Here is a 219,216-nt window from a genome sequence, read left to right as displayed (position 1 = left end):
ATCTTGATTTTATAACACTTATAGTAGTTTTTAAATAACGTGTATGCACGTATACGCTTAAATATTGTTATCCAATATATCTACTGCAATTTCACATTGGATTGCTGGTTTGAAATTTACTTTTAATATTATTATTTTTAATAAACATTTATGTTAAAACTTGTCTGGTGTTTTATTCCTTGTTTTTATATTCGCCAATTAAAACATAAAAATCAGACATTTGGTTAACTGCTTTATATGACAATATGTGTTTTACGTTGTTATATGAGTTGGTGTCCCCCAAAATAACAAATGTCGGCATAACGGATTTTTTTTTCAAATTTTTATTCAAACACAAACACATTCGGTATAATAACACCATCAACTACAATCCAACAAATACAAAATTAAAACATCAATGTCAGCATAACGTGTGTCGGCTGGCATAGCATCAACGCTGTCTGTCACTCACACGTGAATCTTCGCGAACGAACCTGAAAATGTCAGTGTACCTAATAGAGTGTCCGAATGACGTCACAGATCAAACAGCCAATCAGAAAGTGGGGGTGAGGGCGGGTGTGGCACTTTTCACTTTCCGTGAAGCTTTGACCATGATTTTTCCCTAATGAAGTGGCCTGTGATTAGGTACACATCATGGACACTTCAATAGGTACACTACACGAGGTAAAAAAAAAAAACATAATAAAAGAATAAATAAATAAGAAAGTGTAGCGAACGATTCGGTGAACGATTCTTATGAACAAACCTTTTGAGTGAACCGATTCTAAAGATTCAGTTCACTTTTAACTGGAATGCACATCACTAGTACAAAACAGTGCAGACGGCTGAGGGTTGCCAGGTCGAAATAGCCGACTGGTTGGTGACACTGGCTCTTACTCAGTAAGACCTTGGTTCGATCCCAGGTGTACGCATATACTTAAATGTGCTTTTAGACTTGGAACCTCGCTTCGTATGCGTTTTTTACGTTTAGCTCCTGCAGAACGTGAAAAGGAACATGAAAATGAACATGAAAATGAACTTTTCACGCAGGTGTGTTTCACGAGGGAATCTTGGAAAACATGTTGGAATGCGGCCCCGAGGACTAGAGCTTGACAACTTTGACCATGATATTTCCCTAATAAAGTGGCCTGTTATTAGGTACACTTGAAAATGGCGGTGTACCTAATGGAGTGTCCGTGTGATTCCCTCGTTAAGTGCACCTGCGTGAAAAGTTTTAGCTCCTGAGAACATGAAAATGACCAAAAACTTTTCACGCAGGTGCACTTAACGAGGGAATCACACAGACACTCCATTAGGTACACCGCCATTTTCAAGTGTACCCAATAACAGGCCACTTCATTAGGGTGCAGTTAACAAGGGAATCTTGGAAAACATGTTGGAATGCGGCCCCGAGGACTAGAGCTTGACACCTGTGACCTTTGACCATGATATTTCCCTAATAAAGTGGCCTGTTATTAGGTACACTTGAAAATGGCGGTGTACCTAATGGAGTGTCCGTGTGATTCCCTCGTTAAGTGCACCTGCGTGAAAAGTTTTAGCTCCTGAGAACATGAAAATGACCAAAAACTTTTCACGCAGGTGCACTTAACGAGGGAATCACACAGACACTCCATTAGGTACACCGCCATTTTCAAGTGTACCCAATAACAGGCCACTTTATTAGGGTGCACTTAACAAGGGAATCTTGGAAAACATGTTGGAATGCGGCCCCGAGGACTAGAGCTTGACACCTGGGACCTTTGACCATGATATTTCCCTAATAAAGTGGCCTATTAGGTACATTTGAAAATGGCGGTGTACCTAATGGAGTGTCCAAGTGACGTCACAGATCAAACAGCCAATCAGGAGGTGGGGGTGAGGGCGGGTGTGGCACTTTTCACTTTCACTTAAGCTTTTTCCCTATTGAAGTGGCCTGTGATTAGGTACACCTCATGGACACTACAATAGGTACACTACACGAGGTTAAAAAAAAAAATTAAAAAATAAATAAATAAGAAAGTGTAGCGAACGATTCGGTGAACAATTCTTTTGAACAAATATTTTGAGTGAACCGATTCTAAAGATTCAGTTCACTTAAAAGAACTGGAATGCACATCAGTAGTGGTAAGACTGACACCCATCGCTTCTATGTGGAAATGCAGGCAGCACCGCAACCGAGTCTAGTTAATTAACTAGAGTCTAGTTAATGCTAGGTGTCTAATTACGAGACAGTCACTTTATTAGGTACACCAGTTCTTCAATAAAACAAATACAGAAGAAATGTTGTGTAATCACATGACATGTCAATTCCTGGCGTTTCATGGGATTTTGCGCCCCCTTGTGGAATATGTCGCCTTGTGTAGAAGAGATGCGGGGTCACAGTTGGGTGCCATTGGAGCTACAAGTTGTCGCTGACATGAACCGAATTTATGATTTTACATCAGATTTCATCAGAGCTCGGGTCAGTTAACATATAAAATCACACTTGTTTCCTGCTACAGCCGTACAATTAATCGGCTAAGAAACGCAGCGCAACTCAACTTCTGATCAGTTGCGTGCAGACGAAGTGGAATCCCCCCCCTCAGTAACTTTAGTGAGAACAACTTGGAAGTCACCCAGCATTGCAATCTTGATCTTTTCAGTACTTCCTTTGGATGTTGATTTCGCTGTTTATTTAGCAAGCACAAAAAAACAACAGCAAAATGTCAACGTTTCAGCTTATCAGAAACCACTTCTTTAAATCAAAAAATAATCATCTTTTAAATGTCAAATTGAAGAATGAGAGAGGGAGCCCTTTAAAATGTCCATAGATCTGCATCGAATTCTACTCTAGACTGCATTCAAAACAAACTTCACCTTCAAGCCAAGTGTTTGGTTTTAGTGATGAATATCTTTTAGCTGGCATTTTGTTCTGCATTTAACAAGTTCAGACCGCAGTGTGAACTTTGTTTTGTTTTGAGTTTTTTCTTCCTGAACTTATCTTTAAACTTTCCCAGCTGGTTGTGTCACATGCATTCCTGACTCGTCTTGTATCATTTCCTCCAAAAAAAAACCCCATCTCTCTGCCTACTCCAATAAAAACTCGATTGTGAAACACATGATGAAGTTGCGTGTATCTGGTAAATTTGTCTGCCACCCCCCCCCCCCCCCCCCCCCCCACCTTCTGTATACATAGCACAGCAGATTAAAACTAACTACCTCATAAATATAAATAAATAAATAAATAAATAAATAAAACTATACCAAGAACAGTGACAGTTGTACTTTTTTTATTTAGTAAATTAACTTGGACCTTCTATGATTCTCCAGGTGGAAAAAAAAATCAACACTTTTAAAAGCCCCAAAAAACACTTTCGGGAGCACATTGATACAATGTAAAACACGCACACACATAATTTGTGTATTTTGGGGCTAAAACAGTCATTTAAGTTGGGAAAAACATTTAAAATAAACAAAAGTATTTGCCATTTCTGGCAACAATGTGAGTTAGTACAATATAGCAAGAAAGTTATTTGCTCCCAAAAATGCTGAGATGCTTTTACTTATACCTTTAAGTAGGGGAACAATAAATTCTGTCAATTCACTAAGTTGAAGATGCAGTAAAGCCAATTTTCCATTTGCAAAACTTTATTTTGTTGAATGGCCCAACTTTAAATCGTATCAAGGTTTGTTGCTTTGAAATTTTCAGTTGACATGAAAGCGAAACTTTATTCAGACACAAAATTCAATCATTACGAAACTCCCCACTTCTTGTCTCGTTGACCATCATTAGCCACTTTGGAAATTTTGACATTCCGCCACTGGGCAGGGTGACTGGCCTAAATAAAAAGGAGCTTCCCTTTAGGACTTCAATAGTCAATGCAAACATTGAGACAAGCAATGCTGCGTAAGGTAGGGGACTGTCTCCCGAGTGGATTTGAAAGACAAACTAGATGATGGTGCTGGTGTTTTCTTGAGTGTGTTTTTACCTTTTCGATTGCAGGGTGTTACGGAGAGCTTCGGAGCCGCCATCCACGCCCTGGGCGCCAGCCACCTGACGGACGGCGTGATAAGGCGCAGTAAACGGATGATGCTGGACACCCTGGGCGTGGGCCTGCTAGGAACCAGGACGGACGTCTTCGACAAAGCTCTCAAGTACAGCCAGGTACACTCCACCTGATGTCCACTTTTTTTATAATCTCATACAGACTTTTCACAAAACTGTAAGTACAAGCTATTAAATAAAAAAGCATGCTAAAAGATCTTAACAGAAGAACTTATTTACCTTTTATTTGAATGTGGATGGTGTTAGTTGTTCCAGTCAGAGGAGAAGAGCAGCGTTTGGGGGAAATCAGACATATCTGTATCTCCTCACTTCGCCGCGTTTGCTAACGGCGTAGCTGTAAGTTTGGTCACATGACATATACGGCTCGACAGTCACGCGAGATCGATTTGAAACTTTGGCTGGGTGGTTCCAGGTTCACTCCATGGACTTTGACGACACATGGTATCCCGCCACTCATCCCTCAGGGGCGGTGCTGGCCTCACTGCTCGCCTTGGCGGAGGTTACGCCCATGACGCCTTCCGGCGTGGAACTGTTGCTGGCTTTCAACGTTGGCATCGAGGTGCAGGGCAGACTCTTGAGGTTCTCCAGGGAGGCCTTTGACATCCCGAAAAGGTATATATACTTGCACATATGTAAGGAACACATTAAAGTTTTGATTGGTGCATCTGGTTGTTGGGGTCAAATGTCAGCTCATACATTTATTTGGCTTGTGCGATGCTCCTTCTTTCAACCAGCAAAGGAAAGTGTTACATGTTGTATGTGATGTAACCACTAATGGTCGTGGAAGAAAAACACATCTCATGATTCCTGGATGGAGATACGGTATTGGATGACATCATTGTCCCTAATGAAATGTCTCTCTTCAGATTCCATCCTCCCAGCGTGGTTGGCGTGATGGGCAGCACAGCGGCCTGTGCCAAGCTTTTGGGTTTATCCTCCCGGCAATGCGCCAACGCTCTGGCCATCGCGGCGTGCTCAGCCGGGGCGCCGCTGGCCAACGCCGCCACCCAAACCAAACCCCTGCACATGGGCTACGCCGCCCAGAGGGGCCTGGAGGCCGCTCGGCTAGCCCAGGCAGGCCTGGAGGGCAACCCGGCCATATTGGACGTGGAGCACGGCTTCGGGGTTTACTATGAAGACTACAACCCGTCTGCAATGACGCTCCCTGGTGTCGGCGGATCAGGTTGGGTCCTCGAGGAACAAGACGTGGCCTTCAAGCGCATACCCGCTCATTTGGGAATGCACTGGGTGGTGGATGCCGCTCTGACGGCTCGCGCTAAGATCCCAAACTTGGACGTGAGTCAGATAAAACGCATCACACTGAAAGTTCCACCTTCCAAGTACATCGACTGCGCTTTTCCCACCACGGAGCACCAGGCCAGGCATTCGTTCCAGTTCAACGCCTGTTCCGCCATCTTGGATGCCGGCATGTCGGTGGGATCATTCAGCAAAGCTCAAAGGGAGCGTCGGGATCTTAAAGAGCTCCTGGGAAAAGTAGAGGTGCACGTTCCTGGGGATAACCTGGCCAGCTTTGACAAGATGTACAGCGAGGTTGTCATAGAAACCAATCAAGGGGAGAGCTTCTCGGCAAAGTGCGATACATTCTACGGACACTGGAGGAAGCCACTGAGGCAGGAGGACCTGGTGGACAAGTTCATGGCCAATGCTTCTTTCGTCTTGAGTTCAGAGGGAGCTGAAGGGGTGCTGGACACTATAGGCAACATAGAAACAGAGAAAGAATGCACAGCATTGCATTCATACTTGAAATTGACGACTGAGCAACGTGAGCGCCGTTATGGCTTAAGGACTTGGTCTCAAAGTGGATGAGGAAAAATAAGGCAATGTTCTTACACTGCATATATCGTTGCACGTGAATGAAAATCAAGTATTGTATTAACCCCTAAAACTTACTTTAATACATACTAGCTTTCTAAAGATTTTTTTCAGAATTAAACAATGAAGTCATGTTTGTAAAAATGTACTGTAGTCAGTCTGACTTAATGTATTTTTAAAACTAAGTGTACAAGATAATTTAAAACTTTTATAGTGCAATAAAAAACATGTATTTCTACTTTTTTTATGTATTGATAAAACAAAACTCATACTCAGAAGCTGATTCTTTTTTTTTTTACCAAGGGGAAAAAAAAAATCTTTTTGTAGCTATGGATTTTTGCATTTCTTTTGGTATAAAACTGTCTTTTAATGCACACAAAAATGCATATTATTATTATTATTATTGTCCAATGAAAAACCTGCATGTCAAAAGTTTGATTCTGATAAATAAAATTGGGAAAAGGCAATGAGTTGGACTCAGTAATCTTTGATACATTTATTGCATTTGTACACTAACACACTATTAGACAGTGGATAGATTTGTAATTTCTACTGTCTGTTTTTTTACTTCTTATTTCTCGCTCTTGTCCAATCACAAACTTCTCTAGTTCTGCCACTCTATTCCCACACTGCTCAAAAATACCCTGTGGAAAATTTGATTGCAGCCACTGAGTAGCATTATAATATTTCCTAGGGCAAAACCTATACCAAGGAGTGAAGCTTTATGCCGCATGTTGTATGTTTCACGTGGAAGTGTTTTATGATTTCCTACCACCATTTAGGCTTGATTTAGCATTAGCAGCAAGCGTTAGCAATAACGTTAGTTAAAACACATTTTTCTTCACCACGTATGAGCTAGCTTGGCAGATTCAGGCTAGCTTGAGCACGCCCTGTACCATGGAGCCGATTCCGTCAAAGACCTCGTGGATGGGCGCGTCGCACATGAAGGCACAGGTGGTCACCAGCTTATTCTTGTGGTCCACGTGGCTCTGGCTCACACTTGTGCTCACGTGCTTGCAGCCCAGCTGGTTGATGTTGGCTGCAGTGTCTGTCGTGTTGGGGTACCTAAAAGGGGAAGGACCGGAGGCTCAAATCAACGGTCGAGCGGTTATCTGGGAAGTCAAGTTGAGGTAGTTTGTACGTACTTGTCATCATTCTCCAGGCCTACGGTGACTTCGCATCCAGGAAACACTTTGGCGGCCAGCACAGGCGAGATGCAGCAGAGGCCGATGGGTTTGCCCTCGCCGCGGAAAGCCTCCAACACCGCTTTGACCTCACCGTTGACCGAGCAGTCCTTACCCTGCACCGCCCATGTGCACAAATTCTTTGCCGCCCCAAAACCACCTGCCCAAACGTGACCACAACCGTTAGGGACATTAACAACGTGCATTTATTCATATGCCCGTAAGTTCATGGGAAACTTAATACAAAAGAACAGCAGCTGATTTGCTTAAGGTGTGGGACAAACAAACGATCAAAAGTAAAAATATTGTCACAGCTCTAATTTTTAAACAAATAGTTAAACACAAACAGCGCAGAAACGTGAAGTGAGAAATTATATAAAATTACTCACCGGCATTATGTGCATTTTATATTTTTTCTGCAACACTCTACTTTGTGTCATTGAATTAAAATCGACACGCGTTATCTGCATATTTGCACCACACTGCCCCCTGGGAGGCCAAGGTGCACACGACAAGCAGCACATAAAGGGGAACAAAAACTGACTTTCATCGAAATTGCAAGACATAATGTTATCAAGTATAGGGGAGTACTGTGCATTCTGAAGATCTGATCATGAATTCTATCGACAAAAATTCAGGAAATTAGTCAGAAGTTAATTTTTTTCAATGGATTTTTAGGACTGTAACAAAAAATAAAAACTCAGAATATCGTCTAAATAAAGATATGCACTTTGCCAAGTGACGTAACGAGTATAAAACAAACAGAAGCAGGTACCATGACGTCACCTGGGAAGATGATGGCGTCATGGTCTTTGACGCTAAGTTTGGAAAGGTCCTGGATGTTTCCACGGGCCAGCCTGGCGCTCTCCACCAGCGCGTTCCTCTTCTCCTGCGTAGGTTCGCCTGTTACGTGATTCACCACATGCATCTGCTCCACGTTGGGAGCGAACATGTTCACCTGGAATCAAGACGGGACTTCACACACGCGCGAATTCCCACGTCACAAGTGGATGTACCTTCACGTTTCACCTACACTTGCGCCCCCACGGCTCAAATGCACCAGAATGGCGGAAGCTTCGTGGATCTCGCTGCCGTCGTAGACCCCGCAGCCCGCCAAAACCACAGCCACGCGTTTACTCATTTGTGCAGAATAGAAGGTTTTATTCGCCACTCGGACGGTGCTGCGTGAGCGTAATAAGTTTCGTCCACACACTTGAATAACATTAATCATGGCGGCCGATTTACAAATTGACAGGACGGCCCCCTGATCTTCTTCTCCGGTCATTCATCCGCAGCATTGGAAAAACAGCGACCTCCTACGCAAACTATTGGTACTGCAGTACCATACATTTCTCCATTTGCAAATGATACAGCATTTCAACGGGCAACATTAATGTGACATTGTTTTCTTAAAACATACAACTGATACATTAAACTTGCGTCTTTGAAAGTCAATACATTTTTGTTTGGATCACAATATAAAAAAAAATAGTGTTTATTGAGTCTCCTGTTAGAGAGAGAAAAAAGTCAACAAAACCACGTGACCAGCGTTGCGGAAGCCCTGCATGCTTTCGAAAGAGGGAGGAATGAGCGACAGAGACTAGTCTCAGTCTTCTTGTCCACGTTTTGAATTTTGACCATGCGTCGCTCGGATATTCGTGTCTGTTTATTGGACTTGTTGGTGTTTCTTCACGTCGGCAATGCGTTCCGGAATCAAACATGGCCGGTCCCTTACAGGTAAGAAAAAACAAAAAGTGCCGTTAACGTCAAGTCATATGACACAAACCGTTAACTAACACTATTTAGTGCTTACAACAGAATAACTTATTCAACGTGTGCTAAACAAGTTTACAGTTTTTATTATAAATTTAGTAGTTAACTAAGTTGGAAAGGTAAATAAAAATTGCTGCGCTCCCACCGGCCACATTATTAGGTACACCAGACTAGTGCAAGAGCTGCTTTACAAAATCAAGTTATATGATTGATACTGTCACAGACATATTGTTTTAACCGTATGTTTATGGCTGTAGTCTACTTTAAGATAACAATACAATGACTCAGATTCACTCCTAGTTACTTACCTGCAGGTCCAAAACAATATTAGGAGAAAACAATAAGGCATTGTAGGCTCAATTGCAATCCTTGTTGTCTATACAAGCACAATCATTCTCACAGAATTTACGGAATTGTGATCTCTGCTGGAATCTCAGTGATTTTAATGTGATAATTCACTTAAATGCGAGGGAGAAACTAGCCACAGTTCATTTTGTATCTTTGGGTTGGACTCATAATGTTGCAAAAATAAAGACGTTATAACATGAATACTTTTTTGAAGAAGAGAATGAAGTATTAACAAGGATAAAGTTGTATTTCATGAGGAAAAAGCTGTAATACTTTGAGTGGGAAAAAATCTGCAGTAAAAGTTAAATTACAAGATTATGCACGATACTCTGACGGAAAACTATTGACTTTTAGCCATTAATTGAGTATAAAATGATGTTAAATCTAACTGTTAAGATAATTAGTGTGTGAAAACAAGTAGTAATTTTCAGAGAACAGAGTTGTAATTGGGCAATTTGAATTTAGAATTTTTCAGATTTTGCAAAAGGAAAAAAAGCTCAACATCTTCAGTGTACAGCTCAAAGTTTAGAAGTGTCATGTTAGCAGTTTTTTTTTTTTTTCGAGAACGAACTTCAAGTCACCATTTCTATGTGTGGAAAATAAGTCAAATGTTATGAGGAAAAAAAGTATTAAAACCGAGACGGAACCAACTAAGTGCATTGGAAGAGGATTTTAAGGATGTACAGCATAACTGAAGTTGCCATTGGCATGAAAACGTGTGCTCAACAGACGCTTCGACCACCGTCCCCAAGTGGACGCTTACTGTCAAGCTCTTTACCCCTTCTGCCCCACCGGAGACCGAGAGGGCCGCATTCCCCTCATGAAGGACACTGACGTCATTTCAGTGTATCGTCTGCAGACTCCTGTGTGGGAATTCAAATATGGAAACATACTGGGAAAACTGGTGAGTCCAACGTCATGGAAAAAATAGCAGTGCGCCGGTTTAACAATGAACAAATTTGCAACGCGTTTTCCTGACTTGTTTATTAGCACATCATGCATGATGCAGTTGGCTTCAGCAGTGCAGAGACAGGGGCCAACTACACCATGGAGTGGTATGAACTCTTCCAGCTTGGAAACTGCACTTTCCCGCATCTAAGGCCGGACATGTTCGCCCCCTTCTGGTGCAACCAGGGCGCTGCGTGCTTCTTTGACGGCATTGACGATTTCCACTGGGCGCAGAATGGCACCTTGGAGAAAATAGCAGAAATCAGTGGTAAGCCTTTTTTTTTTTTTGAGTAGCTGCAGTATAATGGTTAAATGCACCTTAGTTATGAGACTGTCTGATACAATCCAAGATGATGTGATCATACAATGTTATATAATGCAATACAATGGGAATGCATGACTGTACAATGCAGTGCGATACCATGTGATACACTGCAACACAGAACGATAGAATCGAATGCGATACGATCAACCGCGTACAATGGTGAGGCGATTAAATAAGATATATGATACTATGCAGTCGGATACATTAGCCTTGGTTTAGGCATATTTTCAATTGGAGCAGGACTTTGGCTTTCATGGCTTGGCTTTCATAATTATATCAGATTTTTTGGACCGGTATACTTACGATTCATCTCGTTCTAGATTTTTCGTGCTGGTAGTATGTCAATACTGTACCATAAAAGCTAGACTAACATTCATCATGATATTATTTGATGCAAGTTTATCAACACTTGGATGTTGGCATACAAGTCGTACTATAAGAGAATGTGATTCTCGGCTAAGTCATTTTGTATTTAGGTGATCAGTTTAACCATCTGGCCCAGTGGGTGGTTGACGACAACACGACGGGCATCTACTACGAGACGTGGACGGTGCTTTCGCACGCGGGTCCCAACGCCACCATGTGGTTCGAGTCGTACGACTGCTCCCAGTTTGTGCACCGCACTTACCGCAAGCTGAGAACGCTGGGTGCCAAACTATCCAGCCGCTCTCAGACCAACTACACAAAGATCTACCTGTACAGTGAGGAGCCCATCTACCTGGGCAACGACAGCGCCATATTTAACCAGCCGGCGCTGAAGAACCTGGCGACAGACATCCGGGACTTTTACCTCGATTTCCGACCCCACCAGTCTCTGGCAGAGTTTGCCTTGAGCATGCTGGAGGCTTACAAGAAGGTGGTGATTGACAAACGTTTCTACTTCTACTACAACTTTGAGTACTGGAGGCTGCCCATGAAGCCTCCTTATGTGCAGATCCAATACGAGGAAGTGCCTCTGCCTTCAAACTGACAACTGGGAGACTAAAAAAAAAATTCTCTCACCTTATTTTTTTCTCCATATTAAAAATTACAGGGACAATAGCAAAACTAAAACCTGCATTGGTTTTAACTCAAAAAACCCTGATTTAAAGTGCTTGGACCCGCCTCAGATGATTATTTTGACAAATGTGTTCATTATATGTGCAGAGGAATGAGGTTCTGATTGTTTATTAGCAGTAGATCACATGTCCAAAAATCTTGTACCAATCTTTAGTTAGGTGAGCCGTAACACAAAGAACATGTTTAAATCGACAATCTGACTTGTCAAAACTCAAAATTACTGGGTCAACTTGTCAGCATAGATTTTTTTCAGACATTTTAGCAGATAATAGCCAACAGAAAAAAATAATGTAAACTATTTAAGAGCACATTAAAGCTGCTGTCCAATCATAGGCTTTTATCTTCCATACTTTGCAATTAGTTGTCCTGAAGGTTTCTCATTACTAACAGTTATTAATGACAAAAGCTTTATTATGTTACGCCACCTCAATGGAAAGAAACCTTCACAGGGTGAAATAAAAGAAATAAACATTTCTATGCCATTGCAATCAAACATAGCGTTTTATATACAAATGCTTTTGACTTCCTTCTTAAAGGAAAAAAAAAAAAAAGTTTCACTCATCTGAACTTGCTACCCCACATTGGGGAAGGGGCCATAAAAGGCAGGAAAGCAGAATGTACAGTTGAAAGAAACTAACGAGGATTTGTTACGAAATGCACCTGAGCAACCACGTAATAGCGCGGCCAAGTTAGGGCAAGTAAAAGCCGACCAGTCGACTACTGGAGGGTTAGAAACGATCTCAACTATGTCATTTTTCTATACATGTATCCACCACCGCTCCACCGACTAAGATCATTTGGTATTTGACGTAAGGTGCTTAGGAGAAAATCCAATTGTACAAACAAAAGCCAAAAAAAAAAAATCATGTAAACAAACAAGGAAACGAAAACGTCCATGGTCAATGGACACTGAACAACTTCACGTGAACAATACGTACATATATACACATTTCACTCCAAGTCGTGGCCATTTTGATTCCATCTGCAGCGGCCATCTTCGACATACTCATTCGAAAGCCCCTCGTTCCTTACTGTTGGCCATTGTAGTGCGAGCATAATTGTGCGGCGATCCGCTCCTGGGAAATTTTCCTTTCGCCGCGTGGCGACAAAGAATCCCGATGAGCTCTGTGGTTGGACGTGGTGTTAGACAGCTTTGTCCTGATGGCGGGCGAACATTTTGTTGTGTCCTTTGAGACTTCCGGGTCCACCGTAGTAGTCGTTATCCTCCTACCAGGTGGGCATCATGTCCGGAAACCAAACCCGGCCCAGGTGCTTGGAGACCTCCCAGTGGATCTCATCCAGGGAGTACTTGTGGTCGGGGATGAGCACCTCCTCCATGATGGAGAGCTGCGACAGGCGGCGACCGCACATTTTGACAAACTCCACAAAGGCGCTGCAGGTCACCTCACACTCTCCTAGACCGATGGCGGATAGCTGCGTGCAGCGCTTGGCGATGCGGATTAGTTCTTCATCAAGCGGGCGCAGGCCGTTGGCGCACACCACCAGCTCCACCAGGCGTGGGCAGTGCAGGCCCACGCGGCCCAACACCTCTTTGCTGACAGAGCGGCCAAAGTAAAGGTGCGTGACGGGAATCTCGTCATTGAAGAAGGGCCCGAACTCATCCTCGTACAGGAAGAAGTACATGACCAGGTTGAACTTGGGCGAGTGGCGCACCATGGCATCCCAGCTGCTTTTCTTAATGCTGTGGAAGTGCTGGCCCGGGTTCTCGCTCACCACATCGATGCGCAGGTGCTCCAGATGCACATGCTTCTCTGAGGACAGGGCCAGCAGGAGCTCGTCGCTCAGGAGGTGGTAGTTCAACGCCAGCTCCCGCAATCCGTGGCACTGGTCCGCCACGCACAGGATCCCTGAAAAACAACACGCATCTATCAATGACTCTGCTTTTAAGGATGTTAAAAATCTTCTAACTTGTACCCGTCTAAAGGTAGTTCAAATTGTGACAACTCGTACTAGAACCGATTGTTTCAGTCCATGATGCGTCCATGCACCTAATGATCTATTTCATGCATTTGGCAAAAGGACAGAAAAATAAATCCCGTCACTACACTTCAGAACTTCGGCGATGCAAATTTACTTCTGCTGCGGGTTCAACTTTCTTAGCGAAGGTAGAACTGGTTGAAGAAAACACAGTTGGGTTTTGGTCACGTACCTGCCGGCGAGACGTGAGGACAGCTGCTCATCTTGAGCAACTTGAGTGTGTCGCTGTTGTTGGCCACCAGCACCTTCAGCGAGGGGTCATCCACTGGTGTGTCGTCGATCTTCAGCGACGAAAGCGATTTGGAGTTGACAAACACCACTGTCAGCGCTGAGATGAAGTGAGACTGAATGGGTGATAAAAATGTAACTTTATTTTTATAAATGTATTCCAGGCTCCCAAAGGTACCTCAAACAAAACTATATTTAATATTGAAAAATATTTAACCCTGCCATCCAAACATACGTCACATTTTTTTAGATACAAAACATTTGATACTAAAAATTTGCACAAAACTTAAATCTTATTATCGTGTAAATGATACCTTTGGGACCTCCATGAAACTGGGCCTGGCTGTTGAAATGAGCCCTAAGGTCTTGAGTGAGCAGTTCACCAACTGTGAAAGAATGTCACAAGCAGCCTCTGCAGACTCGGTGCTGCTGTCCACCTGGCAAACACAATGTCGAAAGAAAAGAGGTTAAAACCCAATCTGTTGTTTCCCTGTAGGGTTTGTAAATATTCTAACCCCCCGCTCACACCTTGAAGCTGACATATTGCAAGTGGTTGGAGTGTCTCTTGATGATCTGCTTGATCAAGTCCGGATGTGTGGCTTTCAGGTAGGAGCTGGCTGGCTGGTTGAGCTCAAACTCGAAGCAGCGCCACAGCTCGGGCATGTGGAAGGCCTGGTTCCACCCACGGCACACCTGTGAGGCGAAGGCCCGGTCCAGCAGAGGAAGGTACTGGAAGATGTGCAGTAAAAGCTCCTGGGGCAGACAAGCCCAGTTTGCATCCAGCGAGCTGCCTGCCTCAGACGGCGGGCTCGACTGTTTCCGAGCTTTCTTGCGAGGCTCAGGTGGACTCTTACTGGGGGAGCCGTTACCTTCCTCCTTGGTGCCTTTTATCCTTTTCATCCTAAAATGTGAAAGTTTCAGGGTACAAATGAGTCCAAATAAGGCATGCTAACAAACACCAATGCAAGGGAACAATAAAGCGCTCCTCTATTTCATCCAAGTGGTGACTGAGAAAACGGAGAGCTGCAGAAAAGTGGACACTGAAGCAAGGGGAATGCAGATTGCATACTGTAGCACCGCTGACAAAGCACAGAACATGCTGACATTTTTCTTTCTTTACAGGGACATGCTAAACTAAAATCAACATGAGTGTTAATTATAATTTCTAGACGCATAATGAAATGTAAATTGATGGGAATTTTACCCACGGGTTGCCAGAAAAAAAAATGTGTGTAGCTGCAAACACTGGACACTACGGAGCATGTGTCTTGAATTCTTTTCATTTTAACCTATGTATCATTGCAGTAAATTAGTGATGGGAAAATAAAGCTTCAAATTTGCTTCATGAACCAGTTGTATTTTTTGACTCCTCTAGATGGTATTGTTCCTTAAAATAAAATAATTTAAGAAATGGCAAGTCAGTATACTTTTAGCCCAATGTTGAACAGCAAGTGCACTCTATAGGAGTGAAAAAATACCGCTAGTTCATGAAGCAAATTTGAAGCTTCACTTTCCATCACTACAAAAAAAAAATAATGAAAGCAAAAGTTGGCCGATACACGGGAGGCCCAGAATTCCTAGCTCCGGCTCCTGACCAATCGGAGCCGTTTTAACCGCTGCCGAGTTTGACTAATAAGGTAAATTCATACTTCAAATTTCAAGCAGCCCCTATCCAACATGTCAGCTTTAAATATGCAACTTTAAAACGAACAAGATTGTGGTTAACACAAAACTGATCGAAGGTTACGTGATCTTACGCTAAGTTTGTAAGCGTAATGCCAATACGGTGCTAAACGAGACATTAGATGTTTTGCTTCTTCGTGAGAAACTGCCCTAGGGCAACGTTAAGCACACCAAAAGCCAGGTGTTTAACTCATTTACCCAAGTGTTGATTATTCAAACGTAAACACGACACGTACCCACCTTGTTTACACTTAGCTAGCTTGCTAGCAGGAAAATCCGACAACCGAGATGACAGCTCAGCCCGGGCCCACGCTGAAAAAGATCATTCGGACCAGGAAAATAACAAGCATGGGAGTTCGTTCGCAGGTTCTTTCCCAAGCAGTGAAAACACAGCTAAACGGCGTTTAGGACTAAGAAAGTGCCAAAGTGGCGCCTTGGCTTGGGTTGACCTAATTCCCTCGCTCACAGTTCGAGCTCAACCCCCCTGAGCCTGAAATGGCGAAGTGTTGTTGTCAAAGCCGCACTGCATTCTGGGATGGAGGCAAAATGGCGCACGATTCAACATAGTAATGTGCATTTTAGTTCTTTGAAGTAAACTGAATCTTTGGAATCAGTTCACTCAAAACATTTGTACAAAAGAATCGTTCACCGAATCGTTCGCGCACTCCCCTTCCCACACACTGATCCGTTGTTGAATGGGGAAGGCAAGGCCACAGTCACTCACTCGGTTGTGAACTGGAAGTTGCGTCACTGACTCGTTCGTGAACGGGAAATTGCGTCACTGACTCGTCACGCTCGAACTTTAAAAAGCCTGCTGAGAATTAAAAAGAAAACAATTAAGGATTTTAAAGTGGCGTTTGGGATGAAGTGATTCAGTGTCCAACCTGAGCCAGTAGATGACACTAGAGTGGAAAAATAGCTACGTTTTAAAATACAGTAATCCCTCGTTTATCGCGGATAATTGGTTCCAAAAACCACCCGCGACAAGTGAAATCCGCGAAGTAGGGTCACCAACGAGAAGTACTGGGCAGGCTAACGAGTTAGCGGAAAGATGCTAATTCGCGATCGTACTAACACGCGAAAATGGACTTCTAAAGGAATGTAAACAAACATTTGGAGCATAGACACGTTTCCTCGATTTAGAAGTTTTATTTTGACTTTTAAACGTTTTAATTTTGAAAACAAATCTGCGATGTAGTGAAGCTGCGATAAACGAAACGTGAAGTAGCAAGGAATCAAGGACACGGCTCATCGAGGCATTGTCTTTTTAGCATGCACTTTTATTGAATATATTGACAGAAGAAAATCACTACACTGGCTTTTGTCATCAAGAAAGAAAAAAAATACTCGTTGAAACAGGACTCTCGATTAGTTCTCCAAGCATCATCGCCAGATCTGCCTTCACACATACACCATTAACTCTTATTCCGCTTTTCCTCTCATTTTTTTGACGTGCTACCACATTATTCATCCGATTCACCCCATTCCAATTTCAACATATTTCAAATATTCATGTCATGGGTGCTTTTCATTCCAAAAAATGTTTTTGCAAAATTCACAAATAGCAACATTTTCCCCCCTCATTCCGAATGGCACATTCGACATTTCACATTTACATCGTTCCAGTTTGGCATTCACATCATTCTGCACATTCATGGACGGGAGGACTTTCAATATTCCCAAGCAAGGTTTCATAAATGTCATGTTTCAAATTTGTGCTGAATTTAGCAAAAATCAGTTCTTCCCTTTTTTTGGACCGATTCAACTGCCTTTTCACATCATTCGCGAGCATTCCCCATTCCCAAGTTTCTCCAGAATTTGCATTTTCTTATTATTACTCATCATACTATCAGTCAAAAGGGTCTCTTGATCGGGCCAGGAAAACAATCTTAACTACAAATACTGCGCATTTCAATGCAATAAACAAAGCCAGGATCCACAAAGGTTATTAATAAGAAAAAAAAAAATCAAGCACGCAAGTCTGGCTTTTTCTAATAGCCAATTAGACTAAGATTAAATATTAGATTAAACTATAAAGTGGTTACTTTTGTACAATTATCCCACAAACCATCTACGGCTGGTGGAAAAAGCTGTGCCAAAAACAATTTGACGACGTCCGTCCTCAAATTTTAGCACAGGCTGTTCTAAGCGGAGCTTTGCTTGATGTCCTTGATGGACACGTGACCCCACACGATCATCTGCGTGATGCTTTGTAGATTGGCCTCTCGGTATTTGTACGTCACCTCGTCGAGGTCGTTGATTGTGATCAGGAAATGATCGTCGGCGCACTTGATGACAACCTGAGCGACAACAGGACACATTGCATGTGATGAGCTTGAACGGCATGGCGGCGAGCAAAGACGGAAGATGTGACATTTTCGGGGGACTTGTGGGCAAGTCTGCTAGCGATTGGAAGAAAATTCATGCTATTGTGGACATTTCTGAGTCGCATCACGAGGGGTGGGAAGGTTCGAGCAATTCTTTTTGACTGACATTTCCATTCCATACTTTTTGTAGTTTGGGGAAGAAAATCACTCCAACCTTCGGCTCGGTGCTCTTCAACCAGTAAATGGTCGCTTCCCATAGGAAACACTCAATTGTTTATTAAGATTGAAGTATGTTTAGGGAGGTTCTACCAGATGGAATAGGTTTTGACAGCCACAGTTGTATGAATACGCCTTGCACATATGAACAAACAATGGAGCGACAATTAGATACAATTAATTAACTGGCACCAATCAAAGGTAAGGAAAATTCCACGCAAAAGTTGGGAAACCCCGAAACTAAGGCGGAAGTGCGAGTGTGTGCAGAAATTCACGTCACCTTGACTTCTTGTCCGGGTCCAGAGCTTTGTGTGGGATGCTCCTCTCTTTTGTTCCAAGTTGTGCCCACTTTGGAGTACAGCCAAATCTTCTTGGTCACAAAGTTTAACTTGAGGAGCAGCGCGACCATGTTGTCGGTTTCGTCGTCAGGCACAAACAGGTTGATTTTAAACCTGCAACACAGATGTACAACCGTGTGTTCGCGGTATTAGCATTCTTGTGCCCGTGCGGGAGTGGGTGATTGTCCTCGTACCAATCCGCCAGTTTATTTGCTCGCCCTGTGATGGTGATGACGTCGTTCACACGGAGACCTCCCTTCAGCTCGACAGTTGATCCAGCAACCTGCATGTAATCAAAACATAACTGGGCAAAACATCTTGAGTAGAAATCCCATGCGAATGCTAAGATCTGACACTCAAATAAAATGGTGTGGAAATCTGTCCTTTCAACCTGTCCAGAAACGTGGGAGGATAACAAAAAAATGCTCATTTATGCAGAGAGAGAAAAAAAAAAAATCAACTCACGACATTCGCTGACTTGGCGAGCTTGTTTCTGTGCCAGAGTATGCTGTCACCAGAATGGCTCTCCTCTGCCTTCACTGAGGTGAATGCATAATGCGCTTCGGGCATCTTGCACATGAAGCTGTTGGGTAGCTTGCAGCTCATCTGCTTCCATTTTCCAGTCTGAAAGATGAGCAAGATGGATTTCAGTGGATCGTGCAGATGTTCTTGCGAGTGCTCAATTGGCCACGTACCTTTTGCGACATCGCCACGCAGTCCTTCTCCAAGTTTTTGGGTTCTTCTGGGGCCCAGTCGGTGAAGGTCACCTCGTGGTGGTCCGACCACTCAAACATGCCGAGTACACTCAGGTCATTCAGTCCGGTCCACATGTCGCTGGTGTCTGCAGAGGACAAAGGCGAGCAGATCTCTCACCCAGCGTTCAGGTATTCCGTCTATCGAGTAGTTTCTACAACGCACCGAGGTTGGAGGCCTTTTTGACCCACTTCTCCTCCACCTCCGAAAGGATGGACACCAGATTGGCACCCAATTTCATGCAGACAGCTTGAGCATAAGCCCAATTCTTCTTGTCCTCAAAAGCTTTGTAGCAGAAGCCCGCAAACTCCTCCCAGGACTCTTCCAAGCATCTCGGCTCTGCAGGTGACATCCCGTGCGAGGTTAGTAGTGGTTGAGCACTTAACATGGAAAAATGCTCCGTGAACTCACCTCGGTCTGCAAACGTGAAGGCTTCATCCGTCGAGTCAGCACTCCTGCAGGTCGTAAACGTGACAATGAGCTGGGCCTCTTATTGGTACTTTGCCATAAACGTTGGCCACTCACTTGAGGGAGGTGATCCCGTTCTGGGTGGAGCCAGCAAAGCCGTTCTTTGCCACGTCCGTCATCACAATACAGTCTCCTCCGATGTCGTTACGAATGACGCCGGCGTGAATAGCGGCCACGCAGACGCTTGAGTCCTGCACTCACATCAAGTCAAGAACTCAACTGGCGGCCCACGGTTAGGGAGGATTTGACCCCTTGCTCTCCCCCTTGCATGTCAGGGCACCATTTTGATCATATGGGTACTGCGCATGCTGCCGTTCTGCCCGTCTAAAACAATGTAGCCTTCCTGATTGGTGTGTGGAAATGACAAACTAATTTGGACCTTGGAAATGTAAAAGAAAATCCCATTTGAAATGTAAGTTCCTCTTTGAAATGTTTATTTTTGGCAAGAGCCAGTGCCTCTCCAGTCCAAGCGTCACGTACCTCATTGTAGACCAAGGTCCCTGTGACATTGTGTTGGGAGTCGGCGCACTTGGGTGGGCAGTGGAACCTGCAGAAGGCATGGACGGACGAGGAAATTAACGACAGGCGCTCACCGCCGTGGAAACGCCGTGGCAAGTGCGACTCACGTCATTGCCTTGGTCAAGTGGAGGCTGTTGAACGTGCTGTCACAGGTCATCGCATCTGTCAGACAAAAGGTGACGTCAAAAGATGGGTTGTATGTTTTTCCCGGCAGCGGAGGGAGAGACTCGCTTACCGTCACGTGCGCATCCCAAGAGGTCAAAACTGAGGCCGAAGTCAACGCTGTCCTCCAGCGGCAGGATGCGGACGTACTGAGCGGACAACGGCGAGCCAAACTGGTGCTCCCCCCCTCCGGTAAACTAGAAATAGCACTCTCGTTTGTAATGGCAAGTTTGGACAGCCCGGTTGGCCTCAGGTTGACTGGCTCACCTTTTCGTCCGGGTGTTCAGTCCAGCTTTTGCCATCAACACTCGTCTTCATCTCAAAGACGTCGCAGGACCTTTGGTTAGCGTGAGGACAGCCCTGGGTGACGATCCCAGTCACCTTTCTCACATGACCGAGGTTCACCTGGATCCAGCTGGTGGAGGCTGCAAGACACGAGTTCGCTCAGGACACCAAACTGCCAGCGCCCAAGTAGCCGTCAGTTGTCTACGTACCATCTTGTGACGGTCTCCAGCAGGAATAACTACTCCAGCGAGCTTTCTCGGGGCTGGCGTCGGTCATAGAGGAGGACGCTTCAAACGCTGAGTCGTCAATGCGCTTGTCCGCCTCGACCAAACTGTCAAGACACACTGAGGACAACCCAGAATCACGTTGCTGAAAGGCATACCTGATAACTGAATCCTTGTATTGTATTGTTCTGGGCATTGCTAGGCGGCGTCGATTCACTAGGCCAATGGTTGCCAAGCTTTAATGGCGAGTGGACCCCTGAACCTTTCAGTCGTCGCATCAACGTCCGTAGCAGAACAGACCATTCAATGGTGTCGTCATACCCCAACTCTGGTTGGGAGATACCACATTAGACAACGGAGACGTGAAGCCCACCTTTCCGTTCACAGCTGTAGACCATGTGCAGGTATTTGGAGACTGCAGGACAGGTCTCCTGGACGCCCTCGAAAGGGCCAGCAAGACAATATTGACGGTTGTCACATTTTCGCCTGTAGTGAGGGAGGGCTCCTTGGACCACGCAAGTCTCTGGAAGTCACAAGGCCGAGCGGAAGCTTATTTGGCTGCAACGATCGTATAGTCGGAGCAAAATGCAACGCGGCGACGACGTCGCTTATGTCCTGTCTTACCCTTTTTTCCACTCCCAGTTGGACAAACGCTGCCACTCCTCCGTCCGTAGAAGGCCGACTGGATGCGGATGACGCTTTGACCCTCACTCTGGCAAAAGAGCTCGACGTGCTTCTGCTGGTCGCACACAAGGATCTCCCGAAAACCTGCGAACGCAACATTGTTGTCTTTTGTCCATCTCCCATCTTTTTGACGTCAACATTCAGGATTCGGGGAGACTGACTTACCGTCATGGTGTGGAGGTTCCGGTTTCTGTCCTGCAAGGCAAAAGCCAAAGATGGGCATCAAAACCAATAGTGACCAGGAGTCACATCTTACCTCTTGCTCTTTTCTTGCACATGTAGCTGCTCGTCTTCTGGCAGTTGTCAAATTTCCAATGTTTATGTTTAGTGGGAAAGTAAAGGCAGTTTTCCCCAGAGGGTTTACTAGGGCTCTCTGTAAGGAGACGGCAGATGCTAAGCGCTCCTCTCCATTGCTCCAGACCGTCGGCAACAAATATTGGACGGCGTTTGGACCAACCTGTGGTCCAGTAGGTGTAACGAAAGGGAGACCCGTCAGCCCACTTGCAGCCCTCTTGAGTGATTGTGGTTTTGGTGGCCAACCACCAAGAAGTAATGTTTCGATAACCGGCGGACAGACCTTTGGATCAAACATGAATAAGATGACACCAGCGAATGTCTTTAAGCTTATACGTATCATGGTTATAAATCCGTTTGACATTTTATTAGTTGTGGTCAATGTAAAGTGGAACAGCATATCTCTTGTCTGAATTTTTCATCGTCGTAGCGTCACAAGCTCCTCGTTTACCCCTGTTCTGAGTCGTGGCTCCGAGCAAGTCGTTTTGGGTGCGGTCTCTTAAAATGCAAATGAGCTACTTCACACCCCGCCCCCTCCAGGCAGGACATAGTTGTAGTTTTTAGCAGAGGTAGCGTTTCCTTGCGCCGCAAACCTTTCGCTTAATTTAAAGATGTCAACAGCAGAAGACTTGTCCTTCACAAACAGAATAAATCCCCTCACAATATTCATGAACACAGTCAAGTTAAGCCGTAAGCTAATGCTAGCATTAGCAAGAAGCTAACAAGTGCATTTCACACATTACAAATGCATTTCACACATTCTTGTGTTCCCCAGGAATAAAACGTGCAATTAGCTGATACAACTACTCACGATACATCCACAAGAAGTGACAACAGAGGGCACAGCGCTAAAATCAGCAGATCGATGCTAATGCTACGATAATGAGGGCATTCTAGACACGCAATACGAAGGTTAAATACATTTTTTTGTACGGCGGCCTTTTAAAAAAAAAACAAGATCTGTCAATCCCTATAGCTGTCCTTTTCCGGTCAGATGCAAAAAATGTCAAGACAACCACTTGCGGTCTGGTAACCAACTGCAGGTGACGTCACAAACATCTTTGTTTTGAGCAATAAAAGACAATTGTCGCTTTCTTTGGCATACACGCCACCCTCTACAAATATCGCAAGGTTCTCAACCAACAGTCCCGATCGAGCCCGTAAGCCTACCTTCTATGAAGGTCTGCTCCACGTAGTTGGTGATGCTGAGCAGGTCGCCTCCGAGACGGAGGCAGTCGTCTTGCGCCTCCTGCCAGGTCTTGCGGGACTTGCTGTTGATCAGGTAACAGAAGTTGTCGTAGCGGTTCTCCACCCACGAGCCGCAGTTTTCGGTCCAGTCTGAAAGCGAGACCCGTGTCACTTCAGGGCAAGAGGCGACCGACCGACCGACCACGTGTCGGCTGCATGGTGGGACGCCCACCTGGTCCCCATGATGGCAGATTAGAGAGATCCTCTCGAACCTTGGCTGCAAGAACGCAAGGGGGATCAAATATGAGAGAGCAGCGAGAGGTTAAAGGGCAAAGTGAGCTGTAGTGACTTTTGGACCTTTTTCGCAGACGAATGGTTGCTTTTTAGTGCAGGGCCACTCGTGAAATTCTCCCAAAGCTGACAGAGCAACGCAGTCACCACGTCCTGCAGACTCTCCCCCCTTCAGCGTGAAGTTCTTCTGCGGACGACAGGGCGGATGCCGCTTGAGTGAGTTTGGTGTTGCAACTTCTTTTTTCCAAACATTAAGAATTCTTTTTTCTCATTACTCCATTTATAACATCTACTCTTCCAGTTAAATTTCAGTGTTCCCATTTTATTCTCAGACTGTAAAATTCTGCACTTTTATATGACCAGACAAACTTGTTATGACTGTATTTTATTCAAGCTTGTCTATTTTTCTTAAAATAATAAAGTTAATTTGTGTTTGTGGCCCAGCCCCTTTGAAACTTTACAAATATTCTTTCAGCTCTTGCAACATTGTGACCAAGCCAACTTTGGTTTTCTCCTATGTCATTCTGGATACATGCCAACATTTTAGACTGCTGTGTCGACGTTTCGCTTACTGCAGGCGCCTTGCTCCAGGAAAATGTCTTGTCTTTGTTCCTCTTGAGTCCCATGAAAGGCCAATATCCTCTATCATCTTGCACGTGAGCTTGAGGAAAGCAGAGCAAGCGCTAGTTGCAAAGATGCTGGGAAGCATTGCGGGACAATCGCGGGTTCATCAGTTTGTCTTGGTGCTCACCAGCCAAGAATTTGAATTCGTCCTCTGAGTCTATGCTGGCCAAGTGACCATTCTGTGACATGCAAAACTCCTCAGCAAACTGCCAATCCTTACGTCTCCACTCAAAATGATAGCAAGAGTCGTCGAACAGGAAGTCACCGGGGTCACAGGAGGAAGCTGAAGCCAAACAAACAAACTTGGATTGGAAAAGCACGGCGGGACGAGGCAGGAGTAAAAACAAGGGTGACAGCGACTCACTCTCCACTCGATCGTAACCAAAGTCTTTGAAGGAACACGACTGACCCTTCGGGCAGTCTGCAGAAAGACCACACCATTGAAATGTCCCTTTCGACATCAACATGACAACTCCCGAGCGGGCTTACCGTTCAGCGGGCGCTCGCACATGAAGGCCAACGAGGATCCGCACGAGCCGTGTCGCCACTTTCCTGGCTGACTCTCGATCAACGCGCCTTGGTTGACGTACGCGCAGGACTCTTTGTCGGAGCTGTCGGGACAAGTCGTGAAAAGCATCTTACAAACAGGATGAATTTTCTTGCTCTCTTTTAACAAGAGCCTTTTTTCCCCATTTTGGAAACGGGCCCCAAAACCTTGCCTAACATTCAAGACGTGACGTGAATCCCAGTTGGAGTAGGTCACCGTCACACGGGCATCCGACCAAGTCAGCTTGTTTCGCGCCTTGTCATCATGCCGACACCAAGCCTCTTGGCAGTTCTGCAGAGACCAATCCCGGTTGTCAATCGCGTACCAGTCGAGAACCAACAACCGCCGCTTCCGTCTCACCAGATTGGAGAGTCCGATCCAGAAGGGGTTCTCGCCCATTTGCTTCTTCACAAAGGCCTCCTCGTCCGAAGAGGCGATGGAGACCAGGTCGCCGCCCTCCCAGACGCAGTCGTACCGGGCCCCCAGCCAACCGTTGGGGGTCGCCATCTTCTTGTAGCAACTGGAGCGGTGAGGACTCCACCCCTTCTCACATGCTGATTTAGGATTGGCTGAGGACACCATGACTATGCAGTTACTTAGAATTGCAGAAATACAGAATTATCCACACGTAATGAATGGCATTACTGCCAGCATTTTGTGGAAACTAACATTTCAGTAAGCAAGCACATGCAGTGTAAGTTATTGCCAATCGTGTCAACTGCAGGGAAATGCCTGCCTACTACTATTGTGGGACTTCAGAAGAAGCCTTCCTTAATAGTTGACATTTGATGACACAACTCTAAGAATAAGACAAATATCAAATCATGCCTTTTCCTCTTCTCTTGCAGATGTAGCTGCTTTCTTTTTTGCAATCGGCAAATTCCCAGCGGCCGTCGGCAGTGAGCAAGGAAAGGCAGCTTCCACCGGGGCCTTCTCCAGCGATGCCTGGAAGGAGACGACAGATGCTAAGCACTCGTCCATTTTGGCGCGGACAAATATTCGCCGGGTTATAGGCAGACCTGTTTTCAGGTTTTTGTAAGTGGACGTCGATCCGTCAATCCACTCGATGCCGTCAGTGATATTAGCATGGGAGCCCAACCACAAAGAGGGACTGGTCAGTGGAAGTGCGTACAGACCTTTGGATCAAAGTTAAACAACGGTGTAGCTGCGTTGTTTCTTCTGGCGGCATAAACTCTGCGAGCCTCCATCGTGTCCTCCGGGCAGCTTACCTTGTATGAAGTTCTGCTCGTACGAGTTGGTGATGCTGAGCAGGTCGCCTCCGAGGCCGAGGCAGTCGTCTCGCGCCTCCTGCCAGGTCTTGCGGGACTTGTAATTGAGCAGGTAGCAGAAGTCGTTGGACGGGTTGTCCATCCACCAGCCGCACTTTTCGCTCCAGCCTGCAGGCGAGACCCGTGTCACTTGAGGGCAAGGGCAAAGTGGCGACTGACCGACCGACCACGTGTCGGCTGCGGGGTGGGACGCCCACCTGGTCCCCGTGTTGATGGCAGATCAGGGAGAGCCTCTCGAACCTTGGCTGCAAGAAGGCAAGGGGGGATCAGATATGAGAATAACGACAGGTTAAAGGGCAAAGTGAGCTGTGGTGACTTGCGAACCTTTTTTGCAGATAGATGGCTGCTCTTTAGTGCAGGACCACTCATCAACTTGTCCAGAAGCTGACAGAGCAAAGCACTCATCGGATACGGTCGAATTCTTTCCCCTCAACTGCGTGACGTTGTACTGCGGACGACACGGCGGATACCACTTGAGTGTGTTTTGTGTTGCGCTTGGTTGAATGAGTCCTTTGTGTTTCCATTGTGTTGTAGCATTTCAACTTTCTTCTGGGGAAATCACAACTTCCAGCGTTTCAGTGAAAACTTTGCAAACTGGGACATCATGTCATCCCGTTTTATTCTACGGAATTCCGTCAAATTCTGCACTTTATCTTACAAGACGGATTCCTTTTTTTTTTCATACTGGGACCAGTTTCGTCATGTCATCCCGTTTTATTCGCCGGAATTCCGTCAAATTCTGCACTTCTTTTTTTTATCTCTTAAGTTGTCTTGTTAATTTTAAAACCATTCTAAAGGAGAAACGGAAACTTTGTTCCTCAAATGTTCCAGCTTATATACCATACTTAAAAAGCATTTTTCTATTCTTGCTATATGACTACAATTCCAATCTTTGGCCTTCGGGTAAAGGCAAACTTCTTTAGACTGCAGTCAATTTTTTACTTACTGTTGGTTTTCCGTCAAACCACTCGTTTTCCTTCTTCCTCAGTCCCACAAAAGGCTGAAATCCTCCTGCGTCTCGCATGTGAGCTTGAGGAAAGCGGAACAAGCGCTTCAGCACAAAAAGAGCATCCACTTGTTGGTTGACAGTTGGTCTTAGCGCTCACCTGCCAAGAAATTGCCTTCGTCCACTGAGAGGACGCTGGTCAGGTGACCTTTGCGTCCTCTGCAAAACCTCTCGGCGGCCCACTGCACCTTCTTCATCCCCTCGAAATGATAACAAGAATCGTCGAACAGGAAGTCGAAGGGGTCGCAGTAAGAAGCTGAAGCCACAAACAAATTTGGATTTGAAAAGCACGGCGGGACAGTGCAAGAGTTAAAAACAAGCGTGGCAGCCACTCACTCTCCACTCGATTGTAACTGAAGTCTTTGAAGGCACACGGCCAGCCCTCTGGGCAGTCTGCAGAAAGACCGCGCGATTGAAATGTTCCTTTCGACATCGACACGACAACTCCTGAGCAGGCTTACCGTTCAGTGGGCGCTCGCACATGAAGGCCAACGAGGATCCGCACGAGCCGTGTCGCCACTTTCCTGGCTGATTGTCGCGGTGCGCGCCTTGGTTGACGTACGCGCAGGACTCTTCGTCGGCGCTGTCGGGACAAATCGTGAAAAGCATCTCAGTATTTTTTTTCTTGTTTTCTGATGAAAAATTGACAAAAGCCTTTTTTCCCCCCTCGTCACACGTGCCCTTTCCCATTTTGGAAAGGGGCTCCAAAACCTTGCCTGACAGTAAAAGGACGTAAAGACGTGACCTTTTTACCTTCCAACTTGACGCGAGTCCCAGTTGGAGTAGCTCGCCATCACGCGGACATCGGACCAAGTCAGCTTCTTTTGCTCCTTGTCATACCGACACCAAGCCTCGTCACATTTCTGCACAGACCAATCCCCGGTTGTCAGTCGCGTACCAGTAGAGAATCAACTGCTTGCGCCTCACCAGATTGGAGAGTCCGATCCAGAAGGGGTCGTCGTCGCCCATTTGCTCCTTCACGAAGGCTTCCTCGTCCGGTGAGGCGATGGAGACCAGGTCGCCGCCCTCCCAGATGCAGTCGTGCCGGGCCCCCAGCCAACCGTTGGGGGTCACCATCTTCTTGTAGCAACTGAAGCCCAAAGAGAGCCAGCCGTCGGCCATATCACATGACTTCTGATCGACTGAGGAAACATTTGGGGGGATTGTCGTATATTTTTATTTCACAAATATTGCATGCTCCACTTTTTCAAGCTCATCTCTGTTGAGTGTGGGCCTCGGGACGCGAGTACTTTTAGCCCTCAAGAAACGCTGATGTACGAGTACAGACAATTGAAATGGGTCAGCCGGCTCCGATCCAATTTAATCATCAAGCAGTCTTGTTTCTGACCATTTCGGGGGATAGAAATTATACCGGCTGTCTGGGATCAGAGTTTTAACAATGAGTGGTTTGGTTTGTGATCGTTTAGGGTAGAGACTCAATTTAAAACGCACAGAGTCTGGAGGACACGGGAGGAACTTGGCACTTTTCTGGACGCGAGACATTTCAACTTCTTGGAGGAATAAAATCTTTTTCCAATCAGCTGTTTTGTCAGTGATGTTTTTTTTCCTTCCCTGTGGCAGCCACGTTGTTCCCAAAGAACAACAGATCACCGAATACCATTTACCACAGGATTATCAACGTTTTGCCACAAATGTGGTGGAAAACAAGAAATTCAGACCAGCTGCAGTCTTAATTCCAGTTTTGCCAATTGCGTTAGCTGCATGACTGACAATTGACACGCTCACAAAGAGAAGCACGCTGATATATTTCATCGAGAAGACTTCAGAAGCCTTCTCAAATCTTAGCGTTTGACAACATCAGTGCGAATCGGCCAAGCGTCACGTTACCTCCTCTTCTCTTGCAGATGTAGCTGCTTTCTTTTTTGCAATCGGCAAATTCCCAGCGGCTGTCGGCAGTGAGCAAGGAAAGGCAGCGTGCGCCAGTGGCGTCACTGGCGCTACCTGAAAGGAGAACGACAGATGCTAAGCACGTCTGTTTCGTCACCGACAAACATTCCCCGGGTTATAGGCCAACCTGCTTTCAGGTTTTTGTAGGTGAATGAGGATCCATCAGTCCACTTGCTGCCTTCAGTGATATTGGCATTGACGCCCAACCATAGAGAGGCACCGGTCAGCTGATGACCTTTGGATCAAGGTTAAACAACGATCAAGAGTTTCAACATCGTACAGGTGCGTGTGTAGCAACGTTGTTCTTTCTGGAGTCCACGCGGCATAAACTGTGCGAGCTACTATCGTCTCCTCTGGGCAGTTTACCTTGTATGAAGTTCTGTTCATACGAGTTGGTGATGCTGAGTAGGTCGCCTCCGCGGCCGACGCAGTCGTCTCGCGCCTCCTGCCAGGTCTTGCGAGACTTGTGGTTGAGCAGGTAGGAGAAGTCGTTAAAGGGGTTGTCTACCCACACGTCCAGCTTTTTGCTCCGATCTGCAAGCGAGACCCGTGTCACTTGAGGGCCAACTGGCGACAAGAGCGCGACCACAGATGTGACGCCCACCTGGCCTCAATGTTGATGGCGGAAGAGCAGTAACAGCCTCTCGAACCTTGGCTGCAAGAGGGGTCAAGTATGAAAGCGTGAAAGGGCAAAGGGAGCTGTTGTGACTTCCAGACCTGTTTGGCAGATGGCTACAAAGCCGTTAATAGCCAGGAATGTCTCAACTGATCCACTTGGCCTCAGACCACCGGCGCAGCCACCGGATATTGTAGGTATTTTCCCGCCAACCCATGGGACGTCGGCCTGCACACATGACGGAGGTGACTTGAGCGCATGATGACTTTTCCTTTCCTTTTTTTTGCTCTTGTCAATTATAATTCTAATTGCCATCAAACTGCAGCTTTGTCCTTGTTCCAGCTGATTTTCTGGAAAATATTTCTTCCTAGCTGTTCTAGTAACATGTGGCCATTACGGTCAAAAGTTTGACTTTGTTTTTTCTTTCTTTTCCTGCTTAAATGACACTTTGTATCTCACTTTTTACATTTTGCATTTCAGTACGACATCTTCATTCTGGACAAATGACAACTTTTTAGGTCACTCTTAACATTTCACTTACGGTAGATGTTCCGTCAGTATACTCAAACACTTTTTTATCGCCGAAGAAGAGTCCCAACCAACCATAGACTTGTCCTCGTCTCATGTGAGCTTGAGAAAAGCAAAACAAGCGCTAGTTGCAAAGATGCTGGTGAGCATTGCGGGATGATCGCGGGAATGTCGGTTTGTCTTGGCGCTCACCACCCAAGAATTTGCCTTTTTCTGCTGAGTGGGCGCTGGCCATGTGACTATTCCGTCCCTCGCAGAATTTCCTAGCTTGCCAAAAATCCATCGGCCCCCCAAAGTGATAGCAAGAGTCATCGTACAACATGTCGCCGGGGTCGCAGGAAGAAGCTGAAGCCACAAACAAATTTGGATTTGAAAAGCACGGCGGGACAGGGCAAGAGTTAAAAACAAGCGTGGCAGCCACTCACACTCCACTCGATCGTAACCGAAGTCTTTAAAGGCGCACGGCCAGCCATCCGGGCAGTCTGCAGAAAGACCACACGGTTGAAATGTTCCTATCGACATGACAACTCCTGAGCAGGCTTACCGTACGGCGAGCGCTCGCACATATATGGCAAGGATGATCTGCATGAGCTGTGTCGCCACTTTCCTGGTTGATTCTTGCTGTGCACGCCTTGGTTGACGTACGCGCAGGACTCAATGTTGGAGCTGTCGGGAAAAGTCGTGAAAAACATCGCAGTATTTGTTCTTGCTTTCTGATGAAAAATTGACAAGCTTTTTTCCCTTCGTTACATGTGCGCTTTCCCATTTTGGAAAGGGGCTCCAAAACCTTGCCTGACAGTAAAAAGATGTTAAGACATGACCTTACCTTCCAACCTGACGTGAATCCCAGTGGGAGTAGGTCACCGTCACACGGGCATCCGACCAAGTCAGCTTGTTTTGCGCCTTATCATACCGACACCAAGCCTCATCGCAGTTCTGCAGAGACCAATCCCGGTTGTCAATCGCGTACCAGTAGAGAATCAACTGCTTGCGCCTCACCAGATTGGAGAGTCCGATCCAGAAGCGGTCGTCGTCGCCCATTTGCTTCTTCACAAAGTCTTCCTCGTCCGATGAGGCGATGGAGACCAGGTCGCCGCCCTCCCAGACGCAGTCGTATCGAGCCCCCAGCCAACCATTAGTGATCGTCATCTTCTTGTAGCAACTGGAGCCAAAAGGGAGCCAGCCTTCCTCACACGTTGAGCCCGGATCAGCTGAGGACACATTTGAGACTTGTATGACCTACTGGCATAACTGTCCTGTCAGCAGCGTCTTGGCATTTGTATCGGGTTTTGACTCAAAAGACAGAAAATTGGTTCAAATTGACCCAAGTAGTAAATTGGTATTTCTTTAATAAAACGAAATTGGATATTTTTGTAACCAGCATTTATTCCAGTGCATGTTTCTCCATTTGCACTTACAATGACTTTTTCCCGTGTTATTTATTCAGATTTTTAAAGTCCTAAAAGACATTCAAATGCAAATAACACACTTAATACACTTCACTGCCAGTGATTATTGGACGAAATGAAAATGGATCACCTGTGTGGTGAATTCTCTTCGGTGATCAGCTGGTCTTCAAAAGCAAACGGTGAAAAAGGTGGCTGGCTCGGGGAAGGAAAACTTCAGTGACACACGGCTGGTTGCAGAGGCGTAGCCAAGCGAGCCGGGGCGGCGCCCCGGTTAGGACTCCCTGCGCCCCGGTTGAAAAAAATCGAGCTTTTTCGATTCTTCATTTTCATGCCGTTTTTTTCTTTCGGTCTTGCGCGAATGTGCTTGCGCTATTCTATGTGCGCGATGTTATCCATTCACCGTTTGCCTCCCGGACGTTGTTTTAGCGATCAGCGAACGGCGTGGGTGATGTTCGATTTTTTTTCCTGTGGGCGTGCGCCCCTACTGGAAAAATTCCTGGCTACGCCTCTGGCTGGTTGGGAAAATATTTTATTCAACCGATGTCAGAGTGAAGTGTCTCTCGCCCTAGCAAAATGTCGAGTGCCCTTTGTCTTCTTCAGGCTGAAACATGTATCCCCCGTGAGAAACTGAGCCCCACATTTATTGATGTTTCGCCCACGAAAGACAATAGCAAATACGCCCTCGTGTGGATGGTTTCTGTACTGCTCTCTGTAAGAAACTGAGCCCCACATTTATTGATGTGGCTCCTTTGTTAGCGTAATGGAGAAAACGCAGCAATGAAATGGGACAACGTGAAGTCAAGTTGTTCTTGTTTAGATCCCCTTGTGGGGCAACCAAAATCGGTTTTCCTGCAAGTCACTTTATTCGTAAGAGCCATATTGGCCCCAAAAAAAAAAACACCTGTCTGGAGTCACAAAAATCTAAAAGCCTTTTATAAGGCAACATAGACTGGCAATAGCTGTATGCCTACTGTTAAAATAACTAAGTAGGCGACAAATACAAAATGAACTTTCATGATTAAATGTTTTCCCGCGGACAGTGGCTTTCAAACAGCAGGCACGCACACGTCGGGCCCGCGTACGCCGTACGTGCGCACGTGACGTCATTTGGCCCGTTTGACGACAACCGCTGAGCAACGAAAAACTTCACAACGCTTTGATTTTATTCGGGAAGGCAAAACAAAGCAAGCAGTGCACCAGAATTAAAGGGGGGGTTAAAACCATCCAGGAACCTTTAATTAGTCATTGGTCACTTTAATTTTTATTCTATTATAGTTTATTTATCATTCCTGAATGCAAAGGACCTAAAGGTACAACCACTTAGAACCTTTGCATTCAGGACTGATGAGAGGCTTAGCACATTTCTTTTCATGTCTGTGAAGAATATCTATGGACACAACAGTGTCATAGGGCAAAAAGATGATTTACGACAGTTTCAAACATGATTCAGACTTTTTTCTCTCTCAGAATTCTGACTTATTTTCTCACTTTAAAGTCTGATTTCTCATTTTAAAGTCTGAATTCCGACTTTATATTCTAAATTTTAACTATAAAATGACAATTCTGACTTTAAAATCTCGTCAAAATTGTGCCTGCCCTAATCCTCTTCCGTACCAATCCAACTCAAAAATCGCAAATTACTCACTTGACGAAGTCCACGCGGCGCTCAACGCAAGAAGACGCACAAGGCGCTCGGCCAGTGGTGTTCTCATCACTCACGGGAGAGGCGATTCCACTCAAATAGTTTGCAATCAACAATTCGATTCCAAAGCAAATGATGGACGGACTATACTAGTCACAAATGGCTTAAGTGTTCTGATGCCACTAGGACGTCCGCCACCACGTGACGTCACAAAACCTAACACATGAGGTCACAAAAAGCTCCGAACACGTGAGGTCACAAAAAGCTCCGAACACGTGACGTCACAAAAAGCTCCGAACACGTGACGTCACAAAAAGCTTCGAACACGTGACGTCACAAAAACAAAAAACTTGCTGAGGAGCTCACTAACGTGTCAAAAAAAGGGGGGGGGGGGGAAGGCTTGCGCACACACTTGCATGGTTGCAGGCCATAAAAAAGGAAGAATTACTTTAAGTGTCACACACCAGGTGACAACGTTGAAACAGTTGCGGCCTGACACACGCAAACTGACACTGCTTGGACACGGTGAAAGGAGCAGGGCGAGGAGGTACTTCAGGATTGTTCCCCGTCATTTTTGCTAGCTTTGCGGGCTCGACTGGGGAAACATGTCACGTGACCGGGACGAGCCTCTTGACCTGAATTAATTAATCGTCGATAAAAATATATATTTTTTTTTCTGTGTGGCTTATCGGCCCGGTACCAAGTGACCCACGGACCGGTACTACTGATTTAAGGCCTTCTTATAAATGACAATGAATAAATTTGGACAAACAGACATCCTGGTTTATTACTAATTAACTCCATCAACCATAAATGACATGAATGTATTTTGCTACCTTCTCCATCAGTTGTAATTGCGCGCTCCTCGGAGGTAACAACAAACCCCAGTGAGATCGCTGACAGCTGAGTGACGTAGCGGAACTGCTGTCATACCAAATGATGTACATTTGTAGTACTTTTCCCTTGTCAAAAGTCAGGCGAATGGGTCAATGTTCTGGGAAAACACCTGCTGTTTCATAAAAAAAAAAAAAAGCATTTTAAATATTGCGACAAGATTAATACAGGTGAACATTTGGTAAACTTGCGACCTTGAACGAACTCCGACGAGAACGCAACATTCGCTGCCTTCACAAACACAATTGTTCGCTGCTATCACGGAAAATAATGTGAATCAGCCATATTTCCTCCACAGCCTCAATAACTGAAGAATAGATGTGACAATTAGAAGAGCAGGGCCATCGACTGTATAAAAATGTACAGTGGCTTTATTGACATACATTCCATAGTTTTTTTTTTTTTGTTTTGTTTTTTTAAACAGCTGCAAAACAGGAGGCACGCCCAGTATTGCACTTCATTAAAAGTTCTGGCTCAAAACATAACCCAGATTATATTAAACAAAAGTGAAGTGAAAAGTAGCAATTTTCAGAATACAGCTAATTTGAATAATAGCATTATATACAAGATTAGATAAATCGTACACTATTTTCCTTCTGAACAATATTCTCATAACAGTCTTACCCGACAACTTTTTTGTATGCACTTCATAGTTGAATACTGTACAAGATTACGAAAAATGTTTTACATACGACATTTTGAATGTATAATAATTGGGAAGCTGGAAATACGGCCTGTTCTTTTTTTTTTTTTTTTTAAATAACCCAGATGAATTTCTTTCACCCGGGTGACCAGAAGTGTGCAACGCGGAGAGAAGCCGAGGGACTACGACGGCCGCATGCAAACACGCCACATGTTATTTTCTTCTTTTGTTATGTATATATATATTTTAAGTCATTGTTTGTCTTATCCGCTCAGGTTCCGAAATGGAGCCCGGATACTGACGGGGTTAGTAGAACAGCAGACCTGTAGGCTCTCGGCTAGCCTGGGAATCTGCACATGTTTCCCGCAGGGAGGGGCCAAGCTTCACATGCTGAATGCACTTCAGCAGCCAACCAGCCAGCCAGCCAGCCAGCAGGCCAGAGATCACAGTGGACAATACCAGTTCCAAATGGCGGAACTCTTGGTTAGAAGGTGTGCGCGTTCCTGCACACGCCACAGCCCAACGCAAACTCCTCCCCTGTTGGCGGGTGGACCACATGCAGAGGACATTCGGTTCCCTCCAGCTGCTTGCCTTTGGGTCCTGGGACAAAAATGAGCAGCGGGTTAAAAGCTCAAATTTTCAGTACAGGTTGTCCTCGGTTTCAGTTATTTTTTTAGCATGCATGTCCTCAGTTCTGGGCGACTCGACTTTAGCGGTTCTGTTTTTTGTGAACATCACTAGAAGAATTCCTGCTTACCTGCGGGGCAATGCGGCAACTCCTCTTTGGGGACACTAGTCATCCTTTGGAAGTCGTCATGGCAGGCGTTGCAGAAGTGCGTGGTGCCGAAGCAGAAAAACACGGCCACGGAGCAGCAGTAGCGACATTTGTACTCAAGGAAGTCTGTGCCGTGCTTGGAGCACATCTGGTAGGAGGTAATGGAGAACACACCTCAGCAACTTCGATATTTCCATTAAAGCAACACTGACTGTTATTTTCAGAAGATTGGAGGATATGTTGACACACTGTAATGATTGTCAAGGTGAGGCTAGTGGTATGCGGGCTCCCTTTAGTTGTGCACCATTCGGTCTTAGGAAAAATCTTTTTATAGTCACTGCAATTGTACAATTCATTTCCTGTTAAATCTTAGAAATGACAATGTGGTCAAAACCCTTTCCATAGTTGAATATTTACAAAGTTAAAGTTTTGTTGGGTTAACGTTCCTTGGATAGTTTTGTGGGAAATTTCAATGCTTAATTCTGTATGGACATGTGAATAAATTAAATGTTAACTGTCTTTTTGAATAGAAAGGAGAAAGGAAAGTATATTCTGCACTTTCAAAAGTTCCTGGCCCAACGTTCGACTTGAAATTTACCTGAACTGTTTTAAATTTGCCTTTGCCGTACAAAAAAGTCACTTCATTCACCAGAAACAATAAAGAGCACTGGGGATTTTTTTTCTGCGCATAACATAAAATGTATTTCTTCGTATATTATCCCAGTCACTTAGTATTTATAAAATGACATACTGCACTTCATGTGGGGCATGGTGCAGGTATCATTTACCCACCTGAGCTCTGGAGACATCAGAGCAGGCGCCACAAATCAGCTCGCTGGGGTCATAATCGTCGCCTTGCCCCGCCTCGGCGTCGCAGCGGGCCTCTCCCCCAAAATAAGCCTGAAAATACCCACGTTAGCTCATACTGCTATCATTTCAACACGGTTTAGTTTAAAAGCTACCTTCTTGCACTTGTAGCAGACGTAATAGGCGTATCTGTTCATGGCAAAGCCCGCCGGGTCGTTGTGGAAGCGCGCTCCCGGCGTGGTTATGGCCTCGCTCTTGTGTAGACCCTCGTACTCTAGTCTCATGAGGGCCTTTCGCCTCACGTCCTCATAGAGCTCCTTGATGGGATCCAGTAGGTCTTTGATCACTGAGTGGTTGATCTTGTTCTAAAGTTCAAACCATTTGAAAAGGTGGTTTCGCATGAGAATGGAAGAAAACAAAGGCGCACAGAAAATTTGGATTTGGATCTGACCTTGCAAATTGGACACAACATGAAGCCAAACGTGATGCGAGGCCCAAGCCAGCGGTTCTCCAGAACACGTCGGGTGCATTGAAGGTGGAACACATGAGTGCAGTCCAGCTGGGGACAATGTAAAGAAAAAAAGAAGTCATGGGACAGCAGCTTAAAAAAAATTCTAGTAGATCCTTGCCTGTGGATGTATCCTAACTGTACGAAGGTCACTTTTTATTACATTTATGGTTTTATTTATTTTTAACACAACTGCAGCGAGGGCATTGATTACAGAGGAGGCTTTATTTGTACAAATTGTTATCTTAACTGCTGAGGTCATTTAAGACTTTTACTGTTACCTCAAAACTTTTAAATATGACTTGGGCAACAATCTGATTAGGCTAATGAAATACATTTTGTAATTATTTTTATGAAGAGTTTATTTTCATATCTTTTCACAGCTGCAGAAATTACATTTATTGTAGAGGAGGCCTTTGTCAGTACAAATGCATTTTATAACTTTTTAAATTAGAAATTGTTTTTTTTTTTTTTTTTAGAATATGGGCCACTTCTTTACTCAGCAGTACATTTATTATTATTTATTAGGGGTCTAAAACGGCCACTAAAATAAATAGATAATATTTTTCCATTCGGTGCTGGTGGAATTTATTTACTCAATGCCGATCGGAGGAATTGTTTTTTTTAAAATGGATGCCTTTATTTGGAAGACTTTGTTGGAATAATATGAAATAAAGTTAGCCATATTCTATAGTGTGTCAAATGAATCAATCCACTTCAAAGTTACTGTATCAAAAGAGCCCCATATTCCCTTTCTTATCAGAAATAAAATAAATACAATATTATTATTCATTCTGTGATTTCCTTAATGGAATCCATCGGGGCGGATGGACATACTCCATACCTGTACAGCGGGAGCAGCAGAGAGCGCCTCAGTGAAGCAGATCATGCACATGTCGTCAGCATCTTGCTTTAAGCAGCCCGTGTTCTTGTCGCAGCCATGCAAACACGGGAGGCACGACTCCTCGTTTTTGACTCCACCACACGGGTGCCCGCATGGGTGCGTCTTGCTGCACGCCAGTTTGGAGTATTCCTGTGGGGAAAAAAAAGAAAGTATGAAAAAGGAGGTTTTGAATGTAAATTCTGCTTCATCGAGGAACAAGGTACAACACATCACCACCGCATAACTAAAAGCTCAATTCATTTCCGTAATTCAATTCCAAAAGTGAAAGTTATCGTAGATGGACGACATGTACGGTCTATAATTTTGATGATTCCGCATCTATGTACTGCTTTGCCTGTGACAAATTTGTTTACAAATGGGAGGAAACAGGGCAGTCCGACCAGAAATTAAAAACATCAGATGGGAGTGCAACAAATAAGTCGCAACATTGTGGAGTGATCACATTTCAGAGGGATGCTTCTCTATGCTGTCACTACTAAAGATCATTTTTTTCATCTCAAATACGGTTTACCTGACAATCGGGGTCAGAGCAGACACTTCCAACCGCCGACAGCTCGGTTCCATTCCTCGTTCCGCAGAACCTGCATGCATCCAAACTGCTGGATGCAGGCTTACCTGGAAACAAATGTCCAGGAAGGTTAGAGAATGTTGATCTATGCTGCCCATTGATTGGATGTGAGATTCCAGTTCTTTTCACAGATCTTTATTGAGCAAATTCTCCACAGTCAAAAAAAGGACTTTTGAAAAAAAATTCTATAAAAAACGTATAGACTTATAGCTTGGACAAATAAGGAATGACTAGAAAACGACACACTGCTACGGGAAAGAGCGCATTTGTTTCCACGTAAAGCTAACCAGGACGTAACACGCAACTTACGGTCGATCATTTCAATCTAAGATGCGATAATACGTGACATCCGGGTAAAATTTTACAAAATAAAGCATGGTATTCCGGAATCATAAAATGAAGACAGCAGCAGTTACAGTATCCCAGTTGTGTGTTGCGTGCAGAGCGTCAAATTACCTGTATGTTCTCTGAACTCCACCATGGCCTTCATTGTTTTGGAGTCGGCCAGTGCCATAAGCCAGAAGAGCTTGGTCCTACCACAGCCTTCATGGAGGTCAACCTTGATGGCTTCTTCTTCCTCCTTGAACACCTGGCAAACACCATCATAAAAGTAGTTTTAAAAAAAAAAAACACCAACTCATGTCATAAAAGAATACATTTCCCCAAAAAAGCCAATGCTGACCTGTCTCTGGTGAGAGCGCGTGCGTCGGTGCAGGTGGAGGAAGCGGTCGCAGTCGGTGCACAGGTTGCCACACATGTTGCACAGGATGATGGCTGCCGTTTCGCCGTCGTCATGGTTGTCGCACATTGGCTGGGGAAGAGAGGAAAAAAGGTTATTTCAGATGGCTGCTCAGTGATTCCTTATTCATTTCCTGGGGTTATCGTAACATTTTGTCACACAGCTTCCTGTCAAGAGTTATTTATTGCATCCTAGATTGACAATGGCTCAACTACTAGTGTTGGAAGTGTTGCTTCTAATTTACCAAACAAATGAACATAAACACCAACAGAGAGTTTCTACACCCATGTTTGGGCAGGAATTTGAATCATTGTATCATTATTTGTAATTTAGTTGTTAGAGGAGCTATTTGTTTAACCCCCCCACTCCCAACACCCATAAAAAAAAAAAAAACCTGAATGACATTCTGTCTGCGATAAAATATCATCTTCACTTTTACAGCCTATGCTCCAGACCCTTGGCAAAAAGTATATCAATTCAAATCTCGAATCTCTTTTTACAGCTATATTTTTCTTTTCATGTAACTCTAACCATCTGCTTCTGCTGTCCATCTTTGCCCATCCATCGACCAGAAGAAAGTCTGTCCACATGGTCTTGATCCAGCACGCACAGAGAAGCTAGTGCCAGCCACAGCTAGAAAACATCAAGAAACAACACAAGACATTAATAAGAAAGAAAAACAAGTGGTCTTGAATGAAAGCCTACTAACGGCATACCCTCGTGGTGGCAATGCAGCGCACAGGTGAGCGAAACTCTTCCTCCATTTTGGTGAGCGCTATGATAGTCTCAGCGATTGCATTTTTTGTGACACGTGACCACGCGTCTGAAAGGTGACCCTATAAACAACAACCACGGTCACCTTACAGAGATCCATTGGTGGAAATTGTGTGCACACAATTACAAAGGGAGGTGCGTACCCCTGCCATGTCTTTGACCAGTTTGATGATGATCTCTGCAATCTGAGGAGGGGTGGAGCCTTTCATCCACCAGTGGCTCTCCCCTCTCCGGATGTAGCTGAACACAATCACGATAAACAAACAAACAAATGACTCTTAGATGATAGAACTGCTTTTACTCTGACCACCTTTGCTTGATGCTTGTTGGTGTGTCATTCACTTACGGACCGGTTCGATTGTTGGTCTTGCTGCCTTCGCTTTTGTCAAATGGAGAATTTTTCAACGGCCAAGTTATCGGCTTGGCAGCAACCCGATGAGGCACGCTTTCACCAATGCATTGCACAAGTGAAAGCAGCAAGACTCACAATGTTTGTCCCACATGGGGCCAACCCACCTGGAGTTAAAGATCATTGGCAGAGTGACAGTGGTCACCCCTTTGCCGGCGGCCATGCCGGCAGTGCCAGATATTGTGGTCCCTTTGGCTTTCAGCTGCACCGTGAGCGCTTTGGCAATGCACCCCAAGAACATGTCCAAGATGCCCAGCTTGTTCCAGTCGCCTTTCTCCGTGGAGTGGATGATGTCGCTGATGTCCGCCGGTGGCAGAGACTTCACCCCGATGATGCTGGCGAGTCGCACCGGCGTCACCTCGGGGAGGACCCGTCGAAGCAATGATGTCACCTGGATAAGACACATACACATGACCTGGAATGTCACTGTGGGAATGCTGAAATACAAAAATATGGATTTATAGTCATCTTTGGATGAGAAATTTCTCACTAATCGACTACGGTGAAATTTCAAAAGATCAAATGATGAGAGAATCTTTGTTATGCTACTGAGAACATACTGAGAAGAAGAATCGATGTCAACAGTTTGGTTTCGATAAACTACTACATAACTAAGCCTCGTAGGATTGTCTTGCTTAAAGGGGGAATCAACTGTGGCGCTGTACCGGCACTTTTTTTCTCTCTACACATTACCTGTCTCTGCACTCGCGGCGAGGCGGTGTGCAGCAGCGAGAAAAGGTCCTGCATGAGCGTGAGCTGCTGCGCGAGGTACTGGCGCCCGACGTTGGAGCCACTCAGCGCCAGGACCATGGACAGCAACTCAAAGCAGTAGGCGTCGGAGGAAGCATCATCATCACTGGGCTGCGAGTTGGCATTCTCCTTGCTGGAGATGGCGTGCTCCCACTCCTCTCTCACACGCGTCGCCTCCATGCGTATGGCCTGGACGATGTGCGCACACACCTTACAAAGAAAAAGAAAGACGAAATGTTTTTTGATGTGGAATTTGATCCCGTGTTGATTGTGTCTTGAACCGTACCTGTTTCTGCAGGTTGGTAAGTTTACTCCTGCTGAAAATGATTCCGACCATGTGCTCTTTGAGGTCTGCATCTGACGGTACCTGTTCAAAAAGTCGAATAAATGACGCGAGGCGTCTTCAAATTGTTGACAAGGTTGACCTTCTCAATGCTGACCTTTTCCTCTCCTTCTGGTGACGAAAGCAAATTCTTCTCCTCCTGCTCTGGGGTTGGCTCTGCATCTCCACAAATAAGTTTCCCAAACACCTGGGTGACATTAGACAAGGAAAACATGAATGAGAGATGGAGGATAAAAAAAATCATTCATAGCACCACAATGTCAATTTATCTGCGCCACCATTTCCCGTGACTTTTTTTCTGCGCATGGTGTGCATTTATGTTTACCTGTGAGGTGATGAGGCGAAACACACGCAGCGTTTCGCCCTCACAGTTCTTCTGCTGTGCCATGCTGGCCGAGATCTGCCCAGCGATTTTGATGCTGTCGCCCTCCTTCCAGCCAAGCACCTTCACCTGGCGCACCCTCAATGTGTTCTCCGGCCCTTTAAGCTCCACTTTAATCACATGATGATCTCCCCCAGGGAGCTCACTTGTCACCCAACCCATGTGACGCGAGTCTAGGTCGACCTGAGATGGAAAAGATTTATGTTTAGGATGCTCGCTATGAGTCAGACTGATGATTATGCTGGAGAGAGATCAATCTTGTCTCACCTGCTTAATTCTGCAAAGGTCTTCTATGGCCTTGCCACACAGGAACGTCACCGAGGTCACTTTGTTCTATAAAATTAGGGGAAAATAATTAAGTTACAAAGGAAACGTCACCAGGTCCCTTGAAAAACAATGCTGTCTCTTACCCCAAGGTCTCTGGAGTTGTCTACGTGAACAGACACATTGCAGGCATTGATGCCTTTCACACAGCTGATGGTGATGCTCTTGGTTTTGTTTTTGTCTTCATCCCCGGACTCCCAGAAGGTCTCAGTGGAGCCGTCCGTCAGGCTGCCAATCATGGCGGGACGACTGGACGTTTTGATGTCCACCACGCTGGTTAGGTCTTTCAGGCAGGTCACCAGGCAGAGATCCTATCGGGCGACAATGCATTAGAATCAGCTCATGTAGCAAATCTTTCAGCAGGAGTTGTTCCTGAGTGCCGGGTTTCTTGCCTGGCTAATGGCTTCGTAGCCCGACTGAACACTGATGTTGAAGCTTTCCTCACTGTCGCCGTCATCCGACTTTGACAGTATGTTGTTGATGTGGTGGAAGACGTTGCTCTGGTGTAGGAACTGGTGGTCGGACTGCTTGAACTTGAGACTCCAGCACCTAGAAAAGTGAGATAGGTGTCTAATCTGCAAAAAGGTTCAAACTAGAAAAAGAATGAGGTATGATACCTGAGCGCCATCTGCTGAAGAGAACTTCCACTAGGAAGTGACATCATCAGGTCGGAAATTGTCTGGAGGAGGCGGTGGAAGGTGTGGGGCAGCGGGTGGGCCGCCTCCCCTGCAATAACGATGTCTGACAGAGGATGCTCACAAACGCCAAGGTCTCGTTCCTGCGAGGTGTGATGATGACCCCACAATAAGGAAACGTAGAATCTCTCAAACAAAAGCAAAACTTTTGAACGACTTGACACCTGTTCTATGTTTTCTTTGTTGCCCTTGTTCTCCTCATCTTCCTCGTCCTCCGGTTCAAAGGGAGATGGAGTGAGAGACGCAACAAAATGCCACAAGATGTCATGCAGGGAAGTGGTTTGGATCACGTTGCACAGGAGCCAGTTGAATGCCTGATGAGACACCAAAGCGCTTCCATTATCATACTGAAATGAGCAAAGTTGGAGGAGTTTAAAAATGTACCTGTCGTGGAGTCACCTTTTATTATATATTTATGTATTATATATATATATATATATATTTTTTTTTTAATTTATTTATTTATTTATTTATTTATTATATATTTATTGTGCCAATTCATCAAGTTTGAACAAATGTTGTGCATGTGTGTGAGACAGGTATCTAAACGCTGCTACATCTGGAGATTGAAGAAGCCGTACCTCCATGGCGAAAACCCGGCACGCGGACTTCCTCAGCGCATGCCTCATAGCCACCTCCAGGCCCTCCAGATCGTGATGCTGGATGACAAACGCCAGCACGGGCCACTGGAAGTTCCTCTCCCCTTTGCTGAGGGAGCCGTGGGCGGAGATTAACCTGGACAGTTCGGGAGACGGGTGGCGCAACAAGGATGAACCCACTTCTGTAAAGAAGACAAGAACGGGGGAATAAGAAAGGATGCTTGTACAATATATGCTCATGTTCAACGCATCAAGCGTAATTACCCGCATCACCACTGTGGACTCTCCGTCTAGGCACGGCTTTAACTCTGGCCGGAGAGGGCGAGTGCTGCTTGTCGTACTCTGAGGCAACAACGGAGTATGACCTCTGGAAAACTGTGCGCTTGGCTGTGTCACTGTCTGTGATTGGGCTGGTCTCGAGACTGAAAGACAGCATATGATAGATATATTTTGCCAATACGATATTGAAAATATCCATCCGTTCAAGCATTTTCAGCACTTCTTGACATTTGGGTTGTGGGTGAGTTCAATAATAATAATAATAATAATAATAAATTATATTTATAACGCACTTTACATTCGGAGGAATCTCAAAGTGCTACATGGCAAGTAAAAACAATAAAACAAAGCAAGGACAAGTATAAAACAACTGATCAGTCCTTTTCCTGCTGAATTTACATATTGGTCCACCCCAGTCGATTGCAAGATGCATAAAAACAAACCATTCACACTCTTTGGACAATTTGCAGTTGTCAATAAACCTGAACATGCATGTTTTTGGAATGTGGGAGGACACTCACACAAGCACAATACGATGCAAAACAATTTGCAATTGCCCATTGCACAAAGAAAAAGGTTCTGCCAATTATGTGGACAGTCCACAAGCATGCACTGAATTCAAGTGTTTTGGGCAATAACAAAAATAACAGAACAGCAAAAAACCAAATAATTGAACCTGAGTTTGTGATTCGGATGTATTTACCTGGGGGGCATCGACTTCATGTTACTCTCCGGTTCCTCAAAAACGTTAGGGCAGGCGTCGGGGGTAACTGAAATGTAGGGAGCGGGAACCGACGTGGATCGCAAATACCTCATCTCATCTTGGAAGAGATTGTCATCTTGGTAAGCACCAAAATTCTCCGTGTGTTGCCTTGAGGATGAAAGTGTAGTCATGATTACGCATGCACATTTACCTAAAATAACTCCTGCTTGTTGCTTTGCTACCTGGCGAGTGTCTGCAGGTAGAGGCAGCTCATTTTATTGGGAAGTTCGGCCGACACACCCTCCTTGAGGCTGGGGAGCAGCTGGGAATGAAGCGGCCGGGGAGGGTGGTGGCACAGCATGTTGGGCTCGGCTGCGCTGCTGAGCGACAGCAGGAACAAAGCGTTTGCCCGGATGACCTGGTGGGCCTCCATGGTAGGCAGGGCTCTCGGGGTCTTCACTTGCAGTGGCTTCTTCCTGGACTGCTTTACCTGACAAGGAATCGATATGAGAGTGAATTGTGTAAGATAGCCAGCAGAAATACATTCACTGTACAAATTGGTGGAAAGGCCTGGCTGGATGCAGAAGATACCTTCTCCCTGGCTGCAGTCTGCTTCTCTCTCAGGTATTTCTCCCTGCAGCGATCACACACCAGATACCAAGTGCTGCCTCCGATGCCTCCATCGCCACAATTGCCAGCCCAGCCACCGCAGAAGTGACCGATGCTGTTGTACCCTTGGCCTCCAGCGTAACGGCCGCAGCCTGAGGAATGGACGAGAGAGATATTTGAGGAATGAGCCACTTTCCATTCCGAGTGCACAGTCACAGGTTCTCTCGCTTTACCTGGGTGAGCTTGTCTCATATGGTAGGTAACGGGGTAAGGATGAGACTCTCCACACAGCTCACAGATGGTGTCCTTCTCCGGTCCGCCCATGGCGAGCTGCGCCATCTCTCCAAATAGATTGCCCCTCGGCCGAACCTCCGCTTTTTCCCGCTTCTTCTTCTCCTTCTTGGCCTTTTTGTTGTCCTTTTCGTTCTCCTTCTTCTTGAGGATGGCGCTCGATCCCGGACTGGGGAAGATCATGTTCTGAGTCGCAGCCTTGATGGTGGCTAAGGAGATATCCTCCCAGAATGCCACCAAGTGTTGCAGCGTCAAAGGCAGGATGGATTTTGCTCTGACGGAAGGATGGGACGTCATCTCGTAGGAAACCGAGTCCCCTTTGCCGTCCTCGCACTTTTCTGGCAATGGCGGTTCCTTTAACATGGAGAGAACTTTGTTTTTGTTGATGCTGCCCATTTTGGAGATGTCCGGACCATGCGGAGCGATGTTAAACATGTTAAGTGCGGAGGAAATCTCAAGGGAGTGGCGGTTCTTGAGCTTGCTCTCCTTGTCCTCGGCACCCTGTCCGAGGGAGCTGCGTATGGGCGCATGCTCTTTGGTTAAGTCCGGGTTGAATTTGAGGAAGGACGAACAAGCCATGGCATCGTGAACTATCCCTTCATGCCACAGGAATGCTGCAAAGACCGCCCGGGAGCATTCTGCTACAGAAGGTGACATGGCCTGTTTGGCAGGCTCGCATACCCTCTGCACGCTCTCGCCTTTGAAAAGAGGTCCGGATTTGTCCTTCTTTGGCCGAGTGTGCCGACTTGAGGTTTTACGACTGACTTTGGGCGATGAGCGGCTCTCCAGCTCCTCCTTGACCGGCGCCTTGCCAATGCTAAAGTGAACCTTGCACGAGGCTTCCTCCAAGTCCTGCACCTCCACATTTTCATCATTTGCGTCCTCGTTTGACAGAAGAGTGCTCGAGGAACACACCTCCACCACCTCGCTGTGCAGGTTTTCCTGGGTCACTTGGGGGGAAGGAACACGGTTCTCTGTGTTACCGTCAACATCTTGGTTTGGATCTTTGGGAGACACTTTTGGTTTGGGGGAGGTAGATCTGCCTCTTAATGGCTCTGTCAGAGGAATCTTCTTCTTCCTAAGCGTGTCTGGGTCCAGAGTGTAGGAATCGGACTTGGATCTTTCTCTGGGCGGTTCTAGCCGGGCTTTGGATGACGGGCTCACTTTGCATGGGGGGTTCTTGTCGTGGTGTGTTAAGGAGGAATGCTGTGAAGAGGTGCTGGAAGGACTGGACCTGCCAGAAGAGGACACTTTTTGTTTTGGCGAGGAAGAGCGGGAGCCGGCGTTGGGAGACTCCGACCGATGTCCCGAGGTTCTGACGTCTGACTTGAGGGCCTGCAGAGTGTTGTGATTTGGCGAATGAGAACGACTATGAGAGTCAGAGCGCAATTTGGCCGTATCGGAGCGTAGTATGAGGGCTTCGCTGGCTGAGAGCGACCCGTCTTGGCCCGTCTTGACTCTTCCGTGTTCCTGCGCGCGGCTCCCTCGACTTTCTTGTTTGAGCGAACGGTTCTCCTGGCGGTGTTTGGAGGCCGGGGACATGGACCGTGCACCGGGCATCAGGTTCCCTCGCTCACCTAAATGTCAATAATTCAGTTAGATGAAATCAGAAAACTTCAGAGAAACCACATTTAAAGCGGATATTTTTTTTTTTGCACAGGTTACAAGCTTTACATGACGATCCAATTTTCTAAGAACTACTTTCATGGCCACTGGTCATGTGTGAGAGAGGCTGTTATCTATATAAAGCCATGTATGTCAAGTCAGTCAAAGTATGACATTTCCAGATCCAAGAAAATACTAGAGGTCAACAGCCAAAGAGATTTTTTTTGTGAAGTCAGCTCCTCCTTTGCTTTTTACACAGAACTGAGTGAAGGTGTGAGATTATCACAACTGTAGGCTTTTTACACACTGACACGGCAACCCGCAATCTGATAATTAAGTGACATCAAAGTCAGTCTCTGATGTGAGGAAAAAAAAATACTCTACACTCGCCTCAGTTGCAGCTCTGATGCGCCCTACAAAAGGCTTACAATTGACATTGCGGACTCAGCCTCCCTCTTTTGTGCCCATACTGTTTGTACAGAACAGCGACACAGGCATTGACAGGCAGTTGAGAATAGGCTACTCTTAGTTGTAAGCTTGTTTGTCTTTTTTTTTTTTAAACATCATGACAAACAGAGAAATCCCATTCAATTCATTCAGCTACAACATAACATTCTGACACGTGACCAAAAAAAAAGATACTTAAATTGATATGAAAGATTAAAACAAAGGTGAATGAGAAAATGGGTATGTATTGAGCGGTTCATCATCATTACACCATTTAGACAAGGCCATTTTTGGCGGGGCGGGGTGGCAAAAGCCGATTAGAGAATGTTAATAACAAGCCGATAAAATACATGCACAGAAAACTCGCTGTCGACCCGACGTCTGTTCGGTCTGAGGGAGGGGATGCGTGATTTGACTACCCACCCTTTTGCCTCAGAGCAAGAGATGAGAGAGCAGTGGCATGCCCGGTCGCGGCCACGCCGCTTTTGCGCGCACGCTCGCGAGAAGCAAGGCTGCGTAGCGAATCATCTACAGCGGAAAACAAGTGGCAAGGTAAACAAACAAGGCATGGAATGCAAGGACGCCACCGGAGGCAGAAAATGAGAGAGTGATAGAGAGCGAGAGAAAGCACAAAAAAGGACATGGGATCAATTAAGATGGTCAAATTGAAACAGGCAATGCATTGATTTATGTGTGGAGAAGCTGAGAGAGAAATTAGTTTTTAAGGCAGAAAATTAAGCAGCATGACACAAAAAAAATTGAAGAAGAAAACTGCTAACTTGGGTTAGGTCCAATGTCAATTACACACTGACAGCTGTGCAATTCTATTAAAAGCTGGGAAAAAAAAATCCGCTCAAGGAGGTCATTAGAGAAAAGAATTAAAAGTACTTTTGTATGCAAGGGCGTCAACACCCGTGGTTGGTCTGGGCGGCTAATGAAAAGTCCCAAAGAATGAGAATGTAGGAATAGGAAAACTGATGCAAAATGAGTGTGAACAAAAAAAAAGGATCAATTATCAGCGCAAGCTAAAAATAAATCACGTAAGTCAGCACATGCTTGTGAAAATGTAATTTTAACAAGTTATATAGTCGACAATTGAGATTCTAATTCTTGTTTTAAAAAGGTGACTACCATATTACCTCTTTCCTCCTCTTGCACTATTGTCAAGAGGAGTAAAGGTGAAAAGGTCTTTTTTTTTTTTCCCCAAAGTGGGAGGCCAAATATATTTAAGTTGTATGTTTGCCATAATTATCAGGGCAAAGACATACCTGGACAATTGTTACAGTCAGTTCTAGTAAAGTACCACAAGCTATTTTCTTTTCCTGAGGGAGGGGGGCATCTGTTTGAGGGGTAAAGTTTCATGGAGTTGAAGCCATTTTTTGAGGAAACGTATACTTCAATCCAATGTCACCTATTCGTTTTTAAAACAACAATAACTCAATAATAGACTGGCAAACTTGTTTAAGGTATTCTCGCTGAAGGACCAACACAGTTCATGTGATGCCTTCCAACACATTCTGGGCGAATGAGGACGATGAGGGAAGTATTAAAAAATAAAATAAAATCTAGAACAACTTTGATCAGGAGCTGACTAATCACTGGACACACTTACTCAGAAGCTGTGGTTGCGGCTGAGACAGTTGGGAGGGGGACTGTCCAAACACAAATGGACTGTGGACAAGGGAAGAAGAGGAAGAGGAGGAGGAGGAGGACGAAGAGGAAGAGGAAGAGGAAGAAGAGGAGGGAGGCTGTGCGGCTTGCTCAAACATTGAGGAGGGAGCTGCTGAGACGAAGGGCCCAGACTGAATGGAATTCAGTATGGCACTCAGTCGGTCACCTGCAAACACGGAGACAGAGGAGGTGGAGAAACTATAGCTAACTATAGGGGACGACTGGGACGGGGAGGGACACCACAATAGAGGGTGAGGGTAGCTCAATCTTCATATTAAGCGTGACATATGTGTGGAGTGGCCAAGCAAAACTACAGCTGCCTGACTGAAGAAAAACAGACATGATGATGATGAGAATGTAGAGGGAGTGACTAAAGCATCAAATCATGCATCAAAACATGAAAAGTGATATTGCAATGAATTGGTGATATTTGAATGTAGCGTGTGAAAAGCTCAAAATTAAAACTATGGGGGGGGGGGGGGGGGGGGAGTGCTAACTCAAAATTCTCTATTAAAAGGACTAGGCTATGGAAAAGGCGGATAAATCCATGAAATCAATTCTCATGACGGTCACGTGTGTTTAGTGACGTGTGAGGCGAGACTTCATTAGGTACACCTGTACCATATGAGATCCAGCATCAAGCCTTCAGCTTTTGCAAAAGTAACTGCTCCCTTCAGGCAAAGTCAATTTATTACTGCGGTTTGCAGTTCAAGTTTATGTTCATTCATGTGGTTAAACTCTGCAAGGGTATAAAACTTTTGTTGGAGCACACATTGCAGCTTATCAATTAATAATCAACTAATTGTTGATTAATCATTTAACGATTGCACGTCTAAAACTGAGCATGACACTCTTTGTGCAGGAAGGAGCACTGTCGGTGCAGGTGTAGCTAACTTCGAGGCAGCTGAGTGAATATCAGTCATGATAAAAACAGCAGTCAAAATGTTTTGCATGAGTGTTAGAGTTTGTGCTGACATCTAATCCATCCCTACGCTGACCTTTGTTATTGGTGATCCCATAGTCGAAGCCCTGAGCTCCATTGGATGTTGCAGCTCTGTTGAAGGCCTGCACTGAGAAAGGGCTCGGCGGCGGCGTCTGAGCACCGTGCTCAAGCAGCACTTGTTCTGCGAGAGCGGATGAAATCTCATTATCCCAAAAGTCATCGCATTTTGTTGTACAGTGATGATGATGGATGAGGTGGTTTACCCTCGTCATGGCGAAGGTATTGGTTCCCTCCGCGGTCTCTGGCCAGTGACCAAGCCTCTCCCTCATCACTCTCGCAGAACTCCACGACGCTGTTTTTATCCAGCTGCACCCAAGTTCCCTCTGAGTTGACCACCTGGCACAAACATAATACTCTTTATCCAAACTCTATAACCAACCCATGCTCTGTCCTTATTTATCCTTTATTCCTTATTTAATCAAATCAAAACATACTGTAGACTGTATAAGAGTGGATGTAGCCTTTGCATCCGGTAGCAATCAGCTTAAAGTGTACTCGCTTTATTATAATATTGATGTAACGTTTCGAAACGCATGCTCCGTTACTGCCGTATGGATTGATAGTTTATATTTACGGCTTAGAGGCCTTTTCATTCAATTATTCACAGTTAAACCCTGTGTATTGATAACAGTATTGCTGGTGCCTTGTTTTCCAGGGAAACAAACTGAAGTGAGATGAAAGCATCAATTGGACAAAAGTAGTTCTCTGACGCCCTCTTGTATCATTTAAAGGCAATATAAACCAAGAGTGGTTCAAGAAAAATCCATATGCATTTCAATTGCAGGGTCCCTATCTCCTACAAACAGCATAGGGGAGCATTCAAATTGAAATGCATTTAAATACAAATGGCTTCTACCTCAAAGGCTTTACTGTTTTTGGTATTTGTTGCTAAATTCCACCCTCAAATACTCAGTGGTTAAAACACTCAACCCTTGTCACAATGGGTCCATCCACATTTTATACAGTCTATGGGCACTTCATATTTTCTTTTTTATCAATCCCAGTGAAGTCACTGCACAGACTATGGCACAAATTGCAATAGAGAAAATCTTGAACATGCAATAGAATAAATCAATTTAAATACAGTACACAATGCACAATATTGGAACACAAGGATTTGATCTTTTTTTTTTTTTGCTGTCAGCACGCCACACTATGGAACAAACCAATGTGGCTCAAGCAAAACTTACTCGTTGAGAGGTTGCTTACTGAAAGTTAAATGCACTCAAATCCCTGAAACACTATATTATTTGGGGGGGAAAAAACAGAACACAGACGGGAATTATTAGTGAGTGCAGGCTGCGCCTCCTGGATCCGGACGAGCCATTCTAGTGCGGGCTAGTGAACAGCATGACACACCACAGCAGCCAAAAAAAGAGAAGGGGAGGATGTCGCTACGTTCGGTAAAAGTGAAAGTTGTCAATATGATAAATTGAAGAAATGGAAATCAGTAAGAAATCGCACAGTGTGAAAGATGAAGCGCACATAGCCACAAGATACAGAGATTAGTCAGTTTCAGGAGATTTCTTTGCGTGGGGGTTTCGCTTCATTTGATCAATGGCGTTCATTACGAAACAAAATTCCATCCACCCTACCCCTCATTAAGACATTGCATTTGGGATGAGTGCATACCTCGCCTATGGCCTTGACCATGTTGCCAAGTACTAACATTCCAATGGGGATACCCCTAAGGTTTGGGCAGCTTCTGATGTTGTGACCAGAGGGGCCGGTCTTCACTACCTTATAAAGCCCCGGTCCGCCGCCCTGCCCTGCCCCGCCCTGCACCCGAGCGGGAGCTTCGTGGGAAGGGCAGCTGCTCACCTCCTTTGTGGTGTCCTCCGTCTGGCCCCTGACCTCCTGAAAGAAGTAAAAGTGGGAATTAGGATGAGTGGGAGCACACATGAAGTAGGCCTAAAAACGATACCAAATTAAATCTCTTTTTCAAATCGAGGAGACTCCACTATAGTTTAATTTTTCTGAGATTTTTCTCAATTTTTACAGAACATATTCCCTCCACTGTAATAGAGAATAGGTGCCTTCTCCACTTGAAGACACCCTAACCCTAACCCTTCTCAAATAGTGGCACGGGCCCACCCTGGGAGGGAGTGTGGTGCAATGCCAGAGGAACCACGTGAAATCCCAGAGAATGCGCCTTTTCTGCCACTAGAACAAAGTGTAATTGCACATCCACTCCAGTAGGTGGCAATGGTGCTCTTATTGTCAGCATGTGTGCGGTGAGTGTAAACAATGTTAATAAAGTTATTCAGAAGATTTACACTTTTTTGTTTCCTTTAACGTTAATGAGGATAAAATGTTAATTCTATTTATTATTTATCGCCATGGCAGAAAGTTGTTCCTGTCATGTTTATTATATACAATCATTCATCTTCAATACTGCTAATCCTCACAAGGCTAACTTATTGTATTTTATTTTAAACATTGTCTTTTAATTAGGTAAAATGTAAAGAAATACACTGTAATTACAAGAACATTGGATTGATACTCTGCAGTTAAGTAAATATAGGCCATTATGTGAGGAAATAAGCTTTTAACAGATAAAACAAGTTTCAGAAACTTTACAGTACAACTTTACATTAGCAATGTTTTATCAAAAACAATATGGACAAAAGTATTGGGACACCAAGAAGAAAATGTGGGAATGTTTGCCCTGTTTGCAATGATAACAGCTTCTACTACTCTACGAGGTCTTTCTAAAAGACATTAGAGTGTTGTCCATTCTACCAGGTTAGAAACTGAACTGCCCAAGGTCTCTTGGCATTGGCGATGAACTGATCAGCAATCGTGTGAAACAAAATTTTGATAACTTGTGGATTGGAGCAAATGAGTCATATTGGAGTTTACAAATTGGTTGCAACCATTAGCGGAGCAGTTGTTTCACTCACCATGAGATTGCTAAGGGCGAACAGCATGATGTCCACGATTGAACAGAAACTTCCTCTATTCTCAGAATACCACTGACATCAAAACAGGAGTTCAAAATATTCTGCGAAATGTTCCCATCCTATTGAAATGACCAATAATTAACATTACGGTAATTGTCCCCATCAAAAGTCCACATCACCAGATGCACCGAGATTCAGAGGAAACTTTTAAGTCTCTTGATGAATTCATTAAGACATGTGTCTCAATAATTTTGTCCAGTTGTTTTCAAACCATTCAAGAGGAAAGTACAGAAGCAGTGCGCAGGAATTAGGTCACTCTAACACTTTTACCGACTCCACTTGAAGGACCGACACACAATTATGCCATTTTCCTAAAGACCGACGGAGGGCATGCGAGGAGACATAAACATGCATTAACCGGTATAGAAGTCTTGGATTCCATGCAATTAAAAACATTAATCACCTCAAGAGAAACATCACGATCACCTTAGGCTGACAAAAAGATACAAAAAGAAAAGAGACGTCCATGCAGCTTTGGCTCCATTCCCTTTTGACACAACTACAGAGATTGCGTGAGAAATAAATGAGATGCTATAGGTGATGATGGGGGCAGGCAAGCTATTGAACCCTCTCCTTCATACAACTCACCTGTGGTGGGAATATAGTTAAGGGTGTCCACGACAAAAAGCCGATATCCCTGACTCCATGGCTAGCGTTAAAGACACTCTGAGCAACAGATTGTGAGACAGTCAAGACACACAGCAGAGAAAAACAGGATGGAGGAACGAGTGAAGGGGCGCTGAAGTGTTTTCTTTTTTTTTTTGGAAGAACAAGTTTCTCGCACATTTGGCTCATTGAGGGGATGAGTCGAAATAGCATCATTTGAAAAAAAGAAGAATGGAAAGCACTTCCAAAAAAATTCCCCCCCGACTTGGATGATACGGTGTGTCATGCTGTTCAGACAAAGACCTTGCACTGAAAGCCTTGGAGCCCCAAATGCGACCAGATGCAAAAGTGGAACGGCGGAGGTGTAACTACTCCACTCAAAAGCTTCACGAAAACATGAATTTCATTTTTCCTCTCCCATGGTACTCAAACAACTGAAGAGCATATCACATAGTGTCTTTTGGAACTGGTCATGGCATGGAGTAGCAAAAAGCAAGAGAGAGAAAAAGAAAAAAACTTCATTGCGGCATGCCGTAATGCATTAGTGTTAATGGACTGTGAGGGAATGAAGAAAGAGCCCACTCAGCTAATTTACCACAGGATTAAAGCCGCGTCTTGTTCTCTGTGTTAATCAATGCACTCCAAAGTGTTCTATGTGAGTGCATGAGCACTTTTAAGAGTTGCTTCCATTTCAACATATACCGTATTTTCTCAAATAGTGCTCGCAGCCTACACAGTGCCCCAATTAGTATTCCTCTGGTGAATTATTCACTTCGATGAACAAGATTCGGCAGCGATTTTTCCCTTAAAAAAAAATGCAGTTCTATGATTTACATCTTAATTATTTGGAATATGTTGGAAACTGTAATCACTTCAGTTGTTCAATTAAAGGGGCCCTATATGGGTAGATTGGCGCCCGTGCGCTCGGCAAATAAATGGGCATTAATTAATTTCCGTGCCAGCGCTAGTCTAGTCTAGCGTGTTTGAAGCCTAGCCGCGCTGATCTGGGTGTGGTGGCGCACAAAGCAGCCTTTGTGGAACTCTCAAGAGAAGAGCTGAGTAACTGTAGATCTCCTTCCTAAGAAGTTCCTTTCCCATAATAGACACTTGGCACTCATGACAGTTGAGTGACCAAGTCATTCATATGAGGCATATTTATGATATTGAAGTAGTTGAAGTATCATTCATTTGTGGAAAACAATGCTACAAAAATAACATTTACAAATATTCTAAAGGTAATCCTAAAACTATAAATGCCCAACAAGCCTTGAGGATATTCTAACCTCTTGAGTCACTATATGAGGAAATACGGTATATTTTGGTCATTCATAACCACCTTGAAGCATCTCTTAGCTACGTGCCTTCGTATAAATTGTTATTTAAAAAGATACTGTACATGCAAAAGCTCCCTCCATGCTTTGTGTACATTTCGGAAGAGGGTGCCAAAACATGAACCTTGAAAAGTCATTTGGACTCGTAACAAACAAGGGGATGTGAGCTTCTCCCCAGCCTCCGTCAGTCTGCCTCCTTCTTACTTACGTCGGCGGGGACCAGAAGGCTCCTGCCCAAATGCTGGTTAAAAGAGAGGCACCAAGCCTCGGTGTAGCCATTCATGCTGGGCACGTACTTCTTGAGGGTTTCATCATTGAGCTTGAGCCACACGCCATCATCATTGTGGATCTAGAGGAAGCGGAAGGGGAGGGCAGAGGAAACAAGCAATAGAGCAGGGCGTTACTATGGAAACAGGAGGGGCATGAAAAACACGCATAAAGAACTCATATGCCGCAAGAATGTCTCAAAAAAGGGACGATATTAATCTTTTAGAGTTACATTTCAGGAATTATTTAGATTGGACTCATAACCTTTATCGTTACAGCGCATTTCAGGTTCCTCCTGAAATTGTAACTAAAAGCGAACTATGCCTAAAATGCCTCAGGATACTTTGTAAGCAGAAACATGTCAAAGAAAAGTGTAAAGATTTGGGGCAAAAGGTAATCACCACAACATTTAGAAGCAAGCGGACTATTTGGAGAAGATCAATGATGATACGTGTACTGCTCAGAAAGGTCGATTAATCCTCACAGCAACGGTGACAGCAAAATATGATAATTTCACAAAAATACTGAGTTCCAAATTGTACGGCAATTGATTTGGAGGTGCATTTTTGCAAATGTCTGTCTTTATCGGCTTAGAATAAGAGTGATCGTCTTTTTCAGGGCTCAATTACCTCGTCAATGAAAGTGATGGTGCCATTGACGTGCACTATGCCTATTTGTTCGCTCTGCAGGGAGGGGTGACTGCGCACACGTAGGCCTGCGCTGTCCTTGGACGCAAATTTGCGCACCTGAGAGAAGCAGAGGGGAGACTGGGTGTGAGCCACAGCAGCAACGGAAGACGAAGAAGGACAAGAGGGAAAGAAAGCAGGGGCGCATGCACAAAAGAAGGACATACATCGGTCGGATGAGCTCGCTTCATCTTAACGAAAAGCACGACAGCTAAGGCCTCAGCGCAGCGGATATTCTTTCTTATATCCGCAAGGAGAGTTTGGAAATTTGGGGTAAAAGTCAATATAGAGGTATATTATAATAGACGAGATTTTGCGATGTGATGAGAAGAAATGAAAGTAGAGGAGCAAATTATTAGTAGATTGATTGTGATTGGTTCTTAGTGAGCGGAAGGGTATTTTGAAAAGACACACTTTTTTTTTCAAATGTTACTTCGGATATCTTGAGCGATGTCGTGTTTGAGACGAGAAGATCACTTGAGCTTTCCGGAGAGTGATTTGCAAACATGGATGTGTTTACGAGGAAGGTCAATTCAAAATAACAGCTAACCTTGCTCGGCTGAGGCTCTGCCTTGGGTTTGACCATCTGCGTCCCTGGTGGTATCATGCCTTTGGGAGGGTCTTTGACTTCTACCTCCAAACCTGCATCTGTAAAAAGCCAGGTACTTTGTTTCAATTCAATGTCAACACCATTGCCCTAAGTATTCCCAAAAGCAACATACAAAGACCGACTTCGGTGCATTCCGAACATTTCCTAAGTGATGTACCATTATGAAACTAAAATGTGTTTTAAATGCAGCATAAGAGATGAGCACGCACCTATTTCAATTCCATCAATGGTGACGTGGATTGTATAGAGACCGATCGCTCCCGGGGTCCAGTTGGCACTGTAGGTTCCATCAGTGTTGGCGCGTATCAGCATGTTCTCGCTGGGCCTGAAAAAGGAAAATGTGATGACGACCACGGAACCGAGTTTAGGACGGAAACAGCATCTGAAATATTCTGGCTTCTCTGTATGATGAGCAATCATTAATGACATACACAAATTAATTTGACCACAGTAAGAAGCTCATCAACTATACCAAACTAACCAAGTGCTACAGATTAATTCATTCCAGATATACACCACTCTCTCCATTGCATGTCAGGTGTCTTCAAAGGGTGAGTAATTTTACTTTTAAACAATTGATTTAGACTTGACATGATTTCCAATTGTTTTGAAATGAGAATAATAAGGTTCCACAGTACTCGAATGCAACTCTCACTGTCTTGTACCTCTTTGGAGTGGGAGAAGCGAAGCGTAGCTCCTCAAACGAGTAGTTTTCATATGCCTAGAAAAATATAAATGAGAAAGTCAAAGGAGTTATTACATGAGGTGCTCAACAGGAAAGACTTTATGGTGCTGACCTTCATCATGGTGATGGCAATGTAGCGAGCTTCTTTCACAATCATGGGCTCGTACGTGGCCTCCAGCTTGGGTGCTGGCAGACCTCCAAAGGTGAGGTCGGGACCTGAAGACGCCGGTGAGGAGCTTCCGGTTAGTCGCTGCAGTTTTTTCACATTTTCAGGCTGCAGCGACTTCTTTTGAGAAACAGGCACGGCCTTTACTTCCACCTGGTTATGAAACGGATGAGGAATTTTAGTCTAGTGCTACATCTCGACCAGTTCAATTTTCTCTAAATGGAAGTCAACATTGTTCCCAACCTTCATATTTGGAACATGCACCATATCTCCATATTGATCTTTGGTCTGCACAACAATAGTAGCTGGCCACCCGCAGCGTATGTCATCTTTGTTTAGGATCAGAGATGTCTTCTGGGGGTCGGCGTAGGAGTCTGGTTGCAGCCACCTTGAAGGAAGAGATGACAAGGCATAATCAAAACATGGAGTTACTTGTGAATGGCACAAGTCGGATGTCTCACTGTGAGCTTATCTTATCCTACTTTTATACGAGAGTACCGACTTGGCTGGGTTTTGAACTTGATTTTGCACTTCAAAAATCAAAACCAGGGTGAGAATGACAATCATTACAATCAATAAAGGAGAATGAGGGTCCCCTGTAGTTACTTCTGAGAATATACCGTATTTTCCGCACTATAAGGCGCACCTAAAAACTTCCAATTTTTTTCAAAAGCCGACAGTGCGCCTTATAATCCGGTGCGCCTTATATATGGACCAATATGGATTCGTGGATGAGGACTAATTAAAGTAAACTTTACGTGTTTATTTTGTGTGTTGTGTGATATTAACGTTTGAGCAACATTGAGTTATTGATATATTGTTAGTTTTCACTATTTCGAGTGTTACTATATTGTGATTGCATTAATGTTTGAGCAACGTTGAGTTATTTATTCTATGCGCCTTATATATGAACAAAGTTTTAAAATGGGCCATTCATTGAAGGTGCGCCTTAGAATCCGGTGCGCCTTAGAGTGCGGAAAATACGGTAAATAGAGCCGCACTTTACCAAAGAGGTGACTAAGGACAGAAATAATAGACTATTGCAGTTAAGGTAAAGCTAAACTCACATTCGCATGTTTATTTTGGTCTCTTGGAGTTGTGGATCATCAAATGATAACAAAGACTAATCTGCTCGACCAATGAGAAACAAGTAGTGGTTTACATTATCCATTTGGTAGCACATTAGCGCACTTGGAAACAGAAATAGCACCTTTTTCCAATGCCTGCTTTTGCCAGTGGAAAAGCTTCAATAGCAAATAAAGTCAAACCTGTGCAGCGGAAAATAGAAACAAAAGGCAATGAGATTAATTTCTACCTCGCTAGACGTCCTCCGCTTGAGTTCTGCACACACGTGATGAAGTCCTCAAGGAAAGAGTGCTCGTTGGTTTGGAGGTGCAAGGGCAGGTTCCCCTCCAGGGCCTCGAGAATGATGGGCGGATGGGAGAGTGCCAGACCCTTCCCTAAAATCCCTGTATGAGCTTTGCACACCTAATGGGGCAGCAAAGGGATCAATAAAGGCAGAATGACAATAGGATTTAAAAAATGATAAATACATTTAACAAGTCGCTTACCTGGAGAGAGGCTTCTTCTAGGATCTCTAAGTCCTCCTCGAGCTCATTGCCTAACAACATGGGAGTGCAGAACAAAACAAATGATACACTAGTAGTTTTTGAGGTTAGGCATTACAAGAGTGATGGAATTAAATAGTAGTAACTCGCAATATATAATACATTACGATGAGTCATGCCCGTCAGGCCTCATACCTATAGGGAGCGCCAGGTCTTTCTTCATCAGAGCTGCAGCACACACACTACCCAAGTACGCCAACTCTTTCTCCAGCTGGATGATGCCCTGAAATATCCAAATAGAACAGATACAGTGACATTCAGGTTTTATTTTGATATAATAAGAACTATTAAGCAGAAAAATTAAGAAGCAGACATTACCTCATCAGGGCCTGGATTGAATTCATATCCCACTGCAACACACTTGAAGCCATAAAAGGATGCCTTCTCATCCTTCACATAATCTGAGGCGGTTTCAAGTGAAAACAGGACTTCATTACCTGTAGAGGAAGTTTATTGCAACATTAATATTTGTAATGAATTAAGAAATGAAAAAAAACAGAAGTGACAGGATGCAATCCTCTCACCTGGCAGGACAAGCACTGTGGTCGGCCAACCCGTTGAGCCTGAAAACTTCCTGAGCTCGGTCCAGGTGTTGATGGTGTCATGCACCAGGGCTTTACTGCCCAAGCAGGACAGGTGTAGGGTGCGACTGGGGATGAGCAGCCGGAGGATGTCTTCGGGCTGAGCAGTGCCGCACTGCGAGTCGAACTCGATGCTCGTCCAACGCACACATTCAGGAAAGGAGATCTGAAGGCAGATGAGATCTTATCACGGTTACAACATAAAAGAGACTTGATTCAAATGGGGTGTAAATGATTGGAAATATGGCACTTGGCAACATCAAACCTACAGTCGTAAACAAAAAGCATCAATAGGGACAGCAATATTTACTTTTATTTTTACAAATAAATCGTAATCATTTCAGGCTGACAGCATATAGTCATACACAGATAGTATTTTTTATTTTTAATACACTACTATATAATGAAGGTTTTTTTTGCAGACTAATTAATTTTATCTATACTCAACAAAGCACATTCAATGATTTTTTTTTTCCCAGTCAGCTGATTAGAAAGAGTTGAACAAAAACAGGCATTGTGTATGTAACCTTTGAAGAAGGGATTTCAGGATAATCCTTGATTTTTTTTTTTTAATCTAGGATTACCTGAATATATATCATTAAGATATTTTCCATGAAGAGCTGTTTGTGTGGTAATATCCAGTATAACCACTAAATATAGGAAACGCAAATTAGTTTATATAGTCTTTCAGTCAATCACTGGGGTCACAATCATTTTGTGTGACATCAGATTACACTGACATACCCTAACTAAACAAGTATGGCCTGTAACCAAAACCATTGGGATATATATTAAAGAATATTGTACCTTATATTGCGTGACCCCGGCTTGTTTGTAGGGGTGGTCACTTTCTATCACGGAGTAGTGATTGGAGGTTGTGCAAGCTGACAGTCCTTGCTCCAGCTGGTTGCCAGTTGTGCTGTCCGTCGATTGATTGGGGTTAAACGTGGGCGGGGCGTACTTTTGGTTGAGGGCCGAAACGGCGGGAAGCAGCTCTTGGACGAGCCCGAAGACCTCGACGGCGGCCTGGTTGAGGACGAGGCGCAATATCAACACCGTGCGAATGAAGAAGGTCAATGGAATGCTAGTTAAGGTGCTTGAAAGGATACCTTTGGTACAGATGCAGCCACAGGGCCAATGTAGGCCAGGATAAGGGGAAGCAGCATGGAGAAAAGGCTGGAGGAGCTTAACAGCTCAGGGATGTCGTCCACTAAAGAGAAAATGGACATTGATAAAACTGTGAGCAGACTGAGTAAATTAGATTAGGGAGGCGAAAAAAATCTATTCGAGTGGCTCTAAGTTAAATTTGCAAATGAGGTGTCTGATTACCCGGCTTACCATCGACAGCAAAAGCCCTATGAAGCAAGTCCTTGGCGGCCCTGACCACAGCACTGACCACAGACAGTGCCCGGCTGCAGTTTTTGTCCTCTTCGTTGGCTTTGCTCAGCAGCTGGGATTGGAGATCGCCATCATATTCACTCCTTAAGTCAGAAGACAAACGTCAGATGAAAAAAAATACAGAACAGAGATGTCTTCTGGAAAAAGAAAGTTGGGGTTTACCTGTAATAGAGAATCTGAGGGATCTGTCCTCGCGTCTGGTTGGTGCCATTGCTGCTCAAGCTACAAGTGCTGAAGGTGAAGGACACACCGTCTGAGCACTGCACCGTGGTCATGCCGCCATCTCCGTTTGCAGTGCGGCTGCCATAGTTGCGCAATCGCACGGCATACTTTACCGCTTCCTACACGAGAATACAGCTCAGTTTTATATCACAAAGGTTTAACAATATTCCAGAAAAATATCAACATCAAGCAAGATGCCACCAGATTTTATGAACTCTGCACCTAGGGTCACCAGGTAGACCCCAAGGACCACATTAGTAGCCCACGGGTCTGTTTGAAGAATAACAAACCTGTGTTGGCACTGTGATTTTCTCGGAATGTTGCATGGATGATATTTTGAAAATAAAGAAGACACTGGCAGAGAATTACAGAAATAAAATGTTGCTCGTTATTGTGAGAAACTATTAACATGATCAGTGTCTTCACAAAAATTCACATCATTTATTATTGATTAACATACAACAAAATGAACAGTAATTTGAGCAAATGTGTGTAGCCCTTCGTATTAATCGGTACCAAAGTATAATTGCTCTCACTTTCAAAAAGGTAGAGACCCCCAGTCTATATAACTTGAACTTCACAAATGAGCTCTGCATTTTTTTTATGCCATCGCAGAAGGGTACCAGTAATAGAAAAGGGAAATGTGATGATAAACGTAGAACCTAAAATGCAATTTATAGCGACACACAAAAGAATCTGGCTGCTCACACATTATAGCAATACAATTACCTAAAAAGAACTGATAAATTCACTGTATATTATTTCCTTGTCGTAAAATTAGTTTGAAATGATAAAACGTTGGAAGTGGATTGGTCTACTTTGGAAAGATTTGCAATGTACATCGTTCTTGCAGACGAAAGATATTTCAGTTATGTGGTGTCTCATTCTCAGCACTAGGGGGCACTGAGTAAAAGCAGTACAAAGAGGATTACTAAAACAGAGCCAAGCATTTTTTTTTTTTTTTAATTGTCTACGTACCTTGAGCGGCACGGCCTTGTCCAGGCGAATCTCCGCAATATCACTCGGAGAATCATCAGTGCTGTAAGTTCCTTTCACCAGCTCTAGAGATGTCCACCTATGAGTGTGTGCAGAGTCCCCTGGGTGCTCTGTTTGTGCCTGTATGAAAAGACAGAAGTTAACAAAAACAATTTGAAACGGTGCACAGTGAAGCACAAATCCACCTTAATACGCTTTCTTACATCGTCAGCGAGCACCTCCAGCTCATACTCGTGGATGCCGCCGCCTCCGTACACGCAGACACCCACTAAGACGACACCCGGCTTGTCCACTGTCATGCAAATTGCATCCGGAGAACCGTTGCCCGTGTTCCAGCTGCGGCCTTGGCTCGTCTTGGTGAAACGGTTCGGAGAGGCCTTCACAGAGTGGAGCGAGTTCAGACCATCAATCTAATACGGAGGAGACAAAAAATAATTAACTCAAAAACTTGCTCAGAAATGATCAGTGATCAAATTCTTTACCTCGGAGCCCAGGGCAGAGGCAGTGAGCTCAGAGACGATGGAGGCCAGCAGACCACAGGTGTTGGACACCAGGTGTGGAGAGAAAAGCTCCACCTCTTTCCTCAGGCTCTTCCTGACCGGAAGCACCACAATCACCAGCATCTTCTCCAGGACTTCCCGAAAGCTGGTCATTCCCATCAGGTTCTCCTCGGTCTAAGGTCGACGAGAATAACAATTCAATCCTTTCAATAATTTCCTGAATTAGAATGATTCACAACGTGCACATGACGCTCACATGGCTTAGCTTCTCCATGTGGGCCACAAGCAGGGGGAAGCGATGAGCGAGAGCCGAGTCGTTCTCCGTGCTGACTTGCTTGACTAGCGAGCGCAGCAGGACCTCGCCATCGTACGCGATGGGCAGGATGGACGTCAATTTAACCGAGGTGTTGCACAAAGCGGACATGACTGCCGCCAGCAGACGACTGCTGGATGTGCGAAAGTTGGCCTCAGCAATGTCCTGGAAACAATAACAACAAAATGGAAGATGTTCTTTCCGTGCTCTTTATTCTCCTCAGGGTTTAGCTACCTTATGATGCAAGCCATGTTTAGATTTCATTTTTAGAACATGTGGCAGCACTATAAAAAATGTGAAGCAGGCAGGAAATTACTCGTGGGTTGGACTTGGGACACCCCTGGTTTAACTATCATGTATGTGACGTTTTAAATTGCATTACTGGTTAATGGCTTTAATTATGGTGTTTATGTTTAAAGATTGATTCATTGATTAGACTGGTCATACTGGACTTGCCCTTGTATTGTTTATAAAGATTTCATCATAGCAAATGTCTGAAATAAGGAGTAAATTATTCTAAACATAATTGATCCCAAGAAGAATTCATTTTTGAAAGACAAATAGCTTCAACATGTCAAATAACATCTCAACAAAATGATGATTAACCTGATCCAGGCAATTGAGCAGGTCGCAAAGGCAGGCCCACTGCAGCGCAGGTGTTGGGTAGAAGGAATGGAAACAGGCGGTGAAGGTGTTGTGGCACTCTTGCAGCACGGCCTCCAGCAGCGTTAGAGGCTGGGACAGGTAGCCCTGTGGGTCGTTGTCCAGCTTGGTCAAACAGTTGTCCGTGCTCTCCGACAGGATTTTCTTCAGCAGGCTGCGTGTCTTCCCCACGCACTCGGCCAGCTTGCTCGACTCCTCCACCACAGCTTTGGCACTGGCTAAGAGCCCGATCACACAGTGAGAACACCCACTTGAAATCAAAACTCTTCTATCGATATAAGGCAGGTGTCCGTAGGCTAATAAACCTCCGTGTCATCTTACCGGCAATGGGGAAGATCTCGCAGATGTAGACCCGGAGCAGGCGGAGGCAGCACGTCCCCACAAAGCGCAACCTCTCCAGATCAAGCAAGGTGGCTGTGTACTGGAAGCCCTTCAGGCCTCGCAGCTCCTCCACACCCAGAACCAAGGTGGTCCAGCTCCAGTGGAGGATGCTGAGCAGAGACTCAAAGCATTCCTGTGGGGGGAAAAAAAAAACGTGTAAATAATAAAGCTATGTGATGTTAACCACCTCCAAATTATTCTGCCGGTAGTTACCACAGAGACTGTCCGAGCAAACGAGCGCTTAAGGATGTGAACTGGCTCACTGGTCTGCTGTTTTCCTTTTGATGCATTCCCATCATTTGACGGAAGCCTAATGTGAAATAATATTGGATAGGTTTACATTTATTTGACAATAAAGAAGCATAAATCACTAGTAATAACACTTGCCTGTAAAGTAGCTGAGGAATTTGACCCGCATTGACGTCTGTACCATTGTTTGACTTCTTGGAGCTTTTAAACTGGAATACCACACTTAAGAGAAACAAATAAGAATGAAATATGTCTCCCAAGGTATTGCATGGTAGATAAACGTGAAGTTTGTTGTACCCATCATCGGTGGTGATAGTAGCTTGTCCGTGGGATCCACAGTCACTGCTGGGACCGGACACCCGGGCCCAGGCCACGTACCACCAGCCCGACTGTAGCAGCACTGGCTCATCAAACATCATGGCGTATTTTTCTCTGGAATTCATTTAAAAACAAAAACGTTCAATTGAAACGAATGCAACAATGATGAACGGGAAGAATACTTTATCATATAGTACTTAATGCCCAGCAGATTTTTTTCCCCACTAAAAATCCCGCAGTCCCATGCATCTTATTAATTGTATGTATTTATGGAGAAGAACTTTATTTGTGCAGATGCATTTAAAAAAAAGTAAGGCAGAAAGAAGAAAGGAGGCGTCTACTTAGACCAGGCGTTTCTTTACTCGAGTAGATTAGGCAGCACTTGAGTAATATTTAACACAGTACATACCGGTAATCTAAATTAACTGTACCTGGCAGCACAGTCATAGGCCAGTACGTCAGTCTCAGCAAGAAGATCTCCATCTGTCTCATGGTCGCCTCCATCAGGCCCCAGTTCAAAAAGCTGCCAAAATGGGATTAAAGCATTCAATGAATTCTGACTAAGAAATCAACGCAGCCTTAATTTGAGCAACAGGTTTCTTACCTTGATTTTAGCGGTATATTCCCCACGCCCACCAAAGAGGCCCAGCCCACCCAGCAAGATGTCGGCGTCAGCACAAAAGCGAATGGCCTCAACAGAGTGGGCCGAGTAGCCCCAACCTCCACCGTGACCTAAAACATCCCACATCATTAAGGCCATGCGATGTGCTGATGGCTATAATGTTCAACGGCCAACCTCCGATAAATCACAGCTCAAAGACGACTGATTTATATTTTCAAGTACACACTTACTCTCAAAGCGGTTCACCACGCTGTAGTCCTCCTTGGAGTAGACCTTCATAACTGCCTGTGTCTCTTCCTCGGCGCTGGCCACACCCATCTTCAACTCCTGCATGGCCGCCAGGGTATCCAGGCAACCTGGCGACAGAAGTATACTTAGCATGAAACCTTCTGGCGTTGCGGTAAACGCTAACGCCAAGGCAGAATATAAGCTCTCGCATTACCAAGAATGTGTAGGGCGCCATGTGAGCGCGTGGTGGTGGCTTGTGACCCCGCAGGCAGCGCCAGCTCCGGGCTGAGGATGCTGCAGCGAGCTTGTAGATCTGTGGCGGAGGGCACCCTGGCGTCTGCTATCACTGCGTTGTAGCACCACATCTCTCTCGAAGCTGGTAAGAACCTAAAAGCACACAGATGAACTCGATTAAGGAGATTGATTACCAACGTTTTTTCGAAGGAGCACAGGGAGAAGATGTGGAGTGGCTAGCAGCAACAGAGAAAAACAATGGCTAAATTGATGGAACAAATATTGTGGACTCTTTGTAATGAACATATATTCTTGGTGGGCCAGAGTGATATTTTTTTAATGGAAAATAATAGCACAAAAAGTCCTTGGACTGACCTCCATATGACATCATAGACAGGGTCCAGGCACAGCCCAAACCCTTGCAGGTCCTCCTGCTCAGAATCATTGAAGGTGCGGCAGCTTCCGTCCATTTTGTTGATGAGTAAGCATTTGAACGGAGGCGGCTCAGAAACGAAGGAGGGCACGAGACCGATTATGTGTTTGCTGGCAAAGATCTCGGAAGTGGCCAGCACGTGCGAGTTGATGAGCGCCTCGTCAATACGCAGGAACGTCTGATCACCGCTGGCGCCGATCCAGGTGGCCTTTCGTCCGTATTTGGCGCCGATGTTGGGCATAGGGGATGGTTTGGCGTTCCAGTAGGGCATGTCAAGGATAGGTCGCCCAAGCTGTCCCTTCTAAGAGATCAATTGTGTGTTTTGGGGTTTCAATGTGACTCATGTTGAGTAAACTGTTTAAAAAATAATAATAATCTTACCGAGAAACTACCAAAAGTGAAGACCTGCCCGTCCACTAGAAGAACAACAGTGTGGTTGCTGCCTGCCGTCACTTGGACGCTCGGGCCCGGGAGAGCCTGGATCAACGTTGGAGATCCCCTAGAAAGACGAGATGCCGTTTGTATGGTCAATTTGCTCAAGATCTACGTTTGCCGAGCATCGTAGGTTTACGAAGATCCTAAAATATAACATTTTGAGATTAGGAAAGGTACACATGAACATGACATCACGCAGCATTAGCCATAGTTGCACTTACTGTTTTTAATGTTTTGTATTAATGGCCTTGGAGTGTTTTCATACAAAAATTTGAGTTGATGACTCGCTGGTAATAACCTACTTTGCATTGTTTTGTGTTTGATTATTTTATATTTATGGCCTAGAAGTGTTTTCGTCAATTCCTGGTTACCACCATCGGTTGTCTTAACCCCCGTATGTTTTTAAAGGCAATCAAAAGAGTACCTGGAGTTGACATCACCATGTCCAAGCTGGCCATGTTGTCCGTAACCAAACGTATAGACGTCTCCATTCTCCATCAGCACCACTGCAAAAAAAAATGCAACCATAAAAATCACAAGTGAAATAGCAGAAAAACAAGCAGTGGTGGTTCATCACTATCATATTATCAATTTGACATGCCAAGAAGCTGACCAGATCTTTTATGTTAAGATTAAGGTTATGAGAAGTAACCTACCCGAGTGGTGGAAACCGCAGCTGACCTGCACAGCTCTCATTTCACAGTCAAATCTGACTGCCCCGGGTGGGTAGGTGGTGATTTTACTGGCATCTTTCTCACCGCGCTCACTGCTGCCATCTAGAAGAAGAAAAAAAAAAAAGATCACAAAAGTGGATCTGTTTTGAGGGCAACAGAGGGTAGCAAAAGCAGCTCAGGACCAACTTCCAGGAGTCTCGTGTCTACAGTCCTGGGAGAAACTAAGCTGGAGGATAAAGGAGAGAAGGAAATCACATGCTGAGAATGAAAGAAGAAGGGAAAAAAACAGATCTTTCTGGGAAACAGACCTCAAATAAAACACAATAAAGCTTGTCTGCAAGAGATACAACAGACTGTATTTTTCCTTTTTTTTTTTTAAACTACACTGAGGAAATATGGTCGACAGAGTCTTGTGTAAAAGGTCTGACTTAAGGCGTGGGGCGTCAATTCCCATAAATCACATACAACACAATGACTGCCAACTGTTTGTGGTTTACAAAATAAAAGATTAGAAGCTATCAAATTAAATATTGACTGACTCATAGCCCTATGACTAAACAGGCAGGGCTGAAAGTTCAGCAGAAATAAAACAGTGGAGTGCAAGAGTGTGTCAGTTGGGGGGGGGGGGGGGCAAAGGGGAAAACTAGCTTCCTCTTCTTCAGGAAGGATGCTAAAAAATGCAAAATTGTCAAGTATACGCACAGTTGACCCTCAGAACTCTTGCTGTATCAAACAATGAGAAAAGGAATTTGAATGCTGAACGAGAACTCGGAACCTGTCAAATGGATTCGTTTGTTTCCAGCTCCAAATGTGGCATAATGCAACTTGTACCAAGTGTACAGGTAATGTTTTGAAGTAGCATTCTAAAAAGATTCAATGTAATCCAAGAATGAAATCAATTTGCCTCCTAGAACAGAACTTGTGTTCCACTTCTGAGGGTCTAGTGTACTTTTTATTACACAGGAATAGTGAAGGGTTTCCTTCTCCCTGGCATTAAGTCATAAAAAAAAGCACTGTGTCTGAGAAAAGTCAACCATCAGCTTTTAATCCAGCCCACCATGCAATTTGAAAAACAAATCAAACCATGGTGGAACTGCTATTAGAAAGCCCACAAGTGAGTGGATCTTGCCATGAAATCTAAACCTAAAGACACTTGAATGACCCCCGTTAGAGAGTGGACGGGACAGCCAGACGGGGGAAATAAGTCAAATAAAGTGAGGGGGGGGGGTCGTCTCCGTCCCCATTGAGGTAGTGTAAGACCGTAGTACCTTTGTGCTTGTCCCGTTTATGCCTTAGCGCCTGAAGGGGTCTTATTCTGGCTAGGGCTTGCTCACGCTGGTTCATTAAAATGGTACCGGGGAAAACAATGGGGCCTAGGGGAGAAAGAAACTTTCACATGCATGCAACAACGCTCACAAATCAATGGGAAACAGCACAAGATAAATACCGCTATGCCACGACCATGCACGCTCACCAAAGAAAAGAAAATAAAAAAGCATGGGGGAAGTCACCAAGGCACCCAAGCTAGCGCAGCACCTTAAAGATAATTGAAATGAAAGGGGATGAACACTGATTGATACTCATGCCATTCACACTATTCCCAACACTCCCTGACTATTTATGAATACACTAGAAAGGTCTGAAAACCGCATTTTACTCTAAATTTGCCCCTCGGCTGCTATGTTGCAACTGCAGCTGTATATTTGAGTTTGGAAAATTACTGCACTTAACGAGGATGGGTAATGTGGTTAGGATGACCAGTTCAACTATTGGTAAATAATTACATGGATGATATTTTGAAGTCAATTTTAAATTGTGTTTTTGATGAAGCTCTGTGCCAGGAGTTCTGAGATTATGTGGTGTTGCACAATATCGTACTGGCCACACTGAAAAAAAGTTGTCGAAGAAGAAAGAAAAAAAAATTCCAGTCTAAAGTCAAGATGACTTTAATCTTCAAAAGTATGACTAATGTTAATATTATGACTTATTCTTGTAAAAATATAATCACATAAATATCTGACGTCAAGTCACCAAAACAAATGCAAGTCAAGTCATTACTTTGTTCAGGCAATTGAAAAGTCTTACTCAGCTCAAAAGAATTCATGAGTAATTGTCAATTGTTTATTTTTTCACTTATCAAACCAACAAATAGTTATGTCTTGAAAAATAAATGAACACACAAAAAAAAACTCATATATTTCTAAAACTTAAGCAATAATTTAAGAATATGAAACACGTACATTATTTGGAAAAATGCGTGTACTTTTTATTAATGTTTGCACGAGGAATGAGAGCTACCAAAGTATTAATCTCGGCTACTGCAGTAATAAACACTGACATGGGATATAGTATATTCAGAACTAAATAAATTAAATAGGTCTGACATTGACAGACCTATTTATATTACCATAGCGATTTTCAGCGAGTAGTAATCTCTCCAACGCAAGTGCTCTGACGCATAAAATGGCAAATAGGAAATCAGTTTTGTGCACACTCGCGCTGTTGTTAGAAATGTCGATTTTTATTTATCTCTTCATTTTTATTTTCATGAAGTAACATTTTATCTATCGTAAAAGTATTGTATTCTGTTAAAATACGTAGATGTAAATGCATTCTTAAATGAAGATTCTTTTCTTATTTCTCAAATGAATATTATTTTTGGATTTTTCAGTGTGGCCAAAACACAAATAGAGGTTCCTTGATGTATTTCCATTTTATGGGAAATTTTAGCCTCAGATAAATGGATGGCCCCCATCTGTCTTGACCTGAGTCCTACCTCGTCCCTCCTCCAGCCTGTGTCGGCGGTTGATCCTTTGCCGTTTCTCCTCCTGACGAATCTGAATGTGCTCCTCGATGTTCACGCCTGGAGGGGGAGGAACAGGCACAGCTGATAACAAAAAAAAGGATGGGGAGGTGCAGCCAGGCCAGACAGATGCAGGATGGGAAGAGAAGAAGGAGCAGAGCAGAACACAACAAGACAAACATCAATGAATGAACGATGATGGATAGACGTCACGTAATGGACTAACAGTGAGTCAACTCCGCAGGAGAACAAAATGGGTGACACAGGCACATGGAATGCAGCAGAAAAGCAACAGGCAGGGGGCAGTGTGTGCAGAACAGACTCGGAAAAAACAAAGACAGGTTTCTCGCAACTTCTTCAAAGTTTCCCGTGATCCTTACGCAGGTTGCATTAACCAGCACACTCCTGAAAGCTGAAAAATCCTCTTTCCACACCTTATGTAGTAAGGAGATCATCATGCTTAGTTTGTAAGTGAGAGGGACAACTTGAGAGTGAATGATAAAGTTTGTGGGCCAGAACACAGCAGATCCTTTTTTTAGCCTGCCTGGAAGAGATGCCCTTCTTCTGCTGTTCTGTGTCAGTGGCGCCATGCAAAGAATGGACAAAAGTCCACCTTGCTATTTTCTGCTTTTGAAGGTAGTATCACAGTCAGAATAGAACCAGCAACTCTGTGTAAGTGTAATACTGGGACAGAAGTGTTAATAATGTCACACTTGCAAGACCCGCCTTGCAGTTTTTGCATAAATGAAAAATGTAATGTTGACCTTTTGTCCTCAAATTTATTTTCTAAATCTTCATTTTTATTCGAATATAATTCCAACCTCATTCTCAGCAATTTTGTTTTCTTTGTAAAGATTTTTCAAACAAACTTTTTCACGTACTGTATGTATTATTAATCACACACGCAGCATAACGGCGACTATTTGTACGGGATTGCCGCAATGGCAAGGGTGGGATGTCAAATACAACACCTTACACTCACTTTTCCCGCCCTGATGTGTTGAAAGCACATGTTGCTGTCAGAAAAGTATTTCATACGTCACAACAGAAGCTAGCATTGACGTCAGCAAATGATCTGATTGCAGGGTACCGTGTGAAAGCTCGCACAGTAACAGCAAAGGAGGCAAAATGTCGGATTTATATTGCCGAATTTTTTGGGATCGCTGTATAAAAGAGGCTCCGGTGTTAAAGGGTGAGGAAAAGACGTTACCTAAGAGGAGATCCAATGGGATCATCTCTTTGACGGCATCAAAAATGCCTCTCTGCCGAGCCTCCTGACCATCCAGTTCCCTGGCACAAGCTTTGCAGCAGCCGCATGCCGAGCAGCCAGACTCCCCCGATCCACAGCCACAGATGCTGGGGTGGAAAAAAAAAAAGACACAAAGATGTCATTTGAAAGGACTTATATATAATATTGTATCTGTGTTCTCCTACCCTCCTGGTACTCTGTCAGGCCGCCCACTGCTGACACAGCTGGCACCATAGCCCGTGCAGTCACCACACACTGTGCAAACCATGCACTGGTCCAGCTTCCACTTGTGCATGCCAGACTGACACATCATGCTCTTCTCTTCCTTCTCCTCCAGCTCATCCTCCAGGTCCTCGTCCATGGCCGTGGCCATGTTCTCCACACCGAATGCTGCGACGGACACATCGGCCAAGCAAGTGTCAAATAAACTATGATGTTTAAATTCTTGTAAAGTGAAAAGATTTATTCTAAATGTGACACCGCAGAGAAGAGAGTTAGTAATTGTGCCAAATTTGAATCGTTGAAAAAAAGAAATCGCCAAATATATAAAACGAGACCTGGGTCGTGGAAAATCGGAAACAGTGTGGGCCTGTCGGCCAAATGCAATGAAACCACGCTCACCTCCCAACTGCCAATCAAATATTACTTCTATGACGGGGAAAAATGGATAGACATCTTTCTTACATTTATGCTTCTCTCCATGTTTGACCCACAAAAATGCAAACATATATTTTTTTAATTTGATGGTTTTATTTTGCTCACCTTTCCCAGCTTGGCTCATGGCCCCTGTGTCTCTGCCACACTGGCCCTTGTTGTTCACACCAAACGTCCACACCTCCCCGCTCTTGGTCAGGACGCACGTGTGGGCCTTTCCCATTGCAACCTGGGTCACAACGTGGCCTTTCAAATCGGTCACCTGGCCTGTGGAGAGCAGATGGTGGTGATGGTCAAATGTGAGAATTAATAAGAACACTGTGGGTTAAATAAACATTGGAGAGTTGAACCTACTGAGTTCAAAACAAGACATTTCACGATTGTGGGTGACTTCTGATTAATTACATTTCCATTCATTTAATGAGAAACATTACCTTGATTTATGATCGTTTCAGTTAGCGAACAGGGTCACCAATTTGTAATTTGATGTTCCACTGTATTTGTGGAATTAATAAGTGCACAACTATTTTCCCAGAAAATTAGTTGAAATACAACTTGCTCATTTATAGGGACATTTCACTTTGAGGATTCAACGACATTTTTATGAAAGATGAACTAACAAGTGCTGTCGCTGTAAATGGCGTCCTTTCCAAACATGTACAGCTCGCCGTCTTTGGTGACGATGCTGCTGCTGCCGTTGTTGCACGCCGTGTACACTGCCATCTTGGTCTCTAATTTGATCATCTTCTTGGGCTTGTAGGGTTTGGGTTGTCGCCGGCTTTTAGCTGCGCGGGGTGTCGAAGGAAATGACACATTAATTGAATTGTGTTAGCTTGCAATATGAGCCGTAACGACATAAATGTGGATGTCTCGTACTGGACTCTCCATCTTCTCCTTTGCTTGCGGAACCGGTGAAGAAGACGCTTCCGTCTTCGGCCACTAACAATGCGTGGGAGCCGTCGTGGCCGACGGAGAACTGAAGGATCTTGGGAGATTTCGTAACAGGAAGTTCCACCCATTTGCCAGCGGAAGGTCCTCCTTGCTTTATGCCCAGGCTTTGATACTTTCCAGTGTAGTAGATCTGACATGGGAGGATGAAGGAAGAAGGTAGTGTTACTAAATTTATACAGAAATGAATTCAGGACTCGAGTTTGTGGCCAACATACAGAGGTCTGAGAACAGAGTACCGTATTTTCCACACTATAAGGCGCACCTAAAACCCTCCAATTTTCTCAAAAGCCGACAGTGCGCCTTATAATCAGGTGCGCCTTATATATGGACCAATATTGAGCCACTACAGCAGGCATGTCCAAAGTCCGGCCCGCAGGCCAAATGTATACATCTTATATATGGACAAAGTTTTAAAATGGGCCATTCATTGAAGGTGCGCCTTATAATCCGGTGCGCCTTATAGTGCGGAAAATACGGTACTGTTTAAGCCTCCAGTAACAGTACTTAGCAGTGTTGCCAGACGAAGCAACACTAGTCCAACCAGGTCCAAAAAAATGATCAACAAGCAAAGTGGCTTCCTCTTGTTATCTGGCAAGGCCTCACTCTGAGTCACACCCACGGCAAAAAAGCAACAAAGTACGCCCTGCACACACCGCTGCCTGACAACATACTTGGCATGGGCTTGTGTTTGTATGACAAAAGCTTGTTTCTACGACACTTGATCCCCTGTAACATTAGGTACACACGCATCTATTGTAATTCAGCCACTAAATAAGGGCCAGAATAGCAAGGAATGTGCGTCGCTCAAATCAATTTATCGCTCTTAGATGGTGTGAGTGGACTGAATGATGGTGGACAGTGAGTGTGTGACTTCAAAAATACAGGATATTCACGCTCACCTTCCCAGAGGCAGTTTTCATCAGCGCAAATTCCCTGCCAGCTCCAAGCAACGCCGCCTCCTCATCAAAGCCTGTGCCTGTGAGATCAACACGGGGTTTTGAGTTATGGTCTCATGGAGATAGGATACTTTCTGACCAACATACACAGACTACAAGTACACAGTGTTGCATTTTCTTAAAAAGTGGCCTCTACTCTTATTAATACTTAGCATCAAGAGATATTAATGGGCGGCATTTGCTTGAGTAAACAAATCCCCTCAGCTCAAAGAGACCTCTATCTTATTCTAATCTATCTTCAAACAAGTATTATTTATTTGTAGAGCAATCAAATAAGCTATACGCTCCACTTGGTCGCCATACGTCTAAGACAAATGAAGGCCTCCTTCAAACAGATGTCTTCTTATTCACATTAAGAAAAACACTTGATTTGGGCTGTAATTAGTTAATCAGTTAATAGTTGCTGTCGTTCACCCACTTTTTATATGACTTGAAATATCCTGCTAACCAAAACAGCAGCACCAACAGAGAAGCAAATGAATCCCAGTAAGCAGTCTTACCGGTCGGTGTAAGATCCCTGGGCAGAATAGGAATCTCACTTATTATTCTCTTTTTTATCATTATGACCCAACTCGATGTGGATTTTACAAAGTCAGTACCAATTCCTATATTTGGTAGAATACAATTCCAATAACAGATTCATTTCAAAAAACTAATTCTGAATATAATAAGTTCACTTTTGGTTACTTGCTTACAACCATAAAAAAAATTGAATTCCAGGTAGAATATTTGACTGTTTAACAATACTTTTTCTTTTGAGTGTTTAACTTTTAGTTTTTTTCTTATTATTTCAGTGTGGGGTGTTTAAATGTCATTATAATAGTCTTGTGTGATGTGTCAGTGTGTAAAAAGATATTATGATGATGATCTTACATTTTTATATCCAATTCGCATTTTGATGTGGAAGTGCTCTACAATATGTGCATCCATGGTTACACATCGTAAGCAATATTGTTTCATATTATTCTAAAAAGCAGTTGAAAAAAGAAATAAGCACCGACGTAGTGCTTTCGATCGTCGAGCAACTCGGCGCTCTTCGCCTCCAGCCGCTATATGAGAAAATAATGTTTCTTTGGAAAAAAAACACCATGTCCATTTAGCATCACTCACTGATGATGTGCAGATCCTTCTCGAGGTCAAAGAGGGAGATGCCGCAGGCGTGCAGACACTTCCTTGCCAGTTTCAGCTGCAGTTCCTGCTGCAGGCTCGGGTCTGAGCTCATAGTGTAGATGCGCACCACAAAACCATCCTGCTAAAGAGACACCACACAAGAACATCCTTGACCTAGGATACGCTGTGTTCAAAAAATAAAAACAGTAAAATAAAACGACTAATGCTTTGAAGATGCATGACACATTAAGAAAAAAAACACGTCTTACATTTTATAGGTACTGCTTGAATTGATGCGTATGATAATGAGTTTATTTATTGTGTATTAGCCAATGTCAAAAATATCAAATTGCTTAATTGTGGCCATGAGAAGTTTCCACCTGTTATTTGATACTATCTGCAATATGTGTTTGTGCTTTGAAATCTTCCTTTCAGCCTTTGTGCTGAAGCATTATTAATCAAATCTATAGCATAAAACACAGCTCTGTGCCTGTACTAATGGCATTAAATCTCAGTAGACCATCAACATTTGGCAGGCAACAAGGGATATAAAAAATAATACACCATATGCGCAGAAGCTCTCTTGATTTCCTTCCCGCTAAGCTGCTCCCTTGTCGGCAATGGCAGTTTTATATGGATTTCACATAGGCCCCTCCCCCCCACCTGAATCCCAAGCGCAGTTCTTATGTGCTTATGCAGATAGATTGTGACATTAAACTCTGGCGAATATGCAAGCACGACCCTTCATTGCCATGCTGCGCTACACGAAAGCGCAGCTCACTCGGTATAAGTGACAGCATTAGTCGAGAAGAGGCTTTGTGGGAATGTAAAGCATTTTGAACTGCTGGGGAATTAAAAATAATTCAGAATAATTCAGAATAGTCATTAGGTATGCCTGGTTGTTGAGGAATTCCCATGAAAATAACTTAAGACTCACATCTTTGCAGGCTGCTATTTGGTTGATGTGCTCTCCGTCTGTGAAGAGTATGTTCTGTCCATCCGAGTGTTGACCTGGACAGAGGAATAAAACTGTAAATACTATCTATGGCTTGTGCACCTTTAATCAATCTTGCGTCGATGATGACGAGAGGTCAAAAAAGGTCAAAAAAACGATCAGAATATATAATGCATACTGCAGCATGATAAACTCAACGAAACTTTATTTATAGGATACTTTAAAAACAAACATAGCTAGATATAAAGTGCTATAAAAGTAATACTCTGTAAGCACCTGGCATGGTGACAGCCCCCTCAGGCTCCAGTGTCTCAGGATTGAGCTTGATGGCCGACATACTGTGGTTACCTGTGTCCCGGTACAACAAGTAGCCCTAAAGGGACAAGACAATGCGCTACTCATCTGTACTCACAAAACAATTTGCACCAATGTAGGCTTTACGGTAATTTTTGTGCGTTTTATCTGAAACCATTTAATAGTCCAATATGCAATTGCTGAGTTAAAATGAGGAGTTCAAATTACTTGCGCGAAGCCCAGCCATGATCTCTTCTCTGTGCGATTCCTGATGCGGGATGTGGAATTGTAAACGTGACCCTGAGAAAAAGATGAATAAATTATACATCAGTTAAAAAAAGACCACACACTGGCCAGCAATTAATGTTTTTTTAAAAGGGAATAACTATATTTGAATTTCAGACAATTTTAATAAAGGCATATGAAATTTTCCATACACACACTACATATACGTATATACACATACTACACACACACATATACATCCTGTATTTTCCGGACTATAAGGCGCACCTAAAATTTTCTCAAAAGCCGACAGTGCGCCTTACAGTCCGGTGCGCCTTATATATGGACCAAATTCCTAAATTTAAACTGGCCCGAAGCATTGTGTCATGAAATCAATCATAAGTGGCCCGCTGAAGACTATGAATCATGAATCAAAAAGACTATGGATCATTATTTTGTGATTATAAAGTAATTTGTTGCGTTGAAAGTTGAAATAAAAAAGATAAAATGGAGAATGATTTGATTTGGATTAAAAATCTGACATGATGCATTAATGGTGCGCCTTATATAAGGACAAAGTTTTAAAATGGGCCCTTCATTGAAGGTGCGCCTTATAGTCCGGTGCGCCTTATAGTCCGGAAAATACGGTACATATTTATTTTATTGATTTATTTTAACTGCGGAATTAATTTTCAGTGTCACGTACTCTGACAGTGCCGCTGTACCCCGAGCCCACTTTATAAAGTCCGTCCTTGCAGAGCAGGTAGAGAAAGGAGCCGTCAGTCTGGAGGAGACAGCGCTCATCCTCGTCGATGGTCACGCCTTTCAGCACCCATTTGTTCATCAATGCCGCACGTTTAATGCCGTTCCCAAACCAGTCCTGGATTTGGATCTTTCCCACCAAAACGGCCTGCACGCTCCTCTGCAGGGCGTTCAATATGGTGGGCACCTAGGGGAATCACATGTGTAAGTAAAGCTTAAAGAAGACACTACATTGGCTCTTTTACAGACGTTATGGGGAGTTATTATGGGAAGCAAATGACGCTTCTGGCGCTGCTGATGACTCGTTTAAATAGTATTACGACCTGCAGTGTGAGTTTTCCCTCATCTCATTGAGCTCAACATCTCATTACCGTGGCGGTTATATCACACACAAACACAAACGTGCAGTGCGCAGAGGCACACACTTCTCGCCAGCCTGCCTCTGTGATGACTCAGTCTTGTCAGAAAAATAGAAAAAAAAAAAAGAAGCAGGAAAAACACTGCTTGTAGTCTGTAAACTGCAAACTGTCACTTTATAGTGTAAATCTACACAATCTAATTGGGGGGGGATCTGTCTTGAATATATTAACGCTCAATATTGATTGATGTCATCAGACTCTATCAACTGCAGCAAAGGCATTTTAAATTAAACACAAATTTAACATGAATCTTAAAATTGAGTTTGTGTTCTACTTGGTGCCAATCTAATAATTAAATCAGCAGATTTAAAAAAAAATATATTTTTTAAACATTGAACATTAGAACATCAGGAGTAAAGCCAGTGAGAGTGAATACCGCAGATAGTGGCTGGGGGGGGGGAGGGGGGTTTATTTATTCAACTGCAGATGGAAGACGTCATTAGGAATCCATCCACCTATTTTCTTGAGTGCTGGCCAATCACAGCTAAGCCAGGGGTACAACCTGGACTGGCCTCGTGTCAATTGCAGGCTACAACCATTCCCACTCACACCTACAGACAATTTACAGTCTTCAGTGATGCATGTATTTAGAATGTGGGAGGAAGCCAGACAGAGGGACAGCTACTATCGAAGGCAATAAAGGGAAAGAAAACGAGGACCGGTGACTTGGCAGAACAGAAAAAGTCATCGGGAAGGGTAAACTAATTAGTGGAGGGGACTGCAAGACGCCTGGCATTTTGCCAAACTTAATTTGGACTGTCCACATTGCTTAAATTAAATGCATGAAGGAGGCGCACTGTCTCCCGTAAAATAACTTGTAAACGAACCTACACTTCCTCACTGCTTCTGGTGAACGAAATGCATGTTTCCAAACAACAGCAGTACCTTGAAATACGAGTGATGCAATTTTAGAATATTGAGAAAGAAGCCACCCTGAAGCTGATTGTTTTGCTTTGACTTGTGAGCACAAACTTGAAATACAAGTGCTGTCTGGTGGTAGTGAACTCAATCCATCTAACTTCAGACGTTTGTCAAAATTTTAATAAGTCATCAAAAAACAGGCTACAAGCTGTTTATGTCACTCCCAGTGCTTTACTGACAAAGATAATTCACATTGTGTATTTAAAACAACCATATTGCTTTGCCTCTGGAGAGTCTGATCATCTTCATGCTAACAATGTGAAAACCTATTGATGTGCTAACGGTTAGCATCAATGGTCATTAGAGGTAATGGATACTTAAATACAAATGGTGAGGCAACACATGTAGACATAATATAAAAATATATGAAAAATGACTAATACTACAGCAATCTCACTGAGTCACTAACAGCAGTCGTCGTACTAGTCGTAGTAGTAGAAATACTGTGCTTCTTCATTTGTGTCTGCTTGTATTATACGAACCATCGACCATGGCGGGCACACCAGAAGGACCAGCACAATGAATTGGATTGCAGCATTTCATCATGAAGCACAAACTGATTGACATTATATTTACTAACATATTAGTAAGTCACCTGTATCGTCTGACAAGCGTGGCTGCCATTGTTGGTGAGGATGGCGGAGACGGCCTGCAGAATCTTGCCGGTGTCCCCCCAGGATACCACCAGGCTGAAGAGGCAAGCGCAGGACAGGGCAGTGATAGCCTGTCCCGTCGGGTCATTGGGGCCCGTGCTTCGGACCGTGGTCTCCAGCAGCAGCTGGAAAAGGGACTCTGAGGAATAACATGTATTCAATTATTATTAGAAATGAAGGAGCAGAAAAATCTTAATCGATTCACTCTATTGAATCATTGAAACATAAGATGAAGTCCAATCACAAAATGTGGTTTAAAAAAAGTACAAGACAGAATTTATAGATACACCTTAGGTGCCCCAGTGGCATACAGTTACAGCACAAGGTCGATACACACACTTTGTATCAATACAAAACAGACTTTTTTCCTCAAACATCAATGAGAGCGATTTGGGTGCACACTCCTCACCCAGCACGTCGGGAGGCTCAGTCTGGAAGCCCTCAGGCTGTTGCCCCTGCAGCATGTCCAACAAGGCCTGTAGACTGCGCAGGCATAGCGAGGGGTGCGAGAAGCGCGTCTCCTTTATCAGCTCAAAGACCCCACACAGGCCGATGCCGATGATCTATGGACACAGAGAAATCTGAACTGAAGACCTGACCTAGTTAGAATGTGCATTCTTAAATTTTGAATTAACTTTCAGGCCAAACTAAAAAGACCTATCAGAATATTAAAAGACTTTTACTTAATCCATTAGATCATCATTCCATGTAGGAAATATCCTCTGGTCGTATACTTTTCAAATCACTGTTACGAGTTTGTATAATCTTCCATTTGCAAACTTAGAGCAATCAATAAAGACTGCTCATTTGAGATCCTTACCTTGGGCAGCTTGACGGCTGGCTCCCGGTACTCCTCCTCCTCCTCACTGTCCGAGTCTCCGCTTTGCACCGAACTCCTGGAGGCCAGGGCCAAGGAGGCCTCCCTCTGCTGCCATTCCAGCACGCAGTGGCGCACGTTGCAGTAAACGTTGAATGCGGACGGGTTGCTGTGCAGCTTGATGTCGGGCACGCAGAGGGTGCCATCAAAACTCTCCGTCTGTGGGAGCCAAAGTGACAAAAGAGAATTGTTGGCATTTGTTGGCAATGGTTGTTCTGCACAAAGGATAAAGAATATATGCCTGCAAAATGTGTTTGTGGAGCTTAAAGTGCTTTGCTTAAAGTGTAACAACAACAACACCACATATGCTGGTGAGCCAAAGGGATTTTGTTCCTACGTTGACATTAAATACGCAACAGTTTGAACAACAGCCTCTTTCATGAAAAATAGGTTCTAATTATATCTGCCGAAAGGCCACAGTTTTTGCGAAATTAAATGACTTGACCTGCCACCATAATTGAGACGGTCATTAAAGCTTGCACTCACAAGTCAAAGCATTTGGCTAATAGATGGCTCATACCTCACAAAACCGGTCACTGGTCATCATGTCAAGGCACCACAGTATTTTTTTTATTATTTGGATTAATTTATAAGAAGAATGAGTTTTTAACTAAGAGGGATTCACTGGTGATTTTATTTGTATACACGTTGTACATGCAGTTTGCAATTGGACATTTAATGGAGGCAGCACTTGATGTGTCTGGGGAGTGTAAAAATTCCCCCCAAAAATGTTGATTTGGAAGACATTTGAAGCAGCAGGGTGTAACAGAAGCGGCATGAGGTACATCTAAGAGTGTCCATCAAATAATAATCAGGATGAGTTCGCTAAACGTTTGGCTTTCTCCATTGAGGCAGCATTTTTAGCCCCGACCCCGAGAGAAGAGGAGGTTCAATGATCGATCGCCACTGCCTCTTATTGCCCATCACAGGAGGTGATGTCATCTGTTTCGGAGGAGGAGGAAGGAGCAGGGGGTTGGGACGAGGTCATTCATACTGAGCTCAAAGCAACAGGGAAGATATTAGCTCCATTGAGCAGGGAGTCTGCTGCTCTCTTGCCTGTAGCCTTTAGTGTACATTTAAAGAGGAGAAGGCATGTAATACAAACCCCATGCTGAAAATGGGACTTTGTATAATAGAAGAGAAATTTTGAAAGCAGCGGATGTTTGTCCATCATTTTTGGGATGCTGGTCAACGACATTTTCCACAGGAAATAGTCCATTCCAGGGCCAAACGGTCATCTCATAAAATCTTCATTAAGAGTACGCAACGTTTAAGTAACATTCCAGTATGTAACATTGTTAACTGTCACACACAGTTAAGAGGCTCATGTTAAAAACAATAAAAGATGCGGAATTGAGGATGAAATACAATTGTGATTTGTCTCGTAGATGCACAGATTCTTATTTATTTATTTATTTTATTTTATTCTATTTTTTTATTGTTCTTAATATGCTCAAGTGCTAAAAATGTTCACCGAAAACAAGTGACCAACCTTGAGTTCGACAAACAACTCACAACTTCTCAATTCAGGCTCTACAATGCTATGTTGAGGTTGGTTAGTGTCGTAGTAGTAGATATCGAACAAAATAAAACACAAACATTTTTTGAAGTTTGTTGTGGGGCTCTTGTAGGCTGACAGTACATGACTTTGCTTTTGTTATCAGTGAACATAGAATAAATGTGAGGTCATGAGTATCAGGCCTCTTTTGACTGTGAATCAGGTGCTGTTTCCTCCATTGTTTCTGCCAAGCTTCATGTGAACGAAAACGAAAGATACAACTACAGTCCAAGAATCCTGACTGACTGCCAGAACATTCCGTCAAGTTCAGTCAGAAAGATTCTGTAGAAAACAAACCTCTGATGAAACTGAACGGGTGACTTCCGAGCAACAAAGAGACAGATTTTTTTTTTTTTTTTAGTTTCTCTTCATTGTAGCTTTTCACCTATTGCATGTTGATCTCAATTGTATCCTAAATGACATACTGGACTTCAACGCATTTCCCAAAATATTTTGGTCAGATTTGTACCTCATGCTTGTGATATTCAAATGTATTAGATTTCAAATTTTCTTCAGTTCACTGAGGATATTCGGTTGAATCATTTGCAATTAACGTTTAATTTTAGCCGCATCTTGAGAAAGACATGTGTCCAAACACATGACACCACCGGGAACAGCAACGATCACATGGCAACACTGTCATTTGCTTTAAGTAAAAAAACAAAAGTCTCTTCGCTTTTTTTCTTTCTTTCCATCTTTGAAAGACATTTTAGTTTAGGTTCTTAACTGTGGCTGGTTGTCACTATCTTTCACTATACCTACCCCGACACATGTTGACTGTATCTGCTCAGTCCTCCTGTGACAATTCCATGAAAACACATTCAGTCTTGGGGGATCTAATTAATCAAAGACTCACTTTTCAAAATGTGAAATGTTTTCCAGTTATTTGAGCAGCTCTTGTTGACAGAGTTTACACTACAATTGTGCCATTGAAGCCACTTTTGTATTTATAGACACTTTTTTTTCACAATTAATATAATGTTGCAGATGTAATCCAGCCTGCAGTGCTAAATTGTATATAATAAATAATAAAGTGTTTCTTTTAACGTGATCTATTCATCACCAGAAGTCTGATTAGACAATGTATATATCACACATCTTCAAATAATTCAAAATGCATATTAAGTAGACGCCTCGCTCAGTTGGCCATTGAAAGATGAGGAGGTGTATGAGGAGGATGTTATTGGGATTAACTTGGAATCAGTTATGATGCTTTTGGCACTAGCAGGCGAAGAAAATGGGAGTACAAGTGCACTTTTGCTTAACTGTGTGAATATTGTAAGAATCAAGCATTCAAACAAATGTTATTCTTTGAATAAAACAATGCTTGGTATCTAGATATTCAAACTAGCTCAACAAATGACAATGACTTATTAAAACAAGCCCAACATTGCCAAAAATGTCAAAATATTGAACTTTTGCCACAATACCCTGGTGGCAATCGTGGCCATCCCACTCTTTAAATCGCTTTAATATCATTTTGACAACTTGGGGGTCTCAACATCATCATCGTTTTAAAGTCCGCTTTCCAGGCGCCGCTGGGTTGGACTGGGTTCTCGATATGGCCGTCTCTAGCCATACTGAGAATTTTCTCAACAATCCTGACAATTGACCAATTTATGTGCATGCGTGTACCTTTGTGCAATAATGGATTTTAGCAGACCCAACATCCCCCAGAAATGTTTCAAATTGCCTATAAATGCTACAAGATAGTGGCAAAGCATTTTCTTTTGTAGACAAGTTTATGACTTGACTGATTGAAGCTCCTCGTCTAACTTCATAGCTTATTGGCCTAAAGATGCCCCAAAATATGATGGCTCTAAAACAATACTCGATCATATTAGACATGGCTTAAGGTCAAAGTGTGCACAAGCAAAGAGGCTGACAAAATGCCTGAGGAGAACTGCCGTGACAATGGCAGTGAAAGCTCCCAGTCAGGCCGAGGTTACTCACCGAACAGACAAATCCAACATGACTGCCTGTACACTATCCACAATTTAATGCCTGCATGCCCATTTCTACTCTAACCCCATTCTTTGAGGAAACAGTGTGGAAACAAAGCGGATGCCCAAGATAAAAAAAAAAAAAAGTGGATGCAGCACATCATACTGTGTTCGTGTGGCACATGGAAACAGCACCAAACAAATTAAAAAAAAAAAAGTTTGACCCTTTAACCGATTGTTTCTATTTCCAATCATTCCCAGCAACCCAGAAGTCAACGAGATTGCGTTTGACCTTGAGGAAAATAAACAGAGCACACAAAACCTGTTCAGTCTGCAAAGTGAGGCAGGAAATCGCCCCCCATCCTCCTCAAGTACAGACAAGGTGTCCCCTTTCGATGGAAGAGTTGGAGCCAGGCAACTGTTGCCGTGGCGATGCGGAACACATCAGGTCGCTTGGCAACAGGCCGTCGCTAACATGGATGAGCCACCCAAGCCACCCCCTTCTGCAGTGTGTTTCGTATTGTGCCTCTTGGCACTCCCCTGGCAGCGTTTGTGGATGACATGGAGTCTGGCGCCAAACATGATTTTTATCAGTAGGATTCCACTTGATTATGGCAATTATAAGGATTTGTTTGTGCATACATATTGACGACATATTGTTCAATTGACATGAATACCTTTGTCCTCGATTTGACTTTGGACTTCACCTTTTGTCGCCTTTTCAGCTTCTTCTTGTTCAAGGCTTTCTTTCCCCTGAAAGAAAGAAATCATCTGTCATAAGAATTATCCATCAAGCAGTGATGGGGAACCTACAAGACAGGAGGACCATATATGGCCTGTGAGCGCATTTGATCCGACCCACCGTGCAATTCTAAAAACAAGTATTAGAATCTCAGAGTAAAAAATAAAAATAAAAACATCAACCCCACCAATTCATAATTGTCTAACATGTGTATTTTTTTCCACACATTTACTCTGGCCTGTAGAAGATTTTACAAAACTGAAATGGGCCCGGACAAAATATATTCACTGAAGCATGAGTGTAAAAATAAAAAACCCTTTCAAATGGCGTTACGCATATAAAAAGCCAGGATGAAATTATGCTGATGCTTTGTAGTGCCACCGCCAGTGACGATAATGTTTTGTGCTTTAATGGCAGCAAAAAAGAACATTAACAGTAAAATCATGGTCTTGGAAACATACGGTATGCATATCATCTTTGTAGTTGACAACAATGATGATTTTCGCTATTTAAAAAGACATAAATCAACCCAAAACATCAGCAATAGTCTTTTAGAATTCTCGCCACACTGCATCTTCCATATTTTGACAAATACTGGTACTCAATAAATTTGCATTGCTCTGGTGCTTTTTTTTTTAAAGCAGTTTGATGTCCGCAATGCTATTTATTAGATATCAAGTAACATTACAATAAGTTTTCCTTTAGGGAAGGGGGAGGTGTCAAATAATTGATTAATTTACGATTCATTTTCCCCAGAGGCGACCATGGAGTTACAGTCAATAACACAAATCCCTGGTCTCAAGTAAATGAAAATACTGGTGGCTATGGGACAAAAAATGATTTCACTTTCTGATTGAGTCATACCCTTCCACCGTTCCAAGTCTTAATTCATATCTTAGGCAAGTTGCTTGTGCCTTGCTCAATGAAAACGTGAACTTGAAACCATGACCGACTTATTGATAAAGATCATGCATATCGACACTTTTCCTCCAGCACAGCTATTTAGAGGGGAGGACAACAGTAAAGGAACACCTCCTATGATTAGAAGGTGACTCTAAATAGAGGGTGGGACCAAATTTAAATTTGGGTATACACCGACAATATATTTTGATAATATTATTACAGTACATTTACAAGTTTTTCCTACTTTCTTCCCTTTTCGCCCTACTTCGCTAACCGTCCAACACTGCTATAGATAGAATATAGTTTTTGTTCTTGACTTCAAATATTTTGCCATTATTCATGGTGCCGGTAAAATAATTTTGTGGTGAAGAAAAGTCTCATTGAAAACTGACATTCATGACATCAACAAGAGCAGAGTGAGGGAGGATGCTGCAATGACCCAGCTCCTCCAACCTGACTGACAATAAGTGACGTAACTCTATTACCCGCTTAGGCAAGAAAACTGCCACTTGAGATCTAACCCCCTAACAAAGATAAAGAAATAAAAACACACAGACGGATTATCGTGTCACTCTCATTACTGTGAGTCTCCTTAAAAAAAATATTTACAAGGAGATTCTAACACTCCCATGTTTGTTGACGTCCAGCTAGCTGGCAGGCTAACTAGCTAGCGATCGAAATAGTGACGCCGTTGGGCCTAAACACACACGTATGGCCACGACTCGAGTAACAATGTACATCCTGGACAGTTCCTGGTATAATTATTCACTTTTAGTCTGTTTACGTTGTGGTGGTAACGTCGATTAGGGTATAAATGTGTAAAATTCTTTCATGACAGCTGAGCTTATAGCTGCATAGCTTGGGCTTTAATATGAACCAAAGGTGCGTTCCATTTAAATCGTCCACTCGGCGTTAGTTAAATGACAAGTGTTGTGATGTACAGCTAAAAGATCCATCAACCAAACGAGCCTTCTTTTGCGGATATTGGACGAAGCTAACAAGAGCTACACAGGGATCCTAGAGGCTAAGGAAGTCCCTGGACCAAATGCTACCATCGCAAGCTGACCCCACCGGGAGTGCCCCCACCCCTTCACAAAACAGCGCATCCCTTGGGATTCTTTTTTAGATTTATTTTAGAGGCTAATACGACAGCAACATGAACAATAAAAACTAGGCCGCGAGACATGAATGACATTTCGTTCGGGATATTCGTGTGGAGCCGGGGATATGAAGTTGAGCTAAGGTTAGCTTCAAGCTAGCCCGGCGAATGACAAGCCAGCCTCAACCATGAACAGCCAAATAGCCCCACTCACCTTCCTGGATTTATCCCTTGCTCTTTATCGTTGATGGCAGTCGTGTAAATCCTCCGGTATCTTTCCGCCAGGGCTCTCCCTGACAGTAAAAGCTGATACCGAGTCCGACAGTCAGACTGGGCTCCGGTTGTCGGACAGGGACCCATGCCCGGCCCAATTGTGGAGAGATCGGCTCCTAGTCCGTAAATGACCCGGACTCCCAGCCCTATCGACGGCGACGAAGAGGGCAGAATCCCCCCACAGGCGGCGGCCGCTGCCGCAGCGGCACACATCATCGTTTAGGAGCACAATGCATAAATGAATCACGCAAAAGAAAAAGCAGCTAAATCACGCCCGGCCATCGGGTACAATCTACGTATTGTTAAATCCAATCCGCGCTTATAATGTGGCCTTTTTAACGTTGCGGAAAATGGCACAAATTGTATCCTGGTTCGGCGCTTGTTATCAGGGCTATTTCAGCGACCGAGGTCCTCCTCCTTCCCTCCTCCTTCTCTTCCTCCTCCGCGTCTCTTCCACGAGCTACAAGAACATTCCCTGTAAAATGTCAAAAATATCAAGAGCATTCGTTGTGTTGGGTTTTCGTTGCCATTTGTCCCTCGGAAATGCGGTGACCCCCGAGCGGCTGCACCCTCAGACGGTCTGCCATCTTAGCTCCATCATCCCTCCCCTCCCCTGCACTGTGTGCTGCGTCGCTTCGCCCGCAAGCCGCCAGAACACTTTCATTATTGGGATTATTATTAGCCTTCAGGAACATTATCACCATCCATTGGCATTTTAACTACGTAGCATGCTTGCGGATAAACGATAATGACTACTTTGGAGCATTTTGAAATAAGACTCCTCTGTTTTACGCCTATGGTTGGTATTTTAATTGCAAGCTGGTTTATCGTCTGTCTACTTTGGAAAATAGACAAAAATAGACCTTTTTTGGTGTTTATCACAGCTAGACCTTTTTTCCTGGGGGGTTGTGGGAGGCAAGGCTATCTCAGAGGGCCTTTAAAATAATGTTCTTTTATTCGTCTGATGTTTTTTTTTTTAAACTAAACAACCAAATATTCTAAAGAAAACACTGATAAACATTCGTTGTATGTTCTTTACAGAGAACGGGAGGGAAATGTGGGATAAAATATCCCAGAAAAATTGGAAAATACCCTGGCACTTGGTTGGTACAACCGTCCAAGCATATTTTGGGAAAGTAGTACTGTGCCTCTGCCCCCAGCTCCACCAATGGTTATTAATGGAATATAAACCACAATGTGGAGTTTACTCAAATACCTGTCATTTGTATCAGATGTGAGGCGGCACAGTGGTGCACTGGTTGGCATGTCCAGCTCACAGTTCAAAAGTGCAGGGTTCACTTCATCTTCAGTTCAGGGGACACCCTGAACTGGTCGCCAGTCAGTCCACACATAGAGGAACAACCATTCATGTTCACAATCACACCTACGACCAATTTGGAGTGTTGAATCGGCCTACCGTACATGTTCTTGACACACAGGCACGAGAAGAACATGCAAACTCCACACAGGAAGGCTGTAGCCGGAATTGAATGCTGCACCTCTGAACTTTGAGGCGGACATGCTAACCAGTGCAGCACCGTGCTGCCTGTGAATTTATTGTGAATGGTCAAAATAAACAAGTTTAAAAGCGTAAATGTACATATGTAATTAGCAATTCATTTGATTGAATTGTGGGTAATTATGATTCAAATAAATAAAGTAAATGTAATGAAAATTAAATACTATTGGGGTTTATTTGCATACCTTGTGTACAAATCCTGTGGCCTGGCCTAATTGTCCATTTTATGAATCCAATGTGGCCCGCTTGAGGAAAAGCTTTGTTGCAGGTACACATTTAGTACGTGGTCCATCTGCCCATTATCTGTAGTAGTTGAGCTGAAGCCTATCCCTGCTGACTATGGTGTCAGAGATGGAGCTTGCATGTTCTCACCATACTTGCGTTAAGTGTTCTCCAGGCACTCTGACTTTCCAATTCCAAAAAGGTGTATGTTGGGTTAATTGAATACTCTTAAATTGTCCATTGGTGTGAATGGGGAATGATAATTTGTCTCTATGTGTCCTGCGATTGCTTGGACACCGGTCCAGGGCCCCACCTCTCACTCAAAGTCAACTGCTCCAGCTCACCTTCAGCCATAATGAGGGCAAGCGATTGAAAAAACTTTCCAACCGAAAGGGAATTGAAAGGATTTTCAAAGCAATACTGACACCTAGTGAAGTTTTACAGGTATGGTAGGGATTGGTATATTTGCCAAGTGTACTGCACTATCAGGATTTCTACCCTCAATTAACATTTATTGTTTTGTTCGTATTGTAGTTGTACTGAGAAGCCACAGTCAAAGTACATTTTCTTTTTAGTAATATCACCTTCCTACGGAAGAGGATTAGGGCCATTAAGAAAAAAAAAAGGGGGGGTGACAGGGTTCTGACTTTTTTCTCAGAATTCTGACTTTCAAGTCAGACTTCCCACTTTAAAGTCAGAATTCCCACTTTCTGACTTTAAAGTCAGAATTCGACTTTATTTTGAATTCTGACTTTAAAATGGGAATTCTGACTTCATTCTCAGAATTCTGACTTTGAAGTCAGAATTCCCACTTTCTGACTTTATTCTGAATTCTGACTTTAAAATGGGAATTCTGACTTTATTCTCAGAATTCTGACTTTAAAGTGGGAATTCTCACTTTAGAGTCAAAATTCAGACTTTAAAGTCTAGACTTTATTCTCAGAATTCTGACTTCAAAGTGAGAATTCCCACTTTACTTTAAAGTGACAATTCCCACTTTCTGACTTTAAAGTCAGAATTCTGACTTTATTCTCAAAATTCTGACTTTAAAGTGGCAATTCTCACATTAGAGTCAGAATTCCCACTTTAAAAGGGTGCAAGCGAACCAAGCCCCTATGATCCCTGGGCCACACAAACCTTTCCACCACTTAAGGAGGAGCTAAACATTAAAAAATGATTTAAGTAAATACCAAGCTGCTCATTTAGGGCAGCGGTGACAGAAACCTTACATTGGGTGGTGCTAGAGAAAACCATTTCCTAATCTGAAAATATTTAGAGTGATTAATGTTATCTCAGCTGCCAATTAAAGTGCAGTAGTGCTATCCGAGAAATGAAAATATAATCATAACCGTGTTTGGATTTTTTTCCTTGCCAGCATAACAAAACACAATAGCAAGCCCATTACTGGGTAGTCTGCATTCCTGTCATTGCAACTGAGGCTTGCCGATCAGCATTATGTTGTCACACCCTGGCATGCTATGAGCCGTTCATACTTTTGATCGTTCAAGTAGTGACAGTCCCATAGCAGTCAAAGAAACTCTCAAACTTGTCTACGAACGGTGGTGTAGCCTTACGGAAACTTTCATTCTAAATGAAATTTGGCTTTGGAAAGCGCAACAGATTCATCTGATTTTTTTTAAAAATTATGTTTCATCCAAACTTTCTATTATGCATCTACGGTCTGCTCCAATGCCAGTAAATCAATTTTATGTATCATTTTAAAAAGTGCTGACCTACTTTAAATATGGGAACACGTGTGACAATAAACAATAATATAATAATTACTCCTCCCTACTTTACATTAGGACCAATTAAACGTGCTAATGTCATTGTGACGTATCAAGTGATATCTGCCGCATTTCAAAATCTTTCACATTTGTTTGTGTACAGCTACACAGGTGAGGCAAAGCGACCTCTGCAAAATATTTTCAGCTTGGATGCACATACCTCTTATCAACATTTCCCACCACGTTGATAAATCACTGCTATGCAACCAAGAAAGAGGCAACATGTTTTGCATATCTGATTCTGCAAAAGAGTAAGAAGCCATGTGCTTTGATGCTCCATGTTTTGTATGATTTATGAGTTGTATTTTTACAGAAAATGTAGTAGCAACTCCAAATTAGGTCACTTTTGCTCCTCTCCTTTAATTTTATTTGGAGCAAGCAGTATTAGACTGGAGGCTTCACAATACAGTAATCCCTCGTTTATCGCGGATAATTGGTTCCAAAAACTTTATTCATCCCACAGCGGGGAAATGTACTTGTCACAGCAGCGCATACGAGGGCAAGAATACAAGTGTCAAAATTTCAAAATAGGATCAATAACAGACAAGGACAAATACAAGTGTCGCTAGTAGAGACGAAACACAATTTTATTCAGCATTCAACATAGCAGTTTAAATGGTTCTGTCACAGACTTTCCCAAAAATATGCCATTCTTCAATTTCAGAAATGCAGGGAATTCATTTTGATTCAAATCAACAAAACAGTGACATTTATTTTGCCTGGCTGGAGCTCAGCACCACTAAACTTCTGATCTTAGAATCGCTTCTGTTTATAGTACCTGGACAAATTTTTGGGTGGAATTAAGTTAAGTCCTGACTTTTACTGCCACGGCCGTGTTTGGGAATCATTGATTTTGATAGTCCATGTGTCTGTATTGCGACTGTTGTAAAGTGCAAAGTCCCCTGGTGATACACTAATTCATTAAAGATACAGTCATGTAATTCAGAGTAAAGAAAACTGATTTGAAAAAGTTATACCTGCATTTTGCACATTTTTAGTGACGTATTGATATATACTCCCACACCCATTTGCTGCTTCCCCAACGCCTAAGTTGACGTGCAGGTCCTTCAAAGCGCTCCACCTTCATTCCACCCGTGTCTCAGCGGGCTGGGCGGCTGATAAACTTGCTCTCTGTCGACGACCGGTCTACAGCGCACTCACCGAGGCCCCGCCTGCCCGAGGTTGACCTTAAAATCCCCTCCCCTAGGGTTAAAAGGGCTTTGGCGAGGGTGTAATTGCACACTGCAGTGTGATATACAGGTGCAAAGGCAGGATTTAGAGCTCCATTTTGTTTCCGCCCTGCTTAGATCCCACAACTTTCCACAGAGGTATGCACTTTCCTTTCCTTCCATAACTATGCACTCTCAAAAATATCAAATATTGACTTCTGTTTTATGTCAACAGACTCTTCACTTTTTATTAGTGAAAAAGACCCCAATATGAAGTCAATCCAACTTAACTTGCTTGCCTGATTATAATGCGTTAATTTAGGACAAATATTGACTAATGAAATCCGTGCCTCATTGATTTGCTTGTGTTATTCATTAGCACACACATTCAAAAGCGGTTTAAGGTTATTAAAGTGACTGTCAATTAACAGGAGTCAATGAGAGAGTCATTACACAGGAGCAGGAACTTTTTTAGTAAGCCAATAGCTATGCTAAAATTGTAAAAGGAAAATAATCTATTTTTATCCTATTTTAAGGAACATTCCAACACAAGTGCAAGAAAATAAGAATAATGTAAGATCAAATTGAAGTAAAGTGAAACGACTCACCCATTAAATATGCCTCTAACGATTACATTTTAAAGTTCCTTTGAGCGTTTTATTTGTTCTGTTATATTGTCCATTTTTTTTCAAGGGGTGAGGGAGGGGCTGCTCACCCCTGACACTAATCAAGCAAATATTTGCATCTTGACCATTTAAAATGTTCACAAATGGAATCTAATTTCAAAATAGATTTGAAGCTGAATCTAAAAACTCAAAATGAGTCATATTTGAACGTACAAAGAGTTCATTCCATGGCATTGGTGGAGAAACCCTCATTAAAGCTTCACACTCAGGTTTAAAAAAATGTAGACAGCAGTCAGGAAACTGACACTAATGACTCATGTCACTCATATTCTACTATGTATTTCAGTGTGTTTAGTGTGGGTGTGGGTTGGATGGAACGTGGGGGTGTGTTGGTGTGGGTTGGGATCCAGACAAACCAGTTTTAAAAAGGCAGCTCTTTCATTCAACTTACAACAGCTCAGGTGTTACCAGGTGAGGCATAATACAGTACAGTGGAAGAGCAGTTCAGTCACAGTGCCCCCTATTGACCATAATAGGATAGTGCGTGTATAAGGTTTTAAAATGTCCTCTTCAGCACATACAGCTGAAAATACCAACTTCACCTATCAAATGTTTATTAATTCTATGTTTTTATATTATTATTAGTAGTAGTAGTATGACATTTTGTGACTATTTTGTAATAATGTATTATCATAAAGGCATTTATGAGTTTAGATGTTTAATGGTCATGAATTTCAGTATTGATTAATTCTATTATGCATGCTTATTTTCTATTTTATTATTTTATGGTGGCTGTGATTGTTGTTTAAACATTCTGATTATGTAATACATAGTATATACTGGTTGTTAATAATAACTTGCTATGAGTAACAAACTACTTTTGTTATTTTATATCTTGATTTGACTATAAATGTTATTAAAAATACATAATTTCATGAATTTGTATATGTATATATGTGTATACATGTAGGATTATATTAAAAAATGTAAAGAAAAACATACAACTGTAATAATTGTATGGAGTATTATTAATGCGAAAAAATTCCAAAACAATTGTTGCAATATATAATAAGATACCATTGTTATTATTAATATTTATTCATCTTTAGAACTATACTTTTTCATGCTGAGACATTTGTCTATATTTTGACGAGCATGTATGACAAAAATATCGGAAAGTGGTGATGCAGTGCAGTGATATTATGATTGCATAAATATAATACTCCTTGTTCACGTAATTTTGAAAGTGCGATATAAAACATAAGCATTGTGATCTTTTTAAAGCTAAGAACACCCTCGTCATGTCTACCTCTCGGCTGAAAGATGACAGTTGGATCAGAAAAGACGAGGATGAATATGAAACTGTTGAGTGAGTACAATTATTACGTAACATAAACATGAAGCACGAGAGAGTTTTGGGTGTGACTTTATTTACGGATGCGTTCATTTGTTGTCCTCTTGTTTTTCTACAGCCGAGATCCAAACTTCGGTTCATCTCTTCTCAGCCACTACAGATCCACCGATAGTCTTAGCGGGTAGAATATTACTTTTACTATTGAAAAAAAAAAATCAACAGCACACCGACGACCTGTGAGGATAAGAAAGAAAGAAAGAAAGAAAGAAAGAAAGAAAGAAAGAAAGAAAGAAAGAAAGAAAGAAAGAAAGAGTAGAGGATCATTTTGTAAGTTACAGTGGAACAATCATCCAAAGTCCCAAACACAATCTGTCCCGTAGAGTTGGTTGACTTCTAAATTGCTCAATTTCCTAAACCTTCATTTTCCACAGGAAATAATGTGGCATGAATTGCAGTCACAAAAGCTTTATTAACTTGGATCGATGTTTTAAATTGCATTTTAACATCACTAGCTCTTGCACAAGTTGAAAAATTATAATACTAAAAAGAATTAAAAAACAATTGGAGGGTTCCACTGTATAATGTCATAATAAGAATAATAACAACAGAAAACATGTTTGCCATGTTTATGGAATATTTCCTACTAAATTAGCTTTTTTTTTTTTTTTTTTTCCTATAGCCCCATGACCGAAAGTACACAAATGACCAGGTCATCATCTGTTCAGTCTCTTAGCAAGAGGTAAAAGTCTGGTCCTGGAGGTTCTTCTTTTTTGTTCGTATTTTGTTGCCATTTCATAAACATGCCAGAAACACCAGGAAAAGAAATGCCGTTGGTCCAACATAGACCATGGAACACAAAATAATTAAATAAACTAATTCACATTGTGTAATTGTTGCATATGAACCACTGATTGTCATTTATGTTGTCTTAGATTCAGTGGGAGTCAGGATGAGCTGCAACCCAGGTTTGTGTCAAATTTATTCAAAAATGTTCACAAAAGGCGCCACGAGGCCTTTTAATAATCGCCTTTCTACACACACAGCTCCTACTCCCACTCCAGACTCTCCTACACTCAGAGGTAGATTCATCTAAATAACTAGTTGTCTTTAAAAGAAGTAAAGCGGCTGCAAATATTCAAATATCTATTGCATATTCCAATTTCCAGCGGCTTTATGCAAATTACAAGTGTTCATGTGCCTTTTCCAGCTCCCCCTCCTACAGGAGAAGCGATGAACCGGGTTCAAGGTGCACCAGCAACTACCATTCATGCATTCAAGCATTTGAAAATAAAAAAATATGTTTGTGAAACTTGTGCTCTGTCTTTAGCACCACCACAGTGAGCAAGGATGGCACGATCACAGAAACCACAATCACCAGCCAGAGTCTCAGGTAGAGCATGGCCCATCACGTTTTTGGATTGTTATCGGTCAGATTCTAACTGTATGTTTTTTGCTGTTGGTTTTTGTCTGCAGAAGTCCCACCAAGACGTTCAGCGAGCGGGTGCAGACCTTCAGCAAAGGGTGAGAGCTAATAAAGCTAATCAGAGCTAATAAAAAAAAATCACAAATATGTTTTTGGTCCATCAAAAAGCATAATCTTCAAATAAATCTATCTATCTATCTATCTATCTATCTATCTATCTATCTATCTATCTATCTATCTATCTATCTATCTATCTATCTATCTATCTATCTATCTATCCATCCATCCATCCATCTATCTCCGTCCGTCCGTCCGTCCGCCGCCTGTCTATCATCCATCCATCCATCATCCACCCATCCATCAACTAAAATAATGAAACATTTTAATACAAACGTTATTAGATTAAAAAAATACAATGCGTTTCATTCATATGTATGTTTTATTTGAACTGTTAGCGATACCAAAATATAACCAAGTACGTTAAATGTTTAATGTATTAATTCAGCTGTATTGCAATTAAAATATATGCCATTCATTAATGCGTGTCTATATTTAAATAGAAACTGTAACCCCTCTCCGCAAATGAGAAGAATTTTTTGTGTCCACAGTTCTGAGGACAAACTATATGATACGCTCATCCCCAGTGCTATCAGAGATGACGACAAGTGAGACATTCATCTCCTATTTACATTTAAGAAGCCGATTTTTATTTGTTACAAGCAGCGTGACAAATGGGCTGAAAATGTCATTATTTTGCCCGCAGTAGATCAAGTCTCTCCAGCAGTGAGACTATGACTCTGACAAGAAGCATGAATGGGTTAGTCTTGCGTTTAATCAGCGAAATGATTGACGAACTGTACTGTGAGTCATACTTGTGGACGTTGTCATGTGATGGCAGGGCTGGAGATGAGCTGTACGACACCCTGCTGTCAAAGGGCATCTCCTCCACTCAGTCTTCATCTTACAAGTGAGGCGACATCCATGTTTGACCAAGAAACCTACATTCCATAATCGACACCTTCACAATGTGTTTTTTTTTTGTGTCAGCACCTCGAGCGTAACCAAGAGAGAGATAGTTACGGTGGAGAGCAGTGTAGCACCACTATCTTCAGCGTCCTCCTTGCGAACCACTAGGTAAACATGCACGCTTTATTATTTTATATCGTATTATTACATTTTCTTTTGGGACAGCATATTTGATGTTACCGTATTTTCCGCACTATAAGGCGCACCGGATTATAAGGCGCACCTTCAATGAATGGCCCATTTGAAAACTTTGTCCATATATAAATCCATATATTTGCCGCAGTGGCTCAATATTGGTCCATATATAAGGCGCACCGGATTATAAGGCGCGGCTTTTGAGAAAATTGGAGGTTTTTAGGTGCGCCTTATAGTGCGGAAAATACGGTACATTAAATTTAGTAAACTTTTGATCGACTGGTATTCATATATCTCATTGAAATTACTTTGGCTACTTGACACGAACAAATGCTTTTCTCTTTGACATGCAGCCGCTCTTACACTGATGAAATTCCCAGTGCCCGTGTCACCTCTTACTCTATCAGCAGCAACCAGCCCAAGTATGCACACACACATCCTTTTGCACGCACACACTTTGTTTTATTGTCACCAATATGCTGTGTTTCTGCGGCCACAGTGACGACTACAGTAGCACAAGTGGGAACTACTACTACTCCTCATCATCATCATCCAAGCCCACCTATGAATACAGCAGCATCAGCAGTCCAACTGAATACAGCTCCACTACATACAGGAGGTACATGCATGAATGTTAACTTTTAGACTTGAAATGAAGAACATTTCTAACAATACAACTGCCCTTCCAGCAGCACCAGCAGGTCTGACAACATGCTGTCAAGTCCCATGACATCATCCATCAAAACTGTCTACACCAGTCCTGATAGGTTAGAAAAAAAGCTTCAGGATGAGATTTCAAATCTTTTCATGGATCAAAATTGTCTTCAGTAGGTCTTACATGCTGTATTGTATCTCACATTGTTATCAATGTAGGGTAACTTTTGAGAGGGAACTTTGCACCTACTGCCATAAGCCTTTCAATGGCGACGCCAAGATGATCCTGGATGAAATGAAGATCAGCTGCCATGCTTTCTGCTTTAAGGTAATTTTTTTTGTCAATTCAGTTAAAACAGTCTAATTAAAGCTAGAGATTGTAAATATAACCAATAACCGATTCATTAAAAATATCTGAGATGGCTGTATGTAGCCTCGACTGGTTAGCATGATCGCCTCACAGTGCAGAGGTCATGGGATCAATTCCGGGTTGAGCAATCTAAATTGTCTTTAGGTGTGAGGATCAATGGTCGTAAATAGGATTATTTTCAACCCTCAAGGCCTGTTACAAAATAAGAAATGCACACACAAAAACAAAGATTTTATTTTGTAAGTGTTGAATCCAGGATGAACTCCATCCGTCACTCCATCCGTCCATTTATCTCATTTTACGTAATGTTTGATTCAAGCCACAAAATAATAAGGATTTATTTAACTGTAGTGTGTTGTTGTTGTTGTACATAGTGCGAAGTGTGCAATGGCACGCTGGGCCACATGAAAGCGGGCGACTGCATGTGGGTGTACAACCACATGGTGCACTGCGAGAACTGCTTTGACGTGACCAGAGGTAAGAAACACACCTTCGGACCTTTTATGACAAGGCAAATAAGTAAGAAGTAAAATCAATATTTCATCCCGCAGATAAATGGCGTCACTGATCTTGCACTTCAACGTCCTTGGTGAAAAAAAAGGAGAGATGCAACATATTAGAAAAATTGTTAGGGGGGGGGGGGATCAAATAGGTTCTCTTTTGCATTCATATTTGCATTGATTCAGGTGTTTTGGATGATCTTGAAGGATGGGCATACATATAACAGCAGACAGTTGGAATAGATATATTCAATATATTATTTCTGATATTCTCTGAAGGCTTTTACTCTTCATTTATAATGTGGTGATAGCAATACTGTGATGTAGATGGCCGGGGTTGTTATTCCTGCGTGCAATAAAAGCGGTCACTGTATTGATATCAAGCTATTGTGTCATTGTGATTCATATTTAAATCTTGTACAAACAAATACAAAGCAGACATAGAGTAATTCCCCCACAAGGATTGATCATTAATAATGTTGAATAAAGTGACCATTAATGACTCTAGGGAACATAAATGTTGAATAAAGTGAAGACACTGATCATTAATGATTCTTGCACTAAATGCGACATTCTGCCTCACCCCCGCTTTAACATCAATTGTTTGAGACTCTCCTTGAAAATACGCACCATAAAACCGAGATACATAAATACAAACACTTCCTGGCCATGTGGCGTCCAGGAAGCTGCTGACCAATCAGAGGACAGCTTACAAGTCATGCCAGCATCAGCATCCTCCGCGCATGTGTGTGTGTGCGTGTGCATGAGTGTGTGCGATGCGGTTTCCAACCGTAGACGTGGGCCACCTTCATCCGAATTAAACCAGAAAGGACTATTAAGTGCGGAACGCTTGACGCGAGCGGAGCCGTCTCTCCATGTGCACGGCGGCGGTGGCAAATGGACGCCGAGGTGCTGCTGGGTCCCCCCGTGATGGCGGACGTGAACGGCAACAATAAGCTGGCCAACGCCGAGCTGGAGGTGCTCAAGCTGCAGGAGCTAGTGCGAAAGCTGGAGAAGCAAAACGAGCAGCTGCGGAGCAGGGCCAACGCGGTAAACAATTGTCCCGTCGCCTCCCGCCATCACCATCTCCACCAGAACCACCGCCAGCTGCAGACAGGTTCTCCGGCTGTCAAGGATGCTTTCCCGACCAAGTGTGAGACCCAATTCCCCTGGGAGCCCTTCGCCTATTTTCAGCCCAGCTCGTCGTCTCTCGATGCCGCCGAGCAGGAGGTGGCGGGGGAGGAGGACGATGAAGAGGATGGAGGCACGACGGTTCTGGACGAGGTTGACGTATTGGACCTTAGCACCGTCCTCACCGTGTCGGAACCGGAAAGCTGGTAACACTCTTTTTTTGGTTCTGATTATTTCTCCTTGTGTTTCCATGCTTTTGATATTCAACTCAAGTTGAAGTCGAAGATTGCCTAAATGCAGACAAACTGCCTTAAATTAGGCCTACATCACGACTATATTCATCAAATATTCATCCATCTGTTAGACAAATCAAACTTTTAAGCCACTACTACCTTAATCTACATTTTTCTCTTATAATACAACTGTGCTTTTAAGTTTACATACAAATCAGGCTTGAAGGCATTAAAGAAATGCACAATTATCAAACAAAGCATTGAAATATAACCACAAGATGATCCCTGTTCAGTCATCACTCGTATTTTCCAAAAAGATCATTTCTTTAGCCTAAATGTGTCGATGTGGGTCAATTATATGTAACACCGAATGCATTTGGCACCCTTGATAAAAGTCTTTACAGGAAAGGAGGTCATATAAAAGGTTCCCCACTCACCCCAATAAATGCCTTACAACCAAATAAAAGCTTTGTTTGGCGTATAAAATCCGCTCCTCCTATCATGATATGAAGAACGAAATCATTCCAGTTGCATTTTTACATTAGTACATTAAATATTAGGGCTGTAGTCAACCCCAAGGAATCTTACCGTATTCAAACGTGTTTGTACTATATATTACATTACAGTACTCTATCCTAATTAAATACCTTACCCCTATTCGAGCCTTTGCGGCTAAGTTGACGCCTATATGATGAAATATGGTACAATCAAATGTGTTTAAAAACAAAGACCTACTCTCTAATAAATGCCTTACCCCTTAATAGATGCTTGAGCTCCTCTACAGTTGCGTTACTAAACACCTCCAGTACCGATAGGAAGAGATAGAAGCGATTCAGAAAATAGGTGGATCAATGTTATCATTATAGTCTGTTTTTTTTTTTTTTTTAGCAAATGAGGGCCTCCGCTAATAGACAGCTTGTATGTGTTGCAGTAGAGAATAAGAGAGATCACTATTAAACCAAAATGGGTTTTTAACAAAAAAGGCCTAATGAACACCTTATACCCAAACCCTTTTCACTGATTGATACTCTGCAGTCTGCATTTGAGAAAATAAACACCTCTGGCGCCTACGATATGAGGAAATATGTTGCTATAAAAGTGAAGGTCTCCACACTAATGAATGCCTTAACACTAATAGAGATCTCGGCTACCCTGTAATAATAAATCTTAAACACGTCTGGCACCTATTTCTGAAGGTTTGTTATTAAAATAAATTCATAAATGCACTACTCCTCGTGGACACCAGGTATTGAGTAAAAGACCATGGTTTAATATTTTTCATGAATTTATGGGTGGGTGATAAACAAATTCTTTGCCCAAAATAAAAGCTGTTTCTTAATGTGGAGGGCATTGAGTGCACTTTTTCTCCGATCGATCCAAATCAGCAGGAATGAGAGACACGTTATGGATTCGGAAGCAGGCTGTCTGTTATTTTTGAATCCGCAACGACAACGCCGACTGCTGTGATGTGATGTCGTGGAAAGTGGAGCGCACGGATGAATCCAGCCATGAGAGGAGGCAACATTGAACCGCTTGTCTCAGCACCAACCTCCATTTAGAAGACAAGAAATGGCAGCGTGTAGGAGTCTGACTGTGACCTACATGCTGTTGTAATCGGCCGGCCGAGTTGAGATGCACTGTCATTGAACTCTACGAGCCCTGTTTCCGTTCTGACCCGAGGCTAAAGCAGTCTAACTGTGTGCATGGGTGGAATTTTCTTGATTTTGAGATTTTGCTAGAATAGGTGTAATGGGGGCGTTTGCGCCGTTGTGGGATGGAAGTAGTCCCTCATTTGCATCCAAATCATTGTGCTTGATTTTCTCAGGCTTTATGTGAGCACCAAAGCCATGTTGCACGGCGGCGACAGCGGCCTCAGCCCTCTCCAGTGGTGCAGGCAGGTCCTGGACCAACCGGGACCAGAAGTGGAGCTGGCGAGGATGACGCTGTGCCACAGATTGGACCAAGGTAACCTGCGCGAGCACCGCCCGGCCTTTCGGATTAACGTCTGTGGCATCATGCTAAGCTGCGACACATGTTGCTTCGCATCCTACATGTGCGCAAATGAACATCTTGTGACACTGAACATGAAATGGAATTGCTAAACGGTCGCCAGCCAGAAATTGTGAGCATGAAGGCGATTTTGAACATGTTCAAATTTTCCTTGCAACAGGAAAAAAAAACACTTGCTGGGCAAGCGTTTGGTGACCTTGAACGAACCCTTACGTGAACACACGTTTGGCTACTTTCACCGACAGTCGCTAATGTTGGCTTCTTAGCGGAACGGGGGCTTTACTTATCTCTTCCAAGCTCATGACACTTTCCTGGGTGTCACAGCAAAGTCCCTGGATTTGGATTAAATTCAAAATGACGAAATGCTTCAAAAGCGAATGAAATTGGAGCAGAGCGTATAATCAAATAAATGTACATTTGAGGAGGTCTGATTGTGGTTTTGAAAATAGGATGTAACCCACATACGTATGCAATCCCTTCTTATCCTCAGATCCCGCCAGAAAAACATCAAGTAATCTGTTGTCGTAATCTAACGCATGTGCAACATCCATGGTGGTATGTCGGCAAAAGATTAATATTTGGCTGGCGGTGTCATCAATCTGCTATGCTACTGCTGACGAACCCCTTCCGGCTTTGTTTGTGTGCCCAGCCAAACGATGGCGAGGAGTGTCCTCTGTCCGACCGTACAGCTGCATAGACGGGCTGTCCGCACTCAGTTGCCCCATCCTGCCTTACTCCAAACCTGCTGCAATAAGCGACACCACAGGTGTGTTTTTGTGTGAACACAATATCAATGCATGTGTGTACTGGTGGGTCAAAATGAAGCCAAATTGAGGCAATAAAACTTTTGGGGTTATTCATTCAAACCCAAAAGTGACCCACGAAACAACCCCACAAATTGGGTGGTTTGTGGTATTTTGTGAGTTAGTCATCTGACCCAACTTTAAAAAAAAAAAAAAAAGAAAGCCAACTTGGCCCTTCTTGCTTCAATTTGGGTTATAGCTCAACCAACACATTTTAGATTGTTTTAAAAGACACATAATAAAATAAATAAAATATAAATCCATGAGATGCTTTAAACGTTTCCTACTCTACGCTAACATGGCTAATTGAATATTGGTTGGGGAGGCACAGCAGCATGAAGAGAAATGAAGAGAATCATTTGTTTCCTTTTTTTTTTTAACGCAGAAACACAATGTCAACACATAACATATGCTAATGTTGCCTAGATATTACTGGGTGCTTCCCTTCGGATGTACCAGAAGACTCTAGGGAAGGTAGAGCAGCTTGAGAGAAAAAAAAACCATATTTTAAGCACAAAAACAACATAAACACATCCCAAGCCTTTAACGCCTCATAACTTAAGCTGGTTATCAAATTAGGATGCTTCCTATAGGGGGCACCAGAGGACATCTGGGATGACTCCAACAACTAGATTGGGGTCAAAAGTTTTGTACTTTGGGATCAAAGTAAAGATAAAAAAGTAAAGATTTCATTATCTTGGCTAATTCGTCTATGTGAAGCCCTTTGAGACTGCTTGTGATTTAGGGCTATACAAATAAACTTGACTTGACTTGACTTAATTTAGTGCACAGGTAAAGCACAAGTCTTGAATTTTGTTTCCCTGCCAGTCTCCTTGCCATTGAGTCTTCAGGCATAAACCGAGTGAACCAACCGCACATCTAATTGTCACACTCCCAATTTCCCGCAGTGAGCAGATTACGATTAGATGGTCGGAAAAAACCGATTGAAAGCTCAAACGAATTTCGTCCACATTATATTACTGTCGTAAGTGTAAAGTGGCATGCCAGCGCACTTTGGATTTGCACGTTGTCCTCAACGGGATTAAAATCTGTTATCCTTTTCCCATCTAAGCTCTGCCGATGCCAACGCTGTCGCCGTCATCGTCCGGCCCCGCCCTCCCACTCAGGCCGAGCCTCAGCCTGGACAGGGCCCCCACTTTCCTGTCGAACTCCACCATGCACAGTAAGACATTCAGATATATGCACAGCTTTAGTACTGCCCCAGTTATTGGGGAAAAAGTAACTTAGTAAAAGTAAAGTAACTTAGTAAGTAGGTACAATTACTAATTACTTTGATGGTAGATTCAACAAATGCCGACAACCCCGCTTAGCGAAAAATTGTCAACTGTTAATTCTAAAATTTAACGGTGTGTCACGTGACTGGGCAAGTAGCCACAAGGTGGCTCCTCACAATATTTCAATTACATTGCTTCACTTCTTTCCACACTTTAATGACAGTTAGGAATGTACTATGCATTTAAAACAATTCCCAGGTGTCTTTAACATATCTGCGACATGCTTTCATCAAGGAGCAAATATTACAAAGCAATTAACTCAAATTAACTGGCAAAACAGGGGATGCTTTGAGAATAATTGTCAATTTTTGTCTATGTGAAGCCCTTTGAGACTGCTTGTGATTTAGGGCTATACAAATAAACTTGACTTGACTTGACTTGAAATGTGTCTCTCACATGCAAACTCAATGTTGTGTTGTAATTGCCTGTAAATGTTAATGTTATGGATTATTGGAATGGGTGATTTGCATGCAGCATTGCGTTAGGTCCAGTGGTTTCAAAATTCAACTGAGCTCCCTCTGCTGCATTTTAGATGTTGGCCGGCGGCACGCGGCCATCAGCCCTCAGTCTTCCATGGATAGCGAGGCAGGCATTTCCGAGATGGATGACGACTCCATCTCCATGGGGTACAAACTGCAGGACATGACTGACGTGGAGGTCATGGCCCGCCTTCAGGAGGAGAGTGAGTCAACTATTCATGCTGGAAATCAAACCGTTTTACTTTCATTCAAGTAAAATATTCCGCCCTGGTAGGTCTGCGTCAGGACTACGCGTCTACCTCAGCAACAGTCAGTCGTCGCTGCTCCAGCTTCTCTTTGAACTCGCTCCGGCGCAGCGAAGTGGATCTGGAGGAGGATGACGAGGAGGATGAGGAGGAGGGTTACGATCAGCTTCCTCCTCCACAGCCTCGACTCTTCCGCACGGGCTCGCTGCAGCGGGGCGGCCTGTCCCACTCCCATACCTTCTCCAGCTTCAGAGACTGCAGGCGCAAATCCACCGCCTCGAGCCTCTCGCTCGGGGGGCTGGCACCCTACACGGGGGCCGCCGGCCTGAGCGGGGAAACGCACGCGTCCTACAGGAACAGCGCAGGTAGCCTCCGTATTTTTGCTTACCTAAAGGCTCTCGAGCACATTATGAATCTTGTTCATGTTCTGGGTGGGATCTGCCCTTCCTACCTGGACGCTGCAGTTAGTTTTGTTTTGTCTTAGCTTTGTTCCGTTGAGAATTTGTTGCTCTTATTTTAATTGATCTTAGCATATAGCAAACTTCGGGGTTCATTTTAGCTGATGACCTTGGCATACTTTAGCTTACATTATTTTGCTTTTGTTTTGCCACGGTTGTATAGACATTAGGTTGCGGAGAAGCATGCCTAACCTGATGCGAGCTCCCAGCATGCCGAGCGTTCCCAGTATCCCGAGCGTTCCCAGTATGCAATGCCTGGCGTCCCCCGTCAACCCACCGTCCCATGGTCCCTCCTCCTTGCCAACCATGTCCTCCCTGCGCAGCAGCCTCAGCTTTGACTCGTCGAGCAGTCTCGCACGCCTCCAGTCCTCCAGTAAGACCCTACACCTCCCGTATGTGCGTTGATGTCATCTCGGGACGTCCAAAATCTCCGTACATCTTTTATCCTAACGTATTTTATGTTTGCTAAACATAATTGAACTTTTTTGGCTTACCTTAGCTCAGAATTGTTTCATAGTTTGCCTTTTATTTTTTTATTAGTTCAAAATATTTTCTCTTTGAATATTTGACCTTGATTTTACAACAGTCACCTTGTGTGCTACAGTTCCTTCTCCGGGCCAGCTGAGTCAACGCGTCCAGAGCGTTGGTAACTTCCCCGCTGCCCCTCGCCACCTACTCAAAGCCACCGCCTACGTCAGCCCCACTGTCCTGCAGGGCCCCTCCGCCTTGTCCACCTCCACCAGCCTGCACTCCATTTCCAGCAGCAGCACGCCGCTGCCTCAGCCCCTCAAACCTGCCGCCATCTCGGTACCGCAGCCCGTAAAGACCCCCGCTGCAGCTGCCCAGTCCGCTCTCCCCCGCAGCTCACTCCCTCGCCCCGCCTCCTTTGTGGGCCTTGGTGGAGCTCCACGCTCAAGCAAAATTACACAACCTACGCGCAGGTAAGATTCAGAAGCCAGCCTACTTATCGCCGTTTTCAAGTAAATATATTTGGTTGCTGGAATGCTCGCTGGGCAACCACTGGGTGTCACTGTGGGGGAGAAAAAGCTGCCTCAAGAGTGCACCATGGCCAGCCAAAATGTTGCAAACATTCCACTGAATTTCAGCCATTATTTTTCAATTATTATTCATTTATTTTACTCTAAGGTTTTTTTTTTTACTTAGGTTTGTCATTAGGTTTATTTCCCAATTGTGATATTACATAATTGGAAGATTCTACTCATATATCATACATAGCTATTTCAGTTCAGCTTTTTGCAGCTTGCTTTTTAATGGGTAAAATATCAATGGCGACGAGTCTTGATTATTCTATTTGTGACTCTCGCTTGCAGTTTGCTGACACCCCCAAAGAGCCTAACCCCCCTAAGTACCCTGAGGGATGCCAGCTGGAAAGATGGCTGCTATTAACGTTCCACAGGTATCTTCATAACAATGATACTAATACTACTCGTAATAAACAGGGTCCCGCTGCGTTACTGACTGTAACAATTGTTTAACTGCCACCCAAGAAAGAATGACTGTTTTTTTTTTCTCCGAAAGATGACGTCTATAGATCCAGCAGGCTGGATCAATAATAAAGCAGGGGTGGGAAACCTGCAGTTCCTGGGCCAGATATGGTCCACCAGATCATTTGAGCCGGACCAAAAACAAGTAAAACCTCAAAGAAAGTGGTAGAAATTCAAATAAAATCCACAGAATTCGCAAATCATATTCATAAACACGGCCTCACAGTTCATAGGGTGTGGGTTCGATTCCACCTCCGGCCAAATGGTATAAATAAATAAATGGTTCAGGGTGTCCCCCGCCTACTGCCCGATGACTGCTGGGATAAGCTCCAGCACACCCGCGACCCCCGTGGGGACAAGCGCTACAGAAAATGGATGGATGGATATGAATAAACATGTTTGATGGCAGCATCATATTTTCTTATACATTTCGTAAGGACTTTATAAAAATGAAAAGGCATCTATCTCATAGAAAAAAGGTTCCCCACCCCTGTTTATAGACACTTGCAATATTCCGCTAACCAGTTGTTAAATGTGAACTCTTTACTACTGTAAGTGCGCGTGTTGATTGGTTATCTGCAAGCTGAAAATATAAAAGATTCACGCTTTTGTACATGTGTTTTTGAAATATCTCAAACTTTTGTCACTGTGGTGTAAAAATGATGAAAACTGTTTTGCTACATGCTATGCCTGTTTGGAAGTGGTGTCACATTCATCACATTCATATCACTTCTATTTACTGGCCTCCTGTTGCAGCACTATTATCAAAATTATGTGAATAACAATTTTTGTTTTGGGTTATTTAAATGATGACTGTTCTTAATGTGAATATTTCGTGTTTTTTTTCATGTTAAGTTTTTAAAAAGAAATACTTCACTTAGTGTAACCGGTCGCTGCATTGATACTGCACATCATCTCTGATGAGTTTTACCATATGTATGAAGAGGATGTTTGGGGAGACTTTTTAAAGTAAAATAAAAGGTTTTGACAACATTGTGTCTTCCATTTAAGAACATCTGTGGAAGATGAAATTTGTCTTTTTTGTCCGTTTGTCGTGGGACAAAACCACAGGCAAAGTTGCTTCAACCAAATATTACTTTGCCAAAGGCATGCATAAAATGTTTTCAGTTCACGCATTTGGGCAATTGAGATTATTCGTAATTATGGTGTCAGCATATCCTCGGATTTTTTTTTTACCCATGCTACTCCTCACATTAACATAGTAATGGGACAAGCCCGTCAAAACAAAGCTACTCCAGTCGGACCGGCTGAACCTGTCGAGAGGCTGTGCTGCCCCCTTTTGGAATACCAGAAGATGAGCAGCAGGGTGGAGTTGCTCTCCGCCTTCTTTCTCATCATCACCATCCAGTACCAGACCTCAAGTACAAATAACTTGATTCTGCACACTCAGGGAGAAAAATAAACCTTTGCATTAACTTTGAATAGTTTATATAAAAGACAATATGGATTGCTGTTGTTTTTTTTATAATATGGATTTAATTTATTGTATTCAATACATAGGGGTAGATGTGTATAAATCTGGCGGATTTCATTTTATCATGGACATTCAAATAATGCCGTTTATTCATGTGAAATTGACCCAGTTATGACACCCAATCACATGCGCTCTTTCGCTCTGACGCAAAAATGGCTTGCGGTGGGGGAGAGCGGAAGCCTTGTGTAATGCCTTCAAAACAAGAGAATACTTCTAGTTTGACGGCAAACACTCAAATAAAAGGTGTAAATCTTGACTAATTCAGATACAATTCAATAGTCATTTATATTTATATATTAAGTAAAGTTATTTCAAAATATTTCAACACTTATTTACTTGAAGGGTATTTTATTTTGACACTCTACCGTGTGTATTTTTATCGTTGCCCCCCGCCTTCATCAGCAGTGGACAGTCTGTTTCTCTCAAAAGCATTAATACACACGGAGTTAAAGAAAGAAAACCAACACGTTTACGTTGGACATTATGGTCATTTGGATCCGACAACCAACTTTGAGGAACACGGAACGCGTTAAAGTGAATGGTAATGTTTTTTTGTTTTGTTTTTTTAAACAAGTTTGACGTTTTCTCGTGAGCGGATGTGTCCTTGTCAGCTAGCCGTGGAGGTGGAGCGCGAGGCGGTGTCATATCAGAAAGCTTCCGCTACGTGAGGTAAAAAAAAAAAAAAAACTAGACCCAAAAATGGCTTCGGTGCTAGGTTGCTTTAATGGACCCGAAGTGTTGGAGGACATAAGTCACGCTCAAGGTTTAATGGGGGAGTTGAAGGCGTTGTACGACAGCCGCCTCCTTTCGGACGTTACCATCGAAGTGGACCCCGACGGAGAACCACTGGAGCCCGGCGAAGGTGCTGTGAGAGGGGGGCCCTCGGGTGACGACCCCGTCCAGCTGTTTTACTGCAGCCGCAACGTCCTCGCCGCAGCCAGCCCGTATTTCAAAAGCATGTTCACCGGCGGCTTGACCGAGAGCGTTCAGGAGAGGGTAGCCATCCGTGGGGTGGACGTAGAGTCCATGTCGGTCATCGTGGACTACTGTTACACGGGTAAAGTGACCATCACGGAGGGCAACGTGCAAAGGCTGTACGCTGCCGCCAACATGCTCCAACTTGAGTACATCAGGATGGCCTGCTCCGGCTTCATGACCCGCAGGCTGGACCTCGCCAACTGCATCGGGGTTCTGAAGTTCGCAGACACCTATGACAACCCCGAGCTCAAGGAGAGCGCTCGGGCATTCATTGCCAGGAACTTTGTCCAGCTGTGCATCTCGGGAGAGCTGTGCGAGCTGGACCTGCATCAGTTGGTGGAGCTGCTCTCGCTCGACACGCTGGACGTGGCCTGTGAGCGCGAGGTGTGCATGGCCGCCCTACGCTGGATTGAAGCCAACGCACCACCCAAGAAGGAGGATGCGTTGCGGGCGCTGAGGTGCGTGCGCTGGAACTTGTTCACCGAGAGGGACAAGCGTTACCTGGAAGGGCTGGCGGCGAGACCCTTCGTGGAGAAATACCTGGAGTCCTTCTTCAACAGGCCCTGCGCTGTGGCCGCGTCTCTGGACGTTCCCAAGCATAGGATAGGCGTGAGCGCCAAAGAAATGATCCTGTTCTTTGGTCTTCCCAACGACAACATCATGTGCTGCGACCCGTACTCCGAGGACCTCTACTTTGTGACGCCTCCTCTCCTGGATCTCAGCAGCCAGGATTACAAACGCTCCACCATGGAGTCCCTCATTGCTTGTTCTAGCCCAGAAAACAACCTTTATCTGGCGTCTCACCTCTCCAAACACTTCTGGCAGTACAATCCAGTGCTCAACAGCTGGCAAGAGCTTGCGGAGAGACCGCTTGGGAGGATTCACTCGGGGATGGGCTATCTAAATGGTCACGTGTACCTCCTGGGGGGGAGGAACCCTGTGACGGACGCTCGTTTGAAAGAGGTCGAGTGCTACAGTGTCCAGAGGAACCAGTGGACCTTTGTGGCTCCTCTGCCACATTCATTCAGTAAGATGCAGGTGGTGGCATTGAACGATCACCTATACGTGGTGAACAAGCGGCGCATGTTGTGCTATGATCCGCGCCGCAACCGCTGGCGCCACTGCGGCTCGCTGCGGCGTGACAAACTGCACAAGGCGTGCGTGTACCAGGACCAGATCGTCTGCGTGTGCGACATCCCCGTGGTGAAAGCCTACAGCCCGGCGCGGGGCGAGTGGCGGCGGCTGGCCGACATCCCCATCGACAGCCGCGCCCTCAACTACCAGGTGATCCAGCATGGTGGCAAGCTGATGCTCCTCACGCAGACACTGCTGCAACACAACAAGAACCGCGTCCTCATGCACGAGTACGAGCCCACACGGGAGTGCTGGAAGAGCGTCATGGCAGTCTACGTGTCCACGTTGGGGCCCGTGTGCGTCTCCACACGCGTCTATCCAGCGTGCCTCGGCTCGGCGCACAGCTTTTCAACCGAGGAGGACGACGATAGCGGATCCAGCGCCGACTGGGACCTAGACGGCTTGACGGACGCAGATTCGGACTCCGCCAGCTCCAGCTCATTTTCGGATGAGAACTGGTAGTCGGACTTTTTGGGGGTTACTCAAGCAAACCAGATCCATTTTCTCAACCACTTGACAGTCAAGATGGAGTTTAGTCTTCACAGCGGGCTTTCCTAAACCTTCGCTTCCACATCTTACTAAGATTCCTCCCGTATTGACACAAATATGACTTATATTGTACAGACACTAATGATCTGTATTCACTACAATACAAGACACTGAATGACTACAAATGTAAAGCCAAAAGTCATTCATTCATTTTCCTTGGTGCTTGTCCTCATTTGGGTCGCGGGTTAGTCTGAGCCTATCCCAGGTGACTTTGGTCAGACCCTGGATTGGACTGGTCATCAGTCAAATGCAAGGCCCTGTCATTTGCCAAGAAATTGTCTACTTGCTTCTTGATCAATCGCATAGCATCAGCCATACAATAAAAATGGACCGTACAACCATTTTTGATGACAAAGCTAAAAAGCCTGTCTTGACTATTTCTTGTCCCCATTCAAAAACCAATAATAATAGTAACAATAATTCAAAGTTATTAGAATTGTTTGCATCAGGCTGCTTCTACCTGCTCAATTTCCAGATTGTTGAATTCCAGAAACAGCTCTGAAAAGCTAGTACAGCTTTAAAATCTTTATTCAGGGAGCAAAACGTGTCAAGCTCACAACAAATAGTAGTGTGGGTGACATCAAACACAAAGCATATTTCCTTGCACTTCAACTTTGCGTTAAGCGGCTATTTTCTTTGCAGGCGTCGCGATTGCCGTCTTTGTATGACACATAAGATTTACTCGTGTTCTGTTTTGAATCGTTGCCATTGTGCACGGCACTCACAGGACCAAAACATCTCAGAGATTAATTTAACAATTAAGGACTGCTCTACATCCAATCGAGAGCTGTTTCTTATGTATTGGTTACATGACTAACATTTAATATACATTGTTAAATTCATACCTCCTGTGTGTCAGTCATAACTAAGCACTGTTGTTTTGAAACAGAATTTGCAAATTTTGTGTGCACCTAATGACATGCACAGTGAGTGCATTATGCTGACTCAGGTTTTTTTGTACCTTCTAACAAAATTAAGGACATGGGTGTGTGGGTTTATACCAGTGTTTTGTTTTTTTATTTAATGAGTATGTTTTGGCCCTCATTTTAATGGCCATTTGCCCCCCCCACACGCACACATTTTCCAATGTTAACCAATTAATTGTCATTGATTCCATCTATTCTAGTTATTAACACAAGCCACAATACAAGTTCACGTGTTCCGCTTCAAGTATTATATTCATAATATTGTATTAGTTACTTCCAAATATGTGTATATGTTATGATTACATGTGTTTTCTATGGTGAATAAATGCAATTCTAATATATTTTTGATGTTTGTGTGTATGACACAAAGAAAATGAATTAGTTTATTGTGCCTGTCAATAAACCATGTGATTCAATAGATGTGTTTTTTGCTGCTGTTTCATGGGGAAGAATCGCGCCAAAAATAAATATCAAATATGAAATCAAGGCCAAAAATATCCTGGCATATTGATATTCTTATACTCACTTGGCATTTCATTAAGTGCATTTGGATCGTTACATTAAAATTTTAATCCCACAAGTCTAACAAGAATCAATACATGCGCATGATAATCAAAATAGGATTGACTGTCTAGATCTTTTTTTTCATTTTCATATCCCCTTCAGTTGCTGAACTTTCCATGCTATGGTTGTGTTTTGCCTGCTGAGATTCTTATTGATGATGACCTTTGACACCCTTTAGGCTTTTGCACTGTTTCAACAGAGCAATTTTGAATTTCCTACCTGTGAATTTTGATAAAGGTCTGGCCGATCCCTCATAACATACCAGTCAATGGAGCACAAAGATTAAAATAACTGTAGGTTGCTCACTACAACCAATTTTCAAACAGTTTGTTTGGTCGGGTAAACGTCAGAGATGTAGGTACTGACACAAACAACTATGCCATGTTTAAAAAGAAGATATATGATTTAAACATTCAGCCTGAATCATAGCTGGGTCAGTAAAGTGTAATAAACCATTTTTTTTCTAAACGAGTCAAGAATTCATCACGTTATAAGCATTTAATTGAATAAATAATTCAATTTACCACCGACTACTGCACAGCGCAATGAAGCAGTCCTCTGTTCTAAGATGGCCGACCAGTGGCGCCTTTCCTATAGAAATCTATGGGCTCAATGACGACAGCATGTGTAACAAATACAATGCACGGACTTCATCACTTATGGGGATTCTACAAGTCATTTGTGATGACAGTTTGCTTGCACTTCTGCTGAATACATTGTGACTAAGCTCCATAGTGTGCGTGCTTCAAAATGCACGCACTTTGAATCCAAGTCATTGCATTCTATTAGTTCAACGCCAGATGGCACTAAATAATAGTTATCGTTCAAAAATAAATGAAAAAAATGCAATTTAGAAAAATATTAATATTTTAAGGTATTTTTACATAGAAATGAATAAAAAATTAAAGGTAAAAGTTAAAAAGACAGAATGGAAAATTTAATTTTCGGTGTACGGACCTTCTCGCTAATTCTCACGCCGCTCTCGCGAGATTCCCCAGGTGGCCCGACTCGTCCTCCCGGCGAGACCATGAGCGATGGCAATAGAAAACAAAGACGGCGGTAACTCGGTCCTTTTCGACTCCTTAGAGCTCTCATCGTCGTCGCAATATGACGGCAACGCGTCGCTGTGTCAGGTGTTTAAGATCATCGTCATAGGAGACACCAACGTGGGGAAGACATGTTTGACGTACAGATTCTGTGGCGGGTCTTTCCTGAAGAATCCCGAGGCTACCATCGGGGTTGACTTTAGGGAGAGGACTCTGGAACTCGATGGAGAAGTCATCAAGGTAAGACCATGACTGCAGGCCGTCTAATAAAACGTTACCCTGATAAAAACAATCAATCTAAACTGCCAATAAGCATTTTCCATGAAAAAAAGGTTGCCCCCCCCCCCAGTAAATATTTCCCAAAAATCAGAATATGTGAATCCTTGGGTGCCAGACTTTTTTTTTTTTTTTTTTGGGGTGAATTGGCCTCAAAACAAACCCATAGTAGTTAGGTCCTACTTCGTGCTATTCAATGTTTTTTTAATATTTTTTCCTTGGGGGACAGTTGCAGATTTGGGACACAGCAGGCCAGGAGCGTTTCAGGAAGAGCATGGTGGAACACTATTACCGCAGTGCACATGCTGTCATCTTCGTGTACGACGTCACCAGCCTGACCACCTTCCGGAATATCCCCGACTGGATCGAGGAGTGCGGTCGTCACGCTGTGGGGCCGCTGGTGCCCCGGGTGGTAGTGGGCAACAAATGCGACTTACGGGACCGCCGTGAGGTGCCCACGTCGACAGCGCAGTGCCTCGCCGACGGACACAACATGCCCCTATTTGAAACCTCGGCCAAGGACCCCACCGAGAAGGAGCACGTGGACGCCATTTTCCTGACGCTGGCCTACAGGCTCAAAAGCCACAAACCTCTGAGACTGAAGCCACCGTCTGAGAGCGACGTCAGGCATCTTTGGAAACCCAGAGAGCAGGAAGCGGTAACCTGTCATTGCTGATAGTTAGCTTTCAACCACGAGCTTCTTGTGACTTTCAACCATCATCTGTCTGCTGTTATGCACTTATACAGACAACGCAGAGGGATAAGTTTGCACTATGTTTCTATGAAATGCATGCAAGTAGTAGAATAGGATGTATTTATTTCCAGTGGAAACTCCAAAGTTGAGCACAATATAACATTGATATTTTGTTCCATCATTATCAAAGTTTATGTTTATATATTGTTCCATGATTATCAAAGTTTATGTTTTAGTGTCATGTAAGCATTTTATTTACAATGTCATAGAGGGGTGACCTCACCTGAATCGGGGTGAGAAATTGGCCTTTGCTTTTTGTTTGTTTTCATCATTTCAATTCATGTTCTCCTGCATGGATTCGCTAGCCAACAGCCAATCAGAGCGTTCACCGTTTATACGTTGACTCCAAAAACTACCCCTAAATGTCCCAACGTCAGATTGGTGTCGCCCAGCCTTAATATGTTTATGTACACTAAAAATTCAATGACTATATATACATTCAGCATGGGTTGAAATTAGCTACTAATTTGATGTAAACAGTTAAAACAACACACAAAATACCAGTGATTGGTCACCAGTGATGAGTAAATGGCAGCTTTGAGGTAGGATCCACACCAAAAAAAAACTACGGCATACGTCACCTTCCCATTTCATTGCAAAGACGGAAGTCTCCATGCCATTACTGCTGGCAGAAGCCCCCAAGCATCTGAATTGCTCCAAGTTGTTGTAAACATGAAAAAATAATAATAAAAGGAAGGGTGGAAAAGTGGTTCACTGTCTGCCTCACAGTGCAGAGGTCGTGGGTTCGATTCCGGCTCTGGCCTTTTCTCCGGGCACTCTGGTTTTCTCCCACATTCCAAAAACCCCTTTGAGCACTCCAAATTGTGCGTAGATTTGACTGTGAGTGTGAATGGTTGTTTGTGTGCCCTGCGATTGGCTGCTAACCAGTCCACCTACTGCGGCTCCAGCACTCCAACCCTCGTGAGGAAAAAGCGGTACAGAAAATGGATGGATAGATAATAAAAGTTCCTTAGTGGGGCTTTAAATGCAAACAGTAGTGATAACATGAAATGTTTTTTCTCTCTGGTACAAATAAGCCTTGAAATGCACACAGCCATTCCACTCTGGACCACCTTGAATTTCATCACATGCCACAGAAGTGACTGATGTGGACTTGAAGTGATTTTTGAGTTGTTTGTGAGCCAGCAAAATAAAAGTGGTTTGATGGCAGAAAATTGAGCTTGGTTTGTTTATTTTTTTGTTTATATTCATTTTAACATTTTAATTGGTTGTTACAGTATTATTTTTCTTGCAACATATTGTGATTTGTACAATGACAGTAAAAAAAAATTTGGAACATGATAGTTTGATAAATACCTCTCAACTTAACACATATTAATGATATATTTTACAATAGAAGTAGATTTACTATTAATATATACTGTATGTATGTACGTGTGTACATTCCGAACAAAATAAATTATACATATAAAATACAAATACTGTGCATGACGCACTACTAGAATTATATTAATAGTAGTCAAACTACTACATATATACATATACATTATATACATGTGTGTGCGCGCATATATATATATATTTATACACACGTAAATATACTAGATTTGTCAGCCTTGGGCATCAGGTACTGCTTACACAACGCGGCCATTGCTAATGGTGCGTTCAAAGAACCTCGAAGATTGTGAAAATTGACGTCAAAACCGTTTTGACCACGAGTTGGATCATTGTATGTGTGACTTTAATATGTAGTTTTGCCATAGACATAAGAGGGATAGTACGAAGACCCGCTCGCGTTGATGTTTTATATCAAATTTAAACAGGAGAACACCCGCATATAGTTCATACAGCAATTTTTGTAATTTTATTTATATACACCCTGCGAGTATAACCCTTTACATTTCCTTGCGTTTCTACGGTACTTGAATGCAGCCTTGTAATCTCGCCATCTGTATTCTTCACCAGGCGTCTCCGCGGCCATGGTAACACCCCATAGTGGACCTCCGATTCAAAAGGACTCCATAAACATATGCTTTTAACGCAGGTATGCCGATTATTTTCATGTCGCTTTTGTTGTCAACAATAACAATAGGTGGCTTGCACCCTCAATTGTTGCTGTTGTCCCTTTTTTACAAACGAGTGTGGCTTTTTTATTATTTCTCGCCACCCGGTTTGTTGTTGTCTGAAAGCGATGCTATTAGCAACCGCTAGCCAGATTACAATGAAGTGGATGAGGCGAGTGGATGGATGTGGGCGAACAGGTGCATGCATGTGGTGTGCGCTTTGATTACATTATCAATTTTGGAAATATGCACAGCTATACCCCAATAGACCCCAACATAATGAAAACATAAAAGTAAGCATTATACCTGCAAAGGTCGATTTTTTTTTTTTTTTCAATGCAGCTCGTCGTGGATTCGAGGAGGGGTGGCGTTTGGCCAATAGATGGCACTAGGTCGCTGGCCTACCATTATGAAATGTAAAAGAAGTAGATGAACACATTTCAAAATAAATGGAGCCTCTATGGATAATTATACAGTTAATGACGGGTCAAATTGTTTTGCATATATTGTCTGATTTGTACTGTGCACCCTGCCCAGTGGACACAAAAATCCTCGACTGTTTTTAAAAGTTGCATAGCTCTTCTTTAAAAAACTTCGATCAGGAATTAAAATGCTCAAATCTAGCCCAGTTATGTGTAGACTCCAATTGAGACGCTTGACAAGGTAATAATAATTAAATAGAACTATTTTTTGAACCTCAATTCCTTCACATTTTGATTATAGTTGGCATCACTTCCCAACAAGCCAGCAATTATATATTCATTGCTAATACTGAACAATGAATCACTCTTCTTCTTGTCTTTTGTCTCATAGCTGTCATGCACATGAACCATGAATCTGTCTGAAATCGACGACAATGCAAAAAAGGGTCGTGAGTATGCATTGCTGGGAAACTACGACTCATCCAGCGTGTATTATCAGGGCGTGCTGCAACAGATCAACAAACACTGCCAGACCCTTAAGGACCCGGCGCTGAAAGTCCGATGGCACCAGGTGAGTGCTTTGTGTCATGATGCACTTTCACAGCAGTTAATCCCTTTTTCATTTGGTGAATCAGGTGAAACAGGAGCTGACAGAAGAGTGGGAGCAAATTAAGAGTATCGTGGCTGTGCTCGAAGCCTTCAAGACTGAGAGGCCGGTGACCGTACCTGTTCCTCAGTCGGGGGGAAGCACCGAGGACCCGGCAGCGTGGCCGCCTCCCACGCCTGCGGAACACAGGTGAGTGTACTGTACTGAGGAAATGGCAGAGGTATGATATGATGATGATATGTATGAAATGAAAAAGTTGCCATGGATAAAGATGCTTCCGGGCATTAGCGTTTGACAATGGCGATCCGTGCGACACAACTCACAAGATAAACGAAAGGAGCTGACAGATTGAAAGAAACCAATTTGCTAAGTACAAGAAGACTAATGGCACACAACAAAGACACACGTTGGGAGAACACAAGGGATGGCAGGGAGTTGATTGGATGGGAGAGGAGGGCTTGACTAAAAAAGACAAAAAACAAGGTCAACACTTGTGTTATTGACACTACTGAAAATTGAGATTCTGTAACCCTTTAGAGGGGTGATTTGCTCAAGTGTTTTGGTCCAACCAACCCGGTTTGATTTTTGAGGTCCACTTTCACTATGTAGGAATCCCGTCGTAGTGAAGCGTCCCAGCAGCGGAGTGAAGCAGCAGAAGAAAGAGTCGCCTGCTCTGTATCATCGAGGGGAAGGACAAGAAGGTCGCGGGCATTTCAAATCTAGAGGGCCAGGAGCCAGAGACGCCCGTAACATGAAATCTCACGATGAGGTTAGTTTTGAAATAATTGTCGGGAAAATCTGGGATTCGCGACTTCACATCTTTTTTTTTAATCATTAGGGAAAGAAAGGTGAAAAAGAGCACAAAAAGTTTGACGGTGCGGGACACGACAGCGAACTAGTGGAGTCACTCGAGCGAGACATTGTGTCCCGCAACCTGAATGTACACTGGTATGAAACGCACACATACACGTTGCAATGTTTTGGTTTTGGTTTTCCTTTACATTGCTGACTACTGAATTCTTTGGGAAGGAATGACATTGCCGACCTGGAGGACGCTAAGAAATTGCTAAGAGAAGCTGTGGTGCTGCCCATGTGGATGCCTGACTTCTTCAAGGGCATTCGACGGCCCTGGAAGGTACACAGACACACACAAACACACAATCCCATTAATCTGAATGTTCCCTATTCGTGGGGGAAAGTTGCTATGAATAGCAAAAATCAGCAAGTCACCGAGACATGCCCCCAAAAAAGTTTGCCACTGCTACATGGTGGAAAAACTTATTTTTCTCTAACCCAAGGCCTGATGTAATGAAGCTCCTCCCGGCAGTTCAACATAGTTGCTTGATCTCTTCCCTATCAATTTGTGAATTTTTTTCTCCTCACGTTTTCATCTGCATTTTTCCGTTAAACTGAAAAGTGACGTTCAGCAATGTAGGGTTGTGGAAAACAGCATCATGTTTCTATTAGTTGCTATATACACAATTTCCTCTGTCGCAGGGCGTGCTAATGGTTGGCCCGCCGGGTACAGGCAAGACCATGTTAGCCAAAGCCGTGGCAACAGAATGCGGGATGACTTTCTTCAACATGTCCTCGTCCACACTTACCTCCAAATACAGAGGGGAGTCGGAGAAGCTCGTCCGTCTGCTCTTTGAAATGGTAACAAATTCACATGCGTGTTTTTTGTGACTCGAAAACAATTCAAAGATTTGTGTGATTCACGCAGGCCCGCTTTTACGCGCCAACAACCATCTTCATAGATGAGATTGACTCCATCTGTAGCAGAAGAGGAACGTCCAATGAACACGAAGCCAGTCGCAGAGTCAAATCTGAGCTTCTGATTCAAATGGATGGTAAAAAATACATTCTCTTTACATTTCACCTTATTTCATCTTCTCATTTCAATGGTCTTTTTTCCCCCCTACAGGCGTGGGTGGTGCCCAGGACAATGACGACCCTTCCAAGATGGTCATGGTCCTCGCCGCAACCAACTTCCCATGGGATCTCGATGAGGCATTGCGCCGACGTCTGGAGAAGCGAATCTACATCCCTCTGCCGACAGGTGACCTCTCAATCGTTGATGTTTAAATGCCACTGAGGACATAGGGTTTTTGTTAAAAAAAAAAATCCTGGATTACTGCTTTGTGTATCATGCACTTCACTGTGATGCAAACATAACACAAAAATAGCTTAAATTCCTCTTCATTGTGTTCCAATGAAGGCCTGAAGAGTAAAATGGTAAGTCAGACATTTTGTGGTCCTTTACAATGGAAATATGTGTAAAATGATTTTGTTCCTTCATTCTGAGTTCCATTAACACAGAGCTGCCACAAAGGTTTAAAAAAGGGTTAGGGTTAGGTTTTCAAAGGTTTAAAAAGAATAAAAATACTGACTGTGAAAGGGGCTTTGACAGTGGAAAATTGCCCTGTACTCTAGGCTGCAATATCATCTAATTTGCTTCTTTGTTCCATCCTAATGTTGATTTTTTTTTTTTCTTTTGTAAACACTTGCTAGCTGTGGGTCGCGTGGCGCTTCTGAAGATCAATTTGCGGGAGGTGGAGTTAGCTGCAGACGTGAACCTGGACCTTATTGCAGAGAAAACCGAAGGCTACTCGGGAGCAGACATCACCAACGTCTGCAGGTTTGTCCACAGTATGTCCAAAGACCGATTCCCGAACAAACTCAACCATCTTTTTAATCATTGCCTCCAGGGATGCGTCCATGATGGCCATGCGGCGGCGAATCCAAGGCCTCAGCCCCGAGGAGATCCGAGCCCTTTCCAAAGAAGAGCTGCAAATGCCTGTGATGATGGAGGACTTCACGCTCACACTCAAGAAGATCTCCAAGTCTGTCTCCGCCGCAGACCTGGAAAGATACAAAGCCTGGATGTCTGAATTTGGTTCGGGGTGAAGGACTTTTTGTGGTTAACTAACCTCTAATCCTGATGTTGAGTATGCTTGATGAGTATGACAGAATTTCAAATCTTGTGAGGCACAATACATAAATATCCATGAAAAATGATGAACGAAAGTTTTTTGAAGCATATTCAACTGCTTCTGTTGTCACCTAGGGATGTCTTTAAAAATATTGGAAGAAAGCAGGCCAACCAACGTTTACACTGTTTCCGTGTCGCTGTTCTGTATAAAGCTCACCGACACTGAATTGCAATGTCCCTCTTGAGGTTGTGGCACAGCTTTAACACTCGCTGTGTGTCAGGGAACCCTCAAAGCCAGGACCTGGGTGTAAAATTTTAGTTATTTATGCTTGTGTTTTACATCCAACTTCTCTTGTGCTCTAGGAACTTTTAATCTGCTGAAATACAATAAATGAATTTATGGCCTTGGTTATTTGTAATGGATTTTTTTTCTTTTATTAAATACCTCTGTAGTATATATGAATGAAACATATTGAATATATGAAATATACAACCGGAGTTGCCTTCCCATGAAATATATTGTGATCATCACAATGTGATGTACATTGATTCAATAGCAAACCAGTAACAAATGGAAAAATTCTGGCCCCTCCATCTAATTTGTCCAATCCTGGTCTATAATGAAACAAAGTCGTTTCACTCATGCTGTATGATTCGATAAATAACCATTTAAATTGTTGTTGGGTTGGGTATAATTGATCAAATGTGGCCACGACAAGTACATTTGATGGAAAACAATTCCATATTTAAAGAGCTGGTGTTAGGAATTACAAAATGACCACCTTACGTTATCATAGCTTCCATACATTAACACGTCTTCCAAAAAAAGGAAGCTAATGAGCCGAAGTTGTCCAGCTTCCAGTGAATGGTGGTGTGGCTGCGGGCTCTCCCTGGCGGCCGCTGCGATGAAGCGCACCCGTGACGCTGTGCGTGCTGCAGTCGTGTGTTTGTTTCCACCACCGTCAGTAGCCCCATCATGGAGACTAAACCGGTTATCACCTGCCTCAAGACCCTCCTCATCGTCTATTCCTTCGTATTTTGGGTAAGTCAGCCCTTTACTCATATGGTCGTATGCGGGTGTTGGATTTTTAATGTGCGTGCGTCGTGTTGGTGGTGATGAGGATGGTGACGACGACGATGATGATGATGGGGCGGCTAATGGCTGCAGCATCACCGATTGTCCTGATGTCGAAATGATCCACGGTGGTTCACTTGATTTTTGATCGGGTTACAAACTTGCTCGTCATTATTTGGGCGTCAAGTAGGGCGCGGGGTGGCCTCACAGACGACCGACGTCATCACCGCAAACGTTCAGGTCAACAAATGACGTTTGCGACGAGCCAGGCCTCAGCCGCACTTTTAGTACACGGTTAGAAGGGTGTGTGCATTTATGTGCGATACATAAATTGTACTCTCGGGAAGTCCTCATTATCATGCGCGAATGCACCTGTGAAAAGCGCGTTGCCATAGAGACATGCATGGGGCACGTATTAGTCATGAGTCCATAACACAATGTTTGTGTGACGAAATACACATGCATGACATAGATATGTTATTAGCATGTATGTAAAACGCATGCGAGCAAGACGCGATACGATATGTGACGTGTGCAAAATAGATATTAGACTCGAATGCAGCAGCGTGTATGACTAGATACTGGAAGAAAGTACGTGTGACGTATTTATTATTTACTTTCTGTACATACCTCATTTATGTTAATATAAATACCCACATTGAAGATACTGTAAATAGAATCTTTCACTTTTATTTTTAGACTTATACTGTGAATAAGCTCTTTCACTTTTGTTCTTAGACTTCCTTATACTTTTTTAATTTTTAATGTTTTGTACGAGAAAGGAAGTAGCTCTCCAATTTCGTTGTGCAACTAAGTTGTAAAATGACAATAAAGGGCATTCTATTCAATGTGTGACTAGATGTATGAGTAGATATAAAAAGTCGGCATACAATGTTCAAATACCTTTTTATGTAAAAGAAAATTCGACTACGAAAACAATGTTGTTCTGGTTTATTAGTAAAACGTCATTGAAAAACATAAATTTAGGTGTGGGGTGAGACACAGCCCCAAAGTATGACTTTGCCACCACCATGTTTCACTTTTGGTATGGCGGTGTTCCAAGTTATCTCTTGGAATCCAACCTTTATTTCATTGACATTTTGCTTTAGTGACATTTCACATATGAAGATGGAAAACTGTTGTCAGTTGTAGACTACTAAGCAGCTCGTACTTTTTGCAGCTTTTCCAATAACTGTTTACATGTTGTTAAGGTCCAAATTCCAGTTCCTGAGACATTCGTAATAGCCTGGCTGTTTACATACGCGAGCAGCTAGAGTTGCTCCCATATATGTGATGATTGTAATATTCTCACCTAAACGGTGACGCACGTCCAACATGATGCAAATAGAAGCCATTTCCGCTTCTTACCATCGATAAAAAACATATTCATGTCTTTCACCACACTAACAAAGTACCGTTTCCTCCTTGCTCCAAAATTCTGCTGCGTCTGATTTTCACCGTGTTTCTTTATTTATGCCTGTGTATCTACGGTGGGGTTGCGCAACAGATGCACACAAGTAGTTCCTGTAAGACCAAGATTCTTTGTGGCTAGAATATGCACGGAACACAAACCAATGTTCTGCTCAACTGAGGTCTTCCAGTGTGCATTTATATGACCAAATTTTATGGTAAGAAAAGGAGTAAGCCAGGGATCCTATTCAGATGATTAATAAAAAACAGAATATCAGCATAATCGGGTTTTGTGGGTGTTTTGTTTTATTTTTTTGGGCCTTGTGCTGCTTGGATTTGTTGTTAATATTAGTGTTTCAAAAGACTTGTTGACTGCATGTATGTAAATGTTAGTCGCCTAACTTACCAGTTTTAGTCTCGTCTTGGTAATGTCACTAATGAGCCAAATCTTCTGCACTTGATCATGACTCACTGCATTTCATGGCATATTTAACGCGTTGGAGATTCTTGTGTTCCTTCCGCCTCGCTGATACCTTTGAACAAAACGATTCCTCTGATGCTCTGGAAGCTCTGCGATTCTGCGAATCGTGTGTTAAGATATGCCTGCAAAAATGTCACGAGTGGCAGACTAAAAAAGCTGAAACTATTTATTATTCAAATGGAAAGTTTGGAAATTCATTAATTGACAACGAATCGAATAGCAAATTAAGCAATGATCATTTTTGATCAGTTAATCGTTTGGATACACTTGTTTAATTTAAAATGGTCAAAATTCTCAGAATTTCATCTTCTACTATTTTTATAGTCCTTCCTGAAATTATCTTTGTGTGGGGAAAAAAAATAAAAATAATGATCACTATGTTTGCCTCTTTTCCGACACATTACTGATAAAACCAGAAATGGAATCATGATTCATGTTTGTGTATTTTCTGCATTGTTGATTTTAAATAAAGCCTTGTTTTTTTCATAATGGTGCAATGGGAGGGATAAAACATATTTTTTAATCCAATTAATTGACAGATTAAGTGACTCTTAAAATTATCTAATAGGTTTACATGTAATGGATATAAAACATTCATTTACAATATTAGGATTGCAGACCGCATCGTATTGCCATTATGTGGGATTGAAAACATGAAGCCCAAAATATTATTTTTTTCTTTTTTTGCTGTTAGAAGTTTTGGAGATTGTAATTCTCTTCTGGCCACTTGTGCCACGCAAGTATGATGTAAACACAAGTAACAAAGTGAATGCAAGCAGCCGTGACAACCACGATACTGACTTGGGCTTTACCATACTATGGCCGAGACGTGCTGGCCTCCGTGCAGTCGTGTCCGTGTCACCAAGCTTTTATATTTAGTCGGGTCAAGCATTCGCGCTCCGAGACATCGGCGGCTTCAGGTTTCGCATGCTGCGTAGAGAGATCGCTGTCAGTGGCTCGTTTTTCTGAAGCCCGTAGGTCGAGGCTTTTGAGGCCCCGATGCCGGGCCTGGCTTTTCACTGTCATCGGCTTGCAAATAACCTGTCGAGTGCGAATAGCTCGGCTTGTCGTACGTCTCACACAGACGGAGCAGGTGGTGCGCATTTTGTCATCGCACCTCCTGCTTCTTTATTAGGAGGGAAGAAAACTGACCTCCTTTTAAAATCTCCGACCGAGAAGGCCAGCGTGGTGTTGCATTTCAAACAAAAGTGCAGTGGGGGTTGGGCAGAGAGTGAGGCGAGGCGAGGCTGGGAGGGCTCCCAAGCTGTTTGGAATTCACAAGCGACATAACAAGTTGAGAAGCTCTCGTATCCTCTTGGACTTGATTTCCCGTTGGGCCTTGAAAATGAACGCTCCCAACAAGCCACTTGTGTGCAGCGCGGCCAGGAAACAGGAAACAATTTATCTGCAATCACCAAGGCCATAAACAGAACAGCGAGAGCATCATCAAGAGAGACGATTTGCCTCCTCAGAGAATCACCATTTATAGATGAAACTTGTTATAGCGAGACGACACATCCACTCCCAGCTTGTTAGCTTGACATTTTGTATTGCGTCATGTAGCAGTTTGCCATTAATGCTAGGGCTGTGTTCATTTTGATGAAAATTTTGATTTTCTTTTTTTCTGGTAGGAAAAGGGGAATAACAAAAATAATGGGCCTATTTTTGTGCCCAGCGCAAGCCAAAGTGCGTTCTGACAGTACACGTAAATGGATTTTTTTTTTTCTTCTCGCAGATGCACGCTATTAGAAACAGGCCTTTGCACCGTTGTGGGTGTGAACACACCCAGCATGGCGCAATGCAGTCTGCCAAATTTCCAAACACGCTAAATGAAACTTGTATTGGCACGATAATTAAGATGCCCTCGGTATCCCAGTAATAGTCTTTTTTTAAAACTCTATGTTCACTTGACATGAATTGTAATATACTTGTTTAATATTATACTAAAAATGACGATATACTATATGATAAATAGCAATGTGGAAAAGATTGGACCTGTTGCACTATTTGCATATTTCAACAGCACAGTTTGACTTTACTTTGTCTGGCTGCAGCTTTAATCATTTTATGTCAACACTCATCTGGAAATCATTGTCCTTGCCTGCACACGTGTGTTGATAAGAAAACATGCATGCGTGGCTGTTTAACAGCTGCACAAACGCTTGTTATTTTCACCCCCGACCCCTTGAGATTGAAGTGCAATGATCCCTTTTTTGGGGGAGATCGCTCAGACAGATTCCCAGCATGCAGGCCGGAAGGCTAGCCTTCAAAACAACCTCCGGCGTGGGATGGTTTGTGTTCGCTTTCTGCCAATAGGGCAAAAGTGTAAATGGTGTCAGCGAGCGCTGACCTGCACAGACTCGTTTGGGTGGGAAATGAAGTACAGCGGCAGCTTCTAAGCCAAATGGCCCCAAAAACAAATCTTAGGACGCCACAGGTCCATGACACATATCCATCACGGAGCATCTAAATGACTAAATGTGCTGTAATATTTCTTACATTCATTTGGTCATTTTTATCCCTAAAATTGTTTAATTAAAATACATTTGTATTCAATTGATTGATTCCTCTCTTTATGATATAAAATAAAATTAAAATAAATGATTGATTTATGGATTTATTGTCAAGTAATAAATATATAATATTGCGTTTCAATGACTTCAGGTGTCTAGTATTTCCTTATTTCAGTTTTATTAGTCACAGAATTTCTGTCATTATTCCCATAATTGTTACACATCATAAAACAATGGCCTAAAAACTTAATTGTAGCTGGGCTTGTATTTTATTTGAAAGTGGCTAATGATTTTTATACTTTTTACTTCACACCAGTACAGTTTGATAGATTGCTTCTCCTTTAAAACAATTCAACCAGAATGGGTTGTGTTTCATTTCGGATATTCCTCTCTTTTTGTGGCTCAAAGACCCAGTTGACCTACAGTCGACCCACAGCCAAGAGGTAACATCCCTAAGGAAAGAACCTGCCACCGTTCCAGCCTCGCCGAGTTATTTTCCGCCTGAGCCGAGCACCCCCCCCTCTCTTTCTCTCTCTCTCTCGCCGAGGTTTGAGGGAGACATTTTGTACAGACGTCTTGCTGTCAAGTCACGTTGACAGCGGGAAGACAAGCTGCCGGCTCTTGGAAGGTTTAGGATGACGGCCCGCCGTCGCTCGGGGGCGTATCATCGTTGTCGTCAGCGGGCGCACTGCCACCCCTCCACCCTCCTGCCCCATTCCGGGAAAGACGTTCCCAGCCGAGACACGCACGCCGCCGCTTCATTCAGCCGCCTCGCACAACGGCGTCCTTTTATCCGCTGCCTTCATTTGAAATGCTAAGAGCGGCGCAACAGGCGGAAGCGTCTCACGGCGGATCAAAGCGACGCCTTTGATGCACCGCCATTCTTTTTCTACGATTTTCACGAGGCAGGTGATCGCTATCCTGCACGCAGCATAAACGCATCCCCCGTCTCTAATTGCCCCCCTTTCTTGTTCCACCTTGATCCGCCTCCGTGATGCCCGTCTAGAGGGAGTTGGGATGAAAAGTCGCTTCCCTTTCCTGCTCACGCCATCATTTTACAGATTGATTTCTACAGTCTTTAATATCCGGCGATTAGCGGAACCAATCTGAATCGACAAATCGGTTTTGATTTGAATCGAATCGAACCAAATATATCAAAATACGCATCAAATTGTCCAATTATTGGAGCGATAGTCTATCTTTAAAGATGTGACACATTGATTGCGTTCATTCATATGTATGTAAAATGATAACAAGAAACTCCAAAAGGTGCATCATATCCTCTTGAGCTGAGCCATACCATATTGAATCGAACCGAATTGAATCACAATCCCACTGAATTGAAACAAATCCAATCATTCCACTTTAAAATCAAATCGTATCGCACCCCATACATCAAGATACATATTGAATAGTTTTTTATTGAAGAGATGCACACCGCCTGCCATGATAGGATCATCAGGTTCATCTATCTATGCCAGCAACGTATAGTGACGGACAAAAATCTGAAATATTTTTGTATCAGATTGCAGAAGATACAGTGGACTCACACTGAGGATAGGGACCGAGCCCTGCCATGACATGTGAAAAATATAATTATGAGTTTGGAATCGAATATAGATGGCACGAGATGTTGTTGCAGCACTTAAAAACTGAGAGGATCATAAAGTATCAACGCCATTCATCTAGCATGAACCCACGTTACATAACAGTATTTAAAACTTGAATTATTCAACAAAAAACACGTTTGTATGAGAATCATATTTACTAGTATGTATTAACTCGTAAAATGGGTGCCTTGTCTCGCTAAAAGTTGGGAAATGATGCTTTAACATGCCTCTTCCTTTCCTACCCGACAGATCACCGGCGCTATCCTACTGGCAGTAGGAGTATGGGGCAAGTTGATGCTGGGCCCGTATATCTCACTCATCGCCGACAACTCCACCAACGCTCCCTACGTGCTCATTGGAACCGGAACCGTCATAGTGGTTTTTGGCTTATTCGGATGTTTCGCCACATGCCGAGGGAGTCCATGGATGCTGAAGCTGGTAAGAAGCTAACTACAAAGCAAGTAACCTGTGATGTATTATGCCAGCACGAGACAAAGTAAAATGTCAAATAACATTCAGTTTAACGTGTAGAAACACATAAATTGAGAGCAAGAGAAATGGATAACAAAAATAAACAATCCCTCTGTGTTTACAATCGAGTTTTATTCAAAGATATTCCGTTACCTCAGCCGTCATTCTCCGAGGGCATAAGAGGTAGGATTGAAGAGGATTTGGCATTCAATAAACTTCAGCAAAAAACGATCCAAAATCTTGGTTTTCGTTCTTCTTTTAGATTTACACATCAAACAAAATAGTGCCACCATCTAGTGGTTGACAGTGGAATTACACCGAGAATAAACGGGAGGTCGGATAAATAGTCACAAAATGTGTGAAATAGTGGTGTGGAAATGCACATCATCACTCTACCAACTGTGTGTCGTATTTTAATGTCACTAAAGCAGCTAAGCAAATGATCAGGAAGCTCTCATAACTTTCTCCCTCTGTTTAGTATGTCATGTTTCTCTCGCTGGTCTTCCTTGCTGAATTGGTGGCCGGGATTAGCGGATTTGTCTTTCGCCACGAGGTCAGCATGCAATTCATTTCAGCGTCAAAGCCATAAAGTGGCATCCAGTCCCGTTGCGATAATGTCGTATTTTCGAATGTGTCGCAGATCAAGGGAACCTTCCATAGGACATACACCGATGCCGTCCTCAACTATAACTCTGAGGACGAAGCGAGCCGCGCTGTTGACAACCTGCAGCACAAAGTAAGCCTCACACACACCAGACTGGTATGTATCGGTTTTCAAAAGGTTAATTTGACTTCATGTTAGTTTTAAGCTCAGCTCAGTGTGGTTGCCTACACTTGATTGAATCAATTTCCCCCAAATTGAGTTGAATGAGCAGATGCTAGCGTAAATGCACTTACTATGCACTAAACACTTTTAATCAACACCTTATGCTCAGTTTGAACAATAACACTGTGCTAATAGGAAAACGGATATTTTTTTTTTAAATTATTCAATTTATTGCAATTTAAATTATCTCAATTTTGTACTGACGTAAAGGTTTAAAAACAAAAGATTAAAACCAAATAGTGAACTCAAAAGTTAAAGAGAACAGAACTTTAGTCAGGTAGTAATTCTTTCATGCACCACTAGAGGGAGGCAACACAAAAACAGTGTACCACACCAGAAATGACTGGTATTGATATTTGTCTTTATACTCAAATGGAGCTTAGGCTACTAAAACATTGTCAGTGCACTTTGAGGTATTATGATGGCTGCTGATCACTGAACATTTTTAAAAAAATGATGAAAAAAAACACTTATTCCCTTTTGTGTGTGTGCACACATTTGTAGCTGCGCTGCTGCGGCGTGTACAACTACACTAGTTGGTTTGGCAGCGTGTATTATCCATCCAACGGCATTCCCGCCAGCTGCTGCGTGAACTCCTTGGACTGCAACCCGGACGACCTCCGCAACGCAACTGTGGCCCCCAGCAAAGTTTATCACCAGGTCAGCGCTGCACTTGACTTTCCACACACACGCTGGATGTATAACCTGTCGTGTTGTTGTCGTATGTGTTGTTGCATTTGTGCAGGGCTGCTACGAGCTGGTCACTTCTTTCATGGAAACCAACATGGCCATCATTGCAGGCGTCACCTTTGGAATCGCTTTCTCACAGGTAACAAGCACAAATTGAAGAGGACCTTTTTACACACACACACATATATGTCTAAGTGCCAACAATTATTTGCTTACATTACTAATTATTTATTTGCCTATCTTTATTTTTTCGCTATCTGTTCCCTATCTGTTTATAAAAATGCGCATTTTTCTTGTTTATTTGATTATCTTCTTTTATTAGAATTCACACGCACACACACACACACCAACAATTATTTGCTTACATTACAAATTATTTATTTGCCTATCTTTATTTTTTCACTATCTGTTCCCTATCTGTTTATAAAAATGTGCATTTTTCTTGTTTATTTGATTGTCTTCTTTTATTAGAATTCACTTTCATTTTTTTAGGAAATTCATTCTTTTACTTTTTTCTACGACATTATTTTACTTGAATACTTTTCTGTTTGTTTTTGTCTGTGTGTGTTTCAGCTTATCGGCATGCTGCTGGCCTGCTGTCTGTCCAGGATCATCACAGCCAACCAGTATGAGATGGTGTAGTTGATGTCACATGGCAGGTATTTAACACAAAAAAAAAAGTGTGATATATTTGTTCTCCATTAATAATTGTGTTCTTTTCAGTGAGAGGAAGAGAAGATGAAGACACACAAGAATACTTTCTTTCCTTAAATCATGTTAAAAGTGCTCATTTTTGCCTCCGTCCGTCTCTCTGCCTGCAGCATTTCCATCATGTAGGATCACGTAAGCATCATTCCCACTCACCGCTGTGTGTGCCACACAACACATTGTCACACTGGCACTTACTGCACTGAAGGCTCACTTTTTGCACACTTTTTGACACTGACGACCCAGTACTTTAATAGATGTATGTATTTGTGTTCAACATCACCATTAATACGGGTACTGGACTATATTTTTAAGGAGACTAGAATTAAACACATCAAATCTGCCACCAGACAGTAGGGGGTGCTGTTGCACTGTAGTCGCTCTTTTTTCCGCTCAATTTCTGAATATTGTTGGGACGATTCACAGGAAATGTAGGACCACACCGAGACGAAATGATTACTGTGGTGAAGGGAAAAACTACTTCTGAAGCTTGTTGTCTCATTTAGAATAAGTGAAGTTGTTGGGGTTTTTTTTTTCATTTCAACGTGGTGTTATGTGATACTTGCCTTTGTACTCTGTTTTAGAACTTAATTTAAGACTAAATTCTCTTAAAATATGAATTAATATTAGCATTTATTCATAGAAAAATACGCATTTTTCTTTCTCATAAAATTATGAAATTTTTCATCTACAAAAATTGAATCCCATTTTATGATTTTTACTGTTTTTCTCCTGCAACTTAATGCATGTGTTTTTTTTTCTCATCTTCTGACTTTCTTTGAAAATAAACAAAAATCCTTATAATATAGCATCTTTAGTCGTTTTTAAAAAATCTTACAGACAAAAAATTTAATTCTCGAATAGTCAATATAAAATTCTCACTTTGGTTGTGTAAAATTCAGATTTTCTTCCAGTATCGTAGCTCTGTTCTTATACATGATTGTAAATTAGTCCTCGTGAACTAACACATTTTTCTTTTTTTTCTTTTCTTTTTTTTAAAAATATTATTCCTCTAAAATTGAAGACCTTTTTGCTTGTAATGTAACACTGCGTTTCAATTGAACTTTGATCCTCAGAGTGACAGTGTCATGTGTGGTGCATCAACAAGCCACAGCTTCCATCATCATCATCATATCTGTAGATATGTATTGTAAATGTAATTTATAATAACAATGCTGATGTAATGTTTATTTCTAATATGCTAATTGACTGTTTAATCTGCTGTTTAGCCGTAAAGTATTTGTTTGCTCTGACTAGTAACTAGTAGTGGCTGATGTTCTGATGTAGACTTTTAGTAGGCTTTGGTATTACAGCTTCAACAAGTATTTTTGTACCCCCTCTGACTTTCGGATTCTTTTTTGATTCTTTTAAGTTCTCAGTAATCTTTTGACTGTATTTTTCCTTGTTATTCAGTGGCTCTTGTGTTCTATTCAGTATTTAATGGTTGGTTGTTTTTTAAACTACTACTTGCTGTTGTACATTATTTCAAGTGTATTTTGCTTTATCTTGTACATACTAAAAAAAACTGTAATGCCATCCAGCTTGCACACGGGGTCACCACGCGCACACTCAAAAACACCATACTGTCTAATATTGACACCGTCACCATCAGTGGTCTTATTATTATCAATAAACTGACAAAATGGAACACCTCTTTGTTAAAAGTTTGGTCATTGCTGGAATAATGCAATGATTTGGGGGGGGGGGGTGCACTGAGAATATTTTATGCAGTGCCATATTAAAAAAAAAAAAGTGCAATGTAATGGTTGTTTGTATGGCCTTGGAACCGTTTCACATTACGACATTTTTAATAATGGGTTACTGAATATTCTATTTTATTTTGCATCAGTTTGTATTGTACACTATTTAACGTATTACATACTTTATTCAACAAAATCTGTATTTCAAAAGTTTTCAAATATTATGCTGATACGTTAAAACTGCACAGGTGACATTCACAGTGACTAACATGTTTGTCTTATAAGTGTAAAGTAAGTTAACGAGACAAGTTCAGGCCATGTCTATTACAAAAATATTGCTTTAGTGCAGAGGTGTCAAAATTTTTTTACTGGCTACATCAGAGTTATGATTTCCATTACAAACCCAAATAAATGTATATGTCTAACGTTGTTTTATTATTAAATAATTAATTGATGATGAATTGGTCTTGTAGTTAGAGGCCGGTAAAACTTTTGTTAAATCCGATTACGACATTCATTTTAAAAGGGGAATTCGTAACAAAAAATTCTTTAAATATGTCGATGTTTTTGAAAGTGTTGACAATTTGCAATTTGAGTATACACATTAGCAAGAAACATGAAGTTGATGCACATAATTTGCATTCGGGCCAGATCTGGCATCGAGGCTTTGAGTTTGAAAGCTGCCATTGAGTGGCATCTTGGGGCCAAGGAATGTAATTGGAGTCAGGGGAGTCGCTTCACTGAGTCAGGCTGCGGGCAATTTAACAAAGGGGGTGTCAATTCCTCAAAGATTTTGCCATTCGCAGCAGGTCGCTGTCTCCACAACACTGTATATACAATTAAGACACCCCCCAAAAAACAGTTTTTGGCATTGTGGATTTTTGATATTTCACAATCTAGTGGACTACCAAAAAAGGCCGAATGTGGCCTCCCGACCCTCAAGTTAGACAAATGTCCTTGGGAGTCAAAGCAGCCACGCTGTTGTAATACCGCAGCTGTGCGCTTGGAGGCGCTGTGGCTTCAGGGAAAAACGTAACGTCAGCGTGCGAGCGAGAGAGGAAGCGAGCAAGCGAGGGAGACGCTACGCTGCGCGGCCTGCATCCGTAATAAGGTCGGCAAAGCGGCGAAATGATGGGAAGGAGAGGCTATTACTCGGCGAAGCCCGGGCTGCTCGGGTTCGCTGCAACCTCGTTACACAAATTACCGGCGGAGCGGCGCGGCAGTGGGTCCGCTAATGGAGCGTGAGTGCCGCTGGCTTCCGCCCCCCGGCACCCCCAACCGCCGCCCCCGCCTTTCGCTTCCCTTCCGCCCCCACCCCCCCCTGCCTGATAGAGGCCAGAGGGAGACATCCACCGGGGAAGCGCTATTAGTCTGTCTTTTAATGTCTCTCACGCACGCACAAGCCAGCGCAGCGGCCAGTCATAATCAGCAGCAGCAGTAGAACGAAACAAATGTACGTTTAATTTCAATTTATGCTGTCGTTTGCATGTATGGAAAAGAAATCTGGCAGGGCTCCAGGAGTTTTCCCCTCCCGGGGCTTAAGGGGGTGAGGCGGGGGAGGGGGTACTAGACTGATAAATAGGGGGACCGAGAAAATAATTCATAAATATATTTTTGAGTAGACTGCCAAATAAAATGTTGGAAGGGCTTAACTGGGGCTATACAGTTTTCTGACGGGGCCCCGGTGTGGCGCCATCCCTTTAAAAAAAAAATCGTGCTGCTAAACTATGCCTATATCTAATTATTAAGTGATGCTCTTTACGATGACTACAAAGTTCCCGTCTCAGCTAATTGCAGATATTGTTCTACCTATCCTGTTATGGGCCGACTGAACCACAATGAAACCAAAAATGTGTTGTTGTCGTTATCGATGATGTTGTTGTTGCTGCCGTTTTTAGTAATTGATACCCCGACATGAATGCCAAACTAAAATGAATTTTTTTGGACCATTCAAGTGAAACTGTATAATTGGCCACTACACTTGTTGATCTCACGTGGGACAATGGTTAGGAATCACTTTCTTGTACAACAGTGCCATCTGTTGAAAATGACGGGTCACTGCTCAACTTTCCCCTTAATGCAAAAATGGTGGCAAAAAAGCCTGAAAGCATCATTTGATTCCATTTGTCTTAAGTGTGTGACAGCCCTAAGAGGCTGTTGTTGTGCAGCCGACTTCTTTATTATTTAACGCGACCATTAAATGTCGTTTAGCGGCGTCCAAAGTGATGTAGCGGCGTCTCTTTGTGTTCATGATGTTGTCGTTGCCTCTAATTGACGCTCGCGCCTCCAGCCTCCCCCCTTAACGAAACATGTTTCAGTGAACGCGGCTCCTCGTCTGCACCACTTCTGCCGCTTCCTCCCGCCCGCCTCTTTGAAGCCTGCGGGATGATGATGATGACACCCGGCGTAATCGCGGCACGATGCGACACGCTAGCGAGAAACCCTTTCGGAACGCACGTGGCAGGTTTGGCGGCTGCCTTCTCTGTCGCCGCCGCCGCCGCCGCGCATCCCCCTTTGACAAGTGCAAAGGCTCAGGGGAGAGGGGGGAGTTTGAGGGGGTGGATGTCAGCGAGGTGTGGTTTTGATTGACAGCCCCGTTGACAGAAGAGCACGGCTCGTGTGTTGATGGGATCTTGGCTCAGGTGCAGTTCAAGACCACGAGACTGAATGCGGAGCGTGCAGATGACGTTTCCCGGCTGTAATGGAAATTTAACACCGTGGGCTTTTACATGTGATCTGACAATGATGTCTTGGTGAAGCAGCATGTGGCTCATTAGCTGAGTCTGACATGAAGCAGCCATTTGAAAATTACAATGGTCAAAATAATGCTGCACGGTACCCACATACCGATTTTTTCACATCTTGACCACATTTTAAAATGTGAGATACGTAAATGGATCATCTTTGCGTTTTCACGTCCATGATTCTGGAGGGCATTGCTGAAGAATATTTGGTACGGCAATTAATCAGTGAAAATGATAAAAGCGGCTGCTTATTCATATTTAACGAATGCAATATGAATCAGAATGCCGTGTTTGGACTAGCGGGGGCACGTAGAACTTATTGTAAAGAAAATTCTTGACTTGACCTGTTCTTTAGAGACCGTCTCAACAGCTCGACTGCGTCAAGAGGTGTTAATCAACAATCAATCCCCCACAAGCGACGGAATTCTTAACCATCAATTGGATGCGTGACCCTGCCCCTCTCCCCCATAAATTGGCTCCATACCATTTCCCAGTCATCTTTGAAAAGTCAGCCCCTGAAGCCAGTTTCCCTAGCAACATGAAATTTGGTAAGCATGAAGAGACCCACAAAAAATCTCAGAAGTCATGCCTGAAAGAGACACACAGGAAGTTTGCCATTTTGGTTTGAAGTGGCCATTACAGAGTTATTTTTGGCTGTTTCTCAGTGGTCCTTGAAAAACGCTCCAGTTTGGGACATTTTGTCTGATTGCTACCAAATTTGAACTACGTCGAGGAGACATATAGATGACGCTATGTGGGCAGAAGATGACAGCAAAGTTTGATGACTTGCCACCAAATTCTTAATAAATCCTCTCCACAAGGTCACATCTTGTTAAACGTCTTGTGTGTGATGAAGAGATTCACAGGCAGCCACTATGGGCAGAATTGTAAAGAAGCAGTAACTTCAGATACTTGAATTCAGCCCTCTGTCCCAACTTTGGCAAATCCATTTTTTTAGGATTTTTTCCAACGAGTAGCCTTTTTGGTGGCCTCATCATGGCCGAAACCTCACACGTTTTAACAAGCGCGCGTATCCTGGTAAAAATGCATGTATTTTAGGGGTCAACATTTTTTGATCATTTCATTTTGTTTTTTCAAAGCACAATATATAGAGCTCTATTTTCCTTATAAAAAAAAAATACAGCTTTTTGTGGATTTTTTTGGGGGGGTGCTGGAACAGATTAATAGCATTTCAATTCATTTCACTGGGGAAAGGTGATTTGAGTACGGGTGTTTTGCGTTCCAACTGTGATCATGGAATGGAACTTGTTGGAATGACATAAGGGGAATTTAATGATGGGAATGTTGACTTGTACACGTGTATTCATTGAGGAGATTTACCTTTCAGTTATGGCTCATAACAAAACTATTTGGACACCAGCCATTTTCATGATTGCTGCAATGTTTTTAAGAACCTTCCAGACTATCTCTCATATACTTTTAATAATACACACAAAATAGAAAAAACTTATTTAATACATTCCATTCCTCATTGTTAACTACGACTAGGAGAAGTACTTGCAGGCTAACTAACGAGCAGTTGAAATTAACCAGCTAAAATGTCTCAACTAATAAAAGAACTCATGCCGTGGTCATTATTGTGACCTCTTTGACCCACAGCAATTAGGTCGTCTGATTGTACTTGAGATATGTGAGACGTGCTGAAAAACGACTTCTGAGAAAGGTGTTACTCAGAGGAGTAACTCACTCAGCGAGTTCGAGTCACATTCCCCCTTTTCTTGCTCAGCAACAATTTTGGAGCGCTGATTCACTTGCAAGTATCTAGAACATGCTGTGCCCATCTTTCAGCTGTGAGATTGTCGTATCGACCGCGCTGTCGGTGCTATGCTGGTACTGCCCTCCCCGTTCTGCGTTTACGCAACAGCCAACATGCAGTGCTATTTTAAACTTCATTCAAAAGCAGATGACCCCCTCCCCAAGGCACCTAACTGCACACACACAGTGAAAAACATGTTTTTATCCAGTGGACAACAGATCGTATTTCTAACATGTAGCTACTTTGTGCTTTTGCTAATTATGGACTCTTTTTAGGAAAGTGTTCGGTTGTTTACCAGAAGCTACTTTAGTGACAGAGTGGTAGTTTTTAGTTTTTCCTTGCCCTCTTGGGAGCTTAAGATCAGGGGATGCTTTGAGAATAATTGTCAATTTGTTTTGCATATGTGAAGCCCTTTGAGACTGCTTGTGATTTAGGGCTATATAAATAAACTTGACTTGACTTGACTTGACTTGACTTGACTTGACTTGACTTGGTGAAGTAAGAACCAGCACCAGCAAAGCCATCAGGAGCACTGACTAACTTGTACAAGCTAAAAGCTTAATATTTGTCCTAATCTGCCCAAGGCCTTTGGAATCACTAGCGCTAGCCAATGTAACTTTATCTATATTCGCAATGAGACTGTTACTTTACCAGTTAGATTTCAATTTGTCCTCATAGAGCCATTAAGCAGGCCCTTATTGACATCCAATTTTTTTCCTGTCCTCTGATTGGTTGGCAAGAGCAACAGCCGTTACATCTTATTTTGACTTCCAAAACACCTGTAGCGATCTGCGCTCATTAAGACGTGATAATCAGCATCACTGGGTGAGTATGATGTATTTTGTCATGTTATTCAATAAATATTGATTGTGAACCGCTTCAGATACTGTTTGCTGTAGAGTTGCATGCTGTTATATTGCGTTTTTGTAACGTATTGACGGTTTCTGTAATGCCGATGCCATGGTGTTGCTATAAAGAGGTGGATTAAGTCAGATAAGTCCCCACTGAAGGTCCAGGTGCCAAATGTACAGCTCTGCAATGCACACGTAGTGATAATTGAGCATCATTTAAACCAGATCACCCATTTGTGATCCAAGTCAGTAAAGGCCTGATTACGAAATAACGCGGAAAGATTACCCGAACTGATTATCCTAGTGTGGACTGTCTTCAAGGTTATTTTTTTACTGCCGGATCAGATCTGAAAACAGTTGGGGCCCAATGATTGTTAATGTTACACCTGTTCAAGATTTCTGATTTCGAAAATCCGTGCGGTCAAGCCACAGACGTGAAAACAATCAACAGCCAATTGGGAAGCGACCTGCAAAGATGTTGAAATCAGCGGTATTATTGTAAAAAGAATATCGTTCACAAGATTTTACATACAATGTCAGAACTTTGTTTTTTTGGTGTAAGAGGCTGCCTCAACATAATAACCTTAAAAATAATGCCTCTAGCAAAGTGGACTGTACCACCTTATGATGAATATATTTATTAATATATATATATATCAAAGAAAACTGTCCTTTTAAAAATAATTATTCCAACTCAGATTTATTATACAATGCTGATACTTTGTTTCACTTTCACAGATGCAAAAGCCCAGACTGCTGTAATTGCTATTGACAACACCAACAACAAGAAAAATCTGCTGTTTTGGCTGTTGTTGATACGACAACATCATTTTAAAGTCCGAAAATGCTTATCCAGCAAATTAAGGCTGGGAAAGCAATACGGGCATGCATCCAGTCTGTATTTTTTTTAATTGTTGATCAAAAAACAAAATATCATGGTGGACAATTAATATTATTTAAAAGATTGCTGTTGATCGCCATTCAAAACAGTTTACGATGGAAATTTGCCATATATTGCTGGAATTTGGTTCAAATAATTATTTGTTTGAGTTGTTTTTAAAATATTAAAACTGTGTGAATGCTACATTAATTTTATTATTTGTTTTAGAAATATTAAAACTGTGTGAGTCCTCAATATGAACACTTGGGCTACGTTTCTCAAGCCAAAAGTGTGCATTTACTGCACCGCTAACATATTTGTAATCTATGTCAAATATGGTTTTATATGATGTAAAAAGTTGCCAAGAGCTATTCAGCAGATGGTTTTGGATGAGAGCAAAGACATTGCCAACTATTGGCCTGGCATGAATGTGGACAGTATGGCAACAAAGACAGTTTTTACAGGTTCATGTGAGCAGGGACATTTTTGACGCTATTGTCATTATGCAAAGAAAATAAATCCCTTAGAAAGAATTATCAAGGTTGTCGCTATGTAAACGTATAATTACTCATAGTACACTGGTGCACAAATACTATTATCAATGCAGCCAAGGTATGTGGCTCATTTATCACTCAAAATAGGATATGATGTTCATGCCAAATAGCTGACAGTTTTGCCAATATTTATTGGCAGTGTTGTGGAAGTGAAGTCGTACACGTGAACGTGTGAAGCAGGAGAATCTTTTTCCCCATTTGGGCCCGTCTCAAGTGCTCTTGAGGATTGTGAGTGGGCGGACAAACCATAGGTTGCCCACCCTTACTGGGCCCAGTCAACCCCCAAGTGATATCACAACTTTCAGCTTTTATTGTGCAATTGAAAGAGCCACTATTCATCTCGTAAAACGGAGTGGTTGTTTCGTGTTGCTTAAAACCGCCCTAATTTCTACAGATGTATAGATTAAATGAAGTCAAATGGCTGAGATTAGAGCACAGACTTCCTCCAAGACTGGCAATAATTACAGGGATCCAAACTGGGACAATTTACTGATACAGCAGACTGTGTCGCGTCGTTATCTCTCAGGGTGAAATTACACCGGCATCAAAAATTCGACCAATTTATCCATTACGGCGCAATTAATGCATCACAATGTTGATGTCAAAGTGTCAAGTTTGCTTTCCAGATGCCAAACTCCTTTAGGAATACTCACTTTGTTACGTTTCAATATTCATTCACTCATAAAATTCGAAATATTGAAGCCGATAGTTCTAATATTTGCCAAGTATTGATATCCCTCGGAACTTTTCAGATTCATCATGTCTGAAGTAACAGAGTTCGTATAGTTATAATAGACTGTAGTTGTCCTCCTATGCCGTTAGATTAGATTAAAAGATGCAACAACTGACATTCTCACATTCTTAAACTCTGCAACTGAAGTCGCACCAATGGTTACCGTACTATCTTAAAAAATGCTGGGGTTAAAAACAACTTCATTTGGGTTAAAAATTGGACAAACCCAGGAAGTTGGGTTAGTTCCTGGGTCGGTCAAATTGTTAACCCAGTAGTTTTTAACCCAGTAGTTTTATTTCTAAAGAAAAAAAAAGTTCCTCTCACATTTTTAGTTTTATTTCTAAAGGAAAAAAAAGTGCGTGGGAATAAGGTGGATAGGAAGCGTTTTAATGACTGCAAATTACACCATAAGCTCTTTGGGAAATGATTACAGCACATGAATCAGCATCTTCTTTTAGGAACTTTTATTGTTCATAGTTATTGTTTGAGCGATACTAAAAGACGCTTCTACGCGCCTGCGTAAAACGTGCTTTGGATATACGAGTGAGGGTCGTGGCATCTGATTGGCCGCAGAGAATTGGTGGCTCATAAATATTCATGTATCGCTCGTCACATTTCTCACGCACGCTGTGTCATGTTTGGAGAATGTGGGCTGAATTGATGCAAGAAATGACAAATATAGTTGGAAGATTTCAAGGTAAGAAAACTTTGGAACACAATCAAGCGACGTGAGCGGGTGTAGTGTTTCCTTTTTTGGAGATCACGTCCTTTTCTCCGGCTTGCTGTCACTTCGGAGCCCCTCCCTGCTTCGTTACATGTGAACCCAAGCCCTGTTGCGGTTCAAGTTGTAGAACTGGACAAACAGGTCGAGCTTACGCGTCTCTATTTAAAGCAGCTGGAACGTTCCTATTTAAGGCAGGGACAGAAAGTTAGACGCCAAACAACAACCAGGCGGGAAACCAAGCAACCTTCCCCGGCCAACAGCCTGTCATCATCGGATTCAAAACCCGGAAATTAACCGCCACACCAACTCTTGACAGAAGCGAAAACTCAGCGAAAATGATGACCCAGCTCCCCGAGACACCCGCCCAGAAAAACTCTCTTTTCAACGCCATGAACCGCTTCCTCGGAGCAGTCAACAACATGGACCGGACGGTCATGGTGCCCAGCCTGCTGCGGGACGTGCCGCTGTGTGACGACGCTGAGCTATACGGCCACAAGTCGGACGTGGACATGTACAGCTACTACCAGCTGCTCAAGTCCATCCGGCAGGACATCGAGTGGGGCTTGAGGGTCTCCCCGGTTGTCAAGGAGACGCCGCCGCGGCTGTCCCGCATCAACTCCATCGCCTCCACGGGCTCGTCGTCATCCTTCGGCTCGTCACTGTCCTCGGCTTCGTCAGAAGATGACGAATATGAGGAGGAGGAGGAGGATGAGGATCTGCAGAAGCAGTTCCAGTTCCACCTTGCTGGGCTCCAAGGCGTCCTGGGCAAGCTCACCACGCAGGCCAACTCCCTCACTAAGCGCTACAAGCAGTCGATTGGACTCTAAAAGCAGGGGCCATTTCAAGACCTTTGAGGGCCACTAAAGTTACGATGGAACAAATGTTTGTTCCATTATATCATGAGCATTTGTGGGTTAAATGTTTTGTGGGGCTTTCCTCTGAGGGTTTTAAAGTTGCAACACCTGAAGGACCATCCGTATTGTTAAATTTGAACTTGGAAGCTGGCTGAAGTGAAGTAACCCACGAGAAGGGACGATGGAAAAGATGACGGCCTTACAAGTGCATCGGGTGGGGGCCTACTGGATTTATAGGATGTGTTAGTATGACTCAATGCCTTAACAATTCTTTTTGCACTCCTGGGCATTGAGTTTTTACTTTTGATTTGCAGGTGAAACATATTTAAAACTTGTATTTAATGTGTAATTTATTACCTCAATGCATGTGCGCATGTGAATGTTTCAGATGATTGTGCGTATATGAGCATGCAACTTCCCTGCTGTGATGTCTTAAAACTAAGGAAGGAGGCATGTGCTTTAAAAACTGCCTGTGATTTCCACATTTCAAACTTTGGTCAATGTACTGGAATTAATTGATCGTTCTGCTTTGAGAACAATGACGAATTCCATGAGATCACTATGTTTCAAAACTCTGACAAAATATGTGCCTAAAAAGATGTATTCTTTGCACTGTTTTCTACTGATATTTCAAATGTAAAAATAAAGTTTTGTATTGTATGACCTAATTCAGTTTGTGTTGCATTCTGACTGTTCATCTCTTGCAAGGATCAGGCAGCACAAAAGATGCAGCAGATTCAATAAAAGCATTAGCAATGGGTTAGCTTAGCATAAAGTATACAGAAAACTGGACATACTTGCATTCAGCTAACAGCACAAAGTATTCAGAGGTTTGGATGTTCGTACAAGTATTTGGCTAATTTAGCTTAGCACAGTATGTTTTCGTTTGGAGATGAGCATGTGTGACCCTTATTTTAGTTCAGTATGAAAGTAGGAAGCAGAAGGGATGTTCCTACTTGGCTAATTTAGCCTTGGCACAAAGAGGACCAACATAACATTGCTGTCATGAATGATGTCACATGACCACAGCCTACTTTATAGGATTCAGTCACAGTGTGTAGTATGCTTTTAATTTTCTTTTTTTGAAAATATTTAATGCGGTCACCATTTGCATTGTTGCTCGTCAAACTTATGGTTCTTAAGGTTTTGTCGATTTAGCATTTACAAAGGTTGACTTCTTTTTACGCTTGCATCTGCAACGCAACTTTGAACGCGTTTTCATCTTTTATTGACTTAATGACTGTTTCATTGTTTTTACACTTTGCAGTGATTCAATCATTTTGAATTACAGTGATCCCTCGCTACTTCGCGTTTCGTTTATTGCGGCTTCACTACATCGCGGATTTTTTTTCCAAATTAAAAAAAGCATTTAAAGGTCAAAATAAAACTTCTAAATTGAGGAAACGTGTCTAACCCAGGGGTGGGCAAACTTTTTGACTGGCGGGCCGAATCTGGTTCTAAATTTCGACCGGGGGGCCGAACCAGGAGCAGATGGATGGAGTGTTTGTGTGAAGTCATAGAAATGACATGTAAAGGTCATTGCATAAAAGGTTTGTACTTTAAGTAGGTAGTAAAGCATGGATATTCCCAAAAAACTTTTTGAAAACAAGTCTGTTGGGATGTCAGATTCCAGTTAAGCACGCGACTGAACAAAATAAAAACATGATTTTGTTTTTGGGAGCGCTGCGTCGGTTACATCCCAACCGCTTTGAATTATTTATCACTTGAAACGACAGCCATTCAGCGACGTCTTATCCACGTTGTTAGCCACTTTGTCGTTCCATTTCTGTCGTCTTTCTACAGTAGTGGCAGAGTATGTTTTTATCGCGCTCATTGTTCACACGGCGACAGCTTGAAACTACTCTGGATCATTACCTCACTCATTTTCATGTCGTAATTATGCCCATGAAAAGCCTGCCCGACCGGACGAGTGCATTCCGAAACGACTGCACAATATGGAGTGTTAACCGTCATTTCCCACCTCACACGGCAAAAACTCCAAGCACCTGAACTGTCACCTTTTGATCGATCCATTTTGTTGTGATCATTTCCAAAAGAGTATAGTTACATTTCCTCTGTTAACATTTACTTTTTTGATCAAATATACTTGTCAGACCAGTTTAAATGCAACAATACCGTCTTAAGTGTTTTTGTTAACTCATTCACTGCCATTGACGGCTATAGATGTCAAAGATCCATTTTAACTGGGCTGGCAGTGAATGGAAAATGCTATTTTATGATATTAAAGTGTCATACTTTTCACTTGCTACAACTCCTGGCAAAAATTCTGGAATCACCAGTCTCAGAGGATATTCATTCAGGTGTTTAAATTTGTAGGAAAACAAGCAGATCGCAGATGTGACACAAAACCATAGTTTAAAATGACAACTTTTTGGCTTTAAAGGTACAGTGTGTAAAATACACTTGCCATCTAATGGTGAATTAATAGAATGCTAAATTGGAAGCGTGTGCATTTTCGAAGAGAGCCCATACTTGGTAAGCCTACCACCTATTTCTTTGGCAGAAGTGTAAGCAAAATCTCACCATAAACAAATTAGGATTCCCTCAAGTAAAAAATAATAAGCTATTTAAAAAATGTATCACGAGTTACTCGATCGAGTACTTGCTGCGTTTTTTTTTCCCGCAGACATTTTATTCATTATTTGGAGGACTACATATTTATTTTTTACTTTGAGCCATAATACTGCAATTTTACTTGAGTACGCAGCTCTAATCGTTCCCCTGGTGTGTGTCCGCGTTTTACCTCGTTCCTCATCAGTTTAATCAGGCCTGTTAGCCTTCTTGTCTCCTGTCCAATCGACTCCCTGCCATCCCTTGTGTTCTCCCAACCTGTGTCTTTGTTGTGTGCCATTAGTCTTGTTGTACCTAGTTAATTGGGTTCTTTCAATCTGTGTCAGATCCTTTTGTTCATCTTGTGAGTTCCGTTGTGTGGCTCACCATTGTCTTACGCTAATCTCTAGAAGCTTCTTATCTGAGGCAGCTTTTTTAGATACTTTGTTTGAAGTGGTGGATGTTTTTTTAACAAGGCTTGTCATCCGCTTAACTTTGACTGTAAATTGGAGCGACCAATGTCTTATATTGTACAATTTCTAATTTGAGCCTAAATTTGTAAAGAGTGTAAACGTAGCTAAGCAATCGCATCAACTATTAACTCGACAGATGTGTTTGGAGAAGCGTGATGATAACTAGAACAGGAAATTGAATTGACCGCACTCTACACCCTTAGAATTGTTGGGTCAGAAATGAACCAGTCCACTACTTGGATCAATTTGACTCAACTCTGGATTGTTTAAAAATAAAATTAAAAAAAATAAAAAAAACTTCATTTTAGGTTCATCAGATGTGAAAAAACAACAACTTTATTTTGGTTTCATCAGATGTGGTACACTTATGCAGCAGTGTTAATAGTCCTAAAAATTTTGAACTCATGAAAGCAACTGACTCACAGCAAATCTCCCTTTCCACTTATTTTATTCCATCCCACTGAGAGATGAACATTTTCATTTGCAAAGGTTGAAAAACATTCATTCATGTCAGAGCTTACATCATTCAAGGTTGCAAATGTTCACCAAATAACCGCCAGACGTTTGCCTGTGCTTTTATTGTTAACAAGTTCAGAATTTCCTTGTGAAAAGGAAAGTCCCCCAAACTGTTGGCGAATGTTTGTATTTTAATGACTGTTAGGAATGTTAAATGATACTTTAAAAAACTGCAGTTCATACCATTTTAGGATGGTAAGAGTTATGATGAAACATTATTTTCATTATTTCCTTTGGAAAGAAATCGTATGCAATTGCATTTATTATTTTTGTCTATTTATTTCGACACGGTCCACACATCGATGGCGTTTCTGTTTCACCAGACTTGAACGAAGAAAAAGGTGCAGCCGAGCCTGCAACACACCCTTTGTGTTCGAGTGCAACACAAATAACAAACATGCATGCAAACACTCTTGAAAACAACAGTATGTGTTATTCCTCCCACCCAAATTGGACAAATAGCCCTTAGCCTTATTTCAGCAGGCACACCCTGTGTGTGACATTTCTTTCTCTTCTTTGATTCTCAATGTTTTCCACTCACAGATTCCACCGTTTTGGACAAAGGTCACATGCATCGCTACATTTGACTGTAAATGAGCTGGCTTGTTTTTGAATCCTCGGCATCTGGAGAACGAATCGGGGGAATGCCAGAGAATGTTCGCAGCCACCAACTTCTAACTACCTGGCAATTAAAAAGCATCATGTCATTCTTATTGAAAGTCCAACTTCTATTTATAGACTGATTCGACTTGTTTCTGCACTCAATGCAATCGAGCGCAAACACGTGTTGCGTAACAGACATTTAAATCATAGAAGGTCAACATAAATCTGTTTGCATTTCTCCTAGTTTTGTCCTTTGCGCGTGCCGTAGATCAGGAAATGAAGTGCGATGCACAGCTGCAAACCCAAACAAATCGAAGCTGATTGTTTTTTGTCAATAAACGCAAGCGAGGAGAAATGAACAGTCCGGATATAAAATCCGCCATTAACGACTCCCGCTGTGTATTTTTTAACACGCATTCAGAGGATTATCGATGCGTAAGTAGCGCATGTCGCTTGAGTTGATGACAATTAGCTCCTTAGCCAGATGACACCACATAGGCTTCGCTAACTATGACAACGCTAACAACAGCAGAATCATTGATATGGGGGTTGTTTGGATTAGTTGAGAAAGACAGTATTAATGCGCGGTACGGCTACGCAAGTCACCATGGTGTTGCAAAAAACCAATTAACCTAAACTCACAATGACATTCATTGCCGTCGGATATTAACATCTTATTTATTGCGTGTTACCTGCTCAGCATTCTCTTGGAAAGCACGTTTTCGTACTTCTGACGTGAGCTTCAGACATGCTTGCTGGAAGCAGCTTATTTGTTTTGGAAAGAGTTAATAACTCCTTATCTGCTCCAAAAGATAAGGTGAACTCGGTAGTAGGGAGGAGGGCGACGTTAGTGCACGTTGACCCTTTATTTCTAACAAGTGCTTATAGCTTCTTCTTTTTTTAAAGTGCAGAGATTCACTAATGCACGGTTACACTAATTTACCAGCCATCTTCCTCAGAGAGTTTAAACAAATCGAGCCTCATGTTTATTCATGTCAGGTGAACGAACTGGTAAACCTGGTTGCTACCGCAAATGCATTTTCATTAATGACTGACGGATGCAATCAGAGACAATTGTTTCCCTATTTAATGATTTTTTTTTTATTGCATTTATTCATCACATTAAGCGTGGGTGTTGCTTTACTCAACAGTAATCCACCCATTTTAGGCGTTTTTAAAAAAAAAATATATATATATATACCAGTAAATAATATTCCGTCAAAGGTAGCATGGTGGACTCTAATGTTTAGCACTCCTGCCTCACATTTCCTGGTTGCAGCTTTTGAGTCTCGTCTGCGGCCTTGCTGTGTGAAGTTTTGCATGCTCTCGCCGCACTTGTGTGTTTTTTTTTTTTGCACAAGACTAAGGCTTCCTCTCATCTTACGTATTAGGTTCAGTCAACAATCGCGATTGTCTGTTTATGTAAATGTGAAGAACTGTTTTTGTATATCTCTGGTGCCAGGTCACAGTAATTGTATTGTTTTGTCACAAATCTATCGCCTCAATTATGCGGTCAGTCATCACATCTGAGTGTTAGTACAAATTATTGATCAGTGTAATCTGTATTAAAGATTCGTGGACCACATAGTGTGCTCTTTTACAACATGCACTTTAATTAATCTAAGCGACAAATTACATTTATTTAAGTTGCTGCTGCTGTTTTGGGTAGCAACAATTAAAACGAGCTCAGCAATGAACTGTTTTCTGTGTGTTAATGTTAGCGACTGTGAACTGAGGTAATTACAGTTACAACCCATTTGGGGGTGTCTATTTGACAGTCATTTATTTGTCCTTAAGTGGATAACGACGGCCAATTAGGATGTGGCATCTATTAGAGCGGACTACGGTCGTTTTGGGCCAATGGCTGGCTTATTTCCTCCTTTGCCAGCCATGGCGTTATTAGATTGATTCGAAGAGTCGCTGCTGTGTGGAGAAACCCAAAGCACACAACGTGGCGCAGGTAACCATGTAGATATTCTCACTTTTAAAATGCAAGATTACCACTGGCGCCTTTCATTTCCGGCCAGGCAAACACGTTTTTCATTCTCGTCATTCCTGCTCTTGCATGTGAAACATGCTTGTCTATCTGTGTTGGTAGTTATCAGATCAGTTTCGGGCTGTAAAGGAAGCCACTTAAGCATGCAAAGTTTACACTTGGTGTTTGTTATACACATTTTTGTCTGCATGGAAGGAGTCGTTTTATTGTGCATTCTCTAGTTGGCATGCATAACCACCTTCCTTAATTGGTCAGCTCAATTGCAGATTGAAAGCATGTCGCTGCCCTCTTCAGTTTTACGACTTGTTGAAATTAGGTCACGTAAGCATGTAAATGTGGCTGAAACATGTTCTGCGAGAACGCCAGGATATTTGTTGTGACTGCTCTCGTTGTTATGGACAAACAATAGCAGTTGATCACATCAGTTTCTGGCAGATAGTATCACAACCTTCCTGGGGGTGTTAGGGCATGTAAACATACGATCGGAAAATTTTTGTTTAGTCTTTGTTGTAAATGTGCGTGAACCCAGTGATTCATTTTATTGTGCATTTTCTAGTTGTTATGCATAAACATCCGCCCTCATTGGTCCAGCTGACTTGCAGGCTGGTAGCATGTCTCGGCGTTTTTGAGTTTTTTGACTATGGCATTTATTTTACTGTGCATCCTCTGGGTTGTAAGTCATTGTAAGATAAAAAGAACCGATTTAATGTAGTTATCCTTGTCCTGCCAGGGTGCACAGCTTGCTCTGCTCACATTAATTTCCAGAATGCACTTTCTTTGTACCCGTGCAGAGGACCTTGTTTTTTGATGCACTGAATTACTGAGTCTTGAGTGAAGTAGCACACTTGGAGCGTTATTTCCGAACATATGACGGAACAGTGATATTGGGAGCGACAAGCTCTAATGTTCATGGCCTCGCACATTTAAGCTTGCAAGCTGTGATGCGAAACCGTTTATTTCGAGCCTTGTATGGTCTAAAGGAGTCGGAATACCCAGCAATTGTCACTTCCCTAGTTTGTTGTTCAGTCTGCTACCTGGTGGCAACTATATGGAACAAGCATGGTGAGTGAAAACCTACGCATCAAATCAAGTTGCCGTTTGGCGCCATAAAAATCATAAATATTCCGCTAAAAGAGGACAAGTGAGACACAATGGGAGAGCAGTGGCATGATAAAATCATCTTCGAGATATGCTATATCGTCGTCTTATTGCCCAACTCGTCTTTGTCGTAGACATGTTGATACAAATGGAAGGAAATTCACTTTTGTGTGCATTTTCTAGTCATGGACAAACTTTCTTAATTGGGAAGGTCATTTGCAACCCGGTTACATGTGACAGTGCTGAGTTTTATCTTGAAATAGGTCACATAAGCATGTAAATGTGGCACAAATAAGCTTGGCTCGAACCCAATGACATTTGCATCTCGCATCTTCTACTTGTTATGAGCGAGCAACCTTATTGATTCTGTCTCTTTGAGCGTGCATTCTTTAGTTGTTATGCACAATGTTCTTAAATGATGAGATTGGCTTCAACGGGAAGTGTCACACCTCTCAAGTTTCAGAACGATGACATCATAAGAATAAGGTCACGGATACAGTTTTGTATTTAGCTTTTACTGTAAACATTCAGTTTGCTTCAAATCAGTTTTGCTGCATGTTCTTAAGTTATTATTACGGACAAACAACCTTCTTATTTGCAACCTCTGGGGTTACGATCACTTAGAGCGCAAGCTTGCACACTTTATTTATAGTAAGAGCCTCATAATAACTAATTGCTTCTCATTTCCAGGCGGTGATATTAACAGTGAAAAGAGCCACGGGAACGTTCTCATTGGTGGGATGGTGAATATTACTTTAAATTACCTCTCAATGATTCCTCTTGGTGACCTTTATTTAGTTTTCTAGTTACAGCAGAACTCTTCATAGCTAAGCATGGTTAAAAGCATGTTCATCAAAATAAAGAATTCCCTTTTTTATAGCATGGATTTAATAGCCATAATATTAGGTACACTTGCTAATGTAATAGAAGACGGTTCTGTTTCACGTAACATCTTTACAAAATAATAACACTCGGTTTGTGAGGGATTATTTAAACCATATGTTTATCGTTGTGGAACTATTTATTTCTCTCCTGGGAAGTTATTTTGTAGAAGATGCTTATTGGCTGTATATTCCTTTTTATTGAAGAATTTTTTTGTGGTAACAATAATTGGATCGTAAAAAAACAACAACACTATTTTCCATTCATTTGAACTGGACAAATGCGGATTTTCACTATTTGTGGATATACAGAGAGCCCTCTGTATGTGTAAAAATGATATACATCCAAAACCCATCAAAAACAAATAGTATTTGTTAATTTTGTCATGCAAAACAGCCAAAACTCATCAAAAACAAATTTCCTGTTTTTTTTTTTCCTTTTCCATTACTGTGAATTTATTTTTTTGTAGATGCGGGTTCAGAAGATGAATGAATAAATGAATGAATCCTTTTCATTGGACAGTGACATCATTTGCTTTTCATTGGATATTTCCTTCGTCCTTTCATGTATTGTCTAATTTTTACCCATGTGAAGCAAATGTTGTTTTCTTTGCGATTCCTACAATGTCAACAGAACCTTACCTATGACGCAGGAAATTTGTCATACAGCTCCTCATATTGTCCTGGCGTACCTAATATTGCGCCGAGGGAGTGTCTCAGCTTAACAAACATTCTTTCAACATGTTGCCATGGTGCTGTCATTTAGTTTACCCCCCCCCCCCTCTCTTTCTCCACAGCATGTTCATGCTCTTTGTGATCTGGCTGCTTCGCCGCTACCACTCCTTGGCGCAGGTGAAGTGGCCTGTCTTCTTATTTACGTTTGTGTTTGGCGTCGTCGCCACAGCAGATGTGCTCAATTAGTCCTGACAAATCCTTGGGCGTGATTGAGCCCAGTTAAATGAGATTAATCACTCGCGTGGGGTTAATTGACTGGTGGTTGTTCCGCGATAACGACCTGTAGCCACCCCCCTCCTCCCCATCCCCGTACCAGCCGCTCTCTCCTCAATGCAATGTTTTACATTTGCCTTGCGTGCTTGTATATTGAATTTTATTGATTGTACGTGCGCATATAATGCTGCTATTCCAGCCCCACCATTTTTTTTTTTAGCATTATTTAACCTTTCCAATGCCAGGCAGTTAGAAAGAAGAACCGATCGAGTGCCAGCCTATTTAGGGCAATGTGATTGATCTTTCAAGGCTCACAGAATATTGTGTTTTATGACTATTTAAAGACAGAAACAACCCGAAAAGATTAGACGGTCTTCTTTCATTGAGTGTTAATTTTCTCAGCCATTTGAAATTTAGTCTTTTTTAGTCCAATCAATTAGTTTCAATCGCGCTTGTTGGTTTTTATCACATTTAGTCATCCTGTTTTAATTAGTCAAGCTTTAGTCGAGCATTTTATTCTTTCTTTTAGTGCAAGAAACATTTAATTGTATTTGTCTAGTTTTAGTCAACAAAACTGTCAACATTTTAGTCTAGTTTTAGTCAGGACAATCATTTTTTGTCAACAGATAATATTTAACATCTTCATGTTTATATGCCATATTTTATGTATGAAAATCTAAGTTTAAGTTGTTTTGAATTGTATGGAGTATTATTTTGGTTTATTTTTTTAAAATAAATGTTTTAAATTTATTTCAGTTTTTAGTTTGTGGCTACCCATTTTCATTGTATTACTGATAAATACTTGCAGAAATTACTCGCAGATGCTTAATTTTTTATGTGTGCCGTTGATAACCTTGCATGATGTCACTTAAGTGCACTGCCACCTTTGTTGGAGCTGGGTACTGCACATCCACGATTGAAATGACAACAAACAGGAGGCCTCTATGGAAGGGGAGGTGTTTTTTGTTTCAAAGATTATACATAAGACAAAGCTTATTTCTCTGACAATATGATCAGTTTGATCTGCCCTAAGCGTTCGGTTGCCACGTATTTGTGTGCAGCGTTTCAAGCAGGTTCGTCAGGTTGAGCCGCTCTCCAAAGTCATCCTGGTAATCGGAGGTAAAATGACAGCTTAACACGGCGCTCAGGATGGATCCTCTTACCTCCGGACTAGGTCGCCCCCGCCGCCGCCTCCTCCTCTTCCTCCCCCACCTCCATCTCCTTCCAAAGGTTATCCGTCAGTCAATAGTCTTTAGTGCTCTCTGGCCCTGCTGCGCTTGTTTCCTCCCCCCATCTCCATCCGGCAGCCTTGGCGAAGGTCGCCGTTAGACGCGTATTGATGAAATATCGTGTTTATTTGCGTGCCTGACTCTCCACTGGGCGCCCGCCCGCCCGCCACCCGTGCGTGCGTGCGTGCAAAGCCTGCTTAAAGCCGTCCATTATTGAAATCACGCAAGCAAATGATTTCAGTGTGCGGCGGAGGGGAAATGAGGAGTCTCTCCTCCGACGTGGCTCGCAATGACCGAATATCCTGTTTTGCTTTTGTCTGCCATCATTTCCCGCATCGCCCTTTTGTCCATTGCCAAATTCTCGGGGACAGAAGCCCCTTTCTACCTCTGCCAATTTGGTGCAGCTATTCCGAGCGCCAGATAACTCATGCGGGTCTCCGAGCATTGTGTTGTAATTAGCTCCACTCTGATTGGTCTTTGGAAAGCGGTGTTGACGGTGCTTCTCACGACCGACGTACACATGAGACTCATTTTGTCGTTTGTTTTGTCACAGAAGATGATTCTCAGCCTGACTGTCGCCGCCTTTTTTGACAGCCTAGCATATGTCATGGTCAGTTTCTCTTTGCTTTTCATAATAAACACAGCATTCACACACACACACACACACACACGCACAATTATTCTTGATTGCTCTATGCGGATTTTAATGTTGTTGTTTTTTTGACTTTTTATAGGGCGAATCCCACCCTGAGGGATCTCTCTGTGACTTCCAGGCCTGGTGGCTAACATATTTTGGTAAGATAAAGCTCCAGGAAGCTGGTAGACTTCCATTTTGTTCTTTTTCCCCACAGAACAGAAATGGAGAAGTTTCAGAGTCAGACTGTTGACATTGTAAAAAAAAAACTGAACTAATTGTACCCCGTGTATTTTTTCCGTGTGTTTTAAGTGGCCGATATAAGACCGTACGAAGCGAAATGACTAGCCCATAAACCTAAGCGCTAGTGATTTAATTTCCGTCACTAATTTAAAGGCGTTTGATAAGAAGTCGGAACAGCACTCCATTGTGCGACCACGGCGATCGGTAAGGGCTGTTTGATCTTTGACTGCTTATGCTAATGCTAATAGGATAGGACGTCTCCACATGATCACTTTCTCGATTGATAATATAATATTTTTTAACAATACATCGTATTCATTTTCACCGAGAACAATGATGCAAATGCAAGCACATGTATTTTAGTTCGTATTTCCCTACTGCAATTTCCTGACACATGGCTCTGATTCTATTACACTTCCAAGACTTTCTAAATAACACGCGATTCTCAAATTCTCGACCCCAAAGTCCGACCAATAGAACCCAAGTGAATGGCCCCGTTAAATGTTAACAGAACCCATTCGTGGTCAAGTGGTATCTGATGTTACCATTATCTGCATTCAGTTTCTAGGTCTTCAAGGGTCTTAGTTAATTTAGATCTTAATATCACCACTATCAAGTTTCACGACTCCGTCGACACTATACAAATGCAATATCGCAGCACGCAACGATGCCACGTTGAGATTGCCGTGGGTCAAAGATTCATATTTATCTCATGACAAAGACGAGAAAAAAATTCTCACCCTGAGTCGACATAATGATTATTGTAACCCATTTTTCTCTGACCAACCACAGTGGACAGAAAAATGCTGACGGCAGCGAGTACCCTGTGAGCGTGAATCTGGAATCTGATTTGGTAAAGACCAGGTCCTATTACTAAGCAGTTATATACTGTGTAGTTTTAAATAAGACCGGCTGCACCATTGGTGCTGAAGGCCTGAGGCAGATGATGTGCTGGTGTGAATCTGATTGAACAAACAATCTGACATACACAAACTTGTACTGAAAGCATTGCAGTCAAAAGAAATGCTATGAAATGTATTCTGTAATTCATCATTTTTCATGGGACAAGGTTGTAATGGAGGACAATACTGCTGATAGTGTTGAGGCCAGCAGAAGGTCTTACTGTCCTTGACGGCATGACATTGCTAACACAACATAACAGGCATAATCAAAAAAGAAAGAATTTTACATCTTACAGGAGTTCCTAGAAATTTGGTACAATCACGTAGAGATCCTCTTTCTGTTTGTGAGTGGATATTATTTGGTCTATTCTACTGTAATACTCAATAAACAAAAGTAGTTGGACATCTGGTAATTAGTCTTACTTGACCTGAGAAAAATTAACATCAGGTTTTTGTTGTGCACTGACGACAGCTTTCCATCTTTGGGGAAAACTTGGCGTGTGTGTCTAGGAATTTCTGCAACGTCAATGCTTACGCCACAGTCATGTTGGAACAGAAAAGGGCCTTCCCCAAAATATTCCCACACAATGTTGGAAGCATAAAATGTCAACATAGTGTTTTCCTCACACTAATCACACTTAAGCGAAGTGGGAAAAAATCCTATTAACAAGCGACTACCACATGTGTTGACATCACTCTGGCAAGTCCACAGGATTTGGGGTTTTATAATCTTATTGTCGATGCACTTTCAGAGTGCAAACCTCAACTTGGCTTAGTCGAAATACTATCAAGCACAATCTTTGAAGCTGTTTATGTAATTTGGAAAAGAGAATTCTCATGGGAAATGTCAGTTTGTTATAGGCTCACATTGTCCCAGCCAATTCTTTTTTTAATTTTTTTTTACAGTTTAGAATGTTTTTCAGGTGTCTTAGTAAATTCTTGTGCTTTTGTCAAACTACACTAAGAATCAAGAATTATAATACACTTTAACACGCCCTATTTTGTGTCTCAAGACTTAATTAGCCCATTATGTAGGGTTGGCCCTTTCTTAGCTGTTCGGCCAGTCTTGTGGGAGCGTGTGGAGAAAAGCATGAGTCTGACAGATCTGTTAAAGTATGGGCATGAACACATCACCACACATCAACACATACCTGCCGCCAACGCATCAACAATTGTATCCAGCAATCAAAAATGTGCTGCTAATTAACGTTGTAGTCTATGTAGTCTAGGGTTAGGTTTTTATGTTAGCCTCGTGTTGCTTTGATTTCCGCTCTGTCCTTCTGTCCTATGGTGTTCCACAGGGATCTGTTTTGGGGCCTTTGCTGTTTTCATTGTATTTGGCGTCCCAGTTCTTTTGTGGCGGCATCACAAATAGCCAAAGAAAATGAAAGCAATTTTTTCTAATTGAAGGCTTTATTAGCATCATTTTTTGTTAAATTTTGAATGGACTTTATGAAAACACTTTAAATATGCCTAACAGTGAAGATTCGCTTCAGTGGTGACACTTTCAGTGAGATCTTTTTGGGATTAGTAGGTCAAATTCACTTGTGTGTGTCATATATATTTGTACACGTTGCTACTCTTCTGTGGTGACAAAGCCAAATGAAATAACAATTTGTGGCATTATCTTCCCAAGATTTGCTGACGTCTCATGTGATGGCCAAATTCTTTCCACAACCATTTAGTTGAACTCCATAAATTGCTCACTTTTGGAGGTTCCACTGTATTAAAAGAGATATCTGCTCCTGCTTATTCCCAGTCTGGCTCTTCCCCGCACAAGTGGTGCATTATATCCTGACGTGCTCAAGCTAAAGGAGCACATATGTGCTCTACATTTGCATAGAAAGCCTATAAAGCAGCCATTAGGGTGGTGATGCGCCACTCGACTACTCAGCAGTTTTCACACACCCTCGCCAGGAATGCCACGCCCGTGGGGATGGTGTAACACTTGGGAGTGAACAGTGTGTTCTCCTTTATGTAGAGATAATTTTCCTCCAATCACAAAAGTAGACACCCAGGGCTGTGGTATACCACACCACCCACAAATATTTTAAACGCTACAAAACTAGAACATGCCTATATCTTGTGAGTTTTTTTTAACATAACTACGGGTGGCATAAAATATCGATATGATGATGGGGTGAATTGCAGGGGTACCTATTGGTGACCCCCAAACTGATATGGCCTTTTCAAAGATCTGATGAGATGAGGTGTTCCCAAAATAGTAGACTGGTCGACTTGTAAGCCATTCCGTGCAGTGCTTTCAGCAATTTCTCATTCAATGTGCACGTGAGGCTGTCGGTGAGGTTGCCTACACGTGCATCTGAAGTGAAAAGCATTTTCCTTCACTGTGACTACCTTTACATGCAGTTAATAAAGCTTTTAAAATCCAAATATTGGCAGTATGTAAATGTGTTTTTTGGCCATGTTTCTGAGACGGCATGTAGAAGAGGCCCCAAAGTCATTTAAATAGGGTCATATCTATGATTTAGGTGCTTTAAACATTTATTACTTTGATGTTGATTTGTATATTTCTAATTCCACTGGTCCACTTCATGTGGGCCGTTCAAGCAGAATGTTCGATTGAGTCAGTAGGATGTACCAAAATATAGATTTTGTTACGCTGTGTGTCAAAGACAAAGTGGGAAGTGACGTAACTTTCAGTGCCTTGTTACCTGTTGCTCCAGAATGCGTTGTTTTATTTTACACAATGTTAAAATGACTCCATATAAATTGCTAAATCAGGTCATGTTTCGTATTCACGACAGAGGTCGTGCTTTGTTTTTTCAAATGTTTAATATGTCAAAAGGTAAGAGATTTTATTTTAGTGTGTATCGTTGTTTTGAATGAAACATTTCTTTTGTTTTGAATCTTTTAGCTTTATCGGATGCAGCCTGACTGTTTTCAATAAGTGTACTTTTGAGTGATTAAAAAAAGTTTTTTGTGGCCTTTTAAGATTTGTATTTGAGTACCCCTGGTATGTCGTGTTAACCATCAAGGTATGCATCAACATCAAATCTACTATCGCTAGTAGTTGTGTGCCCTTATGTCTATAAAAAAAAAATTATTCAGATGCCAACCCTTCAAATTATCATGGAAACAATTTGTCTTATTCTTTTGTCACAACGCTCGCCGCCCCCATTTTGCTTTTCGAAAGAATTTTAGTGAAGTACCTCCATTTTTTCTTTTGTATTTAACAGAGAAAGTATCATAATAGAGTTTTGAATTGTATTGCGCTGGCATTCCACTTGCGTTATTCAGTAATCTATTTCTGTTCCATTTAGATGTGCGAGCGTCTGGTTTTTCCACTAAAGCTGGCTATTTTGATGGCAATTATATGGCCACTTTAGCCCCGCCGATTAGCATTCGGATTCTTAGTTAGGGCTCGGTGCTAATACGCCTCTTCGACGCTGCTCTTTTTTATTGCTCTCACAGGCAAACACACACACTGAGGCGGCCGCGGCGTAATGGGCAGTGAGTTAGTGCTGCAGGGTTGCCGCGTGTCAGCTCGCTTTATCACGAGCATCCTCACGCTGGGGACAAACGGCTGTACATAAACCTGAACAGGCACTTTGTTCTGTGTGGCGTCAAGCCTGGTGGGAGCTGCACACCGTAGCGCTGCTTTTAAATTCACACCAATAAAATGTTATGAAATGTGTTGGGATACAGGGGGCAGGTGCGCGTTAAAATGGGTGGGGCAACCTTTTTTCTATCAGGGGCGATTTCAGTTTTCATAAAGTTGTCTGAGGGCCGTACTGAATAAAAAAAAAAAAAAGGCTGATTTAAATATTACGAGTATTTGTGGGTTGAATGTGTGTTGGACTTTTTCATAACATTCTGCTGTGGTTCACTACCTCCACCAAGCATGAGAACACAAAAGCTTTGTTTCAGTTCCTCTTTTTTTTTTTTTTTTTTAAATTGAAAAACTCACAAAATGTTGGTTACAGTTATATCTTGGTGAAAATTGTATTTTAATTATTTTTTATTATTACACTATGTACTATTATCTTATTTTATTTATTTATTTGATTGTTCATTCATTCATTCACTCAAAATCGTTATTTTACAATAAAATCGTAGGTGACAATTTAAAATATTTGAGAAAACAATGTTTTTTTTATGAAAAACCTTTTCATGTTACAATCACATGTTGTACTATTACCTGAAATAAAGTTGTAATTTCCAAGAATAGTACGATAATCGTAAGTTTTGATTATAAAAATGAAAATAAGTACTATTTCAAGAAAAAAGACAATTTAATGAAAAGGTCATAGATATTAGACAAAAGAAGCTCTGTAATATTACACAAAACAAAATCATATAATCATGAAGTTGTGATTTTCCGATCTTAGCTATACTTGTACACTGTACGTAGTCCTACATTTGAATTCTGTTCTGACAGTAGCGATCTGTCACTAACCTTTACAAACATTTGTAAAGCCATGATTCAGTCGATATTTTATAAAAAGCGCTTCCTGGGCATAAATACAAAACAATGAATTGGAGTGAGGGTGAGCTTGTACAGAAAACAAATGGATGAAAAATCACATGTCGCTAACATAATGACGTAGTCTTTGGCTTCTGCTCAAACTTGATCACTGCGCACAGTTTGTAACCTCGAAACCTTGCACGTCGGGAGGATCATAAACTGAGGACCTCCAGTATATGTCGTCCAGTTGTTTATGGCCCAGGGGCCGTAGGTTGCCCACCACCGAATTAAAGCACAGATCCGGTCGCGTCCCGGTTGCGTAAAATGCATTTTGCTTGTCCCGGAGACGATGATTTATTTTGAACGATGACAGAGACAGCCGGCCGGCCTACTTTCTTAGTCAACGCACGCCGCTACCGCTTCGTTTTTGTGCGCGTGCTTGTGTTGTGTGAAAGCGAGTAAGCTGAGCACGCAGCTCCGGGAATTCATCATTGTGACGAGCGGCCTTGCCTGTCCTGTCAAGAAAAACACACGCACGCACACACAAACGCACAAGGACACAAACGCAAAAAAAAAAGCAAGGCTGAAAAGTACAACAATAGACGTGAGCGCTTTGTTTCACGTTCTTTCTTTGTGTCAGCCTCTTTACATCCACCATGTTGGATTCCCACCATAGTCTCTCTGCACCCCCCCCACGCCCACCACCTTCCCGCGCACCCACGCCGCTGTTATCTCGCTCTGCTTTTTCATAGTTCATCATTATCTCTCTCCGAGCTCCCCCCTCTCATACATCACCATAAGCCACAGGTTTCCCTCATATTACTGCAGAATGGGCTTCCATTCATCAAAAAATGTCACATATACATATGAGTGTGTGTGTGTGCGTGGTTGGGAGCTGTGTTGCATTTCTGACCTTGTTTCCCCCCCCCCCCCCCCCCCCCTTCTGCAGACTGGAGTGCCTTAGCCTGGGTTTGCCTCATCACGCTGAACCTTTACTTTAACTTGGTCAGAGAGAAGAGCACCAACACATATGAAACGTGAGTAATGCCTCTGCGCCCTCGCCTCAGCTTTTTTTGGCAGGGTAACGTCTTCATTGTTGTTTGGGAGCTTAAGATCAGGGGATGCTTTGAGAATAATTGTCAATTTTTGTCTATGTGAAGCCCTTTGAGACTGCTTGTGATTTAGGGCTATACAAATAAACTTGACTTGACTTGATTGTTGTTTGTTAGATTGCGAGCGAGAATATGCCAAATTGAAACGCCCCCAATTTCGATACATACATGACATATTGGGGAATTTTTCTCTTTGTGCTGGTTGAGTTGGAGGGAATGTTTAACCCCCCCCCCCGCTTCAGAATGCTAATGGTAGAGTCCCGTCCGTCTAATCCGAAAGCCTTACATCACCTCTAAGCCGCTTTCACACTGGCTTTGCCGTAAATTGGCGTAACGGTGGAACCGGGATTTATTCGCCTGTCCCTTTCAGACTGAACTGACCTGTCTCAACATAGAATACAGAAAGTACACAGGAATTAAGTCGAAACGCGTTTGTTAATAAAAAAATGTAAGTGCGCAGTGACTTCTTGAACTACGACTCCCGTCTTGCTTGCAGAAAAAAAAAACATAGCCAGTGTGTAAGGGCTGAGTAACCGGCATACGGATATGTGCGCTGAAATATGAACTATTGGTAATATTTCCTTTTTAGTTAAATGAATTAGTTGTTGCAGCACGGCGGCTTGCACGTTCTGGTTTTGATTCTCAACTATGACCTTCCTGTGTGAAGTTTGTAGGATTTCCCCAAGCTTGCGTGGATTTTCTGTGGTTACTCGGGCTTCCTCACACATTCCTCACACATGTATGTTAAGCTCATCGAACACTCCATATTGTCCTGAGTGTGAGCGGATGTTCTTCCATATGTGCCCTGTGATTGACTGGTGACTATTCCAGGGATCACGACAAGCCGCGGCATAAGCGGAGCTGCCGCTGAACGGCCGTTGCGGTGACGTCGCACATCTCATCCGCACGCACGCACACATTGTATTGTATATTGCGGTTACCAGCTTGACCTTGGAGGACGCCTGCTCTCCTCCGGGGGCTATCGTATTTTCCAGGTTCAAGCCGGAATCGCCGCGTTGCTTTTTTTCCGCCTCACAGCTCCGTACAGAGACGCGAAGCGGGGCTGCCGATGTAAGAGCGGCGCCGGCACTGATGTCTGTGTAATTGGGACAGCCTTGAACGGCGTAGCAGCTCATTAAAAACGCTGATGCGAAGGCGCTATTCAAATTCACCCGCTGGGGCGCCATATTGCTGGCGTTGATAAGTTCCGCATAAACAAGCCAGGCGGAATAGCAGTCGGACTCGCTTTTCGGCGTAAAAGAAGAGACTCGTGTGTCTTATTTTGTGATGGCCGCTTCCCCTGGAGTGCGTGTGCTTGCGTGCATGTGTGTGTGTTCGGCCTGCCAGAGCATGTGTTTCCCTGCAGCGCCCTGACAGCCATCTCCCGGCCGCCTCCCCCCCCCCATCCCATCCCTCCCTCCTTTTCCGTTCCAGCCAGCCGCCACTCTAATTGAAAAGGGAGTGAGTGTCAGCCGCTAAGTGCGAGCTTGTGTGGCTGCGTGTGTGCGCGCACACATCTTCACGCTTTGTGGCTCAGCGTCCCTGTCGCTCAAACTCCCCTGAGCGCTTTCCGCGGAGCAAGTGTGAATTTATTTGTGTGTGTGTGCGCGGGCGTGTGTGTGTGTGTGTATAGGACGTTTTAAAAAAAAAAATGAATGCGCACCGTGGGTGGAAGAACAAGCAGCTTTAACAAATTAGCAGCCACTCTGTTCGCCAAGCCAAGTCGATTGTTCCTGCTCCCATTCTGTAGATGTGCTTAGGTGTGCACACTTGTCCGACTCTCCTGTGTTTGTGTGCGTGCGCATGTGTGTGTGTGTGTTGGTTTGGGCCTGCCAGCCCTCCCCTTGGGAGTTCCTCTGCATTGATTAGCAATAAGCCGGAGGATATAATGGCGGTATAACTCAGAAAGAGACGGGTTTATGAGCGCAGGGATGATGCCTGCTTGGGGGTCCAGAATGGGCTCACTACCGATCCTTATCAAGAGACCCTTTTGCGCTGCCTGTAATTGCTGGCATTTTCGCGGTTCTTTCCGACGTTGCTGTTCTGTCGAAACGAGAGCTCGCCTAATTGCAGCGATAGCCCGTTTTGCTCGGCTCTCTTAAAAAACACGAAAATGAATCAAAGTCTGCAACGTACTAATTTTGTCGGAGATTTTTGGGGAAGTGGATTTTTTTTTCCCTGTTAGAACGTTTCAGCCTTTCCCCCATGTCACTTTTCGATACAAACGTCGCCGACGCGCATTGACAACTTTCCACCCTCGGGAGGCGCCGGTCCGCAATGCCATGTGATGTTTCACACTCGACTTTCACTTCTAATGCCCTGTTGTCTTGAGAGCGCTCTAGGAAAATATTTTATGTCACACTTAGCGCTGCCACAGTTGTGATGGTATCTGCTTGGCTGGCTTCAGCATAAAAAGCAAGGGCAGATCGTGTTTCAAGGCACTACTTTTGTTGGGTCTCTTTGTAGAAGGGGCTACCGTCTATAAACGCTGAGATCTTTCCATCTTTTTTCCATGGCCGTTGATCTTTATAAAAGGCACAGAGACAGAATGAAGCGACCAGGTCCACATGGCAATTTTCTGCGTTTGAAGATAGTAACAAAGCCATAACATCGGCCGGGCGCTACCTGTGTGTAAATGTCTTTCGCAATGCCAGTATCGGAGTGTCAAGTTTAACACTCGATATTCATCTCCAGCCACCCACCACCCGCTCTGTTTTTTTATTTTATTTTTTGCAAGCAGTTGTCACTTTCTGTCACACCACCACTGACGTCAACCAATTACCCGATAGCACTTGATGTGAAAGTTCGCACCGTCGCTTAGTTTTGTATAAAAGGCACAGGCGGATAAATGCCAGCGCTTCTATTAAGGCTGCGATGCGCTAATTGTGATGGGTCTCGCTGTGAAGAAGGCTTCTGCTTGTAAATGCCAAAACCCTAACTCATTGACATGGAATGGAGGGGGACAAAGTTGACCTGGCAATTTTCTCCGTCTAAGACAGTGTCATACCCGAAACCGAGGCAGCCTAACGTTTCTTTTATGTCCTTCTTGCCTCTTTGCTGTTATCTGTTTGAAAGGCGCCAAGCAGATAGTGTAAATGCCACTGATTGTTTTGCTGGGTTCTTTAGCCCAGATTTTTTTTTCCAGCTTTTGACCTCACATATCCCCCGCCTTGTTGAAAGCATTGGTCACTTTATGTGACATCAGACAGTGGCACTTACGTCATCTAATTGCCGCGTGCCGTGTCACCGTATGAAAGCTTGTATCCGGCTTCTCCGGGTATATAAAAAGCATCGACAGATCAATGCCAGAGTTGAAGCTGTGATGTGCTAATTTTGCTGTGTGAAAGAGACTTACTGCCTGTAAAAGCAGACAATTTATTGTTCGGTATAAACGGCACTGACATTGAATGGGGGGGGACAAAGTCAATAATGCAATTTTCCGTTTGTGCAAAAGAGGCGTGACACCAATATGTGTTAGGCCTGGTAATGCCGTAAGGATTATTTAAATCTTCCTTGTATTGTGTATGGTGTGCTCTAATAATCTGATCACAGACATTCAGATTCCCTCCCACCATCAATCTCGAGACAAAGTCTTCAGAGGTAGAAATCTCGTGATCACGTGATCGTTCCAAACTGAAGAACAGAAACTCCCAGAACTTGGAACTTGTGGGTTGAACCCAACACCTCATTCCTGAAAGCGACAGTGGAGAAAGTCCTGAAATTTGCAGCGGTAGTCAACAATGCTAATGTTACGGCTTTGACACTCCTTCCGAAGCCAGCAAAGTTGCATCTTGAACTTTCTGGGTTTAATAGACACTGAAATGAAGCTGTCGTGTTAAACGTCACACCCCTTATGCAAAAGCAGGGTTCCGCCTCCAGTGGTGGCAAATTCGTGGCTTGTGTAAGCAACTCAGGAAAAGGTTGCAAATTCCAGGTTTTAATAGTCTGAAACGGACTGGAGTCAGCGTGTTAGACTTCACACCCCTTACAAACAGGCAGCATCCCACATCTCTGGTACTACCTCAGAAGGTGACAAATTTGCAGGTCGCCTCCAACTTCCCATTAAGGTGAAAAATCACGGCTTTAATAGACAGTCTTGTAGATGGCTAGTGTCGGTGTTAAACTTCACACCCCTTATTCACCGGCAGTATTACAACTCTGATGTTAGGTCCCAGCGAAGAAATTTACAGGCCTACCCACATTCCGTGTCAACGACACTGGAAACAGTTGGAAAATTGCCGACTTTAATAGGCAGTATTAAATGTCGGGGCGATACGACCTCCAAAACCTGGCAAATTTGCATGGCAACTCTGACCCCCCTCATTCCGCGTGTGTGTTACTTATCCAGAACGCCACACAGGAAAATGCTGGAAAATTCACGGCTTTTCCAGGCGGTGTGAAATGGGCTATGGATGAAAGTGAGAGGCGGGGGGGAGGACGCGCCTTTGTTTTTGTGCGTGCTGTGAAGAAGAATGGGAGAGGAAAAAAAAGAACGGCGCTCCGCTAATCGGCTCGTGTGTTAGCGGCAAGCGTCGAGGGGCTTTTCGTGAATTGACTGCACGTACGTAAGCTGTGTGTGTGTTTAGTCGGGCGGGGATGTGCCTTTGCACGCATGCACAATTTACCCTTCAGCCCCCATCCCCAAACCCAATCCCCCCCCACACCTCTCTCTCTCCCTCTCTCTCTTTCTCTCCCTCTTTCCCTCTCTCCCACCACGCACACACTGATGGCTCATTGTGATGGTTTATGAATGAACAAATTGCCAGAGGAGAGGGGGAGCCGAGGCGGGATGAGCCAAGACTGATTGAAGTGCATGCAAGAGAGAGAGAGGTAGGAAGAGAGCGAGAGCGAGCGAGCGTGCGCATGTATGCTAATGCGCTTTTGAAGGGCGGATTCAGGCTGAGGGCAGAGAGATGTCAGCAGGAGGAGGGGGTGGGTGCCGTGCGGGTGGGTGACGGGGGGGGTGAGCAGGGGCTGAAGCGGTGGGGTTTCCAGGCAAGCCATGCATGTGTGTGCATGTGCGGCCGTGCACGCGGGTGTGTGCGTAATACGGAACGCGTCGTGGCCCTGCTGTGCCTCATTAAGCCCATGTTGCGCCGCGCTCTGGACCTCGTCAGCTCTCTCTCGCTGTGCTGCGAGCGAGCGAGCGGCGTGTGTGTGCGCGCCGCAGCCCGTGTGTCTGCGAGCTCTCGACATTGATTTCCTGACAAGGCGCCCTCCCCTCCCGTCTTCCCCCGCTCGCCCCCTCCCTTCCACCAGGGACCGGCAGCGCTGATTTCACCATTTGTATCTCTCCTCCTGCCGGCGAGCGCCTTTTCGCCGTACTGCTTCGTCCCTTTGCCGTTGGATTTCAAAGTCTTTTGTCCGCCGCTGACATCATTTGTGCGCAAAACTGGGAACAAATTGAAATTGTTCATTTATTTCCCCAACTGCGCTCATTGTGTTTCAACCACTTGCGCATCCCTTTCCAGTGCATCACAGGGTTACCTTGATTTACGAGTTTAATTCATTTCGTGACCAAGCTCATAACACAATTTGCTCACATATCAAATCAATTTTCTCCATTAAATGAAATTTAATTCCACTCGGTCCAGGCCCTAAAAAAAGCATATTTTGTTTAAGATGCTCTGACCCCAGCTCAGGTTGATCATTTATCATTTGATTAGTGCAGTGATTGCGTTTTCTCCTTGCGAGTGTTTGCATGATATATTTGTGTTTCACTCTTTGTCCCATTCAATGAACAGCCAAAAGTGCATCAGCGACTGTTGCTGTCCTTTATTTTGTTGCTTCACTTGTGCAGTGGCATAGCTAAAGCACCCTCGTAATTAATATTTTGACTTGCGACTTAAATGCACAAAAAATGTGGATCAAATTTGATTTTGAAAACCATGTCATTTGGGGAACAAGTCACCCTTACACTCATCTATTGCAGAAATCTCCCCTACTGCGGGACTCCAGGTTACGTTGCTATTGAAGACGTTTACCTACATTTTTTGCATGCAAAACAGGTCTCAATTGAATTAGAACATGTTTGCATTTTGTACAGTACATTGATGAAAGTATGTTGGCCGGTCCCAACCTAGGCCCACATCTTTTTCTTGATTAGTTTGAAAGTTCATCAAAAGTTTAAAAACCTAAAGCCAATACATTCCGGCTCCTCTGTCACTGCTCTGATGGCATTTTGCAGACTTTTTGTCTGATAGAGGTTATTGACAATCCAATCCTAGTTTTTCCGTAAACTTCCAACAAAGGAAGCGCTTGTTAGAAAACCGTCTTTGTTGTTTCCCCTCCCTTTTGTCAGATTTTCTGCTTTCTCTCACGCTTCCTTGCTGGATCCAAATCTGCGCATCCCTCTCTCACACTCACCGCCCTGTTCTATTTAAACCACCAGCCGGCACTTTTTTTTTTTTTTATAACGCCATCGCCTCCCACATATTCACACTGGTGTCCATCAGACGGCTGCAGAGGCGGGAAATGCAGTAAAATGGAAAGAGGGAGCTTGTGTTTGTGTGTGTGTGTGTGTGTGTGTGTGTGTGTGTGTGTGTGTGTGTGTGTATGTGTGTGTGAGTGCGTGTTGATTGGGTGTAGCGGGAGCGCACACACATACCGAATCGGATTGAGTGTGTGTCAGCCCTGTCGCATCTGCTCGGAAGATGTCAGGGTAGGACTTCCACTCTATTGACTGGCTGATGCTGTTCGCTGTATAAAGTATTGATGGACAACCTCAAAAGACACAATCTTCACATCGCACACACGAACATATGGCGCTTCATTTTTTTTTTTCCTGTAATAGCAGTCAATGATTTTTTTTCGAACCCCTAAGCAGTTTTAGCCCAGTCAGCTTTCTTCAAATGTTTCCATGAAGGTAAGCTGATTAATGTATTAAAAAAAAAAAAAAAAAAGAGTAGAGCCTTTCCTTGCCTTGCCTTGTCTAGATTCTTCCGTCATCATTTACCCAGTTGAGCTCTCAGATTTAATTATGGCAACACCTGCTAAGGGAGACCAGAATTCCTGTTTGTGGTTCTGGTGAAGACCTCCAATCTTAGAAATCAACCTTTGTACTGCAATGGGGGTAATTATAGTTAATATTACCACGTTTGGGAAATTTTCGGGCAAGCACGCACAAGGAATGTGCATTAGTCGTAGCTTTTGGACGTTTTGCGCTGCTGAAGTTTTTACAGGTCCATAGTCTGGCAGGCAAGCAGAGACTGCGACTTTGCGCTAGCTCCTATAGCTTGTCGAGGCAGAATTAGCTTCAGACGGATAAACGAACATTATTTGCTGAAACACTTTGGCTTCTTACCAGCCAGACATGGGGCTGGCTCTGTGCAGCCAAAAAGCTTAGAGCTCGCCGCCGGCCGCGTTAGCTAGCCACCGCCGGCAAGGCAGCCTCGAGGACCTCCCGGCCTCATCGTCAAAATTTTCGGTTACGTTATTAACAATGAAAAAGCATTGAAATGATGATGTTATGAACAGAACTCCTTAGTTTCCTGGGAATTGGCTACAAATATTTTGCATCATCTGTTATAAAAAAACTACGCTGCAGAGTCAATGTTAGCAAACAGCAATGAATATGAAATTTGATGATTTTAAGTGTGACATAACGTCGCTCAGTTTCCTGGAAACTTGATCAGAAATTTTGGGCTGTCTTGCTAATAAGCAATAAAACAAAAGTAGCAGAAATAATTGTAGAAATTGTTTACAAAAAAAAGCGTGGCATTGGTTAGCACAACGTCTCACAGTTCAGAGGAGCGGTGTTTGAATCCTTCCTGTGTGGAGTTTGTATGTTCTCCCTGTGCCTGCGTGGGTTTCTTCCCACATTCCAAAGACATGCACGGTAGGCTGATCGGCGTCTCCAAATTGTCCGTAGGTGTGATTGTGAGCTCGAATGATTGTCTTTGTGTGCCCTGACCTTGGCTGGCGAGGTCAGTTCAAGGTTCAGTTCAAGGTGTTCAAGGCCTACCGCCCAAAGTCAGCTGGGATAGGCTCCCGCACATTCGTGACTCACATCAGGACGAAGCAGTTTGTAAAATGAATTAGCGAATGAATATTTTAAAACTGCATCAAAACTACAACTTTGAGTGGAAGTTGCTCCGTTCTTATATAATCCTACAAACACCAATGAAAACTGAATTGATAGAAGAGATCATTTTTTTTGCTGATAAACTTCCTTGACGTCAGAAATAACATTTATCGAGTTGGTGTTCCACATTGCAAGTGTTGTTTTTGTTTTTATCAGGTTTTACCATCTGATCGCATGGGGGGTTCCCCTGGTCATGTCATCCTTGCCGCTGTTCAAAGGTTACTACGGCCCAGCGGGAGCCTGGTGGTGAGTCGCAACCGTCGTAACGCCCGGCCGGCGCCTTTGTTTTGTCGGCAAGCCGCTTTGGCCTCCTTCCAGCTCCCGGCGGGCTCCTTTTTCCCTCATAAGACCTAGCGTTGTAAAAACGGGCAATTATCAGCTCATCTTTAAACATTTGGAAACGCCAGCTCCTTCGGTGAGCAGGAGAAGCATCATTGTTTGTTTGGAGAGTCGTTAAGGGGCTGAGGGAAAAGACGACGCCGGGCCCGAGGAGAGCCGGACGTGGAATGAAAATTGGGACGGAGCCTTAATCTCCAGGCTCGGCGCTCTCTTTTTCCGCTCTTGGCTTATTAATAGCTACAGCTGCGCGGCGTTCCCCCCCCCCCCCCACCCCCCGTACGCAGTCGCAAGCCTCCCTTCCGCGCTCTCTCTCACTCCTCTGTAACCCCGCTCTCTCTTTCTCTTTTCCACCAGCTGGATCACAGACGATCACGTAGCCTGGAGATTTGGGATGTAAGTAGACCCTTTCAGCCCCGCCATCAAAGCCTGCTGTAGGGGTGGAGGGTCTCTGCGGGGAAATGGGAAGGGTTGCGTATCGAGGGGAGCCTGTGGGTTATTTTCCCCTCCCCTCAGCATGAGACGAAAAGTGTTTTTTTTTTTTTTCCTCTTTGCTTGCGCTTTTTATTTTTATTTCCATTCCTGTTGCACTCCCCACATTCCATTTTAGCACGGAAGCGGAAATTCACCGTCTAGCGTATCTAGCTTCACCCGCTACAAGTGAACAAACGGTTTGAATATTTCGGGACCTCTTTACAATGTAAACATTAAATAACGTGTACTAATACCACAACAAGAGGATGCTAAAAAAGCCGAGCGAAAGAGGAATTCAACCAAAGATGTTCAAACTTCCAGCGTAATTTAAAATTGGCAGTGTTCGTTAGACTATAGTCTACCGAGTATTTAGTCTAAAAGAAAATACGTTCAAAACATGGCACTTACTTGCCCAAGGGAGGCGCCATTTAGCTCTCCACTCGCAAAGATATGACGTACATCTGTCCAGATTGGAAATACTGAAATTTCCATACAGGTGGCATCAAACGGTGACTGGCTTCGTTGTTTTACTGCTCGCTGCGTGAACACACTCCAGCCACTCTTCAACGATTCTTATCGTACCTCCTTTATATCGACACCTATTGGTCCCTTCTTGTTACAACACCCATTTCAACAGTATTCTTCAAACAGCACACTTAGTATTCAATTTTGTATTTATTATAGGATTCAATCTTCTTGCCCCATGTTTTCATCTGCCTGCTGCAGATTGCTATAGTGTACACCAGTTCAAATGAGCAAGGGCGAATAGCACTTGCAAAATCCATCGCGGCCGGTAATCTGTCAGCCGAACGACCGCTGACCTTAGGAGCGTTCGGAAATTCACTCTGACGCCTATGCGCTACTCAGAGTGTGTGTGTTGGGAGAGAGAGAGAGAGAATGCTCATCTTCCATTTATTTTCAAGCGCAGTCAGCACTGGCGTAGCTACTTTGTCCTCAGTCGGGGCGTTTGAGTGCACGCAGCAGCACTTCGTTTTTGTTGGGCTCTGAATTTCCGAATGGCAAATTTGAGCAACGCACTGATTTTCCGAACCAATGCGTGCTCCGTGCGTATTTCTGAACGCACCATCGGGCATTGGTGCCGTGTTTTTCTATCGACAACAGGATGGAAATGTCCAAGATGGCGTCGCCCTGAGGTTGATGAATTGTTCTGTTTAACTCTTATTCCAGAAATGTTAAGCAGAATACCATTTTCTTTTACTGTTGCTCACACATTGTCCATCCTGAAAAGAAATCCCTAGGGTTGACTTTTGCTTTAAAAAGATTTTCTCTCGAGCCAGATTTTCACCTATTACAGCTGGAAACGGAGGTTCACGGTAACCTTTCATGTTGCAGGTCTTATCTTTCCGGAATTCAATTTCTTTAGGCTTCTGATTGACTGAATTGGTATGGGAACATATTGGGAAGCCTGCGGGTAATTTCACCCATATTGGCTAAAATCCCGTGTGTGTACGCGTGTGTGTTGCACCCATGTCAGATCAGGGAAGTCGCTGCGTGTATTTAACGCTCAGGACGGCTATGAAGGATTATTTCTGCTTGACGCTTTCCGCAGCCGGCCGAAATCTGCAAACGCGCCGCCAGTCAACCCCCAACGCTTAAGCGCACAAATGCACGCACGTACACACACATGCACACAGAGATACACACACACACACGACAGCGCTTTGCAACGAGGCAAGGTAATTGCGTTGCTGCTCGCGGCATCAGCAGGGAATCAATCTTTCTAAACAAATAAGCACACACAAGGCTGGCGCGTAGACACACACACGCGCGCACACACGCACGCACACACACAACATGCTATCAGCTGTGCTAAACGAGCCTGTGTCTCTTTTATCAGCGCTCCTCTGCTCCCCGGCTCTTTCTAGTTTTCCTCGCTGTTGTGGCCCAGGGGGACGAGCCGCTCAGAGGATCAGGGAATCATCATTAGCTCTAATTACATCAAACCAGATGAGAGATTAGAGGCCAAGGCAGCGCCCGTCAAGGAGGAAGCACACGCGTTAAACCGCACGCCGTTGCTGGCAGCAGCCGGGCGAAAGGTTGCCGCATTAAAGGTGAAAATTAGAAAGATGGAAGGCGCGAGAGGGAGAGAGCGGGCATAACTCAGCGGGAGAGGGAGGGAAAGAGGAGGGAGGGAGGGAGGGAGGTTGGCGGCGCCGTAGCGGGAATGGAGATGAGCCTAAGAGAAATGGATGGCCCCTCGTCTCTGGCCACGGCGCGCCGTGTATCTTCATCAGCGCTCATCCGAGCACGCCGACGCGACAGGCTACGCTCGGCGGAAGCGAGGCGCAGAGGACAGGGCCTCATGAGACGAAGGTGCTGAATTTCAAGGGGTTGACTCAGCGCGCCGCAGTCGTGCTGAGTCAGCGCTCCCGCGTCCCCGTTGGCAGCATGTCGTTGACCCCGTGTGACACAAATGAATGGTAATGACCCCGGAGGGATTTTAGCTGTGGTAGTTATTGGACCTATTGACATGAAACATTCCGGAGCCCGTTTTCCTCATAGGTTTGGTTTGGTCGGCAATTTGTGACCACCTAAATAACTGATTTGAAACACTGGTTGTCAGTCTTTCATTGTGAAAGGCTGGTTGGGTCTCGCTCGCACAAGGACTAGGCAAACTAATGTACATGGCCCGCGCCAATTTTTAATCCGCCTCACTGAGCATTTAAGTTTTCATATGTCTTGCATTAATTCAACCTTTTTAACCCTGTAATGGGGTTAAGTTGTCTTTCTTATTGTTGTGTTGATTATTCAATTATCTCAAATAGTTTGTTAGTTTATCTCAGATTCTAAGTACGACTAGCATTCAAGCAGTAATTGGAACTGTTGACGATTTGGAGTTTGAAGAACGCAGCTTGCCCAAGTGTTGTGAGGTTCCTGGTTTACCCGACTATTGTATCGCTGGCTGAACATAAGGGCGTCATGTAAAGAGAGTGCATAGATAAGGAATGTTGACATAAGAGAGTGAGACGAGAGATGAAAAAGTAGTGTCGGGTGGCAACTTGCGAGTAGGATGTTATAGATGTTAGGTCTGTGTGCTGGGTTGTAAATAAAGTGAATAAAAAAGAAATACAAGACAGCTTCTTGAGAATACCACACACCTTTAAACCCTCTGGGTTAAAACTTGGATCGACCTGTTGTTTTGGACAAAAAAACGGGGTTTGTGCTAAACAAATTGACCCAACTTCCTGGGTCAGTCCATTTTACAACCCAAATCAGATTGTTTTTGACCCTGCAGTGTACATATGTAGATATATATAAATATTAAGATATGTAGATATATATAAAATGATGGTGGGGTTTGCATCTCCCAGTGACACTAGGAGCTAAGTTGTCTAAGGCCTTATGCCCCTGGCAGGTCCATACCCATGGCAAACAGGTCCAAGGTGACCAGCTGAGATGATTTTCCTCCGCAGGGTGTCTGGGCTCTCCCTTAGAGATAGCGTAAGAAGCTCGGTTATCCGGGAGGGACTCGCAGTCAAGCCGCTGCTCCTCCGCTTTGAGAGGAGCCAGCCGGATGAGGTGGCTTGGGCATCTCATTAAGATGCCTCCTGGACACCTCCCTGTGAGGTGTTCCGGTTATGTCACACCAGAAGGTGGCCCTGGGGATGACCCAGGCCACGCTGGAGCGATTATGTCTCCCGGCTGGCCTAGGAACACCTTGGGCTTCTCTGGGATGAGCTGGACAGGTCTCTGTTGAAGCTGCTGCCGCCGCAACCCAACTGCGGATAAGCGGTGGAGGATGGATGGATGTAGGTAAATTTGCATCATTTCAGTAGCAATAGTGGATCAAGAAAATAGAAAAGTAGCATATAAGAGAAGAAATATATGCCAACCCATCACTGGACAGCAGTGTGATCTCGTTTTTTTTCCCCACACAAGGGAAGTGTGCCATACTGCTGCTTGATAAAAGAATGCAGCCATTAGCTTGAATATTTTGGAAGCCCGTCTGATTGGCTGTAGTGGCTCTTCGGTTCGTCTCCGGCTTTGTGCTTGATAGCGGCGAGTGTGACAGGGATCTAATTTGCATGGAGAAATATTTCAAAAATACACTTGTTTTTTTGGTCAAATGCAGCCATTAGATTCTACTTGCACCCTTTTTTTTTTTGGTCTCTCTATTTGTCCCGGCCTTTGTGCAAGTGGCTGAACAGGTAGATTGTGATCTCTTGTCGCAGCAGCGGGTCAAAGTTGAGTCGCCGCAGTTGAGCGCTAACCAGGAACGACGGGTCCCTGCTGCACTCTCATCTTCTGCTGAGCGCTTCCATTAAGGCTCCTTTCATCCGCGCCGCGTCCTTCACTTCAGAGGGAGGATGGGGGGGGAGAAACGGTAGGCTGAGGCGGAGGGATTCAATCTGCGCTCGTGCCTCTGAAGATCTTTCTCTAAGTTTCGAGCCCCCCCCTCTCTCTCTCTCTCTCTCCCCCGTCTTTCTCCCTCTCTTTCTCTCTCTCCAGCGCTTCTCGCCGCAGTCCTTCCCGCCAACTCTCCTCCGCCGTTATCCTTTTCTTTCTTTTTTTAGACATTCATCTCCCGTCAGCCCCTTTACGCCACGCTTGCTCTATTTTTAATCACCCTGCGCCGCTTTCTAATTTCTCTTCTTTCTGTTCTCGACCTACAATCCTCCCATCGCCCCAATCCCCTCCGCCATCTTCACCTTTATTCCTGTCCTCCTCTTTGTCATCCCCTACCCACTCGGAATCTCCTTTTCTCCCTGCCTCTATTTGCCTCTCTGCTTCTTTTCCTTCCCGTCTCGCTCCGGCTCCGGGTAGCGCACAGCTGTAGAGCGGGGCTCTAATGGCAGATCATTATCATGCTAATTAGAGCACTTTGTAGCTGCCGCCCGTCATTCTCTCCCCCTCGCCGCCAAGCCCGCCGCCTCCCCTCGCTCGCTATCGTTAAAAATGCCACCCCTCCCATTCCGCTCCCTTCCATCCGCCCACCCCGTCCCTCCATCATTAATGGGACGCGCGCTGCCGTAATTGGACGCTGTTTATTCCGGAGAGCGGGTTATTAAATCACACGAGGTGACGCTCGCGTAGGTCCCCTAACACCCCTCCACCCTTGAAATGCTTTCATCATTGTCCCATGCCATTATTGAACCCGCACGCACACGCATACACACACACACAGACACACACACACACATGCGTTCAAAGAGGCTCTTCTTTGTTTATTGATGTTTCCTACCAGACTTGAGGGAACGCATATAAAACAGCACGGCTTCTCCGCGGCGCGTTTCCCGCTGCGAAAATAGCGCCGCCGACCATCCTGGATTCTCGCCGCCAATGAAAAGTTTTGTTTGAATTTCATTTTACCATTTTAATGCCAAGGGAGTGATATTTACCTTTTGTGCATGTTGCTTTAAATGCCAGTTTTATTTTTATTCAGGGCAGCACGGTGGGGCAGGTTAGCTTGTCGCCTTACAGTTCAGAGGGTGCGGGTTTGATTCCACCGCCCTGTGTGGGGCTTGCTTGTTCCCCTCGTGTTTGCGTGTGTTTCCTCAGGGTACTTCGGTTTCCTCCAACATTCCAAAAACATGCATGGAGTGCCGATTTATCACGCCAAATTGGCCGTAGCTGTGAGTGCGAATGATCGTTTGTCTGTGTGCCCTGCGATTGGCTAACGACCATTTCAGGTTGTCCTCCGCCTACTGCCCAAAGTCCGCAGGGATAGATTCCAGCACACCCGCAACCCTCATGAAGAGAAGCGGTTCAGAAAATGGAAGGATGGATCGTTTTATTCAGATGGCGGAAACTCTGAGTCAAACTCGCCTACAATTGACCAGCTTCCATTTCATGCTGAATTTACGTAAAAAAATCCGCCATTATTGTACAAAATCAGATCTTCGTTACGCACGACCTTAGCCTTTCTCACCAGACCATAGATCAGCGAGCATCAAAGTATGAACACGTTTTTGAGGCTATGCTATAAGCAGCTGTGAATGATGTCTCTCAATGTTAGCATATTACGAGAAACGTTCGTTGACCTTCCGAGACCTTCTCGAATTGTGCATGTTCGTCACGAACAGCTCGTTGACCTTGCGGTTAAAGCCTCTGTCTGACAATTCTGGGCTTCAGAGAGCATCCTGGTTGCGTAGTTACTGTGTGGAGTTTGTCTCCCTCTGCTTTTGTGGGTTTTCTCGAGATACTCCATGCCCTGTAATTGAGTGGCGACCAGACTTGGATGTCGTTCACCTTTTGCCTGAAGTCAAGAGGGCAAGGCTCTATCTTACGGCGACTCTGAACAGTGGTAGGCTATGAAAAATGGATCTATGATGGATCAGGTTTGAAGCATTAAGATGCGACAGAGCGTCTGGCATAGCAAATGGAGTCTTGCCAAGGAGGGAAATGGATGTCAGTTTTGGGATTGGCTACAAATACCTGAAAGTCACACAAGGAGGATTTTTACTTTGAAAAAAGTACGCCAATCAGTTAGGAATATTGAATCACACTTTTTTCAGAACTCCATTCTCCAGTATTCACCCATACCGACATCAAGTAACTACTACTACTAGTACTTTTGATACAAAATTTCTATTAAAACAATGACAGCTAATTTGAAAAAAGTCATTTGTTTATATCTGACAAAAGTGTTACAAAAACATTATTCTCTTAGTTTATAAAACTTTATGAACTGTTTATTTATTTATTTATTTATTTATTTATTCATTTATGAACAATTTGACCCCGAGTCTGTTGTATTTCCAATGGCAAAACTTCTTTTCGAACTGTGAGTCGGCAAGTGTCCCTCAAAAAATTGCTTTTAGAGGTTCCACTGTACGTATCGAACTTGATCTTCTACAAATTGATCCTAAACTTTTAAATTTGAGGCATATTTCGTTCTCGACTAAAAATGATCGCGGCGAAGCTTCGGTTAGCTCGGGTCGGATGGTCGCGCTGGCTTGGGGTAAGCCTGTATTTTTTGGCACCGCACCGGTGCAAAACAGACGAAAGGCGTCTGCGAACCTGCCTATCAAAGCGAGACAAAGGCCCGGTTTTGTGATTACAGGGAGAGGTTGAAACACCTCCGAGCTTACATCACCTCCCGAGAGGTTGCATAACACAAAGCTGCCAGTCCAACAAAGCCATCACCGCCCCGCCACCTTGCCTCACTCCTCTCGCCTGCCTCCCTTTTCTTTTATGCGGTCAGAATACCTGACATGTTTTTCGCTACACAGTGCCTCCCCTTGATTGTCAGTGTTTCATCCCGCAGGAACGTTGTGTATTTCCGGTAATTTTGCTGCCGCGTTTGGCCTCAGTAAAACGACGTCACACGGCGTAGCTTCTGCGACCTTAATTAACCAGCCAGCCGGGTTGGCTTACGAGAATGACGAATGAGTGCGGCGTGCGCGGGTGGTCAGTCAGAAGACGAGGTTAGCCGGGTTCCCATGGGTGCTTGAAATTCTTCAAAATGCTTCAATAGTAATGATACGTTTTTAGGTTTGAGTGGGTGCTTGAAATTCTTCAACATGCTTAAATTGTAATGATACCTTTTTAGGTTTTAAAAGTGCTTTACACTTTGTAACCAATAGCAGAGTGAATAGTGAGATGCAGAAATAAAAGTCAAACACGCTGCTTGCAAAAGCCATGTTCGATTTCAGGGTGAAAATCTCAAATGCACTAGTTTATCTGTGTCTCTGATGCCACTTCCTGATAACATTCTACGACACGAACCTCCGTAGCCACTTCCTTCTGACAACATCCTATTTGAGGTGCTGTTCTAAATGATGCACAGTGTGATGAAGAAAACTGTTTAGATGATTCACTCTAATCGAAGCAGGAAACATCTCATTTTTGCGTGAACATTCTTCGTTCATTTTCTTCCTTTCTGATGTCACCTTGCAGATGGTACGTGCCTTTGTTCACTCTCATCCTGCTGATGATTTGCTGCTACGCCAGGATAATCTGTGTGGCCAATAACCGGGTGAGTGTGCGTGGTCATTAGGCTGCATTCGTATGCTTTGTGACCTTTTGAAGATGCATCAAATCAACGGTGAAGATGAGACCGCGTGGCTGGAAGTCTGCCTGAGTGAACAGAGGCAAACGCGAGTGCTCAGCTGGGTCGACATCCGGAAGTGCACCTATAAATAACTGACATTTTGGATAATTTGCCTTTGTTGCCTCCTCCAACAGGTTTGTCTGACCTGCCCGGAGGCTTTCAACACCCGACTCTGTCTAAGCTCTCAGCCTTCGCATAACTTGGCAATGAACCTTTCCCCACAGTCTTATTTTTAAATTCCATTTTTTTTTTTTCACGACCTTGTTTTTTTCCCTTTGCGCTTCCATGCAAGCTTTAATAGAAATGAGCCAACTTTTGCATTTCTTCTTAGTCTGATGCTGCAGTCAAACCAAAGGCGAGCTGAGCCTTTCTGGCAATGTGCTTCCAAATATAGTCAATGCAGTTTGTGCGGTCAGGTGCAGGTGCCGATGAAGCCTTTGAAAGGAAACTTTTCCTCCTTTGCTAATTTTGCCGTGGTTTGCTGATGTGCTGGCGTCGCATTACCGGTAACCAATCGGTGTTGAGTATGGACTCACTACGTCACATGCGGCAGCACCAAAACAGACACATCAAAACAATTTGGGACATCATTGCGGTCTGTGGGACCGAGCGACTTCCATTACCGACCAGGGCCGAGCCAAAATAGAGCAGCAAGGTGAAAGAATTTGGTGAGCTTATTGACTTGTTTACAGGTATAACAACACATCCACCGCTCACCAGATTGACTAGCGATGTTCAGAGAAAATTGAGTCCTCCCTTCTTTTCTCCACTTGAAACAACTCCCGCGTAGTTCCTATGCGCACAAAAGCATGCGAGACGCAGAGTGATGCAATATTTCGTGTCTGAACCTAGCACAGGAGGTCAATTTACTCCAAGATGCCTCTCAAACCTGGTTTGGACAAATAAGCAACTTGGTTAAATGGTTGTTGTAAATTACAACAAATTGTTTTGTAATTACAACTTGTAATTACAAAACAATTTTTCCAATAGGAAATTATCTAAATGCTAAATTTGTTCCAAACCATCATACAATTGCTACTATATGGGCTTCGTTTGGTTCCTATTTTAAGTTTCTTAACCGCCAGTGTAAAATTTAGTAACAAATGTATGATAGAACCAGAGCTGTCAAATGTTACGGATCGTCCTCTCTTTGTTACGGAAATCACCGGATGCTCGAATGCTAACTTTATCACTGACTTGTTCCGAATAAAATGTATTCATTAGATTACAACATGTTGAAAACAAGCAAAAATAGTTTGTGTAAAATTAACACGACGCCAGTGGCGCAGATGCGGCGTTATTGCCAGGGTTGGCTCTCCATCTTATTTGCCAACATTAGTGCACGGTATTGGTTGACAACGGTGGTTCATGAAGTACGTTCACAACGTTGGTTTGCGACGTTGGTTCACGATGTTAGTTTACGATGTTAATTCACAAAAATGGTTCACAACTTCCTGTATAAATAGTAAAGACAACACTAGATGGCATTAGTTCATTCAAATGTTAATTCGGTCAGTCTCACGTGTTTTGCTGAAATTTCATGTGGCAGTGGTTTAACTTTCAAATTTTGTTTGTATTTTTAGGCATCATTTTACACAACACCTTAAGCCACGTGAAAACTGTAAAAACACACACCAGACTAATATACAGCGACAGCTTTAGATGATTGGCAGAAGGAAGACATGCTGAAAGTCTTTCGTCGTTCTTCAGATGTTCTTCATTTCTTGATGCACAGTAGACAGTGAGCAATCCAAATCCCTTCAGTTCAGCCTATTGTTAATGTAACGTTTTGCTTATTTATTCGATAAGTAGCATTGCTCTTTGGATGAAGCAGGCTGTTTGATTGGATCGATCTCCCCTCTGGCTCACATAGAAACTGTGTTCTGTTCTATTGTGAGGGCGCAGTCGAAAAGCCCGGAGGCGACATTCCACAAGGTCCGCATAGCTGACATTCCTGCTATATGACAGCACTATGCGCAAAGCCCAGTGGCACATTTGAATTTTGAACATGTTTTGGATTTCTTTTATTGAGAATTGAAAGCGAAGATCAAGCTACGACAAAAAGCGGCCTTTAATGTGGAGCGTTCAGTGAATACCGAGTGAGTGAAAATCTGTGTTTTGCCTCTTGAAACATGACCATAAAGTCCCATCCTAACATTGTTTATTTTCATTCCAATACAACTTCATTAATATAGCGTATTTACATTGTATACTGATCTTGCATATTACCTACGTCGACTAATGTTGTGTATGCGACAACGTAATTACCTATTGTGTATTTCTATCGCATTTTTGCGTTGCATATTAACTGTGGCCATTGAACTTGTGCCTTCACATTGCATACCGCAAATGTGAAGTCACTTGTAATAATGGCAACCTAGTGAACTAACATCAAGACGTAAACACATCGTTGTGAAGCCCTATTGTGAGCTAACATCATCCGCTAATGTCGGAGACTAAGTTGACCGAGGTATCGCAATATCCAGATTTTGCAGGGCGCTAGGGCCTCCTTTGTGGCCAGCCTGTTAAAAAGAACACCTCAATATAGCCACATGGCACATAAAAAGCCTCCACCATTTCACACCATTCACCTGTCTTGCCCTCCCATCTCTCTACCCCGTCATTTTCCCCCCGCGCTTTTCCCGTCTCGCTCCACCCGTCTCGCCCTTCACTCTGCCGTTTTGCATCCTCTATCACATTTATGACGAGCTGCGCCTTTATCTCCCTCTCCGCTGCAGGCTGTCTCACTTGAAAGAATCTCAAAAAGCTTTGAAAGCGGCGAAGGTAGGTGGCGCCTCGCTCAACGGAGAGACAAGAAGCGAGCGGGGGAGGGAGGGAGGTAGGGAGAGAGAGAGAGAGAGAGAGAGAGGGGAGCGACGGTGCGGGCTGGACCGAGACGTTTTCACATTGCGAGGCAGCGAGATTGCGGGAGATAATTACGCCGGAGCTCATTAGTCTTCCAAGCCTGTGTCGACGCCGTGGCTTTAAAGAAATAAACACTGGAGGGCTATGTGCAGCTTGAGAACTAAATTGAATGTAATTTATGATTCCTCCATCTGTGTGTTTCTCGGCCATGTCCAAACTAAAAGCCTTTGAGATTTGTTTTTGGGGTGTTAATTTATCTCGTTTGACCTCCAGTTTGCGCAGCCTGAGAAACGCATCCGTTCATCCAACCATTTTCTATATGGCTTAGCACATTCAGGGGCCTGCGTGGTGGCTATATCCCATGTCAACAAGTCAAGCACACACTGTGCTAACGATATTTGCTAATATTGGGAACCAACCTCCTGAACCATTGTGCTGAACTAATCTAGTGAACTGATCTTAGAGTTGTGAACCTCACCTTAGTGAGTTTTCAGTGCCCAATATGGTTGTGTGCTAACCTCGTCTACCATGACGCACGAGCTAGCACTAGTGAGCAAACATCATAAAATCAACATTGCGAGCTACCATCCTTAACTATCGTCGTAAGGTAATCTTCATGAGGTAGCCTCATGAACTTGGTGCGCTTGCATTGTGTCTTGTGTACGACTTAATGTTGTCAAAAAGTCTCGTGTTAGCATTGCGCCCTGTGAAATTGAAATATCGCTTTAACGTTGCGCACTCGTGGACAGTAAGAAACAAGAGATTAGCAGCTTCTGATCAATCGCACGATGATCGGATTCACGATTAATTGCTAATGTTTTGTTCTTACTTTCTGTTTTTAGCTGTCGCATTCCGAATCCACGGACAGCTCTTTCAATTTACTGGCAACAGATACTTAACATTATCACAGTGGCATAAGTGTTTGTCCATCTTTAGTGTGATTGGCTACCCTGTGGTCAGATCATAATCACATCATAGACATGATGTACAGTATACAGCCAGCCCCGTAACGCTCAGTACAGACACTTATGGAAACATAAATACACCATTGTAGCATCTTATTTTTATGTTTTTCACACGCCTATGCTCGGCTTGTGGTACAGATATGTGTGACTAACACACAGTCATAGAGTTTGTCCGGTTACATTTCAAATGGACTTTTTATCAGACCCTTTCGGTGGCTGAGCCTTAAGAGTGGCCCAGACCCCCCTCATCCTTTCCTTTCTTATTTTTCTCTATTTTCAAATCAAAATAAAGCCAACATGGCAAAAAACAAGATGGAAGATGTTTACGTCACATTATGCTAAGAATAGCATGTCACGCATATGCTGCTGGTTAATGTTTTCATTTCTTTCTTTTTTTCTAAAAGAAGTTTTTAAAAAAGTAACGCCTGAGTATGCCTTGCAATTTTAAAGCTGCAAAAAACCCATGGGGAGAAATCAGCAAGGGAGCCATTATCAGGCCCGACAGGGTGGTCCTATAGCGCGGTTGAAGTGTTTACGGATGTGATTTGTCCGTGCCTGTTCCTTCCCTCCATCACATCTCGACACTTAATCTGCTGATGTGCTCGCTCGCCGTGGCGTGGCTTAAGAGAAATTGCGGCAAAGGTCAGGCAGGCGCGTTGGAGACTTGGCGGCGGCGTTTGTTGATTCTGATGTATAGCGGCACTCGGCGTGGACGGTGGAGGGGGCCGCCGCGCAAACACACCGTGGTCACACTCGCATTTGCAATGACGGTCAGGGCGCCCGGAAACCATGGCAACATGAAGTTAATAAATAGCTGAACGGAGGAGCCGTGCGCATCGTTCTTGATTTCTTTTGTGCATGTGTGAATGTGTGTGCGTGCACGTTTCACACTGCCCCCCACCATCAAAGATTTGCCTCGGATGTCTTTTAGTGTTCTCGCGATACCAACATTTTTACTATACCTGCATAAAGTACCCCGATACCGGCACGGATACAGTACCTCGACCAAAATCTAAAAATCTGTAATATTTGCAAAAATAAAATCGACCAAAGAAATTTTAATGTTCTTCTTATTAATTCAAAACATTAGGATATGCTTCATCAGAAAATAACATTTCAAGCTAACATTAGCACTACCGTACAAAGGTTTGGGGTCATTTGGGGTCCTTATTTTTTTGAATAAAATCGCGCTTTTTTTCAATTAGGATAACATTAAACTAATCAGGAATATGTTAATGTGTTATATGCAAATGTCTACATAGGTGTATAAAGGCCCATTTCCAGCAACCATCCCTCCAGTGTTCTAATGGTCCATTGTGTTTTCTAATTGTGTTAGAAGGCTAATGGATGATTAGAAAACCCTTGTGCAATTACGTTAGTTTTCATGGAAAACACTAAATTGTCTGGGTGACCCCAAACTTTTAAACGGTACTGTAAACATTGTTAAACACTATTGAACGCAAAAATAATGCCTGACCTATTAATGTCTAGTTAAATGCCCTGTCAAATTCTACAAATTGGTAACAAAATTATTCACACTCGTACTTTTTGTAGGGAAGTGTAGTGTTAAATGTGCATCACAACTAGTCACTGGATGGCTGTCAGCGAAGTGCTTGGCCAGATTGGACGCGTGCTTACCTCCAGCCACGGTTGTTTAAAACAGACTTACAGACAGGCTTCGCCATGTCGGTTGGTTTGCCATGGCTGTCGTCAAAAAGTTCCGTATGACACTTTGCGTGTCAAGTTGGGCGATGGGCGACCGCTTCCATTGGACTTGAACAGTGCACACAAATATAAATGATATCGAACCGTTTTTGACACCAAAAGATACCACTGTTCTATACTTTTCCCGGTACCCTGTGCAACACTACCGTATTTTCCGGACTATAAATTGCTACTTTTTTCCACAATGTTTTAACCCTACGGCTTATAGTCCAGTATGGCATATGGATGGATTTTTCTAGACTTTCTTGATATTGTATGATTTCTCTTATATATGGAAATTAGACATTAACGGCTTATAGTCCGGTGTGGCTTATATATGAACAAAACTGGATTTTTCCATAATTTTAGCTGGTGCGGTTTATATATGGGTGCGGCTTAAAGTCCAGAAATTACGGTTACTTGTGTTACATAAAACTCCTGACTCCCTTCGCCACCTCCATTACAAATGTGTTTGGGCGTGCATGTGTGTGTCTGTTGACATTTCCCTGCATTTCCCCCAGAGAGGAGACAAAAGGAAATGTATTCCCGTACTCTCTCCGGAGGAAGCCGTCTGCTGCGTTCGCTCTCAATTTTTTCCCCCCTCTGTCTCTTTAATACATCTTCAAAGATTCCCCTTTTCCCGGTGTCACGTCATGTGCACGGATGCTGATCATTTCCCACTTCATGTCTAGATGCTGTCATGGTGAAAAGTGCTCCCTTCATGAATGGGTTAATGAGTGAAGGATTTTGCATTGTCGCCAATTTTAAGCCCAGTTGCATAGCTGCTCTCTGGAAACACAAAGTCAACCTGAAAATATTCTGTGCTCATCAAAATGGAGGCCTCTTACACGCAGCTGTTCTTCACCTAACGCCGTCCGGTATAAATGGCGCAGATACGTAATTGCAGGGCAAGTCTTTTCGAAATGTTCAAATCAAACCTCTCCTCCATTTTGTGTCCTTCCTGCTTAGTTGCAGTTTTCACACTGCCATCATCATCGTTCAAAAATCGGACCGTAGATGCCCCTTTCATACTGCTTGTGAAAACAATGATCTTCTGTTGCCTTTTTTGCTGAGTTCAGCATTATATGACACACATTTTTTTTAACAACATGTGTTTTAAGACATTTGAGAAATAGACAAATTTAAAATATAATTTAATTTCATCACTGACTTTCGGGGGTCTGGTGTTCACAATCAGAAGTGCCTCTCTTTCCCATCAATTACAGCTCCAGCGGAAGTGAGGACTTGCTTTAACCCCAACACTGCCTTTTTTTTTGGGGGGGCGATAAATGGTTTGACAGTGATAAGCATGCATCTGCTAATAATTAGGTTTGTCAAGGTTGGCATAAATTAGCGCTATTCTCACACAATATTTTCCAATTAATTTTTATACAAGCCTGGTGTAGCGCTCTCTCACGTCGCGTCAAGTGCTTCTCGGGGCCGTTAAGGCTGCTCTTTGAAAGTTGTGTTCCTTTTACGCAGCCTGCAGGTCTTTTTCCCCTACGTTGCCTCTTGCTGTTCTGTATATGCTGCACTGACACGGAATGGAATTAAGACAACTCAGCAATTTCCAGCCGTGACTGAAGCCCCTAACACGCTGCCTTTCTCGCCGTCGCATTTCTGTTTAAACTGCACACACACGGATGTCCAAAGAGAGCCATAACCAATGTCCATTTCACAGTACTTTTAGACGGAACAATTTTGTCGCTGTTCTATATAAATGGCACCAAGATGGAATTGGGATGTGTGATGTTTTTAGAATGGCCAAATTAAACTTTTCCTCCGTTTTGTGAGAAACTCTTCCGGCTAGTGAGCATGTATCCGAGCCGTAACGCAAGTCCTTATCACGCTGTCTGTAAAGTTGCCATTTTCCGAGTACCTCCCGTCCTCCATAAAAGTCACCAATACGTGATGGCTGGGGGGGGGGGAAAGGCGGGTGACGTTGATCCATGAATCTTCTGCCTTCGGATATAGAGCTGTAACGGAAGCACACTGTTTTTGGAGGCATGGTCCAAATAACACCTCTCCTCCATTTTGTGTCCTCTCTGCGCAGATGCAGTCGTGGCTGGGAACGTTCAACCCGGAGCGAGAGAGACGAAAGGTAATGAATGACCCGTCTGACCGCCACTTCCCCCCCTGACACACGCACTCGCGGACGCACACGCACACAGAGTGAACGTGAGGATCAGAGTGTGTGCGGGATTAGTTCCTGCAGTCACGCTGAGCTGGTTTCAAAAAACAGCAGGGAGTGATTTGACCTCTTGACTTGCCTACTGCGCGAGTGCTTTTGCATGTATATGAATGCGGATGTGCACATAAACGTGCGTTTAAGTCGGAGGTTGTCGGGGCCTCGCTTTGACCTTACCGAAATAGCAAAGGGTGCGGGGGAGCATGGTAAGCCACATGTAAAGGATTCATTCTTAAAATTTGACTGTGCCTGTAAAAGCCTGCATTTGCTCGTAAATGTTCTGTGCTGTTATTATGTATAATCGGCACCTGCACGGAATGAGCGGACGAAGTCAACCCAGCAATTTTTCAGCTTTTAAGGTAGTGTAAGAGCTCGAACGGAACCGCATCTCACGCTGCCGGTGAAAGGCGGCAATTTTTTTTCCCCTCATTCCTGTTTCGCTATCCAGCATAAAATGCACCAACACGGAAAGGCAGGAAAGAAATTGACTGAAATATTTGCTTTTCCAACAGAGATGTCAAAGTTGTAACATACAGCAGGCGTTTTCCCCAATGTTCTGCGTCGCTTTTGTGTACCGAGACTGAATGGGGGGGGGGGGACAAACTCAAATATGCAGTTTTCCACGGAGATTCTATCAGAGCTATAACAGAAGCTGTTTTTTTTTTTTTGGTGGTGTGCCTGTTTTGTATGATCAAAACCGAAACGGAATAGGAGGCACGACATCAGCCTGGAAATTTTCCCGCTTGTCAGTGGCATCTCTTTGACCTTACTGAAACAGCAAGGGGGCTGGGGAGCATGGCGAGGTACATGTAAAGGATTTCTTCTGGACACCATTTTATGGTGCTTCTCAAAGACAGCATTTGTCAATTTTCCTTGCCGCTATAGACGACGGGCACTGACACCAATAGTGGGAAATTTCAGACCAGCGTTTTCAGCTTCTGAGAGTATCCGAGTTGTAACCAAACCACATTTCACACTGTCTGTCCAAGTCGGCATTTTGCAAAGACCGCACCAACGTGTAGTGGAGGAGAAAAGTCGACCCAGAATTATTTTTGCCTTCTGAGATGTCAGAATTGTAACAGAACCTCCTTCCTCATTACATGTAAAAGCCAGCATTTTTCCACCTTTTGTCATTTTACAGTACACCCACGAAACTGGAGGAGTAGAAGTCAATCGGACTATCAAAATGTTTAATAGAGGCAATTTCATTTCCACTTTTTCTCATAATAACCTGTGATGTGGAATGTTTAATACTTTACTATTGAAAGCAACGGTCGCTGTGCAACAAGCATTTTCTACGTCTGATACGGTTGCCATGCATTTGTATGATTGCTGTATGTCTTGTTTTTGTAATGAAATAGACACAGTAAAGGCAACATACCGCTTTCCTGCAGAGAAAATAAATTAATTGTGGAGCTTGTATTACAGCTCTTAATCATTTTTGAAATTCAAAGTTGCACTCCAGTTCAAAACATTAATATTAGTAAATAGCACACCTCTCTTCGCCCGGTAACACAATTAAAATAAATTCCATGGCTTTTCAGAAGGCCACGGCCGTAAGTATGACTGTGATGATGTCTATGGGTCTGTCAAAAGAATTGCAGCTTCTCGCGCTGACCTATGTGACGCATAATTGGCGACTTTATTAAATCCATCAAGTCTGAAATGGGATGAATTTTGAAACACGGGAAAATAGGATGATCATCATAGAAGCAGAAATTCGTTCTCATTGTCCTGGCTTCTCAGTACAATATTAATAAATTAACTAATGCTAATGATGATAAAATAACAGTGGAAATTGAGCTGCATTTAGTTTGTGTGAACCGACTGACCTCCCAAACACAAGCAATTATCACTCTGCACCTTCATCAAAGCTGAGGCCGGGCGGATGAATGCCGATTTTCTTTCTAAATTTGTGTGGTGCACTCAAGATGACCAACAGAACACACCACATACATTACCATGTCCCCACCCAGAGTCTCCTCCCCAAATCAGATGTCTGTACCAATACTGTAGCACGGTGTTGCTGTTAACTTTTCTGCTAAATACATTGAAGTTTCCCTCTCTTTTCCTTGTCATTTATATTTGTGGTGAAAGATTTGTGAGACAGCAATAATTTGGCCTGTACATGATTAGGTACCCGACTTTAGATTTACACAATCCGTGTTCACCAGTGTTAACGGAATGTCATTATGGTTAACTTATTTTTACACTTGTCTAACATTTCCAAATGTAAAAAGCTCATTTTAAAATGGCTCTGCAGTTCATAAAGGTTTTGCAATGGTGGCAGTTTGAACCGATTAGAGTAGAAGCTTGGTTTATGAACTAATTTGTTTCGACACTCCCAAACCACAGCTATTTTTGCCATTAAACTGAATGCGAATGAAGTTAAAGCCATCTTTTTGCAAGGGTTGCATCCAAAAATACATTTCGCTAAACGGCACTGCTTGTCATGCACCGGCAGTGACCGATCAGAATACTAAAATTCTGCTGTCGTGGGGATAGAACCTCATCCCCCATTGCGCTACGAGGCAAAACGTTTACAGCGCTTCAGATGAAACAATCCAGGCAAAAACAAAACGTGGTGGCACGCATCCAGTGAGAGCTCAGCTGACGCAGACAGAACTGTAACACTTAACCAGTGCTGCCTAACAGCACAATCACATAAAACATTTCAATTCCTTGGGGCTAGTTTAGAGCAAAAAAACTAAGATACAGTGTTGCCTTGAGATATGAGTGACCCGACTTGCGTTTTCTGAGACACGAGCCATTGATCAATTTGTGTTTTTTTTTTTTTTTTCCCCCTTGACTCCGAAACAGATAGGGGCTTTGTACGGTGGCAGGTGACTCAATTCAATTCACTTCAAGCGGCAGTTTGCCACTCTCAGCTAATGTTTACTGTCAAACCAAACGTAAAACAAAGATAATTAAACATTGTGCATTGAAAACAACCACATAGACTCAGCTCCATGAATAGGTATCAGCAATTGATATCTCAACACAAATGGAGCAGCCATCAATGTAGACAACCGGATAACAATAGGCAGATATTCTTCACCCTCCACAAACAACGACTGATATTACTGCTATACTGAGAAGCCGTGTGAGGAGCTGAGACGCCAGCACAGTATAACGCTATGGCTGTCTCATACTGCCCCTGGTGGCCAAGTTGCGCACACCAGATTCAGGAGTAAATTGAGGGAGAAAGTTTGACAAAACTGGGTTAAACCTTTTTAATTGTCTTTTCATTTAAATGTTGTATTTTCTTAATAATAGCTACAGAGCTATTTTTCTTTGTTTTGTCTTTAGTTCAGAAACCAATGTCCTTGATCAGGGCTGTTCCTAAACCACCGTATATCCATTAATTCCTTTGGGGGGGAAAAAATAGTGTTTGGAGAACCGAACAAATTATCCTGCGCTGGAATGTGTTGGACCGGAGAGGCTCCAGTGTTTGCTAATTATCATCGCATCTCCTCTAGCCTCTCAACGTAATCAAGCCCCATTATTAAAATGTGAACGCCAACACGGTCTCGCATGGTTACCACGCCGCAAATGCCTGTCGCGCTCGCTCGTTCAACCTCCTCCCTCATTTCTCTTGAATGGCTGCGCCCTCTCGGCCTGCCTCTGGGGTTAAGGTGTGTAGGGCAGGTTAGGGTTAAGGTTATGTAAATGCTGCCCCTAAGTGGCAGTTGTAATTACTGCATGCTGAACTGGTGTAACCCTTTTTTGTGTGTGTGTGTGTGTGGGGGGGGGGGTGCGGTTGCTGCTTGTGTGTGTGTGTCACTGTGTGTCAACAACACACACGCCTGGGCAGAGTGCAAATAAGTCGATGGTGGTTTTTGTCTCTTAAGCCGCCCCCCAATTCACAATCTAACCCCTCCCCATCCACCGCTTTTTCTCCCCCCTTCTTGCCCCTCGCTCCCTCCGCCTCTGTCACTCTTGTACGCGCAACCCGGCATGAATAAACCAGCGCGCCAGGTTCATGCGCATGAATATTGATGAGAATTTATGCACGCGCTGCGACGCTTTAAAACAACAACAACAGCAGCCTAGCCGTTTGCGCTTGCCAAGCCTCTCGTTTGTGTGCACGAGGTTTGCGTGCATGCATGTGTGTGTGCGTCTGTGTGTGTGTGCATCTGTGTGTGTGTGCATCTGTGTGTGTGTGTGTGTGTGTACCAGCAAGTGTAAACGACAGAAAGCGATTCCGGCTCGGCGCACCTCTGTCTTTGGCTATTTCCGTTCACGTCAACACGTCTTCCTCCGTCTTTCTGTTTCTCTGAGTCAGCCTGACTGCCGCTCCCCCCCCCCCACCTCTCTTTGCGCGTGTGTGTGTGTGTGTGGTATGTGTGTGCGTCTGGAGAGCGATGACGTACATAACAAGTGTCGGCAGTTATCTGCGCCGTCAGTCACGCGGCTGCGACACATCTGTGTGTGTCTTGACTGATTTGTCGGAGGTCATGCTTGAATGCACAGGAACTCACACTCACCCACACACACATGCCGCAAAACGGGTCAGCGATGGGGTATCCAGCTTTGAGGATTTAAGTCATACACGCAACAGTGTGGTCCCGTTGGGTTGAAAAAAAGCTGGCTGAGCAAACGGTCGTCCTTGTTTGGTGTTTGTTGTGCTCGTTATCGTCCCTGCGAGTTTGCCTGGAGCAGCAACGCAATTGTAACCTCATCATCGCACATGTACGCTATGCTCCTTGGCCCGTCAAATTCTTTTTTGCCCAAAAAAAAAAACATTAGGGCAAACTAAGGCACTCTGCAGGTCCTAATGCTCAATCCTGATTTTTGTGTGTAAGAGTTCACATCCCATATTAAATGTGACCTCAGTCACTCAGGTATGTGAATTCATGCGTCTCCAAAGTGACCCACATTCGCAGAAGAAAGTGACAACGTTACTCGCAAAGTAGTATTTGCGGAAGTAAATGTCGTCCAGCGAGTAGGCGCCGTGAATTATCTTTTTATCTCATACCCACAGGGGAGCAATTCAGGAAGAGATGCAAATACAGTATTTTTGCGGAATGAGGCGAGGCGTTTCAATCCCTTTTCATGGAGACGTCACAAAAGATGACATCACACCATTGCCGCGCGGAATAATCGCTGAATTACTACTATCGCCACAAATGTCCACTTTATGCTTTATGTTTCTATTGAGATTGAATTAAAGTCAAATATAAAGTCAATACTTTTACTCAAAACAACTTCACATCACCCTGTCTGCGCAGATCGCATGATAACGTCCAGGTCAGACTACAGTCGAAAAAATTGAATCCGTACATATCTGATCTAGGACCATGAAAGTGGCTCATCGAGACGTTCAGATGGTCTTAAAAAAAAATCTGACACCTATGGTGATTTGAGCTGCAGTGTGCACATAGCCTAATTAAGGGATGAGCTAAAGTGCATATGTTAAATTTGGCTTGCAAGTCAAAGCAAAAAAATTGTCTGAACTACACGTCTTATGTCAAAGCCTATTCCATTTCTCAGAATATGTCAACAATCTGGCTCAGCTGGTCCCTTTGTAAGCTCTAATGCTGCATTCCCGTCTAGCTTTTCAACATTATTCTGTCGTGAAGAGTTATATGGGCGAGCAAAGCTTCTGCAAAAATATTTGCAGCGAGGCAGCACATAGCTCGTGTTCAAATCTTGCTGCCGGTCGATGAATCACTGCTTTTGTAACGTGCAAATGGGCACCCTGTCTTTGGTAAAGTTCAGCACCATTTGACTGTGATTGCCTTCCCCGGAGCTCATTCATGTTGTGCGGACAACTGTGTGAAACTGCATGTTGTTTTCCATTCCACTTGTTTGTGTTATCGTGACCTAATTGGCGAATTTACAACTGACTTTGTTTTGTAAACTAGTTCCCTCCTCCTCTGTTCGCAGCCCTATTGTTAGTGTAAACAGGACAAGTCAACAACAAAAAATCTCATTTAAATTATTCCATAGAATTGATTAATTACCCAGCCTCAGGTCAGTGTGTTTGATTTTTAGCATTACAAAGAGCGGAAGGACAGTGTCAGTATCTCGGCACTTCCGTGCTTGTGAAGAGCTCCTCGGTGGGTTGCGTTCACATCAGGTCTGAACAGGTCCGTTTAAAAATCAGACCCCGCTTTGTCTCTCCGGGCCGCTTGCACATGATGAGTGCTCTTGACAACTCCCATCTTTTATGGGCATCAGCCCTGCAGCTAGTATATAATCAGCATTAGTGCTCGCTCAGCTGTGTCGTTTTATTGTTTCCGCGCTTGCGCTTGGCCAATTTCCATTTTCTCGCCGTTGTTGTTGTTGTTTTCCTGCCAGAGTCCCCAATGTCCCCGTTGTCGGACATGTTTGACATTGAAACTCGACCTTGGCGATCACAGCTGCGAAAACAGTCTGAGAGAAGAAATGAGAGCGTCTCTAAAACTTTGTGCCAAATTGCAAGGAGTTGTGTTAATTTTGAAATAAATGTGAACGCAGAAAGATGATTACAATTGAGTTTTTTACTGTATGGACCCTCGGCTTCCGTTCCGTCATTTGTGCCTTTTCCTTGAAATGACTCTCGATGGCTTTCTGATTGGCTAAAGTCATAAGAAAGGGTGATAGCGCCACCTATTGTTTCGGTATGCAGTTGGCAAACTGCAAATATATATTGAAAGGGATGTTTTTTAATGTATCAAAAAGCATCCGAGATTCGGTATTTCAGTGTGTACATTTTATTTGAAAATGTTTTTGAAAATATCGGACCTAGCCCGATGTCGCGTCCGTGACACGGGAGGCTGGCGAACCAGATGGTCCGCCCCTGTTTCCCTTCTGCAGTCTAGCATGTGTCATTAATGTCGGGACCGCTGCGCCCGCCTCGCATAATTGCTCTTTCGTTCCCCTCCGCTTCTTCAGACGTGCGGGGTTCCGCGCTACAGAGGGACTTTGATTAAAAACACGAGGCTCTTTAGCCGCACTCCCTCGCCTGCGTCTTACCCCTCCTCCATCTCCGTTTCGCTCTTCCACATCCTGTCTGTAAGCGCACCGGAATTCCTCAAATGCTTGTAACTACATCTCACCTAAAATTTTATATCACCCTTCTGGCTGCGCTGTCTTTTTAAGAGCCATTTCTGGAACGCCAAATCCCCCCCCCCCCACACTCCCCGTCTCCCTCCCCGTCCTGTGGAGGCTCACTGGTGCTGACATTCCCGCAATGTCCTCTATCACGTCGGATCCGTCAGCCTCGTGGTTTGCCCTTTCAGTCAGACGATGAGACATTCCTGCCAGAGCGTGCACGCATAAGTGCGAGCACGCACGCATGCCTGCCTGCTGATGATGTCAGATCTCAACGCTAATAGGCCTAAACTTGTCTTGGCCCCCAGTGGGGGTCTTGCAGTCACTGCCGAAAACACGCATACATTGCGCCGTGGAAACTTGGCTTTAAATACTTGCCGCCAAGCAGAGATAAAACGCCACTGTGGGGATCTTGTGATTTTCATTTGGATTGTTTGGAAAGCCTGCGTCGGCGCTCGCTCGCCCCCCCAGGGCCTTTCTGGTGACTAATTAATTTCCAGCATGCAGGGGTAGAGGCCAGAGCTCGTGGCTCTGCCTCCTGCCACTGGCTGCGTGTTTGCGAGGAGAAGGAGGAAGAAGAAAGAAGGGAAGGGAAGGGAAGGGAAGGGAGGGAGGCTCTGCTCCGGCTTGACTGCTGCGCCTCAGCCTGCGGGGAAGGGGGAGAGAGAGGGGAGGGAGGGAGTACGAGGGGTGGGGGTGCGGTGAGGTTTTGACGAGCAGAGCGCAGAAAATCGATCCGGGGGCCTCGCTTCTCAGCCTCTTTCCGGACGCACGAGTCCTCCTCTCCCGGGAATTAGATAACAGCTTGTAAAAGCCCTCCACCGCCAGGCGCTGCGCTCGCCTCCTCGATTCCGCCGCCGTCGCACCTCCCCCACCCCTGCCCGCCTTTCCCAGCCCGCCTGCCCGCTTGTCCACCAGATATTGAATTCATCCCTTTCCAATTGGCTTTAATTGGACGCGCCGCTTCTCCCCATAACTGTGTGGATATTGCATATTATCAGCACGTTAATATTTTATTAGATTTTAATTGGCCTTTGTTGTTTGCCTCAGCGCACCAGTGCGCCCGTGAATGCGCCGCCGTCGCTGACGCCTGTATGCCTTTGTGTGTTTGTGTTTGGAAAATACCTAACAATGGCTTTCCTGCTCCGCCTCTGCTGGTCACTATCCCCTTTCACAGAGGTTCAGCAAAACTGCCCTATCAGGGATGTAACAGAAGCGCAGAGAACATTTTTCATCTTGTGCCTTTCACACGGCACCCACCAAAGCGGGACATTCCCATGTTTGTGTGTGTGCGCTCATGCAGTGATGCGGCGTCCCGCAATTAGATAATTAGATGTCAGCCTCAGAAGTATTCCATACGACAATAGACAAAAAGCTGGGAAATTGTCGGGTTGACTTCAATCAAAAGAACAGAAACACAGAAAAATCCAGCAATTGCTACACAAACGTGTGCGAGAAAGAAATTTCCTTTCCTTTGATACGAAATAGCAACATTGGAAAAAATGTTTCTCCGCAAAGGCGCATGGGAAGTAAACTGTCTCCACTTCCCAGTTTTGGCTTTCTTCTGTTCCCTTCCAATAGCCGCCCTCCCATCAATAAGAATAAGGGTATGCACACTGAATAAGATCACCCTTGAGAGCAGTTCAATGATCAACTCTGTGGTCAACGTCATCGGACTGGCGGTTGCGTGCCTTGGACACGAAATGGGCGTCCACTGATCATTCCTTGGTGGTGTGTTGGCTTCAATATTGCGAGAGAATGAAAATGGGGGTCAGACTTGGTAGGCCTAAACTATCGCAAAGCTATTGGCCTACTGAAACTTGAGCTATCGGTGGTGGTATGGCGCCTGTGGTGGTGGTAATCCACAACTCCTTGGTCGACATAACAGTGGCAGCCATCAAGTTGAACAAGCAGTCCTCAGCTGCCCTTTTTGGCTCTGGTATCCCAGAAGCTGGCCTAACGGTACTCATCTTTGGCAGTTGCTAAGGAAAAGAATTGGGTGTGGGAGGAGTTCGGTGAGGCCAGAAAGAACTATCAAATGGAAAGGAAATTCTCGTCCACCATCTGGTGTCTCAGGACAACAAAGAGGCGTACCATCGACGTGGCTTTCTGACCCCAACGCAAGATGATGTGGGTGATTGGTAGAGTACTTGAAAGATCTCAATTCTACTGACACGTCTTCCAATGGGTAGGCTGTGTGAGCGCTGAAGTTGAGGTGGTTAAAAAGGTCCTTGGTGGCGGGGTGTTGGGGATAGATGAGATCTTCTGGGATTTCCTAAAGGCTCTGGGTGTTACAGGGCTGTCTTACTTGACATACCTTTGCAACTACACATAGACATCAGGCACAGTGCCTCTAGATTGATGGACTGGGGTGCTGGTCTGTTTCAGTTTAAGGGACTCACACTCACCACACTCTGAGGAATGAGTTCCTGCTCAGATGCGAGTGTTAAAGTATCTTCATGACAAAGGGAAGAAATGAGCAGCAGATTGACATGTGGATTGGTGCAGAATTTGTAGTTATGCTGACCGCATCGGGTTGTCTCCGAGAAGGAGTTCAGCAGAACTCTTGATTTACAGGCCGATCTACTCTCCCACCCACACCTGTGGGTTTTGAGTGAAGGAGAAAACATTTCCGACACGAGCAGCCGTTGGTAGCTCCGTTATCCAACAGGGGTTCAGAGTGGAGCCGCTGTAGTTCTACATGGAGAGGAGTCCAATGGAGTGGGTCGGGCATCTGGTTAAAATGCGTCTCTGACACCTCCCTGGTGAGCTGTTCTCACCACGTCCAACCAGGAACATGTGGCCCTGGGGACCGCCCAGGATACGCTGGAAAGACTCCTGGCTGCCTTGGGAACAATGCTCGATCCCCCAAGAAGAGCTGGGTGAAGTGACCCATGGAGGGTGAAGCTTTGGCTACCGTGCTTAGTCTGCTAGCCCACTTCCATATTACCTCAGATGCCTTTCAGCTTGTATCCATCCCACCTTTGATACTACACCCAAAGTAATCAAATTTGCAGGTTAACTTCAGGTCTCCATTCCACTTTGACACCTTTTACGCAGAACAGCGAGCGTCAAAGAAAACATTGTCAACACCAAGGGGCAGGAGACCGTCTTCACATCTCAATCATGGCTTTCTGCAATTCCCTTTTACCCAGCCACCTCCCATCTTTGACACAGAGAAATTGATGGGTCGACTTCAACTCCCCATTCCTTGTCAGTACCTTTTCGCACAGAGCAGAATAAAGATGGGCCAAAACGTCAAAAGCTACGTGAATCTCAATGCTGACTTTTCACTCGCCTCTTTCACACAGCTATGGTCCCTCTTTTGATATGACCTCTAAAGCCATCAAATGTGCTGGTTGACCCCAGTCCATTCTTCCGTGTTTGTGCCATTGACACAGAAGAGCAAGCGGTCTGAGGGGAGCTAAACATGAATTTCTCCACTGCAGGTTTCCCTGGCCGAGGAGATCAAGCCACTGAAGTGGTATCCGTCTGTTTACCTGCTGGTGTCTATCTTCCCACTCATCAACAGGTACGGCACGCACACACACGCAGACACACACCAACAAGCACGCATGTGTAGACCTTCACCCGCAAGTCTTGTTGTATTTGCATAGTGGCGTCACTCGTATCTTTTCGACGCCTCCTCTCTCGCTCCTGCTTATCAGCAGCTCTTAGAAGCGCCGCTATCCGTCTAGCAGCCAAGCAAGATTGTGTGCGTCCGTGCATATTTGTGTGTGTGTGTGTTTGCGTGTGCGGCCACATGGAGCATTTTATTGGCTTTTTTAAAGTCGGGGCTTTGTCAGGGGAGGGTTGGCGTGAGGGGGCGGGCGGTCCAGTAAATGATAACCTCGGCCCTGTTATTACTTTTTGGCCCACCCCCCCTCACGTCCGCCATGTCTTCCGCCCTCAAGCCCCCACTTCCCACCCACCCTCTTTCCACGTAGAGCCGCTGTCGTGATTGACAGGTCAGGGTTACTAAGTGATTAGCTGCGGCGGCTCTGCTTGTCGCCACGGCGATGTTGGCAGAGACGCAGGTCAATTACAGGGTCAACGTCTCTCAAAGGCTTTTCCCCAACGCCGCTCGCCCCCCCAGCTCCACCTCGTCCTTCCCCTCCCCCTTCTTAACCCCTCTGTCCATTCCTCAGCCGTCAACCCCCCCTCCCGCTGTCAACTGACGGAGATGATCCCGCCCCCTCCGTGCCTCCGTAAATGTCACTTTCCCTTCCGCTCCGCTCTCCCTCGTTTCCAAGCGCCTTTTGTCGCCGCTCCTTCCCCTAATTTGCGATTTTCCGTCTCCTCTTTTCCCTCTCCTCCATCACACAAAGCTGCTCACCACCCGCTCTCCCTCCCTCCCTCTCTCTCGTTCTCTCCGCCTGTCTTGAGCAAACACGCGCCGCTCTCTGCCTTTCTCCCGAGAGCGCACGGGGGATAAAACAGGAATGAATTGCTCTCTCGTTGTCGTCTTCCGCCTCCTCCCGCCGCTCGGCTGCGTCGGCTGTATATATCCCCAGCTCCTATTAATTTGTTAGCCTCCCCTCCTGCCCCCCCCCCCCCCAACTACCTTCCTCCCCCTCCTATTTACCCCCCCGCTCCCCGCCCCGGCTCATATCCTCCCTCCCTCCATCCTCCTCCCTGCCTTCAGCGAAGGGGCTGGAGTGTGTAAAGTGTTTGTCACGGTGCCGTGCCGATGCTGCCGCGTGGAAGCGAGCGCACGGGAGACAGCCTCAGTGTGTGCGTGCGTGTGTGTTTTTTGTTCAGCCCCGCTGGCGTGCGTAGGCGGCCGCTTGGTTTCGTGTCAAGGCAAATGTGCTGTCGCCGCTTGTTGCCATGTGTGCGCACTTGTTTGTCTGGCTTGACGTGAGTGCGTGTGCGCTCGCCAACGTGCACGGCTTTTCTATCCTGCGTATGTGTGTGCGCGTGTGTGTGCGTGCGCGCGTGTGTGTGCGTGCGCGTGTGTGTGCACACGCGTGTGTGTGTGCATGCGTGCGTGTGTGCGTGCGCGTCTGAGTGGGGGATTATTTCTATCTGAGCTCCAAAGCCTCCTAAACAGGGCTTAGAGAGACGGCCCAGGGCAGCAGCTAAAGCTGTCGGCTAGAGCGCTCCCTCTCTCCCCCTCTCTCTGCCATTTCTCCCGGCCTGATCCGTCCTGTTAATACGCAGGCACTCCCACACACAAACACACTCTTGTTTTGGCCCTCATCTGCTGCCACACACACACATAAAATGTGCAGACAGTCACACGCCACACAAGCAATTTTAATCTGTTCCAAATGCACACTGGTAAATGTGTTAATTCGACACCAGCTGTTGCGAATTGAAATGGGAAAGCGCTCCTACTTTTCCTCGTCGCCCGTGCTCTCCCTTTCTCTCTCTTCCTCTCTCTCTCTCTCCCTGTGTTTGTGTGTGTGCTGCTCGGGCACGCCGACTCCAGTTTTCACAGTCTGCTTCTCACATCGCCTCCCCTGTGTGCTTTTTAGTGTGGGTGTGTGTTTGTTTACAAGGCTTGTCTAGATTCCTACTGTGCGCGCCTGTACGCCTGTTTGCATAAATAAGCCCTCTCCTCGGAAACCTCGCCGCCGATTCCGGTGGCACGTCGCCGCTTGACGAGTGAGTGCTCCTCCCGGACGAGCGGGCGCGTGTTATTTCACCGCATCTCACAAAAGCCCCTTTTCCAGAAAGCGTCGCACTTTGGTTTAGTTTGACAGGGTACACTTTTTGTATTTGGTTTCCATTGTCAAGCGCTAGGAAAGGTGCAAAAATAACAAGGGCCCCTTTCACACTCCATCGAAGCCGACTTTTTCTCGACTCGACGTCCTTGCTTGGGGTTAGGGTCTGAAGACGACTTGCGATATTGACCGCTTCTGGTGTAACAGGCGGAGCATCACCACCCACGTCGTGTGAGGTTTAGCTTCTGAAACTTACTGTGCGTGCTCATTTGTGTTGAAAGCAATTATTGTCATCCCCGACAATGGTATCATCAAACAACTAATTAGCTTAAAGGACACTCTTTGTTGAACCAAAATGACGTCACAGTGCCTAAAGGCTCAGGTAACACCCATGAAGGCACACGTGTTTTCTGGGTTTGGTCACGACATTCACAAGCTGAGACTTCGAGACCGTCATGTCATTTTCAGTCTGTTGATTAGAAAGCAGGGTGTCAGGGGAATACCCAAATTTAGTCTGATTATCCATGTGTGTGCAGTGAGTTTTAGTGGCATGAAGACTTTTATTTTTCTCCAGTCACTGCTTCGAAGTGACCAATTGCGAGCTTGGATGAGGATCTCCCTGTGACTATGTATCCCGACTACGCACGTTAGTAATTGCTCGCACATTACAAATGGCCTTCAGTGAGTATCGCGCTTGTGCATGTCGATGAGCGCCACAGCTTTTGTTCAGAAACGCCCCATTTAAGAGTGTGTGCACACTTGATTGATAATATTCAGTTACCAGAGTTTTTCCACAAATGGTATCATTCCGACATTTTGCATTCATGCGTAAATGCCGCACTCGCACTGACTCAAACCATCAACTTTTCTGTAAAGTATTTGTGTATAATTAACTGTTATTTAACATGTTTTTTCTTGAATCCAGTTTTGCAAATAATAAAAATGCTGGAACCCTGTTGGATATTAGGATGAATATAATGTCATAACAAAAGAACAGTGCAGTTAAATGTGCTCGTTGAGAGTATTTCAGTGAACCATTTTATAGCCAGAGGCAGAACATTTCAACCTCCTATTTCTATTTTCTTTATTTTTTTTATAATGGTCTTCTGCACTTTTTGTACTCCATTGGCTTGGGCCACTGGTGGCCTCTTTGCAACAAATGTCCATGTGTGATTTGACACTATTCCGTTTTAACCTTAGAAAAACGTGTCTTCATTAGTGTCGAGGGTGAGCTGGAGGGTATCCCAGCTGACTTTATGATGAGAGGATACACAATGGACTGACTGACTGACAGTTGCAGAGCACATAGACCATTCCCACTCATAATTTCACCAATGGACAATTTAGAGCCAATTATCCTAACGTGCCTGCTAGTGTGGGAAGCAGCTGGAGAAAGCTGAGCAGGGATTCAAACCCTCGAAACTGTGAGGCAGACTTGCTAACCACTAGCCCACATTGCCCTTAAAAATATGTTGAACAAATCTACTATTCTAATCGTCTTTCTATTTGAACTAACTTTCCAGCTATGCGAAAACAGCGTTTTTCCGGATGGGCTGGTTTGGGATTGTTGGCAGAGGTCAACTATGCGCCATTGTGTTTGTTATCTGTTCGCGGTCCCTCTTCTTTGACGAGTTCAGCGTCGGGTTACGCTCCTTTAATGTCAGGCTCTTCACTTATCAATGTTGTTGCATTTGAAATGCATGGCAGGTGAAGGTTTATTGTTCAAAACTGGTGAGCTTGGACGGACGTAAAAGCAGCTTAAAAGCATGCGCAGGAAAAGAAAATGCTTCTCCAATTTTCATCCCCCCTCCTTATTTTTACCCAAAAGGCGAGGCACGAGGCAGGCGCTCTAGTTGCCTGTGAGCGATTGAGGTTACGCTCCTTTCCGCGGGGCTGCTCCGAGCCGACGGATTGGTCCTGGCGGCGGGGGCTTGAACTGCCTATGTGTCTGCATAACCTTGAGTTCACCCTGTCGCCGCAGGGACGCATCCGGCGCCTTTCTCGTTGTCCCTCGATGTTATTTTTTTCTTTTTTTTTTACTTTGTGTGTGTTTGTGCGTGCGTATGTGTGTGTGTCAGCCCACATGTGCTAGCAGGAGAGTTTTGTATGGGCTCCCTACAAGGCCTGAACCCCCCTTTCATCCCCACACCACCCCGCCGCTCTTTGGAGGAGATCTGATTTCCCTGCTCCAGGCGAGCAGAGAGAACAAGACAGCGCGTACGTGCGTCTGTGCTTTGCCGTGTGTGTGCGTGTGTGTGTGCGTGCTTTTCGCCTTGTGTGTGTGCGCACGCCGAGGCCAGGCAGACCTTCCCCATCTCCGCTCGGCGCTTTGAAAAACGAGGAAGGAAATCTCAGAGCAGCAGTTATTATTCATCCCTCAAAGAGAACGTGGCGGCGGCGGCGGAGGAGGAGGGGAAGGATGGAGGGAGGAAGAAAGGAAGAGAGGAAGGAAGGTGGAGGAAGAGTGGCGGGGGGGGGGTTTGTGGTGGTCGGGAAATATTAACGCTTATCGCGCTGTATTTTGCATCGCAGGATGTGTTGGTTCTCTCTTTCCTCCCCGCTGCTCCCGCTTTCCGACGCTGTCTTCCTTCCGCCTCTCAGAATAACTTTTGCGGCTTGGCGTGCGTTTTATTTTACACGCTATAACGTCGTCGGTGAAACGAGCCGGCGTCTCAGAAACAGAAATGTTCTGACTTATCTTTGCTTCTATGTGTGTTTACTTCCGTTTGACTGTGTGTGATTGAACAATGACAAAAACATGGACTGTCAAGTACCAATTCCCTGCCGACAGAAGTTGGGTACACATCCAGATTTGGTTTTTATGTTGTTGTTTTTTTAGACATCTTAATTTGTTAACAACTAAGAAACTGCATGATGAGGAAAAACAACTCCATTTTATTGGTCTAATAGTGTGCAGTGTCTAGAAACGTTCAACGCGCACACAATTTCGCTATTTGTCTACCAATCTTTCTGAATTATCTTTTCTCTTGACACCAGCGTGGATTCAAAAGGCAGTATCACCGTTTTGCAAAAATTTTTATCGTATGTCGTATGTCATGCCACTTTTGGTCTTCCTTTATCATTCCAATGCTGTAATAACGAAACAGGAAATCAGCCATTTTACTTTAAAGCGGCCATTTTGGGGCGAATTCTAGGGCTTGTACTTTAGAAAATTGTCGTATTGATTTTGAATAAAATATTTCTTAAATTTGACGATGATATATTTAGTCAGAAGCTAGTTAATGAAGCTATATTAGCAGGGTGTTAACATTGGGCCTAGCCATATTTGAGGGCATGCGTGGCGAGTGATGAGTTTGTCATGATGTATGAGCTTGTGATTGGCTTGAACAGAGATGACGGTCATTTTATCAAAATGTGTAGTAGAGAGGGAGTTGTTGAACATTTTGGAGACCTTTACCAACTGGTTCAAATGAACCATCGAACAAGGCCGTCTGATAGCAGGCGTGGCTTGTCTATAACGCTTCATTTCTAGTTTGATGCTGGTTGGTTAGCTGGTTCGAATGTAGTCACGACTGAAAGATCGAGTTTGATTGAAAAATTCAAATTGTCATGGGCCATGCATTTCCATCCAATTTTCTGACAATTTAAGAACAAACAAAAACATTTGTGATTTAACACAGTCAACATATTATGACAATAATTCCCTTTTGTTGGCAGCCTTATAGAGTGTGTGCGTCCCCGGTAGCGGTCGGTGTGTAACCGGAGACGAGAGCCCTGTAGCCATTCGTCTCCCGTCGCACGGCGGCAACGCTCCGCTATTCATCCCCATTTAGCGAGACCGCGTTGGCCTGCAGGATTGAGCGAAGAGCACGCTGGGGACCAGGGGGGAAGCGAGTGTGTGTGTGTGTGTGTGTGTGTGTGTGTGTGTGTGTGTGTGTGTGTGTGTTGCCCGTGCTCAGTCTGGACGCACAAACACGCCTTGCAACATGCGAAAATGAATATATAAGGACGGCTTGGCGACACATGGCGATAATTAGCACGTCGCAAATGCACCATATATAGTGAAGGCAATAAACATGCTATATGTATGCTCTATACTATGCATGCAGGCACAAGCAGGAAAGAGATCCTCTGTCACATGCTCATGGCCACTTTATTTTTGTGTGAGATGCAAGCACGCCCCGCACACACCCGCACACACGCACCGTCCGCTATATACCCCCCAACCCCCTACTACCACCACCACCACCACCTCCCCACCGCGCTTTCAGGCACGTCTTTAAATATTCATCACTCTGGCTGCTCTGAGAGTGCCGTAAACGCTGCCTCACACTCCGGGGAATCGCTAAAGCCCACTCTATCATCTGCTCTACCTCCCTCCCTCTCTCTCTCTCTCTCTCTTTTTTCGCTCTTTGGCTCGCACACATATTGTGGCACGACGCGCGCAAGGCTATACTCGTGCACAAACAGTCAAACGCCCAGCCCGTGCGATCGACTGGACACACGATGGTGTCGCTAAGTTAATCCTGAGAACTTATTCGGTGGGACGATTTGTGTTTGAGGAGCCAGCGTGTCCTCCTCAGCTTGCTCTTAAAGCCACCATTTGAAGTCACATGTCTGACACCGTGGGTTAAGGAACCCCAATGCAAATCACCGTCAATTTGGTTCTAATGGGTTGGAACGAAATCCCTGGAAGGTACTTGGCGTACAGTAACGGCTTGTTCCGTCAGGCGGCCACCACCTTTCTTTTTTACCTTAGCGTCACACCCATTTCATGGTTCTGTCGCCCAGGGTCCTCCCAAGTGAGCACATTGCATAATGACTGAAGAATCCTGAATTTGGATTTCAACCAAGGTCTACTGGGTTCACAGTCGGCCCTTGGTGTACCTACAGTCAGCTCCGACATATGTTTTGAGGTTACCGAGAGCAAACGTCGATGCTCGATTACAACCCGACTTACTGTTTAATGTTTACGGTCTTGAAATGTTTTCCATGCAAATATTGACCGTAATCATGACTTGACGACATCATGCCTATGGCGCATTCAGGCTTACGTGCAAACGATGTCACTGCCGTAGGAATCGAAATCCGTCGGGGACAAAAAGCCATAAATAACCCGCCAAAATGGTGTTGAATTGTACCACGATCATCATTGCCAAGTTTGAGTTTTCAAGGTCACTGTTCTACAGTACTATGTGACACTAACGTCTTGAATTTCTTTCATGTTTTTCAAGAATGAAATAGGCCTTGATATACATCTTGGTAAGAAAAGTCTGCATTTTTGCCACCATAACCAGACAGTGCACCAGACAGTGCGGGGGATTATCATTACATGTAGGACACAACTGGTAATGGCCAGAAATTATGTCGCTTCAAGTCTATTTGCTTTCTATTTGTTTTCTTGTCTTTCTTTTCTACAGCGAATGAATGAACAAGAATGAAAACATGATCCATTATTCAAAATCTGTTTTAAAAAAGATCCTAGTCCCAAACTGAAATTTCAGAATGTCATAGTGGTTTTGTTTTAATGTTCCACTTGTACACCTTGACCGTACCTCTTTTCACACCAAATTAAAGGAAAATTGGCGAATCGTTATTCTCTGAACGATTCCGGCATTTTGGTGCAGTTCAGTAAATAGCCTTAAATGCGGTCATGTTTCAAGAACGTTACGGAAATCCAGACAGGGCGTGCACACACCCCAACCTCACCCAGGAGTCAAGCGTTATCATGTGTTGAAGCGGAAAAATTCCTTTCATTTAAAGGGTTTCCATTGTCTCTTAAAAGGAGCGTTGTGGCCAGCACAAGAGCCTTGTTTTGGCATTTTGAACCGAATGATTCGTCTGGAGTGAAAGAGAAGGAAAAAAAAGAGAAGCGAGTCAGCCGAGGAGAAGAGGAAGTGCAATCAGGGTCAGGATGACTGTTTTGGCCGCCTTCAGCTCTCCGGAAGGAGGCTCTCAGGCTAGCAGACTCTCATTGGCGGCTCAGCGGATGTGTGACGCCACAAAGACGTCGTCCTGTATCAGCTCGCCGTGGTACGATTTGTAACGCTAAGTCCTCATTTTGACTGGTGTGTATCTAGCAAGCGGGATGGCAATAGCGTGTCAGACTAAACTACGAGAACCGCTAATATTTTGGGAGTTCTCCCGTTATATCATAGGTGGGTGTCAAAGCCACGGCCCGGGGGCCAGATACGGCCCGTCACATCATTTTACGTGGCCCGCGAAGACAAATTGTGCATCGGCAATATTGAAATTACAAATTATCTTCACTTTTAAATAATAGAGATACTGCTAGTAATTTTTATTACCATTCATCTTTTTAAAATATTTAAGCAGTTTTTACTAGTCTCAGAATTCATCAGTTTGTTGTGTAGCCTTTGACTTTCATAATGGAGGGAAGGAAACTACGACTACGATGTGGCCCGCGACAAAAAGGAGTTTGACACCCCTGCTTTACATAATGATGTATCGCTGTTGACTGCAATGCCTCTTTTTTCCAATTCTGGGAAAAAATGAAAGAAAAAACACTAACGGCTTTTAATCAGCTCTGAGTCGAAATCCACTGTGTTTTTATAATGGCATAGTTTTTGTTTTCTTCCTATCGCATTTCCGAGAAAAGTGACGATTCTGTCAACCACTGCTGAAAAGTGCAAAGAATCAGTTCTATTGGTACTACAAAACCCAACAGACCCAGATTCAAATTCTGTTTGAGAACCTCCTCCGTCAAGAATGAGGTCAGAAATGGGAAGCCTTTATTGTAATGCGTACATTTCTGGTCAGAAGCGGGATGCCTTTGAGGTGTGCGTTTCTGGAAAAGGCTGAATAATATCAAGCAAATTGCACTGCTTGGTGGAAATGATGCATTAGATGCACCCACAACACGATAACAGGAAAGCTGGTCTGACTGGCAGGGTGGAGAAGGATGGGATTTTGCAAGGAATCTGACATCACCAATGAAACGCTTCAATAAGTGCGACCAGCCTATTGTTGCGGTCTTGTCGGCTCGGCTTCCCGTGACCAGGTACGCATTTAAAAGTCGTCTGACATGTAAAAGCCAAATGTGAGGCTCGCTATTATTATTTGCCTTATAATCTTCACCATGTGGTTTCCAGAAAATGCTCTTTTAATACCTAAGAGTGGTCCAGATCTGTTGTTTTACTCTATAACCTGCAGAAAATAATGAAGCGCTCTTTCATGCATGTGGAAACGGGGCATTTGCAGCATCTGCAAAGCCATGACTGGAAAGACAGTTGGTCTGACACAACGGGATATTGGAAGAGATAAACGCCCTTTGTACGGAATCTAATGGGCAGGCAAGACAAGATGTCTGACACCTTCCGGCCAAGTGTGAGGTTTGCTGTGGGCAATTGACTAAAATTGTGTTTTATGTTTGTTCTATTCGTCATAAGGGGTACAATTTAGACAAAAGCCAACCGATTGTGGTTGAAATGTGTCTACTTCTTTACCACAAATTGTGTCACAAATGGATTGTCTCAGTTGTGGTGCATTCAGTAGATTGTCTTTTTGGTTCTATGATGTCATAGATGTTGGAATACTGTGTGGACTGATATTCTTTGACAAAGCGGCCCTGTGGGCGGGATTCCGCGCGGAATCTGATGGGCAGGCGAGGGGCCGACATGATCGATGAAGCGCTTCTTCAATAAGCGAGCCAGAGTGGCCTTCGAGACGCCGTCGATTTGACTTCCTGCGAGCCAGCGTGTGATTAAAAGGCGGCAATTGCTCTCAGACGAGTGACCTCCAGCACGTGTGGTGCCGTCCTCATTGTTCGACACCTGCCAGCCGAGTGTGGCACACACTTTATACACACACACACACACACACTTCATTTTATCTCCTTCTGGGCCTGTACGGCTTTTGAAAATGCAATAGACACAGGTTCAAACTTTGAATTTGCCATGAAAAATGGTGTCAGAAGTCCTTTGTCAAAAGCTGTACTTTTCCCATTATCTTCTGGAGAGTTCTCTTTCAACCCATGTTTAATAGTTTTAAAAGTCAGTTTTTCATCAATCTTGCAAACTCTAACCCTTTGGTATCAGAAGTGGGGCAGCCAACCGTTATTTCTGGAAATGCAGGATAAAATGTACATCTTGGTGGAAACGTGCAGTCGGGATATTAGCATAGCTGAATAATGGTAATGACTGGAAAGATCATTCGATTGGCATGGTGTCGTAGGATTTTGCACGAAATTTTATGGGCAGGCGAGAGACTGACATGATCGATGAGGCGTTTCTTGGGCAGCCTTGGAGGCACCGTAGCTTCATTTGACTTCCTGTGAGCCGGCAATGCGACGCAAAGGCAACAATCACTCTCAAGCAAGGGACACGCCATTCTCCTTGTCCGGCACGTACCAGCCAAGTGCAAGGCATGCTTGACTTCACGCATAGCCACAAACACACATACTACATCTTCTTTTTATCTCCCTCTAGGCCTGTACAAAGTTTGACAATCCGGGTACAGATTTGCTTTGTTCTGAAAATAGTTTTAAGAGTGGGTTGCCTCAGTCGTAAGCCGCACATTAATATTCTGTTCCAGACAATTCTCTGACGACGAAAGCTTCAAAATGGTAGAGATTCATTTTTGGGCTACCCTTGACCAGTTTTGAAAATCTACTCGATCTGGTTCAAATTTGATGTGATGGTATTAATGCATGAAAATTCATATTGGACGTTTATATTATTCAATCCACAAGAGAGCAAAATGAGTAAAAAAAAAACGTTTTTTCGCTGTGCACGAAAGGCCGATCTACGGCAAGCGGCTCTCCAATGAGTCAATGACGCCTTCAAAACTGATTTGTCACCAATGAAAATACCCTGAGAATGTCACTCTTGGTGGCTAACTGCTAATGCACGCTAATGCTAAAGGTTTATACAATATTGGTGAAAACCAAACAATTGGCATTTTTTGTTGTACCATTGATCCACCCCCGGCTGCTGAATAGTTGCCAGTCCGTGAAAGGTACGAACTTGCTACGGTGGAAAAAAAATGCCTTAGCCGCTAGGTGTATTTTCAAAGGTTATTACACTGATGTACAATTTGAAACAATATAGTAGAATTAATTAAACTAACATTTGGCATGCTGATTCTAATATGAATCCGTTATTTTCCAGCACCCCAAGCTTTTCTCCACACTTTACCAGAGTCAAATTCCACTGATTAGCTGTAGTAAGTCTTGCCATCTTATTATTATTGGACTCTTTTGGAAACCTTTTTGTGCCAAGGTGTGTGCAGCTCCCAATTGGTAAAAAGAAAACATAGTATAAATTAAGAAGATGAGTTCTGGCTTTTTTCTTAACCTTGTAAACATGGGCATACATACCACTGTTGTAAGTTGTATTTTTATGCTTTTTTTTTTAGTGTTTTATTTACATACATAGACATTTAAATCACAGGGCTCAAAAACTTGAAACGATAGAGTAAAACTGAGATCAGTTTTGGATTCCGCGGCCAATGAATACTGTGGTGACGGCGTTCATTTGATTTCCTGTACGCCGGCATGCGATTAAAAAGCGTGGATGACTCTCAGGCGAGCGACCTCCGGCGCGTGCGACGCCGTCCTCGTTGGCCGTCACCTGCCAGCCAAGTGCGAGGCACGCTTGACTACACGCACACACACACTTTGACACACATTTATGCACACATCAGCCTGGCCTGGCATCGCCTGCAGACACGCTTCCCACCACTGCCTCCCTCATTCATCTTTCATTAGCGCGGCGCTCGCGAGAGAAAGCGGCGCACACGCTCGCACTCTCACACATCCACCCTCCCTCCCTCCCTCTATCGCGTTTCGCCCGTAATCTCCTAGTTTGTCTCGCTCGTGTCTCGCAATCTGTCTTTTTTGATATCACTCCTCCTTCGCTGCCTCCTTCTTCTTCCTGTCGCCTCGGCCTCGCTCGGTGCTTTCACCTCCCCCAGGGGCCTCTCAGCGCCATCTCGCTCTCTCTCGAGGGCCCTCGTTCCCCTTTCGCAGCCTTGCTCTTGCACATTCTCACCTCTCTTGTGTTCTTCCTCTTCCACCACCTACCCCCCCCCCCACCTTGTCCCCCCTTCTTCCTGTGCAGCGCCGTTTTCTGACACTCGTCTCTACAAACCCCCCGCCGCCGCCGCCGCCACCCGCCCCCGTCTCGCTCGCTCGCTCGCTCTCTCCCTCTATCTTGCTCGCCCGCTCTTTCTTCCTTTCATTTCGCTCTCCCTCGATGGAGGGGAAAGGCTCTTTGCCTCTAATTGCGGCTGTTCCGTTGCCATGGTGCATGTTGCTCGGCGCTGCGCTCGTTTGTGTGTGTGCGCACGCGTTCCTGCGTGTGCGCGCGTGTGTGTGCGTCTGTGTGTGTGTGTATGTGTTTGTGTGTGTGTGTGTGTGTGTGGCAGGCAGATGATTGCTTGCTGCCAGCTCTCGTTTCCCGGACGCCGATCGCGTTTCTTTGCGGCAGCAGGAGGGGGGGAAAAAATGAGATGCCAGAAATAGCCGCCTCACGCGCACACACACGCACACACGCTAGTTTTGCTCTCACCGCTGTGGCGTTCAGAAAAGCGCACACACAAATGCACATTCACCGCCTTTTCCTCTCCACCTGACATCCGCGACGCATGTGACCCTCTCACATGCACAGATCTATTTGTGTGTGTGTGGGTGTGTGTGTGTGTGTGTGTGTGTGCGGGCGTGTGTGTTTGTCCTGCAGAGGTTGTGTGGGGACTGCTGATTTATTTCACCTTTAATGGGAAGTGAAATGAATGTGAGCAGCAGCTGCGCCGCTCCTCTTGAGATACGGCGGTTAAGGCTAACCCAGAAAACACGCGGCGCCGCTGCTCCGCTCGCAGCCAGGCCGCCGCCACCGCTTTCATTAGCCGGCGCGTTAAGACCCTTAAGACTTGACACGGTCGCCCTCGGGTTGGCAGGTCGGATGCGGCTCGCTAGGCCGATTTTCAACCTGTTGCCAACACTGCGCTGGGTGGGAGGTATTCTTTCTTCTTCCCGTCACAACTTTTTCCAAAGGTATTTTGGAAGGTAAGTGGCGACAGATTAATAGAAAATAAACCTTCCAACCTTCTGCCGCAAAAGAGGATAAAAGGGGATTATAAGAAGATTTGCGAAGAAATCTACATAATCATCTCCTGCGCTTGTTCACCTGCAGTTCTGTCTGAGGCTTTTTTTGTGGTTCCAGTCAGAAACGAGAAACCTCAACAATGAACAAATACCATTCGCGTGGGAATAAAAGATGAGACTTGACTGGCCTGTACAGAGGCTGTTTTGTTTACTAGCTCATTGCGCACCATTCGTTTTAAACCGAGGACCCCCTGGATCGAAATGTTTCACGTGTCAATGTTCAAAAGTGGATACTCCCTGATGCTATTTCTCGGACCTAATGCAGGCTCCAGTGAGATTAGGAAAATGGAGTTAGCCCACTATACTGCAGTCCACCCTTCCTGCCCCCCCCACAACTATTGTTCTTGATGGGTTTTTACAATATATTTAATGATGTGAAAGGAGAGTCACAATCAGCAATGTATTTTTTTTAGCTGTTTATTGAATGCCAGGAGATCAGCAATGTTAAACACAATGAGCTCACTCACAAAGGAGCTGCTGTCTGCCACAGCTCACACTCACACGTAGTCAGCTACATCACATGCCTCTCCACCAGGCCCCACTTTTTAATTCCATGAAAGAAAGTTGTTTAAATTCTCTATCTGACATTTTTAGACCCTGCTGTATCCTAACATTTGAAACAGATTGATAAAAAAGGATCTGCTAATGAATGTCTGGACTCGTAAAAACACATCTTTGGGAGTGAATGAGTTTTAAAATGGTCTCTCTGTATTGTGGATTTCCACTTTTTGCGAGTGGGGATGGATCATATCCCAAGCAATACATGGGACTTTACTATATTTTGGTTACTGCTTGAGAACAAACAAATATGGAGGAAAAACTGTCACCAAAGAGGCGCCTCATTGGCTGATAATAGAATAAAATTGTTCTTTTATTACGGATGACCAAGCTGCAGGCAACATGCGAGTAGCCCAGGGATGGCTTTCCAAGTGGTGAAGTCAACCGCTGTGGCCGCTTATTTCCGCCCCCTCGCACCAAAATCACCGTAAGCGTCGTACACATTGATTCCCTGGCTAATAGATCAATGAAAAAAACATTAGGGACACGCTAACCCTGCGTGGAGGACTAATACGGGGTTAATCCAGGGTCAATTGCTGGCCAGCATCCTTCGAATTTCTTCCCAGCGAGGCAAAGCAGCCTTGAGCGGGTCGAATGGAAGAGCCAAATTGGCGATAGATGCACGGTGGCGGGGAAATGTGTACACAAGCAAACGTGGATAGGATGGCGAGGATTTGGACGGGATGAGCAGGAAACGGCGGCTCGGAGTCGGAACGGAGCGCTCCGCCACTTTTCCGCCTCTCTGCTTCTCGCCGCCCTTGTAAAGTGCTGTGTGCTGTCGAAGCGGCAGCCAAGAATGTGTCAGCCCAGACGTCTCGCGCTGCCTAATGGGCTCTTAAACGCTGATATAAAGCTCGCCTCGCTCCTTTTCGCCCTCCCCCGTTTTCCTCCGGCTCGCCACCCCTCCCTCTCCCTTTTTTTTTTGCCGCCCGCGACGCTCGCTCTCATTACCTCTCGTTTTCACCCTTCCTTCTCGCTCTGTCACTCACTTGTCGTCTTCCTCGCGCTTCCTTCCGGTTGATCTGTCAACCTCACGCTCGCTGCCTTTTCCCGTTCCCCCCCCCCCCCCCCCCCCCCACACACAGCCGGTTCTGTCTTCGTGGGCGCCATCCTTATCTTAACATTTCAGGATGGACGACTAGAAAAGACAAAAATAAACACACGCTAATGTTAGCCCACCCTGTTGCTGGGCTTTAGCGCTGGATTGTCTCTTGGTGTATTTTATTGGCATTGCTCATCCCTCATTGGCCAAGCACATTCTTCATTGTAACATTTGACGGCTAGACGTGACAAAAATAACACCAATGCTAATGTTAGTTTACGCTATTTTCACATGCTATTATTCAGTTCCTGGTCATTTGGTGAATCAATGTTGCCATAGTAACTATTATCCTACAACTTGATTTTAAAACTTAACATTGTGCCGCTGTGTTCCGCCAGGCTCCACAACGCCCTTTACCCACTGGATCCGTCGTTCTCCCTCACTCTGTTGCACGTGCTATCGGCTCCACTTCATGGCTTGGCCAACGCCTTCGTCTTTGGTCTGGATCGGGACTGGCGGAGCCTACTGAGTCCCACTGGCATGCAGGTATGTGTCAGTTGCATCTTTTTTTGCTTGTTTTGTCGATCGGATTATCAAAATTGCGATTTATTGTGTCATGTTCTGTTGTATTACAGTTTTGATATTCAAGTTTCAAATCACAATTTTGAGGCTGTCCATGTATGCACATTTAACGTCAAATTTTATGCCACAATTTTTCATTTTAATATAATGTCAATCTCAGTGCGAGGGGTCCTTGGTTTACAATGAAGTAACCCAAATTTGTTTGTTGAGTTAGTCTGTTAAGGGCGTCACACATCCCTGCTAAGGTCAATTCTAATCACTGCTCATTTAAGACTACATTTATACTGTATTATTACCAACTCGGATTTTTTAGTCAAACCCTTATGTACTCATTTATGTACATCACAAAAACAAAAGCCACTTCTGATGTGAAGGGAACACAACACTGTCATGATGTGACACACATGCACACAAAACATGACATCGAATGACAAAATATGTCAAGTCGGCAGTTTATGTACTTACGTAAATATAGTTCGGAGTGAGCTTATGTCCATATACGAAAAGTGGGCCGGGTTGGATTTGAAAACTTCGGAATTGTACCGTTCACACTGCATGAAAAAAATCAAATATTGTATATTGGTAAAAAAAAAAATCGGGATTGAGGTGCAGTGTAAACATTGTCTGAACGACCATTCTAAATGTGTTTTATTGTCTATTTAAAAAACATTTATTTGTTTTGGTGATGTATGGAAACATATGTCATTGGACGTATTAGTTTAATTTCACCCAATTATTTTACTGTCACGCAGTGAGATTTTCCATGTCTGCTGCAAAATATCTATCCACCCCTGGAGACATACAGCTGCTATCCTGTCCTGTCATTGGTCGTGCAGATTTGTTGGTCGCAACGCTGGAAAAGACTCAAACTAACACAAATGCTAGGTCAATGATGAGTCACTGTTACGCACCAGACATCAGTGCAGGGAGCGTGGGTCCAGAGCGGGTGTGAATGTGACTGTAAATCGTTTCCTATCTCCGTGTGCTCTGTGATTGACTGGCGACAAATCCAGTCCAGTTTTATCGACAATGGATGGATGGAAGCATACGTTAACATTGGCTTAGCCTGTTGCGCTTGACTCAGGATGCTTAAACTGTGACATCTCCACTTTGCTCTCTTTTATGAAAGTTAAAGAACGTACGTCTTCTCTTTACAAGAAAAAAATGAAATAGTCTATTTGGGGGGGGCATTAGATTTCCCCCGCCCCAAAATCATATTATTTTCGCTAAAAAGTGTTGGGAAAATATTGTGTGATAACAGCTTTTCTCCACTCTCCTTTTGCTTAAAATATAGGCGACACTTCCAAAGCTGTATCATATTAGTACCGTAATTTCCGGACTATAAGTCGCACCGGAGTATAAGTCGCACCAGCCATAAAATGCCCATAAAAGTGAAAAAAAACCATATATATGTATATAAGTCGCTCCTGAGTATAAGTCGCCCCCCCACCCAAACTATGAAAAAAAAACGCGACTTATAGTCCGAAAATTACGGTAGTCGTCCACCGTGGCAAGTACAGAAAGCTACACTATCACAAGTTTGTGCTAGTAAAAAAAAAAAATCATCCCTGGGCTCACTTTTTGCCACTTTTAGGCGACCGCGTTCTGACGGAGGATGTTTGCACATTTGAACCGTCGTCGCCTGCACTTCAATAAACACCGCGATCAATAGCGCTCCCCACTGATTTGTCTCAATCTAGCAACATTGACAGTATTTGCGGATATGAGCCAGCGCTGATATCGAACCACGAGAGGCGGGGGATGAAGTAGTCTCTTGTCTTCGTTTCCAACGCACAAACACACGCGCGCACTCGCACGCGCAGTCTTTGTCATCCAGTCAGTATCGCCAGCCAGGCTGATAAGCGGCCATGAGCACAAACTGGAAGAGAAGAATGTGTGGTATGACCTTCAACGCAAATGTCAATGTTTCGGCGTGGCGAGCGGGGGCGCGAGGGAAAGAAGACAACACAAGTGAAATGGAATCGCGGCGCCTTCGTAAATCACGGAGAAAATGATGTTTGTGTCAGGGAACGAGGGTACGGAAATCGGCGACGGCGCGCCCGCCCGCCCGCCCGCACGCACGCACGCGCCAGTGCCAGTCAGACAGGCTCCGTGTGCGTTCGTGACTAACAGCCGGTTGTTATTCATCTTGGCATGCGACTCCCAGCAGCCCCCCCTCACATCAGGTGCGAGATTGGCGGTGGCGAGGGGGAGAGAAAGGGGGGGCGACAGGGAGGTGGTGACGGCGGGGGTGGGCGCTTGCGAGAGCGTCAAAACATTCCTTCCTCGGCGCAACGAATCTGCGCTTTCATCAGACACCTCATCGCCAGCTCCCTCCCCCCAACCCACTATCAGCCTTCGTAGCAGCCGCTGGCTCTCTCGCTAGCTCTCTCTCTCTTTCTGCCTTCCTCGTTCTTGCTCTGCAGCCTATATTCGGCCTTCACGCGCCTTTCCAGGCAGCTTCGCATTCTTTCAAATTGGCAAACGGCAAACATTACACCTTCGCTTGACGTTCATTTAGTAAGCTAATTTAGTAGCTAGCTAATTAATCAGAGTACTGTGTATTGACTAGTGTTGGCAAATGTAACGTATTCTTGCAGCAAAAAAAAAAAAATTGGGAATTTAAATCCCCTTGAGCTAGAAAGACATTGACAGGTGTACTGCCCAAGTTCTGGCAAACTGATCCGTAAGGGTTGGATAATATGGCCCGCTTGACAACTGCCTACGTAAACTCTGCTTTGTGCAACCGAGGTCTTGTGGTCACGTCTTCCAAAGGTGACTCATCATTGGTGAAAAAGTCAAAGTAATTTGACTCGACAACCCCACCTCATTTCTCCCTCAGGTTCTAATCAATACAGATTTCTTACGTTGCACGTGGTAAGCAATTGATATAATTCCAAGGTGGAAAGTATGCAAATGAAGAATATTTCTCTGGGGCTGTTGTTCTAACAGCAGATTGTACAACCATCACCTCCGCTTTTAACGACATTTGGCTGCAGGCGCTTCCGCTTTGTTTTCGTCCACTCCAAGCAACGACTTGTTTTTTCATTTATGAGCAGCGTGAGACCCGATTGCAACAGCCTTTTGGGTCATTTCGCGGCTAACTAACGCCATTGGCAATCACTCGAGGGTTCGCCATCAGCCACAAGCCATCTTCTGAGCCCCGTCGTTGCCGTCCAAACGTAGGCCACGTGTTTGGACCATGACTATTCTCGGAAGGGAATAAAATGCCTCCTTTGTCGTCTCTAATCACCAAGCAGCAATCTCGAAAAATGTTGCTGATGTGCGCAAGATCAGAGGGTTATTTGTAATTAGCTCCTTATCTGATGGTCTAAATGTCAGCCTACCAATGTGATGTGTTCAAAGCAACAACCCGGACTGAACTCGAACCTTCTCAATGCTTTTTTTGTTCGTTTATTGCTTTCTTTAGCGCACACTTAAACTCCAAAGTAGCAATTTCTCCTACATACATTCATCTTCAGTTTAGATGGATGACATGAAAGACATTGACAGGTGAACTGCTCTAGTAGTTCTGGCAAACTGCAGAGATGTGACTTGCTGACAAAGTTCAGCTTTTCTCCTTCAACCATTGGTGTCATCGTTTAGTTAATGCACCGGTCATCTAAATGGGAACTGTTGCTCTGTTAAAACAAGTGCAGCTGAGGTGGTTCGGAGTTGTTAAGTGTGTTCAAATTCTTTGAGGCAACTGTGAAACATTAAATCAATAAACATCTTACAAAGCCATCTTATTGTCTAATTAGATATTGACTTTGTGCCAACTAGTATATAGCTCTATATATAATAACATAACATTGAAGTTTTTCCACCAAATGCCCCATATGTAGTGGACGGTCCCCTTCAAATCTAAACGGACAAAATTAGGCGCATTTCACAGCAATGTTTTTTTTTTTTAATGGATCCTGTTGTTTCACGTCTATTGATAAAAACGGATGGTTTTTTTTTCACAACATTCTAGGGTGGTGGGGGCTACTGAGTGATTTAGGGATGGGGGTTGCGGCATATGAAATATGTCAGTTTCCACCAGAATCGTAAAAGGCTCACAGGCAATTTCTTTGGTGGAATAAAAACAAGAAGTCGTTTCAAGAGGGCTTGGCACCGCTTTCTCTGGCTCTAAGAATAGGACAGCATTCCAGGAGTCCCCTGAATAAATTGAAAGAACAAAACAGAACAACGTCATGTCTCATACAGTAGTCAAGCAGTGAGTAGAATAGCACCGAGCAAAGACCCGAATGTTAGCAGTGAAAGAAAATGTTTGTTAGCATCGATTGCTTCCATTTGTGGACGTACAGAACAATTTACAGGAAGACTGCATTGCAATGTACTGTTTTGTCATAAGGGCTCAAAAAATCAATGAGGCGGTATAATTTGTAACTTTATCTGCATCAAAGGTGAATTTAAAATATTCATTCTACTAACAAAATGAACCACTAAACAAAACACAAACGCTTTAGCCTCTTTTACCACAATATAAAAAATGCATTGAAAAAAAGAAAAGACCCGCTGTCAATGTTAATTTCACAGGCCCTGCCACTGAGTTCCGAACACATTTTCCATTTAGTCAGACAAATCAACGCTGATTGAAACGTAGCCTCCCATTAGCGGACTTTACAAATTGCGGCCATTAAGGAAAGTGCCTGACCCAAATTGTCTGTAAAGCCATAGTATGATATACTGTTCTTTCGTCAGACAATCCATGGATGGATGGACGGATGGACGGATGGACGGATGGATGGATGGATGGATGGATGGATGTTCTGACTAGAAAGAGCCAGGGAACTCTTCAGAATTCTAATTTTTTTTCATCAGTGATGTGCTCCTTGATAGGTCCTGCTGTTTTGGTTAGCAGCAGCCTTGCAACAGGCTCACCAACGCTCGAACGTCTGTGTGCTAACAGTTGGGGTAATTATAGTTGGTACCCGTTTTCTGAAGTGAAAAAAGAGGCATCTGTTTTTAGGGAGGCTTTAGTGGATGACGCACCCAGCGACTAAGTGGCGCATGGCGTCTACAGTATTTGTGGCTCTTTGTGTCCAATGAAATCCCATTTACAAGGCTTTTTACTGCTGGTGGGAAACTTAAAAAGAAACTTTATTCCATTATGGCATTTTTAAAGAAACTAAGATCGTTTAGGACAAATGTACAATTTCTCTATCACTTTGTGTGCGTGTGTCTAATACCAAATGTTGAATTTGTGGCTGGCTTTGGCTATGAGGAATATTCAAGAGGATCTTTCAGATATCAAGAGCTCTTTTCACACTGCATTCCTGAAACGCGTGTGTTCAAGGATAATAAGATCCGTCAGTGACAAATGCTTTTATAACAAAGGGGTGTGGACACTTTTTCTCAGGTGTTAAACATCATTCTTTGGTCACTGGCATCATTACACCGCATCGGTCCCATAAGTACAGGACAGAGAGTCAAGGAAAATCTGTGAAAATGTTGCCTGTGGGACTTCTTTACTAAAATCCCAAATAGCGAAATATAGATTTACTAAAGATTAGCATATGCACAAACTGGCCGAAAAACTAGATTGCTCATTGCAAACAGATGTGACGGCTGATCGACTAGCTGCGCAAAATTGTCAGAGATAAAACGTGCTGGCAGAGTTTGTGACTTTAAATTCAATGTCTGGAAGACGTGCAGAAATTGGCATGTACAGTGGTAGCAACACGACAAGACCACTCGTGAACATTTTTGAAATGCCACAAACAGAAAATAAACACGAGGCATCATCTATTGAGCAATGCAGTTTTAAGAGATTCAGAATGATCCAAGGGCTGACTTGGACAAAATCACAACGAAGACTCATGCCATTTGCTGTGCCTTTACTGTGGATTCTGCAGTATTAGACTCCACAGGCTCCCATTTGCTGCGGAAAATGGAGCTTTTCTCACTTCCTTTCTCCGGCGTGAATTTTTTTGGTGTACCATTTTGCTGTGGAAAACCGGCCGCCTTAAGCCGGTAAAACGCGGCGTCAGACGTGAAGATATCAATCCCCCCCGATCCCAGGTGATTGTGAACTTTGTGTGTGTCTCAGCTCGCTCTACAGTCACGGCTGTGTGACAGGACCCGGATCGGCGAGTATCACGCCGGGACCGTGCAATACACCCAAGCCGACTTGGCCGACCTGAGCGACGACGAGGACGACGAAGACGCCAACACGCTCTTCTACGCGCCTAACATGACCCTGAAAGACCGAGGGCCCTGAGGGAGACAAAGGCGGCGAGGATCGGCGGCAGGAGGAGGAGCAGGAGGCTTCTTGACAAAGAGAAATGTGGTGGATTAGAAAGCGAGAGGGAGGCAAAGGAGGTAGGCAGAGAATGGAAGGCAAGATTGGAGGCAAAGTCAGGCAGATAGAAGCCGGAGATGAGCTGTCAGGTTCCATTATTAATCCCCATCCTTTACTATTTAATATCCTAAAGACGCGCGCGCGCACACATACTGAGCAGGGCCGCCTGCAATACCACAACCCCGGGACGAAAAAAAAAGCTCCTTGTGGTGTTAAAAAGGCTTCCTTCCGCTGCATCCCCGAGGTCTTAAAACATTCCTCATCACTGCCCCCAGGACTCCCTCAATCCGCACTTTTGGCACACCACCAAGATGGAGGGGAGAGGGAAAAAAAGAAGGGGGGAAAAAAACGCTGAAAGGCAATCATAACAAGGTGCAATTACCTTTTCACCTCTCTGCAGGAGAGGTGCTGGAAAAGCAGGCCTTTTTAAAACGTTGGCGCCTGCCGCTCGCTGGCACACGCGCGCATAATTCACGCATTCTGGAGCACGACGACTTCCTCGCTTATTTATACATGAGCCTGGTGCACAGTGGCAAATAAGCATCCACGTTTCCTGCCTTGGACAGTATTTGTTCCTTTTGCCTCAAAAAGCACGCATGTCAAGGTTGTTGTTTTTTTGGTATTTTATTTTCAACTACTGAAAAAATGATCACTGTGACTAAATCTCATTGCCCATAAAAATGTTAGATTTTTCAATGTGCATTCATTTGAAAAAAAAGCATTAATTTCAGTTATATCCCCAAAATACGTTCTAACGTTGGCTAACGTTTCTATGAAGCTTAGAATGTCGAAGAAGCCTCACATTGACACGGGATGTTGACATCAGCGTAATTCAAAGGTTAATAGCTAATTTAGCTTCCATTTAGTAGGCTCTGCGAAATGCAACCTTTTTGACGACGATTGGTCGAAAACCAAACAGTCATTATTCAAAGTGTCAGCATACACAAATCAACATCCTGTCATGACATCATATTGTAGACATGTGGTTTTACCTTTGTGGAAAAACACGTGTTTTTTTCTGTCTGAAAATCTGAGAAAGTCCTTATTGTATTTCTCTGCCCTTTAAATGTTCAGAAACCAGGTCACAGATCTGCTTTGTGTGCAACAGTTCTTGAGCTCTCAAAGTGGTCAAAAATGGTGTTCATTCAATTTTGATCTTACTTGTATGTTACATTTATATTTGCCTTTTAGATCCAACACCATTTTAAAGACATTTAGCAGTTTTATGAATGGAAGCTGATTGTTTTGTCCATTTGTTTTTTTCATACGCAGTATCAGAAAGTACTGTTTTTGAAGCAGCCTTTAAAGACACTTTTGGCCACTACCCTCGAAGCTAATTTCATTCAGCAAAGTGAAATCAAATTATATTGTGAGTAGAACCACAAATAGAAAGTCTCAAGACACCATGCCTAAAAACACACAAGAAGTCTGTCATTCTGATTTCAAGCAGTCATTTTTGGTTTAATTTCCAATTTCTCAATGGTCCTTAAAAAACAGCTTGTCCCAGATGTTTTCTTCAATTGCTTCTAAATTTGAACCACAGATACAAGACATTACGTTCTCGTCATGTGTGTCCATCATCAACTGGTGACAGGCCATACAATACGAAACTCTGAGCTCCCCAAGTTAAGAGGTCAAACAAACATCTCGTTTCTTCTGAAATAAAGTCATAAAGCAAGTGCAACATTTGAAACATGTGTTTTGCCCTTTGGGCAATGACGATAGATGTTTTATATTTTTTTTATATATGCCAAAATGCTACTTCTCTTTGTTATACTGTATTTATAAAAGCATTGTATGGTCAAATTTACATTCTATTTTTGTATGTGCCTGTGAAGAAGGTGGTCACTGTGCTGCTCAGCCTTATGAAAAAGAAACACCACCAAATTCTTGGGGATTTTTCCTTGTCCATACAAAAAGGTAAATTATGGCACGTGGCGAGCGGTGCCTAGCAACAGCCCCTGCTAGTCCACTATCTCACGGACTGTGTCGGTGCTAGCGAACTGTGATTGGCAGCCTAATCATTTAAATTCAGCTTCCATTTTGTTGTTGTTTTTTTAAAGGCAGCTGCCGGCGTCAAGTGACCGCTGTCACTCGCCTTTTCCTGACGAGTTGAACTAATGACCCGACACTTGACCCCTTTTCACCCCCTCGAGCTGTTGAACTTTCCCGCCGGGTGTCAGTGACACTGCCGCGCGACTGAGTTTGCAATTTGACGCAGTTTGGCCACCATCTAACTCCAATACACACACTGACTTGCATCCTTTTTTTTTTTTTTTCTTTTGGCACCGTCGCTGGCTTGACTTGACTTGCCCTCGATCAAATAAATGAGCAGCTGAGATGTTTCATAACAAAGCTGAACCTCAGAGTGTTTATTCCATTCACACAGTGCTGTCTCTCAACAACATGGGCTTTGCAAAGTGTGCTCAAGTGGGTTTGTGAGCCTAAATGCGATATATTAAACTAGTGATTCCCAATACAGGGTATTTATTACTAGTTGCATACGGGCACCTTCTTGTGGTATACGAAAGATTCCCTAAATTAAGTCCATTAACACATGAACTAAAGTCAAACAAATTCTAATGAAGCTTTTAGCTATGCAAGCTTGTTTGACTACATTCGCGTTTACTCTTTACTGGTTTGTTTAAAAATTGGGGGCGGTGCACATTAACATTGTTGTTGTTTGAGATATTTTTATTGTTGAAATTTTTAGTTTTTCTATATTCAAGCTAGAGTTCCAACTGTGCATAATGGTATCGTGTCTTACAGTAATATTAAATACATTTTGTAGGAGTGAGTACCGTATTTTCTGGACTATAAGGCGCACCGGACTATAAGGCGCACCTTCAATGAATGGCCCATTTTAAAACTTTGTCTTTATGTAAGGCGCACTGGACTATAAGGCGCACTGTCGGCTTTTGAGAAAATTTTAGGTTTTTAGGTGCGCCTTATAGTCCGGAAAATACGGTAACTGCTTTCTTGCTTTTGATAGCTAGATGGCTAAGCTAGGCCAAATGACCCCCATTGCGTGCATGTGTATAGTGGGCTGGCAGGCATGCAATGAACCTTTGCTGCTTGCCTATGACATGCGTGGAGCCTATATTATGGAGGGAAGATGTGAGTGGTGGTAACGACAATAAAAACATTTTAACTCAGCATTTCATACACTAAGCCATGGGTAGGCAACTCCGGTCCTCAAGGGCCTGCATGTTTTCTATATCTCCCTGTTGCAACATACCTGATTCAAATGGTCAGATAATTGGCAAGGTCTGCAGAAGCTGGATAATGTTCTCTTTAATATACGCCGGGTGAGTCATCCTCTTAGGACAAATAAATGCCTGTTTGAAACATTAAATTGGTAGTAGTAACTGTAATTATCTCAGTTCGTCGACACTTTTGTTCACACGCAGAGTTAACAACTGAGTGTTCATTTGAACTCCATTGCTTACCAAAACAGCAGCACCTACTGAAATAGTAGATACAAAAGCGAAATGCTCTTAAATCATGACGATTAATGACGGGTCGCGCACTGTTGGGCCCGTTCTTGTCTGCACATTGGCTGAACTAGATTTTGATGAAAGAAAACTGCACACCACGTTCTGCAGAAATCCGGACTTCTTCATTCGCACCACCCGCTTGAAAAAGAAAGGACGGCATATAGACGCTGCAACATTTCACGGCTTGCGCTACTGGGGCCGAGGAAATAAGCGAATCTCCCCGTCATGCGGGAAGAATTATTATTTGGCCCCCCTCGAATCGTGCCATGCTTCGTAATTGGATACAATTTAACAGCCGCGGCCCACGGGCATGTCGGCAGGCGCGCGGCCTACTATTAGCTCGCCTCGCCTCGTCGCCCTATCATTTGTCACATCTGTGTTTGTGTGCTTCCGCGTGTGTGTGTGCGCGTGCGTGTGTGCGTGTGTATGTGCGTGTGTGTGTGTGTGGGCCACGCGCCTGACACCAGAAACCCGAGCCATTGTTGGAGTCCGGCCATGACGCACAGAGAAGGGAGGCGGTGAGGACGGGGGTGGGGGGTAGGCAGAACAGCGGCAACAGCACACTCGAAAACAAAAAAAAGGCGGAGCGTTGTCACCTCGGCACGGGCCCCACGGCTGCTCAGCGCTCCTCCGCCCGCCGGGAGCGCCGCCTGTTGTTTATTACAGTACAGCCATCAAACAGCCTCCTCCCTGGATGCTTTCGCTTAGTAGCCAGATCACAGCCCGCACACAACCGCCGCTTCAAAGCGCAGCGCCGCACATCAAATAGTTCAATTAGCCGCTTTGACTGGGGGCTGTTTACCCTTTGCCTCGTCCAATCATCAGCGTGCTCGTTAGACGCAAGCAGCGAGAACAAGAAGCAGAAGAATGACAGCGTGCCGCCAAACGACAAAATTCATTTGGCCAGAACTGAGACGTAAGAGTACAAGAATGTCACAAGAAAAAGGGTCTTTTTTTCTCTTAAAAAATCAGAACGCTGCAAGAATGTTATGAGAAAACATAACAATGATTTTGATGATGTCACAAGATAAAGCTGCTATGATAAACCCATTCGGTTCCAACAATGTGACAAAAATCAAAATACAAGAAAATTCATAATGTTTCGAGAAAAAAAATTGTAAGTCCGGCCTTTCTGTGTGGAGTTTGCATGTTCTCCCCGTGCCTGCGTGGGTTTCCTTCCACATTCCAAAAACTTGCATGGTAGGCTGATTGACATCTCCAAATTGTCCGTAGGTGTGATGGTTGTTTTGTCTATGTGTGCCCTGTGATTGGCTGGTGACCTGTTGAGATTGTAACCCGCCTACCACCCAATTACTGCTGAGATAGGCTCCAGCATGCCCGTGACACTCGGCAAACGCTTAAGCGGTCTGAAAGATGAATGAATGAAAAATAACCTGATATGTGGGGAGGGAGTTGGAATTTTTATGACCAAAAAAGTAAAAATTGGTCAACTCAGTTTTGTCTTAGCTTTCTCCAGGCGGTGACCTAAAGTTTGTTGAAATGTGTGAACGCAAGAATCCTTTTCATTTTGAATATCGGGAAGAATGCTTCATTCATTGTCTCCTTTTTTCCAAGTTATCCAAATTTTTGAAAAACAAATATGCAATTGAGCCAACGCTATTGTTATATATTTTTTTCTTCAAGACACATTAAACATTTTGAAGGTCATGGACCCATTTGAAAACGGTGCTGTGGTCCCAAAACAAAATGGCGATCCAGTACAATCAACAGGTTTTTAGAACGTGATGTCATTAATTAAAAAAAAAAATCGGGATAAACACGTACGGCGTCCCAATGTTGCTCAAAGGCTCCGTGTACGCGCCTCGCCGCGTTCACTCGCCCGGACGCGTGACGTGACGTCAGCCCCTGCGTCCTGCTTCCTGTGCGATAACGGCGGCAAAACAGCCTCGCATCCGTCCTGGAAAGAGTTAAGTTCGTCGCGCGC

General features: G+C 43.8%; 17 protein-coding genes across 52 annotated transcripts; 10 read left to right on the top strand and 7 right to left on the bottom strand.

The window, feature by feature from the left end:
• The first annotated feature begins 3,758 nt into the window (after positions 1 to 3,758).
• acod1 (aconitate decarboxylase 1) lies at positions 3,759 to 6,327 on the top strand. Its single transcript, XM_037280939.1, has 5 exons — positions 3,759 to 3,870; positions 3,962 to 4,123; positions 4,271 to 4,360; positions 4,437 to 4,636; positions 4,891 to 6,327. The coding sequence occupies exons 1-5, from the start codon at positions 3,838 to 3,840 to the stop codon at positions 5,849 to 5,851; spliced, it is 1,446 nt and encodes a 481-aa protein (XP_037136834.1). The 5' UTR covers positions 3,759 to 3,837; the 3' UTR covers positions 5,852 to 6,327.
• Positions 6,328 to 6,338: 11 nt separating this feature from the next.
• On the bottom strand, positions 6,339 to 8,341 carry zgc:162944 (uncharacterized protein LOC569993 homolog). Of its 2 annotated transcripts, XR_005101473.1 has the most exons (5): positions 8,075 to 8,341; positions 7,828 to 7,999; positions 7,003 to 7,201; positions 6,550 to 6,922; positions 6,339 to 6,441 (listed from the first exon to the last, which is right to left on the bottom strand). XR_005101473.1 is itself a non-coding variant. In XM_037280943.1 (4 exons), the coding sequence occupies exons 1-4, from the start codon at positions 8,324 to 8,326 to the stop codon at positions 6,727 to 6,729; spliced, it is 819 nt and encodes a 272-aa protein (XP_037136838.1). In that variant the 5' UTR covers positions 8,327 to 8,341; the 3' UTR covers positions 6,339 to 6,726. The 2 variants fall into 2 exon arrangements, 1 of the variants encoding a protein (XP_037136838.1); XM_037280943.1 differs by having other exon boundaries at positions 6,339 to 6,922.
• Positions 8,342 to 8,591: 250 nt separating this feature from the next.
• cln5 (CLN5 intracellular trafficking protein) lies at positions 8,592 to 11,961 on the top strand. The gene is made up of 4 exons (XM_037280942.1): positions 8,592 to 8,778; positions 9,892 to 10,066; positions 10,153 to 10,378; positions 10,912 to 11,961. Exons 1-4 carry the CDS (start codon positions 8,681 to 8,683, stop codon positions 11,403 to 11,405), a joined length of 993 nt encoding a protein of 330 aa, XP_037136837.1. The 5' UTR covers positions 8,592 to 8,680; the 3' UTR covers positions 11,406 to 11,961.
• Positions 11,587 to 16,103, bottom strand: fbxl3a (F-box and leucine-rich repeat protein 3a). Its single transcript, XM_037280940.1, has 5 exons — positions 15,644 to 16,103; positions 14,249 to 14,621; positions 14,035 to 14,157; positions 13,665 to 13,836; positions 11,587 to 13,362 (listed from the first exon to the last, which is right to left on the bottom strand). Exons 2-5 carry the CDS (start codon positions 14,618 to 14,620, stop codon positions 12,722 to 12,724), a joined length of 1,308 nt encoding a protein of 435 aa, XP_037136835.1. The 5' UTR covers position 14,621; positions 15,644 to 16,103; the 3' UTR covers positions 11,587 to 12,721.
• Positions 16,104 to 17,333: 1,230 nt separating this feature from the next.
• On the bottom strand, positions 17,334 to 24,905 carry LOC119115064 (C-type mannose receptor 2-like). Its single transcript, XM_037239239.1, has 26 exons — positions 24,496 to 24,905; positions 24,266 to 24,387; positions 24,141 to 24,197; positions 23,904 to 24,059; positions 23,725 to 23,813; positions 23,219 to 23,339; positions 23,094 to 23,138; positions 22,844 to 23,011; positions 21,837 to 21,956; positions 21,636 to 21,752; positions 21,545 to 21,574; positions 21,320 to 21,463; positions 21,069 to 21,218; positions 20,681 to 20,815; positions 20,454 to 20,611; positions 20,260 to 20,383; positions 20,132 to 20,186; positions 19,986 to 20,052; positions 19,563 to 19,696; positions 19,449 to 19,492; positions 19,203 to 19,376; positions 18,980 to 19,125; positions 18,750 to 18,908; positions 18,479 to 18,567; positions 18,227 to 18,398; positions 17,334 to 17,703 (listed from the first exon to the last, which is right to left on the bottom strand). The coding sequence occupies exons 1-26, from the start codon at positions 24,903 to 24,905 to the stop codon at positions 17,548 to 17,550; spliced, it is 3,342 nt and encodes a 1,113-aa protein (XP_037095134.1). The 3' UTR covers positions 17,334 to 17,547.
• Positions 24,906 to 25,096: 191 nt separating this feature from the next.
• Positions 25,097 to 26,207, bottom strand: LOC119115309 (macrophage mannose receptor 1-like). The gene is made up of 5 exons (XM_037239707.1): positions 25,937 to 26,207; positions 25,810 to 25,857; positions 25,553 to 25,720; positions 25,343 to 25,459; positions 25,097 to 25,268 (listed from the first exon to the last, which is right to left on the bottom strand). Exons 3-5 carry the CDS (start codon positions 25,692 to 25,694, stop codon positions 25,141 to 25,143), a joined length of 387 nt encoding a protein of 128 aa, XP_037095602.1. The 5' UTR covers positions 25,695 to 25,720; positions 25,810 to 25,857; positions 25,937 to 26,207; the 3' UTR covers positions 25,097 to 25,140.
• A 265-nt stretch (positions 26,208 to 26,472) lies between these two features.
• LOC119115224 (secretory phospholipase A2 receptor-like) lies at positions 26,473 to 27,748 on the bottom strand. Its single transcript, XM_037239528.1, has 6 exons — positions 27,546 to 27,748; positions 27,372 to 27,481; positions 27,080 to 27,201; positions 26,955 to 27,011; positions 26,719 to 26,874; positions 26,473 to 26,641 (listed from the first exon to the last, which is right to left on the bottom strand). Exons 1-6 carry the CDS (start codon positions 27,738 to 27,740, stop codon positions 26,532 to 26,534), a joined length of 750 nt encoding a protein of 249 aa, XP_037095423.1. The 5' UTR covers positions 27,741 to 27,748; the 3' UTR covers positions 26,473 to 26,531.
• A 665-nt stretch (positions 27,749 to 28,413) lies between these two features.
• Positions 28,414 to 30,819, bottom strand: LOC119115063. The gene is made up of 11 exons (XM_037239238.1): positions 30,497 to 30,819; positions 30,215 to 30,336; positions 30,096 to 30,152; positions 29,863 to 30,015; positions 29,684 to 29,772; positions 29,609 to 29,637; positions 29,244 to 29,518; positions 29,131 to 29,181; positions 28,893 to 29,060; positions 28,654 to 28,761; positions 28,414 to 28,580 (listed from the first exon to the last, which is right to left on the bottom strand). The coding sequence occupies exons 1-11, from the start codon at positions 30,817 to 30,819 to the stop codon at positions 28,414 to 28,416; spliced, it is 1,542 nt and encodes a 513-aa protein (XP_037095133.1).
• A 3,145-nt stretch (positions 30,820 to 33,964) lies between these two features.
• mycbp2 (MYC binding protein 2) lies at positions 33,965 to 86,601 on the bottom strand. Of its 14 annotated transcripts, none has more exons than XM_037240015.1 (85): positions 85,921 to 86,601; positions 83,640 to 83,715; positions 79,405 to 79,620; positions 78,994 to 79,147; positions 78,527 to 78,723; positions 76,536 to 76,778; positions 75,833 to 75,904; positions 75,587 to 75,683; positions 75,293 to 75,366; positions 74,356 to 74,497; positions 73,189 to 73,265; positions 72,215 to 72,419; positions 71,959 to 72,123; positions 71,447 to 71,605; positions 70,870 to 71,074; positions 70,646 to 70,791; positions 69,409 to 69,519; positions 67,901 to 68,005; positions 66,615 to 66,734; positions 66,383 to 66,464; positions 65,905 to 66,022; positions 65,466 to 65,824; positions 65,071 to 65,243; positions 64,859 to 64,984; positions 64,611 to 64,738; positions 64,438 to 64,529; positions 63,986 to 64,120; positions 63,827 to 63,910; positions 63,653 to 63,749; positions 63,380 to 63,572; positions 63,002 to 63,276; positions 62,339 to 62,560; positions 62,065 to 62,256; positions 61,786 to 61,992; positions 61,565 to 61,702; positions 60,527 to 60,705; positions 60,305 to 60,447; positions 60,076 to 60,176; positions 59,774 to 59,992; positions 58,910 to 59,132; positions 58,704 to 58,822; positions 58,521 to 58,608; positions 58,329 to 58,378; positions 58,073 to 58,245; positions 57,001 to 57,145; positions 56,704 to 56,910; positions 56,572 to 56,627; positions 56,116 to 56,231; positions 55,847 to 55,944; positions 55,240 to 55,356; positions 54,552 to 54,692; positions 52,995 to 53,072; positions 51,076 to 51,300; positions 49,647 to 49,779; positions 49,439 to 49,564; positions 48,382 to 48,606; positions 47,193 to 47,297; positions 44,660 to 46,294; positions 44,409 to 44,578; positions 44,060 to 44,307; positions 43,818 to 43,985; positions 43,100 to 43,257; positions 42,818 to 43,017; positions 42,401 to 42,550; positions 42,159 to 42,319; positions 41,934 to 42,090; positions 41,628 to 41,852; positions 41,485 to 41,550; positions 41,161 to 41,400; positions 40,933 to 41,022; positions 40,779 to 40,859; positions 40,436 to 40,702; positions 39,850 to 40,133; positions 39,477 to 39,573; positions 39,276 to 39,395; positions 39,091 to 39,192; positions 38,503 to 38,631; positions 38,277 to 38,409; positions 37,764 to 37,867; positions 37,193 to 37,381; positions 36,292 to 36,399; positions 35,996 to 36,205; positions 35,826 to 35,933; positions 35,016 to 35,181; positions 33,965 to 34,858 (listed from the first exon to the last, which is right to left on the bottom strand). In XM_037240015.1, the coding sequence occupies exons 1-85, from the start codon at positions 86,193 to 86,195 to the stop codon at positions 34,743 to 34,745; spliced, it is 14,409 nt and encodes a 4,802-aa protein (XP_037095910.1). In that variant the 5' UTR covers positions 86,196 to 86,601; the 3' UTR covers positions 33,965 to 34,742. The 14 variants fall into 14 exon arrangements, with proteins under 14 accessions (XP_037095910.1, XP_037095919.1, XP_037095912.1 ...); XM_037240024.1 differs by having other exon boundaries at positions 51,265 to 51,300; XM_037240017.1 differs by having other exon boundaries at positions 69,409 to 69,495.
• Positions 86,602 to 90,674: 4,073 nt separating this feature from the next.
• Positions 90,675 to 97,141, top strand: scel (sciellin). Of its 19 annotated transcripts, none has more exons than XM_037239616.1 (19): positions 90,679 to 90,835; positions 92,587 to 92,671; positions 92,775 to 92,837; positions 93,336 to 93,395; positions 93,589 to 93,621; positions 93,700 to 93,735; positions 93,879 to 93,902; positions 93,984 to 94,046; positions 94,130 to 94,177; positions 94,688 to 94,744; positions 94,843 to 94,896; positions 94,978 to 95,046; positions 95,127 to 95,213; positions 95,594 to 95,662; positions 95,740 to 95,859; positions 95,927 to 96,007; positions 96,114 to 96,222; positions 96,639 to 96,741; positions 96,816 to 97,141. In XM_037239616.1, the coding sequence occupies exons 2-19, from the start codon at positions 92,604 to 92,606 to the stop codon at positions 96,830 to 96,832; spliced, it is 1,161 nt and encodes a 386-aa protein (XP_037095511.1). In that variant the 5' UTR covers positions 90,679 to 90,835; positions 92,587 to 92,603; the 3' UTR covers positions 96,833 to 97,141. The 19 variants fall into 19 exon arrangements, with proteins under 19 accessions (XP_037095523.1, XP_037095521.1, XP_037095525.1 ...); XM_037239615.1 differs by having other exon boundaries at positions 93,879 to 93,909; positions 93,982 to 94,046; XM_037239614.1 differs by having other exon boundaries at positions 93,864 to 93,902.
• Positions 97,142 to 97,498: 357 nt separating this feature from the next.
• On the top strand, positions 97,499 to 105,146 carry slain1a (SLAIN motif family, member 1a). The gene is made up of 9 exons (XM_037239464.1): positions 97,499 to 98,101; positions 99,954 to 100,093; positions 100,788 to 100,904; positions 102,014 to 102,124; positions 102,769 to 102,918; positions 102,990 to 103,325; positions 103,582 to 103,791; positions 104,023 to 104,359; positions 104,750 to 105,146. Exons 1-9 carry the CDS (start codon positions 97,662 to 97,664, stop codon positions 104,823 to 104,825), a joined length of 1,917 nt encoding a protein of 638 aa, XP_037095359.1. The 5' UTR covers positions 97,499 to 97,661; the 3' UTR covers positions 104,826 to 105,146.
• A 1,666-nt stretch (positions 105,147 to 106,812) lies between these two features.
• Positions 106,813 to 109,411, top strand: kbtbd7 (kelch repeat and BTB (POZ) domain containing 7). Its single transcript, XM_037239465.1, has one exon. The coding sequence runs from the start codon at positions 107,118 to 107,120 to the stop codon at positions 108,990 to 108,992; it is 1,875 nt and encodes a 624-aa protein (XP_037095360.1). The 5' UTR covers positions 106,813 to 107,117; the 3' UTR covers positions 108,993 to 109,411.
• A 2,147-nt stretch (positions 109,412 to 111,558) lies between these two features.
• zgc:101559 (uncharacterized protein LOC492776 homolog) lies at positions 111,559 to 113,824 on the top strand. Its single transcript, XM_037239466.1, has 3 exons — positions 111,559 to 111,855; positions 112,121 to 113,162; positions 113,534 to 113,824. Exons 1-2 carry the CDS (start codon positions 111,604 to 111,606, stop codon positions 112,565 to 112,567), a joined length of 699 nt encoding a protein of 232 aa, XP_037095361.1. The 5' UTR covers positions 111,559 to 111,603; the 3' UTR covers positions 112,568 to 113,162; positions 113,534 to 113,824.
• Positions 113,825 to 114,407: 583 nt separating this feature from the next.
• katnal1 (katanin p60 subunit A-like 1) lies at positions 114,408 to 119,042 on the top strand. The gene is made up of 12 exons (XM_037239637.1): positions 114,408 to 114,650; positions 115,483 to 115,662; positions 115,727 to 115,887; positions 116,308 to 116,467; positions 116,537 to 116,646; positions 116,728 to 116,833; positions 117,196 to 117,354; positions 117,422 to 117,548; positions 117,623 to 117,757; positions 118,210 to 118,336; positions 118,407 to 118,652; positions 118,711 to 119,042. Exons 2-11 carry the CDS (start codon positions 115,501 to 115,503, stop codon positions 118,603 to 118,605), a joined length of 1,446 nt encoding a protein of 481 aa, XP_037095532.1. The 5' UTR covers positions 114,408 to 114,650; positions 115,483 to 115,500; the 3' UTR covers positions 118,606 to 118,652; positions 118,711 to 119,042.
• A 476-nt stretch (positions 119,043 to 119,518) lies between these two features.
• On the top strand, positions 119,519 to 130,064 carry tspan7b (tetraspanin 7b). Its single transcript, XM_037239636.1, has 8 exons — positions 119,519 to 119,672; positions 125,969 to 126,157; positions 126,669 to 126,743; positions 126,831 to 126,926; positions 127,521 to 127,676; positions 127,762 to 127,845; positions 128,280 to 128,365; positions 128,430 to 130,064. Exons 1-7 carry the CDS (start codon positions 119,607 to 119,609, stop codon positions 128,346 to 128,348), a joined length of 735 nt encoding a protein of 244 aa, XP_037095531.1. The 5' UTR covers positions 119,519 to 119,606; the 3' UTR covers positions 128,349 to 128,365; positions 128,430 to 130,064.
• Positions 130,065 to 138,255: 8,191 nt separating this feature from the next.
• si:dkey-100n23.5 (cyclic AMP receptor-like protein A) lies at positions 138,256 to 216,129 on the top strand. 4 transcript variants are annotated; one of them, XM_037280947.1, is made up of 13 exons: positions 138,256 to 138,350; positions 147,179 to 147,231; positions 148,167 to 148,221; positions 150,100 to 150,156; positions 150,281 to 150,341; positions 156,704 to 156,791; positions 165,106 to 165,195; positions 165,643 to 165,681; positions 173,620 to 173,698; positions 181,361 to 181,408; positions 191,983 to 192,065; positions 207,284 to 207,431; positions 213,523 to 216,129. In XM_037280947.1, exons 3-13 carry the CDS (start codon positions 148,168 to 148,170, stop codon positions 213,691 to 213,693), a joined length of 918 nt encoding a protein of 305 aa, XP_037136842.1. In that variant the 5' UTR covers positions 138,256 to 138,350; positions 147,179 to 147,231; position 148,167; the 3' UTR covers positions 213,694 to 216,129. The 4 variants fall into 4 exon arrangements, with proteins under 4 accessions (XP_037136842.1, XP_037136840.1, XP_037136839.1 ...); XM_037280945.1 differs by lacking the exon at positions 138,256 to 138,350 and adding an exon at positions 143,640 to 143,829 and having other exon boundaries at positions 150,103 to 150,156; XM_037280944.1 differs by lacking the exon at positions 138,256 to 138,350 and adding an exon at positions 143,641 to 143,829.
• On the top strand, positions 138,438 to 139,901 carry mid1ip1a (MID1 interacting protein 1a). The gene has a single exon (XM_037280948.1). It carries the CDS (start codon positions 138,713 to 138,715, stop codon positions 139,202 to 139,204), a length of 492 nt encoding a protein of 163 aa, XP_037136843.1. The 5' UTR covers positions 138,438 to 138,712; the 3' UTR covers positions 139,205 to 139,901.
• Positions 216,130 to 219,216: the final 3,087 nt, after the last annotated feature.

The sequence above is a fragment of the Syngnathus acus genome, chromosome 21, assembly GCF_901709675.1.
Source record: "Syngnathus acus chromosome 21, fSynAcu1.2, whole genome shotgun sequence".
In the NCBI taxonomy this organism is placed as follows: domain Eukaryota; kingdom Metazoa; phylum Chordata; class Actinopteri; order Syngnathiformes; family Syngnathidae; genus Syngnathus; species Syngnathus acus.
The sequence above is the reverse complement of the archived record's forward strand: the minus strand, read 5'-3'. Positions and strand labels throughout refer to the sequence as shown.

Coding starts and splice junctions, on each gene's coding strand:
- acod1 (XM_037280939.1), top strand. CDS start 3,838: ATGCAAACATTGAGACAAGCAATGCTGCGTAAG. Junction 3,871..3,961: donor GACAAGCAATGCTGCGTAAG/GTAGGGGACTGT, acceptor TTTCGATTGCAG/GGTGTTACGGAGAGCTTCGG. Junction 4,124..4,270: donor AAGCTCTCAAGTACAGCCAG/GTACACTCCACC, acceptor GGATGGTGTTAG/TTGTTCCAGTCAGAGGAGAA.
- LOC119115224 (XM_037239528.1), bottom strand. CDS start 27,740: ATGGCCGACGGCTGGCTCTCTTTGGGCTTCAGTTGCTACAAGAAGATG. Junction 27,202..27,371: donor GACTCGCGTCAAGTTGGAAG/GTAAAAAGGTCA, acceptor TTGTCCCGACAG/CGCCGACGAAGAGTCCTGCG. Junction 26,642..26,718: donor CGAAGGCAATTTCTTGGCAG/GTGAGCGCTAAG, acceptor GCTTTCCTCAAG/CTCACATGCGAGACGCAGGA.
- slain1a (XM_037239464.1), top strand. CDS start 97,662: ATGGACGCCGAGGTGCTGCTGGGTCCCCCCGTGATGGCGGACGTGAAC. Junction 100,905..102,013: donor TGCAATAAGCGACACCACAG/GTGTGTTTTTGT, acceptor TTCCCATCTAAG/CTCTGCCGATGCCAACGCTG. Junction 102,919..102,989: donor GGCCCGCCTTCAGGAGGAGA/GTGAGTCAACTA, acceptor CCGCCCTGGTAG/GTCTGCGTCAGGACTACGCG.
- mycbp2 (XM_037240015.1), bottom strand. CDS start 86,195: ATGATGTGTGCCGCTGCGGCAGCGGCCGCCGCCTGTGGGGGGATTCTG. Junction 60,448..60,526: donor CCTCAGATTCTCTATTACAG/GTAAACCCCAAC, acceptor TTCTGACTTAAG/GAGTGAATATGATGGCGATC. Junction 54,693..55,239: donor CCATCACTTTCATTGACGAG/GTAATTGAGCCC, acceptor CGCTTCCTCTAG/ATCCACAATGATGATGGCGT.
- zgc:101559 (XM_037239466.1), top strand. CDS start 111,604: ATGGCAATAGAAAACAAAGACGGCGGTAACTCGGTCCTTTTCGACTCC. Junction 111,856..112,120: donor TCGATGGAGAAGTCATCAAG/GTAAGACCATGA, acceptor CTTGGGGGACAG/TTGCAGATTTGGGACACAGC.
- LOC119115064 (XM_037239239.1), bottom strand. CDS start 24,905: ATGGTGTCCTCAGCCAATCCTAAATCAGCATGTGAGAAGGGGTGGAGT. Junction 23,814..23,903: donor CGAATTCAAATTCTTGGCTG/GTGAGCACCAAG, acceptor GCTTTCCTCAAG/CTCACGTGCAAGATGATAGA. Junction 23,340..23,724: donor CCTGGAGCAAGGCGCCTGCA/GTAAGCGAAACG, acceptor TGTCGTCCGCAG/AAGAACTTCACGCTGAAGGG.
- zgc:162944 (XM_037280943.1), bottom strand. CDS start 8,326: ATGACCGGAGAAGAAGATCAGGGGGCCGTCCTGTCAATTTGTAAATCG. Junction 8,000..8,074: donor TGAGCCGTGGGGGCGCAAGT/GTAGGTGAAACG, acceptor TCTTGATTCCAG/GTGAACATGTTCGCTCCCAA. Junction 7,202..7,827: donor TGACGCCATCATCTTCCCAG/GTGACGTCATGG, acceptor ACGTTTGGGCAG/GTGGTTTTGGGGCGGCAAAG.
- mid1ip1a (XM_037280948.1), top strand. CDS start 138,713: ATGATGACCCAGCTCCCCGAGACACCCGCCCAGAAAAACTCTCTTTTC.
- LOC119115309 (XM_037239707.1), bottom strand. CDS start 25,694: ATGGACAACCCGTCCAACGACTTCTGCTACCTGCTCAATTACAAGTCC. Junction 25,460..25,552: donor CGAGCAGAACTTCATACAAG/GTAAGCTGCCCG, acceptor TTTGATCCAAAG/GTCTGTACGCACTTCCACTG. Junction 25,269..25,342: donor TTACAAAAACCTGAAAACAG/GTCTGCCTATAA, acceptor GTCTCCTTCCAG/GCATCGCTGGAGAAGGCCCC.
- LOC119115063 (XM_037239238.1), bottom strand. CDS start 30,819: ATGACGATCACTAATGGTTGGCTGGGGGCTCGATACGACTGCGTCTGG. Junction 29,638..29,683: donor ATACTGACGGAACATCTACC/GTAAGTGAAATG, acceptor TCATTTGTCCAG/AATGAAGATGTCGTACTGAA. Junction 29,519..29,608: donor GTCGTACTGAAATGCAAAAT/GTAAAAAGTGAG, acceptor ACATGTTACTAG/AACAGCTAGGAAGAAATATT.
- tspan7b (XM_037239636.1), top strand. CDS start 119,607: ATGGAGACTAAACCGGTTATCACCTGCCTCAAGACCCTCCTCATCGTC. Junction 126,158..126,668: donor GTCCATGGATGCTGAAGCTG/GTAAGAAGCTAA, acceptor CCCTCTGTTTAG/TATGTCATGTTTCTCTCGCT. Junction 127,677..127,761: donor CCAGCAAAGTTTATCACCAG/GTCAGCGCTGCA, acceptor GCATTTGTGCAG/GGCTGCTACGAGCTGGTCAC.
- scel (XM_037239611.1), top strand. CDS start 92,604: ATGTCTACCTCTCGGCTGAAAGATGACAGTTGGATCAGAAAAGACGAG. Junction 92,672..92,774: donor GATGAATATGAAACTGTTGA/GTGAGTACAATT, acceptor GTTTTTCTACAG/CCGAGATCCAAACTTCGGTT. Junction 94,745..94,842: donor GCTATCAGAGATGACGACAA/GTGAGACATTCA, acceptor TTTTGCCCGCAG/TAGATCAAGTCTCTCCAGCA.
- kbtbd7 (XM_037239465.1), top strand. CDS start 107,118: ATGGCTTCGGTGCTAGGTTGCTTTAATGGACCCGAAGTGTTGGAGGAC.
- fbxl3a (XM_037280940.1), bottom strand. CDS start 14,620: ATGAAAAGGATAAAAGGCACCAAGGAGGAAGGTAACGGCTCCCCCAGT. Junction 13,837..14,034: donor GTTTCATGGAGGTCCCAAAG/GTATCATTTACA, acceptor TCACCCATTCAG/TCTCACTTCATCTCAGCGCT. Junction 13,363..13,664: donor TCCTCACGTCTCGCCGGCAG/GTACGTGACCAA, acceptor GTTGTTTTTCAG/GGATCCTGTGCGTGGCGGAC.
- si:dkey-100n23.5 (XM_037280944.1), top strand. CDS start 143,749: ATGAACAGTCCGGATATAAAATCCGCCATTAACGACTCCCGCTGTGTA. Junction 148,222..150,099: donor GCTACCACTCCTTGGCGCAG/GTGAAGTGGCCT, acceptor GTTTTGTCACAG/AAGATGATTCTCAGCCTGAC. Junction 165,682..173,619: donor GTAGCCTGGAGATTTGGGAT/GTAAGTAGACCC, acceptor GTCACCTTGCAG/ATGGTACGTGCCTTTGTTCA.
- cln5 (XM_037280942.1), top strand. CDS start 8,681: ATGCGTCGCTCGGATATTCGTGTCTGTTTATTGGACTTGTTGGTGTTT. Junction 10,067..10,152: donor GAAACATACTGGGAAAACTG/GTGAGTCCAACG, acceptor CTTGTTTATTAG/CACATCATGCATGATGCAGT. Junction 10,379..10,911: donor GAAAATAGCAGAAATCAGTG/GTAAGCCTTTTT, acceptor TTTTGTATTTAG/GTGATCAGTTTAACCATCTG.
- katnal1 (XM_037239637.1), top strand. CDS start 115,501: ATGAATCTGTCTGAAATCGACGACAATGCAAAAAAGGGTCGTGAGTAT. Junction 115,663..115,726: donor TGAAAGTCCGATGGCACCAG/GTGAGTGCTTTG, acceptor TTGGTGAATCAG/GTGAAACAGGAGCTGACAGA. Junction 116,834..117,195: donor GCATTCGACGGCCCTGGAAG/GTACACAGACAC, acceptor CCTCTGTCGCAG/GGCGTGCTAATGGTTGGCCC.